This window comes from Salmo salar, chromosome 10, assembly GCF_965601325.2.
Source record: "Salmo salar chromosome 10, fSalSal1, whole genome shotgun sequence".
Lineage (NCBI taxonomy): Eukaryota > Metazoa > Chordata > Actinopteri > Salmoniformes > Salmonidae > Salmo > Salmo salar.
Genome location: NC_138300.1, coordinates 114,301,316 through 114,545,108, shown reverse-complemented (window position 1 = coordinate 114,545,108; position 243,793 = coordinate 114,301,316). Strand labels below are relative to the sequence as shown.

Below are 243,793 nucleotides of genomic sequence, written 5' to 3'. Positions count from 1 at the left end.
AGTCTCCGATCACTACCTTGTATCCTTTTCTCTCGCGCTCTCCTCCAACACTTCTCACTCTGCCCCTACTCGGATGGTATTGCGCCATCGCAACCTTTGCTCTCTCTCTCCTGCTACTCTCTCCTCTTCCATCCTATCATCTCTTCCCTCTGCTCAATCCTTCTCCAACCAATCTCCTGATTCTGCCTCCTCAACCCTCCTCTCCTCCCTTTCTGCATCCTTTGACTCTCTATGTCCCCTATCCTCCCGACCGGCTCGGTCCTCCCCTCCTGCTCCGTGGCTTGACAACTCATTGCGAGCTCACAGAACAGTGCTCCGGGCAGCCGAGCGGAAATGGAGGAAAACTAGCCTCCCTGCGGACCTGGCATCTTTTCACTCCCTCCTCTCTACATTTTCCTCCTCTGTTTCTGCTGCTAAAGCCACTTTCTACCACTCTAACTTTCAAGCATCTGCCTCTAACCCTAGGAAGCTCTTTGCCACCTTCTCCTCCCTCCTGAATCCTCCCCCCCCCTCCCTCTCTGCGTATGACTTCGTCAACCATTTTGAAAAGAAGGTCGACGACATCCGATCCTCGTTTGTTAAGTCAAACGACACCGCTGGTCCTGCTCACATTGCCCTACCCTATGCTTTGACCTCTTTCTCCCCTCTCTCTCCAGATGAAATCTTGCGTCTTGTGACGGCTGGCCGCCCAACAACCTGCCCGCTTGACCCTATCCCCTCCTCTCTTCTCCAGACCATTTCCGGAGACCTTCTCCCTTACCTCACCTCGCTCATCAACTCATCCTTGACCGCTGGCTACGTCCCTTCCGTCTTCAAGAGACCGAGAGTTGCACCCCTTCTCAAAAAACCTATACTCGATCCCTCCGATGTCAACAACTACAGACCAGTATCCCTTCTTTCTTTTCTCTCCAAAACTCTTGAACGTGCCGTCCTTGGCCAGCTCTCCTGCTATCTCTCTCAGAATGACCTTCTCGATCCAAATCAGTCAGGTTTCAAGGCTGGTCATTCAACTGAGACTGCTCTTCTCTGTGTCACGGAGGCTCTCCGCACTGCTAAAGCTAACTCTCTTTCCTCTGCTCTCATCCTTCTAGACCTATCTGCTGCCTTTGATACTGTGAACCATCAGATCCTCCTCTCCACCCTCTCCGAGTTGGGTATCTCCGGCGCGGCTCACTCTTGGATTGCGTCCTACCTAACAGGTCGCTCCTACCAGGTGGCGTGGCGAGAATCCGTCTCCGCACCACGTGCTCTCACCACTGGTGTCCCCCAGGGCTCAGTTCTAGGCCCTCTCCTATTCTCGCTATACACCAAGTCACTTGGCTCTGTCATATCCTCACATGGTTTCTCCTATCATTGCTACGCAGACGACACACAATTAATCTTCTCTTTTCCCCCTTCTGATAACCAGGTGGCGAATCGCATCTCTGCATGTCTGGCAGACATATCAGTGTGGATGACGGATCACCACCTCAAGCTGAACCTTGGCAAGACTGAGCTGAGCCTCGGCGTGACCCTGGACAACACCCTGTCGTTCTCCGCTAACATCAAGGCGGTGACCCGATCCTGTAGGTTCATGCTATACAACATTCGCAGAGTACGACCCTGCCTTACACAGGAAGCGGCGCAGGTCCTAATCCAGGCACTTGTCATCTCCCGTCTGGATTACTGCAACTCCCTGTTGGTGGGGCTCCCTGCCTGTGCCATTAAACCCCTACAACTCATCCAGAACGCCGCAGCCCGTCTGGTGTTCAACCTTCCCAAGTTCTCTCACGTCACCCCGCTCCTCCGCACACTCCACTGGCTTCCAGTTGAAGCTCGCATCTGCTACAAGACCATGGTGCTTGCCTACGGAGCTGTGAGGGGAACGGCACCTCCGTACCTTCAGGCTCTGATTAGGCCCTACATCCAAACAAGGGCACTGCGTTCATCCACCTCTGGCCTGCTGGCCCCCCTACCTCTGCGGAAGCACAGTTCCCGCTCAGCCCAGTCAAAACTGTTCGCTGCCCTGGCACCCCAATGGTGGAACAAGCTCCCTCATGACGCCAGGACAGCGGAGTCAATCACCACCTTCCGGAGACACCTGAAACCCCACCTCTTTAAGGAATACCTAGGATAGGATATAGTAATCCTTCTAACCCCCTCCCCCCCCCCCCCCCCAAAAAAAAGATATAGATGTACTATTGTAAAGTGGTTGTTCCACTGGATATCATACGGTGAATGCACCAATTTGTAAGTCGCTCTGGATAAGAGCGTCTGCTAAATGACGTAAATGTAAATGTTAATCTCCACACCCTATGAACCTCACCCCCTTTCCTCCAGACCCCAGGCCAGAAGCAGTAGTGTCTGGTTACAGTCCTCTCACAACAATATATATATATATATATATACTGCTCCAAAAAATAAAGGTAACACTAAAATAACACATCCTAGATCTGAATGAAATAATCTTATTAAATACTTTTTTCTTTACATAGTTGAATGTGCTGACAACAAAGTCACACAAAAATAATCAATGGAAATCCAATTTATCAACCCATGGAGGTCTGGATTTGGAGTCACACTCAAAATTAAAGTGGAAAACCACACTACAGGCTGATCCAACTTTGATGTAATGTCCTTAAAACAAGTCAAAATGAGGCTCAGTAGTGTGTGTGTGGCCTCCACGTGCCTGTGTGACCTCCCTACAACGCCTGGTCATGCTCCTGATGAGGTGGCGGATGGTCTCCTGAGGGATCTCCTCCCAGACCTGGACTAAAGCATCCGCCAACTCCTGGACAGTCTGTGGTGCAACGTGGCGTTGCTGGATGGAGCGAGACATGATGTCCCAGATGTGCTCAATTGGATTCAGGTCTGGGGAACGGGCGGGCCAGTCCATAGCATCAATGCCTTCCTCTTGCAGGAACTGCTGACATACTCCAGCCACATGAGGTCTAGCATTGTCATGCATTAGGAGGAACCCAGGGCCAACCGCACCAGCATATGGTCTCACAAGGGGTCTGAGGATCTCATCTCGGTACCTAATGGCAGTCAGGCTACCTCTGGCGAGCACATGGAGGGCTGTGCGGCCCCCCAAAGAAATGCCACCCCACGACTGACCCACCGCCAAACCGGTCATGCTGGAGGATGTTGCAGGCAGCAGAACGTTCTCCACGGCGTCTCCAGACTCTGTCACGTGCTCAGCGTGAACCTGCTTTCATCTGTGAAGAGCACAGGGCGCCAGTGGCGAATTTGCCAATCTTGGTGTTCTCTGGCAAATGCCAAACGTCCTGCACGGTGTTGGGCTGTAAGCACAACCCCCACCTGTGGACGCCGGGCCCTCATACCACCCTCATGGAGTCTGTTTCTGACCGTTTGAGCAGACACATGCACATTTGCGGCCTGCTGGAGGTCATTTTGCAGGGCTCTGGCAGTGCTCCTCCTGCTCCTCCTTGCACAAAGGTGGAGGTAGCGGTCCTGCTGCTGGGTTGTTGCCTTCCTACGGCCTCCTCCACGTCTCCTGATGTACTGGCCTGTCTCCTGGTAGCGCCTCCATGCTCTGGACACTACGCTGACAGACACAGCAAACCTTCTTGCCACAGCTCGCATTGATGTGCCATCCTGGATGAGCTGCACTACCTGAGCCACTTGTGTGGGTTGTAGACTCCGCCTCATGCTACCACTAGAGTGAAAGCACCGCCAGCATTCAAAAGTGACCAAAACATCAGCCAGGAAGCATAGGAACTGAGAAGTGGTCTGTGGTCCCCACCTGCAGAACCACTCCTTTATTGGGGGTGTCTTGCTAATTGCCTATAATTTCCACCTGTTGTCTATTCCATTTGCACAACAGCATGTGAAATGTATTGTCAATCAGTGTTGCTTCCTAAGTGGACAGTTTGATTTCACAGAAGTGTGATTGACTTGGAGTTACATTGTGTTGTTTAAGTGTTCCCTTTATTTTTTTGAGCAGTATATATATATATTATTTTTTAAATGAACCTTTTATTTAACTAGGCAAGTCAGTTAAGAACTAATTCTTATTTACAATGACGGCCTACTCCGGCCAATTGCGCACGCCCTATGGGACTCCAATCACAGCCGGATGTGATACAGCCTGGATTCGAACCAGATATTATAGTGACACCTCTTGCAGTGAGATGGAGTGCCTTAGACCGCTGCACCACTCAGGAGCTGGTCTGACTCTCACCAAGGATGCACCTATCAGTCAACACAACCCACTGTAGAGCTTGAACAGAGCACACAATGTCAAGTATGTGGAAATACTGTAAACTACTGAACGAACATGGTGCTGGGAAAAATGCTGATTCAGACATGTAGGAAAAAAACTTTTTTTTTTTGTTTTTACCGACAAACAGTATCGATCAACAATTTCACAACGTAAATGAATTATATACAGCAATGCTTCTAATTTGCTTTATTCACAAAGCAGGTAGCCTAGTGGTTAGAGCGTTGGACCAGTAACCTAAAGGTTGCTAGATCACATTCCTGAGCTGACAAGGTAAAAATCTGTCGTTCTGCCCCTGAACAAGGCAGTTAACCCACTGTTCCTAAGCTGTCATTTTAAATAAGAATTTGTTCTTAACTGATTTGCCTAGTTAAAACAAGTATCTCCCTTTAAATGAAAGTGCATTAACTACAGAATATTTCACTTTCTCAAAAACATGGTCCCGCTGAGTCAGTAGCGTACTTATAAAATAGTCAACAGTAACTATTCAATTTGACTGGGAAACACTTGCCATGCCAACCTACAAAAAATGCATGTAGGCTTTAATTTGTATAAGTACAGTAGGTATGAAACCACCAAAACAAGCAGACATAATAATCCACCAAGACAAGCAGACATAATAATCCACCAAGACAAGCAGACATAATAATCCACCAAGACAAGCAGACATAATACTCCACCAAGACAAGCAGACATAATAATCCACCAAGACAAGCAGACATAATAATCCACCAAGACAAGCAGACATAATACTCCACCAAGACAAGCAGACATAATAATCCACCAAGACAAGCAGACATAATAATCCACCAAGACAAGCAGACATAATAATCCACCAAGACAAGCAGACATAATACTCCACCAAGACAAGCAGACATAATAATCCACCAAGACAAGTAGACATAATAATCCACCAATACATAATAATCCACCAAGACAAGCAGACATAATATTCCACCAAAACAAAATAATCCACCAAGACAAGCAGACATAATAATCCACCAAAACAAGCAGACATAATACTCCACCAAGACAAGCAGACATAATAATCCACCAAAACAAGCAGACATAATAATCCACCAAAACAAAATAATCCACCAAGACAAGCAGACATAATAATCCACCAAGCCAAGCAGACATAATAATCCACCAAGACAAGCAGACATAATAATCCACCAAGACAAGTAGACATAATAATCCACCAATACATAATAATCCACCAAGACAAGCAGACATAATAATCCACCAAAACAAAATAATCCACCAAGACAAGCAGACATAATAATCCACCAAAACAAGCAGACATAATACTCCACCAAGACAAGCAGACATAATAATCCACCAAAACAAGCAGACATAATAATCCACCAAAACAAAATAATCCACCAAGACAAGCAGACATAATAATCCACCAAGCCAAGCAGACATAATAATCCACCAAGACAAGCAGACATAATAATCCACCAAGACAAGTAGACATAATAATCCACCAATACATAATAATCCACCAAGACAAGCAGACATAATAATCCACCAAAACAAAATAATCCACCAAAACATAATAATCCACCAAGACAAGCAGACATAATAATCCACCAAGACAAGCAGACATAATAATCCACCAAGACAAAATAATCCACCAAGAAATAATAATCCACCAAGACAAGCAGACATAATAATCCACCAAGACAAGCAGACATAATAATCCACCAAGACAAGCACGTGGAACACCACAGGACTGCATTTGATCATGTGCGCTTTTGATTGATTTGAATGCAAGGCAAAAAAAGAATACCGAAACTTCTGAAAGGAAAGGTTAATTTCATTAGGTTTATCAATGTGCAATCTGTAGCAAAGGATTAACAAATATAGTAATGTCATCAAAATATTCAAACAAATTAAGGCTAGTGTGCCAATACATTTTTTTAAAAACATTGGTCCTGACTGAGAAGCCACACATCTCCAGATAGTACCACTTTACTACTACTGGAGCTAAAGAAATAACAAAATCCAAGGACAGAAACAAATGCAATATTACTACACATTTGTGGGACTTTATAAGCATTGGAAATGAATACACTACTATACTATTATAATAGTAATATTATATTCCAGTGGTGTTTACTGCTTTGATATACTCACTGATATATATATGCTACGCTTTAACTCCATAGTGCACTTGGCTGAACTCTCTATGGGGCTAGAAAATTACAAAACATCAATTTTAGTTACTAATACACGAAATGAAGTATTTCAACTCCACCATAGACATCCACAGCTACAGTAAATCAAATGCTATGTTGAAGTTTTGTCCATCAGCCAGTTAGGAGAGTTGAAGTTTCGTCCATCAGCCAGTCAGGAGAGTTGAAGTCTCGTCCACCAGCCAGTTAGGAGAGTTGAAGTCTCGTCCACCAGCCAGTTAGGAGAGTTGAAGTCTCGTCCACCAGCCAGTTAGGAGAGTTGAAGTCTCGTCCACCAGCCAGTCAGGAGAGTTGAAGTCTCGTCCACCAGCCAGTTAGGAGAGCTGCTATATGCTAAAGGCCCAGTCAACAAGTGAGTTTAACACCGCTGCCTGTAAGTCCACCAACCAAAGGACATGAAGGTGTGAGAGAGAGAGATTCCTTGACGCGCCACGTCTACTCCATGTCCGAGGCATCATTGTCTGAGAGGATGTCGCTCCCTTTTACCCTGTTGTACAGGATGTTTCTGGATCCGTCCCCATCCCAGTCAGACGCACTGCAGGAGCAGAGGTTTCCGGAGAACAGGGCCTCCATCTCTTCCAGCCTGCGGCCCTGGGTCTCTGGCAGACAGCCCAGCACAAACAGCAGCCCCAGCACAGTCAGGCCTGAGTAGAGGAAGAACGCACCTGGAGGGAGGAAGAGGGAGATGGAGACACCAGTTAGCTTGAAGGAGAAGAGAAGAGGTTGAAACATTTTATGTAGTGAACTGCATTTACAACCCATAATCCAGTTCAGTCAGGCAATCATTCAAATCATCAGTCAGTTTATCAGTCAGGCAGGCAGTAGGTTCTCAGTTATGGCTTTTCAACACCCATCACAATTAGACAGTATCTATGTAGATGAGCAGCACCATAGTAGGTGAGGTACTCAGCGACGTGGAGGAAGGTGAGTGACACCAGGACGTTACAGATCCAGTTGACTCCGGCTGAACATGCGTTCCCAGTGCTCCTGGCCCACAGAGGGTAGATCTCACTGTTCACTGTCCACGGCATGGGCCCCATACCTACAGCCCAGACACACAGACAGGCACGGATAGAGATGAGGACACAGACAGAAAAGAGTTATAGACCATGAGATATATATTTTAAAAACTGTAAGCAATATATACTGTATTATGAAGAACACTTCAAACTGGAATGAAACTCTCCAGGCGGGAAAATATACAACTTTTTGACCTTTGTTTGTGTTTGTGTGTGTGTGTGTCAGGGAGGGAGGGAGGGAGAAAGGGTGTTGTTCTCACCTGGAGCAAAGAAAGCCAGGTAGAGGATGAGCCCAAGCAGCACTATCCAGGAGTAGGAAGTGGGGCAGTAGTTATAGGCCCAGAGAGACCCATCACTGACCTGGCTCAGATTGGAACACCTGTACATAGCCAAAACACATCAGATAATGTGGCTAAACAGAACTTAGATACAGCAGAAATAAAGCCATTTCCGGCTTCAGAGACAGACTGACTGACAGACAGGCAAGAAGTAACAGAGTCACACACACACACAAATCCCTAACCTGCCCCAGGCAGCTTCATCGGCCGATGTTTGCTTGACAGGTATGCAGGAAGAGTCGTATACAGTGGAACCGTTCTCACGGTAACAGAACCCACAGTCAGGATCCAACATGCAGGGCTCACAGGACCTGGGGACAGTTAACAGTGTGACACCCTTCACTCTATTGTGGTGGGGACAGGAAAAAAAATCTCAATCCTTATACAGTATTAGGTAATACAAGTCATACCCAGTCTCACCCATATAGTGTGCAGGAGGTGGAGTTGAGAGAGGTGTCAGTGGGGTGGAGAGTGACTGCAGGGGAGTGCTGGGCTGATAACAAGAACCCTATAGCCAAGACCGTCAGACTCAAAGCAGTACCTAGAAGACAGAGAAATGAATAAGTCTTCTGACTTAATGCAAAGCACATCTCTACACTTTAAGTTAAAAACTAGGTGGTATACCGTACGCCGGGTTATTTGGAAATTGCCATTGGATGGTTTTCAATACCGTCAATACAGTTGAAACTATTTCTTTTAATTTTTTTTAAATACATTTGAATATTTGTAGCTACTTTTTAAGTAAATACCTGCAGTCAACTTGTGCAATACGTTAGGAGATAAAGCAGACTGCATTCTTCATTACACCTGTCATTATGAAGCTCACCGGTAGTCCCCACTCACATTTACAAACACACAACGATTCAATTTTATTTGTCACGTTTCGTGAACAACAGGTGTGGACTAACAGTGAAATGCTTACTTACAGGCCCTTCCCAACAATGCAGAGAGAAAGAAATAATAGAAAAGTAAAACACGTAATAAAAATAATAATAGATACACAATGAGTAATGATAACTCGATGCGCAGGTTATGAGGTAATTGACGTAGATATATACATATAACTAGGAATTTTTGTAAGTCAGTCACTGCAGCATGAGCCAGGTGATGTAGTTACAGTATGGAGTTCACAACTAAATGTTTGCCAGCTAGATATCTTATACCTGTTAAGTTAACTGTTTAAAATATGCAAAATGCTCTGCAGTTGTGCGTTTGGTTTGCTAACTTAATAGCTAGTTATCTAGCTAGCTAAGTGGTTAGCTTCTTGCAAAATCAAGGTATGACAATCTGGATATTTAAATTTGTATTTATTTAACTCGGCAAGTCAGATAAGAACAAATTCTTATTTACAATGACAGCCTACGCCGGCCAAACCCTAACCCGGACGACGCTGGGCCAATTGTGCACCGCCCTATGGGACTCCCAATCACAGCCAGTTGTGATACAGCCTAGAATTGAACCAGGGTCTGTAGTGATGCCTCTAGCACTGAGATGCAGTGCCTTAGATCACTGCGCCACTCGGGAGCCCAAGCTTATTAAGAACCATATCTAACTGCCTCTTGGGATAAAATGTGAATATCCACACACACATACACACACCTATTAAGCTCCCCAGCGTAAGCTTCCTGCGTCCGACTCTTTCCACAAGCCACACCCCCACCAGGGTGAACAGGAAGTTGGTGGCGGCGGTGGCGGAAGCCAACCAGATGGCTTGCTTGTCGTCCCTCACTCCCGCCATCTGTAGGATGGTGGCGCTGTAGTACCTGTTAGGGACAACAGAAGGAGAAGGCATGAACACGGAGGATAAGCAGACCACAGGAGGCTGCTGAGGGGAGGACGGCTCATAATAATGGCCGGAACGGAGCAAATGGAATGGCATCAAACACCTGGAGACCATGTGTTTGATACCATTCTACTTCAGCCATTACCACTAGCCCATCCTCCCCAATTAAGGTGTCACCAACCTCCTGTGAAGCAGACAGTAGGGAAGAGATTGACTGGCGGGTAGACTGGACGATGAGACCACTTTAGACTAATGAGATGCGGCCATAGATAAACACAATGATTTCTGATGAAGGAAAACACCTACATGACAGTGTTGATCCCAGAGAGCTGTTGGAACATCTGCAGGCCGCAGCCTATGGTCAGGGCTCTGCGGGTGGGAGGGCGAGTCAGCATACGCCACAGTACTAGGCCACCTGGTGGACAGAGGGAAATTTGGTAACACTTTTATGAACATTTAAAAACAGTTGCATGCATTATACATTTTAGGGTCTATAGCACCAAATGTTTTTGTTTCCAACAGAATGCATTATATTATTAATGAACCTGCTAAATTGGAGAAAGGCCCAATTGGTGAGACCTATTTGACAAATCTGTGTGTTCTATGGCTGCATTTACACAGGCAGCTAAATTCTGATCTTTATCCACTAATTGGTCTTTTGACCTGATGTGATTGGTCAAAAGACCAATTAGTGGAAAAATAACCAGAATTGGGCTGCCTGTGTAAATACAGCCTAAGTTATGTGCAGAAAACTGATATGAAATGCTTCAAGAATCAAATGAACTGAAACAACAAAGGCTACGTTTACACAGGCAGCCAAATTCTGATATTTTTTCCACTAATCAAATTAGATATTTTCACATCAGATATTTTTCAGAGCTGATCTGATTGGTCAAAATACCAATTAGTGAAACAAAGATCAGAATCGGGCTGCCTGTATAAAGGCAGCCAAAGGAAAACAAAGAGTTGCCTCAGAATCTAAAACACACACTGAGAGGCTTAGGCTCTCAGTCTTTTGACCAATCAGATCAGCACTGAAAAAGATCTGATGTGATTGTTCAAAAGAACAAATAGTGGAAAAAGATTACAACTGGGCTGCCTGTGTAAATGCAACCTTAGGGACAAATCAACATTTACTGGGGGGAGGGTCTGGTCCAACTCAAGGTGTCATTAAGAAAACTGCACCCCCCTCCCCAAAGTTACTTTTTTTTTCTTCACATGACCCTCCCCTTGTACTGTAAAATAAAGTGAACACCCTCACTCCTCAAACTTCTCTTCCTTATATATATATATATATATATATATATATATATACACAGTACCAGTCAAAAGTTTGGACACACCTACTCATTATAAGGTTTTTCTTTATTTTTTACTATTTTCTACCTTGTAGAATAATAGTGAAGACATCAAACTATTAAATAACACTTATGGAGTCATGTATTAACTAAAGAAGTGTTAAATAAATCTAAATATATTTTATATTTGAGACTCTTTAAAGTAGCCACCCTTTGCCTTGATGACAGCTTTGCACTCTTGGCATTCTCTCAACCAGATTCATGAGGTAGTCACCTGGAACCCATTTCAATTAACAGGCGTGCCTTGCTAAAAGTTAATTTGTGGAATTTATTTTCTTCGTTTGAGCCAATCAGTTGTGTTGTGACAAGGTAGGGGTGGTATACAGAAGATAGCCCTATTTGGTAAAAGACCAAGTCCATATTATGGCGAGAACAGCTCAAATAAGTAAAGAAAAATGACAGTCCATCATTACTTTAAAACACAAAGGTCAGTCAATACGGAAAATTTCAAGTACTTTGAAAGTTTCTTCAAGTCCAGTCGCAAAAACCATCAAGCACTATGATGAAACTCGATCTCATGAGGACCGCCACAGGAAAGGAAGACCGAGAGTTACCTCTGCTGCAGAGGATAAGTTCATTAGAGTTACCAGACTCAGAAAATGGCAATTAACTGCACATCAGATTGCAGCCCAAATAAATGCTTCGGAGTTCAAGTAACAGACACATCTCAACATCAAATGTTCAAAGGAGACTGCATGAATCAGGCCTTCATGGTCGATTTGCTGCAACAAAAAAACATTACTAAAGGACACCAATAAGAAGAATAGACTTACTTGGGCCAAGAAACACGAGCAATGGACATTAGAACAGTGGAAATCTGTCCTTTGGTCTGATATGTCTAAATTTGAGATATTTGGTTCCAACCGCCGTGTCTTTTTGAGACACAGAGTAGGTGACTGGAGGATCTCCGATTGTTTGGTTCCCACCGTGAAGCATGGAGGAGGAGGTGTGATGGTGCTTTGCTTGTGAAACTGTCTGTGATTTATTTTGAATTCAAGGCACACTTAACCAGCATGGCTACCACAGCACTCTGAAGCGATGTGCCAACCCATCTGGTTTGCTCTTAGTGGGACTATCATTTGTTTTTCAACAGGAAAATGACCTAAAACACACCTCCAGGCTATGTCAGGGGCAACTGACCAAGAAGGAGAGTGATGGAGTGCTGCATCAGATGACCTGGCCTCCACAATCACCCGACCTCAACCCAATTGAGATGGTTTGGGATGAGTTGGACCGAAGAGTGAAGGAAAAGCAGCCAACAAGTGCTCAGCATATGTGGGAACTCCTTCAAGACTGTTGGAAAAGCATTCCAGATGAAGCTGGTTGAGAGAATGCCAAGAGTGTGCAAAGCTGTCATCAAGGTAGTGGTTGATTACTTGGAAGAATCTCAAAAAGAAAATATATTTTGATTTGTTTAACACTTTTGTGGTTACTACATGATTTCATATGTGTTATTTCATAGTTTGGATGTCTTCACTATTATTCTACAATGTAGAAAATAGTAAAAATAAAGAAAAACCCTTGAATGAGTAGATGTGTCCAAACATTTGACTGGTGGGTGGTCATGGTCTCAGTTTCAGATCATCTGGAAGTGCCATGGCAAATGTGTGTGTGTGTCTGTGTCCGAAATTCATGCGTAAACGTATGTGTGCACTTCTATGTGTCACCTCCTGCATCCTTCTCCTCATCCTCGATGTTGGACCTCATTCTGTTGTACTCCTTTTCAATGTTCTGACCGCCGCGGATCCTGCTGAGCACCTGCCTGGCCTGCTGGGTAAGGCCCTTCTGAAGGAGCCAGCGGGGACTCTCTGGAAGGAATAGGAACCCAAAGAACTGGAGCACCGCAGGGACAATGGACAGACCCAACATGTACCTACAGAGAGACAAACAGAGTGACAGATAGGGAGTGAGAGAGACACACACACGGAGGGGGGGTGGGGTGATTATCAAATTCAGTTCCACAGAGCTGTTTTAAGTTCCTGATGGTTTGCTTTTGGAAATGAACATTTTCATTTCACACAAGAACAGGCTCCAATCATAGCCTAACACCTAAACTTACACCAGTATTTTATCCCAGACTGATTCACATTCAAAAATAGTTTAGTTGACAAGGACAGTCAAACACATAACAGGAATTCTGGATGAGGGCAAGTTGTTTCTCACACATTTAAAATCCACACCAATTTTCTTCTTCTCTCTACCCACTGCCTCTTCTCTCTACCCACTGCCTCTTCTCTCTACCCACTGCCTCTTCTCTCTACCCACTGCCTCTTCTCTCTACCCACTGCCTCTTCTCTCTACCCACTGCCTCTTCTCTCTACCCACTGCCTCTTCTCTCTACCCACTGCCTCTTCTCTCTACCCACTGCCTCTTCTCTCTACCCACTGCCTCTTCTCTCTACCCACTGCCTCTTCTCTCTACCCACTGCCTCTTCTCTCTACCCACTGCCAAATGTTTCCTCCAGTTTCTAAATATGGCACATTTGAGAAATGGAAAAAAGAAAACCCAGCCAAAATACACACCATGATGTTCAACCAAAACCATGATGAAACAGCCTAAACTTGCACATAGCCAAGTTATTGTTACTCATTATGTATCTATTATTACTTATGTATCTATTATTACTTTCTCTCTGCATTGTTGAGAAAGGCCTGTATGTAAGCATTTCACTGTTAGTCTATACCTGTTGCTTACGAAGAATATGAGGAATAACATTTTATTTCAGGTTCCTGTCTCTCATCGTTGTGTGCTTGTAAACAAACAACATGTGACTGGGGACTACCAATAAGCTTCATAATGAAAAATAATGTGACAGGTGAAATGAAGAACGCAAACTGCTTTATCTCCTAACGTATTGCACAAGTTGACTGCAGGTATTTTTTACCTGCTGGTTTTGTTTGAACATCTTGGTGTTTATTTTGGCTGGACTTTTGTTTGTTTTTTCTCAACAATGTATATTTCCATCATCACACTCAAAATACTAAGAGCTGATGTATCCATTACAGAGTCTCCCGTAAAGGTGAGAAAACACCATGAAAGTTGCATCATGTTCATACACCAATCTGGTGATATCAGACAGCATTGCTAGCCACGTCCTCAGAGCATGCACAGACCAGCTGGTTGGAGTCTTTACGGACATAATCAACCTCTCCCTATCCCAGTCTACTGTCCCCACTTGCTTCAACATGTCCACCATTGTTCCTGTACCCAAGATAGCAAAGGTAACTGAACTAAATGACTATTGCCCCGTAGCACTCACTTGTGTCATCATGAAGTGCTTTGAGAGGCTAGTTAAGGATCATATCAGCTCTATCTTACCTGACACCCTAGACCCTCTTCAATTTTCTTACCGCCCCAATAGATCCACAGACAATGCCATCGCACTGCACACTGCCATATCCCATCTGGACATACCAGATGGGATAAGAATACCTACGTAAGAATGCTGTTCATTGACTATAGCTTAGCCTTCAACAGCATAGTACCCTCCAAGCTCATCATTAAGCTTGGGGCTCTGGGTCTGAACCCCGCCCTGTGCAACTGGGTCCTGGACTTTCTGACGGGCTGCCCCCAGGTGGTGAAGGTAAGAAACAACACCTCCGCTTCACTGATCCTCAACATAGGGGCTACACAAGGGTGCGTACTCAGCCCCCTTCTGTGGCCACGCATGCCTCCAACTCAATCATCAAGTTTGCAGATGACACAATAGTAGTAGGCCTGATTACCAACAATGACTAGACAGCCTACAGGGAGAAGGTGTGGGCCCTGGTGGAGTGGTGCCAGGAAAATAACCTCTCCCTCAATGTCAACAGAACAAAGGAGCTGATCGTGGACTTCAGGAAACAGCAGAGGGAGCACGCCTCTATCCACATCGACGGGATCGCAGTGGAGAAGGTGAAAGGCTTCAAGTTCCTCGGCGTACACATCACTGACAATCTGAAATGGTCCACCCACACAGACAGTGTGGTGAAGAAGGCGCAGCAGCACCTCTTCAACCTCAGGAGGCTGAAGAAATTCAGCTTGGCCCCTAAGACCCTCAGAAACTTTTACAGATGCACAATTGAGAGCATCCTGTCGGGCTGTATCACCGCCTGGTACGGCAACTGCACCACCCGCAACCGCAGGGCTCTCCAGAGGGTGGTACGGTCTGCCCAATGCATCACTGGGGCACATTGCCTGCCCTCCAAGACACCTACAGCACCCGATATCACAGGAAGGCCAAAAAGATCATCAAGGACATCAATCACCCAAGCCACGACCTGTTCACCCCACTATCATCCAGAAGGCGAGGTCAGTACAGGTGCATCAAAGCTGGGAGCGAGAGACTGAAAAACAGCTTCTATCTCAAGGCCATCAGACTGTTAAATAGCCATCACTAGCCGGCTACCACCAGGTTACTCAACCCTGCACCTTAGAGGCTGCTACCCTATATACATAGACATGGACTCACTGGCCACTTTAACAATGGAACACTAGTCACTTTAATAATGTTTTACATACTCATTTAATATGTATATACTGTATTCTAACCTACTGTATTTTAGTTTATGCCACTCCAACATTGCTCGTCCTAATATTTATATATTTCTTAATTCCATTATTTTACTTTTAGACTTATGTGTATTGTTGTGAATTGTTTTAGATATTACTGCACTGTTGGAGCTATGAACACAAGCATTTCGCTACACCCGCAATAACATCTGCTAAATATGTGCATGTGATGAATAAAATTAGAATTTTGATATTAGAACCATCTTCCGTTCTTCCAGACATGGAAGGAGAAGTGTCGAAACGGAAGCTGAAGTCCCAGGAGTGACTGGGGTGTTAAAATACTCATCGCTCCTTGGGCTGAAAGCGGGGTAGTTGCCGTGCTTAAGAAATTACATTATGGCCTGTTTCTATTCCATCCACTGTAGATAGATGGTAGTGGATTTTTATGTCCATATTGTGGTTGCTATATAATTTGGATGCAAAACAAATGATTATGCAGTGTTTTTTTCTTCAGGCATGTAGCAGAGACACCTCAAAGCAGCTTCCACAGCTAACTAAACCAAAAATATAACTGAACCGAGAACTGTAGGCTATTGTAACTGAAGTGTCCCATTCTAGTATTACCAGCTACTGAGTATCCATGGCAATGTAGAATAGAATAGGGCCTATCTCTGATAAGACTTACCTCCAGCCATTGTGGTGCAGGTAAGTAAAGGCCCCGTCCACAACACTGGCAATAAACTGTCCGGCTGTGATGAAGAGGGTGTAAATGGTGACCAGCTGACCCCTCAGGTGTGGTGGGGAGACCTCCGCAAGGTAAACAGGAACCGTCATGGAGGCAATCCCTAAATGGGGGGGGGGGGGGGGGGGGTCTTTATATGTGTTTTTAGTCTGTGTTTGTGGCAAGGTTCTAGGAAATTATTCACAATTCATCTCACTTTTTGGATGAGTTTACCTAAAATGTATCTGCACTACCTGGTGTTTGTAAAGTCTTCCAAACAAATCCTATATGCCTGGCTTGGAAAAATAACCACATACATGTAAAACTGGTCAGTCAGTCATGGCTCTCAATTTGGTTATTGTTAGGCTACTTGTCCAGTAAATGTTTGAACTAAATAAACAAACCTTACCTATTCCCAAACCAATTGTAATCCTTCCGACAAGAAGAACCTCCTTGTTTGGAGCAGCACCTAACACAACTCCTCCAGCAGTAAAAATGAAGCTGGCCATTAGTATGCAGATCCTGCGCCCGAAGAGCCCATTCAGAGTCCCGCCAGCCAGGGCAGAGAGCGCCGCTGCACCCACGGTACTGGAGACCAACAACTCCTGCCATAGAGCGGTCAAATGCATTTCTTTTTTCAGGAGAAGCATAGCCCCAGAGACCACCCCGGTGTCATAGCCAAAAAGGAAGCCACCCAGGGCAGAAAAAAACGCCAAGACGTACACGAATACCGGTGTGACATCCTGGTCGGTTGCCAGCTCCGGTTCACCGGCGGCAGAGGTGACGGTGACGCCAGGGTTGTTGGTGCTCGATTCAGACGGCGCTCTGATGAGACTCCGCCGCTCTCTGTCGTCCGTCACTTTCTTCCTCATGACGCCTATAGGGTTGCTCATACTACGCAGCTTGTATTCATTGTCGTTTCTGTTGAGGGACATAAAGAGAAACAACTTCACAAACGTTCAACCAGGGCAGAGAAAAATAGATACCTGAGTAGGCTATACAGGTAACTCCGTTTCGATTACCATTCACTCACGTCATTTACGCGTGAAATGTAGGGGAGGGGATAGCCTACAGCAGTCCGTTTTGGTTGGTCACTGAGTGAATGGTATGTATGACGCTGGAATAAAATCAGCTCTGATTACGCATATGAAAAGTCAAACATGTTTATAACAGCGTTATAATATTCCAATCCTTATTCCCCATTTCTAACCCGGAATGTATTGCTATGTAGGCGTAACAACTTGAGCATTTTCCCCAACCACAAAATCTTATATAGGGAAATAAGAAATAGGTCTGTAGACTACTGTTTTCTTATTTCCCCAAAACATGAAATATAGAATTGCGGACCCTTACGGGTAAGGGAGGTGAACGGATGGGAGACATAGTGCAGGATGTCTATTATACTGATCGGATGACGAATATACAAAATAAAACTATATGTACAAATCCCCAAATGGATATTAACTCACAAACAAGTATTAGCTGAATCAACTTTTCAAGATAGGCCTAGTTAAACAGCTAAACATATGCCTAAGCGGCACAGCCAGCAGCATGATGTCCAATAGACCCACAGCAGCACCTCTGTTACAGAACTTAAAGCAGACTGCTTTTTATATACATGACAATCCATCTACCCCAATGACGTCTCACTGATCAATAATAGTGTGCAGGGATATCTATGTGTGCGCACCTCTGGACAGATAAGCCCTTTGACAAAGCGCGAGAACAGAATCTTTATTAGAGCAAATTCTCACAAAGTCAAAATGGGCTAAATCGTTAAAATCCATGACAACAAAACATTCGATTTTTGGTCTTTTACGAATATACATTGTAGAAATAGGCGGTGTTTATGACTTTATGGCTGTGGTAACTAGTAACGAGAACGAGGAACTAGTTACGACCCTTGTGTCTGGTCGTGTGCCGTAAAGTGATTCGTTGAACGGCACATTACGCATTGATTCATAGAACAATTGGAACGCCCAGACAGTGATTTCCACCAGTTACCACAGCCACAAAGACAAAATTGTCTATAACGTAAAAATGCTGGAATTGTTGTCGTTGCTTTTTGGTCTTCATTTAATGTTAGGCATAACGTTAGTAGTGTGGTTAGGTTTAATATCAAATTGTAAGACGATAAACTGTAGAAATAGCCGACTTTGTGACTGTGGTAACTAGTGACGACCGCACAGACTGGCCTAGCTCCGCTTCCAGTCCTATCCTAGTCGCTTATCTATCAGTGAATATGCAAAGAACTGTAAATGCTCAGTTGAAAGTTTGAAACTCATCACACGCCTTTTGGAGTTTTTCCCAGAAGAAAGTAGACTACAGCTGCGCTTTCAGAATAACACAACGACCAGTTTATTAGAAAATATTACCTTTACGGATGATAATCTTTGGAGCAAGTTTTCTGGACTGTGGCCAAACAGCTGACTCCGCTGCTGTCTGCTCTAGGCTATGCTACCAAACGGGTACTTTTACTGAAGTCACATGATTCATCTGACGATTGGCGAGAGAGGGAAGGAGTCATACCTGGCTGTATCCTACATGGGGGACGTCATTGAATTCCTAAATCGAAACAACCTCCACAGCCTACATTAAAAAAGAGGATCTTGTCGAATGGAATTTGAGAAGTACTAGTACGACAACTTCTAAATGTGGGTCAGCTGCCGTATTATGCTATGCGTTCAGTTACATTGTTAGTGTGTCTTCAATGGCTGCAAGTGACAGTATCAGTGCAACGTTGTTGCTTTTGGAGGATTGTAACAATAGATACATGCATTTAAAGTCTTCATTTATCGAACAACATATCAAATACCATGGTTAATAAGGAGGAACTGGAAGAAAGATTGAAAAAACTATTAGTGAGATTGAAAAACCTACAGGAGGGGAAGCAGTTGAGTACCCTGGTTCAGATCATCCAAGACCTTCTTTTCCTGGCGCACACAGATGACTGTGGTAATAAACCATACATTATAGTTATTTACTAGAATATTTAATACTATTTTCCATCATGTATACCAATTTATAGTTTCCTACTGATTGTGCATTTGTGTTTAATCTCTCTGTGCAGTGTACTTACTGTAGAACAGATGTTTATATGTTCAAAGTGTCAAATTCAGACTTCTGTTATTCTCATCTATCTAAGCCAGGCAATTGTTGAAGTTACACCCAGTTAAAAATATAAATGAGCATGTCAGTTTTAGCTCATTATTGAACTGAAAGAACATGTCATTACCTCTTCTGCTCTCTCCTCGCCCTCCCCTCTCCCTCTCCTCTGTCTCTCCTCTCTGTCTCTCCTGTCCCTCTCCTCTGTCTCTCCTGTCCCTCTCTTCTGTCTCTCCTGTCCCTTTCCTCCTCTCCTCTGTCTCTCCTCCACTCTCTCTCCTCTCCCCTGTCTGTCTTATCTCTCCCCTGTCTGTCTTATCTCTCCCCTGTCTGTCTTATCTCTCCCCTGTCTGTCTTATCTCTCCCCTATCTCTCTTTTCTCTCCTCTCCCCGTCTCTCCTCTCCTCTGTCCCCCCTCTCCTCTGTCTCTCCTCTGTCTGCTCTCTCCCCTGTCTCTCCTCTCCTCTCTAATCTTTCCTGTCAGCAGCAGAGCTATTTGAGGATAAAGATGTCCATGGGCCTCTTATGGTGGTGTTGTCGACTTACAGCAACAGCAGAGGGGTGCAACAGGTAACCCATTATCACAACTCACTGATCATCAGCCAGCTGTGCGCTATTGTCTTTACACATATAATACAGTTGTACTGTAGTACTAATCAAACAGAAGGCCTGGATAGGAGTGTGACTAAACACCTGCTTGGGTCACATGACCGCATCTATCAGGGTCAGACTTTACATTCGAGCTCTAGTGTGTGATATTCTAACGACTTGTTGTTATGCTGTACTTAAACTGTACTTGACTAGACTTACAGGAATATGTAAACTGTCTTGTAAAGTGTAACCAGTCATTTTATTTCTACAGTATACAGTTTATTTGTAAAATATCTATTTTTCCTGCAGGTGGGATGGTCGTTGCTGTGTCGGCTGATGGAGATATGTCCTTCCACCTTGGACTCACTGGTCAGTCCCCTGGGAGCAGGGAAAGACTGGGAGGTACTTGGAGTGCATCAGTAAGTAGTGGAAGACCCCCTTACAGTGCTTTCGGAAAGTATTCAGACCCATTGACTTTTTACAAATTTTGTTACGTTACAGCCTTATCCTAAAATTGATTAAATAAAACATTTTCCCCGTCAATCTACACACAATACCCCATAATGACAAAGATAAAAACTGTTTTTTAGAAATTTTAGCAAATGTATTAAAAATTAAAAACAGACATACCTTATGAGATTCAAAATTGAGCTCAGGTGCATCCTGTTTCCATTGATCATCCTTGAGATGTGTCTACAACTTGATTGGAGTCCACCTGTGGTAAATTCAATGACATAATTTAGAAAGGCACACACCTGTCTATATAAGCTCCCACAGTTGACAGTGAATATCAGAGCAAAGACCAAGCCCTGAGGTCGAAGGAATTGTCTGTACAGCTCTGAGACAGGATTGTGTTGAGGCAAAGATCTGGGGAAGGGTACCAAAAAATGTCTCCATCATTCTTAAATGGAAGAAGTTTTGAACCACCAAGACTCTTCCTAGTGCTGGCCGCCCGGCCAAACTGAACGATCGGGGGAGAAGGGCGTTGGTCAGGAAGGTGACCAAGAACCCGATGGTCACTCTGACAGAGTTCCTCTGTGGAGATGGGAGAACCTTCCAGAAGGACAACCATCTCTGCAGCATTCCACCAATCAGGCCTTTATGGTAGAGTGGCCAGATGGAAGCCACTACTCAGTAAAAGGCACATGACAACCTGCTTGGAGTTTGCCAAAAGGCACCTAAAGACTCTCAGACCATGAGAAACAAGATTCTCTGGTTTGATGAAACCAAGATTGAACTGGCCTGAATGCCAAGCGTCACGTCTGGAGGAAACCTGGCATCATCGCTACTGTGAAGCATAGTGGTGGCAGCATCATGCTGTGGGGATGTTTTTCAGCGGCAGGGACGGGGAGACTAGTCAGAATCGAGGGAAAGATGAACGGTGCAAAGTACAGAGAGATCCTGCTCCAGAGCGCTCAGGACCTCAGACTGGGGGAAATGTTCACCTTCCAACAGGACAATGACCCTAAGCACTCAGCCAAGACAACACAGGAGTGGCTTTGGGAAAAGTCTTTGAATGTCCTTGAGCGGCCCAGCTAGAGTCCGGACTTGAATCTGATTGAACATCTCTGGAGAGAACTGAAAATAGCTGTGCAGCAACGCTCACCCATTCCAACCTGATAGAGCTTGAGTGGATCTGCAGAGAAGAATGGGAGGAGCTTCTCAAATACAGGTGTGCCAAGTTTGTAGCTTCATACCCAAGAAAACTCAAGGCTGTAATTGCTGCCAAGGGTGCTTCAACAAAGTACTGAGTAAAGGGTCTGAATACTTATGTAAATGTGATATTTCCGTTTTTGTCTTTAATACATTTGCAAAAATGTAAAAAAAAAAAATTGTTTAGTTTTTGCATTGTCGCTATGGGGTATTGTGTGTAGATTGATGAGGGGAAAACAATTATTTAATCAATTTTAGAATAAGGCTGTAATGTAACAAAATGTGGAAAAAGTCAAGGGGTCGGAATACTTTCCGAATGCTCTGTATGTCCTTGCAGTATGTGTTCATCCAGCTAACTCAGGATATTGAGGGTATTTGTGGGTAGGAGGAGTTGTCCTTGTTTTGTTGTTCCATTCTGTCTGTACAGGAACCACAAGGAAGGAAGTCCAAAGCCACACAGGGAATCGAAAGGGCACCAATGCAAAAGAAACCTATTGTTAAGACACTGTTCGCTGCTGTTGGTGCAAAAACTGAATAGAAAATTGTGTGTGCACGTGCATACTATTTGTGTGTTTGTGTGCACGTGTGTGATTTTATATGTGCTCACCCCACTATGTTTTACCCTGTGTATGATTTCCAGGCAGATCCTTAAGGTGTTGTCCCAGCACAGTGGAGACTGCAGAGTGATGATGGTTGGGCTCAGGGCACTGGCTCTGCTCCTCAGATCAGGTACAATAAAGCATTTTGAAAAGGACAGGAGAAGAACTACCTCTTGCAGGTTTAATGCAGCAATTATTTATTTGACCACTGGGTCTTAGTCAGCTCTTTTTATATGCTATTATATAAATATGTAATATATCTTTCTCCTATCTGGAGGTCATTCTACAACAGTTTCACCCACCTCCCATGACTCAAGATAACAATGGGCCATAGACTTCTGGGAGCAGAGTCACTCAACTAGAAATATGTTATGGTAGTTGTTAAAAAGTCACTAGATCAGTCTAGTACACACAAATGATTCCTAACAAAAAAGACATTAAGATACCAGCATGCAGTGCCAGGTTAACCTCAGAATGAGCCGTCGGCATGTACATACAGGAGCTCTTTGCAGTATACTAAGTTAAAGTACGAGGCATTCAATTGCCAATGTTTGACTATGGAGATTGCATGGCTGTGTGCTCGATTTTATACATCTGTCAGCAACGGGTGTGGCTGAATTAGCCAAATCTACTAATTTGAAGGGGTTGTCCACCTACTTTTGACCATGTAGTGTATCTGTGTAAACGCAGCCCTACAGAAAAACTACAGACACTGCGACAAGAGCGTACCATCATACAATATCTGCATAGACAATATGTGACAGTACTACATTTTCAGAGACTACTTTCAGAACTGCTGGCTGAAAAGTATACAAAAGTACCGGAGAATCTCTTTAAGGCGTTATTGTTAAGGAATTCAAGGCCTGTAAACATGGCATATACACATGACCGCCATATCATACCAAGTCATATCACTTGTTGCTTGTAGTGGAGTACAGTAAACAGACAAACATGACAGTGTATCACTTGTTTTTGCACTTTGTGTCTGTAAGGAGGGGACGTTCCGATCGTGATCAAGAGATAGGAATGGCAGCCCCCCCATTACAGGCACAAACTGCAAAAACAAGTGGTATATTATACTATCAGACAATGTTTAAATTGTCCATGTCTTGTACCTGTACTCCACTACCAGCCCTCAGGCCAATAGTGTCCTCTCTATTTATCTGTCATCAAGATACACAATTCATCATATTGTCTAACTCGGCGTATCTCATCTCAAAGTCGCTCTGTCTGTCGATTTCCGCTCTCAGTCAATTCCTTTCAGTTATTGACAGATCATGTAATAGATATGACATCATACTCATGGTTGCCAAGGAGCCCTTAGAATGCAGCAAATTTAATTAGGTCACGTGGTCCCCCCTCCCCTCCCCACCACTCCAACCCTCTCTTTAGTCAAAGGCACAGTACAGTATCAGTATTAAGTGAAGGTTAAGCAAGACAGAAATGTGCACACACAGCACATGGTTTCCAGGACTGTCCTTGGGGGGGAGGTATTTACAGTGGGGGAAAAAAGTATTTGATCCCCTGTTGATTTTGTATGTTTTCCCACTGATAATGAAATGATCAGTCTAAAATTTTAATGGTAGGTTTATTTGAACAGTGAGAGACAGAATAACAACAAAAATATCCAGAAAAACGCATGCCAAAAATGTTATAAATTGATTTGCATTTTAATGAGGGAAATAAGTATCTGACCCCCACTCAATCAGAAAGATTTCTGGCTCCCAGGTGTCTTTTATACAGGTAACGAGCTGAGATTAGGAGCACACTCTTAAAGGGAGTGCTCCTAACCGCAGCTTGTTACCTGTATAAAAGACACCTGTCCACAGAAGCAATCAATCAATCAGATTCCAAACTCTCCACCATGGCCAAGACCAAGGAGCTCTCCAAGGATGTCAGGGACAAGATTGTAGACCTACACAAGGCTGGAATGGGCTACAAGACCATCGCCAAGCAGCTTGGTGAGAAGGTGACAACATTTGGTGCGATTATTCGCAAATGGAAGAAACACAAAAGAACTGTCAATATCCCTCGGCCTGGGGCTCCATGCAAGATTTCACCTCGTGGGGTTGCAATGATCATGAGAACAGTGAGGAATCAGCCCAGAACTACACAGGAGGATCTTGTCAATGATCTCAAGGCAGCTGGGACCATAGTCACCAAGAAAACAATTGGTAACACACTACGCCGTGAAGGACTGAAATCCTGCAGCGCCCGCAAGGTCCTCCTGCTCAAGAAAGCACATACACATGCCCGTCTGAAGTTTGCCAATGAACATCTGAATGATTCAGAGGATATCTGGTGAAAGTGTTGTGGTCAGATGAGACCAAAATGGAGCTCTTTGGCATCAACTCAACTCGCCGTGTTTGGAGGAGGAGGAATGCTGCCTATGACCCCAAGAACACCATCTCCACCGTCAAACATGGAGGTGGAAATATTATGCTTTGGGGGTGTTTTTCTGCTAAGGAGACAGGACAACTTCACCGCATCAAAGGGACGATGGACGGGGCCATGTACCGTCAAATCTTGGGTGAGAACATCCTTCCCTCAGCCAGGGCATTGAAAATGGGTCGTGGATGGGTATTCCAGCATGACAATGACCCAAAACACACGGCCAAGGCAACAAAGGAGTGGCTCAAGAAGAAGCACATTAAGGTCCTGGAGTGGCCTAGCCAGTCTCCAGACCTTAATCCCATAGAAAATCTGTGGAGGGAGCTGAAGGTTCGAGTTGCCAAACGTCAGCCTCGAAACCTTAATGACTTGGAGAAGATCTGCAAAGAGGAGTGGGACAAAATCCCTCCTGAGATGTGTGCAAACCTGGTGGCCAACTACAAGAAACGTCTGACCTCTGTGATTGCCAACAAGGGTTTTGCCACCAAGTCATGTTTTGCAGAGGGGTCAAATACTTATTTCCCTCATTAAAATAATAACATTTTTGACATGCGTTTTTTCTGGATTTTTTTGTTTGTTATTCTGTCTCTCACTGTTCAAGTAAACCAACCATTGAAATTATAGCCTGATCATTTCTTTGTAAGTGGACAAATGTACAAAATCAGCAGGGGATCAAATACTTTTTTCCCCCACTGTAGAAGGTAGGAAGTAAACCTAGGTGCTTTCAGTTCCTCTATGGGCGAAAGGTCAAAGTGTCCTTAACCAGCATCGAAAAGACTACGATCCTGTGTAAATAAGTCTATATTTTGATACACAACATTATAGAAGCCTTTTGACGAGACATTAATAAGGCTCATACATCGCTTATAACAAGTGATAAAACATTAGCACTGCGGGGTCAGATTCAATTCAAGTGTCACCAGAAGTTTTTTTCTCTGTGTCTAGATGTCATCGTGTTGTTGATTCGGGATGAGGAAGAGGATGTGTTTAGTTTGATCGTTGAGGGGATGAAGACTTTCCCCTCCAGTGAGGAGGTTCAGATTCAGGGCTGCCGTGGTCTCCAGCTGCTGTTGGACAGAGGTGAGCTATACACTGAGTCTACAAAACATTAGGAACACCTTCCCAAAATTTAGTTGCACCCCCTCTTTTGCCCCAGAACAGCCTCAATTCGTCAGGGCATGGACTCTACAAGGTGTCGAAAGCGTTCCACAGGGATGCTGGACCATGTTGACGGCAATGCTTCCCGCATTTGTGTCAAGTTGGCTGGATGTCCTTTGGGTGGTGGACCATTCTTGATAGACACAGGAAACTGTTGATTGTGAAAACCCAGAAGCGTTGTAGTTCTTGACACAAACCGGTGTGCCTGGTACCTACTACCATACCCCATTCAAAGTTACTTCAATATTTTGTCTTGCCCATTCACCCTCTGAAGTGCACACACACACAATCCATGTCTCAATTGTTTTGAGGCTTAAAAATCCTTGTTTAACCTGTCTTCTCCTCTTCATCTACATTAATTAAAGTGGATTTAACAAGTGACATCAATCATAGTTTTCACCTGGATTCACCTGGTCAGTCTATGTCATGGAAAGAGCAGGTGTTCTTAATGTATTGTTCACTCAGTGTAGATACCTAGTCACCAGTGTAGATACCTAGTCGCCAGTGGAGATACCTCGTCGCCAGTGGAGATACCTCGTCGCCAGTGGAGATACCTCGTCGCCAGTGGAGATACCTAGGCTGCACTGCAAATTGGGGATTTTGCCTTGCTATCAAAATCTGCAAAGAAGTACTTTGGGGATTTTTTAATGTGTCCTGGGATTTTTCAGGCATATTCCTTCATACTCTGACTGATGTTGTGTGCATCTCTGTGTTGGCAGTGTCTGATGACGACCTGGTAGAGTTTCTGGAGAACCAGGACCACAGTGTGGTTCTAGGTGCTCTCCAGCGTTTTCACGACAGTGAAGACCTGTTTCTGCAGGCCATGAAGGTGCTCCTTCCTCTAGCAGGTCCTGGTAAGTCCCCAATGAAGAAGAATACAAAACTTGTCTGTTTACCCCCCCCCCCCACCCCTCTCTGCTGCTTTTTCTCTTTCCTCTCATATTTTTCTCACATTCCTTTCTAGGACAGTATGTTGAGGGGCCAAATCAATTATTTGTCATTTCTATTCTGGCTGCTAGGCCCACTGAAAACAATTAGTTAGATTTGAGCCTTTTCTCAGAGATTGGTAGATTTTCTCAGTACATATATAGTTATGGGCTTGTCTCACTCCTCACAATGATTATCTTCATTTGAGTTGATCCAATGTCAAGGCTGTTTTCTGTGTGGTATGAGAAATCACCACGTTGTTGTTGGTGTTCTCTGACGTCTGTGTACCTCGTGTATCATGCCACTTCTTTTTCAGATTGTATTCTTTTTTGTGTTTTCTTTTCTGTAGGGTTGCACAATTCTGGCAACTTTCTCAAAATTCCCAGGTTTGCCAGAAATCCTAGTTGGAAGATGGAATCAGGAGGTAATAAGTAAGCAATCCGGGAATCCTCCAGGCTCCAACCTGGATTTCTGGAAAATCTGGGACTTTTGAGAAAGTTACCAGAATTTGGCAACCCTACTTGTCTGTTTCATTTGCTGCTGACATTGAGTTTCCCTTAGATTAATACTTCATTGATACCCTATCTATCATTCAATCAATCGTAGCCAGTAATGTGGAGATCCTGATGTCAGGGGGAGAGAGGTGTTACAGTGTGGTGGCTGGAGCCATGGAGTCGTTCCCAGAGGTCGAGGCACTGCAGGAGGTCGGCTGCTGTCTGTTCAGGAAGTTTACATCAGGTCAGTTCCAGGGTCAGAGGTCATGAGCAGTAGGATTTAAAGCCAAAATACTTTATTTGTTTTTCAGCCACACGACAGCCCTGCAACATGCTGTAAAGTTGAGCGATGAGGCTGGGGAAACCCCCCGGACACCACAAACACACCCCTCACTAATAGTTAAATTTTTCTCTTTCAGAAAGATATTGTAGTATTCTGGTGCTGAATGGGGTGCATAGGGTCACTGTAAGAGCCTGTTTGACTTACCCTGAGAACGCCACTCTACAAGCTGCTGCGCTCTCCTGTCTGGCTGCCCTCAGTGAGTTCACACACACACACACACACACACACACACACACACACACACACACACCACACACACACACACACACACACACACACACACACACAGTTTGTTGACTACACCACGGTTTTAGGCCTACAGTGACAACAAGTCAGCCTAAAGGGAGGAGGTAAGTGAACTGGCATTGTGGTGTCATGACAACAAACTGTCCCTCAATGTCAGCAAAACAAAGGAGTTGATTGTTGACTTCAGGAAGCATATGGGCGAATATGCCCCTATCCACATCAACGGGACAGCAGTAAAAAGAGTCACAAGTTCTAAGTTGTCAAGAAGTAGCAACATCTATTTCCTAAAGCACCGGAAGAAATTCAGCATGCCGTCCCGGATCCTCTCCAAATACTACCGCTGCACCATCGAGAGCATCCTGCCGGTTTACCACGGCCTGGTATGGGAATTGCTCCATCCACGACCACAAGGCCCTCCAGGGGGTGGTGAAGACGGCCCAGTACATCACTGGGACCGTGCTCCCACCCATTCAGGTCATCTACCTAGAACAGTGCCTGAGGAAGGCACACAGCATCATCAAGGACCCCACACAGCCCAGTCACAAGCTGTTCTGTCCCTTACCGTCGTTCAGACGGTATCGGAGCATGAGGTCTGATACTAACAGGCTATCTACAAGACATCAGACTGCTGAACACATGAACTGGCCTGACCACCTGCTCTGATTCTCCATAACTTAGCACACACACACACACCACACACACACACACACACACACACACACACACACACACACACACAAACATTCATGCTACACACACATCACAACTGTTGCTACCAGACTCTTACTATACTGCTCAGTTTCTACACTAGCCCCCCCCCCCTTCCTCAAAGCACAAGTAAATATTGGACTATAAATTGTGCCTTGTATTATACTTAAAATATTGGATATATTCTACTGAACCATTTACGTTCATATTCTTCTTATTTTTTTATTTTACTTTTTCTCCCCAATTTCGTGGTATCCAATTGGTAGTTACAGTCTTGTCCCATCTCTGCAACTCCCGTACGGACTCGGGAGAGGCGAAGGTCGAGAACCGGGCGACCCCAGAAACACAACCCTGCCAAGCTGCTTCTTGACACACTGCTCGCTTAACCTGGAAGCCAGCCGCACCAATGTATCAGAGGAAACACCTTCCAACTGGCGACCGTGTCAGGGTGCATTGCGCCCGGCCCGCCACAGGAGTCGCTACAGCGCCATGGGAAAAGGACATCCCGGCCGGCCAAACCCTCCCCTAACGCGGACAACGCTGGGCCTCAGCCCGGGATCGAACCCGGAGCTGTAGTGATGGCTCAAGCACTGCAGTGTCTTAGACCGCTGCTCCACTCGGGAGACCATATTCTTATATTTTATTACCTCTTACTGTTGTAAGCATTTCGTTGGACGGTGTATACCACGCGTAGATACGGCTAATGAAACTTGAAACACACACACATATCTTTCTTTACACCTGGCTCACCACTGTTGTTTCCTGTTTCTCATCCACTCAGCTCAAACCATAGTGCAGAGCAAAGCTGTGGTGAATGAAGGGATGGAGGAGGGAGAGGCGGAGGAGAACAGAGGGAAGGAGGAGGTGGTGGATGATGTGGGGTTGTGCTGGATGCAGGCCTGCTGCAGAGCTCTGGAGGTCCATGCTGCCGATTCCACAGTGCAGGTAAGTCCTCAGCACTTTATATCACACATCTATTAGCTAGTCTTATATTGACATTTTAGTCACTGTCCTACTACTCTTCCCTCTTTCTGTTTGTCCTCATCTCTCTCTTTCTGTTTCTAACCATCTCCCCCTAGGAAGCTGCATGTTGGGCCATACACAGCCTGCTATTGTATGGCAGCGAGTCATGGCACCATTCCACAGAAGAGCAAGACGGAAGGTAGTCCGTTAGCATGAGCTTTCCTCATGGTATTGTCATTGACCATTCACTTTAGCGTTTACAATCTTGCTGGTATTGTGATTGACAGTGATGGTGTGCTCCCCAGGACACCAGTCCACAGACAGATCATGGCTGCCATGCTGCTCCACTCCTCCTCCCCTGGGGTGTTCCAGGCTGCTGCCAGCGCCATGGGAACGCTCATCACCTACAATAGTGAGTCAGACTCCTAGCTCCTGTTACTACCCATCAACTGTCTGAGGTGACGTCCAGTCAGGTCAGGCTTCAGCCTCTGCTTATTACTGCAGAAGATTTAACAGCTTGTGTGTGTCTGTGTGTGTGTGGTGTGTGTGTGTGTGTGTGTGTGTGTGTGTGTGTGTGTGTGTGTGTGGGTGTGTGTGTGTGTGTGTGTGTGTGTGTGTGTGTATTTGCAGGTAAAATGCAGTCTCTGTTGTTGTCCAACGGCCTCCATGTGAACGTGGTGGAGATGATGAAGAGACATCTGTCCTCTCCAGAGGTCTCCGCGGGTGGATGTAAACTGCTCCACCTGCTCTTCAAGGGAAGGTTGGAATCATTTCAACTGACATGATTTCAACTGACATTTATGCATTCCAGTTGCGGGCTTAGTCTAATTACATCAGTCAACTTCTGAAGAGGTTCCTACTTGCAGATCAGGTTTCTCTTGTGGAACAGGGCTGTCTTACAAAACAGATTTTATCGCAATGAAAATATTCAATATAAATACAGGTTAACAGAATGTTCCAAACTTGTTAGTTTGCGTTATCAGTACTCCGGGCTGACAATCACTGCTCTAGTTTGAAGGTATGTAATGACTAACATAAAAAAGAGGAACTGATGATGCACTGCCCAATTTCGAAATTGCACCTTGTGCTTTCTACTATTACAACTTTCAAGAGTAAGCCTGACTGACTTCCTTAAAAAGTATTATTGTTTTTATTGGGGGGGGACCAGTGGTCCCCACAGTTTGGGAACCACTGGTCTAGGGTACCACTGATGTCCCTTGCCTCTCTCTGTAGGACGGCCAGTCTGGATGAACTGAACATGGCCATGGGTCAGATTCTTAGGGCCATGAAGGCCCATAACTTCATACCTGAGGTCCAGCTGGAAGCTCTGAGGGCCAGCCTGGCCTTCCTCTGTCCTGGTAGGAGACGCACATAGACAGTCAACACTTATGGTGTACAAGTGTTCAAGTATTTACATGTGTTTTTAAAAGTATTTAGGTATGTGTACGTGTTCACAAGGGTTGAAGCATTTTCGAGTGTGCATACGTGTACATACGTGTATCAAGCTCCAGCCATAGTGCCCAAAGCAAGACTGCTAGAGAGTCCTTTTGTCTTAGTCAGCTGTATTTAGCTAATGAAATCTGAATGTATTTTCGGTCATCTTTTGTGTGTTTGAGCAGATAGAAGTTTGCGGGTGTCTGATCACGGTGTGTCTGTGGCTGATCCAGACACAGTGGACGTGTCTCTGAGGGTGCAGAAGAACCAGAGTGTGGTGGAGGGGGCCCACACAGTCTACCTAGAGACGCTCAACAGGGTAATCATATCACCCCATCAAATCACCCCATCATATCACCCCATCAAATCAGGGCCCGTGGTCACAAAGCATCTCAGTAGGAGTATTGATCAAGGATCAGGTCCACCCTGTCCCTGTAATCTTATCTGTTGTGATCTAAAAGGCACATCCTAAAACTGTTACTAGATCAGCACTCCTAATCTGAGACAATTTAGGAATACAATCCCTGGTCCCTAGAATTCACAGTTATCCTTGTTAGTAATAGACTCACCTTAAAATATATACCTTTTTGTTGTTTGTGAGGTAGTTTATTAGCAGTGCAGCCATCCAGGAGTGTGGCCTGCGTGTTCTGTCTGCCCTGGCTGACTGCTCTGGTGCTGTAGACCTGCTCTGTCAACAGGGGGCGATAGACACTGTGCTGCACACACTACAGATGTTCCCTAGGGAACGAGGTGAGAGAGTACTGCTTGCTAAATCTGGCACGTTTACAGAAATGGCGATCAATGTGGATTGTCCCTGTCAAGTAATGTGAATAAAGACAAGTAAAGCAGAGACATAAAGGCTCTGTCCCTGATTCCCTTCCCGCCTCTTCAATATAACTACACTGACTCCCTTCCTGCCTCTTCAATAGAAATACACTGACTCCCTTCCTGCCTCTTCAATAGAAATACACTGACTCCCTTCCCGCCTCTTCAATATAACTACACTGACTCCCTTCCCGCCTCTTCAATATAACTACACTGACTCCCTTCCTGCCTCTTCAATAGAAATACACTGACTCCCTTCCTGCCTCTTCAATAGAAATACACTGACTCCCTTCCTGCCTCTTCAATAGAAATACACTGACTCCCTTCCCGCCTCTTCAATAGAAATACACTGACTCCCTTCCCGCCTCTTCAATAGAAATACACTGACTTCCTTCCTGTCTCTTCAATAGAAATACACTGACTTCCTTCCTGTCTCTTCAATAGAAATACACTGACTTCCTTCCTGTCTCTTCAATAGAAATACACTGACTCCCTTCCTGCCTCTTCAATAGAAATACACTGACTCCCTTCCTGTCTCTTCAATAGAAATACACTGACTCCCTTCCTGCCTCTTCAATAGAATTACACTGACTCCATTCCTGCCTCTTCAATAGAAATACACTGACTCCCTTCCCGCCTCTTCAATAGAACTACACTGACTCCCTTCCCGCCTCTTCAATAGAAATACACTGACTCCCTTCCTGCCTCTTCAATAGAAATACACTGACTCCCTTCCTGCCTCTTCAATAGAAATACACTGACTCCCTTCCTGTCTCTTCAATAGAAATACACTGACTCCCTTCCCGCCTCTTCAATAGAAATACACTGACTCCCTTCCCGCCTCTTCAATAGAAATACACTGACTCCCTTCCTGCCTCTTCAATAGAAATACACTGACTACCTTCCTGCCTCTTCAATAGAAATACACTGACTCCCTTCCTGCCTCTTCAATAGAAATACACTGACTCCCTTCCTGCCTCTTCAATAGAAATACACTGACTCCCTTCCCGCCTCTTCAATAGAAATACACTGACTCCCTTCCTGCCTCTTCAATAGAAATACACTGACTCCCTTCCTGCCTCTTCAATAGAAATACACTGACTCCCTTCCTGCGTCTTCAATAGAAATACACTGACTCCCTTCCTGCGTCTTCAATAGAAATACACTACTGGGGCCTAAACCTCCTCTACTGCCTTGTGTCTAAGAAGAAGCTGTCCAGAATGATAGTTCCCGTCCTGGCGTCTGTTCTCGTTACCAGTCTTCTGCAGTACAGAGAGGACACAGAGATGCTGTTAAAGGTGAGTAATCCTCTATGGTCCTCAAAGCCATATTAGTCTAGAAGATTACCAGTTATTTCAATTAATGACAAACATTTGTTTTTACTAAATAGGGGTTCCAGGTGGCCCTTCGAATGCTGGACGCCTGCTCAGGGGCAGCAGGGGAGCTGCAGAGGGAAGGCTTTGACAGACAGATCTTCCTCCAGCTCAAAGAAGAACCACCCGACCGGTGCAGCTACCCGGTAAGCGTGTGTGTTTCTGTGTGTCTGTTTTCATACTCTGTAATCCTTGGTCTTCTTCCTTCCTTACCCATCTCATAACTTCCCCTTCTCCCCCCATTATCTCCCCACCTCTCTCTGTCTCTCTCTCATCTTTGTCTCTCTCTCTTCCTCTAGCTCTCCCAGCTGCGTAAGGCTGCATGCCTGGCCCTGTCCAAGATGTGTGGCGATGCAGAGCTGAGGTACAGTATGCTGGAGAAGGCCTGTAAGGACGGGGATGTGCTCATGGCTGAGTGTCTCATCCAGCTCGGAGCCGACATCAACAAGAAGACCAAGACCGAGTCGCTCATATACCAGGTCAGCAATGATCTCTATGGGGATCTGATGAAATATGATCTGTGTATGTACAGTTGTATGTGTGTATGTACAGCTGTATGTGTGTATGTACAGTTGAAGTTGGAAGTTTACATGCACCTTAGCCAAATACATTTCAACTCAGTTTTTCACAATTCCTGACATTTAATCCTAGTAAACATTCCCTGTCTTAGGTCAGTTAGGATCACCACTTTATTTTAAGAATGTGAAATGTCAGAAAAATAGTAGAGAGAATGATTTATTTCAGCTCACATTCCCAGTGGGTCAGAAGTTTACATACACTCAATTAGTATTTGGTAGCATTGCCTTTAAATTGTTTAACTTGGGTCAAACATTTTGGGTAGCCTTCCACAAAAATGTTCCAAGCTGTTTAAAGGCACAGTCAACTTAGTGTATGTAACCTTCTGACCCACTGGAATTGTGATACAGTGAATCATAAGTGAAATAATCTGTCTATAAACAATTCCAATCAATCAAATGTATTTATAAAGCCCTTCTTACATCAGCTGATGTCACAAAGTGCTGTACAGAAACCCAGCCTAAAACCCCAAACAGCAAGCAATGCAGGTGTAGAAGCACAGTGGCTAGGAAAAACTCCCTAGAAAGGCCAGAACCTAGGAAGAAACCTAGAGAGGAACCAGGCTATGAGGGGTGGCCAGTCCTCTTCTGGCTGTGCCGGGTGGAGATTATAACAGAACATGGCCAAGATGTTCAAATGTTCATAGATGACCAGCAGGGTCAAATAATAATAATCACAGTGGTTGTCGAGGGTGCAACAGGTCAGCACCTCAGGAGTAAATGTCAGTTGGCTTTTCATAGCCGATCATTCAGAGTATCTCTACCGCTCCTGCTGTCTCTAGAGAGTTGAAAACAGCAGGTCTGGGACAGGTAGCACGTCCGGTAAACAGGTCAGGGTTCCATAGCCGCAGGCAGAACAGTTGAAACTGGAGCAGCAGCCCGGCCAGGTGGACTGGGGACAGCAAGGAGTCATCAGGCCAGGTAGTCCTGAGGCATGGTCCTCGGGCTCAGGTCCTCTGAGAAAGAAAAAGGGAGAAAGAGAATTAGAAAGCATACTTAAATTCACACAGGACACAGGATAAGACAAGAGAAATACTCCAGATATAACAGACTGACCCTAGCCCCCCGACACATAAACTACTGCAGCATAAATACTGGAGGCTGAGACAGGAGGGGTCGGGAGACACTGTGGCCCCGTCCGATGATACCCCCGGACAGGGCCAAATAGGCAGGATATAACTACACCCACTTTTCCAAAGCACAGCCCCCACACCACTAGAGGGATATCTTCAACCACCAACTTACCATCCTGAGACAAGGCCGAGTATAGCCCACAAAGATCTCCGCCACGGCACAACTCAAGGGGGGGCGCCAACCCAGATTGTTGGAAACATTGTTGGAAAAATTACTTGTGTCATGCACAAAGTAGATGTCCTAGCTGACTTGCCAAAACTATAGTTTGTTAATAAGAAATTTGCGGAGTGGTTAAAAAATGAGTTTTAATGACTCCAACCTAAGTGTATGTAAACCTCCAACTTCAACTGTATGTACAGTACCAGTCAAGAGTTTGGACACACCTACTCATTCAAAGGTTTTTCTTTATTTTTACTATTTTCTACATTGTAGAATAATAGTGAAGACATCAAAACTATGAAATAACACATGAAATCATGAACTTATCCTCTGGGTCTTTCAGGCCCAAAACATTTTCACAATTAGTTTCACTTTGGGAACTCAGTTCCTAGGCGTTGCCCTTCGACCCCCCTCCTCCCCGCTCAACCACTTCCCCACTGCATCCCCTCCCAGGTGTGTGAGCAGGGCGGGCCTCTGGAGCTTGTGGTGCTGCTTCTCAGCCGTGGGGTCCATGAGCAGCACCTGCGTGGTGCCCTGGGGGCCAGCGTGCGTCGTGGGGACGGCCCTGCGGTCATCCAGCTACTGGGGCGTCTGGGGCTGGACCTGAACAACAATGCCCTCTGTCTGGGGGGGTTCAGGCTGGGTCGGGTGGATGCTGCCTGGCTCATCCCCCTGCTGTCTGAACGAGGTCGCGCCAACAGTCTACGCTCCAGCACAAGTGAGTCTAGTCACTGATGCTGATTTCCAGTTATAGACCCTCCTTCTTAGATTCTCCTGTAGATCTCTATATCTTATTTGAAGGAAAGCTGTAACTATCATATTGCTTACACATTTCCAATCTAGAATGAATATAATTTTTTTGTTGTTGTTATGTACAGTACGGGTTCATATGTATTTGGGTCAAAAACCTGGGATAAAGGATGTGTGTTCTCTGTGTTATATTTTCAGGTAAGGGTGCATGTTTAGCTCGGTACGTTTTATCCTTCCAGAGGGGTAAGACGATCCCTACCCCCTCGACCCCCAGCTCTCGAGCTGACCCCTGCCTTACCTCTGGGTACATGTCAGACGAGAGTGATGACTCCAGCTTCCTGTCTTTAGAGGACAGTCTGGTCTTCAACGACGATATGGAGAGTGACGGTGAGGACCATGAGACACACAGAACAGCGCTCCTTGTCAACTTTCAAATCATGTTTATTTCAAACTGTTTACTCAGTCTTGATAATCACAATGGAATCACTTGGTAAGAAATAGCCACAAGTTAAACAAGGTTATTTGGTATCTAATAAACTCAGCAAAAAAGAAACTTCCTCTCACTGTCAAGTGCATTTATTTTCAGCAAACTTAACATGTGTAAATATGTGTATGAACATAACAAGATTCAACAACTGAGACATAAACTGAACAAGTTCCACAAACATGTGACTAACAGAAATGGAATAATGTGTCCCTGAACAAAGGGGGGGTCAAAATCAAAAGTAACAGTCAGTATCTGGTGTGGCCACCAGCTGCATTAAGTACTGCAGTGCATCTCCTTCTCATTTGCACCAGATTTGCCAGTTCTTGCTGTGAGATGTTAACCCACTCTTCCACCAAGGCACCTGCAAGTTCCTGGACATTTCTTGGGGGAATGGCCCTAGCCCTCACCTTCTGATCCAACAAGTCCCAGACGTGCTCAATGGAATTGAAATCCGGGCTCTTCGCTGGCCATGGCAGAACACTGACATTCCTGTCTTGCAGGAAATCACGCACAGAATGAGCAGTATAGCTTGTGGCATTGTCATGCTGGAGGGTCATGTCAGGATGAGCCTGCAGGAAGGGTACCACATGAGGGAGGAGGATGTCTTCCCTGTAACGCACAGCGTTGAGATTGTCTGCAGTGACAACAAGCTCAATCCAATGATGATGTGACACACCGCCCCAGACCATGACGGACCCTCCACCTCCAAATCGATCCCGCTCAAGAGTACAGGCTTCGGTGTAACGCTCATTCCTTTGACGATAAACGCAAATCCGGCCATCACCCCTGGTGAAACAAAACCGCGACTTGTCAGTGAAGAGCACTTTTTGCCAGTCCTGTCTGGTCCAGCGACGGTGGGTTTGTGCCCATAGGCGACGTTGTCTGGTGAGGACCTGCCTTACAACAGGCCTACAAGCCCTCAGTCCAGCCTCTCTCAGCCTATTGCGGACAGTCTGAGCACTGATGGAGGGATTGTGCGTTCCTGGTGTAACTCGGGCAGTTGTTGTTGCCATCCTGTACCTGTCCCGCAGGTGTGATGTTTGGATGTACCGATCCTGTGCAGGTGTTGTTACACGTGGTCTGCCATTGCGAGGACGATCAGCTGTCCGTCCTGTCTCCCTGTAGCGCTGTGTTAGGTGTCTCACATTGCAATTTATTACCCTGGCCACATCTGCAGTCCTCATGCCTCCTTCCAGCATGCCTAAGGCACGTTCACGCAGATGAGCAGGGACCCTGGGCATCTTTTTTTGTGTGTTTTTCAGAATCAGTAGAAAGGCCTCTTTAGTGTCCTAAGTTTTCATAACTGTGACCTTAATTGCCTGCTGTCTGTAAGCTGTTAGTGTCTTAACGACCGTTCCACAGGTGCATGTTCATTAACTGTTGAATGGGACAGTGTTTAAACCCTTTACAACGAAGATCTGTGAAGTTATTTGGATTTTTACGAATTATCTTTGAAAGACAGGGTCCTGAAAAAGGGACATTTCTTTTTTTGCTGAGTTTATAATAGCTAATTTGGTGACTGTTAATTATTGGCCACAGTTGCCTTATTTTGGGAATGTCTTGCTTACTGGATGTCTCCATATTTTCATAGGAAGTGATTCGCTTTCGTTGGCACTGTCCCCCATGTCCACCAATGATTTGTCAGAGGAGTGGAAGGCAGGGTCACAGAAGAGGAAGAACGGCCGTCGCAGGCACTTTAGCTCCGAGGTGGGCTATCTTCTTTACGACCAATATAAATATTGTTTATTTTTTAACTTACTCTATTTCAGAGAAAAAACTCAACTGTCCCCCTCTATCTTTCTTGCTCTCTCGCTCTCTTTCAATAAATGATTGAATGAATTAAATTAAGATATGTGCCAATCAATTTACCAAAATAACCAATTCATTTACTAACCAATCAAACAGTCCTGTATCCATCCACAGGGAGTCCAGGGTGAGGTTGAGCTCAACGAGCCACTTCAGAGGAGGTATGGCAGGACAACGCCTAACCAGAAAGGTACTTACAGTACATTAGTTTTACTTGCCCTTGTTCAAAATATCAGTGGTATCATATCAATGGTAATCCATTATTTCTATTGTTTCTACTGCAGGTATTCACTCCCCAGTCTTGAGCTCTGGGTATAACTCCTCCCCTCTGGGTGGGGACAGAGAGTGGATCCGCCTGCTGGACCTATCAGGAAATGAGCTGGACTCTGTGTCATGTTTGTTGGACGAGGGTTCTATCCGACAGCAGCTGGAGCACCTGTATCGACTAGACTTGAGCCAGAACAGCCTATCGGAGTTCCCCTCTGGGCTGTGTGAGGTGTGGGGTCTGTTCAGAATGCTTCAATGTTGAATAAATGATGCAAAATGTAAAAATGGTGGTGAATTCAATGTTCGTTTAATCTACAGAATCTTGTCAGTATCTAAAAAAAATATTCATAATTTTATATAATTTATAGTTGCCATGATTTATTTAATACTTCAAAATAATAATTATACTTCTTAGAGCTTGAAGAGTCTGACACGTCTGGATCTCCAAGGCAACCAGTTGCAGTCGTTGCCGGCAGAGCTTCTGGCCCTGCCCTCACTGAGCATGCTCAACGTGTCACGTAACTGTGTCGGCCCACTTCTGACCCTTGACCCCGCCGTCACCTGCCCGTCGCTACGGCAACTCAACCTGTCCTACAACCACATCACCACCTTCCCCCACCAGCTGGGCCGGGCCATGGAGCGACTGGAGGAGCTGTCCCTCGAGGGGTATGATGGGAAATGGAGTTCTTTGGATCACTGCTGAATGTTTTACTTTAGCTGTGTAATAGGCACAAAATTATATTATAAATAATTACAAAGCAGGAATTGGTGTTTAATTTTTGTCAAACGTACATTTTACCCATCTGGCACTAGACAGGTTCAATTAAATCCGTAAAAATATTTGAAAGAAAACTACTCTGATTTGAACCCAAGTATGTGACATAAAATATCATAAATATAACTTTGTCTCTACACGTTTTCCTCTCCTGTAGGAACAGAATGAGTGAGCTGTGGTCTCCTCTGTGTCTTCCGGAGATGAAGCTCCTAGACATCAGTAAGAACAGTGTGGAGAGCATCTCACGTGACTTCCTGTCTGGCTGCCCCAAACTAGAGAACTTCAGTGCTTGTACCAACCAACTCAGTAAGTACATGCTAACACAGTTACTTACTTAATACTTTTTAATGCTGACAGAATATGGGGCCTGTACTAGTTCTCCAATGCTGTCTTACAATGGATTATTATTTGGCACTATTATTAGGCATATCTGTGAAAGTCATTCAAGTCAAACCGATTTCTAGAAAAAGTATTGCCAGACAAATTAATAAATGTTGTTAATTCTAGATAAACAGTTAATTTGTGTATGTAGCGACATAAGAACATATTCATTGTATGACATTGTGTTTTGTGTTTCTGCTGTCATAGGTTCGCTGTCACATCTTCCCTCAAAGATAACAACTCTGAAGTTATCACAGAACAGTTTCACTACCATTCCTCAAGCCGTTCTGGATCTTCCAAAGTAAGTTTGATGTTTTAGTGAAGGCAACTACATTGTTGTAGAAGGCGTTTATTAGTTAACTATTAATTGAGTAAAACTGCTTATTAGTGTGCAAAAATGTATCTGGCTTGAGATTCAAAATGACTCATCCTTGCTTTTTCTTTGCTTTCAGTTTACGGTCCGTGGATATGAGGACCAATGACATCACAGTTTTACCGGGGCCGTGCGCCTGGGCATCGGTCAACCTGCGGGAGCTCATGTTCGGTCAGAACCGCATCGGAGTGCTGGACCTGAGTGGACCTGAAGTTTACAAGTGGGCCAGACTGGAGAAACTACACCTGAGTGACAATAAGCTCACAGAGGTCAGCATTTATTTATTCATCTTATTAATATGTCATTAACATGGTCATTTAGCAGACGCCAAAGTGACTGACAGTGATCACACGTGTCACAATAAGTATGTGGCATTTGTTAGCACCAGGCACTCTAACTAACTACCATTGAAACGGTCGTATATGGTGAACAGGGACAATACAGTACTCAATGCTTCTCACACCTCCATGATAAACTGGATGTTCTCTCTAGAACAGGTCTCTCTTGTAAAATATATGTTATCTCAAGGAGAATAAAAAGGTTACATAAAATATATTTTAAAATATAAAAGTACATTTCCTATCAGTAGTATTATTGACCTTTTCACCCCTGTCTGTTTCAGGTCCCTCCTCAGATCGGCCTGCTGGAGGAGCTGACCTCTCTCGACTTGAGCCGTAATGGCGGCCTGCGCTCCTTCCCTGACGAGATGGGCAAGCTGAGCAGGCTGTGGGACTTGCCACTGGATGGCTTGCGCCTCAGCCTGGATCTCAAGCACATTGGCAACAAGACCAAAGACATAGTCAGGTGAATGTCTGCAAAGAAATGCTTACTTCAGGTTCCTTCTCGACAATGAAACAACAATAAGAAATAAGAAAATATCAGAATACGAACATGAAGTAAATGGCTCAAAAGAATAAATATTTTAGCATAAGTATAATTCAGGAAAGAACCATTTATAGTCCAATATTTACTTGTGTTTTGGGGAAGGGGGGATGGGAGGCAGTGTATAAACTGAGCAGTATAATGGTAGCAGCAGTTGTGATGTGTGTGTGCTAAGTTATGGAGAATCAGAGCAGGTGGTCAGGACAGTTCATGTGTTCAGCAGTCTGATGTCTTGTAGATAGCCTGTTAGTATCAGACCTCATGCTCCGATACCGTCTGAACGACGGTAAGGGACAGAACAGCTTGTGACTGGGCTGTGTGGGGTCCTTGATGATGCTGTGTGCCTTCCTCAGGCACTGTTCTAGGTAGATGACCTGAATGGGTGGGAGCACGGTCCCAGTGATGTACTGGGCCGTCTTCACCACCCCCTGGAGGGCCTTGTGGTCGTGGATGGAGCAATTCCCATAGCAGGCCGTGGTAAACCGGCAGGATGCTCTCGATGGTGCACATGGTTTCCAGGTGTTTGATGCCATTCTATTTGCTCCGTTCCGGCCATTATTATGAGCCGTTCTGTCTTCCGCAGCCTCAGCTGGTAGAGGTGTTGTTGCGTCCTCTTGACAATAGTGGTGGTGTTGGTCCATGACACATCCTAGGTGATGTGGACGCCGAGGAACTTAAAACTGCTTACTCTATACTGCAATCCCGTTGATGTGGATCGGGGCATGTTCCCTCCACTGCTTCAAGAAATCAACAAGACGTTGAGGAAGAGGTTGTTGTCATTATACCACAATGCCAGTTCACTTACCTCCTCCCTATAGGCTGACTCATCATTGTTGGTTATCAGGCCTACAATCATGGTGTCGTGCAAAGCCATGCAATCGTGGGTGAAGACGGAGAACAATAGAGGACTGAGGACAGACCCCTGGGGGACACTGTGTTAAGAGTCAGTGTTGTTGCCAATCCTCACAGCCTGTGGTCTACTTGTCAGGAAGTCCAGGATCCAGTTGCAGTGTCAAGCTTGGTGGGAGCTTGGTGGGAACAATAGTGTTGAATGCGAAACTGTAGTCCATTTTTTTATTTTTTTTATTTCACTAGGCAAGTCAGTTAAGAACAAATTGTTATTTACAATGACAGCCTACCAGGGAACAGTGGGTTAACTGCATTGTTCAGGGGCAGAACAACATTCTTTTTTTTACCTTGTGTGCTCGGGGATTCGATCCAGCAACCATTCTCACATAGGTGTTCTTCTTGTCCAGATGTGTTACGGCTGTGTGAATAGCGATGGAAATGGCATCTTCTGTAAATCTGTTGGGTAGGCAAATTGGAGTGGGTCCAGCATGCTGGCCTTGATGTGAGCCATGACCAGCCTCTCAAAGCACTTCATGTTGGCCCGAGGTGAGCGCAATGGGCCGGTAGTCATTTGGGCATGTCACCTTGTTTTTGGGCATTGGGACGATGGTGGTCTCCTTAAAGCAGGTGTGGACTACAGCCTGAGACAGGGAAAGGTTGAAGTGACAGCGAACAAGCCCGCCAGCTGGTCACCACACACTCTGAGGACACGGCCAGGGATGCCACCTGGGCTGGCGGCTTTGTGAGTATTCACTCTTTTGAGAGTTTTCTGCACGTCAGCGTCGGAGAGCGAAAGCACCTGGTCGTCTGGAGCAGTGAGAGTCTTCCTGGATGGCTCCGTATTGTCTGCCTCAAAGCGAGCATAGAATGTGTTAACCTCATCTGGGAGAGAGGCTTCGGTGGGTACCGCACAGCTGGATTTGCCTTTGTAGTCTGTGATCGTCTATAGTCTTTGCAACATGCGAGGCGAGTCTGAGTTGTCAAACATCAATACATGTTTGAGTCTGTATTGTCTTTTTGCGTCCCCAATGGATTCGCGGAGCTTGTACCTGATGACATTGAATGCTACAGTACCAGCTCTCAGCATTGTATGGATATCTTCGTTCATCCAGGGTTTTGGTTGGGGTATGTCCGGATTGTTTTTCAGCTGCAGGGACTGGGAGACTAGTCCGGATCGAGGGAAAAATGTACAAAGCAAAGTACATAGAGATCCTTCATGAAAACTTGCTCCAGAGCCCTCAGGACCTCAGACTGGGGCAAAGGTTCACCTTCCAACAATACAACAATCCTAAGCACACAACCAAGACAACACAGGAGTGGCTTGGGGACAAGTCTCTGAATGTCCTTGAGTGGCCCAACCAGAGACTGGACTTGAAACCGAGCAAACATTTCTGGAGAGATCTGAAAATAGATGTGCAGCGACGCTCCCAATCTAACCTGACAGAGCGTGAGAGGATCTGCAGAGAAGAATGGGAGAAACTCTCCGAATACTGGTGTGCCAACTTGTACAGTTGAAGTCGGAAGTTTACATACACCTTAGCCAAATACATTTAAACTCAGTTTTTCACAATTCTTGACATTTAATCCTAGTAAATATTCCTTGTTTTAGGTCAGTTAGGATCACCACTTTATTTTAAGAATGTGAAATGTCAGAATAATAGTAGAGAGAGTGATTTATTTCAGCTTTTATTTCTTTCATCACGTTCCCAGTGGGTCAGAAGTTAGTATTTGGTAGCATTGCCTTTCAATTGTTTAACTTGGGTCAAACATTTCAGGTAGCCTTTCACAAGCTTCCCACAATAAGTTTGGTGAATTTTGGCCCATTCCTCCTGACAGAGCTGGTGTAACTGAGTCAGGTTTGTAGACCTCCTTGCTCGCACATGCATTTTCAGTCCTGCCCACACATTTTCTATGGGATTGAGGTCAGGGCTTTGTGATGGCCACTCCAATACCTTGACTTTGTTGTCCTTAAGCCTTTTTGCCACAACTCTGGAAGTATGCTTGGGGTCATTGTCCATTTGGAAAACCCATTTGCGACCATACTTTAACTTCCTGACTGATGTCTTGAGATGTTGCTTCAATATATCCACATATTTTTCCTGCCTCATGATACCATCTATTTTGTGAAGTACACCAGGCCCTCCTGCAGCAAAGCACCCCCACAACATGATGCTGCCACCCCCGTGCTTCACGGTTGGCATGGTGTTCTTCGGCTTGGAAGCCTCCTCCTTTTTCCTCCAAACATAACGATGGTCATTATGGCCAAACAGTTCTATTTTTGTTTCATCAGACCAGAGGACATTTCTCCAAAAAGTACGATCTTTGTCCCCCTGTGCAATTGCAAACCGTAGTCTGGCTTTTTTATGGCGGTTTTGGAGCAGTGGCTTCTTCCTTGCTGAGCGGCCTTTCAGGTTATGTCGATATAGGACTCGTTTTACTGTGGATATAGATACTTTTGTACCTGTTTCCTCCAGCATCTTCACAAGGTCCTTTGCTGTTGTTCTGTGATTGATTTGCACTTTTCGCACCAAAGTACGTTCATCTCTAGGAGACAGAATGCGTCTCCTTTCTGAGCGGTATGACGGCTGCGTGGTCCCTTGGTGTTTATACTTGCGTACTATTGTTTGTACAGATGAACGTGGTACCTTCAGGAGTTTGGAAATTGCTCCCAAGGATGAACCAGATTTGTGGAGGTCTAGAATTCTTTTCTGAAGTCTTGGCTGATTTCTTTTGATTTTCCCATTATGTCAAGCAAAGAGGCACTGAGTTTGAAGGTAGGCCTTGAAATACATCCACAGGTACACCTCCAATTGACTCAAATTATGTCAATTACCCTGTCAGAAGCTTCTAAAGCCATGACATCATTTTCTGGCATTTTTCAAGCTGTTTAAAGGCACAGTCAACTTAGTGTATGTACACTTCTGACCCGCTGGAATTGTGATACAGTGACAAATGAAATTTTCTGTCTGTAAACAATTGTTGGAGAAATTACTTGTGTCATGCGCAAAGTAGCTGTCTTTACCAACTTGCCAAAAGTATGAGTGGTTGAAAAATGAGTTTTAATGACTCCAACCTAAGTGTATGTAAACTTCCGACTTCAACTGTAGCGTCATACCCAAGAAGACAAGGCTGTAGTCGATGCCAAAGGTGCTTCAACAAATTACTGAGTAAAGGGTCTGAATACTTATGTAAATGTGATATTTCAGTTTTCTATTATGCATTTTTTGTAGAAGGCAGTTTTTGCTTTGTCATTATACACTGCTCAAAAAAATAAAGGGAACACTTAAACAACACAATGTAACTCCAAGTCAATCACACTTCTGTGAAATCAAAGTGTCCACTTAGGAAGCAACACTGATTGACAATAAATGTCACATGCTGTTGTGCAAATGGAATAGACAACAAGTGGAAATTATAGGTAATTAGCTAGACACCCCCATTAAAGGAGTGGTTCTGCAGGTGGGGACCACAGACAACTTCTCAGTTCCTATGCTTCCTGGCTGATGTTTTGGTCACTTTTGATTGCTGGCGGTGCTTTCACTCTAGTGGTAGCATGAGACGGAGTCTACAACCCACACAAGTGGCTTAGGTAGTGCAGCTCATCCAGGATGGCACATCAATGCGAGCTGTGGCAAGAAGGTTTGCTGTGTCTGTCAGCGTAGTGTCCAGAGCATGGAGGCGCTACCAGGAGACAGGCCAGTACATCAGGAGACGTGGAGGAGGCCGTAGGAGTGCAATAACCCAGCAGCAGGACCGCTACCTCCGCCTTTGTGCAAGGAGGAGCAGGAGAAGCACTGCCAGAGCCCTGCAAAATGACCTCCAGCAGGCCACAAATGTGCATGTGTCTGCTCAAACGGTCAGAAACAGACTCCATGAGGATGGTATGAGGGCCCGACGTCCACAGGTGGGGGTTGTGCTTACAGCCCAACACCGTGCAGGACGTTTGGCATTTACCAGAGAACACCAAGATTGGCAAATTCGCCACTGGTGCCCTGTGCTCTTCACAGATGAAAGCAGGTTCACACTGAGCACATGTGACAGACGTGACAGAGTCTGGAGACGCCGTGGAGAACGTTCTGCTGCATGCAACATCCTCCAGCATGACTAGTTTGGCGGTGGGTCAGTCATGGTGTGGGGTGGCATTTCTTTGGGGGGCCGCACAGCCCTCCATGTGCTCGCCAGAGGTAGCCTGACTGCCATTAGGTACCGAGATGAGATCCTCAGACCCCTTGTGAGACCATATGCTGGTGCGGTTGGCCCTGGGTTCCTCCTAATGCAAGGCAATGCTAGACCTCATGTGGCTGGAGTGTGTCAGCAGTTCCTGCAAGAGGAAGGCATTGATGCTATGGACTGGCCCGCCCGTTCCCCAGACCTGAATCCAATTGAGCACATCTGGGACATCATGTCTCACTCCATCCAGCAACGCCACGTTGCACCACAGACTGTCTAGGAGTTGGCGGATGCTTTAGTCCAGGTCTGGGAGGAGATCCCTCAGGAGACCATCCGCCACCTCATCAGGAGCATGCCCAGGCATTGTAGGGAGGTCATACAGGCACGTGGAGGCCACACACACTACTGAGCCTCATTTTGACTTGTTTTAAGGACATTACATCAAAGTTGGATCAGCCTGTAGTGTGGTTTTCTACTTTAATTTTGAGTGTGACTCCAAATCCAGACCTCCATGGGTTGATAAATTGGATTTCCATTGATTATTTTTGTGTGATTTTGTTGTCAGCACATTCAACTATGTAAAGAAAAAAGTATTTAATAAGATGATTTATTTCATTCAGATCTAGGATGTGTTGTTTAAGTGTTCCCTTTATTTTTTTGAGCAGTATATGGTATTGTATGTAGATTGGTGAGGGAAAAAACAATGTAATCAATTTTAGAATAAGGCTATAATGTAACAAAAAGTCAAGGGGTCTGAATACTTTCTGAATGCACTGCATTCCTCAATGTTGATGTTGAGTCCTGTTTGGATGAATCTTTCAACATATTCCAATCAACATTCTTAAAACAATCCTACAGTATTGGGGGGCGATGGCTTTGCACGCATCACAGATGTTTGTGTATACATGGTCAAGCATGCTGGATCCTCTTTGGGCAGGATACATGTTGGTGATATTAAAAAAAAAAAAACATGTATTGACAATTAACCCAAAAAGCATTGCTATCTGTCAGAGAGAATTCTGAATGAACAGGTGGTGGCTTGTGATAAGTTTGAATTTGCTCCAGGTTTCCCCTTTCTAACAAAAGCCTAATCCCATTCACAAAACTCTCCCAAATAAATCACTCTCTCCTGTATCCTGTAACTCAGGTTCCTCCAGCAGCGTCTGAAGAAAGCCGTTCCGTACTACCGGATGAAGCTGATTGTGGTTGGGAACGCCGACAGTGGTAAGACTGCTCTGATCCGACAGCTGATGAAGCTCAAGCGTTCTCAGTGGCAGATGGAGCGGCCCACCGTTGGGATTGACGTCAGAGATTGGACCATCCGCGACCGGGATAAGAAGAACATGGTGCTAAACGTCTGGGACTTCTCAGGTGGGTCAACCGTCAACTGTCAACTGTGACATCTGGTCTGGATACTTACTAGTGATGTGGGATTTTTTTTTTGAGTTGCATATCACAATATTATTTTGGACGATATTATATTGATACATCAAATCAAATTGTATTTGTCACATGCGCTGAATACAACATTTCACCTTACAGTGAAATGCTTACTTAAAAGCCCTTAACCAACGAAGCAGTTTTAAGAAAATACTGAAAAAATTACAATTAAGTAAGAGATAAGAAAAACTAATAATTAAAGAGCAGCAGTGAATAACAATAGCGGGGCGATATACAGGGGGTACCGGTACTGTGTCAATGTACGGGGGCACCGGTGTCGAGGTACTTGAGATAATTATGCACATGCAGGTAGGGTTGTTTAAAGTGGCAGAGAGAACAGTCTATAACTAGGGTGGCTGGGCTGGAGTCTTTGACGATTTTTAGGGCCTTCCTCTGACACTGCCTGGTATAGAGGTCCTGGATGGCAGGGAGCTTGGCCCTGGTGATGTACTGGGCCGTACGCACTACCCTCTGTAGTGCCTTGCGGTCGGAGGCCGAGCAGTTGCCGTACCAGGCAGTGATGCAACCCATCAGGATGCTCTCGATGGTGCAGCTGTAAAATATTTTGAGGATCTGAGGACCCATGCCAAATCTTTTCAGTCTCCTGAGGGGAATAGGTTTTGTCGTGCCCTGTTCACGACTGTCTTGGTGTGCTTGGACCATGTTAGTTTGTTGTTGATGTGGATGCCAAGGAACATGAAGCTCTCAACCTGCTCCACTACAGCTCCGTCGATGACAATGGAGGCGTGCTCGGTCCTCTTTTTCCTGTAGTCCACAATCATCTCCTTTGTCTTGATCACGTTGAGGGAGATGTTGTTGTCCTTGCACCACATGGTCAGGTCTCTGACCTCCCTATAGGCTGTCTCATCGTTGTCATCAGCAAACTTAATGATGGTGTTGGAGTTGTGCCTGGCCATGCAGTCATGAGTGAACAGGGAGTACAGGAGGGGACTGAGCACGCACCCCTGAGGGGCCCCCATGTTGAGGATCAGTGTGGCGGATGTGTTGTTGCCTACCCTTACCACCTGGGGGCGGCCCATCAGGAAGTCCAGGATCCAGTTGCAGAGGGAGGTGTTTAGTCCCAGGGTCCTTAGCTTAGTGATGAGCTTTGAGGGTACTATGGTGTTGAACGCTGAGCTGTAGTCAATTAATAGCATTCTCACATAGGTGTTCCTTTTGTCCAGGTGGGAAAGGGCAGTGAGGAGTGCGATAGAGATTGCATCATCTGTGAATCTGTTGGTGCGATATGCAAATTGGAGTGGGTCTAGGGTTTCTGGGATAATGCTGTTGATGGGAGCTATGACCAGCCTTTCAAAGCATTTCATGGCTACAGACGTGAAACTTGACTCTAAGTATCGCTTTTGTCTGGTAGCATTAGCTAGCCCTAGTCGACTAAAACGGCGCAATCTCTGGTATTTTTCATCCTATATCTTGTTTTCCGTCTTCTTTTTAAATAGTGAGCCATGTTTTCAGCACTTTTATTTACATTTACATACATTACATTTACATAATTTAGCAGACGCTCTTATCCAGAGCGACTTACAAATTGGTGCATTCACCTTATGATATCCAGTGGAGCAACCACTTTACAATAGTGCATCTAAATCTTTTAAGGGGGGGGGGGGGGGGGGGGTTAGAAGGATTACTTTATCCTATCCCAGGTATTCCTTAAAGAGGTGGGGTTTCAGGTGTCTCCGGAAGGTGGTGATTGACTCCGCTGTACTGGCGTCGTGAGGGAGCTTGTTCCACCATTGGGGTGCCAGAGCAGCGAACAGTTTTGACTGGGCTGAGCGGGAACTGTGCTTCCGCAGAGGTAGGGAGGCGAGCAGGCCAGAGGTGGATGAATGCAGTGCCCTTCTTTGGGTGTAAGGACTGATCAAAGCCTGAAGGTACAGAGGTGCCGTTCCCCTCACAGCTCCGTAGGCAAGCACCATGGTCTTGTAGCGGATGCGAGCTTCAACTGGAAGCCAGTGGAGAGAGCAGAGGAGCGGGGTGACGTGAGAGAACTTGGGAAGGTTGAACACCAGACGGGCTGCGGCGTTCTGGATGAGTTGTAGGGGTTTAATGGCACAGGCAGGGAGCCCAGCCAACAGCGAGTTGCAGTAATCCAGACGGGAGATGACAAGTGCCTGGATTAGGACCTGCGCCGCTTCCTGTGTGAGGCAGGGTCATACTCTGCGAATGTTGTAGAGCATGAACCTACAGGATCGGGTCACCACCTTGATGTTAGTGGAGAACGACAGGCTGTTGTCCAGGGTCACGCCAAGGTTCTTAGCACTCTGGGAGGAGGACACAATGGAGTTGTCAACCGTGATGGCGAGATCATGGAACGGGCAGTCCTTCCCCGGGAGGAAGAGCAGCTCCGTCTTGCCGAGGTTCAGCTTGAGGTGGTGATCCGTCATCCACACTGATATGTCTGCCAGACATGCAGAGATGCGATTCGCCACCTGGTTATCAGAAGGGGGAAAGGAGAAGATTAATTGTGTGTCGTCTGCATAGCAATGATAGGAGAGACCATGTGAGGATATGACAGAGCCAAGTGACTTGGTGTATAGCGAGAATAGGAGAGGGCCTAGAACAGAGCCCTGGGGGACACCAGGGGTGAGAGCACGTGGTGCGGAGACAGATTCTCGCCACGCCACCTGGTAGGAGCGACCTGTCAGGTAGGACGCAATCCAAGCGTGGGCCGCACCGGAGATGCCCAACTCGGAGAGGGTGGAGAGGAGGATCTGATGGTTCACAATATCAAAGGCAGCCGATAGGTCTAGAAGGATGAGAGCAGATGAGAGAGAGTTAGCTTTAGCAGTGCGGAGCGCCTCCGTGAATTTTACATGACTGAAACTCATTTTCTCATACTCTCTGGTCTCTCTGCAGCAGACATACTGTTTGGAACATTAAATCGCAATAACGAATCACAATACAATGCCTTCAAAGTATTCATACCCCTTGACTTATGCCAAATTTTGTTGTTACAACCTAAAATCAAAATAGATTAAATCAATTATTTCTCACCTATCTACACACAATACACCATAATGACAGTGAAAAGTTTTTTTTACTTTTTTGCACATTTTATTGAAAATTAAATACAGAAATATCTCATTTACTTAAGTATTCACACCCCTGAGCCAATACATGTTAGAATCACCTTTGTCAGGAGTTACAGCTGTGAGTCTTTCTGGGTAAGTCTCTAAGAGCTGTGAACAACTGGATTGTATAATATTTACACATTATTATTTTTTAAATTCTTCAAGCTCTGTCAAGTTGGTTGTTGATCATTGCTAGACAACCATTTAAGTCTTGCCATAGATTCACAAGCAGATTTAAGTCAAAACTGTAACTTGGCCACTCAGGAACATTCAATGTCGTCTTGTTAAGCAACTCCAGTGTATATTTGGCCTTGTGTTTTAGGTTATTGTCCTGCTGAAAGGTGAATTTTTCTCCCAGTGTCTTTTGGAAAGCAGACTGAACAAGGTTTTCCTCTAGGATTTTGCCTGTGCTTAGCTGTATTACATTTCTTTGCATCCTAAAAATGACAAGCATACCCATAACATGATGCAGCCTCCACCATGCTTCAAAATATGAAGAGTTGTAGTCAGTGATGTTTTGGATTTGCCCCAAATATAATGCTCTGACTTCAGGACATAAAGTACATTTCTTTGCCACATTTCTTGCAGTATTACTTTATACTTTATACTTGTTTGCAACAATACACTGTTTTGGAATATTTTTTATTCTGTCCTTTTCACTTGACATTTAGGTTAGTATTGTGGAGTAACTACAATGTTGTTGATCTATACTCAGATCCATACTCAGTTCTATCACAACGATTAAACTCTAACTGTTCTAACGTCACCATTGGCCTCATACAATCCCTGAGCGCTTTTCCTTCCTCTTCAGCAACTGAGTTAGGAAGGGCACCTGCATCTTTGTAGTGACTGGGTGTATTGATATATCATCCAAAGTGTAATTAATAACTTCACAATGCTCAAAGGGATATTCAATGTTTGCTTTTTCACCCATCTACCAATAGGTGTCGTCTTTGGTTGAATCTGTGTTTGAAAATTACTTATCAACTGAGGGTCCTTACAGATAATTGTATGTGTGGGGTACAGAGATGAGGTAGTCATTCAAAAACCATGTTAAACACTATTATTGAACACAGTGTGTGTTCATGCAACATCTTATGTGTTAAGCACATTTTTACTACTGAACTTATTTAGGCTTGCCATAAAAGGGGTTGAATACTTGACTCAAGATATTTTAGCTTTTCATTTTTAATTAATTTGTAAAAAATTCAAAAAATGTTATTCCACTTTGGGGTATTGGGGGTGTAGGCCAGTGACACAATCTCAATTTAATATTTTTTAAATTCAGGCTGTAACACAATAAAATGTGGAAAAAATGTGAAATGGTATGAATACTTTATGAAGGCAGTGCCTTCGTAAAGTATTCAGATTACTTTACTTTTTCCAAATTTTGTTGGGTTACAGCCTTATTCTGAAATGGATTAAATGTTTTTTATTTCCTTCTCATCAATAAACACAATACCCATAAAGACAAAGCAAAAACAGGTTTTTAGAAATGTTTGCTAATTTATTACAAATGAAATACTGAAATATCACATTTACATAAGTATTCAGACCCTTTACTCAGTACTTTGAAGCACCTTTAGCAGCGATTACAGCCTCAAGTCGTCTTGGGTATGATGCTACAAGCTTGTATTTGGGAAGTTTCTCCCATTCTTTTCTGCAGATCCTCTCAAGCTCTGTCAGGTTGGATGGGCAGCGTCGATGCACAGCTATTTTTAGGTCTCTCTAGAGATGTTCGATCGGGTTCAAGTCAGGGCTCTGGCTGAGCCACTTAAGGACATTCAGAGACTTATCGCGAAGCCACTCCTGTGTTATCTTGACTGTGTGCTTAGGGTCATTGTCCTGTTGGAAGGTGAACCTTCGCCCCAGTCTGAGGTCCTGAGCGCTCTGGAGCAGGTTTTCATCAAGGATCTCTCTGTACTTTGCTCTGTTCGTCTTTGCCTCGATCCGGACTAGTCTCCCACAATCCTGTCTCGGAGCTCTACGGACAATTCTTTCAACCTCATGGCTTGGTTTTTGCTCTGACATGCACTGTCAACTGTGGGACCTTATATAGACAGGTGTGTGCCTTTCCAAATCATGTCCAATCAATTGAATTTACCAAGCCGTGAGGTCGAAGGAATTGTCCATAGAGCTCTGAGACAGGATTGTGTCAAGGCACAGATCTGGGGAAGGGTACCAAAAAATGTCTGCAGCATGAAGTTCCCCAAGAACACAGTGGCCTCCATTATTGTTAAATGGAAGATGTTTGGAACCACCGAGACTCTTCCTAGAGCTGGCTGCCCTGCCAAACTGTGCATTTGAGGGATAATGGCCTTAGGTATGTGACCAAGAACCCGATGATCACTATCAGAGCTCCGGAGTTCCTCTGTGGAGATGGGAGAGCCTTCCAGAAGAACAACCATCTCTGCACTACTCCACCAATCAGGCCTTTATGGTAGAGTTGCCAGACAAAAGAAACTCTTCAGTTAAAGGCACATGACATCCAGCTTAGAGTTTGCCAAAAGACACTTAAAGGACTCTCAGACCATGAGAAACAAGATTATCTGGTCTGATGAAACCAAGATTGAACACTTTGGCCTGAATGCCAAGCGTCACATCTGGAGGAAACCTGGCACCATCCCTATGGTGAATCATTGTGGTGGCAGCATCACGATGTGGGGATGATTTTCAGCGGCAGGGACTAGGAGACTAGTCAGGATTGAGGGAAAAAAATGAACGGAACAAAGTACAGAGAGATCCTTGATGAAAACCTGCTCCAGAGCGCTCAGGGCCTCGGACTGGTGCAAAGGTTCACCTTCCAACAGGACAATGACCCTAAGCACACAGCCAGGACAACGCAGGAGTAGCTTCATTACAAGTCTTTGAATGTCCTTGAGTGGGCCAGCCAGAGCCCGGACTTGAACCTGATCGAACATCTCTGGAGAGACCTGAAAATAGCTGTGCAGCGACGCGCCCAATCCAACCTGACAGAGCTTGCGAGGATCTGCAGAGAAGAATGAGTTAAAATCCCAAAATACAGGTGTGCCAAGCTTGTACCCAGTCTTCCCTGTGGCTCAGTTGGTAGAGCATGGTGTGTGCAACGCCAGGGCTGTGGGTTCGATTCCTACGGGGGGCCAGTACAAAAACAAAATGTATGAAATGTATGTGTTCACTACTGTAAGTCGCTCTGGATAAGAGCGTCTGCTAAAAATGACTAAAATGTCAAATGTAAAACAAAAAGACTCAAAGGCTGTAATCGCTGCCTAAGGTGCTTCAACAAAGTACTGAGTAATGGATCTGAATACTTACAGTGAGGGAAAAAAGTATTTGATCCCCTGCTGATTTTGTACGTTTGCCCACTGACAAAGAAATGATCAGTCTATAATTTGAATGGTAGGTTTATTTGAACAGTGAGAGACAGAATAACAACAAAATAATCCTGAAAAACACATGTCAAAAATGTTATAAATTGATTTGCATTTTAATGAGGGAAATAAGTATTTGACCCCCTCTCAATCAGAAAGATTCCTGGCTCCCAGGTGTCTTTTATACATGTAACGAGCTGAGATTAGGAGCACACTCTTAACTTCTCTAGGGCCGGCGGGACGAAATCGTCCCACCTACGTAACAGCCAGTGGAATCCTGTGGCGCGTTATTCAAATACCTTAGAAATGCTATTACTTCAATTTCTCAAACATATGACTATTTTACACCATTTTAAAGACAAGACTCTTGTTAATCTAACCACACTGTCCGATTTCAGGAAGGCTTTACAACGAAAGCAAAACATTAGATTATGTCAGCAGAGTACCCAGCCAGAAATAATCAGACACCCATTTTTCAAGCTAGCATATAATGTCACAAAAACCCAGAAGACAGCTAAATGCAGCACTAACCTTTGATGATCTTCATCAGATGACACACCTAGGACATTATGTTATACAATACATGCATGTTTTGTTCAATCAAGTTCATATTTATATCAAAAACCAGCATTTTACATTAGCATGTGACGTTCAGAACTAGCATACCCCCCGCAAACATCCGGTGAATTTACAAAAAATTTACAAAAATTACTCACGATAAACGTTCACAAAAAGCATAACAATTATTAAAAAAATTATAGATACAGAACTCCTCTATGCACTCGATATGTCCGATTTTAAAATAGCTTTTCGGTGAAAGCACATTTTGCAATATTCTCAGTAGATAGCCCGGCATCACAGGGCTAGCTATTTAGACACCCAGCAAGTTTAGCACTCACCAAAGTCAGATTTACTATAAGAAAAATGTTATTACCTTTGGTGTTCTTCATCAGAATGCACTCCCAGGACTTCTACTTCAATAACAAATGTTGGTTTGGTCCCAAATAATCCATAGTTATATCCAAACAGTGGCGTTTTGTTTGTGCGTTCAAGACACTATCCGAAAGGGTAAAGAAGGGTGACGAGCATGGCGCATTTCGTGACAAAAAAATGCTAAATATTCCATTACCGTACTTCGAAGCATGTCAACCGCTGTTTAAAATCAATTTTTATGCCATTTTTCTCGTAAAAAAGCGATAATATTCCGACCGGGAATCTGCATTTAGGTAAACAGACGAAAGAAAATAAAGCACGGGGTCGACTCGAGCACGCGCCTAAGCCCATTGTCCTCTGATCGGCCACTTGCCAAAAGCGTAAATGTGTTTCAGCCTGGGGCTGCCTCGATATCATTCAGCTTTTTCCCGGGCTCTGAGAGCCATAGGAAGTGTCACGTTACAGCAAAGATCCTCAGTCTTCAATAAAAAGAGCCAAGATGAACAACAACTTGTCAGACAGGCCACTTCCTGTACAGAATCTTCTCAGGTTTTTGCCTGCCATATGAGTTCTGTTATACTCACAGACACCATTCAAACAGTTTTAGAAACTTTAGGGTGTTTTCTATCCAAAGCCAATAATTATATGCATATTCTAGTTACTGGGCAGGAGTAGTAACCAGATTAAATCGGGTACGTTTTTTATCCGGCCGTGTCAATACTGCCCCCTACCCCCAACAGGTTAAAGGGAGTGCTCCTAATCTCAGTTTGTTACCTGTATAAAAGACACCTGTCCACAGAAGCAATCAATCAATCAGATTCCAAACTCTCCACCATGGCCGAGACCAAAGAGCTCTCCAAGGATGTCAGGGACAAGATTGTAGACCTACACAAGGCTGGAATGGGCTACAAGACCATCGCCAAGCAGCTTGGTGAGAAGGTGACAACAGTTGGTGCGATTATTCGCAAATGGAAGAAACACAAAAGAACTGTCAATCTCCCTCGGCCTGGGGCTCCATGCAAGATCTCACCTCGTGGAGTTGCAATGATCATGAGAACGGTGAGGAATCAGCCCAGAACTACACGGGAGGATCTTGTCAATGATCTCAAGGCAGCTGGGACCATAGTCACCAAGAAAACAATTGGTAACACACTACGCCGTGAAGGACTGAAATCCTGCAGCGCCCGCAAGTGCCCCCTGCTCAAGAAAGCACATATACATGCCCGTCTGAAGTTTGCCAATGAACATCTGAATGATTCAGAGGACAACTGGGTGAAAGTGTTGTGGTCAGATGAGACCAAAATGGAGCTCTTTGGCATCAACTCAACTCGCCGTGTTTGGAGGAGGAGGAATGCTGCCTATGACCCCAAGAACACCATCCCCACCGTCAAACATGGAGGTGGAAGCATTATGCTTTGGCGGTGTTTTTCTGCTAAGGGGACAGGACATCTTCACCGCATCAAAGGGACAATGGACGGGCCACGTACCGTCAAATCTTGGGTGAGAACCTCCTTCCCTCAGCCAGGGCATTGAAAATGGGTCGTGGATGGGTATTCCAGCATGACAATGACCCAAAACACACGGCCAAGGCAACAAAGGAGTGGCTAAAGAAGAAGCACATTAAGGTCTTGGAGTGGCCTAGCCAGTCTCCAGACCTTAAACCCATAGAAAATCTGTGGAGGGAGCTGAAGGTTCGAGTTGCCAAACGTCAGCCTCGAAACCTTAATGACTTGGAGAAGATCTGCAAAGAGGAGTGGGACAAAATCCCTCCTGAGATGTGTGCAAACCTGGTGGCCAACTACAAGAAACGTCTGACCTCTGTGATTGCCAACAAGGGTTTTGCCACCAAGTACTAAGTCATGTTTTGCAGAGGGGTCAAATACTTATTTCCCTCATTAAAATGCAAATCAATTGATAACATTTTTGACATGCGTTTTTCAGGATTTTGTTGTTGTTATTCTGCCTCTCTGTCATCGTCGTTCGTGTGTGTAGGTGGCAGGGAAGTCAGGCGCAGGAGAAACCAACTTGGTATTACTGGAGTTGTTTTAATAAAATAATAAACAAACAACAAACTCCAAAACCAAAATGTACATAAAATAAATAGCATGGGCAACAATACCCGTAGCTCCCTACTACAAAATACACGACACAATATAACATACAAACAATCTCGGACAAGGACATGAGGGGAAACAGAGGGTTAAATACATAACAGGTAATTCATGGAACCAGGTGTGTGTGAAAACAAGACAAAACCAATGGATAATGAAAAATGGATCACTGATGGCTAGAAGACCGGTGACGTCGACCGCTGAGCACCACTCGAACAAGGAGGGGCATCGACTTCGACAGAAGTCATGACACTCTCACTGTTCAAATAAACCTACCATTAAAATTATAGACTGATCATTTCTTTGTCAGTGGGCAAACGTACAAAATCAGCAGTGGATCAAATACTTTTTTCCCTCACTGTAAGTTAATGTTGATTTCAGTTTTTTTATTTAGTTCAACAATTCTAAAAACCTATTTTTGCTTTGTCATTATTGGGTATTGTGTGTAGATTTTTATTTTAGAATAAGGTTGTAACGTAGCAATGTGTAAAAAGTCAAGGGGTCTGAATACTTTCTGAATGCACTGTAAGTTTGGGTTTAAAGGTCTGGATCTTGGACTTCAAGTCATTGAGTCTTGAAGGTTTTGTTCTGGTGGTCTTGACCCTCTCTCTGCTCTTTGTTCAGGTGGGGAGGAGTTCAGTGGTTCTCATCCCCACTTCCTTACCCCCCGGGCCCTCTACCTGGTGGTGTACGACCTCAGTAAGGGGGCTGCCCAGGTGGACGCGCTCAAACCCTGGCTCTTCAACATCAAGGTGAGTCACACCCATACCTTTGTAAATATTTTGTTGGTTTTTGTCACTGTTGCGAGTGCATACATTTTCATACACACAACTGGAAGTCTTTTTTTTTTACCTTGCAAATACTGTGTTCTCGATTGAACTTGCCTGTAGCAATCAAACCAGTGGAATAAACCCTAAAGTGCAAAGCAAACCCACCCATCTGTCACTCCAGATAGGCTCAATCAAATGTTCACTGTATTTTAAAGAATACAATTTCATAATGAATGTCTCATGTCATCACTTCCTGTTGAACGAGTGATAGCTGGGTTTGTTGTTTTGGAAAGTTTGTTGTTTTTGAAAGTTTTGAAAGTCTATTTTAAAAGTTTGGTGACTAGCTAGCTACCTTTTACGTTTGGATCCTGCAACGTGGTTGGCATCAGTTTCTGGGACCGCTACTATCTGTCCAGTGATCCTGCTGACCGCGTCTGAGGAGCTGTTTTGGCCTATCATGCTAGCAGGGTTTTCTTGAGGGCTTGAACGCAGCCCACGACGCGGTTAGCAATTGTGGCTGGGACTGCGGATTGTCCCGGGCTTGTGGCTGTCTAGACCCCTGCTGCTTGTTGTTGATGTTGTTGTTTTCAATCTTCTCTGTGACCTGCCCTGTCTGGAACTAGGAGTAACAGCGTGACCTAGACCAAAGCCGGTAGGAGTACTGTTGAGGACTGTGGTGTCTCTATCACAGATGAAGGCTCTTTTAAATGAACAAAAAATGTTCTACAAGCAGTTGTTACAACAACAACAAAATAGCTTGAAGTGTTTTGTGCAAATACAAAATCAAACCAAATTGTCAGATGTGCTGAATACAACAGGTGTAGACCAACAGTGAAATGCTGGTCTGTTGGGGGGATGCAATGCAAATAGTCTGGGTAGCCATTTGATTAGATGTTCAGGAGTCTTATGTCTTGGGGGTATAAGCAGTTTAGAAGCCTCTTGGACCTAGACTTGGCGCTCTGGTACCGCTGTGGACTAATAAACTAATGAAAGAATTGACAAGAGGTCCAGGACCTAAAGAACAGTTTGCATTTCTCCCACGGTCAGCTCGATGAGTTTAGACAGGAGAACGGCAAGATGACAGCAATCTGTAAGTCATTGAGAGAGGACATCAGTTCTGTATGTGAATGCATAATAATAATGAAAAAAAGCTGACTATATAGAGGGACAGTCAAGGCGGAACTACATGGTTGTGGACGGAATTGCAGAATCTCCACGAGACCTGGACAGAGTCTGAGGACAAAGTGAGGGAAATGATCTCAGAGAAACTGAAGATGGACCATTGGAAGAATGAGGTGGAGTGCGCCAACAGGACTAGAACACCCACCACCATCCCAGGTGACAGGTCCAGACCGATAGTGGTCAAGTTCCTGAGGTTCAAGGACCTGATAGCTGTTCTGCAAAGAGCCAACAACTTGAGAGGAATGTATATCTTCCTCAACGAGGACTATCCTGAAGCTGTGTGCCAGAAGAGGAAATTAATTATCCCAGCCATGAAAGCTGTAAGAGCACATGGGGACACTGCTTACATCCGCTATGACAGGCTCATTGTCCACCCTCCCTCCCTCACAAAAGCCTGGAAGGGATGAGAGAGCCAAGCCTTTGGGTTCATAGCTTCAACCCTGCGGCACACACAAACACACCAATTGATTAATGGACTGTTGAATGTATATTTTTAAAATCTTTTGCGTTGTTTGCTCTTTTTCATATTATGTCTATCTCAGATAAGCTACCCAGGAAAGGGCTGAAAATAGCCCATATTAATATATGTAGCCTTAGAAATAAGGTTGAAATCAGTAACTTGCTATCAGATCGTATTCATATATTAGCGTTTTCTGAGATACAGTACAAGGATGTAACATCTATAGAAGAGACAGGAATGCTTATGGTGGAGGGGTTGCTGTATATATTCAGAGCCATATCGCTGTAATGCTTAGAGAAGATCTTAAGTCAAGTGTTATTGAAGTGTTGTGGTTGCAGGTTCACCTGGCACATCTAAAGCCTTTTCTTGCTATAGGCAACCAAGTGCTAACTGTCAGTATCTAAATAATGTGTGAAATGCTTGATAGTGTATGTGATGTAAACAGAGAGGTCTACTTTTTGGGGGACCTAAATATTGAATGGTTTTCATCAAGCTGTCTGCTCAAGAGGAAGCTTCTCACTGTAACCAGTGCCTGTAATCTGGTTCAGGTTATTAATCAACCTACCAGGGTGTTTACAAACACCACTGGAACAAGATCATCCACATGTATTGATCACATTTTTACTAGTACTGTAGAACTGTGTTCTAAAGCTGTATCCGTACCCATGCAGTGATCACAGTATAGTGGCTATATCCAGGAAGCCAACGTTCCAAAAGCTGGTCCTAAAATAGTGTATAAGAGATCATTTAAAATATTTTTCTGCGACTCTCTTATGTGGATGATGTTAAAAAATATTTGTTGGTCTGATGTGATTAATAAGGAGCATGCTGACGCTGCACATTTATTAATTTATGAATTTGCTTCTTCCAATTATTGATAAACATGCACCTGTTAAAACCTCTCTGGAACATGTGGGATGCAAATTTCTCAAACATACAAGTATTATACACCATTTTAAAGATAAGATTCTCCTTAATCCAACCACAGTGTCCAATTTCAAAAAGGCTTTACGGCGAAAGCATAACATTAGATTATGTTAGGACAGCGCCCAAACAAGAGAAACCACACAGCCATTTTCCAAGCAAGGAGAGGCGTCACAAAAACCAGAAATACAGCTAAAATTAATCACTAACCTTTGATGATCTTCATCAGATGACACTCCCAGGACTCAATGTTACAAAATACATGTATGTTTTGTTCCATAAAGTTCATATTTATATCCATAAACCCCATTTTACATTGGCGCGTGATGTTCAGAAAATGTATTCCCTCCAAAACCTCCGGTGAATGAGCACATCAATTTACGAAAATACTCATCATAAACGTTGATAAAATTTACAACAGTTATTGAAAGAATTATAGATACACTTCTCCTTAACTTCTTGGTGGCAGGGGGCAGAATTCAGAAATTCAGATGAATAACGTGCCCAAATTAAACTGCCTGCTACTCGGGCCCAGAAGGTAGGATATGCATATTATTAGTAGATTTGGACAGAAAACACTCTGAAGTTTCTACAACTGTTTGAATGATGTCTGTGAGTATAACAGAACTCATATGGCAGGCAAAAACCTGAGAAAAAATCCAACCAGGATGTGACTTGTAGTTTTTCTATCTAATCCCTATTCAAACTACAGTGTCTGTGGGGTCATTTTGCACTTCCTAAGGCTTCCACTAGATGTCAACAGTCTTTAGAACCTTGTTTTATGCTTCTACTGTTACTGGGCAGAGAATAGGAGCTGACTCAAGCCTGGGACCAACGAGTTGTTTACTGCGCACTCATGCAGGCGCGCCGCTCCTTCTTTTTCCTCTGTAATGAATACGCTATTGTCCGGTTGGAATATTATCGAAGATGTATGTTAAAAAGACCCTAAGGGTTGATTGTAAACATCGTTTGACATGTTTCTACGAACGGTAATGGAACTATTTGACTTTTCGTCTCTGGTTTTGCGCTCGCGCGTTATGCCTTTGGATTAGTGATCTGAACGAGCGAACAAAACGGAGGTATTTGGACATAAATATGGAGTTTTTCGAACAAAAAGAACATTTCTTGTGGAAGTGGGAGTCCTGGGAGTGCATTCCGACGAAGATCAGCAAAGGTAAGTGAAGATTTATAATACTAATTTTGAGTTTAGTTGACTCCAGAACTTGGCGGGTAACTGTATAGCTTGCTTTGATGGCTGAGCTCTGTACTCAGAATATTGAAAAATGTGCTTTCGCCGTAAAGCTATTTTAAAATCTGACACAGCGGTTGCATTAACTTCTATGGGCTAGGTGGGAATGCCAGCGTCCCACCTGCGGGACACAGCCAGTGAAATATCAGGGCGGAAAATTCTAAAACAACAAAATGTCATAATTCAACTTTCTCAAACATACGACTATTTTACACCATTTTAAAGATACACTTCTCGTTAACCTCTTACATCTAGACGTTCCGCTAGCGGAACACCTGCTCCAATATCCAATGATAGGCGTGGCGCGAATTACAAATTCCTCAAAAATACAAAAACTTCAATTTTTCAAACATCTGACTATTTTACAGCATTTTAAAGACAAGACTCTCCTTTATCTAACCACACAGTCCGATTTCAAAAAGGCTTTACAGCGAAAGCAAAACATTAGATTATGTCAGCAGAGTACCCAGCCAGAAATAATCAGACACCCATTATTCAAGCTAGCATATAATGTCACAAAAAACAAAACCACAGCTAAATGCAGCACTAACCTTTGATGATCTTCATCAGATGACACACCTAGGACATTATGACACACCTAGGACATTATGTTATACAATACATGCATGTTTTGTTCAATTAAGTTCATATTTATATCAAAAACCAGCTTTTTACATTAGCATGTGACGTTCAGAACTAGCATACCCCCCGCAAACCTCCGGTGAATTTACTAAATTACTCACGATAAACGTTCACAAAAAACATAACAATTATTTTAAGAATTATAGATACAGAACTCCTTTGTGCAATCGAGGTGTCCAATTTTAAAATAGCTTTTCGGTGAAAGCACATTTTGCAATATTCTGAGTAGATAGCCCAGCCATCATGGCTAGCTATTTAGACACCCACCAAGTTTAGCCCTGACCAAACTCCGATTTACTATTAGAAAAGTTTGATTACCTTTTGGTGTTCTTCGTCAGAATGCACTCCCAGGACTGCTACTTCAATAACAAATGTTGGTTTGGTTCAAAATAATCCATAGTTATATCCAAATAGCGGCGTTTTGTTCGTGCGTTCAAGACACTATCCGAAGTGTAAATAAGGGTCACGCGCACGACGCATTTCGTGACCAAAAAATTCTAAATATTCCATTACCGTACTTCGAAGCATGTCAACCGCTGTTTAAAATCAATTTTTATGCCATTTTTCTCGTAAAAAAGCGATAATATTCCGACCGGGAAAGCGTGTTTACGTACAAAAGAGAGAGAAAATAAAAGCATGGGATCCCCTCGTGCACGAGCCTGAGTCTCATAGTACTGTGACTGGCCACTATCCAAACGCGCTAATGTTTTTCAGCCAGGGGCTGCCTCGATATCATTCAGCTTTTTGCCACCTTCTGAGAGCCCATGGGAGCCGTAGGAAGTGTCACGTAACAGCAGAGATCCGCTGTATTGGATAGAGATAATCAAGAAGGCCAAGAAATGGTCAGACAGGGTACTTCCTGTACAGAATCTTCTCAGGTTTTGGCCTGCCAAATTAGTTCTGTTATACTCACAGACACCATTCAAACAGTTTTAGAAACTTTGGAGTGTTTTCTAGCCAAAGCTAATAATTATATGCATATTCTAGTTTCTGGGCAGGAGTAATAATCTGATTAAATTGGGTACGTTTTTTATCCGGCCGTGAAAATACTGCCCCCTAGCCATAACAGGTTAATCTAACCACATTGTCCGATTTCCAAAAGGCTTTTCAGCGAAAGCAAAACATTAGATTATGTTAGGAGAGTACATTGACAAAAATAATCACACAGCCATTTTCCAAGCAAGGACATGTGTCAATAAAACCCAAAACACAGCAAAATGAAGCACTAACCTTTGACGATCTTCATCAGATGACACTCCTAGGACATTATGTTACACAATACATGTATGTTTTGTTCGATAAAGTTCATATTTATATCCAAAAACATCATTTTACATTGGCGCATGATATTCAGAAAATGTATTCCCACCAAAACGTCTGGTGAATGTGCACATCAATTTACAAAAATACTCATCATAAACGTTGACAAAATACATAACAATTATTTTAAGAATTATAGATAGACTACTCCTTTATGCAACCGCTGTGTCAGATTTTAAAATAGCTTTACGGAGAAAGCACATTTTTCAATATTCTGAGTACATAGCTCAGCCATCACGGCGAGCTATTCAGACACCCGCCAAATTCGGGGCAACCTAAACTCAGAATTAGTATTAGAAATATTGTATTACCTTCGGTGATCTTCGTCAGAATGCACTCCCAGGACTACTACTTCCACAAGAAATTTTGTTTTTGTTCCAACTAATCCATATTTATGTCCAAATACCTCAGTTTTGTTCATGCGTACAGATCACTTATCCAAAGGCATAACGAGAGACGAAAAGTCAAAATGTTTCATTACCGTACTTAGAAGCATGTCAAACGCTGTTTAAAATCAATCTTTATGGTATTTTTAACGTAAAATTGCGATAATATTCCAACCGGACAATAGCATATTCATTCAAGAAGAAAAAGAAGGAGGGGCGCGCTTGCGGGACCGAGCATATCCAATCCCTTTGTTGCCAGGCAGACCACTCAGTAACTGAGCTCCTATACTCTGCCCAGTGACAGGAAAATGCTCAAAACACTTTCTGAAGGCTTTAGACAGCCAATGGAAGCCTTAGGAAGTGCAACGTCACCCCACAGACACTGGAGCTTCGATAGAGAATCAAAAGAACTACAATTCTCAGACTTTTCACTTCCTGCTTGAATTTTTCTCCGGTTTTTGCCTGCCATATGAGTTCTGTTATACTCACAGACACCATTCAAACAGTTTTAGAAACTTCAGAGTGTTTCTATCCAAATCTACTTATAATATGCATATTCTCGTTTCTGGGCCAGAGTAGTAACCTGTTTTAATTGGGTACGTTTTTCATCCGGCCGTGAAAATACTGCCCCCTAGCCCAGACAGGTTAATCTGAGCCTAGAGGAATGTCAGTCATTCTGCTACTCAAGAGTGGTAAAGCAGCATTTAATGTTTCTAACAGCAGACCTATCAGCTTGCTGCCAGCTCTTAGCAAACTGTTGTAAAAAATGGTGTTTGACCAAATACAATGCTACTACTCTGTAAACAAATTAACAAGACTTTCAGAATGCTTATAGAGATAAGCACTCACGTAATGCACTGACACAAATTACTGATGATTGGTTGAAAGAAATTGATAATAAATAGATATTGGGAGCTGTACTGTTAGATTTCAGTGCAGCCTTTGATACCATTAAACATACATAACCTGTTGTTGAGAAAACGTATGTCTTTTCAACCTCTGCCATATTGTGGATTCAGAGCTCTCTATCTAATAGCACTCAGAGGGTTTTCTTTAATGGGAGCTTCTCTGTCAAACATGTCAAGTGTGGTGTACCGCAAGACACCTCTCTAGGCCCTCCTCTCTTTTCTATTTTTACCAATGACCTGCCACTGGCATTTAACAAAGCATGTGTGTCCATGTTTGCTGATGATTCAACGCCAGGACAGCGGAGTCAATCACCACCTTCCGGAGACACCTGAAACCCCACCTCTTTAAGGAATACCTGGGATAGGATAAAGTAATCCTTCTAACCCCCCCTTAAAAGATTTAGATGCACTATTGTAAAGTGGTTGTTCCACTGGATATTATAAGGTGAATGCACCAATTTGTAAGTCGCTCTGGATAAGAGCGTCTGCTAAATGACTTAAATGTAAAATTTACGCATCAGCAACCACAGCTAATGAAGTCACTGAAACCCTTAACAAAAAGTTGCAGTCTGTTTTGGAATGGGTGGCCAGTAATAAACTGGTCCTGAACATCTCTAAAACTAAGAGCATTGTATTTGGTACAAATCATTCCCTAAGTTCTAGACCTCAGCTGAATCTCCTAATGAATGGTGTGGCTGTTGAACACGTTGAGGAGACTAAATTACTTGGGTGTTACCTTTAGATTCTGAACAGTCATGGTCAAAACATATAGATTCAATGGTTGTGAAGATAGGGAGAGGTCTGTCCGTAAATAAAGAGATGCTCTGCTTTCTTGACACCACACTCCACAAAGCACGTCCTGCAGGCTTTAGTTTTATGTTATCTTGATTATTGTCCAGTCATATGGTCAAGTAGTGCAAAGAAAGACATAGTTAAGCTACAGCTGGCCCAGAACAGAGCGGCAAGTCTTGTAATCACAGGGATAGTATTAATACTACGCATACCAGTCTCTCGGGCTAAGAGTTCAGAAAAGACTGACTGCGTCACTTCATGTTTTTATAAGAAACATTGTGTTAGAAATTCCAAATAATTTGCATAGTCAAGTTACACACCGCACTGACACACAGACTTATCCCATCAGACATGCCACCAGGGGTCTTTTCACAGTCCCCAGGTCCAAAACAAATTCAAGGAAACGTACAGTATTATACAGCGCCATGGGTGCATGGAACACCCATCTTATATAGCGCAAGTGAAGAGCAAACCTGGTTTCAAAAGACACAATGCAACACCTCATTGCACAACACCTCTCTCCCATGTGACCTATTTGTTGTGTGTATGTACTGAAAAAAGGAAACCGCACACTGTTCTTGATAGTATCACTGATATTTAATAAGCTTACGTATCGGCCTAACGGCCGTTAGGCCGATACGTAAGCTTATTAAATATCAGTGATACTATCAAGAACAGTGTGCGGTTTCCTTTTTTCATTCATCCTGTTTCAACTGTTGCCATGCACCTGTAACAAGATTGCTCAGATGTGCGAGTGCCTTTTGAATCTTGTGTGTATGTACTGACATGTATGTGTAACTGATAGATGCACACACACACACACACTATATGTTAATGTTTTTAAACGTATGTAAATTGTATTTACATATTTTGTCTTGTATTTAAGTACTTTGTCTGTAACGTATTTTTTCGTTATATGTCGGACCCCAGTAAGACTAGCTGTCGCCATTGGCGTCAGCAAATGGGGATCCTAATAAATCAAAAATGTAATCTTGAATGCTTTCATTTACTATTCCACCACAATGCTATATCTTACCATGTTTGTCCATCTGTCTGTGTAGGCGGTGGCCCCCCTGTCACCAGTCATCCTGGTGGGGACACACACAGACGTGAGCGAGGACTTCCAGCTGCAGGCTTGCCTGGATAAGATCCGCCAGGAGCTCCTCAACCACCAGGGCTTCCCTGCCATCCGGGACTACCACATGGTGGCGGTGTGTGAGGACTCGGACGCCATCGGCAGACTCCGCAAGGCCATCGCCAGGGAGGTCGCCAGCTTCAAGGTAGCTAGTGTTGTTAGCCCTAATGTTTACGTCATTTAGACTAGCCAAAATTTCCACTGATGTTCCACATATACCATCATCCCAAGCTCTAGCTTGCCTAAAAGGCCAATCCTTGACAGCTTTGTTAGTACCTTTGACTTATTTCACTGGTCAAAGTAAGTTCCATACACAGCACTGTGTGTGCAAAGCCACTATACCTTTTAGTGACCCTCCACACCCCTTTCACTCCCGCTCTCCACAGATCCAAGGGCAGCTGGTGATGGGGCAGCTGGTCCCAGAAAGCTATTTGGAGCTGGAGAGAAGGGTGCTGCTGGAGAGGGCCAGGGTGCCGGGGGAGTTCCCCGTGCTCAGACACCAATACCTGCTACAGCTCATCCAGGAGAGCCAGATACAGCTGGAGGAGGCTGAACTACCCCACGCTGTTCACTTCCTTAGCGAGGCCGGTCAGTGGGGTGTGTGTGTGTGTGTGTGTGTGTGTGTGTGTGTGTGTGTGTGTGTGTGTGTGTGTGTGTGTGTGTGTGTGTGTGTGTGTGTGTGTGTGTGTGTGTGTGTGTGTGTGTGTGTGTGTGTGTGTGTGTAATTGGTTTCTTCATTAATGTGTTGGAATCCCTGGTCGTCATTGTGCTGGTGCTATGGTCCTCACAACGTGGGAGAACGTAGGAGAACGTAGAAAATAAACTCAGCAAAAAAAGAAACATCCCTTTTTCAGGACCCTGTCTTTCAAATAATTTGTAAAAATCCAAATAACTTCACAGATCTTCTTTGTAAAGGGTTTTAACACTGTTTCCCATGCTTTTCTACTGACTCTGAAAAACACCAAAAGAAAGATACCCAGGGTCCCTGCTCATCTGCGTGAACGTGCCTTAGGCATGCTGCAAGGTGGCATGAGGACTGCAGATGTGGCCACGGCAATAAATTGCAATGTCTGTACTGTGAGACACCTGAGACAGCGCTACAGGGAGACAGGACGGACAGCTGATCGTCCTCGCAATGGCAGACCACGTGTAACAACACCTGCACAGAATCAGTACAGCCGAACATCACACCTGCTGGACAGGTACAGGATGGCAACAACAACTGCCCGAGTTACACCAGTAACGCACAATCCCTCCATCAGTGCTCAGACTGTCCGCAATAGGCTGAGAGAGGCTGGACTGAGGGCTTGTAGGCCTGTTGTAAGGCAGGTCCTCACCAGACACCACCGGAAACAACGTCGCCTATGGGCACAAACCCACTGTCGCTGGACCAGACATGACTGGAAAAAGTGCTCTTCACTGACCAGGCGCGGTTGTGTCTCACCAGGGGTGATGGTCGGATTCGCATTTATCGTCGAAGGAATGAGCGTTACACCGAGGCCTGTACTCTGGAGCGGGATCGATTTGGAGGTGGAGGGTCCGTCGTGGTGTGAGCCGGTGTGTCACAGCATCATCGGACTGAGCTTGTTGTCAGTGCAGGCAATCAATGCTGTGCGTTACAGGGAAGACATCCTCCTCCCTCATGTGGTACCCTTCCTGCAGACTCATCCTGACATGACCCTCCAGCATGACAATGCCACCAGCCATAATACTCGTTCTGTGCATGATTTCCTGCAAGACAGGAATGTCAGTGTTCTGCCATGGCCAGCGAAGAGCCCGGATCTCAATCTCATTGAGCACGTCTGGGACCCGTTGGATCAGAAGGTGAGGGCTAGGGCCATTCCCCCCAGAAATGTCCGGGAACTTGCAGGTGCCTTGGTGGAAGAGTGGGGTAACATCTCACGCAAGAACTGGCAAATCTGGTGCAGTCCATGAGGAGGAAATGCACTGCAGTACTTAATGCTGCGGTGGCCACACCAGATACTGACTGTTACTTTTGATTTTGACCCCCCCTTTGTTCAGGGACCCATTATTCAATTTCTGTTATTCACATGTCTGTGGAACTTGTTCAGTTCATGTCTCAGTTGTTGAATCTTATGTAAATCCAAATATTTACAACGTTAAGTTTGCTGAAAATAAACGCAGTTAACAGTGAGAGGACATTTCTTTTTTTGCTGAGTTTATATTGAAGCAGGTTCAAGGGTGTGGGGTTTCCACATCACCAAGTTCAATAACCAAACACGCACAAGGAGCGCAACTAGAATGCAAATGGTATTAGGGGGTTTTGCACACTGGGGAAAAGGGGGGAATTCACCAACCTTTTCACAGTCCACAATCCGTTCTTGTTGTCCGTTCCGATCTCCATGGGTAATCCTAAAACTCAGGCCCTCAGCCAAACCGGTTCAGGACACAGTGGGGTTAATCAGACAGTCCAGGTCACAATAGGTAATCACAGATATTTCTCTCTCTTCTCATACTCTTCATAACTTTCATAACTCTTCTTTGTTCCCGCGGCAACAGCTTCCGGCTAATGTACATGACTGGATGTTCCTCACCTTCTTGTAGCTGTGATAGGACAGACGCATCGGTCTATCAAACCAGTGGTTTGGAGAAGTCCAGGGTCACCAGCACGGGTCCAGAACACAGTACTTCCTTTAGGTCCTGGAAGGCTTTCTCCGTCTCCTCGGTCCACTTCACCTGGGTTGGCAGACGGCTCCTGGTCAGATCTGTTAGGGGGCTGGCTAGGGAGGCAAAGTGGGGAATAAATCTCCAGTATTAACTAGTCAACCCCACAAACGTGCTTACCTGCTACTTGGTGAGGGGGCGGGGCCAGTCCCGAATCACCTCTACTTTCTTCACCTGGGGTTTGACACATCCCCTCCCGATCGTGTACCCCAGGTACTCAGCCTCCCGCAGGCCCAGCCGACATTTCTTTGGTTTCGCTGTTAGCCCCGCCTGTAGTAAGGCCTGCAGTACCGCGCTCACCTGGTTTAGATGTGTCTCCCACTTGCTCCCATGGATCACAATATCATCGATGTAGGCCACCGCGTACTCATGATGGGGACAGGGGAATCCGGTCCATCAACCTCTGGAAGGTGGCAGGGGCCTTATGTAGCCCAAAGGGCAGCTTCTTGTAATGGAACAGCCCGTCAGGGGTGGCGAAAGCAGTTTTCTCCCATGCCTTGGGAGCTAAGAGCACCTGCCAATAACCTTTCGTCAGGTCGAGCGTGCTGATAAATCGGGCGGTCCCTAGCCGTTCGATTAATTCGGGGCATGGGGTAGGCGTCAAACTTTGAGATTTAATTTACCTTTCTAAAATCATTACAGAAGTAAATAGTGAGTGGTGCAGCCCCATGGTGTTGGTACCGAAACCAGACGGCACCAACACTATGTGGCTGCACCACTCACTATTCGACTCTTCGATTATATCATCTTTCAACATCGTTTTTACCTCGGTCCTGACAGCCTCTCTTCTTGCATCCGGTATGCAGTAGGGTCTCAACTTCACCTTTTTCCCAGGTTCGGTGATGATGCTGTGCTGTACCAGTTCGGTGTGTCCTGGTTCACTGGAGAACACATCCTGGTTCCGGCCGACCAACTCCCTCAGCTCCTGCTGCTGTGCTTGGCTCAGCTGCTCCCCCAGTGGGACCTCTGCCGGCTTGGTCTCTGTGGTAGCCTTCTTCGGGGAAATAGAGTAGAGTACATCACGTGCATTCCATTTCTTTAGCAAATTCACATGGTAATCTATGTCCCCGGCTGTCTGACCCTATAGATAACTTCACCCACCTTCTCAAGGACTTCGTATGGCCCATTCCATTGGGCCAAAAACGTACATTCTGAGGTGGAGACCAACACCAACACTTTGTCTCCTGGCCTGAAGTCCCTTCGTTGTACCCCTCTGTTGTACACCCACGCTTAGGCCTCCAGCATGTGTTCCCGTACCAGGGGCCACAGGGTTGCCATCTGGTCTCTCATGTCTTCCACGTGCTCCACCATGGTTCGGTGTTGCGACGGTTGTTGTTCCTAGGCTTCTTTAGCTACGTCCAGCAGTCCTCGGGGTCATCTCCTGTACAGGAGTTCAAGGGAGAGAATCCTGTTGAAGCTTGGGGCACTTCTCGGATCGAGAACATCATGTAGGGTAGCAGCTGGTCCCAATTCTTTCTGTCCACCTCCATCACCTTCTTTAGCAGTCTGTGGGTGATACATTGAGGTACACAACTGGGTTAGTTTGCGTAGATCCTTCATGATTTGTGACAGGAATGGGGTGCCCTGGTCGGTCAATATCTCGTCGGGGATGGAGCCAGCGGACTGCAAGATATCAAATTTCAAATCAAATCAAATTTATTTTTATATAGCCCTTCGTACATCAGCTGATATTCTCAAAGTGCTGTACAGAAACCCAGCCTAAAACCCCAAACAGCAAGCAAAGCATGTGAAAGAAGCACGGTGGCTAGGAAAAACTCCCTAGGAAAAACTCCCTAGAAAGGCCAAAAACCTAGGAAGAAACCTAGAGAGGAACCAGGCTATGAGGGGTGGCCAGTCCTCTTCTGGCTGTGCAGGGTGGATATCTCCCTTCAATAACCACTCCCCTCACCTCTCCCTGCCATCTGCCACAATATGTATGTCTTCTGTTCATAGCACAGCCAGGTATTATTTGTTTGATGTACTTAAATGGCAATGTCTGTTTATAGGAGTCCTTCTGCACTTTGACGACCCGGCCCTCCAACTCAGAGAACTCTACTTTATTGACCCACAGTGGCTTTGCAACATCATCTCACAGGTAGGTAGACACACACACACACACACACACACACACACACACACACACACACACACACACACACACACACACACACACACACACACTGCACGAGGCTGATGAGGGGAGGGTGGAACACAATAATGGCTGGAATGAAGTGAATGGAACGGTATCATCCACATGGAAACCACGTTTGATGTGTGTGATTCCATTTATGCTGTTCCAGCCATTACAATGAGCAGGTCCTCCCCAATTAAGGTGCCACCAGTCGCCTGTGACACACACACACACAATGACCTCATTCAATCACTTCCTCCTCTCTCTCTTTCTCTGTGTAGAAACTGTCTCTGAAAAGCTCTGGGTTCTGGGAGAATCCCAAAGGCGTAGTCCAGCGCTCTATGGTGGAGCGGTTCCTATTTGAGAGTAAGTGTTTCCCCAAGCACCACCTGACCCAGTACTTTAAACTGCTGGAGAAGTTCCAGATCGCCCTGCCCTTCGGAGAGGACCAGCTCCTAGTGCCGAGCAGGTAAGAGGCACACCATTTGGTTGATTTTAGTATTGTTTGAGCTAAAATGGCCTACCAGTTTCCTGAATTCTGTATCTACTGAATGGAAACTGTCGGCCATATTGGCTCAAAACCTCTTTGCCAAGTCTAAACCATGCTGATTGTCTTGTCCTTCCCTCACAGTCTCTCCAAACACCGGCCAGTAATTGAGATGCCCCACTGTGAAAATTCTGAGGTCATTGTTCGTCTCTATGAGATGCCCTACTTCCCCATGGGCTACTGGTCGAGACAGATCAACCGCCTACTTGAGGTCTCCTCCTACATGCTCTGTGGCAGAGGTACTAATGCTGACGTTAAAGGGATAATTACTTAGGTTGTTGTCATTTCATCCAAACTTCATTAGCTGGAAATTTAGCCACGTCCAGAATCTCCTGGATAGTATTTTTTAGAACATGTAGCTAAGCTACTGGAAACTGATTCTATCAGTACTGTATCAACTGAGTGTACACATTCCTAATATTGAGTTGCACCCCCTTTTGCCTCAATTCGTCTGGGCTTGGACTCTACAAGTTGTCAAAAGCGTTCCACAGGGATGCTGGCCCATGTTAACTCCAATGCTTCCCACAGTTATGTCAAGTTTGCTGCATGTCCTTCGGGTGGTGGACCATTCTTGATACACACAGGAAACTGTTGGGTGTGACAAACACTTACATCTTGTGTCTTTCCCATTCACCCTCTGAAGGGCACACATACACAATCCATGTCTCCTCCCCTTCATCTACACTGATTGAAGTGGATTTAACAGGTGACATTAATATGAATATGGCTCTGAGTAGCCCCATTGTTGTTATGTTGGTCCAGAGAGAGAGCTGCGTCCGAACCGTATCTACTGGAGGAGAGGCATCTACCTGAGCTGGTCTCCTGAGGCCTACTGTCTGGTTGAGGCTGCCAACGTAGAGGACAACCCTGCCAGCTTCGTCAAGATCACTGTGCCCTGCTCACGCAAAGGTACTGGAACTACCCCACAGCCTAGTGAATAAGGTATCCATACTGAAATGTAAAAGCTGTCAACAATAGTTTAAGGAAAATAAAAATACATTTATTTAATCATTTGGGTTGTGAGCTGAAAAACAATTAAGAACCCCCGGTTTGATAAAGTGTGTATAATATAATATATTGCAATAAAGAGTGAAATAGATCATCAGTTGGAGGTGGTGATGATGATGATGATGGTTGTCAAATCAAATAATATGATTACGATATGATAAGAATGGAACATTTTATCTTACGAAGTTGCATTTATCAAATCAAATTGTGTTTGTCTCATGCTCCGTAAACAACAGGTGTAGACTAACAGTGAAATGCTTACTTATGGATCCTTTTCCAACAATGCAGAGTTAAAATAGATTGAAATAGTGACACAGGAATAAGTACACAGTGAATAACAATAACGAGTAAAAAATAGCATGGCTGTATACAGGGAGTACCAGTACTGAGTCAATGTGCAGGGGTATGAGGTAATTGATGTAGCTATGTACATATAGGTAGGAGTGATGTCACTAGGCAACTGGATAGATAATAGAAAGTAGCAGTAGCGTATGTGGTGTGTGTTTATGTGGGTGTGCGTGCGTGTTGGGGTGTGGTTAGTAGAGGTCGACCGATTAATCGGAATGGCCGATTTAATTAGGGCCGATTTCAAGTTTTCATAACAATTGGTAATCGGTATTTTTGGCCACCGATTTGCCGATTTAAAAAAAATATAGAACCGTATATATAAAATATAAAAATGTAAATAAAAAAAATGTTTTTATGATTTTTCTTTTTTATATATATAATATTTTTTAACAAGGCAAGTCAGTTAAGAACACATTCTTATTTTCAATGACGGCCTAGGAACGGTGGGTTAACTGCCTTGTTCAGGGGCAGAACGACAGATTTTTACCTTGTCAGCTTGGGGATTCAATCTTGCAACCTTACGGTTAACTAGTCCAACGCTCTAACCACCTGCTTTACATTGCACTCCACGAGGAGCCTGCCTGTTACGCGAATACAGTAAGAAGCCAAGGTAAGTTGCTAGCTAGCATTAAACTTATCTTATAAAAAACAATCAATCAGTCATAATCACTAGTTAACTACACATGGTTGATGATATTACTAGTTTATCTAGCCTGTCCTGCGTTCCACATAATCGATGCGGTGCGCATTCGCGAAAAAGGACTGTCGTTGCTCCAACGTGTACCTAACCATAAACATCAATGTCTTTCTTAAAATCAATACACAAGTATATATTTTTAAACCTGCATATTTAGTTAATATTGCCTGCTAACATGAATTTCTTTTAACTAGGGAAAATGTGTCACCTCTGCAACAGAGTCAGGGTATATGCAGCAGTTTGGGCCGCCTGGCTCGTTGCGAACTGTGTGAATACTATTTCTTCCTAACAAAGACAGCCAACTTCGCCAAACGGGGGGTGATTTAACAAAAGCGCATTTGCGAAAAAATCACAATCGTTGCACGACTGTACCTAACCATAAACATCAATGCCTTTCTTAAAATCAATACACAGAAGTATATATTTTTAAACCTGCATATTTAGCTAAAAGAAATCCAGATTAGCAGGGAATATTAACCTCTTACATCTAGACGTTCCGCTAGCGGAACACCTGCTCCAATATCCAATGATAGGCGTGGCGCGAATTACAAATTCCTCAAAAATACAAAAACTTCAATTTTTCAAACATATGACTATTTCACAGCATTTTAAAGACAAGACTCTCCTTTATCTAACCAGACTGTCCGATTTCAAAAAGGCTTTACAGCGAAAGCAAAACATTAGATTATGTCAGCAGAGTACCAAGCCAGAAATAATCAGACACCCATTTTTCAAGCTAGCATATAATGTCACAAAAACCCAGAAGACAGCTAAATGCAGCACTAACCTTTGATGATCTTCATCAGATGACACACCTAGGACATTATGTTATACAATACATGCATGTTTTGTTCAATCAAGTTCATATTTATATAAAAAAACAGCTTTTTACATTAGCATGTGACGTTCAGAACTAGCATACCCCCCGCAAACTTCCGGGGAATTTGCTAACAATTTACTAAATTACTCACGATAAACGTTCACAAAAAGCATAACAATTATTTTAAGAATTATAGATACAGAACTCCTCTATGCACTCGATATGTCCGATTTTCAAATAGCTTTTTGGTGAAAGCACATTTTGCAATATTCTAAGTACATAGCCCAGCCATCACGGGCTAGCTATTTAGACACCCGGCAAGTTTAGCCTTCACCAAAATCAGATTTACTATTATAAAAGTTTGATTACCTTTTGTTGTCTTCGTCAGAATGCACTCCCAGGACTGCTACTTCAATAACAAATGTTGGTTTGGTCCAAAATAATCCATCGTTATATCCGAATAGCGGCGTTTTGTTCGTGCGTCCCAGACACTATCCGAAATGGTAAATCAGGGTCGCGCGCATGGCGCAATTCGTGACAAAAAAATTCTAAATATTCCATTACCGTACTTCGAAGCATGTCAACCGCTGTTTAAAATCAATTTTTATGCAATTTATCTCGTAAAAAAGCGATAATATTCCGACCGGGAATCTCCTTTTTGGCAAACAGAGGAAAAATCACAAAGACGGGGGCGGCCAGGGCACGCACCTAAGCCCACAGTCCCTTGATCGGCCACTTGAGAAAGGCGATAATGTGTTTCAGCCTGGGGCTGGGATGACGACATTCAGGTTTTTCCCGGGCTCTGAGCGCCCATGGAAGACGTAGGAAGTGTCACGTTAGAGCAGAGATCCTTTGTAAAAGATAGAGATGGCAAAGAAGTTCAAGAAATGGTCAGACAGGCCACTTCCTGTAAAGGAATCTCTCAGGTTTTGACCTGCCATTTGAGTTCTGTTATACTCACAGACACCATTCAAACAGTTTTAGAAACTTTGGAGTGTTTTCTATCCAAAGCCAATAATTATATGCATATTCTAGTTACTGGGCAGGAGTAGTAACCAGATTAAATCGGGTAAGTTTTTTATCCAGCCGTGAAAATACTGCCCCCTAGCCATAACAGGTTAACCAGGTGAAATTGTATCAGTTCTCTTACGTTCATTGCACGTAGAGTCAGGGTTTATGCAACAGTTTGGGCCGCCTGGCTCGTTGCGAACTAATTTGCCAGAATTGTACGTAATTATGACATTGAAGGTTGTGCAATGTAACAGGAATATTTAGACTTAGGGCTGCCACCCGTTAGATAAAATACGGAACGGTTCCGTATTTCACTGAAAAAAATAAACGTTTTGTTTTCGAGATGTTAGTTTCCGGATTCGACCATATTAATGACCTAAGGCTCGTATTTCTGTGTGTTTATTATATTATAATTAAGTCTATGATTTGATATTTGATAGAGCAGTCTGACTGAGTGGTGGTAGGCACCAGCAGGCTCGTAAGCATTCATTCAAACAGCACTTTCGTGCGTTTTGCCAGCAGCCCATCGCAATTCTTCAAGCATTGCGCTGTTTATGACTTCAAGCCTATCAACTCCCAAGATTAGGCTGGTGTAACAAATGTGAAATGGCTAGCTAGTTAGCCGGGTGCGCGCTAATAGCGTTTCAAACGTCACTCGCTCTGAGACTTGGAGTAGTTGTTCCCCTTGCTTTGCATGGGTAACGCTGCTTCGAGGGTGGCTGTTGTCGATGTGTTCCTGGTTTTAGCCCAGGTAGGAGCGAGGAGAGGGACGGAAGCTATACTGTTACACTGGCAATACTAAAGTGCCTATAAGTACATCCAATAGTCAAAGGTATATGAAATACAAATCGTATAGAGAGAAATAGTCCTATAATTCCTATAATAACCACAACCTAAAACTTCTTACCTGGTAATATTGAAGACTCATGTTAAAAGGAACCACCAGCTTTCATATGTTCTCATGTTCTGAGCAAGGAACATAAACGTTAGCTTTTTTACATGGCACATATTGCATTTTTACTTTCTTCTCCAACACTTTGCTTTTGCATTATTTAAACCAAATTGAACATGTTTCAGTATTTATTTGAGGCTAAATTGATAGTATTTATGTATTATATTAAGTTAAAATAAGTGTTCATTCAGTATTGTTGTAATTGTCATTATTACAAATAAATGTAAAAAAAATCGGCCGAATAATCGGCATCGGCTTTTTTTGGTCCTCCAATAATCGGTATCGGCGTTGGAAAATCATAATCCGTCGACCTCTAGTGGTTAGAGTCCAGTGTGTGTGCATAGTCCGTGCAAGGGTCAATGCAGGTAGTCTGAGTACCCATTTGATTAGCTATTTAGCAGTTTTGTTTAGCAGTCTGATGGCTTGGGTGTAGAAGCTGTTCAGGGTCCTGTTGGTTCAAGATGCACTGGTACCGCTTGCCATGCGGTAGCAGAGAGAACAGTGTATGGCTTGGGTGGCTGGAGTCTTAGAATTTTTGGGGGGCCTTCCGCTGACACTGCCTGGTAAAGAGGTCACTACCCTCTGTAGTGCCTTGCGGTCGGTTGCCTTGCAGTTGCTGTATCAAGTGGTGATGCAGCCAGACAAGATGCTATTAATTGAGCAAGTGTATAACTTTTTGAGGATCTGAGGGCCCATTCCAAATCCTTTCAGCCTCCTGAGGGGGAAAAGGCGCTGTCGTGCCCTCTTGACAACTGTGGGTGTGTGTGGACCATGTTAATTCCATAGTGATGTGGCCACAGAGGAACTTGAAGCTCTCGACGCGCTACACTACAGTCCCACCGCTCCGTTTCATGTAGTCCACGATCAGCTCTTTTGTCTTGCTGATGTTGAGGGAGAGGTTGTTGTCCTGGCAACACACTGCCAGGTCTCTGACCTTCTCCCTATAGGCTGCTTCATCGTCGTTGTGTCCTCAGCAAACTTGATGATGGTGTTTAAGTCGTGAGCGGCCACGCAGTCGTGGTTGAACAGGGAATACAGGAGGGGACTAAGCACACACCTTTGAGGGACCCCTGTGTTGATGGTCAACATGGCGGATGTGTTGTTGCCTTCCCTCACCCCCTGGACGAGTTCCGTCAGGAATTCCAGGATTCAGTTGCAGCGGGAGGTGTTCAGTCCCAGGGTCTGGGAGCTTGGTGAAGAGCTTGGAGGGGACTATGGTGTTGAGTGCTGAGCTGTAGTAAATGAACAGCATTCTTACATAGATATTCCTTTTGTCGAGGTGGGTGAGGACAGTGTAGAGTGCAATAGAGATTGTGTCATCTATGGATCTGTTAGGGTAGTATGCGAATTGGAGTGGGTCCAGGGTGTCTGGGATGATGGTGTTGTGAGCCATGACCAGCCTTTCAAAGCATTCCATGGCTATAGATGTGAGTGCTACGGGGCGATAGCCATTTAGGCAGCTTGCCTTGGCGTTCTTGGGCACAGAGACTATGGTGGTCTGCTTGAAACAAGTTTGTATTATAGATCGGTTCAGGGATAGGTTGAAAATGTCAGTGAAGACACCTGCCACCTGGTCAGCACATGCTCTGAGTACACGTCCTGGTATTCCGTCCCCCAGCCTTGTGAATGTTAACCTGTTTAAAGGTCTTACGTCGGCTATGGAGAGTGAGCTCACACAGTCGTCTGGAACAGCGGGTGCTCTCATGCATGGTTCAGTGTTGCTTGCATCGAAGCGAGCATAGAAGGCCTTTTAGTTCATCTGGTAGGCTCACGTCACTGGGCAGCTCGCGGCTGGGTTTCCCATTGTAATGAGGGATAGTTTGTAAGCCCTGCCACGTCCTTCAAGCATCAGAGCCGGTGTAGTAGGATTCAATCTTACTGCTGCATTGACGCTTTGCCTGTTTGATGGCTTGTCGGAGGTCGTAGCAGGATTTCTTATAAGCATCCGGATTGGCGTCCTGTTCCTTGAAAGCGGCAGCTCTTTAGCTCAGTACAGAGGCTGTGTGTTACTGGGTGACGTGGTGACGTGGTGGTGGTGGTGATGATGATGGTTGTGTTACTCCTCAGGTCGTGTGTTACTGGGTCAGGTAGTGGACCATGTTGACTCTCTCTTGGAGGAGTGGTTCCCTGGTCTCCTCACCACTGATATCCATGGCAACGGAGAGACCCTGCTGAAGAAATGGGCTCTGTACAGCTTCAAGGATGGACAGGAGTGGAGCAAGATACTGCTGGAGGACCTTTTCACTCACATAGATAAAGGTATGTCTTTTAACGCTTGGATTTGACACAATCGATACCTGTGTTAGTCATGTTTCTGGAATATCATAATTGAAAGAAATCACAACAATTTGCTAACACTACAAGCAATTGTGGATGTTCTTAAATTCATGGGAGAGATACACGAAAAGAGCTACTTTAATGTAACAATACCTTTTAAAAGTCTAATGTAGCCGTTTTTATCTCAATATCAAATTACCTTACTGTGATTTTTTGCAATTAAAATGGTAAAAAATTAACAAACATAGCTTCTTAGCAAAGAGCGATTTCACAAGCAATAATTTTGCTAGGACTGTCTGAGAGTGGTCTGAGTGGGGATGAAAAACAGAAAACTATCTGTTATTGGCAGAGAGGTTTGGAACTCTCTTTCTTATTGGTCTATTAACTAATTTACTGTCGGGTGATGTCACCAGGCAGGCCAAAACTCCATCCCACCAAAACAGGCTGAAATTTCAGGCGGTCTTTTCAAACAGTTCTTACACAATTTTTTTTATTTAACCTTTATTTAACTAGGCAAGTTAATTAAGAACAAATTCTTATTTACAATGATGGCCTATCCCGGCCAAACCCTAACCTGGAAGACGCTGGGCCAATTGTGCGCCGCCCTATGGGACTCCCAATCACGGCCGATTGTGATACAGCCTGGAATCAAACCAGGGTCTGTAGTGACACCTCTAGCACTGAGATGCAGTGCCTTAGACTGCTGCGCCACTCGGGAGCCCTAAAAGGGCATTATTCAAATGTTCTAAATTTCACAGTATTATACCAACGTCATAGTGAGGTAATATATATAAAACACATGAAAATCACGTTTTTGATCCCACTGGACCTTTAACTTATGCCTGATCTCTCTCCTTTCAATTCTCCCTCCCTCCTGTAGACTGCCTTTTGGTAAACCCGGAGGACCCTCGCTGCACAGTGCCCATCTCTCAGATTGCTCCAGACCTGATCCTCAGTGACCAGCCTGCTGGAATCATCCTTGACAGCGAGGAGCTTGAGATGGACCTTACCAAGGAGAACCTGCTGGGTCAGTTACAATAATAATTTTATTTGTATCGTGTTTTTCATTTACAGGCAAATCACAAAGCTCTTGAAAAGCTCAAAAAGATCAGTTGGACTGTAGTCTCTTTCAACAGCTGCAGTGTCAATGACACAAATTTGTTTATTTTCTGATTGTAGGGGATGGTGGTTTTGGGTCTGTCTATCGAGGCATCTACAAAAATGAAGAGGTGGCAGTGAAGATTTTCAACAAGCATGCCTCTGATCTCTATATACACCGACTACTCCGACAGGTAATCTAATAATCTGCGTCAGGTGTTTTAGTGTCGGGCAGGAATAGCTGGAGAATAGCTCCAGGCCCAGGAAGTTTTAGTGATCATTTCTGGTCCCGGAGAGATATAGAGGAAAAAAACAGGCTTTGGAAAGTATTCAGACCCCTTGACTTTTTCCACATTTTTTCCATTACAGCCTTATTCTAAAATGAATTAAATAAAACATATTCCTCAGCAATCTAAACACAATACCCCATTATGACAAAGCGAAAACAGGGGCTATGACCCTTTCCTATGAGACTCGAAATTGAGCTCAGCTGCATCCTGTTTCCATTGATCATCCTTGAGATGTTTCTACAACTTGATCGCAGTCCACCCGTGGTAAATTCAATTGATTGGACATGATTTGGAAAGGCACACACCTGTCTATAAGAAGTTCCACAGTTGACAGTGAATTTCATAGCAAAAACCAAGCCATGAGGTTGAAGGAATTGTCCTTACGTATACCTCCAAAACAGGATTGTGTCAAGGCACAGATCTGGGGGGGAAGGGTACCAAAAAATGTCTGCAGCATTGAAGAAGAACACAGTGGCCTCCATCATTCTTAAATGGAAGATGTTTGGAACCACCAAGAATCTTCCTAGAGCTGGCCACCCGGCCAAACTGAGAAATTGGGGGAAAACGGCCTTGTTCAGGGAGGTGACCAGGAACCCGATGGTCACTTTGACAAAGCTTTAGAGTTCCTTTGTGGAGATGGGAGAACCTTCCAGAAGGACAACCGCCTCTGCAGCACTCCACCAATCAGGCCTTTATGGTAGAGTGGCCAGATGGAAGCCACTACTCAGTAAAAGGCACATGACAGCCCACTTGGAGTTTGCCTTAAGGCATCTAAAGGACTCTCAGACCATGAGAAACAAGATTCTCTGGTCTGATGAAAGCAAGATAGAACTCTTTGGCCTGAATACCAAGCGTCATATCTGGAGGGAACCTGGCACCATCCCTATGGTGAAACATGATGGTGGCAGCATCATGCTGTGGGGACGCTCCAGAGCACTCAGGACCTCAGACTGGGGTAGGGAAGGTTCACCTTCCAACAGGACAACAACCCTAAGCACACAGCCAAGACAACGAAGGAGTGGCTTTGGGACAAGTCTCTGAATGTCCTTGAGATGGCCAGCCAGAGCCTGGACTTGAACCCGATCGAACATCTATGGAGAGATCTGAAAATAGTTGTTCGGCGACGCCCCCCATCCAACCTGACAGAGCTTGAGAGGATCTGCAGAGAAGAATGGGAGAAAGTCCCCAAATACAGGTGTGCCAAGCTTGTAGCGTCATACCCAAGAAGACTCGAGGCTGTAATCGCTGCCAAAGGTGCTTCAACAAGGGTCTGAATACTGAGTATTGTGTGTAGATAAGGGGGAAAAAATATTTAAGATGTTTTAGAATAAGGCTGTAACGTAACAAAATGTGGAAAAAGTCAAGGAGTCTGAATACTTTCCGAATATGGTCTTGGAGAATGTACATCAGCTATGAGGTTGGGGTCAATTTGGGAAATAGGAATTTCAGGTTACTTCCTGAATTGACTGCTTGGAAATGGACCCGATAAGCAGTTGCTGGCTATCCAGACTCTTTGCTCCAGTTAGAGATGATCCTATCACTGATGACTTTTAGTACAACAACCTTCATTTTGACGTCACCACAAACCACTTCAATGATGGTCTCAGACTGAAGTATGTAACGAACGACAGAGCAGAGGAACCATTTCATGTGAGATGTCAGGCCAGGTGTGTGTGTGTGTGTGTGTGTGTGTGTGTGTGTGTGTGTGTGTGTGTGTGTGCGTGCGTGCCACTGTCTTCAGGGTAGACAAGCAGTACTGTAAGTTGGTCTCTTTCCAGGAGTTGGTGGTGTTGGGTCGTCTCCACCACCCCAGCCTGGTGGGGCTGCTGGCTGCCGGGGCGGCCCCTCATCTCCTGGTGATGGAGTTAGCCCCCAGAGGGTCCCTGGACTCTCTGTTCGAACACGAGAACAGCAGCCTCAACCGCAAGCTCCAGCACAGGATTGCTCTGCAGGTGGCCGATGGGCTCAGGTAGGTTAATCGCTCAGTAGACACATGCATACATGTATATACACACATTACATACAGGTGTATGCCCACAAGAACGTGCACACGCGTCAGACACAGTGTTCAATGATATTCAATTATTTACAAGTATGTCTATAGTAAACCCAAACAAACCAATTTGAATTCATGATCTATATTAGGAACTCTCAATTTAGACACATTGTACATCACTGTTTCCTCACTTTACCTCCCTTCCATATTGCCAGGTATCTCCACTCGTCCATGATCATCTACCGGGACCTGAAGCCTCACAACGTGCTGCTGTTCAACCTGAAAACTGACTCAGAGACCATCGCTAAGATCACAGACTACGGCATCGCTCAGTGCTGCTGCAGCATGGGGGTCAGGAGCTCTGAGGGCACCCCAGGTAGGAACTAACCCTTCAGTGTAGACATTTAGGGAAAATCTCAGCATGTTTCAAATTCCTTTCCTTCATCCCTTTCTATCTGTCTCTTTCCCCCTCTAGCCCCCTGACTCCTCCTCTATTTTACTATCTGTCTCTGTCCTCCTCTAGCCCCCTGACTCCTCCTCTATTTTACTATCTGTCTCTGTCCTCCTCTAGCCCCCTGACTCCTCCTCTATTTTACTATCTGTCTCTGTCCTCCTCTAGCCCCCTGACTCCTCCTCTATTTTACTATCTGTCTCTGTCCTCCTCTAGCCCCCTGACTCCTCCTCTATTTTACTATCTGTCTCTGTCCTCCTCTAGCCCCCTGACTCCTCCTCTATTTTACTATCTGTCTCTGTCCTCCTCTAGCCCCCTGACTCCTCCTCCTCTATTTTACTATCTGTCTCTGTCCTCCTCTAGCCCCCTGACTCCTCCTCTATTTTACTATCTGTCTCTGTCCTCCTCTAGCCCCCTGACTCCTCCTCTATTTTACTATCTGTCTCTGTCCTCCTCTAGCCCCCTGACTCCTCCTCTATTTTACTATCTGTCTCTGTCCTCCTCTAGCCCCCTGACTCCTCCTCTATTTTACTATCTGTCTCTGTCCTCCTCTAGCCCCCTGACTCCTCCTCTATTTTACTATCTGTCTCTGTCCTCCTCTAGCCCCCTGACTCCTCCTCCTCTATTTTACTATCTGTCTCTGTCCTCCTCTAGCCCCCTGACTCCTCCTCTATTTTACTATCTGTCTCTGTCCTCCTCTAGCCCCCTGACTCCTCCTCTATTTTACTATCTGTCTCTGTCCTCCTCTAGCCCCCTGACTCCTCCTCTATTTTACTATCTGTCTCTGTCCTCCTCTAGCCCCCTGACTCCTCCTCTATTTTACTATCTGTCTCTGTCCTCCTCTAGCCCCCTGACTCCTCCTCTATTTTACTATCTGTCTCTGTCCTCCTCTAGCCCCCTGACTCCTCCTCTATTTTACTATCTGTCTCTGTCCTCCTCTAGCCCCCTGACTCCTCCTCTATTTTACTATCTGTCTCTGTCCTCCTCTAGCCCCCTGACTCCTCCTCTATTTTACTATCTGTCTCTGTCCTCCTCTAGCCCCCTGACTCCTCCTCTATTTTACTATCTGTCTCTGTCCTCCTCTAGCCCCCTGACACCTCCTCTATTTTACTATCTGTCTCTGTCCTCCTCTAGCCCCCTGACTCCTCCTCTATTTTACTATCTGTCTCTGTCCTCCTCTAGCCCCCTGACTCCTCCTCTATTTTACTATCTGTCTCTGTCCTCCTCTAGCCCCCTGACTCCTCCTCCTCTATTTTACTATCTGTCTCTGTCCTCCTCTAGCCCCCTGACTCCTCCTCTATTTTACTATCTGTCTCTGTCCTCCTCTAGCCCCCTGACTCCTCCTCTATTTTACTATCTGTCTCTGTCCTCCTCTAGCCCCCTGACTCCTCCTCTATTTTACTATCTGTCTCTGTCCTCCTCTAGCCCCCTGACTCCTCCTCCTCTATTTTACTATCTGTCTCTGTCCTCCTCTAGCCCCCTGACTCCTCCTCTATTTTACTATCTGTCTCTGTCCTCCTCTAGCCCCCTGACTCCTCCTCTATTTTACTATCTGTCTCTGTCCTCCTCTAGCCCCCTGACTCCTCCTCTATTTTACTATCTGTCTCTGTCCTCCTCTAGCCCCCTGACTCCTCCTCCTCTATTTTACTATCTGTCTCTGTCCTCCTCTAGCCCCCTGACTCCTCCTCTATTTTACTATCTGTCTCTGTCCTCCTCTAGCCCCCTGACTCCTCCTCTATTTTACTATCTGTCTCTGTCCTCCTCTAGCCCCCTGACTCCTCCTCCTCTATTTTACTATCTGTCTCTGTCCTCCTCTAGCCCCCTGACTCCTCCTCTATTTTACTATCTGTCTCTGTCCTCCTCTAGCCCCCTGACTCCTCCTCCTCTATTTTACTATCTGTCTCTGTCCTCCTCTAGCCCCCTGACTCCTCCTCTATTTTACTATCTGTCTCTGTCCTCCTCTAGCCCCCTGACTCCTCCTCTATTTTACTATCTGTCTCTGTCCTCCTCTAGCCCCCTGACTCCTCCTCTATTTTACTATCTGTCTCTGTCCTCCTCTAGCCCCCTGACTCCTCCTCTATTTTACTATCTGTCTCTGTTCTCTCTTTCTCCCTCCCTCTCCCCTCACCATTTCTCTCTCCACCCACCCAGGTTTCCGGGCGCCAGAGGTCGCCCGGGGCAATGTGATCTACAACCAGCAGGCGGATGTGTTCTCGTTCGGCCTGCTGCTATACGACCTGCTGACCTGTGGTGAGCGCATCTCAGATGGCATGAAGTTCCCCAGCGAGTTTGACGAGATCGCTGTGCAGCGCAAGCTGCCAGACCCAGTGAAGCACCACGGCTGCTCCCCCTGGCCAGGCTTCCAAGGCCTGATGAAGGACTGTATGAGGGAGAATCCCCAGGACAGACCCACCTCCACACAGGTAACCGTTCTACTGTTACTACTACCTGTCTCCACCTGGGTGTGTGTGAAGTGTAGATGTTTCACTGACTGTCTGTACGTTTTGAACTGACTATGTGAAGGTGTGACTAAACTGACTACTTGCATTTGTGTAGGTGTTTGACTAACTGTGACTATATTTGCCTGTGTGTGTACTGTAGGTGTTTGACTAACTGTGACTATATTTGCCTGTGTGTGTACTGTAGGTGTTTGACTAACTGTGACTATATTTGCCTGTGTGTGTACTGTAGGTGTTTGACTAACTGTGACTATATTTGCCTGTGTGTGTACTGTAGGTGTTTGACTAACTGTGACTATATTTGCCTGTGTGTGTACTGTAGGTGTTTGACTAACTGTGACTATATTTGCCTGTGTGTGTACTGTAGGTGTTTGAGAGGCTGAACTCTGGGGAGATGCTGTGTCTGATGAGGGAGCTGGTGGTCAGCAGAGCTGCCAATGCTGAGTGTTTCACGGTGGGCTGCAGCAGCGCCAGCAACGGCCCCAGTTCTAACCCAAGGGCCTGGGTGGGAGGGGGCAGCAGCACACAGAGACTGGGCTGTGTTGCGTCTGTCGACCTGGAGACTGAGAAGGTCACAACACAGGTATTCATAGAGGATCTCTCAACGCAGGCACTCGCATTGTAGGGATTTGCAAAGTACTTGTTTACAACACAATACCAGCTCTAACAATAAATGTATTACTGCAGCTAGATAATTAGAGCTCAGGTATTAAAACAATAGCATAGGTCCTCACAATACAGGTCTCTTTGACATTACTCATTCAAGGGTTTTTCAAAATGTTTTACTATTTTCTACATTGTAGAATAATAGTGAAGACATCAAAACAATGAAATTTAATATGGAATCATGAGGTAACCATATTTAAGATTCTTCAAAGTAGCCAACCTTTGCCTTGATGACAGCTTTGGACACTCTTGGCATTCTCTCAACCAGTTTCATGAGGTAGTTACCTGGAATGCATTTCAATTAACAGGTGTGCCTTGTTAACTTCATTTGTGGAATTTCTTTCCTTCAGAATGCATTTGAGCCAATGAGTTGTGTTGTGACAAGGTAGGGGTGGTATACAGAAGATAGCCCTATTTGGTAAAATACCAAGTCCATATTATGGCAAGAACATCTCAAATAAGCAAAGAGGAACGACAGTCCATCAATAATTTAAGACATGAAGGTCAGTCAATATGGAAAATTTCAAGAACATTGAAAGTTCCTTCATGTGCAGTCGCAAAAACCATCAAGCTCTATGATGAAACTGGCTCTAATGAGGGCCGCCACAGTAAAGGAAGACCCCGCCACAGTAAAGGAAGACCCTAAACTCATTAGAATGAACAGCCTCAGAAATTGCAACCCAAATAAATGCTTCACAGAGTTCAAGGAACAGACACATCTCAACATCAACTGTTCTGAGGAGACTGTGTGAATCAGGCCTTCATGGTAGAATTACTACAATGAAACCACTACTAAAGGACACCAATAAGAAGGAAATACTTTCTTGGGCCAAGAAACGCAAGCAATGGACATTAGACCGGTGTAAATCTGTCCTTTGGTCTGATAAATCCAAATTTGAGATTTTTGCTTCCAACCGCTGTGTTTTTGTGAGACGCAGAGTAGGTGAACGGATGATTTCTGCATATGTGGTTCCCACTGTGAAGCATGGAGAAGGAGGTGTGATGTGTGGGGGTGCTTTGTTGGTGACACTGTCAGTGATTTATTTAGAATTCATGGCACACTTAACCAGCATGGCTGCAACAGCATTCTACAGTGATACGCCGTCCCATCTGGTTTGCGCTTAGTGGGACTATCATTTGTTTTTCAACAAGACAATGACCCAACACACCTCCAGGCTGTGTAAGGGCTATTTGACCAAGAAGGAGAGTGGTGGAGTGAGATTGAGATGGTTTGGGATGAGTTGGACCACAGAATGAAGAAAAAGCAGCCAACAAGTGCTCAGCAAATGTGGGAACTCCTTCAAGACTCTTGGAAAAGCATTCCAGGTGAAGCTGGTTGAAAGAATGCTAAGGGTGTGCAAAACATCAAGGCAAAGGGTGGCTACTTTGAAGAATCTAAAATATATATATATATATTTTATTTAATTTAACACTTTTTTTGTATTATTTCATAGTTTTGATGTCTTCACTATTATTCTACAATGTAGAAAATAGTTAAAATGTAAGAAAAACCCTTGAATGAGTAGGTGTGTCCAAACTTTTGACTGGTACTGTTAGTCCTCATAATACAGGTCTCTTTGACATAGTCCTCACAATACACAAACACAGACTAATCTGTGTTTAAAATTCCCATATTCCTCAATGCTAATGTCTTTCTTCTCCCTGCAGGTGATTGACACGAGTCCTGTCTTATGCCTGGTGACTGTCCAAGTCCCAGACGAAGCCTGTGATTGGCTGGTGGCTGGTACACAATCAGGGGCACTGGTCGTCATCAGCACTCAGAACCTGTCCAACTGGTACAACCTGCAGAGTGTCACCGACGCTGTGACATCACTGTTCTTCCACACACACCCTCAGCGCAGGTAAGAGAGTGTCAGACTAGATGCTAAGCTATGGCTATATCAGGGTTTTGCACTAACATGATTTGGTCACACCAATATATATATATATATATATATAATTGATAATGACCTGACCTGTGTCCCATAATGTGCCTGCATTCCATACAGAACCAGGCTAATAATGGCTAGCCATCTTTAACATTAGCATGCCCTTGTGTTCTTACATTGATTTGGATATATTTACTGTAACAGCAAAGGAAAGAGACTGTTCAAATAGAGTGCAAAATGTTTTTATTGCAGATTTTAAAGTGCTATGTGTTATTTTCTGAGAAATCCTCTAGAGGGCAGATTGTTTTACAATTATGCCAAGGCAACAAACAAAAAGGGTAGTGGGGAGATGGACTGATTTCCTTACATTTCTTCAGGTTTTCGCTCTCAAGATCACACATTTTTTTTATAGAAAAACAACTAAATTGGATGTTCTAAGTCCATAACAATGCTTAAACCACATCGGGGACGACCAATTTTAAGGTCTGGGAAAAATCGGAGAAATGTAGATTTAAATTCTTTTTTACCCTTTCAGGTGTGCACCAAGTCAGCCAGTTGTAGAGATGTTTCTACAGATGGCTGTATTGGTCCGTTAAAACACCAATAGTAAAGGCCCAGTGCACTGCTTTTGTGAATTATTTATTTATTTAGAGATTTTTCAGGGGTGCCACAGCACTCTCAGCACCCCTACTTCCCGCTGCTATGCACATGTGATGGCGTTTTGAAAACAAATGGCCACTGGATTGATGCAAATAATCATGATTCTGCCAGGTAGGCATAGGCTACTTTGTAGTTACCTTTTAAATGCCTTTCCATCCACCCGAAAACAGTTAGGCTAACATTAGCATCGCTAACAGCTACACAAAGTGGTAGACATATAGACCCTATGCACACCGCACAGAGCAGGGCTCGGCATTCAGGTAAGTTTGCCAGTGACAAACAATTATAATTTTCAAGGACTTACATTTTATATTTAATTGTTGTAATAGCCTATAGAAAAAAAACTCCCCACAAAATCTATGCAAAAAAGTATGCATTACCACTAACAATAGTGCATATTTTAATAGGCCTGCCTACCCAATGGCATTGACATTCACATTATTTTTACGTTATAAATATGTCCAAATAATGTGGGCTTTGCTCCCGACACAAACACGCTAATGAAGTCTGTCCATAGCTAGTCAGTCTCGCCATTTGAGATGTTGAGTTATTGAGGGGTTACTGTATCCTGTTGAGTTATTGAGGGGTTACTGTATCCTGTTGAGTTATTGAGGGGTTACTGTATCCTGTTGAGTTATTGAGGGGTTACTGTATCCTGTTGAGTTATTGAGGGGTTACTGTATCCTGTTGAGTTATTGAGGGGTTACTGTATCCTGTTGAGTTATTGAGGGGTTACTGTATCCTGTTGAGTTATTGAGGGGTTACTGTATCCTGTTTTAAAACGAGAAGGCACCCATTAACCAGGTTCCCTTTGTAATGGAACATTTTGTATGGAGTCTTGCTCATAATAAGAGCAACAATCGCAACAGACTAGCGCAACACCCTTCAATTGAAACGGAGGGAAACAAACGAAAGAGCCTACATCTCTCATAAAAACTGATCAGAATTGAAATCACAGAATTATTATATTGGAGCAGTGGAATTTATAAATTGGCATCCATAACTTCAGTGACTTTTCAAGGATCAACAAGGAAATGTCAGATTTTCAAGGTAGGCTATTCCATGTTGACTGAATTGTGCATCGCAAATATTCAGTCAAGACTTTGACCTTTTTAAATACCTGGTTTCAGTGGAGGCTGCTGAGGGGAGGACGGCTCATAGTAATGGCTGGAATGTAGTCGGTGGAATGGTATCAACCACATTGAAACCATATGTTTGATACATTTCCAGCCATTATTATGAGACGTCCTCCCCTTAGCAGCCTCCGCTGCCTGATTTGCCCATTCTTGACTTAGCATTTACTGGTAGATGCCATAACTTGGAACATCCTGTTTACCGCTGTGGGTCTTCACTCCACGCAACAACAGTTGTTTGAGAGCTGCACGCGCTCTCTGCCCGACAGATTATAGGCTATACTGTATGTGTACAGTGCACGTGTGATAAATAATCGCCATAACGAACAAACCGCTTCGGGAATCCTTCTGTTTTTTGATCGGTTACGTGGCCTACACTAAAGATAGCATTATTACTATGTTTTTTTGATCGGTTACGTGGCCTACACTAAAGATAGCATTATTACTATGTTTTTTTGATCGGTTACGTGGCCTACACTAAAGATAGCATTATTACTATGTTTTTTTGATCGGTTACGTGGCCTACACTAAAGATAGCATTATTACTATGTTTTTTTGATCGGTTACGTGGCCTACACTAAAGATAGCATTATTACTATGTTTTTTTGATCGGCTACGTGGCCTACACTAAAGATAGCATTATTACTATGTTTTTTTGATCGGTTACGTGGCCTACACTAAAGATAGCATTATTACTATGTTTTTTTGATCGGTTACGTGGCCTACACTAAAGATAGCATTATTACTATGTTTTTTTGATCGGTTACGTGGCCTACACTAAAGATAGCATTATTACTATGTTTTTTTGATCGGTTACGTGGCCTACACTAAAGATAGCATTATTACTATGTTTTTTTGATCGGCTACGTGGCCTACACTAAAGATAGCATTATTACTATGTTTTTTTGATCGGTTACGTGGCCTACACTAAAGATAGCATTATTACTATGTTTTTTTGATCGGTTACGTGGCCTACACTAAAGATAGCATTATTACTATGTTTTTTTGATCGGGTACGTGGCCTACACTAAAGATAGCATTATTACTATGTTTTTTTGATCGGTTACGTGGCCTACACTAAAGATAGCATTATTACTATATTTTTTTGATCGGTTACGTGGCCTACACTAAAGATAGCATTATTACTATGTTTTTTTGATCGGTTACGTGGCCTACACTAAAGATAGCATTATTACTATGTTTTTTTGATCGGTTACGTGGCCTACACTAAAGATAGTAATAATGCTATGTTTTTTTGATCGGTTACGTGGCCTACACTAAAGATAGCATTATTACTATGTTTTTTTCACTGGCCCAAGAGGGCGACTGACGGGATAATTGACTGGCCCGGAGTTGTATATCGAGCCCTGACACACACAGACAGGGGAATTCCCGTGCAGTTGTTGCCTCTTCTGAAAGTTGTTTTAATTTTGGTCAATTGCACATTACTGTTGAATAAATCATAATAAAATATAATATTTTTTTTAAAAGCATGACCAGGTAAAACATTTTCACTGGCAACCTTGCGACCAACCTTGTGTATCGCACTGCCAAGTCAAAAGGTCGCAAATGAGTCTGTTTTGGTCGCGGTATCGAACCCTATGCTATGCTATGGCTATGCTACTGCTATGCTATGCTAGTTCCAAAAAGCTGGTAAAGGTAGAATATAAAATATTTAATGTGTATTTACAGTGATGTTAACAGTATGTTACCAAGTAAAGTACTGACACTGATTTCTTTGTTGTTGATTTAATTTCAGTCAAAGAAAGAATTACTTGTTAGTTGGGACAGCAAATGGAATTCTGACGGTTTATGAGGACTCTGCGCTCCAGGTGGAGAATGGCCAGCCAGTCAAGACGTTGCACATCGGGAACGTCAACACCCCAGTGATGTGTCTGGGCCAATCGGGTCACTCCCTGGACAGGACCACGGTGTGGGCCGGCTGTGGGACCAGAATCCTTTCCTTCACCGCCGACTATGGCGTCTGTAAGACCATTGACACTAAACCCAACAGCCTCTTCCAGTGAGTGTCACCTTCAGAGATGTAACCCTATATTTTGGCGGCCTGCAGGGCTGTTGATTTGTTTTCTAAGTGTGAAGTGAGTTGCTCTGTGTGTGTGTTCTCCTCAGGCAGCATCATGCGGTGAGCAGTGAGCCGTGTGTGTCTCGTATGGTAGTGGAGAAGCATGTGTACCTCAGCAAGGCTGGAGGGCAGAGTGTGGAGGTGTGGAATAAGAAGAGTGGACGGATGATTGACAGCATTGACTGTGCCCAACTACTCAGGTAAAGCTCTGCTCTGACACCACACACACGTGAGGACAATCCTATGTAAATTGCTGTAAAAAAAAAGAAAGAAAGACTTTTCCTTAAACCAGTGGTTCCCAAATGTTTTCACCCCCCCACCCCTCACACGCCCCACAGTTTGGAAACCACTGCCTGAACCCACTCTATGTTCTTGGCCCATAGACACAACTCCAGCCGGCGACCCAGAAAGGCTAATTCAGAGTTTGAATTTGGAGCGGATACTCCAACCTGGGCGAACATCAAGTCCCTCCTGGTGCAGCAAACCACCACCACCCTGTGGATCGGCACCCGGGGAGGCCACCTCCTCCTGGTAGAGCTGGCCAACCTCCAGCTGCTGCAGGTCATCAGCCCCCACTGCCAGTCCATACGCAGCATGGCCTCTGTTTTTATAGGTAACGACTGTATCTGTATGGCTGTTTATGTTTCTCATTGGGGGGCCTCGAGCAGAGCATGGTGGGGCCTCAAGCGGATATAGGTAGGTAGGTAGGTAGGTAGGTAGGTAGGTAGGTAGGTAGGTAGGTAGGTAGGTAGGTAGGTAGGTAGGTAGGTAGGTAGGTAGGTAGGTAGGTAGGTAGGTAGGTAGGTAGGTAGGTAGGTAGGTAGATCTTTTTTTTACTATTTTTTTTACTAGTATATATTTTTTGTTTACTAGTATAATTTTTTTTTATATGCCAAGCTCATGAGGCCCCTTGATGATGTGAGGCATGAGGCAATTGCCTTTTCTGCCTAATGGTAAGTCTGCCACTGTTCAAATACACAGCCCAAAACAAGTATTGTTATTTGAGTATTTTAATGGTTATTTGTAAAGCTAATATTCAACGCAGTTGTATTTTAGAGGAATTTCAAATACATGGGTAAAGTGCATGGGAGTATATTTCTAAATACATTAAAATGTTCAACTACTCTTTGTTTCAAATAAAAATTACTTCGAATGTATGTGAAAGTAATTGAGATATTTGAAATAGTATTTGAACATAAATCTGCTTCCTGTTTGCACAGTGTTGAAAGTTTCACAAACTCGTGTATTATTTTCATATCATAGAAACACTAAACCGTAAGAATGTGGTCCTGGTTTTGGGAAGAAGACTGTCCCAAGATAAGAATCAATATGGTAAGAAACAATGACAAAGACCTAACAACTACAGAGAATCTACAAAGAAAACCTAAATGAGATATTGAGAGTACAATGTGTGTGTGTGTGTGTGTGTGTGTGTGTGTGTGGTGTGTGTGTGTGTGTGTGTGTGTGTGTGTGTGTGTGTGTGTGTGTGTGTGTGTGTGTATGTTCCCAGACGAGGAGTCTGTACTGATGGTGTGGAACAGTTCTCTGCCTCTGGAGGTCAAGGACCTCAACAAACACTGTGAGATGAGAGAGGAGATCACAGCCAAGATGAGAGAGCAGCAAAACGACTGAGTTACTGACTGAGCCCACAGCTTGGTACGTACCTGTACTACACTGCCCATGTATATTACCCATACCAATAATCAAGTCAATAGTAAAACCATACACCTGTACTACACTGCCCAATAATCAAGTCAATAGTAAAACCATACACCTGTACTTCACTGCCCATGTATATTACCCATACCAATAATCAAGTCAATAGTAAAACCATACACCTGTACTACACTGCCCATGTATATTACCCATACCAATAATCAAGTCAATAGTAAAACCATACACCTGTACTACACTGCCCATGTATATTACCCATACCAATAATCAAGTCAATAGTAAAACCATACACCTGTACTACACTGCCCATGTATATTACCCATACCAATAATCAAGTCAATAGTAAAACCATACACCTGTACTACACTGCCCATGTATATTACCCATACCAATAATCAAGTCAATAGTAAAACCATACACCTGTACTCCACTGCCCATGTATATTACCCATACCAATAATCAAGTCAATAGTAAAACCATACACCTGTACTACACTGCCCATGTATATTACCCAGACCAATAATCAAGTCAATAGTAAAACCATACACCTGTACTACACTGCCCATGTATATTACCCAGACCAATAATCAAGTCAATAGTAAAACCATACACCTGTACTACACTGCCCATGTATATTACCCATACCAATAATCAAGTCAATAGTAAAACCATACACCTGTACTACACTGCCCATGTATATTACCCATACCAATAATCAAGTCAATAGTAAAACCATGGCAAAAAGACATTTCAGTAGTTACCAATTACTGCTATATTTACTTTTCATTGTTCACAGAATACACATGGAAAAGGGATTTCTCTGAAGATTCAGTGGAGTAGTGTGTCTTCTGCACACATACAGTACCAGTACACACATACAGTACCAGTACAGGGGGAGACGTTACCTCACTGAAATCACAGAGATAAAACTATCTCAATAACTGACATTGTCTGACAGCCATACTTCTCAGGCCACTTCGGACCGTGTCAAAGACCATGAAGAGACCACACGAGTGCACTTGATTCATGACAAGGTTACATTGTTTAAGTGCACTTTAACGTTTCACTTCTCTAGTCCAAACTCAAATGCTGTCTGGAGATCTGCATGCTCTAATTAAGTGCACACTTTCATAATCATCCCAAACTATTGCAAGCACTTACCAGGGGTTGACTGTATACTACAATACCTAAAAGTAAATAAAATGCCTTTGAATAAAGAATATTTTAATCTTAGACATAGTTTAGTATTTTGAATTGAAACACTCCTGCCAAATGTTATTAGAAATTGTTTGTATGACTGCAAAAACTCTAAAAGGGATGCTTCATTTGTGTTGTTTTCATTATAAATGTGTGTTGTTTACCTGTTATCACCATTATAAAATGAAACTGAAGACAACTGGAAAAAAAGCCAAAGGAAATAAATTCTTACTTCTCAAGGGCCATATTTGATTATGTATTCAATACATGCGTTTGTTTACCAAATGACCCCATTCCTTGTCTTTTGTCAAGATGCGAGATTGTAAGTCATGTCATGACTGTTGTACTTGTAATGTATGATGTTGCATCTCAGTAAATTCTGTTTGACTTTTAAACAATGTTTGTATTTTGTAAATATTTGATATATTGCCTGCCTCCCTGTCCTTAGATTGTCATCTGAAAAGATGTTTGTCGTGTACGCTAGAGGGCAGTGCAACACCGTTAAATAGGTCACATATTGATGTATCCTTCACCATGAGTCTGTCTTTTGTTTGTTTGTTTTCATTTCCCTGACAGACTAACAGTGAGAACAGACATTAGTGCCCAGTACGGACCAGGTTTTCTCTTTAATCTCAACAGGGGAAAGAAAATACATCACGTTATGAAGCCATTTCATGGAGGAAAAAATATTTACAAGTTTATCAAGAGGGGTCAAACCTCTACATAGATTGACAGCACATCAGTAAACAAAAAAGGGAACCAGCTTTTAAGGATTTTAAGCACTTCTTACCAAAAAACAAGGTGTTCTGATATCCAAACTATTCAGATAGGCTAAATATATTTATAATATTTATAATATTTATATTTACAGAATACCTTAAATATACAACGTCCACCATGTATTCTATAAACAAATATCATAAGTTATTTAGGCACATTTTTTGGGGGGGTTTGGTTGGGGGGGTTCAGTTTCCATGCCATCCTTTTGCTGTTTGCACTATATTGTACTTAAACTAAAGAAATGTGGTCAGTATTGCGTCATTGCCAACACGTATATCATCCAAAGAGGCTGCGCTGCTATTAATCTCAGAACTCTGGGCCAGAGGTGAGGTCACAATGTACACAACCATTCTACAGCATCTTCCAGAGACAGACAAAAGGCCCAGTCCCAAACCTATCCCTCACAGGGTTGGGGTCAATTCTATTTCAATTTGGTGATTCAGGAAGTAAACTGAAAAATTTGCGGCGCTTCCTCTATGAGCACATTTTTAATTTCACAGTTTACTTCCTGAATTGACTGAATTGAAATGGAATTAACCCCAAACGTGATCTTCACTTGTCCCTAGCCTAAGTCCCTTGTTGAACAACTATACCAGGCTTGGTGGAGTGTCCACCTTATTGCTTACACCAATACTGTACTGTCTTGTCAACTAAGAGCTTCAGGACGGGGCTGAGCGGTTCCATTTGGGACTGAGCCAAGGAAGGACTGGGTGGGGAAGACAAAAGGAGATAGTATGTACAGTATACATTGTGCACACCTTTTTAATCGTTTTTACAGCAAAACGGGAAAAGGACAACATGAAGGGGAGCAGCTACGATATCTACAAAGAATATACAGTAAAAATATAAGAGTAAAAATATGCAGATGACGATTCCCACGACTAAACGCACGCAAAAGAGGGATTGGTTGGCCAGCCAGTAGGGCGGAGTACCAGAAACAACACGCTATAAGTCTGACTCGGGCATGTCCGGCATGTCGGCCATCAAGTAGCCAATACCATAGCGGCCGTTGGGGGCGGAATCGGAAACCCCTCCGTTCTGCTTGCGGTAGATGCTGTTGCCGGGCATGGGCGAGGGCGACTTGGCATGGATGAGGCTGGCGTCGTCCTCCTCCTCGGGCCTGGCTATCTCCTGGATGATGCAGCCCTTCTTGTATGAGATGGTGGAGACGACGCCGGCGTTCTCATCGATGACGTTGAAGTAGCGGAGGAAGAACACCACGGGCACGGGCACGATGGCCATTACCACCAGGGAGATGCAGACCGCCAGGCCCCACGGAGGGTAGCTCAGGGATTTCTCACTGGCCTGGAGGGGGAGACAGAGGGAGGTTAGAGGTTACTAGTTCTGTATACTACTACTACAACTACTACTACTACTACTGTTTACTATTGTAGCTCATAGACCTCTCACTGGCCTGGAGGGGAGGAAGGTTTATCAAGGTTCTGACTAGACGGAGTACAACTACGACCGGAATGTTACAACCGGTCACCAAGGATACCAGACAGGTAAACACATTGACACTGATACTGACACTAAAACCACGGACAGCAAGTCGAGCTGGTGATAATAGTGTGAAGTCCTCTTGTCTTACAGTAAGTCTAAGGGCTCTATTCAATCCGTATCGTGTTAAGTTCAGCCTACAGCGTGATTGAAATGTAAAGGCACTGTTTCCGTTAGCGGAGACTGCATTCATGGTAAACTCCTGCATATGTCAGCTCAATCGGAAATTGCCTTTACATTTCTGTCGCGCTTCAGCCCGTAGTCCTCTCCTCCATCTGTGCTGATCTTGATAATCCAACAGTGGAGTATTTATGACGCTAACATGGCAAAGCGCATATCGAGTGTTCCTATTGGTGGAGATAACATGGCAAAGCGCATAGCGAGTGTTCCTATTGGTGGAGATAACATGGCAAAGCGCATATCGAGTGTTCCTATTGGTGGAGATAACATGGCAAAGCGCATATCGAGTGTTCCTATTGGTGGAGATAACATGGCAAAGCGCATATCGAGTGACTGCTCCAGGTATATTACAAATCAGTGTGGATAAAGGAGACAAGAAGAAGATGTATGGAAAGAAATCGTGCACATCCCATCGACTGAAACAATAGTCCATTAAACTGAACTACTGTGTTTTGCCTTATCCAGTTGCACCAAAGAGAGACCACAGTGGAGAGGCAACTCACCAGGTCCTCTAGCCAGGCGCTGTAGCTGGGCGGGGTCATTCCCAGCTGGATCACACTGGAGCCCAGCAGCAGGATGAGCAGCAGGGGGGTCACGTACTTCCACATGTAGTAGTAGAACCGGAACGGAGTGAAGCCCAGCATGTCCTTCAGATCCTCAAAGAACCTGGGGAGGAGAGACGGAGACGGGATACCACCACAGGAGGTGAAAAAGCATAATGCTACTCAGTTTAGACTTTGTTGACTTTGGCAATTATGTTCAACAGGTGATAGGAGATAAAAGTACAGTTTAGGTGTATTATTTCACAATAACTTTTCATGTTCAACTCATTCTGAATACTGAGTCAAATACTGTTTTTTCCATTGTATTTGGATGGACAGCTTTGGATTTTGAATTAAAGTGGAGAAAACCACAGATTGCTGCCATTCTGTATATGATTTGATATGTACTGTACATACTTGTCAGTCCCATAGACCCAAGCAACAGCCACATTCTCCAGGATGACCACTATGAGCAGAGGCAGTGTGGCAGAGTAGTCATCGAACATGGCCACCCAGTAGTTCCCAGAGCGTTGGACGAACAGCAGGCCAATGAAGAAGGCCAGCAGACAGACACCCACTGTTACAGGAGGGGGACAACATGGACGTTATTGAAACGGTGCAAGGGGGAGAAATGCCATCCTCGTTAACAGAATTCATGCACAATATTTGTCAACATGTTGCTGCACTAAGTGTATCAATTCTAAAACATTCTCTTTGGTACCAGACATCTGCTCTGCATTCGAGGTAGTTTTATGACATCATTATTAAGCCAGAAGCATTAGAGCAAAGAGACATAACACATACACCTGGGTAATACTATTGACCCATTACTATGGCAAACACACATCAAGAGTTCAGCTGAGGATACATTTTGGGAAAGGTCTACCTCCACAAACTGACACATAGGCTCTTTCCGTTTTGTTTTTCCTAAATTCCTTGAATCTTTTCTCCTCTGAAGAAAACGGTCAGAGAGGGACCTTGGACCTTCTCAAATAAGATTGAGAAGGAGACGAGTAGATAAGAGGAATCACAGAAAGTTGAAATGAGAAATAATTACCCATCTATTCCTTCATCCCCTCTCTCTGACTGACCTGTGAGGAACTCCTTGCGGACTTTGAAGGTGTCCACCAGGGGTGTGATGATGCCTTCGATGGTTCCGAACATGCTGCCCAGGCCCAGGTTAACCAGCATCAGGAAGAACATGACGGACCAGAAGGGAGATGCAGGGAAGTGGGTCATGGCCTCTGTAAAGGCAATGAAGGCCAGGCCTGTACCCTGCACTGCCTGAGGAGGACGAGGAGCAGGAGGATGGGGAGCAGGAGGAGGAAGATGAAGATGAGGTTTACGTCAGTAACATCCACTTCTAGTAAGACTTTTGTCCCCAAGGAGTCACATGATTGTTAACTTGAGCCATGTTGTAGATCTACAGGGCCTCTTTGTCTGACGCTGTGCTTTCCTGTTAAGTCAATACCTTATCAATTATTCACACTGAGTTGGAACACACGTAACAGCAAGGGAACAGAAATACACTAAAGTAGCAGTCTACCAAACGGTGTTGAATGGAAGGGGAAGCAACTTAAACCAAGCGGTTTCCTTGAAATCTCAAAGTGTGTAGACAAGATCTAGAGATAGGTCTAACACAGTCTGTGGGAAACTGCATTCAGTAACACTTTACAGCACTGTTATGACACAAAGAATGTTCATTGAATAGGCGTAGCTATTCCTGGTTTGAGACATGACAGTGTAAAGTCAGTTGTCGTGATGACACCTGTGTGACACCAGTTTTCATGACTGTTTGTGTTTTCTTCAAGTAGAATGCTACCTAAGTGATTATGATCATAAAAGATACAAAATGATATGATATCACTGTTATACATTCTATGAGCCCCGTTACCCAATGTCCTACGTTGGATGTTGTACCCAATGTCCTACGTTGGATGTTGTACCCAATGTCCTACGTCGGATGTTGTACCCAATGTCCTACGTCGGATGTTGTACCCAATGTCCTACGTCGGATGTTGTACCCAATGTCCTACGTCGGATGTTGTACCCAATGTCCTACGTCGGATGTTGTACCCAATGTCCTACGTCGGATGTTGTACCCAATGTCCTACGTCGGATGTTGTACCCAATGTCCTACGTCGGATGTTGTACCCAATGTCCTACGTTGGATGTTGTACCCAATGTCCTACGTCGGATGTTGTACCCAATGTCCTACGTCGGATGTTGTACCCAATGTCCTACGTCGGATGTTGTACCCAATGTCCTACGTCGGATGTTGTACCCAATGTCCTACGTCGGATGTTGTACCCAATGTCCTACGTCGGATGTTGTACCCAATGTCCTACGTCGGATGTTGCGACGGCCGTCTGCACTGACCAACACATTAGAATGATGTGCTGTAGCTGTCGAAAGACAATGACCCCTCACCTTGTTGAGCTCTTCCTCGATGCTGCAGGAGCCCAGGCCCAGATCCTGGTAATCCTTTTCCTTCTCCCGTCTGATGAACTCAGTCATCTGTCGGTAGTCCTCAGCGCTCACAGTGGCGCTGAAGTTGATGTGGTGGGGGATCAGATCACGGCTGATCTCTTTCCCCAGCAAACTCACTATCTTCTGAGTGTTCCTGAGAGATAGAAAATGAAATAATACCAGATCAAAATGGATACTCTATCATAGACTATGCTAATGTATTCTAGGCCTTATTGCTAATATCTTAAAGACCAGGAATGGGTAACTTTGATTGGGGTGGGGGTTACAATAAATCAGAAATTATCATAAGGCCGCAGTGGCTCGCGGGTCTGCATACCCAAAGGGGAGCCGCCGGGGGAGGGGAGCCGCCGGGGGAGGGGAGCCGCCGGGGGAGGGGCTGGCGGAGGGGAGCCGCCGGGGGAGGGGAGCCGCCGGGGGAGGGGAGCCGCCGGGGGAGGGGCGGGCGGAGGGGAGCCGCCGGGGGAGGGGAGCCGCCGGGGGAGGGGCTGGCGGAGGGGAGCCGCCGGGGGAGGGGCTGGCGGAGGGGAGCCGCCGGGGGAGGGGAGCCGCCGGGGGAGGGGAGCCGCCGGGGGAGGGGCTGGCGGAGGGGAGCCGCCGGGGGAGGGGAGCCGCCGGGGGAGGGGAGCCGCCGGGGGAGGGGCTGGTGGAGGGGAGCCGCCGGGGGAGGGGAGCCGCCGGGGGAGGGGCTGGCGGAGGGGAGCCGCCGGGGGAGGGGAGCCGCCGGGGGAGGGGAGCCGCCGGCGGAGGGGAGCCGCCGGGGGAGGGGCTGGCGGAGGGGAGCGGCCGGGGGAGGGGAGCCGCCGGGGGAGGGGCTGGCGGAGGGGAGACGCCGGGGGAGGGGAGCCGCCGGGGGAGGGGCTGGCGGAGGGGAGCGGCCGGGGGAGGGGAGCGGCCGAGGGAGGGGAGCCGCCGGGGGAGGGGAGCCAGCCTCCCAAACTTCATGTCAGCATCAAAAAGGCCGATTACCTTTGAGGCACAATGTTTTCCCTTCCCCCCTTTTCTGTAAAGTGTGTTCACATATTCAGTATAATAAATACATTTGAATTGATTAATTGACGACAGCTTAATTGCGTATCCATACTTACAGCGCGACACACTTGCCGTTCATGATGTTGGCCTTGAAGCCGAGCACGGCGAACACCACCAGGGTGGCCAGCACAGAGGTGAAGAAGTTGATGAAGGAGACCAGCACTGCGTCAAAGTGGCAGTTGTTGTCCCGCTTGTTGTAGCTGGAGAAGGCTATGACGCCTCCGAAGCCCAGGCCCAGGGCGAAGAAGACCTGTGTGGCCGCCTCACGCCACACCTTGGCCTCCAGCATGATCTCCAGCTGGAAGGAAATAAAGAATGGACATTTTAGGTGAGGTGCTGACAAAAGGAAGATCAACTCATCTCTCCTTGCTGTGGATTCATTTGACCATCATTTGGCTCTTTAGGACAACACTACGTTATTTATTGTAGGAATCTGTGCTCTCCTAGTAATGGACAAACCATTGTTTGGACCAGTGGAGCAGAGCAGTGGACATGTGAATCATGGTTGAGAGTCAAATTTATCAAAACTGTGGAAGATTAAACAAGGACTCAACATACTGAGAGCATATCCATCATGCCACTGCCCTCAAATATCCTACAGCATTTTTGTGTGGTAATAGGCTTAACACAGTTACAAGGCGCACACTATACAGCACACAATGAACCCTGCTTTTGATGTCTCCTTCCTTGCACACAGGATACGCAGCAAAGGCCTTTGAAGTAGGAAGATGTCAGCTGTGTGAGAAGCAGCAGACTTATGAGACTGTTGTGAAATGAACGGAACACGCCGTCGTGGATGTTACATAAAGCAGGGAGCGCCGAGCGACTCCTGTTACCATGGTGAGAAGTCTGCCACCACAGCATAGCCCAAATTAAATTATTCCTTTTGCCTGAGTTGCCATTGGTCCACGGCGGCTGAGTAGCCAACCTATAACATACGTATTCTATGTCTGACACATTTTCATTTAACATGGCCTTCCTCTTTAGTAAAATGAACAATGTTCAGGGCCACTGCTGTTGAACAGCTGAGCTCCGGTAAAAATCTATTTTTACATTTATGGCACATTTTCAGTCAATATATTTTCCTTCCTGTTTCAGTAAAGTTAACAATGTAACATTGATCCACAACTGGATCAAACGAGTGCATTGGATCAAACAAGTGTACATAGATTTTTCTATTGTGTTGTTGACTGTATGTTTGTTTATTCCATGTGTAACTCTGTTGTTTTTGTCGCACTGCTTTGCTTTATCTTGGCCAGGTCGCAGTTGTAAATAAGAACTTGTTCTCAACTGGCCTACCTGGTTAAATAAAGGTGAGCTAAAAAAAGAAATGTAAAAGTGCATTGGATCAAACAAGTGCATTGGCTAACTCTCTGAAGAAGTCTGGGTCCTGACTTTGCCTGCGGTGTAGTGCAGCATGTTGGCTGTATGCAGTAGCATTGACTGTGCCTGGGTGTGAACAAGGCACCATTACATTGGGTGAAACTATAAAGCAGCATTATTGTACCTTAGGGGTTATGGTACTGTACCTTGGGGGTAAACATGTGTCGGATGCCGTCCACAGAGCCTTTCAGGAGCAGAGCCCGAACCAGGAAACAGATCAGCACCACGTAAGGGAACAACGAGCTGAAGTACATCACCTGTAAGAGAACCACAACAGAAGAATAACCTTCTTGCAACTCGTACATTACAACGTGAATGGCTGACTTGAGACATTACTTATTGACAAATCTGTCTCAGACCCTGTCTCTCTGGGGTTAATAACTATATAAACATAAAGATAATGAGAGCGTCACTGTGATCTGATGACTTCTGGGCTTTATCTAAAGGGATCTCAGAGGCTGCCTCTTCTGGGCTTTATCTAAAGGGATCTCAGAGGCTGCCTCTTCTGGGCTTTATCTAAAGGGATCTCAGAGGCTGCCTCTTCTGGGCTTTATCTAAAGGGATCTCAGAGGCTGCCTCTTCTGGGCTTTATCTAAAGGGATCTCAGAGGCTGCCTCTTCTGGGCATGGCTGGCCCTTAAATGTACACAGAGAGCTAACATCAATGACATGGATGTCAAACTCTCCTGGCTCAAAGTAGAGGAGAGCTTTACTGCATCACTACTTGTCTTTGTGAGAGGGATTTACATGTTGGATGTACTGAGCTGTCTGTTCAAGTGACTAGTGCACAGATCAGACAACCATGCTTACCCCACAAGACATGCCACCAGAGGTCTCTTCACAATCCCCAAGTCCAGAACAGACTATGGGAGGTGCACAGTACTACATAGAGCCATGACTACATGGAACTCTATTCCACAATAAGTAACTCATACAAGCAGTAAAATTAGATATATTATTTTTAACTATAGAACTACACCTTATGGAACAACGCGGACTGTGAAGAGACACACACACACGCATACTCACACACACTCTACACACACGTACATTTTAATATTGTTGTATAGTGGTACTGTACATTTTAATATTGTTGTATGGAGTTATTGTACATTTTAATATTGTTGTATGGAGTTATTGTACATTTTAATATTGTTGTATGGTGTTATTGTACATTTTAATATTGTTGTATGGTGTTATTGTACATTTTAATATTGTTGTATGGTGTTATTGTACATTTTAATATTGTTGTATGGTGGTATTGTACATTTTAATATTGTTGTATGGTGGTATTGTACATTTTAATATTGTTGTATGGTGGTATTGTACATTTTAATATTGTATGGTGTTATTGTACATTTTAATGTTGTTGTATGGTGGTATTGTACATTTTAATATTGTTGTATGGTGTTATTGTACATTTTAATATTGTTGTATGGTGGTATTGTACATTTTAATATTGTTGTATGGTGGTATTGTACATTTTAATATTGTTGTATGGTGGTATTGTACATTTTAATATTGTATGGTGTTATTGTACATTTTAATGTTGTTGTATGGTGGTATTGTACATTTTAATATTGTTGTATGGAGTTATTGTACATTTTAATATTGTTGTATGGTGTTATTGTACATTTTAATATTGTTGTATGGTGTTATTGTACATTTTAATATTGTTGTATGGTGTTATTGTACATTTTAATATTGTTTTATGGAGTTATTGTACATTTTAATATTGTTGTAAGGTGGTATTGTACATTTTAATATTGTTGTATGGTGGTACTGTACATTTCAATATTGGTGTATGGTGGTATTGTACATTTTAATATTGTTGTATGGTGGTATTGTACATTTTGTGATGTGGATATGTAGTGGTGTGATGATGTTTTATTTAGTTTATTCTGTGATGTGTCTTAATGTGTCTGGACCCCAGGAAGAGTAGCTGCTGCCTTGGCAACAGCTAATGGGGATCCATAATAAATAGAAATCTCTGAGGCTGCCTCTGTTGTCTCCTCCTGACCTGTGGGGGTGGCAGTAACCTACAGAGAAATATACAGCCCTGCGGACCACTATACAGTTAGTTAAAGAATACAGAAGAAGAAGCAAGTGATTGAAGTGAGTGATGCAATAGGAGGTCCTATCCCAGGGGAGGTCTACTCTACTGAACTGCTGTGGGTGCTTTCAGGGCCAAGGATTCTGACCGGCCTCTGGGCCGGGGCCCACACAAGAGCTTTTGTACCACTGTCCCACTAAGCTGACAGAGGGAGGGGCCTTCTTGCTTTGTGATATACTGTATTATCTGGGAGGATACTAGGGGATTGTGAATTGAAGAGCGGGGTGGGTAGGTTGAGTCACCCCACAGGCTCTGAGGCGTGGTTTAAGATTTAAGATGGTTTGGAGTTCAGTCATGAGCAGGGATGGGTTCAGGGGTGGGCCTCTGCCTGCCTGGTGGCCTCTAAAGGGGAAACCAGGTCAACTGGGGCGACAGATAGAGCTTAATCCTGCGCTGGTCAAACAGTTGCGAATGCCTAAACTTAGACTAGGTGTTAAAATCACACCACCTGAATGCCTAAGCTTAGACTAGATGTTAAAATTACACCACCTGAATACCTAAGCTTAGACTAGATGTTAAAATCACACCACCTGAATGCCTAAACTTAGACTAGGTGTTAAAATGACACCACCTGATGCTGTAACGGTTTAAGCTCCATTTCCCTTCGGGCCATGGGATAGGTTCAGCACACATCACTGCATTCTGTATCAGAAAGTAGGCTGACCCTCTTTGAAGTCTACTAGATCGATGCATTGCAGTTGTTTTTGTTTATAAAGCCCTACTGCATACACTTCCACCATACCTTACTTTATTTTCTAACCTGCAGACCAGACCAGACCTGATCTCAGGCATGGCTAACTCTGGAGGGCCCTCTGAGCCCTTAGATCTGACTTAAGTTTTTTTGCACCTTACATGTGGATTGATCTCCAATGCACTGTAAAATGGGAGGAATTGGTGCCTGTAGGGAACTTCAGACGGTTGTTAGGGGACCTTTTTACTGAAGAATGTGTTTGTTTGTCATGATTGTGTTTGGCTTTTTGTGTATTGTTGTGTTTAATAATGTGTATTTTAATGTGGATGTGTAGTTAATGTGTGTATTTTATTTAGATGTGTATTGTTTTGCTCAACAGGGCTCATCTGGAAAAGAGACATTGTTCTCAGCATTGACTCCCTGTCAAAATAAAGGTTACATTTTTCTTTTTTGAACAGTCATGGAAATTAAAGTGGTGAAAACTAGCTGGAGAACAAGCTATAGGATGAAAAATACAGGAGTTTTGGCGCAGGTACAGCCGAGTCGTGCTAGCTAACGCTACCTGGCAAAAATAAATCATGTTTTTACAAATCGATACTTGGGAGTGAAAGTATCAATATAATATCATCCAAATTAATATTTGCGATATGCAACTGAACGGATATTTTTTCCCCCATCACTATCTATCATTACGGCAACTCAAACTTGTCATAACGGTGATTTAACTTTGACGCGTTCTTTTGTAGCTCCACATCATTTTGTCAACAATGCGAGCAAAAAATAGATTTAGCCATTTAATACCCAGCCATTTAGTACACTCCCTCTTCACCACACAATCAGCAAAATGAAATGTATTTTCTCCCTCAGTTTCTTTTTTTGTGAGTACACTCCTAACAATCATGCGAAAGAGCGCATAAAACCATGGCAACCGGTCTGCTCCCCTCTCTCCCTCGGTCTTTCTTGCACCCTCATACCCACACACAGAAAGTAAAAAGAAAATGTAGATCCCAGTGGGGATATTCCTAGGAATAGGCTTTTGTAAACGAGGGGCGAGAGGGACATTAATATTCTTTTGTGTGGCAAAGCTTCAAAGGTTCTCCTGCTCTGGTCCCTTCACTAGGAGTGGAAAGGAAAGCTCATAGCCATTTCCACTCTCTCTCCAACTTAAAAGGCCATCGAGACTGTTGTGGGGTCCAAAGAGGGCCTCACACTTGTTCATTGTTAGAGGCAGTATGGGATCTTAAAGGACAATTTTCTTTTTTACAAACAAATCTCTATTTTTGACGTCAATGGCATGTTAAAGAAGGCTCCAGACACCTTTTTTGTGATTTCACATTTTTTTAAGAAACTTACCCCAAACAGCAAATCACTTCCTCATCCTCGTTGTGTAGTATCAGTGCCCCATAAAAACATGAACAAAGGCTCCAAAAACACCCAAATACATTGTTTTAGAAACGGAAAAGATCTCAGCATAGTGATGCAGGTCTTTAGATGTTCTACACGTTAAATTGTGTCATTCCAAACTTTATCCGCAATGTTACATTCCCTTTTGCGCGACTCATATACAGAAAAGGTGTACGGACCATTCTATAACATGACATTTTCATTAAAATGTTAGATTTAGTTAAAAAAAAAAAGTTACTTCTCCTTTAAGCACACCAAATTCATAACATATTGTACGAATTGTAAAAATATATATAAATTGCAGGATGTAACATATTATACGAAATAGATGAGGTAGTACACAATTGGATGACGTAGTACACAAAAAACAAGGACCTGTTTTGGCTGGTGAGCACCGCTTTCAAAACTACTGGCTGAAGAGGGCACAAAACTTATTCGCCCTCAGGAGACTGAAAAGATTTGGCATGGGTACTCAGATCCTCAAAAGGTTCTACAGCTGCACCATCGAGAGCATCCTGACTGGTTGCATCACTGCCTCCGACCACAAGGCACTATAGAGGGTAGTGCAAACGGCCCAGTACGTCACTGGGGCCAAGCTTCCTGCCATCCAGGACCTCTATACCAGGCGGTGTCAGAGGAAGGCCCTAAAAACTGTCAGGACTCCAGCCACCCTAGTCATAGACTGTTCTCTCTGCTACCGCACGGCAAGCGGTACCGGAGCATCAAGTCTAAGTCCAAGAGGCTTTTAAACAGCTTCTACCCCCAAGCCATAAGACTCCTGAACATCTAATCAAATGGCTACCCAGACTATTTGCATTGCTGATACTCTCTGTTGTTATCATCTATGAATAGTCACTTTAATAACTCTACCTACACGTACATATTACCTCAACTAACCGGTGCCCCTGCACATTAACTCTGTACCGGTACCCCCCTGTATCTAGTTTCGCTATTGTTATTTTACTGCTGCTCTTTAATTACTTGTTACTTTTATTTCTTATTCTTATCTTTTTAAACTGCATCGTTGGTTTTAAGGGCTCGTAAGTAAGCATTTCACTGTAAGGTCTACACCTATTGTATTCGGCGCATGTGACTAATAAAATTTGATTGGATTTCAAAGGATACAAATGTTCTGGAGCAACCACTGCACGGTAGCCATTTTATATGTAATCTTATACATTCAGAACAGATGTAAAATTGGTATTTTACAGTATATGTACATTAGTAGGTTGCTGCCGGTAAACATTCCTTGGAGCGATATGAAATAGGTCTACACTACATTCACCCAAAAGACTACAGATCATAGTCAAATCAGCCAACAATATTTGTATGGTAACAGCAGTCACCCCAAACTGTGTAGCAATCCAAAGGGAATGACAATGTTCAAGATACAGTGCCCTCAGGAAGTATTCACACCACTTGACTTTTTCCATATTTTGTTGTATTACAAAGTGGGATTGAAATGGATTTAATTGTCTTTTTTTGTCAACAATCTACACATAATACTCTGTTAAAGTGGAAGAAAAATTCTAACATTTGTAAAAAATAAATGAAAAGTAAAACACTAATAGTACAGGGGGTTGAATGTACATGTTAGAATCACCTTTGGCAGCGATTACAGCTGTGAGTCTTTCTGGGTAAGTCTCTAATCCTTAAGAGTCTATTGACGCACCCGTAACATAATAAAACATAATTTAAATAATCCTTTGGAACCTAACAGAGATCATTGCGGTGGGGTGCGGTGCAATTTCTGAGGCTGGTAACTCTAATGAACTTATCCTCTACAGCAGAGGTAACTCTGGGTCTTCCTTTCCAATGGCGGTCCTCATGAGAGCCAGTTTCATCTTAGCACTTGATGGTTTTTGCGACTGCACTTGAAGAAACTTTCAAAGTTCTTGAAATGTTCCGGATTGACTGACCTTCATGTCTTAAAGTATTGATGGACAGTCGTTTCTCTTTGCTTATTTGACCTGTTATTGCCTTAATATGGACTTGGTCTTTTACCAAATAGGGCTATCTTCTGTATACCACCCCTACCTTGTCACAACACAACTGATTGGCTCAAACGCATTAAGAAGGAAAGAATTTCCACAAATTAACTTTTAACAAGACACCTGTTAATTGAAATGCATTCCAGGTGACTACCTCATGAAGCTGGTTGAGAGAATGCCAAGAGTGTGCAAAGCTGTCATCAAGGCAAAGGGTGGCTATTTGAATCTCAAATATAAAATATATTTAGATTTGTTTAACACTTTTTTGGTTACTACATGATTCCGTATGTGTTATTTCATAGTGTTGATGTCTTCACTATTATTCTACAATGTAGAACATATTAAAAATAAAGAAAAACCCTTGAATGAGTAGGTGTTCTAAAACTTTTGACCAGTAGTGTATATCCTATATGCAAAACGTAGCTCAAGAGAAAGTGCAAGTGTCCGCTCTCATCATTCGCTGCTTCAAGTTCGGTTGCAATATGTGCGAGATCAGGTGCGTGTGTGGGCTCAATTAAATAGAGTAGGCTATATCCTATGCATGGACGAAGAAGCACGGGCAGTTATCTTTTCAAGGAAATGTACTTCCTAAATATGATGAGGCTATATCTTACTACACTGCCTACAAATAAATATTGATCCCCCATATTTGTCTCCGCATGAAAATCGTCCCACTCCGAAAAGATAGACTATAAAACGTAGCTCAAGAGAAAGTACAAGTCTCTCCAACTCATCTCTCTTCAAACTACGTCTAGCCTATTGGATGATATAGCCCAGTAATACAGATAGCCTAATATAATAAGCTATATGACAATCTCTGTTAATTTAACCTATTTTGGAGGATTTTGATATTGCCTATAGGGCGCAAAATTGCGGCGAGTATGGCTGGCAAGTGAGCTGCGTCACATTCGCCTAAAATAACATTCTCAGGACTGCGGTTGGGTTCGGGACCAGTTCTTGCGGCAGCGGGTGGCAGTCGGACAGAAAGCCAGCGGGTGTGGGCGGGAGTGTATGAAAAGCTGCGGTGGGAGTGGGATGAATAAATCAGTCCCTCACAGACCTCTACTTTGCACACCTGGATTGTATAATATTTGGACATGATTATTAAAAAAATTATTCAAGTTCTGTCAAGATGGTTGTTGATAATTGCTAAACAGCCATTTTCTTAACCATGTAATTATGACAACTGACATTACTGAGGCCAAACGGCTGTGTCTTTCAGCAAGAAGTATGGCTCACAGTTCAATGGCTAAATGACTAGGCCAGGTCTCTATCAGGTATACAGTAACTATCTAACAAGTTATCTTTGATAAAAATAATATATATATATTATATATATATAATTCAAGGATTATGTTTAAAATGTCCATAAAAGTGTGGTTAGGTTTGTGTAAATTTTACTGTTTCAAAAATGTTTTGTTCAATACTAGCTGTTCAGTAGTGCTGAGTGATTAGTGCTTTTTGAGGGTTTGGTTTAAGTTTGATTATTAAAGAAGAATCACGGTTTCCGATTTTGGTTTGGATAAACATTTTTAGACATTAAATGCACTATGCATTATGTGGGTTGAATGCTGTAACGACACTGAATAAAACAATGAATAAAGGTCCAATGATGGTAGTGACTGCCCATTGATGCTTATCACTTATTAACCATCATTTATTCACATTATTTTACTTTAATAAAATGTTTTATTGATAACTTTATTATTTCATTCCAAGTCATCATCTCATCTCTATAAAGCTGCTGCCTATACTGTCTGATAAAATCACTATTTTAGTAGTTCTTCAAAGTAAATAAGGTATACTTTTATGACTGCTGAATACCAACTATCAATCACTTACATCATTTATTTTCAGGCCCGCGAAGCAACTGCTTTCTATCCCTCTCAATAGCGCCATCCCTCTTCTCTCAGTCTCCGTGTCTGCTCTGCATAGACCGGATAACTTTAAGTGGGTGCGCAATGGATTATGGTCATTGCCACACTTTCTACGCAAAACTATGTAGAATATTGGGCTGTTGGAAACTACAACTCCCTACTACATTGCACAGTTCAGGGTTGATCTGATGTATCTCTAGAGAAACTACAACTCCCTACTACATTGCACAGTTCAGGGTTGATCTGATGTATCTCTAGAGAAACTACAACTCCCTACTACATTGCACAGTTCAGGGTTGATCTGATGTATCTCTAGAGAAACTACAACTCCCTACTACATTGCAAAGTTCAGAGTTGATCTGATGTATCTCTAGAGAAACTGCACATGGAGCTCACTGAAGAAAATAAATAAATAAATGGAATTCAAGTAATTGAACCGATGTCGGTCAATTAGTTGTTTAAAAACCCCAAAATAATGGACATTTTGGTTTATCACTCAGCACTTCTGTTCAGTTACCTACTGCTCTGATCATCAACAGCTCCGGGCGCTCAGCCTGCCGCCCAGCGCTTGGGTTGCTTTGCCAGCTATTACATTGCTTGCTATTAGGGGAGACTGCAGCAATGAGATTGCAGGATTTCAGCACATGATTTTCACAGCACAAAGTAAATGGACCTCCCTGAGGTGTTGAAATGAAGGTCCAGGTCTTCTGGGTCTGCTCTATCTGGTACTGAACAGCGGGGCGCTAAAGAGCAAATTGCAATTAACTTGTAAATAAAAAGAATCATGACAGTCATTGGGAGCCTGGGACCTGAACCAGACATCCACATCCATCATCAGTTCGAAGGACAGAGGGATACACTAGTTAGAACCTTCTCGTGGTCATGGTAGGTGAAAAAAAACATGTCTCTGTGCCCAATACCGGTAGTTAGCTTGCTAGCTCGCATGCCAATCAAGTCTAACTAAAGTTACTGGCGAGCTCATGACGCTTGTGACGTTATGCTAGTTAGCTATCCCAGCTAGATCATTTGTTTTCACTTGCTGCATCTGTGCTTGTTGTGTTTTCCTGTGCTTGTTGTGTTTTCCTGTGCTTGTTTCCTGTGCTTGTTGTGTTTTCCTGTGCTTGTTTCCTGTGCTTGTTGTGTTTTCCTGTGCTTGTTGTGTTTTCCTGTGCTTGTTTCCTGTGCTTGTTGTGTTTTCCTATACTTGTTGTGTTTTCCTGTGCTTGTTTCCTGTGCTTGTTGTGTTTTCCTGTGCTTGTTGTGTTTTCCTGTGCTTGTTGTGTTTTCCTGTGCTTGTTGTGTTTTCCTGTGCTTGTGTCATCAATGCACTCAGGAGTGATGCTTGTTCTGCGTGATGCTTGTTCTAAAGAATATCATTTTTGGTAATCAAAAGATTGGCAGCAGAGGTGATTCTGTTTTTACATGCAAAAGTGAAATAGGTATATTTATGATGTTGTTCAAATGCACAGATAACTTTACATATCTCCCCAACCCCCTGCCTCCCTGGGTATTAAGCTAATCGGTCGGCCGCCACTGCTTGGTATACAGTAACTATCTAGCAAGCTATTTTTCTTTCACTTGCTCTCAATTTCCCATCTTCACTCACTCACTCACTCACTCACCTTCCCAGAGGACTGGATTCCCTTGATCATGGCGAGGCAGACCATGGACCAGGCGGCCAGCAGACAGATGGTCATCCTCCAGTTGAGCCCTCCGCTCTCAGAGATGGAGTCCGAGATGTTCAGAGCCTCGCGGTACCAGTAGTAGGTGGTGGCCGAGCTCTTCTCACACTCAGGCACTATGTCTGGAGGGAAGAGGGACAACATGTTACTGATGAAACAGGTGCAGAACACCTGGAGTTGAGTTTCTGTGGTCACTTCACTCATTAGAACACACTTTATAATGGATTACTGTGAATGTACAGTATGGCTAATGGCTTACTGTATCACTGTCACTGGGTGGTATAAGCACCATGGCTTTATTACACACTTTATGTGAACTTGTATGCTAGTTATTAAGAGACACTCATTAGGGTAGTTATTGCCTCGTGGATCGTGATGGTGTGAGCATGTGGTGGGTGATGAGGGTGTGTGTGTTTTACACGTAGTGGTTTTGTTCTTGACCAGGGGACACTCGTGCCATGGCAGAGGCTGCTGGAAGGACTGGGAGAAGTAGAAGAGACTCCACCCTATAATCACGTTGTAGTAGAGGGCCACAAAGAAACACACCTGCAGGACAGAAACAGGTTAGTGTTTAAAACACACAATCTAAATCATCACTACCTTATGAACGCACATCACTGACTCAAATCAATCAATCAAACCTTATCGATATGGTGCTTATTATAAATGCATTTGACTTAATGGGTTTTCCAGCAACCCTAACAAGCGAAGGCGACACACTAGTTCAACAAAATCAATTTAACATGGTACCACCTGTCAAACGACTACATTTAAACCATCCTCAAACAGCACGTGCTATCATGGTTGGCAGTGTTATCATGGTTAGCAATGTTATCATGGTTAGCAATGTTATCATGGTTAGCAATGTTATCATGGTTGGCAGTGTTATCATGGTTAGCAATGTTATCATGGTTAGCAGTGTTATCATGGTTAGCAATGTTATCATGGTTAGCAATGTTATCATGGTTAGCAATGTTATCATGGTTAGCAATGTTATCATGGTTGGCAGTGTTATCATGGTTAGCAATGTTATCATGGTTGGCAGTGTTATCATGGTTAGCAATGTTATCATGGTTGGCAGTGTTATCATGGTTGATGGTGTTATCATGGTTGGCAGTGTTATCATGGTTGACAGTGTTATCATGGTTGACAGTGTTATCATGGTTGGCAGTGTTATGATGGTTGATGGTGTTATCATGGTTGATGGTGTTATGATGGTTGATGGTGTTATCATGGTTGGCAGTGTTATCATGGTTGGCAGTGCTATCATGGTTGGCAGTGCTATCATGGTTGGCAGTGTTATGATGGTTGACACATGCTGCCAGTTAGTTCACAGAAAGGTGTTGGTGACACGTGACCTATTCAGTACCCAGAATTCCTTCTGCTCTAACCTGGCTAATCAAATTATCTCCACTGCGTTGCGGCCATTAAGGAACAGAGACCGGAACACAATGACTCATGGAAGTAGTTTATACTGGCTGAGATGACATGGAGAAGACAGTTATTCTTTAAAAGGAAACTTGTCTTGTCATTTTTCAATTCATTACCATAGAAGGATGCTAAGGGTAAGGGAAAAAGTGTGTGTGTTCGCTTGTGAAGCAGAAAGAAACAGTCCTGTTTACGTGTGTGCTTTCCCCTTTATTCTAAGGAAATGTGCATGGTGCCCATGTAAAGGACGTCACGCTGCTTGCTTAGCGAGTACCGCTTCCTCCTGAGTCGACTCGAACCCAGGACCTCTGCTTTGCTAGCACACAACCTCCCAAAGCGCCTTACCAGTCGGCACCACGTGAAAAACTAGCTATTCCCTGGTGCAAGTGGGGACAGGCTGAGGAGTAATTTTCACACATGCCCATGTGCTACACCCACAGTCTTAGTAGCGGTGAACCTAACTTCACTCACCACACAGCTGGCGAAACCGATGCCCCCCAGACGAGGGCTGATGTAGTTCCACACCCCGATGCTGCCCCTGCGGATCCGCTGCCCCACTGACAGCTCCAGGAAGAACAGGGGGATGCCAATCACAATCAGCAGAATGAGGTAGGGAACCAGGTACGCCCCTGTGGAGAAGAACCAACACACACAGGGTCAGAACTATGTCACACACAAACATACACACACGAGCATGTTGCGAACACACACTCCGTGTGTACGCAGCCACACACACACAAACAAACATGCACACACACACGCAGCTACACACACAAACAAACACACACACCATGTAGTGACTTCCCACCACACCAGTTTTGCCTCTGTGTGTCCTGGCATCAAGTCACTTCCCTCATCATAGTGTGTTGTGCCACATAAGTATTTTGATCTGGAAAGATAATCAGGTGTCAGATTACCCAAACTGATCTGGAAAGATACTCAGGTCTCAGATTACAACAAACTAATCTGGAAAAATACTCAAGTCTCAGATTACCCAAACTGATCTGGAAAAATAATCAGGTCTCGGATTACCCAAACTGATTTGGAAAGACACTCAGGTCTCAGATTACCCAAACTGATCTAGAAAGATACTCAGGTCTCAGATTACCCAAATTGATCTGGAAAAATACTCAGGTCTCAGATTACCCAAACTGATCTGGAAAGATACTCAGGTCTTAGATGACCCAAATTTATCTGGAAAGATACTCAGGTTTTAGATGACCCAAACTGATCTGTGGCTACTGGAATCATAATGATGACATTCTTTACAGTTGAAATCGGAAGTTTACATACACTTAGGTTGGAGTCATTAAAACTCGTTTTTCAGCCACTCCACAAATGTATTGTTAAAACAAACTATAGTTTTGGCAAGTCGGTTAGGACATCTACTTTGTGCATTGCACAAGTAATTTTTCCAACAATTGTTTACAGACAGATTATTTCACATCATCACAATTCCAGTGGGTCGGAAGGTTACATACATGAAGTTGACTGTGCTTTTAAACAACTTGGAAAATTCCAGAAAATGATGTCACGGCTTTAGAAGCTTCTGATAGGCTAATTGACATCATTTGAGTCAATTGGAGGTATAGCTGTGGATGTATTTCAAGGCCTACTTTCAAACTCAGTGCCTCTTTGTTTGACATCGTGGGAAAATCAAAAGAAATCAGCCAAGACCTCAGAAAAAAAATGTGTAGACCTCCACAAGTCTGGTTCATCCATGGGAGCAATTTCCAAATGTCTGAAGGTACCACGTTCATCTGTACAAACAATAGTACGCAAGTATAAACACCATGGGACCACGCAGCCGTCATACCGCTCAGGAAGGAGACGTGTTCTGTCTCCTAGAGATGAACGTACTTTGGTGCGAAAAATGCAAATCAATCCCAGAAAAACAGCAAAGGACCTTGTGAAGATGCTGGAGGTAACAGGTACAAAAGTATCTATATCCACAGTAAAACGAGTCCTATATCGACATAACCTGAAAGGCTGCTCAGCAAGGATGAAGCCACTGCTCCAAAACCATAAAAAAGCCAGACTACGGTTTGCAACTGCAAATGGGGACAAAGATCATACTTTTTGGAGAAATGTCCTCTGGTCTGATGAAACAAAAACAGAACTGTTTGGACATAATGACCATCGTTATGTTTGGAGGAAAAAGGGGGAGGCTTGCAAGCTGAAGAACACCATTCCAAACATGAAGCACGGGGGTGGCAGTATCATGTTGTGGGGGTGCTTTGCTGCAGGAGGGACTGGTGCACTTCACAAAATAGATGGCATCATGAGGAAGGAAAAGTATGTGGATATATTGAAGCAACATCTCAAGACATCAGTCAGGAAGTTGCTTGGTCACAAATGGGTCTTCCAAATGGACAATGATCCCAAGCATACTTCCAAAGTTGTGGCAAAATGGCTTAAGGACAACAAAGTCAAGGTATTGGAGTGGCCATCACAAAGCCCTGACCTCAATCCTGTAGAAAATCTGTGGGCAGAACTGAAAAAGCATATGCGAGCAAGGAGGCCTACGAACCTGACTCAGTTACACCAGCTCTGTCAGGAGGAATGGGCCAAAATTCACCCAACTTATTGTGGGAAGCTTGTGGAAGGCTACCTGAAACATTTGACCCAAGTTAAACAATTTAAAGGCAATGCTACCAAATACTAATTGAGTGTATGTAAACTTCTGACCCACTGACATTTCACATTCTTAAAATAAAGTGGTGATCCTAACAGACCTAAAACAGGGAATTTTTACTAGGATTAAATGTCAGGAATTGTGAAAAACTGAGTTTAATTGTATTTGGCTAAGGTGTATGTAAACTTCCGACTTCAACTGTATACCCTTAACAGACACTTTCAGGGAGAATGACTAAGACACAGCCCATAATAGCACAGGTCTGTAAAATAGGATCTGTCTGTGTCTGTTACGATACTCTCAGGGAATCAGAACATCCTCCACATTGATCTGGTACTGGTACTCCCTGTATATAGCTCCACATTGATCTGGTACTGGTACTCCCTGTATATAGATTCACATTGATCTGGTACTGGTACTCCCTGTATATAGCTCCACATTGATCTGGTACTGGTACTCCCTGTATATAGATTCACATTGATCTGGTACTGGTACTCCCTGTATATAGCTCCACATTGATCTGGTACTGGTACTCCCTGTATATAGATTCACATTGATCTGCTACTGGTACTCCCTGTATATAGATTCACATTGATCTGGTACTGGTACTCCCTGTATATAGATTCACATTGATCTGGTACTGGTACTCCCTGTATATAGCTCCACATTGATCTGGTACTGGTACTCCCTGTATATAGCTCCACATTGATCTGGTACTGGTACTCCCTGTATATAGCTCCACATTGATCTGGTACTGGTACTCCCTGTATATAGCTCCACATTGATCTGGTACTGGTACTCCCTGTATATAGCTCCACATTGATCTGGTACTGTTACTCCCTGTATATAGCTCCACATTGATCTGGTACTGGTACTCCCTGTATATAGCTCCACATTGATCTGGTACTGGTACTCCCTGTATATAGCTCCACATTGATCTGGTACTGGTACTCCCTGTATATAGCTCCACATTGATCTGGTACTCCCTGTATATAGCTCCACATTGATCTGGTACTGGTACTCCCTGTATATAGCTCCACATTGATCTGGTACTGATACTCCCTGTATATAGCTCCACATTGATCTGGTACTGGTACTCCCTGTATATAGCTCCACATTGATCTGGTACTGGTACTCCCTGTATATCGCTCCACATTGATCTGGTACTGGTACTCCCTGTATATAGCTCCACATTGATCTGGTACTGGTACTCCCTGTATATAGCTCCACATTGATCTGGTACTGGTACTCCCTGTATATAGCTCCACATTGATGTGGTACTGGTACTCCCTGTATATAGCTCCACATTGATCTGGTACTGGTACTCCCTGTATATAGCTCCACATTGATCTGGTACTGGTACTCCCTGTATATAGCTCCACATTGATCTGGTACTGGTACTCCCTGTATATAGCTCCACATTGATCTGGTACTGGTACTCCCTGTATATAGCTCCACATTGATCTGGTACTGGTACTCCCTGCATATAGCTCCACAGTGATCTGGTACTCCCTGTATATAGCTCCACATTGATCTGGTACTGGTACTCCCTGTATATAGCTCCACATTGATCTGGTACTGGTACTCCCTGTATATAGATTCACATTGATCTGGTACTGGTACTCCCTGTATATAGCTCCACATTGATCTGGTACAGGTACTCCCTGTATATAGCTCCACATTGATCTGGTACTGGTACTCCCTGTATATAGCTCCACATTGATCTGGTACTCCCTGTATATAGCTCCACATTGATCTAGTACTGGTACTCCCTGTATATAGCTCCACAGTGATCTGGTACTGGTACTCCCTGTATATAGCTCCACATTGATCTGGTACTCCCTGTATATAGCTCCACAGTGATCTGGTACTGTTACTCCCTGTATATAGCTCCACATTGATCTGGTACTCCCTGTATATAGATTCACATTGATCTGGTACTGGTACTCCCTGTATATAGCTCCACATTGATCTGGTACTGGTACTCCCTGTATATAGCTCCACATTGATCTGGTACTGGTACTCCCTGTATATAGCTCCACATTGATCTGGTACTCCCTGTATATAGCTCCACATTGATCTGGTACTGGTACTCCCTGTATATAGCTCCACATTGATCTGGTACTGGTACTCCCTGTATATAGCTCCACATTGATCTGGTACTGGTACTCCCTGTATTTAGCTCCACATTGATCTGGTACTGTTACTCCCTGTATATAGCTCCACATTGATCTGGTACTGGTACTCCCTGTATTTAGCTCCACATTGATCTGGTACTGGTACTCCCTGTATATAGCTCCACATTGATCTGGTACTGGTACTCCCTGTATTTAGCTCCACATTGATCTGGTACTGGTACTCCCTGTATATAGCTCCACATTGATCTGGTACTGGTACTCCCTGTATATAACTCCACATTGATCTGGTACTGTTACTCCCTGTATATAGCTCCACATTGCTCTGGTACTGGTACTCCCACAACTTGCAGACTTGTTTACGTGCTGCTGTGCGTTTTGTTGCCAACCTTATTTTGCTACCTGACAACTTTACATTTTTTACTTTTTAATTACTGTTTATATTTTTAGTTTTTACCTCACTCAACTTTTTTTTCATTCAACTTTTTTACTCCGGACGTTTTATCTGGACATGGTTCATCAGGAGTTCCAACAGCCGAAGCTAAGTAGTAACATTAACATGATGCCTTCTCATTGCAGTCGTTGTACTTATAATATACAGGAGAACGATCGCCTTACAGCAAGGGTAGCTGTGCTGCAAGCCCAGCTTCAGACACAATCGTTAGGCAAGGGTAATTTCAGTGTAGGAAAGGATGAAACAGCGTCTGTGCCACCAGTAAGTACAGATAGTAACGTTAGTATAAATCCCCTCGCACGGTCCCCGCAGCCGGATATCTTTCTCATGGCTTCTGGAGGGAAACGCTGTAGGAATGCTCAACCGGTGTCACTCATTCAGCCGACAGAAACTTTCAACCGGTTCTCCCCATTAAGCAGCGAGTCGGAGTCAGAGGCCAAGCTTTCTCTGGTCTCTACTCCTGCCGTTGTGGGGTCTGAGACGCTGAAGGCTCCCACCATTAGCTCTGACAAATTGAAAACCCTAGTCATTGGTGACTCCATTACCCGCAGTATTAGACTTAAAACGAATCATCCAGCGATCATACACTGTTTACCAGGGGGCAGGGCTACCGACGTTAAGGCTAACCTGAGAATGGTGCTGGCTAAAGCTAAAACTGGTGAATGTAGAGAGTATAGAGATATTGTTATCCACGTCGGCACCAACTATGTTAGGATGAAACAGTCAGAGGTCACCAAGCGCAACATAGCTTCAGCGTGTAAATCAGCTAGAAATATGTGTCGGCATTGAGTAATTGTCTCTGGCCCCCTCCCAGTTAGGGGGAGTGATGAGCTCTACAGCAGAGTCTCACAACTCAATCGCTGGTTGAAAACTGTGTTCTGCCCCTCCCAAAATATATAATTTGTAGATAATTGGCCCTCTTTCTGGGACTCACCCACAAACAGGACCAAGCCTGGCCTGTTGAGGAGTGACGGACTGCATCCTAGCTGGAGGGGTGCTCTCATCTTATCTACGAACATAGACAGGGCTCTAACTCCCCTAGCTCCACAATGAAATAGGGTGCAGGCCAGGCAGCAGGCTGTTAGACAGCCTGCCAGCTTAGTGGAGTCTGCCACTAGCACAGTCAGCGTAGTCAGCTCAGCTATCCCCATTGAGACCATGTCTGTGCCTCGACCTAGGTTGGGCAAAACTAAACATGGCGGTGTTCGCTTTAGCAATCTAACTGGAATAAAGACCTCCTCCATTCCTGCCATTACTGAAAGAGATTGTGATATTCACATCTCAAAATAGGGCTACTTAATCTTAGATCCCTCACTTCCAAGGCAGTTATAGTCAATTAACTAATCACTGATCATAATCTTGATGTGATTGGCCTGATTGAAACATGGCTTAAGCCTGATGAATTTACTGTGTTAAATGAGGCCTCACCTCCTGGTTACACTAGTGGCCATATCCCCCGTGCATCCCGTAAAGGCGGAGGTGTTGCTAACATTTATGATAGCAAATTTCAATTTACAAAAAGAAAAACGACGTTTTCGTCTTTTGAGCTTCTAGTCATGAAATCTATGCAGCCTACTCAATCACTTTTTATAGCTACTGTTTACAGGCCTCCTGGGCCATATGCAGTGTTCCTCACTGAGTTCCCTGAATTCCTATCGGATCTTGTAGTCATAGCAGATAATATTCAAATTTTTGATGACTTTAATATTCACATGGAAAAGTCCACAGACCCACTCCAAAAGCCTTTCGGAGCCATCATCGACTCAGTGGGTTTTGTCCAACATGTCTCTGGACCTACTCACTGCCACAGTCATACTCTGGACCTAGTTTTGTCCCATGGAATAAATGTTGTGGATCTTAATGTTTTTCCTCATAACCATGGACTATCGGACCACCATTTTATTACGTTTGCAATCGCAACAAATAATCTCCTCAGACCCCAACCAAGGAGCATCAAAAGTCATGCTATAAAATCTCAGACAACCCAAAGATTCCTTGATGCCCTTCCAGATACGCAAGGACGTCAGAGGACAAAAATCAGTTAACCACCTAACTGAGGAACTCAATTTAACCTTGCGCAATACCCTAGATGCAGTTGCACCCCTAAAAACTAAAAACATTTGTCGTCAGAAACTAGCTCCCAGGTATACAGAAAATACCCGAGCTCTGAAGCAAGCTTCCAGAAAATTGGAACGGAAATGGCGCCACACCAAACTGGAAGTCTTCCGACTAGCTTGGAAAGACAGTACCGTGCAGTATCGAAGAGCCCTCACTGCTGCTCGATCATCGAATTTTTCCAACTTAATTTGGGAAAATAAGAACAATCCGAAATTTATTTTTGATACTGTCGCAAAGCTAACTAAAAAGCAGCATTCCCCAAGAGAGGATGGCTTTCACTTCAGCAGTAATAAATTCATAAACTTCTTTGAGGAAAAGATCATGATCATTAGAAAGAAAATTACGAACTCCTCTTTAAATCTGCGTATTCCTCCAAAGCTCAGTTGTCCTGAGTCTGCACAACTCTGTCAGGACCTAGGATCAAGGGAGACACTCAAGTGTTTTAGTACTATATCTCTTGACACAATGATGAAAATAATCATGGCTTCTAAACCTACAAGCTGCATACTGGACCCTATTCCAGCTAAACTACTGAAAGAGCTGCTTCCTGTACTTGGCCCTCCTATGTTGAACATAATAAACGGCTCTCTATCCACCGGATGTGTACCAAACTCACTAAAAGTGGCAGTAATAAAGCCTCTCTTGAAAAAGCCAAACCTTGACCAAGAAAATTTAAAAACTAATCGGCCTATATCGAATCCTCCATTCCTCTGTAAACATTTTGAAAAAGCTGTTGCGCAGCAACTCACTGCCTTCCTGAAGACAAACAATGTATACGAAATGCTTCAGTCTGGTTTTAGACCCCATCATAGCACTGAGACTGCACTTGTGAAGGTGGTAAATTACATTTTAATGGCGTCAGACCGAGGCTCTGCATCTGTCCTCGTGCTCCTAGACCTTAGTGCTGCTTTTGATACCATTGATCACCACATTCTTTTGGAGAGATTGGAAACCCAAATTGGTATACACGGACAAGTTCTGGCCTGGTTTAGATCTTATCTGTCGGAAAGATATCAATTTGTCTCTGTGAATGGTTTGTCCTCTGACAAATCAACTGTAAATTTCGGTGTTCCTCAAGGTTACGTTTTAGGACCACTATTGTTTTCACTATATATTTTACCTCTTGGGGATGTCATTCGAAAACATAATGTTAACTTTCACTGCTATGCGGATGACACACAGCTGTACATTTCAATGAAACTTGGTGAAGCCCCAAAATTGCCCTCGCTAGAAGCCTGTGTTTCAGACATAAGGAAGTGGATGGCTGCAAACTTTCTACTTTTAAACTCGGACAAAACAGAGATGCTTGTTCTAGGTCCCAAGAAACAAAGAGATCTTCTGTTGAATCTGACAATTAATCTTGATGGTTGTACAGTCGTCTCAAATAAAACTGTGAAGGACCTCGGCATTACTCTGGACCATGATCTCTCTTTTGACGAACATATAAAGACTGTTTCAAGGACAGCTTTTTTCCATCTACATAACATTGCAAAAATCTGAAACTTTCTGTCCAAAAATGATGCACAAAAATGTATCCATGCTTTTGTTACTTCTAGGTTCTAGGACTACTGGAATGCTCTACTTTCCGGCTCCCGGATAAAGCACTAAATAAACTTCAGTTAGTGCTAAATACAGCTGCTAGATTCCTGACTAGAACCAAAATATTTGATCATATTTCTCCAGTGCAAGCCTCCCTACACTGGCTTCCAGGGCTGATTTCAAGGTTTTACTGCTAACCTACAAAGCATTACATGGGCTTGCTCCTACCTATCTTTCCGATTTGGTCCTGCTGTACATACCTACACGTACGCTACGGTCACAAGACACAGGCCTCCTAATTGTCCCTAGAATTTCTAAGCAAACAGCTGGAGGCAGGGCTTTCTCCTATAGAGCTCCATTTTTATGGAATGGTCTGCCTACCCATGTGAGAGACGCAGACTCTGTCTCAACCTTTAAGTCTTTACTGAAGACTCATCTCTTCAGTAGGTCATATGATTGAGTGTAGTCTGGCCCAGGAGTGTGAAGGTGAACGGAAAGGCTCTGGAGCAACGAACCGCTCTTGCTGTCTCTGCCTGGCCGGTTCCCCTCTCTCCACTGGGATTCTCTGCCTCTAACCCTATTACAGGGGCTGAGTCACTGGCTTACTGGTGCCCTTCCATGCCGTCCCTAGGAGGGGTGCGTCACTTGAGTGGGTTGAGTCGCTGACATGGTCTTCCTGTCTGGGTTGGCGCTCCCCCTTGAGTTGTGCCGTGGCGGAGATCTTTGTGGGCTATACTCGGCCTTGTCTCAGGATTGTAAATTGGTGGTTGAAGATATCCCTAGTGGTGTGGGGGCTGTGCTTTGGAAAAGTGGGTGGGATTATATCCTGCCTGTTTGGCCCTGTCCGGGGGTATCATCGGATGGGGCCACAGTGTCTCCTGACCCCTCCTGTCTCAGCCTCCAGTATTTATGCTGCAGTAGTTTGTGTTGGGGGGCTAGGGTCAGTCTGTTATATCTGGAGTATTTCTCCTGTCTTATCCAGTGTCCTGTGTGAACTTAAGTATGCTCTCTCTAATTCTCTCTTTCTTTCTCTCTCTCGGAGGACCTGAGTCCTAGGACCATGCCTCAGGACTACCTGGCATGATGACTCCTTGCTGTCCCCAGTCCACCTGGCCGTGCTGCTGCTCCAGTTTCAACTGTTCTGCCTGCGGCTATGGAACTCTGACCTGTTCACCGGACGTGCTACCTGTCCCAGACCTGCTGTTTTCAACTCTCTAGAGACAGCAGGAGCGGTAGAGATACTCTCAATGATCGGCTATGAAAAGCCAACTGACATTTACTCCTGAGGTGCTGACTTGTTGCACCCTCGACAACTACTGTGATTATTTTTATTTGACCATGCTGGTCATTTATAAACATTTGAACATCTTGGCCATGTTCTGTTATAATCTCTACCCGGCACAGCCAGAAGAGGACTGGCCACCCCTCATAGCCTGGTTCCTCTCTAGGTTTCTTCCTAGGTTTTGGCCTTTCTAGGGAGTTTTTCCTTGCCACTGTGCTTCTACACCTGCATTGCTTGCTGTTTGGGGTTTTAGGCTGGGTTTCTGTACAGCACTTTGATATATCAGCTGATGTAAGAAGGGCTATATAAATAAATGTGATTTGATATATAGCTGCACATTGATCTGGTACTGGTACTCCCTGTATATAGCTCCACAGTGATCTGGTACTGGCACTCCCTGTATATAACTCCACAGTGATCTGGTACTGGTACTCCCTGTATATAGCTCCACAGTGATCTGGTACTGGTACTCCCTGTATATAGCTCCACAGTGATCTGGTACTGGTACTCCCTGTATATAGCTCCACAGTGATCTGGTACTGGTACTCCCTGTATATAGCTCCACATTGATCTGGTACTGGTACTCCCTGTATATAGGTCCACAGTGATCTGGTACTGGTACTTCCTGTATATAGCTCCATTCTTGTGTATTTTATTTTATTCCTCTCCTTGTGTTACCATTTTAAACTGTGCCTCGTTGGAAAGGGCTCGTAAGCCAGTGGTTCGCGATAAAGTCTTCACCAGTTGTGTTCGGTGCATGTGACAAATAAAATACCTTTTTTTGCTTGTTCTGATATTTTTAGATTCTTTATTTAATTTTTCTGGGTTATGTGTGTATTTATGTATTTATTGCTAGGTATTACTGCCCTGTTGGAGCTAGAAACACAAGCATCTCGCTGCACCTGGTGTAACATCTGCAAATCTGTATACACAACCAATAAACTTCAGATTTGATTTGTCATTGGTTGTTGCTGTGTGGTTAAAATAAGGCTCATTTAGGGGGGTTTGCTGGTATTGAGTGCTGTTATTGTTGCGTGTTGCAGCATGGTTATCATTGTGTTATTTGGTGATTGTTACTAGGTTATTGAAAGAGGAGAGACGGAAACAGACTCAGACAGTCACGTGACCACTGTGATGTTGATCTTGAGAGCTCTGATCACCAAGGTCACAGTCTGGTTTTGACAGACGTGCACCACAACACAACAGGAGGTTCACACACTTAACATCCATACATACGCACGCACACGTACACACACACACACACACACAATGGGGCAGGCTAACCTTCCCAAATCCTAACCATAATGGCATGCGACTTCTATACCTTAACCAATAAGCACAACAGCCACTCACCCCCTCCGTTCTTTTGACACAGGTAGGGGAATCTCCAGACATTGCCCAGGCCTACAGAGAAGCCCACCTGGGCTAGGATGTATTGCAGCTTGCTGTTCCAGGCTGGTCTCGCTGCATCATCCTCTGCGTCCGAGCCCCCATCCTCCACATCCATGTCTCCATTAAGGTCCTTTCCTTCCCCATCACCTCCGCCGCCACCCACGATCAGCGAGCTCTTCTTGAAGGAATCATCACACGTGTCCTCATTGGATAGCAGGTCCCTGACAGACTCCGTGACATCGTCGTCAAGTTCTCTCTTGACGGCCTTGCTGTTTTTGGGCATTTGATAAAGCAGACCAGGGCGTGGGGCAGAATGTCTTTTGGGCTGCTAGCGGGAGGCAGTTCAGTTCTGGTAGTTCTGAGGGCTTAAAGATGGACTGTCAGATAAAGAGTCTGTCTTGGAGGTGTGTGATGAAGGAGTTGTTTATTTCTTCATTATCACCAAAAGCTTGGGGCAGGAAAGAAAAATAAATGATTTAGGGTATTGTATTCATATTCAAAATTCAATATTCATTATTTCAGGACAAACAGAGTGGGGTTGTCATAACTATTAGATGTTAACACAGGACCCATTTTATGAAAATTAGGCTACAATATTGAACTTTTCTTCGTTATCAGCGAATGCCATAAGGAAAGCAAACAAAATCCTAGGGTATAATATCCATAATCCCAGTAAAGGCAGAATGAGAGTCAGTATTGGTGATATCACCACTCTGATGCACATAGAAAGAATTATGGTTTCTGTATTTACTGAGTAGAAAGAGAAGAGAAGAGAAGAGAAGAGAAAGGGAGGGAGGGAGGAAGTAAGGGGGGTGTCTGTCTGTGTGTAAAAAAAAAGTTTCCGTTCTCTATTTCAATGAAACCACAAAAAGGCCACGTTTTTATACCGTATGCTCTATGATCACACTTCAATTGAATATAATCACCCCTAATCTCTTTCATCAGTCAGAAATGGTATAGTCTGGATGGTGTCCAACCTCGTGTGTACGCTTGTTAGAAAACTTGCCATGGGCAGTTGTTAAGGATAAACGATATAATGATTTAATAGTATTCTTTGTATTTCTGTTAAAATATTTTTTTTTCAAATCATATTTTTGTCACAAGGAAATCATATGACAAATGTGACCAAAATCTATGGATGCCAGTGTGTATTGGTTAGTTTGACGCATGACCAGAACATGTGAAGCTGTTCTGCTGTCTGCTGAGATTAGGGATCCGCGCGCCGAAATCATTGGCGCAGAGCACGAGGTCATTTGCATACGAACCCAAACACTCGTTGTACTCGCAGCTCAACGTGAGAGCAGAAAAAACATACAAACGAAAAAAAATTGAAAACGACCCAGAATATAGCCCTAAATGTATTAGTATGATAGGTGTAATGTGATTACAATTCGGCCCATAGTTTTTAAAATCCACATTGTGAGTAAAATAAGACCACAATGATACAATGTTACCATGGTGCAGATTGTAGCAGCCTATTGCCTTTCACCGACCAGCGGTTTAAGTGATTAATAGATTTCCTTTGGCCACTTCCAGATTAGCCTCGTTTTAAAAGCATGGGCGTAATTTCATCAGCAAATAAACGTAAATGATAGGCCTAATACTCTGAAAATGTTAAATTCCTTTTAGGGTGCAGCTGGAATAGTCTGTAGCTATAGCACACAGAAAGATATAACCTACCGGTATTCATGTTGTCTTTATAATAACATTTGACTACTGTATTAATGTGAATGTGCATTTCCATGTATTATGAATAAGAAATTGTTCCATGTTCATATTGAATACGCCACCGTATGGCACATTTCCACTATAAAGGCTAAATTAAGCTATTAAATATGCTATATATGTGTGTGTGTGAGAGAAAAAAAGCATGATTAAATGCATAAATGCCGAAAAAGCAATGGACAATACCTGGCGCCATGTGATCTATTGTGTATTCAAGAGACAATTTGTTCTAGGAATGAACATCAATGAATTCTTCACTCCCCGCCCAACCCATCTCTCCTCTCTGTGCCATCCATGTGGGGTATTTCATCATACACTCCCTGGCATCATCCTGCGCACTGCCACCCTATTCAGACCAACACATCGATTCCTTTTAAATTAAATGTACCTTTAGTCGTCTTCAGTAAGATGGGGATGTTGGTCCTTTTCGGAATGATGCGTATCAAGGAATGAAATTGTGACAGAAGCACATGCACGGGGCAGACATCATCACTTGTAGGCTAACGCGTATATGATGCTTTATCGCTGCTGTGGTGTTGTATGAAACGGACACAAGTGCTTCGCCTCTTCTAGGATTTAGAAATACATCCAGCGCGGTAATAGGGGTGCTTGGTTGCTTTGTTTATAACTGTTTGATCCAAATTCCCATTCCTTTTTGCTCAATTTATCTCTTTGTGTATTACGGATTATGTATGATGATATGATTATATTCATTACTATCGTGAATGCGCAGGATAAACTAAATAATTGTTTTAACATTTTCCTGATCCCCCCCTATTTGCACTTGGTATGTTCTACTACGACTAACCCCTTATTAGCTCCTTCACTAGAAGGGGGGTATGTGTGGGTAGAATGTGTCTGTATTGTAGCCTATCTATTAGGACTGACTTGTGATTGTCCTATTGTACCTACAACTTGTAATTAGGTATGTGGAATAGGCAAAGACCTACATGCTGTTTTAATTCAATAATTGTAGCCTACACACGGTGAAGGGCATTGCGAGTCACCACCACTAAATTCAATCTGAACTCGTGTGCTGCTTGCCTTGCAGAAGATACAACCATGTAACTAGTTACATCATTTCCATCCGTTATAGCCGACAATACACTTAGTGGCCAGTTTATTAGGTACACCCATCTAGTACGGGTCGGATCCCCCTGTATCAATCAATCAAATGTATTTATAAAACCCTTTTTACATCAGCCGATGTCACAAAGTGCTATACAGAAACCCAGCCTAAAACCCCAAACAGCAAGCAATGCAGATGTAGAAGCACGGTGGCTAGGAAAAACTCCCTAGAAAGGCAGGAACCTAGGAAGAAACCTAGAGAGGAACCAGGCTCTGAGGGGTGGCCAGTTCTTTTCTGGCTGTGCCAGGTTGAGATTATAACAGTACATGGCCGAGATGTTCAAATGTTCATAGATGACCAGCAGGGTCAAATAATAATAGTAGCCATGGGATTCACCTGCTCAACGTCAATGTTCAGATACGCTGTGGCATTCAAACGTTGCTCAATTGGTGTCAAGGGACCTAACGTGTGGCAGGAAAACATTCCCGCACGATTACACCACCACCAGCCTGTACCGTTGACACCAGGTAGGATGGGGCCATGGACTTATGCTGCTTACGCCAAATCCTGACTCTGCCATCAGCATGACCCAACGTCGAACCAGCCAATGTTTTTCCACTCCACAATTGTCCAGTGTTGGTGATCGCGTGCCCACTGGAGCCACTTCTTCTTGTTTTTAGCTGATCGGTGTGGAACCTGGTGTGGTCGTCTGCTGCAGTAGCCCATCTGTGACATGGACTGATGAGTTGTGCGTTCTGAGATGCCGTTCCTTCACACCACTGTTGTACTCCACCATTATTTGCCTATTTTTGGCCCACCTGTTATCTTGCACAATTCTTGCCATTCTCCTTCAACCTCTCTCATCAACAAGCTGTTTTCACTCTCACAGGGCTGCAGCTGACTGGATGTTTCTTGTTTGTCGTACCATTCTTGGTAAACCCTAGACACTGTCTTGTGTGAAAAGCCCAGGAGGCTGGCCATTTCTGAGAAACTGGAACCAGCACGCCTAGCACCGACGATCATACTAAGCTCAAATTTGCTTAGGTCACTCGTTTTGCCCATTCTAATGTTCAATCAAACAGTAACTGAATGGCTCGATGCCAGTCTTCTTGCTTTATATAGCAAGCCACGGCCACATGACTCATTGGGTCTGTAGGAACAAACCATTTTAGTGAACGGGGCTATGTACCTAATAAACTGGCCACCGAGTGTTGGTCTATATGGTTTGCCTAAATAAGTTCCACACATAGTTAATTATGGAAGGCTATTTGACTTGGGCAAGCTGTTTCAATGATGCCATTATTGCTTTGTAGGCCTATGACAGTCATGATAGTAGGTAGCCTAGGCATTATAGGCTATATGCTATAGCTCGTTAACATTTGTATTTACGTTTGTGATACAGATATAGCCTACTGTAGGCCTATTGTAGCATTGCTGTCTGACACTAATTTGATCTTTCCACTGAATTATAGGTTGCACTTTTTGTTTAAAAGCTACCATTTTCTATTAGAATGTTCTTTTTAAGTAACACTGCGTACTCCGTAACCTCTGAGGGGGCAGTGACTGACTGGTCCATTGGGACAAAGCTCTTAAAAAACGAGAATGGACTCTACCTACATGTGTATTTATCCTACTGTTTTTACCAAACAAATGTCATTACGTTGAAATATTTCATCTTTAAGTTTACAACTTGCTCCTCTGGTTGGATTCACATCTGCAAAACGTCAAATAAGGAAAACAAAATAAGCAATTAGGTGATCCCATAGATTAATCTTGACCATTGAAACATTTTGTCAGGGAAACTATTTATCTATTTATTTTTTCTATTTGTCATTACCAAATGTGTTACGGGGAAGGTATACATTTCCCAAATTGACCTTCTCCTGTAACATACAGTAAGTATATATATGGAACACCTGTAAGCCCTTTACTATTGCCCTTCCAGTTACAGGGCTTACATGTGTTCCATATATATACTGTATGTTACAGGAGAAGGTCAATTTGGGAAATGTATACCTTCCCCGTAACACATTTGGTAATGACAAATAGAAAAAATAAATAGATAAATAGTTCATGTTCTGAACCCTCTAATCCCCTATCTAACCTTTTAAAGAAAGCTGAGTCACTGTGACCTCTCCCGATCATTGAGAGGTAGACCTAAACAAATCAGTCTGTTGGAGCCTGGTAGGAAGACCCAAGGCTGCCCTACCTCCCTCCCTCCCTCCCTACCCACCTCCCTCCCTACCCACCTCCCTCCCTCCCTCCCTATCTACCTCCCTCCCTCCCTACCTCCCTCCCTCCCTCCCTCCCTACCTACCTGCCTCACTCCCTGTCCCCATGTAGCCTCAGCACCTGCTCTGATGACCATGCACTGTCAGGTGTCTCAAGGACATACAATAGCTCTCTCTCTCTCTCTCTCTCTCTCTCTCTCTCTCTCTCTCTCTCTCTCTCTCTCTCTCTCTCTCTCAATCATCTGCCCTCTGAAACAGACAGGGCGCTGTGTGTGTGTGTGTGTGTGTGTGTGTGTGTGTGTGTGTGTGTGTGTCTATATGTGTGTGAGAAAGAGAGAGAGTGAGAAGGGTAGAGCGGTAGAGAGAGAGAAGGGTAGAGAGAGTGAGAAGGGTAGAGAGATAGAGCTAGGGAGAGAGCTAGGGAGAGAGAGAGCTAGGGAGAGAAAGAGAGAGAGCTAGGCAGAGAGAGAGCTAGGGAGAGAGAGAAAGCTAGGGAGAGAGAGAGAGCTAGGGAGAGAGAGCTAGGGAGAGAGATAGAGAGCTAGGGAGAGAGAGCTAGGGAGTGAGAGCTAGAGAGAGGGAGAGTTAGGGAGAGAGAGAGAGAGAGCTAGGGAGAGAGAGAGCTAGGGAGAGAGAGAGAGCTGGGGAGAGAGAGCTAGGGAGAGAGAGAGGTAGGGAGAGAGATATGGAGAGAGCTAGGGAGAGAGAGAGCTAGGGAGAGAGAGAGCTAGGGAGAGAGAGAGAGCTGGGGAGAGAGAGAGAGCTAGGGAGAGAGAGAGAGCTGGGGAGAGAGAGAGAGCTAGGGAGAGAGAGAGGTAGGGAGAGAGATATGGAGAGAGCTAGGGAGAGAGAGAGCTAGGGAGAGAGAGAGCTAGGGAGAGAGAGAGAGCTGGGGAGAGAGAGAGAGCTAGGGAGAGAGAGAGGTAGGGAGAGAGATATGGAGAGAGCTAGGGAGAGAGAGAGCTAGGGAGAGAGAGAGCTAGGGAGAGAGAGAGAGCTGGGGAGAGAGAGAGAGCTAGGGAGAGAGAGAGGTAGGGAGAGAGATATGGAGAGAGCTAGGGAGAGAGCTAGGGAGAAAGAGAGAGCTATGGAGAGAGAGAGAGAGCTAGGTAGAGAGAGACAGCTAGAGACAGAGAAAGAGAGAGAGAGATAGAGAAAGAGAGGTTTGGAATGAGTGGGTGAGCACTGTGTGTAACTGGACTACAAATGAACTAGAGAACGAGTTAGATTGTGCTTGTGTGTGTGATTATTTCTCAAACGTGTGTTTTTCATTTCAACATTCTATCTCTATTGATATACTCCTTGCTTCCTGTCTCAGTTTGTGGTCCAGGGTTTAACTCATACTCAGTGCATTTAGCCTCTATCCCCCTCTGCCACAACTCGACTTGCCGGTCTGACTTAAATTTGAACTTTGTCGATTCAGGAAGCTCATGGATTGAAATATTTATAAATTATATTTCAATTAATGTTCTCAATTGACCAACTCAAACCCATAGCCTGTTACTCTCTATCTTCTCTACTATTTGTTAGTGTTTAGCACTTTAGAGATATAGTGTTCAACCCAAATTACACTATTTAGTGCACTACTTTTAAACAGAAGTGGTGCACTATAAAGGAATTAGGGTGCCATTTGGGACACGCCCATGTATCTCTGGGGATGAGAATCAGTGCAACGTCAGCTGTCTGTCTGTCTGTCTGTCTGGCTGGCTGGCTGGCTGGCTGTCTGGCTGTCTGGCTGTCTGGAGTCAGAGCAACGTCAGCTATCTGTCAGTCTGAGAAGAATGCCAATCTGAGGGTCATTCTTTTCATAACAGTGAAATTTGATAACCACACATCGACACAGACACAAGTTATGTCAGAAACATTTGAAGATTTGTGTATGTGTGTGTATGTGTGTATGTGTTTGTGTATGTGTGTGTGCTTCAGGCATACAGACTGTGATGTTATAGACTGACCATAATGTTCTTGGAACAGGATGGTGACTCCACTCATGAGACAATCCCAGAATCACTGTGACGTCAACTAGTAGTAAAAAAGACGACAGTGCCCCAAGGGTCATTCGAGCACAACTAAGGTAATGATGAAATACTCATCTGTTAACTGCCTTCAATTTCTGGTACATAGCTCCTCCTCTACTTACAACACCAGATCTGCCCGTCACATTCAGTTAAAGATTCTTCAAACTCTCCCATCCTTTTCAGTTTGCTGCAGCCATTGACTGCACGAGCTCCAAGAAAGGTTCAAACTTGAGAAATGGGTCTTTGAGCCTTTAAGAAATCCCTCACAGAAATGTTCTCTGACACCTGTACTTGTTACCCTATCTAATAATGTCATTCATGGTCATCCTCACTGATATTAACTTGTAACTCTTCCAAATCACGTCATTCATGGACTCTAACGTGTGATTCTAACAAATTCAATTCAATTGTGAACATTCCCATGGACGCTTTACGTTGTTCTTATAGATACTGTAGGCCCGCCTGATATTCTATCAAAATGTATTGCTGACTGTTTACTATCTATGCTGACTGTTTTTAATAAATGTTGTGTTGTTACCATGTATTTCTGCCCCACTGTGTTGTGATATCTGTTCTCCTTGTGCTCTAACTGTTCCGCATTGACTTTTGTGTTTGTCATATGTCCCTGTCATTCTGTGTCGGGATGTCTGTCTTGTCCTGTGATTTCAATGTATTTTTTAGCCATTTAATTTTTTACACAGCAATTCCAAATCGTCACTGGCCAGGCCGTCATTGTAAATAAGAATTTGTTCTTAGTTGATTCGCCTGAATAAATATAGGTTAAAACGTTTTATAATAATAATATGACAAAAGGGTAAGGTAAGGGTGACATAAATGGTCACATAGGGTAATCTGAGGGTTGGGGATGAGGGGGTGACTGTCTGTATACAACGATGGATGTTTCACCATTAGAGCAAGGGGAAATTTATGCCATTTTTGTTTTGTTTAGTTTGTGTGACATTTTTTGGGGAATTCTAGTTTGATCTTTTTCGAACATGCTTATTTCATTCATCCAATTCCTTGTTTCCTAAATTCTTCCAGTTCTTTCAACAATTTCAATAGTGCTTGATCTTCTGTTTCCTGTTTTAAAACGATGTGAGATAGTAATCTGCAGATAAGCAGTATCAATACATGGTGTTCAAACCGAGACCTTGTAGAGTTGATGTAACAAAAAGGCCTCTAACAAGTCTTACAGTGCATAATAAAAGATCATTTAGGATCATACCTGTTGTCTTTAAGTAAAATGTTACCAATTTATCTGATGACTTTATAACATCACCATTCCACCTTTCTCTGAACGGATCTGTTGACATCTTGTGATGGTAAACACAGGATGGGTCACAGCTGGTGGTTTGCTGTGAGCCTACCTGTTGAATTCTTCATGGGATAACCCCGACTCTGGGAACCTGATGCCGTGAGGCCATCAAGAGTGTGAATACCCGAAAGCCATTGGAAAGTTGAGGCATTGGCTTTCACAATGCCATTGTCATAACCCACATGCTTATTCTGATGACCGGTGTAACCTTCTCATTGAGAAAAAAAACTCACAAGGATGAATGAGTCATGTGAATGGGTTATTCTTAGACAGTACAATTTTCTCTGACATTGCACTGTCTGTCATCAAGCACAGTGTAACGGCTGTCTGGAAGAGGGAACCAAGGTGCAGCAGAGGATGTGTTCATCATTAGAATTTTAATTCAAATAAACAAGAGAACACTACAAAATGAACAAAAACGACAGCAAACAGTCCTGTTAGGAACATACTCAAAACAGAAACAATTACCCACAAAACCCAAAGGAAAAACATGCTCCTTATGTGTGACTCCCAATCAGCAGCAATGAGCTTCAGCTGTGCCTGTTTGGGAGCCACACACATGGCCCAAAACAAAGAAATACCAAAACATAGAAAAAGGAACATAGAACGCCCACCCAATGTAACACCCTGGCCTAACCAAAATAAAGAACAAAAAACCCCTCTCTATGGCCAGGGCGTTACACACAGTCTTGATCCTTTACAGTGTGACTTTCAATAAATTCACAATCTGAATAGGACATGGATTCTGAAGGGAAAAAGACCTACACATAATCCATTCTTCCTCCCCTCCTCTTTACCAGAGCAATATAGTTGGTTCATGAATTGGCCAGTATCTACTGTACTTTAGTGAACACTAACCCTCTGCATGCCCAATCAGGTTGCAAGCCTCCATATGGCACATGCAGTTCAAACGTGTTGTGATAAAACAGTGGAACACACTTAACAGTTAGACAAGAATGACATTAGCCTGGTCAGCCTTGACAATAGAGTTTAGTGACTGCAATGTTGAGGCAGCAATCAGAGGAACACTGTACGAAACAGTATATTATGTGTGTCTGCAATTATCATGTTGTGTCTCGCTTCTTACGTCACAGTGTTTTTGCTGGATATAACGATGTCCATCCAGGACTCTGGTCCTTCTACCCTCAGCTGATGATATAGTCCTTTGTAGGCCATGGAAAAAGCATTGGATTGGTGGAGGCATCAGCTAGTGGGAGTTTCCACCATAATGTCTTACACTAGCCATTGTCTTTCAAATCAGCGAAGTTAAGTGAAGAAGTGTACTCTTTGGGAGGAAGGACAGATAATTGGGACATCTGGTGCAACGCTAACATTAAGTGATTGGTTGAATTGATCCCAAAGAGCGGAAAATGTGTGGACTACTGTACCAAAATAAGCATGTGATATCCATAACTAAATCATAGTTCACCCATCAAATAAATATATTTTTTTATTTTTACATGGAAAAGAAGCACTAAATACTATACACTCACACATTCATCGCAATCATTTCTTGGAATGCCTCTGCTATAGATTCCCTGAGCCCCAAAAAATGCTCGGCCACACTCACGATTCCTATTTTCTCAGATTTCCTCTCTGTTTGTGCTGTGCAGTTTATAACCACTGTCATAAACAATACAAAGATCACCTTCTTAACATGCAACATGTCAGGATCCCTCTGTTGGCGTGGAACATTCCCTGACGTCTCCGATCCTAATACCTTTGTTTCTTCAGCGTCACTCCCTTCTTCCACTCTTCTCATTACCTAAGGATAGGAGACATGTTGGACAGCCCTTACTCTGGCCAGCTCTGTCTCCTTCACCCTAACAGGGCACTTCAGGAATTTGGGCGCATGCTCACCACCACAATTGCAGCGTTTAACCTCAGCTGGAAAACAATATTTCTCCCGTCTACATACACTTGTCACATGACCAAACAAGCATTAAGGCCTGCAGTGGGGGACTCCCTAAAAACACGCTATCTCGATACAAGTTACTTTTTGCAGCAGGTTAGGAGAGCATTTTCGCAATCCCTAACCCTTTTCCTAACAATCTAATTCTCCTAACCTGCTATGTTAATTCTCTCAACCTGGTACATAAAAGCATAGCTTTATCAAAGTGGCTTGTTTTTAGGAAGTTCAGTGAATAAGGCTTAAGATCTTCCTGCGTGTACAGTATGTGTCACAGGTGTGACGAATACCCTAATTCCTGTGCATGCTTTGGGCAAGGTGCTCCTAATTTAGTGTTTGTTAGCTGATTGATTAATTGAAACATGTGATTGGCTTCCCTCTCTTTATAACCTTTCTATATTTTGTTTGCGATGTGGCTGCCCAGGTGCAGGTGCTTTTGGAAGCATTGGTTTCGCTAAGTGTTACTTTGATGGAATGATGACTAAAGTTGTGTAGTGATTTCCCTCCACTGAAACCTGTTTGTTTGATTTCATTGTCTGTTTGTGATATCCTCCCTCCATTTTGTTTGCTAAGCTAAAGCTAACTTGGTTCATAGAAACTGAAATTGGGATATAGATAAATGAACGTGTGAACCGTTACCTGCTTGGGATTTTCTTGTCATGTATTTCCACTCAAACCCATGTTATGAGTTATTCAGAGCTCCCTATGCTTTTGGTGGTGTAGTTGGCTCTATGGTACTGAATTGAGTTTAGTTACAGCCCCTCTTGGCCAGGACGTGACATGCACTCGGCGTTGGGGAAGACCTGCAATAAACTTTGATTTTAACTTTTATAACCAATTCTGATCGACTTCCAACAACAGGTGTATAGACAGGTTTTACCTTTCAAGCATTTGTCCAAAGGTCAGAAATGAAAGTACAGTATGTACAATGACCTGATAACTTTAAGACACAAGTATTGAAGTACTACATTGGTGTGATTTTACATTTAGTTTTATTCACCTGGTGGAATAGGATTGCCAGAGGTTAAAATGTGTGTAAAATTACTGCCATTGTGGTGACTCAGCATTTTATCTTATCACTCTGAAACGGTAAAATAGCATCCAAACTGTATAGATCCTCATTCTGATATACAGCAGACTTGAACAGCTCTCTGAACAGGTCTTTGCAAATGGGATTGTTGTCAATGAGTCAACCCTGTATAAAGTAGTCCCATGCTTTTAAATCCCATCTGCTCAAGATCTCTGTGCATCACAGTTCAGTTACATGTGACTAACACATACCATCAGGACAAAGGGACATCTTTCTCGCTCTCTCTCACACACGGCTCCATTTTCTTTAAACCCATCCCCTTAACCCCTGGCCTATACAGTTGATTTAAAAAATGATAATGGAACTAATGTGGGGGATTTAAGAATGGACTTGCTGGTCATCTTAAGTTCTTTTAGAGGGATGCTTTGACAAAGAGAGGATTAATTACAGTGTTGGACTTGTTTCCTTCCTTCCTTCTTTCACTGGGAACTGTCCTGTGTCACGGGGCTCATCCAAGTCATGGGATCCAGGGTGTACAGACTTGGAGCCTGCCTGGGATTCTTTGAGGGATTCAGACAGCTCCTGGAAGCAGAGAGCCCGACCAGTCTGCTTCAGCTGAATGGAGTTATGGCAATGGAGAGGATGCCCACACTGTTTAAAGATGCACTGTAGGAGATACAGTACCCCGCACCTGTGAGATCTGATGAATATTCAGACAAAGACGTTCAATCCATAATCTTCTTCACTGACGTTGAAGGGCTGAAATCTACCAGTGGAGGCTCCTCAGAGGAGAAAGGGGAGGACTACCATCCCTTGTGCCCAATAAAAACCCACACAACCCTCCCCAAAGCAACAAAAAAAACGTTTGACAACCCTACCCTATTTTGGACCATCCCTCCCCCAGTAAATGTTGACCTGTCCCTTGGCGGTTATAATATGAAGGTTTGGCTTGGAAAGCTTTTTTTGCCTGGTCACAGACAGCTGATGTGTTGTGCACTGAAGTCCACAAGCGAAGGGAAAAGGTGAGAGAGGAGGAGAGTGCGTAGATGCGAGAAGGAATGAACAAAGTGATCATACTGTTAGTATCTGGCTGCTATGAAAGTGAAATATGTTTGCGTGTAATCAGGGGTGTATTCATTCTGCTGATTCTGTTGAAAAACGTTTCTTAAATGGAAGCAAACGGAATGAAACGGGGATAAACATACCTGAATTTGTCCAATAGAAACTCTCGTTTGCAACTGTTGGACTAGTGATTACACCATAGATCAGCTAGATGCAGGCAAGAGTGTCCAAGGCGGTATTGAATGTGTCACTGTCTGTCACCTTGATTACTAAAAATTATCTCGACCTTCGACTTTCATTCATTGACTAGGTTGTAGCAACCTCATGATGGGTATAGGTCAAATTTGAGTATCATATAATGGCCTAAACCTATGGATGTTACATTGAATTGGGTGAATGGAATATGAAGGACACTCATCCAATATGCTGTAATAGAAATAAGGCCATGCTCATAAACGCCACCAACTGCCACTGAAATCTACTGTATTTGAATGCCTGAAATGTACTGTATGGCACCAATGCATTGCCATACGAACATCTGGTAACACTTTCTTTGAACTGTAAGATAGGACCTACATCATAACAGCGTACATATAGTAGTTCTGACCACCAGCACATTGTATTTCCTCAATGAAACCATGCAGCTTCCAGGAGGCCCATTCCAACCTCACTCTCATTAGTAGGGAATTTCCGATTACATATAATCCCATAGTAATCAGAAGCAGCTTTGAAATAGTAAGGTCATACTGGCACCATAACCATAACTTTGAAAGACAATCCAAATCTCCCCTTGCAGGAATGTCTCACTTACAACCCACAGTTATTACTATAACTTTATCGATGGATAATAACAAAAATCTCATATCTGATCTTCAGCCTTGAAGATTTACAGTAGGTGAAGCCTAGCAATTTGGGTGGGGCTCATTTTGAGGCTTAGAGGGAGGTGAACCAGAAGTGTATTCTGTTGGGTGTGAATCAAATGTGACTGCTGCTTAGCCAAAGAATGCAACTTAAGGTGATTATGCTTCAAATTTATGTCAGTGCCTTTCGTCAGGGATTATCTTGGTTAATAATTTCCCCCTCACGTGAGTATACACGCTTAGAAAAAAAGGTGCTATTTAGAACCCAAAAGGTTCTTCGGCTGTCCCCATAGGAGAACCCTTTGAAGAAGCCTTTTTTGGTTCCAGGTAGAACTCTTTTGGGTTCCATGTAGAACCCTTTCCACAGAGGGTTCTACACAGAACCCAAAAGGGTTCTACCTGGAACCAAAAATGGTTCTTCAAAGGGTTCTGCTATGGGGACAGACGAAGAGCCCTTTACAAAACGTTTTTCTAAGAGTGTAATATCTATAAACAACCATTACCCACAAGTAACTTTCAGAAGCCTCTCATTGTCTCCTATTGTTGCAGTGCCTTGACTGGAATTCAATCTGGCAACACTCTATACAGAGTGGCTATATAGATCTACCTCTCTAACCTCTAAGCCACCTACCTATTATACAACGAATACAATAGATCCCTAGATATTGCGAGACAACATTGAACACAATAAATGTTTTATTTGTTCCACACTATGTCTAATCTAATTTACAGTATGAGAAGCACCAGAGATACATGGGAACTTCGTTGTCACGTTTTTCATTTCTTTCAGCAGCCCCCTCTCCTCACAGCGCCAGACAGAAGCGATAGGCTTGAAGCACCCGGCCAGGACTCAGAGGCCCAGATAATAGCTACAGTCCAGTAACAGAAAACCCTTGACAGAGTAAACACACGGTGGCTATCCAAACTATCCAAACCGGCACTCCATTTGGGCCGTAGCCGCCATTGACTGCTGTAATCTGTTGTGTAAATCTGCAGCTTGGGCCTGTCTGGTTGCTGTCTGGGTTCTGTGCTCCCGGACAAAAGCGTCAGGACACCTTGCCTACTGACAAAGGGCCGCACGCCGCCGGGGCCTAATCAGAGTGGACAAGGCTTGCTGATGGGGCCTTTTTGAGCAATTGAACTTTGTCAATGCTTCTTAGGGGGACCTGATGGAACAGAGGGGCAGGCAGTTTGACTTCAACAACAGGGGCTCCGCTGAAAACTCTCCCTGTCAAATGCTGGGACTGCAGTGGTACCGTGACCCGTAATGACCTTTGTAATGCTCGTATACACACACACATACAAACACGTTTGGCAGTGTCACTGTCTGTTGACCTTTCAGACTGCATATACATACACTGAGAATATAAAACAATAAGAACAACTGCTCTTTCCATGACATAGACTGACCAGGTGAATCCAGGTGAAAGCTATGATCCTTTATTGATGTCACTTCTTAAATCCACTTCAATCAGTGTAGATGAAGGTGAGGAGACAGGTTAAAGAAGGATTTCTAAGCCTTGAGACAATTGAGACATGGATTGTGTATGTGTGCCATTCAGAGGGTGAATGGGCAAGACAAAATATTTAAGTGCCCTTGAATGGGGTATGGTAGTAGGTGCCAGGCGCAACGGTTTGTGTCAAGAACTGCAATGCTGTTGTTTTTTTTTCACGCTCAACAGTTTCCTGTGTGTATCAAGAATGGTCCACCAACCAAAGGACATCCAGCCAACTTGACACAACTGTGGGAAGCATTGGAGTCAACATGGGCCTACATCCCTGTGGAACGCTTTCAATACCTTGTAGAGTCCATGCCCTGACAAATTGAGACTATTCTGAGGGCAAAAAGGGTGGGGGGTGGGGGGGGTGGGGGTGCAACTCAATATTAGGAAGGTGTTCTTAATGTTTTGTAGACTCAGTGTATAGACCACATTGTGTTTTTGGAGAGAATCTATGGAATTTGATGTTGGTTTTTCGAGGTAACATGATAGGGTGCATCTGGCGCCATTTAGCCATTGGTGTTGTCCTTGAATTCTGGCAAGTCATGAGAGAAGACTCAATGACTTCTGAGTCTGAACACAAAAAGGTGAGGACACAATGTTCTCCTGTGAAACACTGAACAAGGTGGCGGAAGTTGTAAAGTTCTGAAGTTCTGAGAGCCCCTGGGAATGGGTGTGGGAAAACCTGCGAGGGCCGCTCTGGAATCTCCTCAGAGAGACGGACTACAAGTGCTGCACTTTCCATGTGGGAAAGGTTCCGTTCCTTTGTCATCAGAAATGTCATTGTTGTACAGTGGGTTACAGTCTGTGTTGTTGGCCCCAACAGTACCTTCAACTTTGGAGAGCGAGAGAGAGAGAGAGAGAGAGAGAGAGAGAGAGAGAGAGAGAAAGAGAGAGTGTGTGTGGACAAAGACAGCGCTTGAGGCCCATGCAAGGCTTTTCAATTCCAAAGAATAACATCTACTGTGATCTTGCATGATTGCAATGTACTTTCCCCACATGATTTACTGTAGTAGTAGGCTAAAGTTCTTTGAAACATAAAGGGAATGTTTGGACATTATGCCGTGCACATAGAAGAGAAAGTCACAGAAAATAGTTGCATGTCATGTAAATTACCTGAAGCACCAAGGCCCCTCTCCTGCATGAAGCAATTATGTGTGCACTCTTTTCATTTGAGTCCAGTTTCAAGTCTATGATTTGACGTAGCCTAACAATAAAACAAAGATACTGGTCACTAATGTTTCCCATTTTATCTGTAAATTAAATGTAGAGAAATGGTATGTTGCCAAATGGCAAGGCAACACCCTACAGGGTTACGTTTGTCCTGAGTGGTGTTCCGTAGTGTTCTCCTCAGTTTCCATAGTGACCACAGTTCCATTTAGACGCGGATAGAATGATTTGACGTTCCTGGTTAGAAAACCGGTTAGCAAAGTATTCAAAACACAGAGAAACACAGGTAAATTACCTCTTATTTAAAACAGAAACATTTCGTGTGAATAAAATGTAAAAAGTTTAATGTCTTATATCTCTTCTCCGTGTTTTCGTGCAGTGTTTGAAACAGAAACACGGCCCGTCTGCCTCTGTTTCCTGAAGCTGCTAGCTAGACCATGGATGTCAGTCAAGAAGACCTGAGCAAACTGAGCATCAATAACTCCTCTGATGATATTGAATTAGATCATTCTTATCAGGAAGACTTTTACTCATCTGCTGATGAAGAGCATGCTGATGAAGATGATGTGAGTTGATGTATTATTAGCCAACTGGAAGTGAGAGTTTGTGTACTTAGAAGTTTGTAGGCCTAATAATCTCCATAGTCTAACACGGCCCGCAAGCCTACTGTTTGCACAATGTTTTTATACTACTTGCCAATGAATGTCTACTGGTTGCAAATGCATGTAAACCAAACGTTTCACCTTTCAATACCCCCAGGTTTCAGATAAAATCCCAGAATCAATGCTCAAATATTTTGAAGCCTCCGAGAACAGAGCAAGTCAGTTTGAAAAGCTCATCCTTGAGGACAATGAAGATGATGGTAGGAATGAGGACCTCTGGAATGTGCATAGGCTACAGAAATATAGAAAATGCATGGATCATTTATTCATCAGTCAGGCTAGCTGCTGGCTACATGATGCCATACTATTGTTGTGTATATGTGACTCAATGTCTTTGTACATTGTCTGTTTTCAGATTCTGGAGCGGCTGAGGTGTATTCCATCATTTCAAGTCGTTCTGAAGACCTTTTAATGGAACTGGCCTCTGACTTAGGCCTACACAAGGACCCTGTGAAGTTAAAAGAACAAGTGAGTCTAGTTTAACAAGGCTTGTGTGCACTAAAGTACTAGTGTTATGTAATTTGTGCTGGGACGTAGGCTAAATATGTTTGATTGATTTAGGTCATGTTCGAGATGGAGGATGAGAAGTTGAACACTATCCCCAACAAGGCCTGCCCTCACACTGTATCTGACAGTGACATTACAGACAGAGTGCCACACAACAGTGAGGGTATGTGTATATTTCTGTGTGCGTGTGTGATATATATGCCCACAAGATGTCACCCTTGCCTCATTTAGTCCAGCCCTATAAAGAAAAGAAAAAAGGTGATATTCTTCAAACTAATGGAGCTGTGACCTGTGTCTTTCTGTTTGACACAGATGATATTGAATGTGATGCATATTTAAGGTCTGAAAAGCAACTCAGTTTGGAACTGAAAACTTTGGAGCGTAAGTTGAAAGAGGAGGATGAGAGGAGAATTGTGGAATACGAGGAGGAGCGAAAGAAGGAGCAGAATGAGCAGAGAGAAAAGGAGGAGTGGAGGAAACGCAGACAGAGAGACTTTGAGGAGGAGCTGAGGCAGATAGAAGAGGGCAATAGGGTGAGATAGTTCATATCATCCCTTTCTCCCATTTCCCGTTTCTATGTTTTCCGTAACTAAGAGTGACCAACTGAAGAAGTCATTGTCTTTCTGTAGCATCGCCCTACAGGCATGGAGGAGATGAGAGAAAGAGAGGCAGAAGAGAAGCTTCAACAAGAGTTGCTCAAACAGCAGGTGGGCCAGATTCAATCACATTTTTATTTAGATGTGCAAACACTGAAACACTGGCAATGGAGAGGGGCTAGGTCGGAAGTGTTTTCAGAAGGGGCTCATCTTTCTTTTCAGTTTTTATTGGTTTAACTTGTCTCCTCCACTCTCCCACACTAACCAGGAGCTGATCAGCAGCCTCCAGAGACAGATGGAGGAGGAGAGGAGGGCCTTTGAGAAGGTGCAGGAGGAAAAGAGGAGGAAGACCCACCAGTCTCGATGTAGGGCGGCCATCACTATCCAGACTGCCCTCAGAGGCGTCCTGGCACGCCGGTGGACCAGGGCTGAGCTCCACCGCAGAAGAGAGGAACAAAGGAGGTGTGAGGAGGAGAGGAGCAGGAGGAAGGAGAGGGAGGAGAGGTGGAGGAGGGAACAGGAGGAGCAGCGGCTGAAGCAGGAAAAGGAAAACAGAAGGAGAGAGTTGGAGGCGCAAGCACTGAAGAGGAGGAGCTTAGAGTATGAGAGAGCCAAAGAAGAGGATCGAGTCCGTATGGAGAGAGAGAGACAGGATGAGGAGGACAGGAGAAAGAGGGAGGAGGAGGAGAACAGAAAAGAGGGAGAGAGAAGAAAAAGGGAGGAGAAGAGAAAGAAGCATGAAGAAGAGGAGAAGAGAAAGAAAGAAGAGAAGAGAAAGAAAGAAGAGGAGAAGCGAAAGAAGGAGGAGAGGAGAGAGAAGGAGGAGCAGATTAGGGAGGAGAAAGACAAGCAAGAAAGGGAGGAGGAGCGGAGAAAAAGACAGGAGGAGGAGGAAAAGGAGAATGAAAGGAAAAGCAAAGAGGAGGAAGAGATTAGGATGGAATCAGATGAGAGGAAACCAAAGAGCCTGCAAAAGCTGGAGACAGGCATAGTGAAGGAGGAAAGTCAAAACCTGAGTGGGGAAAAAGCCAGAGAGGAGAAATCAGCCGCCACTGAATGTTCCCCCACTGCCAGCTCTCCCCCCATTGACCCCAGCGCCTCAGTCCCTCAGTCTGCCTTTGAGCGTATGAGTGTATCTCTACCAGAGCAGACGGAGCAGAGGAGACTGGCCTGGATGAGGGACTGCACTTCCTGGTCCAAACTCTCCCTGCAGAACAAGAGGAAGCAGCAGCAGGGGATCAGGACCCAGAGGAGGAGGGCCGCTGAGGGGAGCGGTTTACCCCTCCTCTGCCCAGAAACACTCCTTCAGTCTGGGGCCTGGAACTCCCCTCAGGAGGTAACCTGCATGATACGATCTACAATGTGATACTCTTTATTTCAGGGGTCGGTAACAGACAGCCTGCAGGCCAAAACAGTCCCGCGAGTGCTTTTTTTTGTTGTTGACTAAAATCACCAGGAATGAAGAAAAACATTTGTTTAAGTTAGGAAATCTGTTCCAAACTATGCCCAGGAATAAAAAAATATGTATATGTGGCCCGTTTCAGGAAACTAGGCGTATGTCGTAGGTCACTACTTCACAGGAGAGCCATTTGAACATAAACACAGATATGCCTTCTCGACCATGTGAACTTTCATGTGCCTTAATAACAAACGTGTAGCCCTATTGTAAATATGAATTTAATTGTTAAATTACGAGCCTAGTTAGCCATGATTGGCTGAGATAATGAGTGGGCTGGACATGCCGAGAGATGAGTTTGGATTGGTCTGCCATATAGCACGCTTCTGTCTATTTGAGCTGGTCAGTATGGGTAATCCTGTCTAACACAGATTTTCATTTTTTTTAGCACGTATTAAAACTTAACAAAAGACTCCAGTATGCAAGTATCCATTTCAATAGAACGTCACTGCAACAACTGTTTCAGAGTACTCTCGTCTGAGTGTGCCAGAGCAGAATAACTGACAAATTTACGAACACCCGTTGAATGGCCGGTGTCAGTAAATGTTGGCAAAAAAAGCGTAATTAAATTGTTGCCAGCAGTACAGTTGCAGTCACCAACGCTCTGGATAGCATAAAAAAAGCCTAACCAGCTCTGCTAGGGCGAGTAAAATGGTCAGAGTGAGCTGTTCCCTCATTTGTGTCTGGAAGTAGCTAGCCAACGTTAGCCAGTTAGCTTGGGTGCTTGACTGCTGTTGTTAGGTCAGAACGCTCGGCTCAACCCTACTCCTGGGCCAGAGCATCCAGGGTGTGCTCTGAATGCTCTGAGAGCGAAAAACACTCAGAATTTACAAATGAACAATCTGACAATGAACGCCCAGAGCGCACTCTTAGCACACTCTGGCACTCCATATTGAATTTACGAACACACCCGTAGTATAAACCAGCCTTTCGTCTTGAAATCTTAGGTTGTTTAATACATGGCCTCACATATGATTCCTTAAAGAGCTGGGTGGGGCTAAAGCTTAAGAGTGTGTGGACGATGCTGAATTGGTATAGACAAAGAAGAGCTCTCCCGTAGGTGTACCAAAACATTCAAGGGACATTTTGTCAAAAGTGAGGTTACAAGTTTATCAACTTTCCAAGCAGAATTACTTTCCCTTTGTTCCTCAACTGTAGTGTATGATATACCATTTTCTAACTCGGAGTCTCCACTTTTATCCAATGTAAAAAACACAATATAAAATGCTGCTACTTAAGACAGAATCAAGCCGGTCGGTCACATATGCAATCGTGTCTTAATGTAATCAAGGTATGAATTTCGTTGAATCTAGTTGCCTACCCCTGCTTTATTTCATAAAGGTTTTTCCAGAAAAATAAGTGATAAGTTGTATAAGTTGCGCTTGATTTAGCTTTTAACACTAAAGGTATTATACTAGACTACAAGTAGGATATTTGAAAGTATTGGACCTAGATGCATTTGACCCATGTCTACAAAACAGTCAATCAGACACATTCAAATAACCAACAAACCAACCATAACAAAACCAAAAGCAATATTTCACTGACTGGGCTCTACCTTCCAATGCAGGTGACCACAGTTGTTCTGGAGGATCTCCCTGGCTGTAGCCTCTCTACTTTGTCCCAATGCCCCAGACTGCAGACCCTCACCATGAGACGCTGTGGCCTTAAATCCCTGGAGGGCCTCAGTCAATGCACAGAGCTTCGCTACATCGATGTACAGGTAAATGTACACCACCATTTACATGTGGGGTAAGCTGTACAGAAATGGTTTATCTAGCCAAATCTGGTGCAATGGAATGTTGTACATGGTCCCTGACAAATAAACAAATGAACAAATAGTCATATGGTAATGACACTGAAAGCCAGATTTTTTTTTTACACCTATATATTACTATATAGTACAACCATACACTGCATACACACACACACACACACATACATATATATATATATATATATATACATATATACATACATACATACATACATACATACATACATAGTGTAAATGGGGTCGAAGTACCTTTCTGAATGAATCCCAGTTAGTTTCCATTAAAATGTATCATTCCAGTTCCATCATGTGCTTACATTTACATTTAAGTCATTTAGCAGACGCTCTTATCCAGAGCGACTTACAAATTGGTGCATTCACCTTATAATATCCAGTGGAACAACCACTTTACAATAGTGCATCTAAATCTTTTAAGGGGGGGGTTAGAAGGATTACTTTATCCTATCCCAGGTATTCCTTGAAGAGGTGGGGTTTCAGGTGTCTCCGGAAGGTGGTGATTGACTCCGCTGTCCTGGCGTCGTGAGGGAGCTTGTTCCACCATTGGGGTGCCAGAGCAGCGAACAGTTTTGACTGGGCTGAGCGGGAACTGTGCTTCCTCAGAGGTAGGGAGGCGAGCAGGCCAGAGGTGGATGAACGGAGTGCCCTTGTTTGGGTGTAGGGCCTGATCAGAGCCTGAAGGTACGGAGGTGCCTTCCCCTCACAGCTCCGTAGGCAAGCACCATGGTCTTGTAGCGGATGCGAGCTTCGACTGGAAGCCAGTGGAGAGAGCGGAGGAGTGGGGTGACGTGAGAGAACTTGGGAAGGTTGAACACCAGACGGGCTGCGGCGTTCTGGATGAGTTGTAGGGGTTTAATGGCACAGGCAGGGAGCACTGTGGTTGGAGTCATTCAAACTCGTTTTTCAACCACTCCACACATTTCTTGTTAACAAACTATAGTTTTGGCAAGTCGGATAGGACATCTACGCTGTGCATAACAGGTACTTTTTCCAACAATTGTTTACAGACAGATTATTTCACTTATAATTCACTGTACCACAATTCTAGTGGGTCAGAAGTTTACATACACTAAGTTGACTGTGCCTTTAAACAGCTTGGAAAATTCCAGAAAATTATGTCATGGCTTTAGAAGCTTCTGATAGGCTAATTGATATCATTTGAGTCAATTGGAGGCGTACCTGTGGATGTATTTCAAGGCCTACCTTCAAACTCAGTGCCTCTTTGCTTGACATCATGGGAAAATCAAAAGAAATCAGACCTCAGAAAATAAATTGTAGACCTCCAGAAGTCTGGTTCATCCTTGGGAGCAATTTCCAAAGGCCTGAAGGTGCCACGTTCATCTGTACAAACAATAGTACGCAAGTATAAACACCATGAGACCACGCAGCCGTCATACCGCTCATGAAGGAGACGCGTTCTGTCTCCTAGAGATGAACGTACTTTGGTGCGAAAAGTGCAAATCAATCCCAGAACTACAGCAAATGACCTTCTGAAGATGCTGGAGGAAACAGGTACAAAAGTATCTACATCCACAGTAAAATCAGTCCTATATCGACATAACCTGAAAGGCCGCTCAGCAAGGAAGAAGCCACTGCTCCAAAACCGCCATAAAAAGCCAGACAACGGTTTGCAACTGCACATTATTATTATTATTATTATACCTTTATTTCAACAAGGAACACAGACTGAGACCAAGCTCTCTTTTACAGCTGGGCCCTGTGTATACATGTTTACACATACAGTTTAGGTACAATGATTAATGGGGACAAAGATCGTACTTTTTGGAGAAGTGTCCTCTGGTCTGATGAAACAAAAATAGAACTGTTTGGCCATAATGACCATCGTATGTTTGGAGGAAAAAGGGGGAGGCTTGCAAACCGAAGAACACCATCCCAACCGTGAAGCACGGGGGTGGCAGCATCATGTTGTGGGGGTGCTTTGCTGCAGGAGGGACTGGTGCACTTCACAAAATAGATGGCATCATGAGGCAGGAAAATTATGTGGATATATTGAAGCAACATCTCAAGACATCAGTCAGGAAGTTGCTTGGTCGCAAATGGGTCTTCCAAATGGACAATGATCCCAAGCATACTTCCAAATTTGTGGCAAAATGGCTTAAGGACAACAAAGTCAAGGTATTGGAGTGGCCATCACAAAGCCGTGACCTCAATCCTATAGAAAATCTGTGGGCAGGACTGAAAATGCATGTGCGAGCAAGGAGGCCTACAAACCTGACTCAGTTACACCAGCTCTGTCAGGAGGAATGGGCCAAAATTCACCCAACTAATTGTGGGAAGCTTGTGGAAGGCTACCCGAATCATTTGACCAGGGGCGAAAATCTGATATCAACTTTGGAGGGGACAATTACATGAAATTTTCTCGAGCAATTCCTGAGGGGGACACCAAAAGTAGTGCTGTAACACATAGCCTACATTGTAATATGGTAAATGTATATTGAGGAACCAAAGAAATAAGGTGTTACTCCTAACTACCGGTACCCAAAACTACACAACTAATCACAACAGCAATACCATTGCCTTTAACAAATCTTAGTTCAGTCACCAGTTTAAGTTGAGAGTGGGGGTATCCATGGCATTTTCCAATTATGTTCCTATTTTACAAGTAAAAAAAATTGATAACCTTTCATAATGTTGCCAAACAAAGACTCAACAAACTTACCTGAGACTCCCTGTCTCTGCCAGTCTGTCCCTGCATATCTGTCCCCAACTCTGCTGTCTGTGTGCCATCTGTTGCCTGCTCTGCCTAATGACATCATTGTGAAACATTTCCATTAGAATTTCATTTCTTTCTTATGAACATTTTATCAACTAGTCTTTGAGATATTAGGCTACTAGGGTTCTTACTATGCGTTTTGGTGTATTGAAAAATACTCTGATGTCCGCCTTTTATTTTTCTGCCATTTTTCTACCTGGCTGGCTGGCTGGCTACACACACAGTGTGTAGGTTATTTACAGTAGGAGATGGGCTTCTATCATCTTCAATCATTCTATTTGGGCTTCGATCTAAAAGGTAGCTAGCAAATGTGAAACGGATTAAAATGACAAGAGTTGACAGCTGTATGAGTTCACCATTTACACAACATATGCTGCAACCTTTTGTAATTTTAATAGTTTGTTTCATATTGGCTGGCTTCCAACAATAGCTGAATTTGCAAAGCTAGCGAGCACCAATTCAGTTTCAGTGGTGTTTGCTATAATCTTTGCTACCCGGGTTAAATAAAAGTGAAATAAAATAAATAAATAAATAAAAGTTCCCTTGCGACAATTTAGCTTTTGCAACGAGACCATTAAATATATTTAAGACAATGGTAGAAGAGAGTGTAGTTCTGTTCAGTTTGGATTTCAGTTTATCGCTAACCTTATCACAGGGACTTTGAAGCACTAACTTACAGTAGATACGACCTCTCTGTTACCTAGCAAGCTAAGGAACTGGCAGTGGATCAAACCATTGTGAGGCAAAGGGTGGGGGGGTCGCAATCTTTTGAAACTTAAAAACGCGCTATTAAGTGTCTATAATCAGCACAATTTCTTTCATTGCGTATTATTAATATTATTTAAATTACATAGTTATGTTTCAGTGATATATTGGGGGGGACAAATCATATTTTTCCCAGGATGGGGGGGTCGTGTGTCCCCCGTCCCCCCCGGGATTTCCGCCCCTGCATTTGACCCAAGTTAAACAATTTTAAAGGCAATGCTACCAAATACTCATTGAGTGTATGTAAACTTCTGACCCACTGAGAATGTGATGAAAGAAATAAAAGCTGAAATAAATCATTTTCTCTACTATTATTCTGACATTTCACATTCTTAAAATAAAGTGCTGATCGTAATTGACCTAAAACAGGGAATCTTTTCTATGATTAAATGTCAGGAATTGTGAAAACTGAGTTTAAATGTATTTGGCTAAGGTGTATGTAAACTTCCGACTTTAACTGTATATCTATATGTCTGTCAAGTTGGCTGGATGTCCTTTGGGTGGCAGACCATTCTTGATACACACGGGAAACTGTTGAGTGTGAAAATCCCAGCAGCATTGCAGTTCTTTACACAAACCAGTGCACCTGGCACCTACCACCATACCCCGTTCAAAGTCACTTAAATATTTTGTCTTGTGCATTCACCCTCTGAATGGCACACATACACAATCTATCTCATTTGACTCAAGGCTTAAAAATTCTTACATTTACATTTACATTTAAGTCATTTAGCAGACGCTCTTATCCAGAGCGACTTACAAATTGGTGCATTCACCTTATGATATCCAGTGGAACAACCACTTTACAATAGTGCATCTAAATCTTTTAAGGGGGGGGGGTTAGAAGGATTACATTATCCTATCCTAGGTATTCCTTAAAGAGGTGAGGTTTCAGGTGTCTCCGGGAAGGTGGTGATTGACTCCGCTGTCCTGGCGTCGTGAGGGAGCTTGTTCCACCATTGGGGTGCCAGAGCAGCGAACAGTTTTGACTGGGCTGAGCGGGAACTGTGCTTCCTCAGATGTAGGGGGGCCAGCAGGCCAGAGGTGGATGAACGCAGTGCCCTTGTTTGGGTGTAGGGCCTGATCAGAGCCTGAAGGTATGGAGGTGCCGTTCCCTTCACAGCTCCGTAGGCAATCACCATGGTCTTGTAGCGGATGCGAGCTTCAACTGGAAGCCAGTGGAGAGAGCGGAGGAGCGGGGTGACGTGAGAGAACTTGGGAAGGTTGAACACCAGACGGGCTGCGGCGTTCTGGATGAGTTGTAGGGGTTTAATGGCACAGGCAGGGAGCCCAGCCAACAGCGAGTTGCAGTAATCCAGACGGGAGATGACAAGTGCCTGGATTAGGACCTGCGCCGCTTCCTGTGTGAGGCTGGGTCGTACTCTGCGAATGTTGTAGAGCATGAACCTACAGGATCGGGTCACCGCCTTGATGTTAGTGGAGAACGACAGGGTGTTGTCCAGGATCACGCCAAGGTTCTTAGCACTCTGGGAGGAGGACACAAGGGAGTTGTCAACCGTGATGGCGAGATCATGGAACGGGCAGTCCTTCCCCGGGAGGAAGAGCAGCTCCGTCTTGCCGAGGTTCAGCTTGAGCTGGTGATCCGTCATCCACACTGATATGTCTGACAGACATGCAGAGATGCGATTCGCCGCATGGTTATCAGAAGGGGGAAAGGAGAAGATTAATTGTGTGTCGTCTGCATAGCAATGATAGGAGAGACCATGTGAGGATATGACAGAGCCAAGTGACTTGGTGTATAGCGAGAATAGGAGAGGGCCTAGAACAGAGCCCTGGGGGACACCAGTGGTGAGAGCGCATGGTGCGGATGACAGATTCTCGCCACGCCACCTGGTAGGAGCGACCTGTCAGGTAGGACGCAATCCAAGCGTGGGCCGCGCCGGAGATGCCCAACTCGGAGAGGGTGGAGAGGAGGATCTGATGGCTCACAGTATCAAAGGCAGCAGATAGGTCTAGAAGGATGAGAGCAGAGGAGAGAGAGTTAGCTTTAGCAGTGCGGAGAGCCTCCGTGACACAGAGAAGAGCAGTCTCAGTTGAATGCCCAGTCTTGAAACCTGACTGATTAGGATCAAGAAGGTCATTCTGAGAGAGATAGCAGGAGAGCTGGCCAAGGACGGCACGTTCAAGAGTTTTGGAGAGAAAAGAAAGAAGGGATACTGGTCTGTAGTTGTTGACATCGGAGGGATCGAGTGTAGGTTTTTTCAGAAGGGGTGCAACTCTCGCTCTCTTGAAGACGGAAGGGACGTAGCCAGCGGTCAAGGATGAGTTGATGAGCGAGGTGAGGTAGGGGAGAAGGTCTCCGGAAATGGTCTGGAGAAGAGAGGAGGGGATAGGGTCAAGTGGGCAGGTTGTTGGGCGGCCGGCCGTCACAAGACGCGAGATTTCATCTGGAGAGAGAGGGGAGAAAGAGGTCAAAGCACAGGGTAGGGCAGTGTGAGCAGGACCAGCGGTGTCGTTTGACTTAGCAAACGAGGATCGGATATCGTCAACCTTCTTTTCAAAATGGTTGACGAAGTCATCCGCAGAGAGGGAGGAGGGGGGGGAGGGGGAGGAGGATTCAGGAGGGAGGAGAAGGTAGCAAAGAGCTTCCTAGGGTTAGAGGCAGATGCTTGGAATTTAGAGTGGTAGAAAGTGGCTTTAGCAGCAGAGACAGAAGAGGAGAATGTAGAGAGGAGGGAGTGAAAGGATGCCAGGTCCGCAGGGAGGCGAGTTTTCCTCCATTTCCGCTCGGCTGCCCGGAGCCCTGTTCTGTGAGCTCGTAGTGAGTCGTCGAGCCACGGAGCAGGAGGGGAGGACCGAGCCGGCCTGGAGGATAGGGGACAGAGAAAATCAAAGGATGCAGAAAGGGAGGAGAGGAGGGTTGAGGCAGAATCAGGAGATAGGTTGGAGAAGGTTTGAGCAGAGGGAAGAGATGATAGGATGGAAGGGGAGAGAGTAGCGGGAGAGAGAGAGCGAAGGTTGGGACGGCGCAATACCATCCGAGTAGGGGCAGAGTGAGAAGTGTTGGATGAGAGCAAGAGGGAAAAGGATACAAGGTAGTGGTCGGAGATTTGGAGGGGAGTTGCAATGAGATTAGTGGAAGAACAGCATCTAGTAAAGATGAGGTCAAGCGTATTGCCTTCTTCTTTAACCTGTCTCCTCCCCTGCATCTACACTGATTTGTAGTGGATTTAACAAGTGACATCAATAAGGGATCATTGCTTTTACCTGGATTCACCTGGTCATTGAAAGAGCAGGTGTTCATAATGTTTTCTACACTCAGCGTATGTGTTACATAGTATATTTCAGCTACATAGTATTATATTATATACACACACAACACTGCATACTGTCTCTCACGGTGATCAAATCAGCATGTAAAAGTATAAAATCCTTGGTATTTGAAAACTCAGACATATTTTGATTGTCATGTCTGTATAGGACAACTCAATCACGTTTGTGGACTGTGAGAATCTGGCTAACCTCCGAGTTCTTCGACTTGGCCGGAACCGTCTGACATCCATTCATGGTCTGGCTGGTGCTGTGGATCTGGACGTTCTGGAGCTCTCGCACAACTCCATCACCCGCATCGGTAAGCTGAGCTCCGGTCCCCATCGCATCGGTAATCTGAGCTCATGTCCCCATCGCATCAGTAATCTGAGCTCAGGTCCCCATCGCATCAGTAATCTGAGCTCAGGTCCCCATCGCATCAGTAATCTGAGCTCAGGTCCCCATCACATCAGTAATCTGAGCTCAGGTCCCCATCAGTAAGCTGAGCTCAGGTCCCCATCGCATCAGTAATCTGAGCTCAGGTCCCCATCAGTAAGCTGAGCTCAGGTCCCCATCGCATCAGTAATCTGAGCTCAGGTCCCCATCAGTAAACTGAGCTCAGGTCCCCATCACATCAGTAATCTGAGCTCAGGTCCCCATCGCATCAGTAATCTGAGCTCAGGTCCCCATCAGTAATCTGAGCTCAGGTCCCCATCAGTAAGCTGAGCTCAGGTCCCCATCGCATCAGTAAGCTGAGCTCAGGTCCCCATCGCATCAGTAAGCTGAGCTCAGGTCCCCATCAGTAAGCTGAGCTCAGGTCCCCATCGCATCGGTAAGCTGAGCTCAGGTCCCCATCAGTAAGCTGAGCTCAGGCCCCCATCACATCAGTAATCTGAGCTCAGGTCCCCATCGCATCAGTAAGCTGAGCTCAGGTCCCCATCGCATCAGTAAGCTGAGCTCAGGTCCCCATCAGTAAGCTGAGCTCAGGTCCCCATCGCATCGGTAAGCTGAGCTCAGGTCCCCATCAGTAATCTGAGCTCAGGTCCCCATCGCATCAGTAAGCTGAGCTCAGGTCCCCATCGCATCAGTAATCTGAGCTCAGGTCCCCATCAGTAATCTGAGCTCAGGTCCCCATCAGTAAGCTGAGCTCAGGTCCCCATCGCATCAGTAAGCTGAGCTCAGGTCCCCATCAGTAAGCTGAGCTCAGGTCCCCATCAGTAAGCTGAGCTCAGGTCCCCATCGCATCAGTAAGCTGAGCTCAGGTCCCCATCGCATCAGTAAGCTGAGCTCAGGTCCCCACCGCATCAGTAAGCTGAGCTCAGGTCCCCATCGGTAAGCTGAGCTCAGGTCCCCATCGCATCAGTAAGCTGAGCTCAGGTCCCCATCAGTAAGCTGAGCTCAGGTCCCCACCGCATCAATAAGCTGAGCTCAGGTCCCCATCGCGTCGGAAAGCTGAGCTCATAGCCTATACAGAGTGTGGAAAACTCAGTTTGAATTTTAAATTTTTATCAGCACCCCATACTTGATTTTCCAGGTCTAAATTAGACAATGATTCAAAGGCAAGGATGGAAATCAACAGACTGTGCAGCCTTCCAGATGCGTGGTTTGACTCACACCCCTGCCTGCTCTACAGTTACAGTATACTTCATGGCTAGTTGTAACCACTGCTATCCACTAGGGAGCAGTGTACCTCTTCTTTTGATCCCCTGCTCAGTACATATTGAAATGTGACTTATTTACTGTGAATAACAGACCAGGAGCCAGGCCTCAAGTCATGAATAGATATTAACTGCCTGAGAAGACAGTGAATGCTTTTTTATTGGCAGTTTAGCTTTGAACGTTACTAAAACGGTAACCTTGGCCACACACTGAAATGAGATCTTCTTTGGTTCATATGAATCCTACTTCAACCCCTCACAGTTCCACAATCAGATTTTGTTCTACCCCATAACTCTTTGGGTATGCAAATAAAGCATGCCATTATCTACTACTTTACATACTGAAACATACTAATGTAAGGAAAATTCTTTCTCTTTATTTTTCTTCTTCTCCTATAAAGGTGGTCTGGAGCCATTGAAGAGGCTGCAGAAGTTATTGTTGGACCACAACCAGCTGATCAGTACTAGAGGACTGAGAGAGGTGTACACGCTGCTACACCTGGACTTGTCTCACAACCATCTGTCCAGTGTAGAGGGCCTGGACAACTGTGCTCTGCTCAACACACTGGACCTGACAGGAAACAATCTCACTGAGGTAAAATACATAGTCAGTATATCAATGATAGTTAGTTAAGACCATGTAGGCCTAACTACCAGGGAAGTAGTAGATTCAACTAATTAAAGTGCTACCGACATTAATCCTGCATGATGGATTATAAGGAAAAATATCAGCAGCACTAGTAGTATCTATCAACAGCACCAGTAGTATCTATCAGCAGCACCAGTAGTATCTATCAACAGCACCAGTAGTATCTATCAGCAGCACCAGTAGTATCTATCAACAGCACCAGTAGTATCTATCAGCAGCACCAGTAGTATCTATCAGCAGCACCAGTAGTATCTATCAGCAGCACCAGTAGTATCTATCAGCAGCACCAGTAGTATCTATCAGCAGCACTAGTAGTATCTATCAGCAGCACTAGTAGTATCTATCAGCAGCACCAGTAGTATCTATCAGCAGCACCAGTAGTACCTGTCAGCAGCACCAGTAGTACCTATCAGCAGCACCAGTAGTACATATCAGCAGCACCAGTAGTACATATCAGCAGCACCAATAGTACCTGTCAGCAGCACCAGTAGTGCCTGTCAGCAGCACCAGTAGTGCCTGTCAGCAGCACCAATAGTACATATCAGCAGCACCAGTAGGTCCTGTCAGCAGCACCAGTAGGTCCTGTCAGCAGCACCAGTAGTACCTGTCAGTAGCACCAGAAGTACCTGTCAGCAGCACCAGTAGTACCTGTCAGCAGCACCAGTAGCTACAGTGGCAAAAAAAAGAATGTGAACCCTTTGGAATTATCTGGATTTCTGCATAAATTAGTCATAAAATTTGATCTGATCTTCATCTAAGTCACAACAATAGACACACGGTCCGCTTAAACTAATAACACACAAACAAGTATACGTTTTCATGTCTTTATTGAACACACCATGTAAACATTCACACTGCAGGGTGGAAAAAGTATGTGAACCCTTGGATTTAATAACTGGTTGACCCTTCTTTGGCAGCACTAACCTCAACCAAACATTTTCTGTAGTTGTGGATCAGACCTGCACAACGGTTAGGAGGAATTTTGGATCATTCATCTTTACAAAACTGTTTCAGTTCAGCAATATTCTTACGTTGTCTGGTGTGAACCGCTCTCGATGTCATGCCACAGCATTGTAAATCGGGTTGAGGTCAGGACTCTGACTGGGCCACTCCAGAAGGCGTATTTTCTTCTGTTGAAGCCATTCTGTTGTTGATTTACCTCTGTGTTTTGGGTCGTTGTCCTGTTGCATCACCCAACTTCTGTTGAGCTTCAATTGGCGGACAGATAGCCTTACATTCTCCTGCAAAATGTCTTGATAAACTTGGAAATTCATTTTTCTGTTGATGATGGCAAGCTGTCCAGGCCCTGAGGCAGCAAAGTAGCCACAAACCATGATGCTCCCTCCACCATACTTTACAGTTGGGATGAGGTTTTGATGTTGGTGTGCTGTGCCATTATTTCTCCACAAATAGTGTTGTGTGTTCCTTCCAAACAACTCAACTTTAGTTTAATCTGTCCACAGAACATTTTGCCAGAAGAGCTGTAGAGCATCCAGGTGCTCTTTTGTGAACTTCAGATGTGCGCCAATGTTTTTTTTGGACAGCAGTGGCTTCTTCCGTGGTGCCATTGATTGGACTCCAGGTTAGCTGACTCCTGACTCCAATTATCTTTTGGAAAAGTCATTAGCCTAGGGGTTCACATACATTTTCCAACCTACACTGTGAATGTTTAAATGATGTATTCAATATGGAAATGAAAAATATAATAATTTGTGTTATTAGTTTAAGCACACTGTGTTTGTCTATTGTTGTGACTAAGATGAAGATCAGATCAAATTGTATGACTAATTTATGCAGAAATCCAGGTAATTCCAAAGGGTTCACATACTTTTTCTTGCCACTGTGGGTAAACTCACTCTATCACTCTCTCTTTCTCTTTTTCTGTCTCTCTTTCTTTCTTTATCTTTCTCTATGTCTCTCTGTGTCTCTCTCCTTATCTCTCTCGCTGTCGCTGTCGGTCTCTCTACCTTCCTCCTGCCCCTTTCTCTTTCCCCCAGCTACCCAGTCTGAGGAACCAGGTCCTCCTGGTGGAGCTCCATCTGGAGGACAACAGCATCTCCTCACTGGAGGGCCTGACAGCCTGCTGGCTCCCCCTGATGCAGCTCCTCTCTGGGGCCCAAAACAGGTAACATCACATGGCATTCCATCTGATGCCATTGTCATGTTTTATGTTGTGTTGTGTAACTATATGTATGCTGCTCTCTTGGCCTGGGCTCACTTAAAAAAAAAAGGATATGTAAATCTCAATGTGACTTCTATGGTTAAATAAAGGATTTAAAAAAATCCAATGTAGCCAATGCCAATGACTAGCCCAGTTTAAATTGTACTAGCTACATGTAAGTAATTCAGTGTTTGTGATAACATTTGTAAGGTTTAAGAAAACCAATGTAACCAATGTAATGTTGCTGAATGATCGGTAAAGGGGTTGCCATGAATTTAACAGTATCTTGCAGGCAGCTCGGTGGCGAGTAAATTTCGGTATTTCATATTACAGTGCACCCACTATAATATAAATACGGTATCAAAGCAAGTACTCTGTAATGATTCACAGTACAATACTGTAAAATTGACTGTATTATACTGTAAAAAAAGTAAATGCTATTGTAATCGGAATGAATGAATTGATGAATGATTGAAATTCATTGAGATGAGGGGTTTGTATTTCACAGTATTTTACTGTAATTGGACTAGGTAAAGTGTTTACACATTACAGTACATTAATGAATATTTTATGTTTTATATCATTTGCACATCTAGAGGCCTTAATAAAGGCTTCCAAACTGGCAGCAACTACAGAGCAAAACAGACCTGAAGGACATGGCAAAATGCTCAACCATTTAAGTTTTAGGTCTTGATGCCACTCAAATCTGTCCCCTATACATTTTAAATGTCATGGGGCACTATAACCACATAGGAGTTAAATTGGTACAGCATTCTCAGTCATGGGTGCAACAAATATAGGCTCTTACAAGGCACACCTCAAAATATGTTAATGAGACAGAAACAGCATTACCATTCACCCACTAATGGTCAAAAGGTTTTTGGCGCTCCAAAGATACTGTTTTCTGTGGGGTGGAATTACAGTATCATTCAAAATACAGCACTTTTCCCAAAATGCACTATAATATACAGTATGCTGAAGTAACAAGTTATTTTTTTACTGTTGATAATACCTAAAATGACTGTATAAATTACAGTTTTCCATTACAGTGTATTACATGTATTTTCTTAATTTGTGTTTTGCAGTATAACCCAACTGCCATCACTGTGTCATTTTGTGTCACTGGAGAAGCTGGACATCAGAGACAACTGCCTCTCAGGTAATGGTTTATTATTTAAAAAATGTAACTTTTGATGTCCCAAAAACTTTTGATCCAAATATTTCAGTTGTCATGTTGTTATGTCATTTACATACTGTAGTTTCATGCTATTCCATTCATATTATTCTGCTATGTGCCTCTCTATGTGAGTGGGAGGGAGCATTTTAAGTGTGGATCTATGGTAATGCCTATGTCTACGATATGCATAATGTCACACATCTGGGGAATGCGATGCACCTCCATCCAGTAAATGTCAGGGGATCCAGCAGTAGATAAAGATACAGTCTCCATAACAAGATCAGGTACCAGCGATAGTGATATATAGACAGTGAAAACCATAAGCTCAGGCCTCTGCTGCACTGCCTCTGCGATGTAAAACCATAATCTCAGGCCTCTGCTGCTCTGCCTCTGTGCGATGTAAACCATAAGCTCAGGCCTCTGCTGCTCTGCCTCTGTGATGTAAAACCATAATCTCAGGCCTCTGCTGCTCTGCCTCTGTGCGATGTAAACCATAAGCTCAGGCCTCTGCTGCTCTGCCTCTGTGCGATGTAAAACCATAAGCTCAGGCCTCTGCTGCACTGCCTCTGCGATGTAAACCATAAGCTCAGGCCTCTGCTGCTCTGCCTCTGCGATGTAAAACCATAAGCTCAGGCCTCTGCTGCTCTGCCTCTGTGATGTAAAACCATAAGCTCAGGCCTCTGCTGCTCTGCCTCTGTGCGATGTAAACCATAATCTCAGGCCTCTGCTGCTCTGCCTCTGTGCGATGTAAACCATAAGCTCAGGCCTCTGCTGCTCTGCCTCTGTGCAATGTAAACCATAAGCTCAGGCCTCTGCTGCTCTGCCTCTGTGCGATGTAAACCATAATCTCAGGCCTCTGCTGCTCTGCCTCTGTGCGATGTAAACCATAAGCTCAGGCCTCTGCTGCTCTGCCTCTGTGTGATGTAAACCATAAGCTCAGGCCTCTGCTGCACTGCCTCTGTGCGATGTAAAACCATAAGCTCAGGCCTCTGCTGCACTGCCTCTGTGTGATGTAAACCATAAGCTCAGGCCTCTGCTGCTCTGCCTCTGTGCGATGTAAACCATAAGCTCAGGCCTCTGCTGCTCTGCCTCTGTGCGATGTAAACCATAAGCTCAGGCCTCTGCTGCTCTGCCTCTGTGCGATGTAAACCATAAGCTCAGGCCTCTGCTGCTCTGCCTCTGTGCGATGTAAACCATAAGCTCAGGCCTTTGCTGCTCTGCCTGACTGTTGTAGAGCTGCAGAACCTGTGTGAGAGTCTGCAGGGATGTCCACTCCTCCGAGAGGTCCATCTCACTGGGAATCCCCTTCAGCAAGAGACCATGTGGAGGTAGGGCAAGCCCAATGAGAAACACAAAATATGTGAATATGTATGAGCGACAAGCCCTGGGTTGCATGCACCCGTGGTAGAAAGCAATGTTGTTATACACACATCACCTTATTCGGTAACACTGTACTTCGACGCTGCATCATAACGGGTACATAACAGTGGAGGCTGTTGAGGGGAGAACGCCTTATAATAATGGCCAGAACGGAGCAAATGGAATGGCATCAAACATCTGGAAACCATGTGTTTGATGTATTTGATACCATTCCACTAATTCCACTCCAGTCATTACCACGAGCCGTTCTCCCCAATTAATGCGCCACCAACCTCCTGTGGTACATACAATACATTCCCAGTCATCAACATTGCAACGATTAGTTGAAAAATGTATGATTTTAAAATGGCTTTGTAGAGAGACAGACAGACACAATTAACTTCTCTAGCTTTGCTTGGAATATCCCTGCTGGGGCGGATGTGAGAAGTTAGGTTACATACCAACGGGAATGCCAAGCCATTTCATATCATCCCTCCTGTCGCAGAACGTGAGCCCAGTCTGGAGGAGGATGTTGGCTGTGGTGACTAAGGTAGAATAAACATTCCACCAGAACACAAGAGCTTCCTGTCCACATCCCAGGATTAGCCTAGCAATCTGGGAATGCTATTGGATTAGCCAATGTGCCAGCGATATCCGCACCGCGCAGTCGCGCAACCTCTGTAGCACTGAGTGTCAGTAGCTCCCAAAATATTTATTCAACGGAAAAATCTATTAAGTTTTCAATGTCAATTTGCTCATTCACTTACAGCGCCAAAACATTTTCCTCATGTACATTTAAGTGGGTCCAAATGAGTTGATATGAAAAATGTGTGCTAGCTAGAGCACTTAACTTCAATTACCGGTAGTCTAGCTAGATTTCATCATTTCAGCATTACACGCGGTCATTAGTGGTCTTAACAGTTTATGACCGACAAACCATGCATAACTTTTATGAAGTGTGAAATGACAAATATTTTTTTGAACATTTTAAGGTCCGTCTAGTCATAGCATTAGCCTAAAAGATGATGCCTGGATCTCTCAAGAACTGTTACGACAGGATTTAATAATACCAGTAGCCTACTACCCTTTCCTCTCCCAAGTCATGTAAAAAACGTGCCACTGAGCAAACACTTAAAAGAACCATGATTAACACACTTATTTTTCACTACCTCTACTGTATATCTGAATATTTATTATAATCAACCAGTAGTAGTACTGTACACCACATCATGATGCATTCTATCTACATACATTTTTGCAGTCAGCACCCACCCAGATATATGGGTTTCTATTACCTGGGGTGCCCCACCGTTAGCCTCAATGGAGAATAAATATTCCCAATGAACTTTACCTAACCTCCAATGCCAACAGTGGAATTAGCCCCCTGTATTTCCCCACTCTCCCCCTGGCCCTTTCATCCCAGTCCAGCGATAACACCGACTAAACTAAAGCACCAAATGGAGATTGCTAAGAAATACACTTCCAGCAGCCCTGAGCCAGGGGAAGAAGATAGCACTCCGCCTGATTAATCAGACCTCTTTTAAGAGCCTGTGTTTTCAAGGAAGTCTTCACTAAATGAAATATATAGAGCCAGGTTGGGTTAGGTTCGAACCGGAGAGAGACAAAGACGGATAGGATGGAGGGAAGGACTCAGCTGGAGAGCCTAGCTAGGACCAGGATGGAACATTGTATTGTTAGAGAGAGAAGGAGCTGCATGTCCACGTCTATAGGTTCCGCTTAATAAATACATTTATTCAAATGAGCCAAGCAGGTCAAAAATGCTCAGCATTCTGACATATTTTAAGCTAATTTCCTGAGTTCTTTCATTTGAACCTTGTACGTTAAACACAAATAACCAGTGGCACGTAATTGCAAAGCATGTTTTTTTCCACCCAAAAACATTTAACCATGAAAGGCATTGTGTGTGCCCACCTCACGTCAATGAGCTCATGTGAGGATCAAGGCTTTATTATGGTTTATGCTTCGTTACAAGAGGGTCCGGTCGGCCAGACGACAAGCCTGTAGGGCTGGAATCTAATCCTTGTGTGTGTGTGTGTGTGTGTGTGTGTGTGTGTGTGTGTGTGTGTGTGTGTGTGTGTGTGTGTGTGTGTGTGTGTGTGTGTGTGTGTGTGTGTTAGAGAGGTTGAGGTGGGGCCCATCAAAACCCCATTACTCTGACAGTGGACTGCACAACCTGTGACCTAGAGTCATGTTTGAGGCACAGTACAGGGAGTTCAGCGAGTTCTTGCCCCACCATCATTCTTTAGGATATTTTAAGCCAGATTTACGCCTGATGTTGATGAACTAAACTAAAGGCTCCCATCCTTTTGGCACATTTTGTATTGGATTTAGGCTCCTATTGACAGCAACGGCGCCTGTGGTAAAATGACCAGAAGCAAATACTAACCAAACATTTATTGTGAACATAAATTGCTTTAGGTTAGTAGTAGTTGTTGTTTCTAAGTACACTTTCACATTTAAACATTTCATAAAGACTAATAATTACAGATTAGTTACAGATAAAGATTAGTCATATCACAGAAAACATTCATACTGTATAAGTTTACTCTATTTGTAAATTGTCACGGCTCAGTAATACTGTATGCGTTTCCTAATGTGTTTCTTTCTACATTTTCACATTGGCATCGATTGACCACATTTGGCCATGCAGTTTGCTTTGGAGACCATTTTCTCTGCTGGCACATTTTTTGGGATTCCTCAGCTTGCACATCCTTAGCCTCAGGCCGGTGTTACCTCTCTCTCCCATAGACACACAGCTCAGCAGCCATCCCCCTCACAGCACAGCCAGGCCACCATCAGCTGCTTCAGCTTAAGGTTTGCGTCCCAAATGGCACCCTATTCCCTATGTAGTGCACTACTTTTTGACCAGTGCACTACATAGGGAATAGGGAGCCATTTGGGATACATTGGATACAACTTAAGTCACTCACTCTTTTAGTGGTTGAGGAAAAAAGGAAAATAACAACAAAAACAAAGAAAACCAGAGCCTGAAGCCCCAAAGTCTTTCATCTGCAGCTCAACATGTCATCACATTCTTCTGCTTTGAGAAAATCAAGACTCTAACATACTTCTTGTTTCGCATGGAGGAAAATGGCTTTGATTCTGCTGGGCCTGAAATGTCAAACTCATTTTATCCCTGTTCGCTCTCTCGAGGAGGTGTATCTGCTCTGCCTAAGGACTTCTCTGCCAAACTATTGGATACAACAAGCTGAGGCTATCCACTGGCACATCATAGTACACTTTAGACATCCGAGTTGGGGGCAATTCAATTTGAACTTTGTCAGTTCAGAAAATGGGTTACCCTTTACATTTTTTATAATCAGTTTGAGTTCAAATCAAATCCAGGATCATTCACAATTCCTACTTTAACAATGTTGAATATGTAATTGTGTTATGTTGTCATGGTCTTGGAAATGAGCGGACCGAGGCGCAGCGTGAGTATAGTTCCACATATTTATTTAAGTGAAACTAACAAAACTTACAAAGACCATGAGGACGTAGTACCCAAACACACTAACAATCAATATCCCGCAAAACACAGGTGGGGAAATAGCTACCTAAATATGGTTCCCAATCAGAGGCAACGATAAACAGCTGCCTCTAATTGGGAACCACATTAGCACCAACATAGAAATAGATATACTAGATCACCCCCTAGTCAAGCCCTGACCTACTACACCATAGAGAACCAAGGGCTCTCTATGGTCAGGGCGTGACACATGTATCAATTTAGTGTTTTAGAAGCCCAGTGTTTTAGAATATGGAGAGCACTTTACATGACAGGGCCTAAAACGTAGGTGTTTATTACATTGGAGTTACATGCCGGTATAGTTAGTGTCGAGATTTTTTAAATAAATTTACTGACTGCAATTGTCACCCTGAATAGTTGTAGACTTTTTGGAGTATAGGACATGACTTTTTGAATTAAACCCTACTATGCTATAGCATCCAGCGATGATCTTTATTGATTAACCCACAATGTTATCTTCCACAGGTCCAGTCTGCAGAGGTCTGTGCCGGGTCTACAGGCCATAGACGGGCAGCCTGTCGGCTCCTCTCCTGGTCCTGGTCTAGTCAGGGCCCTGCTGCCTCAGAACAGCTTTCTAGCTTTCTGTCAGGCACAGCTCCAGCAGCTCCACACACTGCAGCACAGCCACACAGCACAACTCAGGTTAATGCAGCTTACTACAGACTCTCGTCAGCTTTTCTGCTGTAGGATAGCAACATCATACAGACAAACTCTAACCTGCATATTAGTATTATTAGCATAACTGATACACAGGGTGTCCAAAGCTGAAAGGCAATGTTTAGCTGTTTTTGTAAGTAGTTTGAGGACACTAGTCTTTACGGACACCCCTAGACAGACCAGACCACCAACATATAGACCAGTGGTCAACCCTCAGCTTATCTTTCTGACCTCACCATAATTATGTTTCACAAAAGATGAAACGCAGTGGTGTCTAGTGGTATGGGTGAGACCAAGGAGTCCCATGGCTCAGGGGGGACCACAGTGCGCTCCTCTCCACCCCGTCCATGCTCCATGCACCCCCTCTGGGCGTTGGACAATGGGCCTTTCTGGGGGCAGGGCAGGGACCACCGCAGCCAGTTAACCCCTGGCTCAAGTCTCGACCCAGGGCCAGACAAGGTCTAGAGAGGTGAAGAGTCTGGCTGTGGCTCAGGCCTGTCTAGTAAAGCTGGTAAAATTATGTAGACATCCTGGGGTTTACCCTGCTGTGTAAAGTTTTACAACACTGTCGAGAGAAATTAAAGGTATTTCATCTGAAATGTCCTTACTCTCTCTATAAGTTTCTATGTGTATTGACGGATTTGACTAAACACAAAAATAGGCCTATCTGCAATGTTACATTGCCGTCCTCATTTCACATAGTGTAAATGGGGTCGAAGTACCTTTCTGAATGAATCCCAGTTAGTTTCCATTAAAATGTATCATTCCAGTTCCATCATGTGCTTACATTTACATTTAAGTCATTTAGCAGACGCTCTTATCCAGAGCGACTTACAAATTGGTGCATTCACCTTATAATATCCAGTGGAACAACCACTTTACAATAGTGCATCTAAATCTTTTAAGGGGGGGGTTAGAAGGATTACTTTATCCTATCCCAGGTATTCCTTAAAGAGGTGGGGTTTCAGGTGTCTCCGGAAGGTGGTGATTGACTCTGCTGTCCTGGCGTCGTGAGGGAGCTTGTTCCACCATTGGGGTGCCAGAGCAGCGAACAGTTTTGACTGGGCTGAGCGGGAACTGTGCTTCCTCAGAGGTAGGGAGGCGAGCAGGCCAGAGGTGGATGAACGGAGTGCCCTTGTTTGGGTGTAGGGCCTGATCAGAGCCTGAAGGTACGGTATTGCTTGAACTGCTATAGCTAGTAGCCCCAGGGCAGCAGGTATTTGACTTCCCCTCATGTAACTGCTCTCCACAGGTCCCATTTCACTCCGCCAAAACAATATGAACTTCATTGTTTAATAGCATAAATGATTATTTATCCAACCTTAAATGGGACTTTAAGATACAAAAACGTGTATATTTTCTCCCTTACCGACTATTCACCGTTTTCCTTTACTGTTATACACCTTTCCCTCGACCTTGTGGTGAACTGGCAGGTACGAGGAGGAGAAATCGAGGTCACTGTCTATATGGTCACCCTCTTTACCCCCCTTCTAGTTGAATAGCAGGGGCATTGTGAAGGCTTGTTCGGGCTAGTGGGCAGGCCGTGTATGGTTGTATATTTTGTACCCAGTAGCCCTGAGTAGCCCTGAGGGCCTTAGATAGATTGGGGGAAGCGGATCCAAGCGTTGCTAATAGACTCGTTAAGTTTCCATTGAGGTGGCTTTGTACCAACTTAATCCCCTCTATGAAAGAGACATTATATGGGATTACAGAACTGACACCCATACACCCTCTGTGAAGGCAAGCCTGTTGCAGCCCAAAAGTAAGCCATTTTTTCAATGCAGATACTAGGTGATCAAATATGAAAAAGGTGTTGTTGTTTTTGTAGGTATTCATCAGACGTTTGTATCTACGTTAGCCATTGCTTATCTAGTAGGCCTTGTATGAGAGAGGACGGAATGTATGTTACCAAACCTAGAACGACATCCAAAATCGACTTATGTGATCTTCATATGAACGTGTGTTTGTGTGTGCGCAGCGGTGCTCTCCCTCCCCTGGATGCTTTGAGGCGCTCCCTCCAGCTCCATGATGAAGCTGTACAGCTGGCTGAGGAGCACAGATACGCTCACGAATATGGAGACACCAGCATCACCGACATACAGGATGACGGTCACAGGAGTGACACTGCCAGGGTTAGCAGGATCCCTGCCGAAAAGTCTGACGTAGAGGGTATGGACAGACATGGTGGTGTCACGAGTGTCACGAACAGGAAGCAACCTGAAAAGAAGTCCTGTGGAAACACAAACACCTGGCCACATGTGGTTCCCCTCATCAGCCCAGCCAATGACAACAGTGAAAAGCTGCTTCAGCCCCCAGCATACAGATCCATCAGCAGTCTAGGGACTGTGTCCACTAGGCCCGAGTTGAAGCCAGCAACGCCAGCTAGCTACACCTGTTCCAGCTCTACCTTCTCTGAGGAAAAAACGTCCCATGCCACTGCCAAGCCCAGCAGTTCACCCTTCCCCAAAGCTCACATCAAGCTGGACCTCAAAACGTAAAGTGTTCCCTCACTCATGAATTCTTTCATAGTTTCTCTACTTTTATTAGTTTCTGCCAATGAGCATTTGTCATCATTAGAGTGTTCTCCAGTTGATCGATGTTGAACATCATATTCACTCTGACACACAGTTATCATTAAGAGGGCTGTATCTTTGATATAAGCTTGTTCGAGACAGGCTGGATTCCTCTTCTGGAGTCTCTGCAAGCCAGATGTTTGGACAGAAATAAATGTGTGTGTTGCGTCCTAAATGGCAACCTATGTACCATAGGGAATAGGGTGCTATTTCAGACGCACCCATGGTCAAAGAGACTGAGGGTATGATATCATTATGTATCTCTTTTTGTGTCTTTTTTCGGAGCAGCATGGCAGCTGTGGTGATCCAGCGTCACTGGAGAGGACACAGAGGACGTCAGAGGATCCAGCTGCGTCCACCTCCAGGAGAGGGGCAAGGAGGAAGAAGGGGAAGAGCGAGGGGAAGAGTAGACACAGGACCCGGCCATACTGGGTCAGAGCAGAGCCGTCTGGAACCAGATTACGCTGCAACTGCCATCCAGGTAAGTCAGGGTCACAGGAAACTGGGCTGCGAGTGACTTCCTTGAACTCTTTATCATAACTATTAGACTGGCCGTGCTGACAGGTTTTTTTCAACCGGTTTTATGGAAATACATGACTGTCTACTCAGAAATCGTTGTCATACTTCGATCAACCCCACAAATAGATAGTTTGAGTTGATCCGTTTTTATAGAAATTTAATTTCTCATTTGTCATAGAGGTCCAGTAACATGTTTCTGAGAATATATATTTTTTGTTAATAATAAAGATATGTCCAGATCTTATATGATATTGAGGCTTAATTTGGTTATCCTATGATTCAATAGATCAAACATTCTACCTGACACCTCTCTTGAAACGTCCCCTCTCCTCTCTCTCCCCTTTTCTCCTCCTCTCCCATCCCTCTCTCCCCCCTCTCTCTCTCTGTACTTGATGGGCCCTTGAGGAGTCTTTGGCAGTGGGGGGATAAAATGATTAATCAAATTTTGCAGTAGTGGGAGCGGTGAGGATTCCAGATTCCAGCACCGCTCACATTGTGAAGTCATTCCTTTGGGAATTCTGAGGATTTAGAACCCTTGCTGGCGCTCCATTAGTCTCCTAGCGCCCAAGTCACATAGAGTTCAAACAGCAGATCACTCAGCAATTAAACAGAGGTTAACGTGTTTTATCTTCCTAATGGGATAACACACAATATTTAACTTTGTCTGTGATTCATGGCTCTTCCTCTGGTACCTTCGTTCCTCCAGGCGGTTTGGAGAGGCTTCGCTCTGAGGAGGAGGCTGGCTGCTGCTCTGGCCCAGGCTCGGGGCTTCAACCCCGGAGATCACGAGGCCTTCGAGGAGGTGAACCTGGATGAATTTGTCTTTGATGAGGTAGGCAGTAGGTACAAACTTCACAGACTGACTCTCTCTGGGTTGACTGGTCTGGACCTCAAACCCCCTATCAAGTTGACCTTGCCCCCCAGAAAAATGGAGACAGGCACGTTTCCCCTTTCCCCTACTCCTCTCACTCATCCACTCAGCTATTCCCTGGGGATTAGGATTATTAAAGAACACTGCCCATTATACTGAGGCCAGGGGAAACTGGAAGATTCTACATGATGAATGGCATTTTAGCTATTCTTTCATCATCCACAAGTTCACTTGCCCTCTGTCCTCTTCAAATACCATCCACTTGAGAATGTGTCTATGTAGTGTCTGTGTGTGTGTTCGTTCGCATGTGTGCGTGCATGCGTGTGTGAAGCACTCATCTCAAATATTTAAACAAAACAAAACCTCTATCACATGATGATCTGCTGTTTACTTTGAAGAAGTCACCACCAAACCCTTGGAGGGAATAGAAAAACCTTGATGTCCAGTACTGTAGTCTGTTAATGTTGTTGTTTCACACTAAAGGTGATTCTCATCTCCTTTGGCTTGTAAATAGATGGCACTAGAGAGAGACTGGATGATGACTTCTCTGCTGTCTGACGATTCACCTCCCAAAACCCTCCTTCATTCTCCTCCATTCCCAGACCAGCTGCTTGGTCCAAAGGTAACACACAGCACTGAACCCCCCCCCCAAAAAGAAAAAAGTCCTCCACCACAACTCTCACTGATTAATCCTCAAATGTATTACCTTGAAAAACACAATTACTTTTAGGAGGCCTGAAATACCCTATGCATCAGCAGATGTCATTTTTCACACGAGCCAGGGCCCTTTTTCTTTCCTTAGATATCTCTCCCTGGCTCTTTCCTTAGATATCTCTCCCTGGCTCTTTCCTTAGATATCTCTCCCTGGCTCTTTCCTTAGATATCTCTCCCTGGCTCTTTCCTTAGATATCTCTCCCTGGCTCTTTCCTTAGATATCTCTCCCTGGCTCTTTCCTTAGATATCTCTCCCTGGCTCTTTCCTTAGATATCTCTCCCTGGCTCTTTCCTTAGATATCTCTCCCTGGCTCTTTCCTTAGATATCTCTCCCTGGCTCTTTGCTTAGATATCTCTCCCTGGCTCTTTCCTTAGATATCTCTCCCTGGCTCTTTCCTTAGATATCTCTCCCTGGCTCTTTGCTTAGATATCTCTCCCTGGCTCTTTCCTTAGATATCTCTCCCTGGCTCTTTCCTTAGATATCTCTCCCTGGCTCTTTCCTTAGATATCTCTCCCTGGCTCTTTCCTTAGATATCTCTCCCTGGCTCTTTCCTTAGATATCTCTCCCTGGCTCTTTCCTTAGATATCTCTCCCTGGCTCTTTGCTTTGGATGAGCGTTGCAGGCAGGACTCTATATCACCTTAGCTAGCCGCTCTGCTTGGCGCTCACTGAAGGAGGCAGCTGCCTCCAGGCCGGGCAGGCCTTAATGTTTTAACACTAGCTAACGTGATCTCCAAAGGGATAAACTATTTAAACAATTTACCACTTCGACAGAGAGGAGGGAGAGGTTTTTCAAATGTTTTTAAGACTACTTAAGTTGTGACTTTGACTTTAGGGTCTTCTGGGAATGGAAATGCTGGATCTTAGTGTACACTTTGTAATTCCTTTTCTCATTTAGACCATTTAGAAAAGGGCAAACTTCTGGAAGGTTGTGTTTTAGGTGTTCGATCCTCACATTTCCTATTAATTAGGGGAAGCACTGGGCTTGCACCCATAGTGCCAGGGTCAATAATAGTCTGTTCTTCATGATTAGCTGACTATCACTCCTGTTGCCATTACAAAACATTAAGAACACCTGAACACGTTTCTTCTTTGATATAATGCTACAGTACATGATAACAACCTTCTCTCTTCTGACTGTGTATTTCAGCGTCCTCTGAATCATCCAGATGCCAACCAGCAGACCAGCCCACCTGTTCTTCTGTGGAAGCCCAAGCAGGCCTGGATGGGTGGGGAGAGAGCAGAGCCTGCTGAGCATAGAGTTTCCCTTGACAGCATCAGCAGGTAGGAAACTGATTGAGCCGTCATGGCCGACACATTTTCATCTAGGTAGTTCTCACAAAGCCAACATGGATGCCACAAGTGAAGGCTTGCTTCCTTACTAATCACCAATGAAAGTGCCTTCATAAACTATTGTTTCCAAATAGGATCAAGATTGAGAGTGTTTTTTTCCTCCAATTTATTTCAGAACTAAATCTCCTGTCTCCACGTCAGGGCTCAGTGGTCTTTCTGAGAGATCAGAGAAGATTCTGGAGGAGTGGTTAGTAGAGTTGCAAAGAGGGGGAATATTTTGGGTACATTTCTGCCAAATTTAGAACAAAATCCCGAACTCTGTCCTGTATGCTGTACCCTAATGGGACAAAAGCTGTTTGTCACTGTCAGTGTGTGAGTGTTGTAGTGAGGATGTTTTAGATTCAGCGTGTGACATGTGTGTCATTGTCTCCCCAGGGGGTTCAGAGACAGCCACACTGCTCTGATGATGCTGAAGAGAGCTCAGAAGATGAAGTCTAAGAAGCAGAGGCAGAGAAAACTATTGGGTCTGCATAAATCAGTTGAAGTTTATTTACATTTGGAATCTATTTACTATTTACAGATGTTCAACTGGCTTGAGCAACTATTACTGAACCAAACCCCCCTAGAACCTACCTCGTCTAGGCTCTCCTTTCTCCTCTATTTTTTTAACTATATTGCCACGCTAGCAGCATTGAGCCTTTCCTCCTTGTGTATGTTAATCAGCCGTAACAGACAGCAGAGGTAACAGAGGTCTGGCCCTGTCATCTCCTATTGGCCCCAGTCAGAGAGCCCTTACAGGAAATTAACCAAACCAACCGGTGGCTTTCCCTTCCCTTATTTCCAACCAACCAGACGCTCTCTCCGAGCCATCGTCCCAGAGACAGTTTTCATTACTCTGCATGGGTTATCACGGCTACACCGAAATGTGACCTCACCTCAAACACTGGTCGGTCGTCGGGTCGGTAGTAGTGCCACGTCCAAGTAGAGTGGACAGACAGAGTGAGGCTGGTCGTTGATCAGGATACAGTACCAGAGCGCTAGATCCAGTTATCTTTCTCTCTGTCTGCCACACAGGCTTGTATCAACGGTCATCTGCCCAAGTAGTGAATGCATAGTGTTAGGCTCTCTGCATGTCATGAAGGGTCTCTGCTGTGAGTTTATCCAGAACCCAAAGGTTCTTGTCTGGATGCTGTGGGTTTAATGTTAGACTCTCTCTCTCTTTCTCTCATTCGCTCTCTTTCTCTCTCATTCTGTCTCTCTCATTCTCTCTCTGTCTCACTCTCTCTCTCTTTCTTTCTCTCTCTCTCATTCTCTCTCTCACTGTCTCTCATTCTCTCTCTCTCTGTCTCACTGTCTCTCTCTTTCTTTCTCTCTCTCTCTCTCTCTCACTGTCTCTCTCTTTTTTTCTCTCTCTCTCGCACTGTCTCTCTCTTTCTTTCTCTCATTCTCTCTCTCTCTCTCTCTCTCTCTCTCTCTCTCTCTCTCTCTTTTTTTTTCTCTCTCTCTCTCTCTCTCTCTCTCTCTCTCTCTCTCTCTCTCTCTCTCTCTCTCTCTCTCTCTCTCTCTCTCTTTCTTTCTTTCTTTCTTTCTTCTAGACCCAACTGTACGCCTGGCCCTTTTCAGGAACCATAGCAACCAGCATGCCCCTATGGAAGCTCCAAAGAAGCCCTCTCCAGAGAGGAGAGACTACATAAAAGGTAGGACTCAGACAACACTAGACACTACAGTAATATAGTCTTATCACATTACTGAGCTGAGGCAAACCTAGCCCAGCCAACTGTACTGCATATTACCATGCATTTAAGCTACCTCATTAACCTTAAATGAGATGGTGACAATTTTTATGTATTTTTTTCGGATCAAAATGTACGTGATGCAGCATACTTCAATCCCCCACAAATGTATACTACAGCTCATAGAGCCATGCTTATGTATGTGTGTGTTTTAGTGCTTTCAATATGAGACGTTTACTATCTGGAGGAAGTAAGTACGACTGCTTCGTGTATTAAATAGAAACGCTTAGAGATTACAGACCGGTGACCAAATTGAAGGCACATGAACGGTGGTAAATAGTGGGACATGAAGTAGTTTGGGATGACGGATGATAAACAAGATGATTGTGTTTCAGCAGGGCTTTGTAGATGACTTGAAGTGTGAAATTGAGTTAAGTACTGGGGAGGTAGGGCACTGAGGGGTTCCAGACTGAACAAACTGAAGACCTCTTGTCTTAGACATAAGTCGTTTTGTGGGGGTAGTAGTAGTCTCTTGGTTTGGGTGAGTTGGTTGGTTGGTGGGTTTGTTGGGGTAGCGAGGCTAGGAGGGTGAGTTGTTTTTTTGGGGAAGGGAGGCTAAGTGGGTGAGTTGGTTTGTTAAGGTAGCGAGGCTAGGTGGGTGAGTTGGTTTGTTAAGGTAGCGAGGCTAGGTGGGTGAGTTGGTTTGTTTGGGAAGGGAGGCTAGATGGGTGAGTTGGTTTGTTGGGGAAGGGAGGCTAGATGGGTGAGTTGGTTTGTTGGGGAAGGGAGGCTAGATGGGTGAGTTGGTTTGTTGGGGAAGGGAGGCTAGATGGGTGAGTTGGTTTGTTGGGCAAGGGAGGCTAAGTGGGTGAGTTGGTTTGTTAAGGTAGCGAGGCTAGGTGGGTGAGTTGGTTTGTTTGGGAAGGGAGGCTAGATGGGTGAGTTGGTTTGTTGGGGAAGGGAGGCTAGATGGGTGAGTTGGTTTGTTGGGGAAGGGAGGCTAGATGGGTGAGTTGGTTTGTTGGGGAAGGGAGGCTAGATGGGTGAGTTGGTTTGTTGGGGAAGGGAGGCTAGATGGGTGAGTTGGTTTGTTGGGGTAGCGAGGCTAGGTGGGTGGGTTTGTTGTGGTGGGGTGGGGTTGGTGGTGAGTGGGTTGAGAAGAAAAGGTGCTGGTAAAAAGTATGGAGAAAAGTGGTTAGTGGGGATGGGAGGGGGGGTGGCAGGGTGGACTAGACTCTATGTACTTCTCTCTCCCTCCATGCACCATCTGCCCACACAGACCAGGCCAATACACTTTAACAATACAGATAGGTCCAAAAAGAGAGAGGGGAAATATTTTTTCCTCCTTTCATGAAACACTTTGCGGCAGCTCCCCGGCCCTGCTCCCCTCTCTCCGGGTATGTAAGCCGATACCCATTTCAAGTGGGTTACTCATGTCCAGCACATCCACACAAAGAGCCTGGATAAAATAAACACGCCGCGTCGGATATCTCGGAAAGAATCTGTCATGGGTTTGGGGCTAATCACCTCCAGAAGGGGCTTGACTCGAAGCCTGAAACGTTAGCCCCTGCCGGGGAGCTCCGGCTGGGCTGGCTGGCTGAGCCCGGGGCGCTAGCTGGGGATGGGGATGGATCTGAGGGGGTGCTTTCCACAGGTCAGCACCAGGGGAGGCAGAGGAGAGGGGAGGCAACCCAGCCCAGGCCAGCCAGCCGATGGAGAGAGACCCAGAAACCCCACTGACCTAGAGCCAGACCCCGGTTACCACGCCTCTACTCCAGCCACCCAACAGCCTAGCCCAGGCCCCTGTAAAAAGGCAGCGGGAGCTGCTCCAGTCCAGAACCCCAGTGGTTTTGGGTTATGCTTTTTACAGGGTTCCCCTAAGTCAGATCAGAAACCCAATGAGGAGGTGGGGAGGGGGGAGATGGGGTGAGGAGGGGCACGGGGAGGAGGTTCGGAACAGGGGAGTCAACTCCTGAGTCCAAGGCTGTGTTTGAAATGGCCCTTTATTTCCTATATAGTACACTACTTTTGACTTTTGACCAGGCCCTGAAAAATGTTGTAGCAGTGTGAGGGGGCGGGGGGATAATTGTTATGTACTGTAGATGGCCTGAGAATCTCAGTTCTGGTGAGTTTTTAAAAGGACATTCTACAAAAAAATGTATGAAAATAAAATGATGCTGACACCATTTAAAATATAATGTCTAAACCCTGTCCTTCAGGACCCTGTCCTTCAAAGATAATTCGTAAAAATCCAAATAACTTCACAGATCTTCATTGTACAGGGTTTTAACACTGTTTCCCATACTTGATCAATGAACCATAAACAATTAATGAACATGCACCTGTGGAACGGTCATTAAGACACTAACAGCTTACAGACGGTAGGTAATTAAGGTCACAGTTATGAAAACTTAGGACACTAAAGAGGCCTTTCTACTGACTCTGAAAAACACCAAAAGAAAGATGCCCAGGGTCCCTGCTTATCTGTGTGAACGTGCCTTAGGCATGCTGCAAGGAGGCATGAGGACTGCAGATGTGGCCAGGGCAATAAATTGCAATGTCTGTACTGTGAGACGCCTAAGACAGCGCTACAGGGAGACAGAACAGACAGCTGATCGTCCTCGCAGTGGCAGACCACGTGTAACAACACCTGCACAGGATCGGTACATCAGAACATCACACCTGCGGGACAGGTACAGGATGGCAACAACAACTGCCCATGTTACACCAGGAACGCACAATCCCTCCATCAGTTCTCAGACTGTGCACAATTGGCTGAGAGAGGCTGGACTGAGGGCTTGTAGGCCTGTTGTAAGGCAGGTCCTCACTAGACATTGACCGGCATCAACGTCGCCTATGGACACAAACCCACCGTCGCTGGACGAGACAGGACTGGCAAAAAGTGCTCTTCACTTACCAGTCGCGGTTTTGTCTCACCAGGGGTGATAGTCAGATTCGCGTTTATCGTTGAAGGAATGAGCGTTTCACCAAGGCCTGTACTCTAGAGTGGGATCGATTTGGAGGTGGAGGGTCCGTCATGGTCTGGGGCGGTGTGTCACAGCATCATCGGACTGAGCTTGTTGTCATTGCAGGCAATCTCAACGCTGTGCGTTACAGGGAAGACATCCTCCTCCCTCATGTGGTACCCTTCCTGCAGGCTCATCCTGACATGACCCTCCAGCATGACAATGCCACCAGCCATACTGCTCGTCCTGTGCGTGATTTCCTGCAAGACAGGAATGTCAGTGTTCTGCCATGGCCAGCGAAGAGCCTGGATCTCAATCCCATTAACCACATCTGGGACCTGTTGGATCGGAGGGTGAGGGCTAGGGCCATTCTCCCCAGAAATGTCCGGGAACTTGCAGGTGCCTTGGTGGAAGAGTGAGGGTTAGCATCTCACAGCAAGAATTGGCAAATCTGGTGCAGTCCATGAGGAGGAGCTGGTGGCCACACCAGATACTGACTGTTACTTTTGATTTTGACCCCCCCTTTGTTCAGGGACACATTATTCAATTTATGTTATTCACATGTCTGTGGAACTTGTTCAGTTTATGTCTCAGTTGTTGAATCTTGTTATGTTCATACAAATATTTACACATGTTAAGTTTGCTGAAAATAAACGCAGTTGACAGTGAGAGGACGTTTCTTTTCTTGCTGAGTTTACCTCCATAAATGAGCCCAATAGCATATTGGTAAAATTATTTGTTACATTTAGCACCACTCTCCCCTATGCAATCACGGTGAATTGCGGAGCAGCAACGTGCTTAACCATGCCCCTACAAAAAAAATCTGGGTTTAAACTAGAGATCTGTTTCTTTGCATGGGCTGCGTCTCAATCCACTACATCCGCCTAGGGCGGCTTCCTGCATCTGATGTGGAAAGTGGCTGAGCTACAGCGGTGTTTGTCAGACCATGAGACATCCCAAAAAATGTCATTTTTATGAAAACGTCTGTAGCTATGACTACTCTATGGAAAGATGAGACTCTCACGAATACGATGGTGCTCTACGACTCCCCACAAGCACCACGGGACTCGTCTGAAGTCAGTACTGTCAATGTGCCAACTTCTGTCTGTAGCTTCCGAACTGTTTAGGCTACAAACTAATGTGACCCCACTGTGGAAAGGGGAGATTCTCACGAACATGATGGTGTTCACCGTTTTGCCCCACAAGTGTCACGGGACCCGTCTGAAGGCATCCGGCACCGGTTTAAAAAATGAATGGAAGTATGGTGGTAGTTTTGTGCCTACCAAAAAAAAGGGGTTAAATATGTGTAAAAATATATATATATATATTTCCTGAGGATTCTTATACCTCCTAGATATAGGACAGATATTTCAAAACCTTATTCCTTATTATTTATTTTGCCATTTATGAATGTGTTATTCAATGCGTTTCTATGGGCTATAGTAGCAAAGGCCAAATTCAATATTGTATATATCTTTTTATACCTAAAGGGGTCCAAAAATGTTAAATCAAATAGCTAAATGATTCATGGTATGACCATCTTAAAACAATTCCATATGTCAGCTTAGACAATTCAGCTTAGACTCTTAAGAATTAAAATGGTGCAGTTCACACATATTTAGGAGTTGAGAAATAAGTAAATTAGGAATGGAAAGCTGGAATCCTCCTCTTTTTAACAAAGGCCATTAAAACTGTTGTTTTTCCCGCAATTACAAGAATTGTTGTGCATTGACTGCTTGTCAGAATGCATTTCTCTATGACACTCCAAACATGAATGTTGTGCACTGACTGCTTGTCAGAATGCATGTCTCTATGAGGCGGCAGGTAGCCTAGTGGTTAGAGCGTTGGACTAATAACCGGAAGGTTGCTAGATTGAATCCCTGAGCTGACAAGGTAAAAATCTGTTGTTCTGCCCCTGAACAAGGCAGTTAGCCCACTGTTCCTAGGCCGTCATTGTAAATAAAAATGTGTTCTTAACTGACTTTCTTAGTTAAATAAAGGTGAACATTTTTAAAAAAATTAAATTACACTCCTTACATGAATGTTATGCTTTGACTGCTTGTCAGAATGCACGTCCCTATGGCACTCCTAACATGAGTGCCGTAGGGAATATTTCTCTCACATAGGCTAGAACACACAATAAGCCGACTAGGTAAATAGATAAACTATTCTACTATGGGGTAGTCATATGTTTATATTCATTACTAGTTTTGTTTGCAGAGGAAACGTAAATGTGGACTGTTCTAGCATCTTCAAAGTGCTCCGTGGCAGAGGCGCTTTTTCCTGTTCCATATTTTTTTGCCGTAGCGGCAATTATTTTACCGTGGCACAGCGCAACATATAAATGACTGCAGCGGAAACACGGGTGTAGTGAATAGCGTGCCATTTTGGATGCACCCCAAGTCATTGACCCTGTACTTTATCAGCTGATGTGTTGCGCTCTGCTCTGCAAGGTAGAGCCTGTTTGATGAATGATCAGGACCAGGGAGGAGGAAAGATACTGGGAACGATAGTGGAAATGTGGTTGCAATGCAATAGGAAGTCAGGGTTTGGACCGGCTGGAGGTGTGGGTTATAGCTGCCTGTTGGCTTGGTGCTTATCCAAAGTTCTGACACGCTTGACAGGGAATTTAGCTTCTGAATTTAGCATCTGGGTGAAGGAATCATGAAATAATTCACCTGCACTTCAAACTATACAGAAATGATGAGATAACAATGTCATATTTAACGTTACTTCAACCATGTCTAATGGTTTAGTAACTTGTTTATTGGGTGTGTACCTGACTATTACCTCAGTGATTGAAGTCCCCACATCAAGCTCTCATAATGAACAATTAGATGGAAGTAACCTATTAGTTTGAACTTGTATCTCTCTTTGTTTTCTTTATAGATTTGATACGGTTGCATATGGATAAATAACACAGGCTTAAGTGATAAGGATTGTTGTTTTAGTTTCACAAATCACAATAATATCATTCTGAATATATAAACAACACAATTGAACAAACGAAACAAGCGAACGGCTCCTACATGCTTGACTTACCCAGAATCCTTCTGAACGGCTATGAACTAACAACATGGACGATGGAAAAAAATACTGTTATTACATGTAGGGATATAACATCCTACATTTTCACTTTATGGGAATTGGTAATCAAATTTGGGTTTAAATGTTAAATCCAAAATAGTATCATATTGGGAAAACATGAAAAATATCACGCCTAAAATACTATATTTGCAAAGTTATACTGGAAATAGTGCAAGCATGTAGCTAGTGTGTGAATTAGAGCAGGCCAGGAGCCAGCTCAGCCATCTCACCTTCCTTAATAAAGACTGTTATTATCATAGTGTGTGTGTGTGTGTGTGTGTGTGTGTGTGTGTGTGTGTGTGTGTGTGTGTGTGTGTGTGTGTGTGTGTGTGTGTGTGTGTGTGTGTGTGTGTGTGTGTGTGTGTGTGTGTGTGTGTGTGTGTGTGTGTGTGTGTGTGTGTGTGTGTGTGTGTCTGTGGCCTGCGCCGCCTGCCTGTTGACCGCTGGGTGACCGTGTGTGGTTTGCTCTCTTGAGGTGAAGGCTTGACCCCTGGGTGAAGGAAAGTAGGAGACAGGCCCTATGATAAAAGCTGACCTCCTCCTCCTCTCCTCCTCCACTCCTGCTTTAAGTCTGGCGCTGGAACTCACAACGGCATATCCCCATAGGGTCATCTCCACGACAGGGCAGGGCAGGAGGCAGCGCTAGAGAGAGAGAGAGGGAGAGAGAGGGAAGGAGAGAGAGAGAGAGAGAGAGAGAGAGAGGGGGAAGGGAGGGAGGGAGAGAAGCTCATATTGGCTTTTGGTGAAATCTATGAAGATCCCATGAGGCTAGTTTAACCAACAAGATCTCATGGGTTTACCAATTTGACTAAAGATTCTGACGTTTAGCCATGTTTCTCCAAACGTCAAATTTCGAAGTTGCTTTAAATGTCAAATTTCGAAGGGTTTTTGACACACTGGGTTGCTCCTTCTGCTCAGTATCGTTCCATTTATCCAAATGTCAAATCTTGGTATGTTTTTAAGTTAAGGGCTAAGGTTTGGGATAGGTGAAAAAAAAAGAAGGATTGAACTGGGCTTGAACACGTGACCTTCGGATCCAGAGCCATGGGATTACAGTCATCCACCACCCGCGTCCACAACTTGTTCTGAATTACTCTAAAGTGCCTACGACGTGCCTCTCCTTTACGACTTGGTAGCTGCAGGACGTGACCCTGACCACACCCACCTCCCCATCCAGACTGTCCCAGGCCCCCCTTGAATGAGCATATTCTCTCTCAGATATCATTTAAGACAGGGCTCCCCCTGCCTCCCTTTTGCCCCCCCTCGCCTCGATAGAGAGAGATTGGATAATGTGCTTAAAAGCCCCACTTAACAGGCATGACTCCTCCTGTCCTGGAGCAGGGGAACAGGACAGGGTGTGAGGGTGGGTTGAGGGGGATAGTCGAAGGAGGGTTATGTCTGGATCAGGACAGGGAACTGCATGGGCCTGGGGGTGAGGGGAAGGTGGAAGGAGTACTAGTACAGTGCATTCAGAAAGTATTCAGACCCCTTCACTTTTTCCACATTTTGTTCCGTTACGCCTTATTCTAAAATGTATAATATAATTGTTTTCCCTCATCAATCTACACAGCAAATGTATTAAATTAAAAACAGAAATACCTTATTTGCATAAGTATTCAGACCCTTTGTTATGAGACTCGATATTGAGCTCAGGGGCATCCTGTTTCCATTGATCATCCTTGATATGTTTCTACAAATTGATTGGAGTCCACTTTATGGTAAATTCAATTGATTAGACATGGTTTGTAAAGGCACACATCTGTCTTGCCTAGTTAAATAAAGGTTAAATAAAATAAAATAAAAGTCTATATAAGGTCCCACAGTGCATGTCAGTGCAAAAACCAAGCCATGAGGTCGAAGGAATTGTCCGTAGAGGTAGGATTGTGTCGAGGCACGGATCTGGGGAAGGGTACCAAATAATTTCTGCAGCATTGAAGGTCCCCAAGTACACAGTGGCCTCCATCATTCTTAAATGGAAGAAGTTTGGCTGGCCGCCCGGCCAAACTGAACAATCATGGGAGAAGGGCCTTGGTCAGGGAGGTGACCAAGAACCCGATGGTCTAGAGCTCTAGAGTTTCTCTGTGGAGATGGGAGAACTTTCTGGAAGGACAACCATCTCTGCAGCACTCACCGATCAGGCCTTTATGGTAGAGTGGCCAGACGGAAGCCACTCTTCAGTAAAAGGCACATGCCAGTCTGCTTGGAGTTTGCCAAAAGGCACCTAAAGACTCTCAGACCATGAGAAACAAGATTCTCTGGTCTGATGAATCCAAGATTTAACTTTTTGGCCTGAATGCCAAGTGTCATGTCTGGAGGAAACCTGGTACCATCCCTACGGTGAAGCATGGTGGTGGCAGCATCATGCTGTGGGGATGTTTTTCAGCGGCAGGGACTGGGAGACTAGTCAGGATCGAGGGAAATATAAACAGAGCAAAGTACACAGAGATCCTTGATGAAAACCTTCCAACAGGACAATGACCCTAAGCACACAGCCAAGACAATGCAGGAGTGGGTTCGGAACAAGTCTCTGAATGTCCTTTAATGGCCCAACCAGAGGCCGGACTTGAACCTGAATTAACATCTCTGGAGAGACCTGTAAATAGCTTTGCAGCAACGCTCCCCATTCAACCTGACAGAGCTTGAGAGGATCTACAGAGAAGAATGGGAGAAACTCCCCAAATACAGGTGTGCCAAGCTTGTAGCATCATACCCAAGAATACTCGAGGCTGTAATCGCTGCCAAAGATGCTTCAACAGTGTACTGAGTAAAGGATCTGAATACTTATGTAAATGTAATATTCCATTTTTTTATTTGTTTTTATAAATTTGCAAAATGCCAACCTGTTTTTGCTTTGTCATTATGGGGTAGTGTGTGTAGATTGATGAGGATTTTTTTTTTTTAAATACATTTTAGAATAAGGCTGTAACGTAACAAAATGTGGAAAAAGTCAAGGGGTCTGAATACTTTCCGAAGGTACTGTTTACAGTAGGACAATGCAGTATTAAAAAGTATGTAAAACATACATTAGTACTGTGTATTTTTTTATGTTCTACTAAAACATGCCACTTCTACTTTCTGCTCCAGGAAGTGTGAAACACCATCTCCTGGCCTTACTGCCTCGGGGGAGCTTCCATCACTTGACGTTTTTAGTGGGTTCTTAATTAACCCTTGATGACTGCCAGCTATGAAACCTTTTCTCCTTTTTTACTGCTGGGCGAAAGCATGAAAATGAGTTAAATAAATGCGTCATTAGTTCCAGCACCGGGCTGTCAAAATTCCTTATCAATTCACGGCCATCTTAGGCAGCATTACTGTCGGCAGTATGTTGGCGGGCCGTGAACGGGGATCAAATGTTTACTTTGAATTACGGCCTTTATTATGGGATTTTCAGAGTTGTTCGTAAATCATTGAATGCTTTCTCTATTTGATACGTTGCTCAAATTAATTACATTTTACAAGAACACACAACCACACACACACACAACCACACACACACACACACACACACACATACACATACACATACACACACACCATCAAAGGACCCCCAACCTCTCCTGGCTGTTGCGTCATTCAGCAACTCTGAGTGTATTATAGTAATGCCCCCAGAGCCCTCCAAACAAATGGCTACCTTAAGCCCCAACATAAACGCTGTGAGCTTTAGCTAAGCACTGATCTGTCTCATACAGCTCGGGAGGAAAACCTAGCCTAGCGCTCGACTTGTCAATCTTTGTCACAGTCCAGGCTCCCTCTGTTTATTTATCCTTGGCCCTGTTCCAAATTGCACCCTATTCCCTATGTAGTGTATTGCCTGTAGGGCTCTGGTCAAAAGTAGTGCACTATATAGGGAATATGGTGTTGGTGTGCATGTGTTAACACAACCGCTCTCTCTCTCCTATATAAATTATGCCTCACATCATTTGTAAAGATGTCTCTGCACCTGGTTAACGTTGTAGCAGCAGGACTGTGTAGGGAAGCAGCTCTGTGATTTTCTTGTAACTGTTGTCACCAGGGATGTTTTACGGAAATATATTTTCTGTCAAGTGCAGCTCACCAGGCAGAACTAGCCCTGGAGGGAACAGGCAGATTGGACCAAATGCGGTTAAACCAGCAAGCACCAGGGAGGGTGGACCAAATGCTGTTGAACCAGTACGCAACAGAGAGAGTGGACCAAACACTGGTGAACCAGGAACGCACTTACCAGTGGCTCCACACCCAGCCTGTGCACTCTGACAGCAGACGTCCTGAGAGGTGAGGTTCTCTAGACCTGATATGCACCAGTACATGATATTGTATGTCTGCAACTCATGTTCAACATACAGAAGAATAACAATGATGGACAGTAGATTAGATTACATTATTGTAAATATATATATATATATGTATGTATGCAGGTGATGGGGATGAAAGGGATATTACATGTTTATTACATAAAAAATGAACAGAAGTGGCAGAAAGTATTGGCCCATTATAAAGGCTAATGTTCTAGAATCGAATTGTTTTAGAACATTATGTCCCAAGAACATTTAAAACAATTAAATGACTTCTTTATGCAGAAATTATAATTTTGGAAATATATTTAAATACAAAACAAGAATACAGACCATTTTTATTTCGTTTTTAATATCTAGCATTTTCGGGGGGAAAAAACTGGTAGAAGCGGTAACAAATGCAATGGATGTGTACAGTAGTATGATTTGATATGTTTTCTTATTTTTCTTACAATTTTTATCCATCCTGTTTTAGCATATAAAAAATGCTTGGAAAGATCAGAGGTTGGACCTAAGCAAGTGTTTAAATACTTCCCTACACATATAGAATATTGGGCTATAACATATGAAATAAGACATTGGGATTATGATAGCAGTTAAATGGAAGCCAGTAATGCCACTGATCTGATGTTTATGCTGTGATAGATCTGAGGTGTTGGAGTGAAACCACCACACTATTGGAGAGCGACCACTAATAGCAGAGTTCTGAAACCTTTCTGTCTGTCTCCAGTGATGGTTTCCTCCCAGAGATTGACCCAGACGTACTGAAAGGAGGCAGAGTGCAGCTCGTGGTGAGCTATTTATTTTGACTCGCTGTTACATTCCACCTACGACTGATTCACAGTAATTGCCTCTCATTCTGTCTGTATCTTGGTTGCGGAGAAAGTCCATGGAAGCATGCATTGTTTACATTTCAAGTGCATATTTAAGTTTCACTCCATAGTTGGTTTCCCACTCCGCCTAGAGTTTAAGATGTTTCTTTTTCAAAAGGCTTATTTCCAGTGTAACGACACTTTGAATTTGATCAACTCACGGCAATTTTTCCTTTGATTTGTAGAAGTACTAGTGTCAGTGCAGTGTGGGTTATGGAGAACAGAGGATGATATTGATGCTCGTCGCAGGTCTCCCTGTGCAGTTTGAATTAACCACCCCCTTTCCCTTTCCTCAGCTACACACTGCCTTTCTGCTTTGAGCACATGAGCGCGTAGTTAGCTGTTGAATATTTTCAAAATGTTGGGGCCAGTTGCGTGAGAAAAGTCATGTTTGACCTTATTTGAACAGTGTGTGTGTGTGTGTGTGTGTGTGTGTGTGTGTGTGTGTGTGTGTGTGTGTGTGTGTGTGTGTGTGTGTGTGTGTGTGTGTGTGTGTGTGTGTGTGTGTGTGTGTGTGTGTGTGTGTGTGTGGTGTGTGTGTGTAGGCTGTAGCAGGGTACAGAGAAGGTCCAGACCAGGCCCCGATGTCGCGGGCCAGCGGAACGTCAACCTCCCCGCCTCACAAAGAACACAATCAAGCTCGGAGAAACTTTATGGGGCAACTAAGTGAGTTTTACATTTTTACTTCATGCTCACTATCTAGCAGAGTTGGGTCAATTCCATTTTAATTCAGGAAGTAAACTGAACTTTCAATTCACATTTTCCTTAATGCATATTAATGAGCAATATTTGGAGATGGAATTTCTGTTTATTTCCTGAATTGAATGAGTTTAAATGTTATTAACCTCAACCAAGCTACTATTTAGCCCACCTATTACCTTCCCAAATGCCTTGTCTTGTTTTACCTGTTGCTGGATATACGCACCACAAAACATTTAGTTCAACATACACGTTTTGTGTGTGTTTACCACTATTTCATACATAATTAAATGTGTCAATTTGTTAATATATTCCAAAGATTTCATAATTGGAATATTTGTCCTTTGCAAGCAAATCAAACATTTTCCTATCCAATGCTTATTCCATGATTTGGTTTTTAGGTTTAAGTTAGCAGGAATATTTTTTCGGCCCTCCATTGAAATGTCACTAAAGACAGAAAATTCTCTGTCACTTAAAGTCACTGAAAAGTAAGAGTGAAAAACCTGAGAGAATTGAATCGCTGAGGTCAAGTACTAGCCGAGATGTGTGTCTGTGAGAGGCAGTATGATATCAGGCACATGTGAGCATTGGACCAATCTAGAAAGACACAAGTCTTGTATAATGAAAAGCACTTTTTCAATGATCTAACTGTAATCACTCTAGCTTTAGGATGAGATGAGCTGCCTGGCCAGCACACGTTCCAAACAGACTACTGTCATAAATCTGATGAATAGTAGGTTATGATAATATGACGTGTGTGTGTGTGTGTTATTTCTGTCTGTGTGTGTGCAATGTGCGTGCATTGTGTGTGTGTGTGTGTGTGTGTGTGTGTGTGTGTGTGTGTGTGTGTGTGTGTGTGTGTGTGTGTGTGTGTGTGTGTGTGTGTGTGTGTGTGTGTGTGTGTGTGTGTGTGTGTGTGTGTGTGTGTGTATGCTGCTGTTGCGTTGTGTGTGTGTGTATGTGTGTGTGCGTGGCAGAGCGGGGATAACGGGTCCGGCTTAGTGCCCCGGGTCGATCGGGAGCTTGGAGCGGGGTCGGGAAGGGGACAGAGCGCTGCTCCTCGACAAGAAACAGGCAAAAAAGTCATTTTCAGAGAAGAATGACTGGCCCTTCTGTCAGACAGCCTTCCGCTCAGGAGTTTGAGTGACAAAGATGCTTCTGACAGACACAGCCAGGAAACAAACCGATGACCAGATTAAACAAGACAAATACTGTTCCTTCCTAACGAAGCTAAATTACATTCCGCTGATGATTACTAAATGATATCCACGAGGGCAGTGACTGGCTGCGTGATAAAGGCACGTTTGTTGTAGGACTTAGAGCAGGGTGAGGAGGTAAGAGAAAGACTTTCTGTGCAGCTCTGTGATCAAACAACACTTAGTAAATTGAAATATGTATGTATGTGTAAGACTGGTGACTTTTTCAAAAGCCAATTTGATATTTCATAAACTGGGAAACTGCATTTAATTAGCCAAAAATCTAAAAGTTATTTCATGGATAAATGGTGCAGCTCTTAGCTGGCAACTCTGCGAAGAAAAGCAGTAGTGCCATAGACTGGAAGCTCTCTTTTGAAAATGTGTATAAGCAGGGAGAATCCATGCCAGTTTAAAGCAGCAAAAATATGTTATTTATCAGAAAACAAAATTGTAATATTTAATTTGCCTCTGTAGGAGTATAGAGACTATATCAAAGTCCAGCTTTAAAGTCAGGGGTTCACTTAGCTTGCCATGGCAGTAAAGACCATGTAAAAACTCTATAACCTATTGCAATGTGATACCCACCGCTTGCTGGGGCGGAGCCATGAAGTGTGTTTTCAGCCCCACTAAATATTTTCATTACTTGTGCAGAGGAAACCACTTAAGTTACCTATCTACTGCTTCAATGTTGTTCCCATTCAAAGCTAATGGGAGTAAACCGACTGAAAGCGATTTGTTTGGTCACAGCGGTTGAGGGAATGTGCGACCGTTTATTTATTTACCTACTTTTTAATAGCATGACCGTCGAAAATAGCAACTAAATTACCAACATGTGTGTTAATAAAGACAAGATTTGTTTTGTCCTCTGTTTTTGATTCAAAACAAACAAATAAATAAATATTTTATTACCAACATTTCAACACACAAGTTCTGAATAGTTTCTCCAAATGAGCACAAAATGACCCCTGTGGCTGGCTGAGTGTTTTCAATAAAATGTTGAATGATCAAACCATTCAGATGGAAATAAGCTGTGGCCACAGATACTCAATATTATATTTAGTATGGTTTAATGATAAAAAGGAAGTCTTAAAACATTTACATTTTAGTAATTCAGCTCTTATCCAAAGCGACTTACTGGAGAAATGAGGGTTAAGTGCCTTGCTCAAGGGCATATTGACAGATTTTTTCACCTAGTCGGCTCTGGGATTTGAACCAGCGATATATCGGTTACTGTTCCAATGCTCTTATCCGCTCGGATACCTTCAAAAAAGTATTTGACTGACAATAAATGTGTAGAGATAAAATTGTGTGTGAGGGAGTTATATTTTCCCTACATTGAATCATAAAAAAATAGACATACAGATTATGATACACTATATGGGACACCAGCCGTGCAGATATTGGGAGCTGGCACACCTGTAATGTGTGCTTTGCTCCAGCCCCCCACCACCTCCTCGTGATCCTCCCCACTGCTGAGCTCCCTGTGTGGGGCTCGTCTGGCTCACTGTGGCCGGTACACGTGGAACACATCATGCCCACAGACACGCTCCCTTTGTTCCTGTGTTTGGAGAGCTTAGTTTTGATCCCCAGGTGAAATGGAACAGCCTCCCCTATAGCTGACTGTTAACAGAGTTTAGTACATACACTTTGCATGAGGAGCTGTCCATGCATTTCAGTGTGGTAGCCTAGGCTATACAAAGTAGTTGCTATATGTACACTATATATACAAAGGTATGTGGACACTCCATCAAATCAGTGGATTCGGCTATTTCAGCCACACCTGTTGCAGACAGCTGTATAAAATCCAGCACACAGCCATGCAATCTCCATAGACAAACACTGGCAGTAGAATGGCCTTACTGAAGAGCTCAGTTACTTTATTGTGGCACCGTCATAGGCTGTCTGTTCGTAAAATTTCTGCCCTGCTAGAGCTGCCCTGGTCAACTGTAATTGATGTTATTGTGAAGTGGAAATGTCTAGGAGCAACAACGGCTCAGCCGTGAAGTGGTAGGTCACACAAGCTCGGCTTGAGTGGTGTAAAGCTCGCCATCATTAGACTCCTGAGCAGTGGATGAATCACACCTCACCATCTGGCAGTCCGACGGATGAATCTGACAGATGCCAGGAGAACGCTACCTGCCCGAATGCATAGTGCCAACTGTAAAGTTTGGTGGAGGAGTAATAATGGTCTGGGGCTGTTTCATGGTTCGGGCTAGGCCTCTTAGTTCCAGTGAAGGGAAATATTATTATAATATTTTATTTTTGTACTTTTTACCGCTTTTTCTCCCCAATTTCGTGATATCCAATTGGTAGTTCCAGTCTTGACCCATCGCTGCAACTCCCGTACGGACTCGGGAGAGGCGAAGGTCGAGAGCCATCCGTCCCCCGAAACACAATCCTGCCGAGCCGCACTGCCTCTTGACACAGTGCTCGCTTAACCCGGAAGCCAGCCGCACCAATGTGTCAGAGGAAACACCATACAACTGGCAACCAAAGTCAGTGTGCATGCCCACCACAAGGAGTTGCTAGAGCGTGATGGGACATGGACATCCCGGCCGCCCAAACCCTCCCCTAACCCGGACAATGCTGGGCCAATTGTGCCACCTCATGGGTCTCCCGGTCGCGGCCGGCTGCGACACAGGCTGGGATCGAACCCAGGTCTGTAGTGAGACTTCTATCACTGCGATGCAGAGCCTTAGACCGCTGCGCCACTCGGGAAGCAGAAGGGAAGTCTTAACGCTACAGCATACAATGACATTCTAGACGATTCTGTGCTTCCAACTTTGTGGCAACAGTTTGGGGAAGGCCCTTTCCTGTTTCAGCATGACAATGCCCCGTGCACAAAGCGAGGTCCATACAGAAATGGTTTGTCGCGGGCCTCCCAAATGGCGCAGCGCTCTAAGGCACTGCATTGCGGTGCTTGAGCCGTCACTACAGGCCTGGGTTCGATCCCATGCTGTGTCACAGCCGGCCGTGACCGGGAGTCCCATAGGGCTGCGCACAGTTGGCCCAGCGTTGTCCGGGATAGGGGAGGGTTTGGCTTTACTTGGCTCATTACGCTCTAGCAATTTCTTGTGGCCGGGTGCCTGCAGGCTGACTTCGGTCGTCAGTTAAATGGTGTTTCCTCCAACACATTGGTGCGGGGGTTAAGCGGGCGGGTGTTAAGAAGTGTGGTTTGGCTGGTCATGTTTCGGAGGACGCATGACTCGACATTTGCCTTTCCCGAACCTGTTGGGGAGTTGCAGCGATGAGACAAGATTGTAATTGGATTCTACGAAATTGGTGAGAAAAAGGGGGTAAAAAGAATAAATAAAATGTTTGTCGAGATTGGTGTGGAAGAACTTGACTGGCCTCCACAGAGCCCTGATCTCAACTCCATCGAACACCTTTGGGATGAATTGGAATGCCAAATGCGAACCAGGCCTAATCACCCAACATCAGTGCCCTACCTCAATATTGCTCTTGTGGATGAATGGAAGTCCCCACAACAATGTTACAACATCTAGTGGAAAGCCTTCCCAGAAGAGTGGAGGCTGTTATAGCAGCAAAGGGGGGACCAACTCCATATTAATGCCAATGATTTTGGAACAAGAAGGTGGTCTTTTGGTCATGTAGTGTAATATATTTAAGTGATAATGCCCAAGAAGCTGGTGTTTGGAGGATATATTGGCACAGGTGTTGTTTACCGTGCATATATATCCTTCAAACACCGGCTTCGAGGGAATTATCACTTTTATACAACAGGTTACCAACATATTCAAATAATGATTGACATTATTTTCATTAAACGTTATTTTTATTCATACTATTTCATCTTTCCACAAGATATATTCCCGACACAAATCTTGAGTTGCTACCCAAGCCGGCTGGTAGTTCGTTCTATCGGTTCCGTTGCCAGAGACGTGACCCAGTCATTCAGTCTTTTTGTTCTGTATCCAGTCGTTCGTTCTAAATGTTCCATTGCCATACTGGCAGCCAACGTTATTATCCCTTGCGTGCTAGCTGGCCAACTATGGCTAATTTACAGTCACGTCAAACAGTGCAGCCAGAATAACAATGAGGTAGCTGCATTTGCATTTGTTTAAGCTGTTTTACATCCATAACAATAAGCTAATGATGAGCGACTTCACCTGGCATAGAAGTGTGCTCTCTCGTCAGGATACTGTTGTTCAAGAGCTAGCCAACAATGCAGCTAACACATACACTTCGAACTGAAGCTGGAAAGACTTCAAACTAGCTGCACTTCATTTCATTTCACCTGTTTTCTATTGATAGTTATTTGTATATATCCATAAAAATGATGCTGATTAATGATTTCAACTGCCTGAGAAAAGCCTGTCAGTCTCATCCGACTACCGACACGTTCATTACTATTGGACATTTGGAGATTGAATTTGAATATTGAAACAATGTTGCAAATGTTGGAGATACAGACAGCAAGGTTTATACAAATTTCTGCTGTTGAAAACTAAATGTTAGTCTAAAAGAAATGTGAGATAATGTCTAGATGCTTTTTATAGTGGAGATCAAGTTTATAAAGTACCTGGCTGGGCTGATGAGACAGTGGATTGCTCAGTCAGATGGAACAGAGTAAATAGGCATTTTAACGTCATAGATTTAGCCGGTGGTAACTTGTGGAATAGACACCAGCTGGAATGCGGTTTTAACCAATCAGCATTCAGGATTAGACCCACCCGTTGTATAAAACTACAGTAAATGGTATGTTTCAATATATTTTTCTTCAGGCAAAGAGCATCAGGCCATAAATACTGAGAAATGTTGATATGTGATATGCTAATATATCATGCAGTTTTGTTCGATTTTTCTTTTGTGTCTTTCTCTTTTTCTGCAGACAAAGAAGCACCTTCTCCCCAAAGAGTGACCTCTGCCTCATCTAAAAAGGAGCGCATGTCTTTCCGGGATAACCCTGTCCAGATGAGTGGTGGCTGGGGAGGGGGCAAAAAAAGGGACAAACTGCACAAGTAACAAGACATTTGTTAATTACCAAGAAACTGGTTTAGCTTCATTCACTGTATGTCCAAAACAGTAAGCATGACAACCATTATTCTGTTCACAGTAACTTTTTGACAGTCCCATACAGTATATGCATTATGTTGACATTTAATTCTGAAACGTTTTACTTTCCTCCCCCCAAAAGTTTTGATTGTCATTAATCTCCTATGCTAAAATTCCTTGCAGCTGCCTTTTCGCTCTCAGATCGGGCTCGGCCTCCGTGGGTCTTCTGAAAATTAATTAAAAGCAATGGGAGAAGCCCAGCCCAAATATCTGCAGGCGTTTTCATGCTGGTCATTATGCATGGATATCGCTGCCTTAATGCGACCTCAGCCAACACCGGAACGCATGGAGCGAAGTCCCAAAACGCTCAACAAATCACACGCTTAATATGCAGACAATGGTTGGAAATAAGAAACAGAGCATTTCTATTCTAATTGTTAGGATGTTTGTATTTTGATTTCATTTAGATTTATTTTACAAGCTTTCCAGACTGGTCTCTGCTGCTGGGGTATAGTAGCCTTTGGTAAAAGAAAATATAGAATTTAGAATTGGCTCCCGTGTGGCTGAGTTGGTAGAGCATGGCACTTGCAACACCAGGGTTGTGGGTTTGATTCCCATGGAGGACCAGTATGAAAAGAAAGTATGAAAATGTATGAACTCACAACTGTAAGTCGCTCTGGATAAGAGCAGCTACTAAAATGTACATGTAGAAGGTGTCTTATCTTAGATGTTGCATATCTAAGAAAAATGTTGCTTTTTTAATGCTACTTGATTCTTGCTTAAGTTGATGAAGTGGCACTTTTACTCAGATGTTAATAATCAAGGTAAATACATTTGATATTGTAAAATAATGATTATATTCAAGTTTCTTTTTTGATTTTACTATCATATACACTGAGTGTTCAAAACATTAGTCACACCTGACATAGGTGAATCCAGGTGAAAGCTTTGATCCCTTATGGATGTCACTTGTTAAATCCACTTCAATCAGTGCATATGAAAGGGAGGAGTCAGGTTAAAGAAGGATTTTTAAGCCTTGAGACAATTGAGACATGGATGGTGCATGTGTGACATTCAGAGGCTGAATGGGCAAGACAAAAGATTTAAGTGCCTTTGAATGGGGAGGTATGGTAGTAGGTGCCATGCGCACCGGTTTGAGTGTGTCAAGAACTGCAACGATGCTGGAGGTTTTCACCCTCAACAGTATCCCGTGTGTATCATGAATGGTCCACCACCCAAAGGATATCCAGCCAACTTGACACAACTGTGGGAAGCATTGGAGTCAACATGGGCCTGCATCCCTGTGGAACGCTTTCGACACCATGTAGAGTCCATGCCCCCGACAAATGGGGAAGGTGTTCCTAATATTTCATACACTCAGTGTAAATACAGTACACAGTAGAGTCTGCCGATTTGAACTAAGTTTGGAGTTGCGGATATCCAGAGATGTTGCCAGACAGCGTGTCAGAGCAGCCGCAGCTTTAAGTAAAGCGCAAACATTGGTGTTACAATTGTGTTTTTTATTTTTTATTACCAGCTGCACACTACAATGGTTCTTGTTCTGTGTATTTGGATTTCAGATTCCATCCAACCACAAACACCGCCTTACCAAAGCGGCTAACCCTGGGGTTGAAGGTTCATCGCTTGTCTGTTGGCGGTAAATGTTCTGTTAATGAATGTGAAAACAAATAGATGGAGCTGCAGAGGAGAGTGGCTCCCTGGCAGGAAATGCTTGTCCCTCTATTTATTTTATCCTCCCTGCACTTTCATATTTCTCTCCCTGGTCTCTGGTGGTGTTTTGACTGTATTCAGCCCATCAGGAATGTAGTCTACAGACAGGACCAGTGCTGTATCATGACTAGTGCCAGTTGTGCTGGTGGTGGTCCTGCCCGGCCCATTAGGACTGTTATGGTTTGAAACCCAAGAGCACTGTTCTCCTTCAGGGGGGGATTGAACTCCTGTCCCCCTCGGGAGAAGCCTGGGGCTTTTACCTGGGGATTATTTTCTCTTTTGGCCCATAGCATGGTGTTATCAGCCAATATTTGGAATGGTGAGGATTCTATTGTTTACCCTGTCCACCAAACACTGTTTTCCCATATGTTAGTTGTTGTTTTGCTTAAATTAACATTAACATCGACTAATACGTCAATACATTTTCAGGCCACTCATTTGAAGAACTTTTCATAATGCTCAGGATGTACTCACCTTACGTGTGTTGCTAGGACTGGGTGTGTCTGTCCCAGTAGGTTTATCTCCCATTATTATCTTTAACAGGACGTTGTTCAATTCTGACTGTATGCTGTCTTTCATTAGAAAGTAGTGGAGGAATTCACGCCTCAACGCCTGGCTGCACACAATGTCTTCAGGTCCTGTATCCGTTTGTTTGCCTAATAGATTTCATTATACGTAATCACCCCAAGCTCACATTTGTGGTAAAATAAGTGTGTCATATATTAGTCATTTAGACAAGACATTAGAGGGTAGAGAGAGAAGAGATCATGATGTGAGTCTGTCTGTTCCAGATATGTAGGTTGACGTTTATTGTTATGAGTCTTATCCTGGAGGCAGAACTGAGAGATTTCCCCTTAATTAGGCCAGCTGCAAAGTTGATATTGTCTATATTGTAAAAATGTATGAAAACAAAAATTTGCTTTTTGGTCTTAATTTAAGGTTTAGGTTAGGCAATAGGGTTAGCAGTGTGGTTAGGGTTAAGGTTAGGTTTAAAATCAGATTGTATGACTTTGTGGCTGTGCCAGCTAATGAGCACTCTGCAGGGCAGCCTCCAGAACAAGATTCATGATGAAAAACGCTTGTATAACAGATAAAGGAGGAGGCCTGAAGAAGAGCCCGATGTCACTCTTGTTATCTTGTTATCTAGTCTATCTAGGCCAATGACTGTATGAGTGGACAAAGCCATCAATCACGTGACACCATTTATTCCTATATGAAGACTCAATAGCGCACTGGTACAATGATTGTCTTCGGTCATGAACTCCTGTGGTGTCAATGAGAGGGGGCAGCCGTTCTCCTCTGGTCTAGGCAGAGTAGATAGAAACCAAATAACTGGCCCCTGCATGGGCAGGGTTGTGTTGCAGTAGCGCAACTTGCGGGGAGGATGAAGGTTATGATGAATTTGATTGAGGGGAAAAAAATTCCCCACTGTAAAGCGCCAAGCAGTGACGGTTCAAAACAGACTCTGGGACGATAGATAGAAAATTCATACAACCATTGTACATCCCCAAAAGATTCTAAAGCAATGAGGCTGATGCAACAGATCAGAACATTTAGCCTAAAATGTTGATTAAACTATTATTTCTTCACATTGTAAGTTCAGCAATGCGCGCTTATAGAACATGTGAGAATGCTGGTTTCAATGGCATAAGGAATTGTTTATAAAATAATTCCCTCAACATGTCTATGGTCTGATTTTGGCTAGGCTACTTTGAAATAAGGTAAGACATGCCTCATAAAATGACATAAAATCCCCAGGCAACAAGCACAGGCCTTGCTCTCTGCACTTGTGACCATTTGGTCTGAAAGAACTGTGCCTCGAGTATGTCAACAGAATCAAGCCTTTAGACTTTAATGTTAATTATCCTACATTATAATTGTCAAACATAACTGGCGTTTAGCATATATTTATGTAATTAAAAGTTTGGCTACATTTTCTGGCGTCTCCCTGATGTCAGCATCAGTGTGGAATGAGAGGCTGTAAACACATATCACCTAGGCTACACTTTGAGGCTAATTAGGCTAATTATTTATTACAGGTAACGGCCACAATAAAGGAAACACCAACATAAAATGTCTTAATAGGGTGTTGGGCACCACGAGCCAGAACAGCTTCAATGCACATAGATTCTACAAGTGTCTGGAACTCTATTGGAGGGATGTAACACCGTTAGATGTTTTGTTGATGGTAGTGGAAAACGCTGTCTCAGGCAACACTCCAGAGTCTCCCATATGTGTTCAATTGAGTTGAGATCTGGTGACTAAGACACACACACCCTATGAACCTTTGAGACCCCTCTATCTAAATCACTTCTAGCCGTGGTAATCTAAATAATGGGCAACTGGGCATTTTTATGCATGACCCTAAGCATGATGGGATGTTAATTGCTTAACTAACTCAGGAACCACACCTGTGTGGATACACCACCTTTCAATATACTTAATATCTCTAATTTACTCAAGTGTTTCCTTTATTCAGTTACATGTACATTGATGCTAAATAGATTAGAATATTATTCCAATGTTGACCTTTTTAGGGGCACATGTTTGAATGTGAATTTCTGACTCAGTTGACAGCCCCATTGATCTGTTTCAGTTGTACTCCTATTAGCCTTTTAAATCATTGTGATTGACCTGTCCTAGAGTAGACCCATGTTGGCATATCAAAACATAAAAATAAACAAAGTATTTAATTTGGGATGATTCATCTTCAGTTTGGGACAGTTGAAATTGTACTTCGGAACAGATTCTGGGACTTGATGAAAAGCAGGTTTGAGGAGTTAGTGAGGTAAGTTTGGTCAATTCTGAGTTCAACTCGGGATAACAGGTCAAACAAAAGTGGCTCCACCTTTTAGCCAGTTAAATTTCTATGGAAACGAATCCTGCTCTGGGGCATATTAAGTCATGGTTAACTCCACATTCCCTCCCTCTTGCAAAGATTGCATCAGCATCCCCTTGATTTGAGGAAGACAACTGATTAAGTATTTTATTTTATTTCAGAATGGGTAGCAAGAAAAAAGTTAGTCCTAAATATTTCCTAAACTAAAAGCCTTGTATTTGGGACAAATCATTCACTAAACCCTAAACCTCAACTACATCTTGTAATGAATAATGTGGAAATTGAGCAAGTTGAGGCTACTGCGTGGAGTTATCCTGGATTGTAAACTGTCATGGTCAAAACATATTGATACAACAGTAGCTAAAATGGGGAGAAGTCTGTCCATAATAAAACGCTGTTCTGCATTCTTAACAACACTATCAACAAGGCAGGTCCTACAGGCCCTGGTTTTGTCGCATCTGGACTACTGTTCAGTAGTGTGGTCAGGTGCCACAAAGAGGGACTTGGGAAAATTGCAGTTGGCTCTGAACAGGGCAGCAAGGCTGGCTCTTAAAAGTACACGGAGAGCTGACATTAATAATATATATGTCAATGGCTCAAAGTGGAAAAGAGATTGACATCATCATTACTTGTTTTCATAAGAGGTGTTGACAAGCTGAAGGTACTGAGTTGTCTGTTTAAAATAATAGCACACAGCTCAGAAACCCATGCATACCCCACAAGACATGCCACCAGAGGTCTCTTCACAGGCCCCAAGTCCAGAACAGATTATGGGGAGTCATACAGTACTACATAGTGCCATGACTACATGGAACTCTATTCCACATCAGGTAACTGATGCAAGCAGTAGAATCAGATTTAAAAAGCAGGTAAAAATACACCTTATGGAACAGCGGGGACTGTGAAGTAACACAAACATAGGCACAGACACATGCATACACACACATGATTGCCCCCCATCTATCTTCAGAGCTCGTACTGTTAGGTGACCGAAACTGGGACATGCTTAACACCCCGGCCATCCTACAATCTAAGTTAAATGCCCTCAATCTCACACAAATGATCAATGAACCTACCAGGTACAACCCCAAATCCGTCAACTCGGGCACCCTCATAGATATCATCCTGACCAACCTGCCCTCTAAATACACCTCTGCTGTCTTCAACCAGGATCTCAGCGATCACTGCCTCATTGCCTGCGTCCGTAATGGGTCTGCGGTCAAACGACCACCCCTCATCACTGTCAAACGCTCCCTAAATTACTTCCACGAGCAGGCCTTTCTAATCGACCTGGCCCAGGTATCCTGGAAGGATATTGACCTCATTCTGTCAGTAAAGGATGCCTGGTTATTCTTTAGAAGTGCTTTCCTCAGCATCTTAAATAAGCATGCCCCATTAAAAACAAATTGAACCAGGAACAGATATAGCCCTTGGTTCACACCAGACCTCACTGCCCTTGACCAGCACAAAAACATCCTGTGGCGTACTGCATTAGCATCGAATAGCCCCCACGATATGCAACTTTTCAGGGAAGTTAGGAACCAATATACACAGGGAGTTAGGAAAGCAAAGGCTAGCTTTTTCAAACATAAATTTGCATCCTTTAGCACAAACTCCAAAAAGTTCTGGGACACTGTAAAGTCCATGGGGAATAAGATCACCTCCTCCCAGCTGCCCACTGCACTGAGGCTAGGAAACACTGTCACCACTGATGAATCCACGATAATTGAGAATTTCAATAAGCATTTTTCTACGGCTGGCCATGCTTTCCACCTGGCTATCCCTACCCCAGTCAACAGCCCTGCACCCAACACAGCAACTTGCCCAAGCCTCCCCCATTTCTCCTTCACCCAAATCCAGATAGCTGATGTTCTGAAAGAGTTGCAAAATCTGGATCCCTACAAATCAGCTGGGCTAGACAATCTGCATGCTCTCTTTCTAAAATTATCCGCCGCAATTGTTGCAACCCCTATTATTAGCCTGTTCAACCTCTCTTTCGTATCGTCTGAGACCCCCAAAGATTGGAAGAGACACTCTAGACCCAAACTGTTACAGACCTATATCTATCCTACCCTGCCTTTCTAAGGTCTTTGAAAGCCAAGTTAACAAACAGATCACCGACCATTTCGAATCCCACCGTACCTTCTCCGCTATGCAATCTGGTTTCCGAGCTGATCATGGGTGCATCTCAGCCACGCTCAAGGTCCTAAACGATATCATAACTAACATCGATAAAAGACAATACTGTACAGCCGTATCTATCGACCTGGCCAAGGCTTTCGACTCTGTCAATCACTGTATTCTTATTGGCAGACTCAACAGCCTTGGTTTCTCAAATGACTGCCTCGCCTGGTTCACCAACTACTTCTCAGACAGAGTTCAGCGTGTCAAATCGGAGGGCCTGTTGTCCGGACTTCTGGCAGTCTCTATGGAGGTGCCACAGGGTTCAATTCTCGGGCCGACTCTTTTCTCTGTTTACATCAATGATCGCTCTTGCTGCTGGTGATTCTCTAATCCACCTCTATGCAGACGACACCATTCTGTATACTTCTGGCCCTTCTTTGGACACCGTGTTAACTAACCTCCAGACAAGCTCTTAAATGCAAGTAAAACTAAATGCATGCTCTTCACCGATCGCTGCCCACACCTGCCCGCCCGTCCAGCATCACTACTCTGGACAGTTCTGACTTAGAATATGTGTACAATTACAAATACCTAGGTGCCTGGTTAGAGTGTAAACTCTCCTTCCAGACTCACATTAAGCATCTCCAAACCAAAATTAAATCTATAATCGGCATCCTATTTTGCAACAAAGCATCCTTCACTCATACTGCCAAACATACCCTCGTAAAACTGACCATCCTACCGATCCTTGACTTCGGCGATGTCATTTACAAAATAGCCTCCAACACTCTACTCAGCAAATTGGATGCAGTCTATCACAGTGCCATCCATTTTGTCACCAAAGCCCATATACTACCCACCACTGCAACCTGTATGCTCTCGTTGGCTGGCCCTCGTTTCATATTCATCACCAAACCCACTGGCTCCAGGTCATCTATAAGTATTTGCTAGGTAAAGCCCTGCCTTATCTCAGCTCACTGGTCACCATAGCAGCACGCACCCGTAGCATGCGCTCCAGCAGGTATATTTCACTGGTCACCCCCAAAGCCAATTCCTACTTTGGCCGCCTTTCCTTCCAGTTCTCTGCTGCCAATGACTGGAATGAATTGCAAAAATCACTGAAGCTGGAGACTCATATCTCTATCACTAACTTTAAGCATCAGCTGTCAGAGCAGCTCACAGAACATTGCACCTGTACATAGCACATCTGTAAATAGCCCATCCAACTACCTCATCCCCATATATTTTTTTCTCCTTTGCACCCCAGTATCTCTACTTGCACATTCATCTTCTGCACATCTATCACTCCAGGGTTTAATTGCTAAATTGTAATTACTTCGCCACTTGGGCCTATTTATTGCCTTACCTCCCTGATCTTACCTCATTTGCACACACTGTATATAGATTTTTTCTATTGTGTTATTGACTGTATGTTTGTTTATTCCATGTGTAACTCTGTGTTGTTGTTTGTGTCGCACTGCTTTGCTTTATCTTGGCCAGGTTGCAGTCGTAAATGAGAACTTGTTCTCGACTGGCCTACCTGGTTAAATAAAGGTGAAATAAAAATAAATAAATACAAATTATAACATACGCACTATACACACACTTACACATGGATTTTGTGTTGTAGATATGTGGTCATGGAGTATGGGCCTGAGGGCACACACTTGGTGTGTTGTGAATTCTATAATGAATGTATTGTAATGTTTTTAAAATTGTATAACTGCCTTAATTCTGCCAGACCCCAGGAAGAGTAGGCAGCAGCTAATGAGGATCCATAATAAATACAAATACAAATGTTTTTGTGTTAAAAAATAGTAATGTTAATTTATATTAAATTACACACATATAAATGACAGAATGCATTTTAAACTTCACAGACCGCAACACTTTTTTATGACCTTAATACAATTATTTTATTGATAGGAGTGGGGGGAAAAGTGCTTTGATAAAGTCGGCATTAACAATAATAAAATAAAGACTTTCACACCATAGCCTGCTGAATTTGCAAGATAACTTATTTTTCATTTTGATTTCGCACAAATGAAAATGTGTCACTGACTGACCAATGGAAATGGATTAATGTTTCAGTATTGTGTCCATGAAGAATTCGGCTTTCGACAAGCCATGTGCAACATATGCTCGCAGTTACAAGCATGTTAGAGTTTAGAGGCAGGCAGACAGGAATATCCACCGTCCTAGTAGGGATGAAGCCTGAGTTGGAATTTAAGCTAACTGAAGCTGGTTAACTTTAGAAAACCCTGAGTAGATCTAGCTTGCTTCATAGGATACCTCTCAGGGTAGCTATATTCGCAGGTTCTTAAATGTATAAACGAGTAAAAGTTCATGAAAATGTCATAGATGTATTCCTATGTTCTTGTGTAACTAGCAAACTATTGGTGATGAGATAATATTGTGTAAAAGGAGTTTTATACCGAGTGATAGAATGCTAGGTTGGTTATTTTAGCTAGGCTTACGTTAGCTAAGCTAGCGCTGTATCTGGATCTTCCACTTTTCCTTTTCAACTGCAGTTTCAGATGACCAGCACTCAATGGGTCAGTGTTCACCCTAGTGAAAAAGTAACTAGTGCCCTTAATGGAGGTGCCAATGCCAAAAGGGAGAAAAGTGCAGGACATAAGATATTTGGGGGGGAATGCAGAAGACTAAGTAAATGAATGAATAGCTAGCTAGCTAACCATACTGTACAATTAATAATAAACTGGCAGGGACGGCAACAGAACGAATCAGTTGGATGGGCATTTTATTTCTATAGGTGGGCCCGTTTTTTTATGGGATCTCCTGTGTGCACACTCTTGAAAGAGTGCATGCAAGAGCCCCAGCCTTTGCCATATGGACACATTGATACACCGTGATCCATTGGCTGCTAAATAAATAGCTATAGGCCAATGCAGCAGTGTGCCTATAACTTCCATCGTCAACTAAGGGAAATACATAGGCCTAAAACTGACAAATCAAAATATCCTGATGAAAATGCAGGTTCATTCAATCACATTCATCACTCTGCCTGTCTGCCTCCCTTTCTATCTGTCTTGGCTTGAGCTATCGTTAGCGAATTATTTAGACGGGAGTAATTGTATAATTTTGACAAGACATCAACAGTGCACCCGCCAACTTTGCTTTCTAATTCGCAAGTGGCTGAAACCAGATATCTGTATCTGTCCCCGCCCTAACAATGCAAGTCGTTGCCTAGGAATGTAGGTGACAAGTTTATGTCTGCATATTATGCCCATAGAAATGCATTGGGCTTATTCAGGACAGATTTTCGCAAGAGCGAGCCCTCTCGCTTCGCCTCTTCCTCTCTGCTAAAACTAGCGAGCAAAATAGCATCCATATGCTACATATACTACACATCTTAGTATATGTAGCATATGGATCTGATGCTGTCTGGCTAGAAAATGTATGACATGCCATACTCCTTTTGTCCAGAAAGCATAAGATACATGGTCTACACATATGGAGACAGAGGGGCGCTGTTTCGCTGGCTCGGATGCTTTATCTGAGATTGATGCGTCTTTCTGTCGGCATGCGTCTTGATCAAATAAATTATCTATAGTTTAATATTTTATTTGGACGGGCAAGGAGGGACGCATAACGCCAGCCCTGTACTATGTCGTCAGCCAACTAGCTATACCTATTGCCAGACAGTAAACCAATAATTTAGTTAATAAAATCAGAATCTAAGTAAGGGCTAATCAACAAGAGGCTATGCGTTCTATGGAAAATAATGAACCTTCCACGACTCGCTAGCGGAGTGTAACTGACTGTCAATGGAGTTGCATTACATTCCATGAGAACACATAAACCAACGAGTTGATTATAACCCTTTCATACCATGGCTAGTGGTACCGGAGCACCAAATCTAGGTCCAAAAGGCTCCGTAACAGCTTCTACCCCCAAGCCATTAGACTGCTGAACAATTCATCAAATGGCCACCGGGACCCCCCTTTGTTTTTACACTGCTGCTACTCTATGTTTATTATCTATACATAGTCACTGAACAGCTGGGTTGCGTCTCCGGCAACCAAACCGGTAGAACGAATGACCAGTCTATTTGTGTCGGGACCATATCTTGTGGAAGGATGAAATAAATTAATCAAAATAACCTTTTTAATGAAAATATGTAAATCATTATTTGAATATGTTGGTAACCCGTTGTATAAAAGTGCTAATGTCGGTGTTTGGACGATATATTGGCACGATTTGCCGGCCCTCGACGAACAACACCTGTGCCAATATATCCTCCGAACACGGCTTCTCGGGCATTATCACTTAGATAATGCATGTTCTAGAATTTATTTCAAGTCAATCAGAAAGGAATATTCAACAATGCCATGGTATACATAATAAGTCATGTTTGTAATATGATTATGTCAGGGTTCAAATACAGGCAATAGTGAGAGAGAGCACCGCCCATGTTGATGCCGAACAGGTGATCAGTTAACAATTTCAGTTATAAGGCATTCTGGTAAAGCACGTTGGACAGCAGTTTACATCGCACAGAGATTGGAGATATCGGTTCAACTCCTCAGTGCTATAACATAAATTCAGAGCGTACATTTTTTTTACCGTTCTGACCTCAACGGCTTCCAGACAAGGCTCTGTTATCCAGAGCATATCTCAAATCTGTGCTGCTGCAACATTTAAATATGCTTTTTTTTGTGATGTAACCTTTATTTAACTAGGCAAGTCAGTTAGGAATAAATGTTTATTTACAATGACGGCAGATTTTTACCTTGTCAGCTCAGAGATTCGATCTAGCAACTTTCGGTTATTAGTCCAAAGCTCTAACCACTAGGCTACCTGCCACCCCACACAAACTTGAGAACACTTCACTCTGACTATTTTACTCGCCCTAGCAGAGCTGGTTAGGCTGTTTTCATGTTATCCAGAGCATTGGTGACTGTAACTGTGCTGCTGGCAACAATTTAATTACGCCTTTTCGCCGAGGTTGACTGACACCGGCCATATTCAAGGGGTGTTGAGTATTCTGCGCTCTAGCACACAAGAGGAGAAATCGGAGTAGATATCCAGAGTGAATTTACGAACGCACCCAAAGCAGATTGATCTATTTTGGGTCTGTCGTATCCACCAGGAGAAGCTGGATACCATAGATAGGAAAACAACATCCCAAATGTTGTTTCTGTCAGTGACAGGCGTAAACAGGTATTTAGTGCATTTTACTGAATTCAGACTGAAGATCTGACCCCTTTCTGTACCACTATGCCCACCTTTGTATAAGGTTGCAACCGGTTATTGAATGTTTCGTTTTTTCTTGATGGTGAATGACAATATGTTGTTTATATATATGTTTTAAGTCCGTTGCTTGAGCATGACGCCATACTGATTGGTCTATTTTGAAGTCCGTTGCTTGAGCATGACGCCATACTGATTGGTTTATTTTGAAGTCCGTTGCTTGAGCATGACGCCATACTGATTGGTCTATTTTGAAGTCCGTTGCTTGAGCCATATTGAACAGTTATGTTTTGACTGTCACTTAAGTTTTTTATGAAGTAATACTGACATTAAATTGTGCAACCAAGTAAGAAGTGTCTGGACTCCACTCCTTTTAAGTTAATTGGGTATAAGAAATTAGTTATTCAAGACCATGTAAGAGAGAATAATGTACTAGCCAAGTGTGGTAAAGGGTACACAAGTAGAATAATGGGTTTTGACATTTAAAAGTAGTTAAAGAAGGGGTGTGGTGGTGACTTTCTGAACTGTTACGAGTAAGAACACAGTTTAAAGAAATTAGAAAAATATTGGCGTTTCAGTTGTGATTGGGGTATTTTGACCAAATTATCAGGACATGTTTTTAAACGTATTTTCCCTTCGAAATTAATCAGAAACAACCATTTCACCAATGTTTCCTAAAAAAAAAAATCGGCACTGAGCAAATGTCAGGTCTGCTAAGTGAAAACTTGAAAGTTGTGAAAATTCTGTGCAACTATTGGCGGCGTTTTCTGTGAACACTGAGGCTGTACCCGCTTTAAGTTACAGTTATAACAGTGGCCAAGTAGGCTACTGTGGCTATTTGATCATTACAGAGAAACAGACAAATGATGCTACCCTCTGCCTATTGGCTACTTCGCTTATTCAAGCCTGTCTCAAAATACAACACTGCCACTTTAAGACAGAAACAAACGCTCTTTACCTGACTTGCTTTTCAAAGATGGCTAGAAATGCACACATTTTGTGCTCTTGTAGTAAGCAACCACTCCCCCATTGCTGACCAGAAATTAGCAATAAATGGGCTAATAACACTTACTAGCAAAGAATATGGACAAATATGCATAAGTGGCTACATGCAGTTCTTGCTTTGATCTTAAACAAGTGCATCTACTCATGACCACTCATGCTGTAAACACAGTCCAGTTCAAAGTGAATGGCACAGATCCATATATGACAATGTTTTATTTGCATATAGGGATACTGCAGCTCTGATTGGTTATGCTGCAGAGTATGGGAGTATGGGCTGAGTCATGCCTGTCAATGCAATAGAATCCTACTCTGGTACATTCTGCCTACAAGAAAATATCTTGCATAATTCGTTTTGCATATGGTTATGCTGCACCGGTCTGTAGAGTATGGGCTGCGTCATGCCTGTCAATGCAATAGAATCCTACTCTGGTACGTTCTGCATAGTTAGTTTTGCATACTAAGTCTTGCATAGTTCGTTTGTTTCGGTATGTTGCATAGAAAGTGGCTAATATTGTCAATTCCCACAGTGGAAGGTAAAGTTGATAGTGTTAACTAAAGGGGAAAACTAGAAAGTTCAGCAAAGTTCAAATATGTGCTTCTCTGCACAGGCTGATATTTCTTCTGTGCAGCAGTCCCTGTGGAGCTGCGCGCCTGTGCACGGGCTCAATTTAGAGGGAGCATTGCTTTCACGTGTTGACACCAGAACCCATTGACCCCCCCCAATATTCAACACAAAGTTATGCCCTTGTTGTGTTGCTTGAAAGTCTAACCTTGACTTGAGTGGTGCTACAGCACGAATGGTCAACATTCTAAATATATCTATTTTTTTATAGTTTTATTTTCTTCTATTTTTCCACATTTTTCCGTTTTTGAGAACTTCTTCCAAGAATGTATAGATTTGTATTTTGATTAGTAGTAGCTATCTCTCCTACATCTGGGATCAGCTCAGCGAGCTCATCTAATGGTTTATTATCATTTTAATTAGACCAGTGACCGTAGAGACCTGTGTACATGAACCCAGATTACATTGTACACTGAGTGACTCAGTGCCTGAGTTTCTAGGCATGCCTGTCTGCGTGAGCATGCAAAACAAAAGACAAACCAACACAATAAAAACAAACACTGAGGATGAATCAATTGCGTTAACATTTTGTAAACATTTGGAGAGAGAGGTTTCTATATAAATGGCTAATCGTATCGGCAGGCTGCAACAAAAAATTAACGTTGGTTGCTTTTTGATTTTGAGAGTCGCCTGTAATACTGTGTATCTAAGACTTTAACATGAGTGACTAAAACACTGACACTAAATTAGAGTTCACACTGTGGCTTTGGCTAGCTAGAGTCTTAAATGACTTTCCAATTGTTTATTATTATTCAGACCAAGGCTCAACAAGGCTGTTTTTGTGGTTAATTGTTGGTCTAATCAATGACTTTTTACTCGATTCGATTAGTAATTTTGACCATAATGATATTTAGATTATTTTCTGAAGGAATTAATAAATGATGGTGCATGAAAGTAGTTTTATTTTGAGCAACAGATAAACCAACATTGCAACCATAATTTATCTTGGGTCTAGTTTTTGAATTCACTTTTAAAATATATCATTAATAGGTGCGACCCTTTGTTATGGCAAGCCTGCAGCAATGACATTATGTCCACTTTCAAGAACTTGCGGCTTGTGGCAGTTCTCAGTCCACCGCCCACCTACGGACCAAACCGCCGCGAACTTTTCGCATTTTCTCCTCAGCATGAGGTCGCATGGCGAGGTCACCTTATAAGCCCAATAAGACTACCCCCTGCTACTTAAGAGCACTCATATTTATTTATATTTTTTCTCGAGTGGCACCATCCAACCCCAGGTATTATCACTGACCCGATAGCGAACCGTAGCTAAATATGGTCTGCATGGCAGGTGGTAGGCCCACGAGATGGAAGGAGGGGGAAGAGGGTTTCTGTTCTTGGCAATATAATTATTGTCATTATATGGAGAGGAACTTGTCTTCCTGTTGTTTTTTAAGCACGGTGGTCATATGTACTGTTGGGTTTCCTGCAGGCTTTTCCTCGTCAATGTATTATATGTATCTTTAATATAGCCAATATTTAATTCATTCAAAGGTTATGAGTTATTCTCTCTCTGTTATGCATAGCCTTATTTTATGACTTTGTTCAATAGTTTGCATTGAGCCCCTATCACCCCAAATCGTTAGACTAGAATATATACGGAAAATGAATCGCACAAACATGCACATTTTTACGCACTTTTTCAATACGGATAAAATGATAATCAGTAGTATTGGCTATACATTTGTCCACAAAATAGTTCCTCCCTGACATATAAATTCACTCATGTGGTTGCTATCAAAACCATACCACGAATGCAGTCTTATAACAAGTAAATAGATAAATTATCTAATTCTCTATCCATACTGACATGTAGCCTAACGTTCGTTGTCTTTGTTAGGTCTGCTAAATTGGACAAGGCATTGCATTGCTTGTTAAAGATCCGTACAAAAATATGCTGTCCACATGGTTTCGTGCGAGTTGCAGTGAGTAGGCTATTATTGCTCCAATTCGAAGTTCCATGGATTCTCACTAAATCCGATTAACATTGCTGAACATTGAGACACGACACACAGATTCCATTGACATGTAAATACCATCCCAGTAAACATATGAATTCGTTTCCCTGAAGTTTTTTTTTCTCCAAAGTGTCCTGTTGTGATATAATTCTGCACGTCATAACTGCATAACTATTAGCTCTGAAATACTGGAATCACAATTGAGGCACACGCAAACTTGAGCTATTACTAAATATGATGCATTATATTGGTCTAAATTCATTATGAGTTTTAAGCAGGTAGACCTATGAGCACCTTATCATCCTATAAGGGTCACCGTTATTATGGACGTTTTTTTTATCCCGTTTTAAAAATGTGCACATAGAGAGGCCTGTTGTGACATCTTAAACTACACTACAATTGCTTGCGCTTACAGTGTAATAAATAATGCATGCATGCTTCATGTGTTAGGCTATAGATTTAAAAATACATCTGATTGTAATATGTACAATAGGCCTATGTTTAATCAAACAATACATTTCAATAGATTAAAAAGCCTCGCATAAACATAATGTGTTTTCTGCGTAAATGCAGCAAATGTGATGAAACGTGACAATACAAATGCAAATTGAATAAACATTATTTTTGTTATTATTATTATACAGTAGGCTTAAGGAATTACCACAACACTGGGCGCATGTACAACTGTCTTTCAAAGCACACAAATAAGTAAGTCTTAATTTCTAGAATGTATCTAAAAGACCCACCAGCAATTTGCATCCGCCTGTAATTCACCATTTTGTAGAGAAAGTATAGCGTTTATCTCGTCTTTTCAGTTCGCTGCAGCAAGCGACTGGAACGAGCTGCAACAAACACTCAAACTGGACAGTTTTATCTCCATTTCTTCATTCAAAGACTCAGTCATGGACACTCTTACTGACAGTTGTGGCTGCTTTGCGTGATGTATTGTTGTCTCTACCTTCTTGCCCTTTGTGCTGTTGTCTGTAACCACTAATGTTTGTACCCATGTTTTGTGCTGTTACCATCTTGTGCTGCTGCCATGTTGTGTTGCTACCATGTTTTTGTCATGTTGTGTTGCTACTATGCTGTGTTGTCATGTGTTGCTGCCTTGCTATGTTGTTGTATTAGGTCTCTCTTTGTGTAGTGTTGTGGTGTCTCTCTTGTCATGATGTGTGTTTTTGTCCTAATATATTTATTTTATTTTTCTTATTTTTAATCCCAGCCGCCGTCCCCACAGGAGGCCTTTTGGTAGGCCGTCATTGTAAATAAGAATTTGTTCTTAACCGACTTGCCTGGTTAAATAACAAAAACATTTGACATTTAAAAGCATAGTTTTGAAGTCTAAAAAATATCATAAAAGTTGTTACACAATATAAATTAATATTTTCCTAAATATATTGCCATGATAATAAAGTTATTCAGTTTATTAGCAATAATTTCAACCAATAACTGGAATGACCATCAAGTGAGTGTCTAAGACCAACGTCCGTTTCCATGCGCTCTAACAAATTGTATGTGCAGTCTCAACTTGCAGTAGGCTAGATAAATCATTACCCCACTTTATTTGGGGTGGCTAAACATGTTGTAAATTTAAATCAATTTGATTGTTTCCTTTTAGCCCAATTCTAGGGTCTAGAATCACTTAAAGTGTGTTTGGTTTGGACTGTGCGCGTGGGAGGAGTTCCTACTGCTCCATATTCAAAAGTGGGGAGGGAGGCTTCTTCAAGGAACCCCCTCTCCTCCCGTTATAAAGAGACCAAAGTGCCTTCAAGACAAGACATATTAACGGCTTTGGCGAATTATTTTGTTATCGGGGTAGCCGATATAGCTCTTCAATTTTGTTGAACGTCGACAGAACTTATTTATGGTCAGTTGACAAGGTTCTGTGAGCGACGAGATCTGGGGAAGGAGATCATGGAATACATGAACGATAAATTCGCATTGAAAAGTCAAGCGATTAAGGGCAGCGACTACTACATGGGCTCTGGCGGCGCGCTGGACCAAGTTATGGAGAGTTTGGACAGTGTGCAGTACTACAGCAAGACCTCGCCCAAGTGTGTGCAGGCCTTCGGGATACAGAGCAGCGAGCACCACTCGCGAATGGAGCGCTCCTCGCCTTGCGGAGACCAACACGGTTAGTTACTGGAACCTTTTCCACTCACGATGCATATAACGCTACCAAATATATTTTTTAACTGCCGCTGAAATTGGTAGGCTATGAGATGTGTTACGATGCATTAGGCCTATAACAAAATGTACATTCAATATAGTCTATACTTGCAGGTAAAGTGTTACCCACGTTTTTTGTTCTCAAAATTGTGCCTGATATGAACATGGTAGGCTACTTGTGCGACATTTCCTCACATCTCCACATTTATGTGCCATATCTCAAACAAGTTTTTTTTGTGTTATGTAATTCTTATTGCTCTAAATCCATAAACTATTGAAATGCGGCAATTTAGTTATTTTTTTATATTGGCAAGCTAGTAACACATTGATAGAGCAATGGGTAGATGTGATCATATTACAAATCTGTCTGTTTAATATGAGGAATGGAAGTATGTTTATAGGCTCACATTATTAAGTTGTGGTTTTGAAAATATTATTTGACATCACCAAAACTGAAATATAGTCGTACTGCAAAATATTTCACATTCACCGCATATAGGTTACATAACAAACATGCCTACATGCAACTTCTCTTAAATGTAAATATATTCGTCAATGGCCTATTATTCATAGCCTCACTCACCTGTCATAGATTACTTAATATGGCATATGCCTATATTTTTGCAACATCTGCGTTATTCATTGATTTTTAATACAAATAATACCATTTATTTTTCTTTCATATAGCGAATTATGGTGTGCAGAAAACGGAAGATACCTTGCACGCGGACCTTGGAAGGTCGATCGACAACTGTTGCAATCTGAGGGCCTCGCCGGCAACGGCGTGTCAGGAGAAAACGGATTTGGACGAAATGGGTGACAAGTGTGACAGTAACGTATCGAGCAGTAAGAAGAGGCGACACAGGACGACATTCACTAGCACACAGCTGGAGGAGTTGGAGAAGGTGTTTCAGAAAACTCATTACCCAGATGTTTATGTGAGAGAACAGCTGGCGATGAGGACGGAACTAACCGAGGCCAGAGTACAGGTAATGTAGACCTACTTTCACGGTCCTTCAGTTGTTCTATTGCCACGTTGTTTAGGAACAGAATCGGGAACATCACATGTAGCCTACTATTGACAGAGATCACTTTGGTCTTATTTTAGGTCTATTAAAACAATCTATGTATTTAGAATGTACAACATAAGTAGGCCCAAGGTTATTTAATGTAGTGCTATGTTGGCCATTTAGGCTTTTTAACCATATTTTTAGAGCATATTTTCAGATTTACTACTGTCAATTAAGAATTGATCCTCGATTTCTTTATTGGCTCTATATTTATGCGACGGCTTGGTGTACTCGAAATGTAATCTAATAGAGCAATATGTTAAGACAACGCTGAAAAAGAAGGGTACATGTTCACCAATTTCTTTATTGACAAAGTCTGATTATTTTGTATCTCTCGTTCCCGTTTTAGGTGTGGTTTCAAAACAGAAGAGCCAAGTGGAGAAAAAGAGAACGTTATGGACAGATTCAACAGGCAAAAAGTCACTTTGCAGCCACATACGACATATCAGTGTTGCCAAGAACAGACAGTTACTCACAGGCAAGTTTGCTCTTTCACCAGAACAACAATTTATTTGCCACTATTGAATCGTTTTTTTTCTTCTCCATCTTCTGTAAAATCATATAATCTGAAATGAAACATGTGGTTTTGGTAGGCTATACTAAGTCCTAATTATTGTTAATAATGACCTAATATAATTTGTGGAGCATATCGTGCGTCAAAATGGAATAGGTTAGACTATAAAGAAGATGAGAGTGCTGTTGACCGCCACAAACCCTTGATAAATTGACCATCTGTGACGGCGGGTTTGATTTATCATGCACCATATTTCAGATAAGATTTCCAAAGTTGATTAGAAAGTATCTCGGCAAACCACTGGAATTAATGATTCCGTCTCAGATTTCACTGGAAATATTTACTTTTCTCTAGACTGTGTAGGCTATTCTTTTAAAGCCAACATTAAACGTTAAAGCCATAACGGGCTGCCAGAACGCATTACTCCAAAATAAAATGTAGAAAGCGTTCATACCCGTAAATGATGATACATGTTTAACTTTGTCTGACCCATCGAAATACTTAGGTGGGGTGTGGTCACGCCGTCGGTGTAGAACGTGTTAGTCGCGTTTGAAGTAAATAGACTACTCTTACAGACTAACATCGTTGAAGAGGATTAGCTTTGAAGATGTAAAGCGGCACAGCCAGGCTCTCAATGTCCTGTCCTAAATCCATGCCTGAATGTGTTCCCTCTCATATGTTCATCATATAAACACTAGAATAAACCCATCGCCTTTAATATAGTTTATCCAGATATATTACTTACTATAGAGGGCACTGACGCCAAGTTGTGGATCTTACTGTTTGATTTACGACCATGACTAAATCCATTTGAAAGTTGATGATTTCTTCCTTGTACATACTGTAGGGGGAACATGAATTACATTTTTTTGTGGGTTGGACATGGGCATTTCTATGAAAGAGCATGATCTGGATTCGTTTTAAAATGTGAAGTTTGTGTAAAATTGTTGCTATATTTATAGATGGTTGAGGTCATATCTGATATGCTCTCTGATGTCATATGTTTAGGGAAATCATTTGGTTTAGGGAAATCATTTGGTTTAGGGAAATCATTTGGTTTAGGGAAATTATTTGGTTTGAAACCAGTTGAAAATATAAACGCTAACAAACCGTCATTACTTATAACCACCAAACCAGACCACAATCTTCACCAGCACCACAATTCATTGTCTTTCTAGTATTTGCTAAATTTGTCTGTAAACCAACCTTTGGCCATAGCCTTCTGTAGTTCCAGCCCAGTGGTTCACTCTTAAAAAAAAGGGTTCCAAAAGGGTTCTTTGGCTGTCCCCATAGGAGAACCCTTTATGGTTCCTGGGCGAACACTTTTTGGTTGCAGGTAGAACCCTTTTGGGTTCTAGATAGCACCTTTTTTGTCTAAGCGTTTTGTCTAAGGGTTCAGATCTTACAGATACGATTTTTCCTGCTTAATCAGGAATACAATTTGTGACATCTGGACTGGAAGCCTTCTCCCCCCTGATATTCTATCACATCCCTGAAATCTGAAATGTAAGAAAATACCCTCAATATACTGTAGAATAGAATAACTTCAACATGGACATTTCCCTACGGCCTCACAGTGGCAAAATACTAAACATCAGTAGCACTTCATAATCAAAGCCAAGACCAATCAACTTCTCTGATAGAATAATAAATAACCAGATAAGTAATGATCTGTTTTATTTTCCTCCGCAGATCCCCAACAACCTGTGGCCCAGCCCTGCTCCCAGTGGCTCTGTGGTCTCCTCCTGCATGCTCCCCCGTGGATCTCCCCCATGTGTCAACTCGTATTCCCACTCCCCCCGCTCCGCAGCCGACCACGGGTATGTGGGCTTCCCCAACCAGCAGAACCAGTTTGGACACGTCTCCCTCAACAACTTCTTCACGGCTGACTCCCTCCTCACGCCCTCACCCAACGGACACCCGTTCGAGACCAAGCCCGAGTTTGAGAGACGCTCGTCCAGCATTGCCGTGCTGCGGATGAAGGCTAAAGAACATGCGGCCAACATATCCTGGGCCATGTGATTGTGAATGTCTCTTCTGCATGTCCAGCCAGCTGACTGACTCACAGCCTCTCTAACTTTAGCATTACTACTGCGCACGTTTATAACCCCCAATGTTGACTGACAGAAATCTGACTGTGACACTGATTGATTGAAGAGGACCTACAAAAGTCATAATAATGTAGGCCTAAATGCTGATAACTGACTGGTTGTCTCCGAGACTGGAGAGACATGAAGCCTCTCCATGGAGTCAACAAACTGTGAACCTGTTGGTCAAAAGAGTAAAATGTCAGAGGAGATGAACTGCTTCAATGTTTAAAGGTCTGCTCATCGAGGTTGAGCAGTGCATTTCAGTTCATAACACACAGATGAAACTTACTTTCAGGTTAACACCCGATGTTAAACAATGCATTGTTGAAAATGTACCCCTCTGTGACTTGAAAACTCTGAGCCGGTTTGAGCACTCCATTAAGAGTGGCGCAGGGGTCTAAGGCACTGCATCTCAGTGCTAGAGGCGTGACTACAGACCCTGGTTTGATTCCAGGCTGTATCACAACCGGCCGTGATTGGGAGTCCCATAGGGCGGCGCACAATTGGCCCAGCGTCGTCTGGGTTAGGGTTTGGCTGGTGTAGGCCGTCATTGTAAATAAGAATTTGTTCTTAACTGACTTGCCTAGTTAAGTAAAGGTTAAATAAAATAAATAAATAAAAAGCATGCTTTGTGTGTCCAGGAAATAATCCATCTAAAGATCAACTATAGTACGTCCTATAAGTTGAGGACAGTGTGAATATTGTAATTCCCTGTGCTTTGTAATTCCATTGCCCTACAGTCACTAAAACGATGCACGCACATCTTAGAGGTAGAAGGCCGTGTTGTTATGATTCTGGATGGCTATCTCGTTTCAGCTCGCTGTCTTGTTATTGATATCATGTCTTGTTCTGAGGTGTTTTGACTCATGCCACATCTATGCTAATATGGCAAAAATTCACTAGCTAGCTAACCAACAACTGTAACAATGTATCTGAGAGACAACTGCTCATTGTGCAAATGTATTTATGTTTTTAATAAACATTTGGGGACTACATATATATGTTGTCAACAATCTTGTCTGTTTTGCCCCATGGGTTGTGCACATATTGGTTTTGTCACTAAACAACCCAACATTCTATTGACGTACTGACGTACTAACATGTCTGCAGCGTGCCTTGCAGTGAAGTTATGTAACCTCATTAGCTGTGTCTGTGTTGTGCTACAAGGCCCCAGCACAGGAAGCAGTTAGACATTTTGTCATTATCATTTCTATTAAAATTATCAAATGAAAAGATAATAAAAACCTAAATTGTGATAGATTATGTTTTATTGTATTCATACAGTTTATGAGTCACTCATTGTAGACAAGGGATAATCTGCTTTACAGGGATGTAACCGTAGCATTACACTACAGTAATATACTGTAATTTAACTATTGATGTACCTAGTATAATATGTATAATCTACATGGAAATTAGAATTAGTATTAAAAAAACATCAGGCACTGCATCTCTTCAGATACAGTATAAATCGTTGATATTATTATCCGACTTAATCCCCCTCTCCCACGTATTACTATTATCCCACCACATGGAAACAGGAGCATGTTCTCTGTCTCTCTCCTCTGCTGAGGGCTGACATCAGCCCTTTGTGTTTCTCTCTCTCTCTGAGATCACTGTCTTTTCTGTAGCGGATAGCATCTCATTGTGCAAAACCTGTCCATATGAACGGTATGCTTGATTTAAGTGTAACTTGTGTCAGATGCTTTTGTTTTCCTAGGGACACTACTTCACTTCCTGGTTATTGCCAATAAAAAGTATGCATCTGAGTATTTTATCTAGGAAATACAGTACACGTGTCAAAACAAGGGTCCTTTGATGAGAAGCTTAATTCTTGGGTCAATTTCAACGCATATCATAATGGGAATGATGTAATTTTCTTGGCTTCGGATTATCTCTACTTTTAATTAAACTCTGACTCTTATCTTACAAAAATCCATCTATGCATCTAGCATGTTCAGTAGACATCTAATAGAACATATATCGCATTAGACAAGCTCAAGGCAAGAAGCTTTCTCAGTAATGGACCACCATCCACTACCCCTTACAGACAGTGTGTGTGTGTGCACACATGTGCATGTGTGAAGGAATGTGTTTTACTGTATCTGAATGGCCATCAGTTACTCCCCCAGGAACTTCTTCCATTTATCCCCCCTACAGTATGTCCCAATTCCTCTGATTCCTGCGCTTTATCCCCCCCCCCCCCCCACAGTATTTGTGATCACAGAAACAGGCCGTCCAGGCTAAAGACAGATGTGTGGGAAGAGGGTGGAGGAGTCATCCCTGCTTCATCCCAGGGCAGGCTCCCTGCTCCTACAGACTAGATCCATCACCAGCTCCAATGGGTTTGACCTCGCTAGGTTAACCTAAACCATTAATAAGACTCTCTCCCTCCCTATCGTCGCTGCGCTGGGGAGGATAGGACCAAGTGGGGAGGTGAGGGAGGAGATGACTGAGGGGGGAAGTGAGGGAGGAGAGGACTGAGGGGGGAAGTGAGGGAGGAGAGGACTACGGGGGAGATCTGAGAGGGGAGGAGGGGGGAAGTGAGGGAGGAGAGGTCTGAGGGGGGAGGTGAGGGAGGAGAGGACTGAGGGGGGAGGTGGGGGAGCACTGAGAAGGGAGGTGGGGGAGGAGAGGACTGAGAAGGGATGTGTGAGAGGAGTGGACTGAGGGGGGAGGTGGGAGAGGAGAGGACTGAGAAGGGATGTGGGAGAGGAGAGGACTGAGAAGGGATGTGGGAGAGGAGAGGACTGAGGGGGGAGGTGGGAGAGGAGAGGACTGAGAAGGGATGTGGGAGAGGAGTGGACTGAGGGGAGAGGTGGGAGAGGAGAGGACTGAGAAGGGATGTGGGAGAGGAGAGGACTGAGAAGGGATGTGGGAGAGGAGAGGACTGAGAAGGGATGTGGGAGAGGAGAGGACTGAGGGGGGAGGTGGGAGAGGAGAGGACTGAGAAGGGATGTGGGAGAGGAGAGGACTGAGAAGGGATGTGGGAGAGGAGAGGACTGAGGGGGGAGGTGGGAGAGGAGAGGACTGAGAAGGGATGTGGGAGAGGAGTGGACTGAGGGGAGAGGTGGGAGAGGAGAGGACTGAGAAGGGATGTGGGAGAGGAGTGGACTGAGGGGGGAGGTGGGAGAGGAGAGGACTGAGAAGGGATGTGGGAGAGGAGTGGACTGAGGGGGGAGGTGTGGGAGGAGAGGACTGAGAAGGGATGTGGGAGAGGAGTGGACTGAGGGGGGAGGTGGGGGAGGAGTGGACTGAGGGGGAGGTGGGAGAGGAGTGGACTGAGGGGGGAGGTGGGGGAGGAGTGGACTGAGGGGGGAGGTGGGAGAGGATTGGACTGAGGGGGATGTGGGAGAGGAGTGGACTGAGGGGGAAAGTGGGGGGGGGCGACTGATGGAGCTTTGGCTGAGCTGTGGAAAGGAAGACATACAGCTACATCAAATAGAGTTTGAACAGAAGGTATCTGAAGTGTGTAGCTTCCTATAGCTGCACCATTTATGCTTTTGTGGATGAAGTGTTTTCAAGAGGGCATTTTCACCTGATTGATAAAATAGTCAGGTCAATTACGGAGCGTGTACCTCTCTCTCACTCCAAACTACAGATCACCTCCCTCTAGTGGTTGATATGTATTGAACAAAAATATAAACACAACAATTTCAAAGATTTTACTGAGTTACAGTTCATATAAGGATATCAGTCAATTGAAATAAATTAATTAGGCCATAATCTATGGATTTCACATGACTGAGAATACAGATATGCATCTGTTGGTCACAGATACCTTAAGAAAAAGGTAGATGCATGGATCAGAAAACCAGTCAGTATCTGGTGTGACCACCATTTTCCTCATGCAGCGCACCACATCTTCGCTTAGAGTTGATCAGACTGTTGATTGTGGCCTGTGGAATGTTGTCCCACTCCTCTTCAATGGCTGTGTGAAGTTTCTGGATATTGGCGGGAACTGGAACACACTGTTGTACACATTGACCCAGAGCATCCCAAACATGCTCACATGTCTGGTGAGTATGCAGGCCATGGAAGAACTGGCACATTTTCAGCTTTCAGTTATTGTGTACAGAAGATCCTTGTGACATGGGACTGTGCATTATCATGCTGAAACATGAGGTGATGGCGGCAGATAAATGGCACGACAATGGGCCTCAGGATCTTGTCATGGTATCTCTGTGCATTAAAATTGCCCTCAAGGAGCACCCAGATGCTGCACTTGATGAATTTAGAAAATTGCTTCTTCCAATTATTGATAAACATGCACCTGTTAAGAAACGGACTGTTAGAACTGTTAAGGCTCCATGGATTAATGAGGAATTGAAAAACTGTATGGTTGAAAGAGATGGGCAAAATTAGTGGCTAATAAGTCTGGCTGCACAGCTGACTGGCTGACTTACTGCAAATTGAGAAATTATGTGACTAAGCTTGACAAAAAGAAGAAGAAACTGTATTATGAAGCCAAGATCAATGATATAAACTTTGGAGTAGAAAGACAAATATACTGCTCAAAAAAATAAAGGGAACACTTAAACAACACATCCTAGATCTGAATGAAAGAAATAATCTTATTAAATACTTTTTTCTTTACATAGTTGAATGTGCTGACAACAAAATCACACAAAAATAATCAATGGAAATCCAATTTATCAACCCATGGAGGTCTGGATTTGGAGTCACACTCAAAATTAAAGTGGAAAACCACACTACAGGCTGATCCAACTTTGATGTAATGTCCTTAAAACAAGTCAAAATGAGGCTCAGTAGTGTGTGTGGCCTCCACGTGCCTGTATGACCTCCCTACAACGCCTGGGCATGCTCCTGATGAGGTGGCGGATGGTCTCCTGAGGGATCTCCTCCCAGACCTGGACTAAAGCATCCGCCAACTCCTGGACAGTCTGTGGTGCAACGTGGCGTTGGTGGATGGAGCGAGACATGATGTCCCAGATGTGCTCAATTGGATTCAGGTCTGGGGAACGGGCGGGCCAGTCCATAGCATCAATTCCTTCCTCTTGCAGGAACTGCTGACACACTCCAGCCACATGATGTCTAGCATTGTCTTGCATTAGGAGGAACCCAGGGCCAACCGCACCAGCATATGGTCTTACAAGGGGTCTAAGGATCTCATCTCGGTACCTAATGGCAGTCAGGCTACCTCTGGCGAGCATATGGAGGGCTGTGCGGCCCCCCAAAGAAATGCCACCCCACACCATGACTGACCCACCGCCAAACCGGTCATGCTGGAGGATGTTGCAGGCAGCAGAACGTTCTCCACGGCGTCTCTAGACTCTGTCACGTCTGTCACATGTGCTCAGTGTGAACCTGCTTTCATCTGTGAAGAGCAAAGGGCGCCAGTGGCAAATTTACCAATCTTGGTGTTCTCTGGCAAATGCCAAACGTCCTGCACGGTGTTGGGCTGTAAGCACAACCCCCACCTGTGGACGTCGGGCCCTCATATCACCCTCATGGAGTCTGTTTCTGACCATTTGAGCAGACACATGCACATTTGTAGCCTGCTGGAGGTCATTTTGCAGGGCTCTGGCAGTGCTTCTCCTGCTCCTCCTTGCACAAAGGCGGAGGTAGCGGTCCTGCTGCTGGGTTGTTGCCCTCCTACGGCCTCCTCCACGTCTCCTGATGTACTGGCCTGTCTCCTGGTAGCGCCTCCATGCTCTGGACACTACGCTGACAGACACAGCAAACCTTCTTGCCACAGCTCGCATTGATGTGCCATCCTGGATGAGCTGCACTACCTTAGCCACTTGTGTGGGTTGTAGACTCCGTCTCATGCTACCACTAGAGTGAAAGCACCGCCAGCATTCAAAAGTGACCAAAACATCAGCCAGGAAGCATAGGAACTGAGAAGTGGTCTGTGGTCCCCACCTGCAGAACCACTCCTTTATTGGGGGTGTCTTGCTAATTGCCTATAATTTCCACCTGTTGTCTATTCCATTTGCACAACAGCATGTGCAATTTATTGTCAATCAGTGTTGCTTCCTAAGTGGACAGTTTGATTTCACAGAAGTGTGATTGACTTGGAGTTACATTGTGTTGTTTAAGTGTTCCCTTTATTTTTTGGAGCAGTGTATATCAAATTAGACGAATCAGATGGCTTATTCATTACAAAACCATTTGATGTTGCAGAATATTTTAATGATTACTTCATGGGCAAAGTGGGCAAACTTAGGCAGGAAATGCAACAATGAACAGTGAGCCATCATACTCATGCATAAAAAAACAAACAATGAAAGAAATTCTCTGTAAACAAATGAACAACAGACTTCCAGCATGATTCTAGATAAGGGCACTCAACACTGATGATTGGTTGAAAGAAATTGAAAAGAAGAAGATTGTGGGAGCTGTACTGTCAGATTTCAGTGCAGCCTTTGATGTTATTGACCGTAACCTGTTGTTGAGAAAACGTACGTATGTGTCATGGCTTTTCAACCTCTGCTATATTGTGGATTCGCAGCTCTCTAGGCCCTCTACTCTTTTCTATTTTTACCAATAACCTGCCACGGCATTAAACAAAGCATGTGTGTCCATGTATGCTTATGATTAAACCATATACGCATCAGCAACCACAGCTAAGGAAGTCACTGAACCCCTTAACAAAGAGTTGCTGTCTGTTTTGGAATGGGTGGCCAGTATTAAACTGGTCCTGAACATCTCTAAAACTAAGAGCATTGTATTTGGTACAAATCTTTCCCTAAGTTCTAGACCTCAGCTGGATCTGGTAATGAACGGTGTGGCTGTTGAACAAGTTGAGCAGACTAAATTACTTGGTGTTACCTTAGATTGTAAACTGTCATGGTCAAAACATATAGATTCAATGGTTGTGAAGATGGGGAGAGGTCTGTCCATAATAAAGAGATGCTCAGATTTTTTGACACCACACTGCACAAAGCTAGTTTTATCTTTACTTGATTATTGTCCAGTTATATGGTACAGTTCTGGAAAGAAATACCTAGTTAAGCTGCAGCTGGCCCAGAACAGAGCGGCACGTCTTGCTCTTCATTGTAATTACATTTTACATTTTAGCAGACGCTCTTATCCAGAGCGACTTACAGTAGTGAATGCATACATTTCTTTTTTTTTTGTACTGGCCCCCTGTGGGAATCGAACCCAGAACCCTGGCATTGCACACACCATGCTCTACCAACTGAGCCACAGGGAAGGCAGGCTAACATTAATATGATGCATGCCAGTCTCTCTTGGCTAAGAGTAGAGGAAAGACTGACTGTGCCACTTCTTGTTTTTGTATGAAACATTGATGTGTTGAAAATTCCAAATTGTTTGCATAGTCAACTTACACACAGCACTGACACACACACACACTTATCCCACCAGATATGTCACCAGGGGTCTTTTCACAGTCCCCAGGTCCAGAACCAATTCAAGGAAACGTACAGTATTATACAGAGCCATGAGTGCATGGAACTCCTTTCCATCTTATATATACGCAAGTGAACATCATACCTGGTTTCAAAAAACAAATAAAGCAACACCTCACGGCACAACGCCTCTCCCCATGTGACCTAATTGTTGTGTTTATATACTGACATGCATGTGGAACTGATGCACACACACACTACATGTTCATGTTTTTAAATGCATGTAATTGTAAAGTCTTTTGTCTGTAATGTCTTTTTCGCTATGTGTCGGACTCCAGTAAGACTAGCTGTTGCCATTGGCGTCGGCTAATGGGGACTAGGCAGACTAGACTAGCTGTCGGCTGATGGGGACTAGGCAGACTAGACTAGCCGTTGGCTAATGGGGACTAGGCAGACTAGACTAGCCGTCGGCTGATGGGGACTAGGCAGACTAGACTAGCCGTCGGCTGATGGGGACTAGGCAGACTAGACTAGCCTTTGGCTAATGGGGACTAGGCAGACTAGACTAGCTGTCGGCTGATGGGGACTAGGCAGACTAGACTAGCTGTCGGCTGATGGGGACTAGGCAGACTAGACTAGCCGTCAGCTAATGGGGACTAGGCAGACTAGACTAGCCGTCTGCTAATGGAGACTAGGCAGACTAGACTAGCCGTCTGCTAATGGGGACTAGGCAGACTAGACTAGCCGTCGGCTGATGGGGACTAGGCAGACTAGACTAGCCGTCGGCTGATGGGGACTAGGCAGACTAGACTAGCCGTCGGCTGATGGGGACTAGGCAGACTAGACTAGCCGTCGGCTGATGGGGACTAGGCAGACTAGACTAGCCTTTGGCTAATGGGGACTAGGCAGACTAGACTAGCCGTCGGCTAATGGGGATCCTAATAAATCTACTCTGGTGCTACATCCTGGGCCAGGTACAATTGTCAGAAATTCTAGACTACTTTTCCTAGTGACCCAGATTTAAAGCTCACTTTCCTATGCTAAACCTCTAGCAACAGTCTGTTGGAATAAAAACAATAACATGCCAATGCTGATCGAAATTCCTGTTCATGTCATCATGTGTCATAACACAACAGTCAACGTCCCATGACTTCAGCGAGAGGATGCTTTTCTTTCGAATGGCTCAGAAGTCAACCAGTCAGCCGGTGTCAGTGGCCAAAAGCCTTTCAGCAGGTCCCCTATTGTCAGTGCAGGGAGAGAGTGTTGACCAGCGAAAGTGGGCCGAAGCCTGCTGAAATTAGGCCATCAGCACACTGCAGAGGGATGCCTGTTAAATCTAATTATGGAAGGATAGGACTCTTACTGCGGCCTGTCTGTCTGTAAGAAGAGAGGAGCAGCCATTTTCCTCTCATAGGAAAGAAAAGGTGTCCGATTACTGTCTGCAAGGCATCATATTGGATGATAGTTTTTGTGAGTGTGGGGGGGCAGGATGTGTGTGTGTGTGTGTGTATGTGTGTTTGGGTCTGTGTGTGTGTGTGTGTGTGTGTGTGTGTGTGTGTGTGTGTAACCAGGGCTATTACGCTGCGACCAATGGAAGATCCGGACCCACATCCCCTTCCATTGACATCACCTCTCTGGTGTGCACAGGGGGGGGTGACATCACACACACCCGAGGGTCCTGAGGGCCGTCTGTTGTTTGTGGATTCTGTACTTTAGCGTCATGCCTTGAGAGAAATGCTGACTGGAAAACTAGCTTTTACATGAGATTATCACACTAGCCGTTCTTTCTTTGCAGACACCCTCTGTTTCATTCAGATGACTGATAATCAACGCTTAACACTCCTACCACTGTAACTCCAAACATTTGCCTTTGGCCTACAATAACATTACTAACACCCATTCACACTGACTTCTCGCTAAACATCACACACACACACACATACAAACGTGTGGGCACACACACACCTCCCTTCCACACACTCCTTAAGTGTGTGTTTTCTCTTCATCAGGCCTACACTCCGCTGACAGACGTTTCAGCCGGGTCCCATCGTTCATGCTAACTCCCAGCCTGCACTGGGGTCCCTGGTGTTTTCAAACTCCTGTGGTGTCAGAGGCCAGCTATCCCCCGTCTGCTGCTGACAGTTATGGATGTTCGGTAGGAGAGCCATAGAGCCTTGTGTGTGTGTGTGTGTGTGTGTGTGTGTGTGTGTGTGTGTGTGTGTGTGTGTGTGTGTGTGTGTGTGTGTGTGTGTGTGTGTGTGTGTGTGTGTGTGTGTGTGTGTGTGTGTGTGTGTGTGTGTGTGTGTGTGTGTGTGTGTAATATCCCAGCTTTATCATTTATGGGCCAGTTCATTGAAGTGTCTCTCCAGTGAAGAGTGACTTATGAAGTGTGCCGTTACTTTTTTATTAGCTTCAAAGCATCAGGCAAGTGAACAAAACTGCGTATTGTCATATTTCTAAAGCCTAATCGTTGAAAAGTTCCCACTGAATAGGGTATTTTTATGAGTTACTGTAAAACACAAAGTTATTTTTAAGCAAAAACCTGATTGTAGGAAATCAGTATCAAAGGCTTTATTTGAAAGGTTGTGCCAGTTTATGAAACTTTAATTGCAAACAATCCACATAGTTCTAAAGAAATTGTTAATATGTAATGTTTTGGTCAAACTCATGTATGTTTAAAATTCAGTGCTGCTAGAGTTGCTGTCAGTTGAGAGTTGCAAATGTTCTCACAGTATCAGAGGGAAAACACTGAATTAAAATGATGGTCTCAGGTTTCCATTATAGTTAAGTGTGTTTGCATGCGTAGACACACACTTATAGTACAGCTACGTAGCCACACATGCAAACACACAGTCCATCCAATGTTCATGAAGATCATCACGTGCTGAATTAGACCCCTAGAGACAAGAGACAGACACACAGACACACAGACACAACGAACAGAGAGACCTATACCTGACATGTAAAGCTATAATTAGAAAAACATGTTGAGTCATTTGTCAATGGACGTGCATTGGTAAAAAGCAATTCCCTCATGAATAGTCAGATGAGACATATCCCTGGTGAGATTAGCAATGTTGCAGATGCTGAAATAAACTCCCAATGAGAACACTCGCCACACGCAACTGTGACGTCTTTGCATGAGAAATTAACTTCGGAAGATGGGCAGCGGTTACCGACGTGTAAGTAACTGTTCTTAATGGGGAAGTAAGTTCCTGCTGTTCAAACCCTGTTACTTTCAAGACACTGCATCTCTCTCTCTCTCTCTCTCTCTCTCTCTCTCTCTCTCTCTCATTATTTTGTTTTAAGCCTTCCCCAAGCCAAAACGTTGGATTTGTTTGTTTTTCGCAACTGTGACATCTTTGCATGGGCAATTGACTCCGGAAGCTAGGCTTCTCAAGATGGACAGTGGTTACCAATGTGTAATTGTTTCTCAATGCTCCAATAGAAAGCAATCAGGGACTATCACTGTTCAAAGTGTCATTATTCCCTGGAGGAAAGGGAGCAAGAGGAGGAGATAATCAGCTGTTGATTGACAGGGGTCCACGTCTCGCCTCTCCTCTCGGGTTGATGCACGTTAGTTTAAGGGATTTTAGAGAAGAAGTGGAGGCTATTAGCCATCTCAACCCGGAGTGTAGTGACTGAAAATTGGAGCTCTGTTGGGCTCTGTGGCTATCCTTGTTCCTCTTCCACTGTAGCTCACTAATTATGTTGGGGGGGAGGGAGGGGGGGAGCAAGGTTTAATGCCCCCCTTCTGATTGGGTCTGGTGAGGGAGCCAAGGGGACAGTCTTAGTATGTCTCCCCAGCCCTTTTCATCACCCCTGGAGGGAAACCCTGTGGAGTGTGCTGAGTGGTGGGCAGATTAAGTTCTGTGTCTCTTCTTATCCTTCGCTAATGAGTCTCTGGGAAATAATTACTACTGTTACCACAGTTAGCTACTGGGATGGCCACTAACCCTAACTTTAGCTTTAAGTCCACACCCCAGTTCAACCCTAACCCTAGCTTCAACCACAACCTACCCCTAAACCTAGCTTCATGTCCACACCCCGATTCAAACCTAGCTTCATGTCCACATTCCATCCCAGTTCAACCGTAACCCTAGCTTCATGTCCACATTCCATCCCAGTTCAACTGTAACCCTGGCTTCATATCCACATTCCATCCCAGTTCAACCATAACCCTAGCTTCATGTCCACATTCCATCCCAGTTCAACCCTAACCCTAGCTTCATGTCCACATTCTATCCCAGTTCAACCGTAACCCTAGCTTCATGTCCACATCCCATCCCAGTTCAACCCTAACCCTAGCTTCATATCCACCTCCCATCCCAGTTCAACCCTAACCCTAGCTTCATGTCCACATCTCATCCCAGTTCAACCCTAACCCTAGCTTCATATCCACCTCCAATCCCAGTTCAACCCTAACCCTAGCTTCATATCCACCTCCAATCCCAGTTCAACCCTAACCCTAGCTTCATATCCACATCCCATCCCATTTCAACCCTAACCCTAGCTTCATATCCACCTCCAATTCCAGTTCAACCCTAACCCTAGCTTCATATCCACCTCCAATCCCAGTTCAACCCTAACCCTAGCTTCATATCCACCTCCATTCCCAGTTCAACCCTAACCCTGGCTTCATATCCACCTCCAATCCCAGTTCAACCCTAACCCTAGCTTCATATCCACCTCCAATCCCAGTTCAACCCTAACCCTAGCTTCATATCCACCTCCCTTCCCAGTTCAACCCTAACCCTAGCTTCATATCCACATCAGTCACTGGCTTTATCAATAAGTGTATCGAGGACGTCGTCCCCACAGTGACTGTACGTACATACCCCAACCAGAAGCCATGGATTACAGGAAACATTCGCACTGAGCTAAAGGGTAGAGCTGCCGCCTTCAAGGTGTGGGACGCTAACCCAGAAGCTTACAAGAAATCCTGCAATGCCCTGCGACGAACCATCAAACAGGCAATGCGTCAATACGGGGCTAAGATTGAATCATACTACACCGGCTCCGGCGCTCAGCTTATGTGGCAGGGCTTGCAAACTATTACAGACTACAAAGGGAAGCACAGCCGCGAGCTGCCCAGTGACTCGAGCCTACCAGACAAGCTAAATCACTTCTATACTCGCTTCGAGGCAAGCAACACTGAGGCATGCATGAGAGCATCAGCTGTTTCGGACAACTGTGTGATCACGCTCTCCGTAGCCAACGTGAGTAAGACCAAACAGGTCAACATACACAAGGCTGCGGGGCCAGACGGATTACCAGGACGTGTGCTCTGGGCATGTGCTGACCAACTGGCAGGTGTCTTCACTGATATTTTCAACATGTCCCTGATTGAGTCTTGTGGCGTACAGCAGGTCAGCCACCAGGGGGAGACTCGTCGAGGCCTGGTAACAGATGGAGTATACATCACGAGGCGATGGCTCCATATGCTGGACGTGCCAGGTCTCGACGGGCTCTCCAGCCAGGACTAATTGGGGCTGATTGGGAGCTGGTGAGTAATCAAGGGCGGATTGCTCACCAGCTGTGCAAGGCCCATAAAGCTGCCAGAAGGGCAGCACAGAGGAGGAGTGGGTGGAAGAAAGGACTCCCGTGTTATTGTTGACGGTTGCAGAGGTAACAAGAGGGAGTTCAGTTTTGTGCCCGACAAGATACAGCCAGACCCGACATCCTGGAGAGTGTCTCATAGGGGAGACCTATCCTTTTCTTTTTGATCTATTATTTAAATAAACACCATTGAAACTGAGCTAAACCTTCTCTGTCCGTGTCTGATATGGGTAAACGTCTTGACCAAACCCCCTGGTCTGCCACAGTCTGTAATACCAACATGTTTCAAGCAGACCACCATAGTCCCTGTGCCCAAGAACACAAAGGCAACCTGCCTAAATGACTACAGACCCGTAGCACTCACGTCCGTAGCCATGAAGTGCTTGGAAAGGCCGGTAAGGGCTCACATCAACATCATTATCCCAGAAACCCTAGACCCACTCCAATTTTCATTCCGCCCAAACAGATCCACAGATGATGCAGTCTCTATCGCACTCCACACTGCCCTTTTCCACCTGGACAAAAGGAACACTTATGTGAGAATGCTATTAATTGACTACAGCTCAGCATTCAACACCATAGTACCCGCAAAGCTCATAACTAAGTTAAGGATCCTGGGACTAAACACCTTCCTCTGCAACTGGATCCTGGCCTTCCTGAGGGGCCGCCCCCGGTTGGTGAGGGTAGGTAGCAACACATCTGCCACGCTGATCCTCAACACTGGGGCCCCCCAGGGGTGCGTGCTCAGTCCCCTCCCGTACTCCCTGTTCACCCACGACTGCATGGCCAGGCACAACACCATCATTAAGTTTGCAGACGACACAACAGAAGTATGTCTGATCACCGACAACGATGAGACAGCCTATAGGAAGGAGGTCAGATACCTGGCTGGGTGGTGCCAGAATAACAACCTATTCCTCAATGTAACAAAGACTAAGGAGATGATTGTGGACTACAGGAAAAGGAGGACTGAGCACGCCCCTATTCTCATCGACGGGGCTGTAGTGGAGCAGGTTGAGAGCTTCAAGTTCCTTGGTGTCCACATCACCAACAAACTAGAATGGCTCAAACACACCAAGACGGTCGTGAAGGGGGCACGACAAAGCCTATTCCCCCTCAGGAAACTGAAAAGATTTGGCATGGGTCCTGAGATCCTCAAAAGGTTCTACAGCTGCAACATCGAGAGCATCCTGACTTGTTGCGTCACTTCCTGGTACGGCAATTGCTCGGCCTCCGACCACAAGGCACTACAGAGGGTAGTGCGTACAGCCCAGTACATCACTGGGGCTAAACTGCCTGCCATCCAGGACCTCTACACCAGGCGGTATCAGAGGAAGGCCCTAAAAATTGTCAAAGACCCCAGACACCCCAGTCATAGACTGTTCTCTCTACTACCGCATGGCAAGCGGTACCGGAGTGCCAAGTCTAGGACAAAAAGGCTTCTCAACAGTTACCCCCAAGCCATAAGACTCCTGAAAAGGTAATCAAATGGCTACCCAAACTATTTGCATTGTGTGCCCCCCCAACCCCTCTTTTACGCTGCTGCTACTCTCTGTTTATCATATATGCATAGTCACTTTAACTATACATTCATGTACATACTACCTCAATTGGCCCGACCAACCAGTGCTCCCGCACATTGGCTAACCGGACTATCTGCATTGTGTCCTGCCACCCACCACCCGCCAACCCCTCTTTTACGCTACTGCTATTCTTTGTTTATCATATATGCATAGTCACTTTAACCATATCTACATTTACATACTATCTCAATCAGCCTGACTAACAGGTGTTTGTATGTAGCCTCGCTACTTTTATAGCCTCGCTACTGTATTTAGCCTCGCTACTGTTATTTTTCACTGTCTTTTTACTGTTGTTTTTATTTCTTTACTTACCTATTGTTCACCTAATACCTTTTTTGCACTATTGGTTAGAGCCTGTAAGTAAGCATTTCACTGTAAGGTGTTGTATTCGGTGCACGTGACAGATAAACTTTGATTTCATTTGATATCCACATCCCATCCCCAGTTCAACCCTAATCCTAGCTTCATATCCACCTCCAATCCCAGTTCAACCGTAACCCTAGCTTCATATCCACCTCCCATCCCTGTTCAACCCTAACCCTAGCTTCATATCCACATCTCATCCCTGTTCAACCCAAACACTAGCTTCATATCCACATCCCATCCCAGTTCAACCCAAACCCTAGCTTCATGTCCATACCCCAGTTGAACCCTAACCCTAGCTTCATATCCACATCCTATCCCAGTTCAACCCAAACCCTAGCTTCATATCCACATCCCATCCCAGTTCAACCCTAACCCTAGCTTCATGTCCATATCCCAGTTCAACCCAAACCCTAGCGTCATATCCACATCCCAGTTCAACCCAAACCCTAGCTTCATATCCACATCCCATCCCAGTTCAACCCTAATTCTAGCTTCATGTCCATATCCCAGTTCAACCTTAACTCTAGCTTCATGTCCATATCCCAGTTCAACCGTAACCCTAGCTTCATGTCCATATCTCAGTTCAACCTTAACTCTAGCTTCATGTCCATATCCCAGTTCAACCCTCACCCTAGCTTCATGTCCATATCTCAGTTCAACCCTAACTCTAGCTTCATGTCCATATCCCACTTCACATATAGAACCTCTTCTTTTAAAAGTTACAGTCGCTTTTTGACTATCTGTGTGTGCACGCGAGTGTGTGTGTGTGCGCATGTGTGCGCATGTGTCTTCAAATGTGTGTCTGTGGGCGGCAGGTAGCCTAGTGGTTAAGAATGTTGGACCAGTAACTGGAAGGTGCTGGTTCAAATCCCTGAGCTGACTAGGTGAAAAATCTGTCGATGTGCCCTTGAGCAAGGCACTTAAGCCTAATTGCTCTTGGTAAGAGTGTCTGCTAAATTACTAAAATGTAAAAGTGACTGTGATGTGTAGCTGGGATGTCTCCAAGATGGATGACTCCACCACATGAAAGCAGACAGGGGGGAATGGTTTATGCTCCATGGCTCTGTCAGTATGTGGGCCAAGCCAAACTGGAGCTGGGCTCTTCAGCAGCTTCTCTGTAGACCTTCTATCTGACTCTGTTTACTCTGCACCTCCAGGTATTTCAGATAGCAGTACATATTCATGGAAGCATATGTACGCTAGTGGGCTTCACATCAGAGATAGGGACTGGAAGGAAGAAAAGTATGATAAAGGATCACACTTGATTTGGATAGTCCGGATAGTCCATCTGTAGATGCTGTACAGATAGTCATACTATCAACAAATTAGCTGTTGATAAACAACTGCTAGGGTTAAGGTTAGGGCTAGGGTTAGGGTTCGGGCTCGGGCTAGGGCTAGGGTTAGGGCTAGGGTTAGGGTTAGGGTTAAGGTTAGGGTTAAGGTTAATTTAAATGTTACTTATAGTCTGTACATAGTCTGTAGAGCATCTACAGATGGACTATCCAAATAAAGTGTTACATGATAAAGTTTACCTCTCATTGTAGTAGAAAGAAAAATGGAAATGTATTTACATTTTATATTTTTATATTTATATTTAACCTTAATTTAGTCAGTTAAGAACAAATTCTTATTTACAATGACGGCCTACCAAGAGGCAAAAGGCCTCCTGCGGGGACGGGGACTGGGATTAAAAAAAAAACCATATATATATACACAGGACAAAACACACATCACGACAAGACCTAAGACAACAACATAGCATGGTAGCAACACAACATGGCAGCAGCACAACATGGTAGCAACACAACATGGCAGCAGCACAAAATGGTAGCAGCACAAAACATGACACATACATTATTGGGCACAGACAACAGCACAAAGGGCAAGAAGGCTGAGACAACAATACATCACACGATGCAGCCATAACTGTCAGTAAGAGTGGACCATGATTGAGTCTTTTGAATGAAGTGTTATAGTACAAAGAGTTTCCCGTTTTAAAGACCAAATACCATTTACAACTACAAATGGCTTTGCTTGGCTTGGCTCTGTAAGTGTGAAAACGGTACCATTGGTCCTCCAAGACCAGGAGTGAGGAACATGGGACTAGCTCAAGGTTCTGTGAGCTGGTTAAACTAATCTGAGATGAGACATTTTCTTCTGTATCCACCAGATGGCACCCTATGACTTCTGCTGTCAGAGTTCACACCTTCAGCCAGTCAGTCAGTCAGTCAGTCAGTCAGTCAGTCAGTCAGTCAGTCAGTCAGTCAGTCAGTCAGTCAGTCAGTCAGTCAGTCAGTCAGCGTCGGGTGGAGGAGGCTACAGGATGTTTATATTACTACAAATGTGGGCAGGCACACACATATACTATACTCCACACTATAAACACACATTAACACCCTGTAATGAGCTAAAACTCAGCAACAGACAGAAGCTCTAAAATAATAGAGAGACTGGGAAGTCCTCAGTGGAATGTGAATGCTGTAGAACTCGCCAGCTTGTAGTCCCAAAACGTCCGGTTTGTTCAGCCATTCCTTCCGAAAAAATGAATGGAGAACGAATGGGATTTTGGGAAAATAAGGTCTGAGGGTAACACAGGCTTAGGAGATCTTCTAAGTTTTCTTCTATGAGATAATATCAGTCGTTAACGTGACCTTTATGAATGATGAAGCCTGTATGTGCTTGTTTTGATTACATAAATGCTTCCAAAAGTAACTTTAGCTGATGAAGATTATATCATAAAACAAAACGTATAAGATCTCCTAAGCCTGTGTTTACCACAAACCTTATTGTCTGCATTTATCCAAAACCCCTATTCATTTACGCATAGGCTTCGGCCGACAAGCCACGGCGGAGGGAGCCTCAGTTAGTGCCTACAAAAAGACGCCATTACTATTACTCTCTATAGTGTAAACTCATCGTATAAATATCAAACATTGTGGATCATGCCATCTGCTGGTGAAAACATTTACAGATTATGGTGGGAAAGCCACTGCTAGGAAACGTCACTGGAAATAAGGTCTGTTTCATTAGTAGTCCTGCAAGCTACTCGACAAGAATACCCCAGCCCTATCAAATTACATAGCTTCTCACTCTCGTAGCTGATGACAGTTCAATTTCAGATGGTGACGATAGTGACTTCTCTATCTGACTACGCAGCCCAATATGCTGTAAAGATAGATATAGGATCTTGATTTGAGCCAGTTTGCTACAGCAGGAAAATAATCCTGCAGCAACAGGAAATGTGAATCATTATGTGGATTATAATTAATGGACATTTTTGTAGAGGCTGATTCTTTGCTAGGGCAAATCAAGTCTGAAATGTCAAAGTTGAAATTGCAAACTTTAGAAGGATTTTTAAAACTCAAATACACCACACATTTTATATGTGCATTACAGGAAAGTTATCCTGCAACAGGGTGATCAAATTAAGATCCTTCACCTGTATCTCTGTTGCCTGCACTAATGGCAAACTCTCCATTTCCTTTGGAGGTTGCATTGGACCAGTGGCGATTTTAGCATGTAAATCTTGGTGGGGCAAAATCAAAGCCACAACAGTAAACAATACATTAATTGCACAATAACGGCAACAAGCGGTGCCCACAAACTGTTAGTGCCTACACAAAGCTGTACCAACAGCAGAGCTTTCCTTCCAGCACCATGGAGTGAATCCTTACCACCGCTACACCTGGCTATCAGCAGAGCCTTGTCTGGCAGCGAAACAGTTCATTCAGCCTCATTCACTGCCTTTTAAAAAAAACAGAGCTGATATGGCTGACCATATCTCCCTGGCATATTACATCATTTATGCAGAAGCATATAAGACATTTTTGGACTCACATTGTTGTGTGCGGCGGTCCTTCGTCGGCAAATTTTGCCATCAAAGAAAAAGATTTACAATTCCGAGTTGGATGACCGTTCAAAACGTATTTTCCCAGTCTGACTTCCCAGTTGCAATGCTTGTGGTTAGCCACTGTCACCGATTGCTTCCAAACAACTCATTGTTGAATATGCGATTTCCAACTTGTGTAATGTTTATATGCAGTGGCCAATGAGCACCGATACGTTTTATCTATAATTTCTCTTCGTTATTTCTCTTCATATGACAAGGATTAAAAAGGATTTGCCAGTAGATTGTCTACTTGATTCATGATGATGACTGCTAGCTAAGATTTTGAAAGTAAGATGTTTACATGATCAGTCCAATCAAACTACTGTAGATATATCGTGATTTTACGTAATTTCATCGTAATTTCAATGACCTTGAGCCTTCTTGGAAGGACACTTCTAATGTAACTCTATGGCAGCACCCAAAGGGCTCACATTCTTGGTGTCTACCCTTACTAAAGGCGGGTGATGTAGTGTCCCCATGAGTGACAGAACACTGAGCCGATCACGGTGCAATGCTGAGCCAATCACGGTGCAATGCTCCTATTTTCTGCTGGCCTGCCCCATCACCACAGAAAGCACTGAGCTAGGCTGAAACACCTGCATTTTGGAGCTGCCTGTTTGTATGCAACTTTATTAGCTCAATTACATACATTTTTTTTAAAATAGTTTGCAAACTGATATGTGACACGTATTAATGCCAAAATAACATGTAAAACAGGCAAGCCCCCCCCAAAAAATAAAATTATATATACATATATACATGTTGTTTTTATTCTTTTGATTTTTTGGGCAAAAAATGTGGGGCTCAAAACCCACATGCCCTGAATGACGGGTCACCACTGCGTTGGACTATGCATTTGTCTCTGTGTTCTCTCTTTCACAAAGCCAGTGGGTGCGAGAGCACCAGCTGGACTGATGCACAGGTCACACTGGCTGCGTAAGCTCTGACGAAGGCCGTTGGCATGATGACTACTCACTCTACTCATTCCAGAAGCTAAAAGGCAGAAGATGAAATGATACGAGCGGTTAGCAGGTACTCAACACTGTCCACTGTCATTAGTCAGATCACGAGGCTCCTAATCACAGTATTACAATTGAGAATATGCAAGTCATCTCTTTGAAAAGCAAGTTTAATTCTCTAGCGTATAGCTCTGCGGTGATATACAGATAATGTTTTCAAAAAGCCTGGATACAGAAAAGCACATAGATACAGGCATCGTTCTATACTTTGGTTTAAGTGCGATCTCATGGTAACACTACTATCCCTTTGACGATAGTGTAAGACATCTGATATGGGTATTCAATCTAAGGTGATAGTAAATAGAGTTGTAGTGGTAGTAGATCATAGGTAATAGAGTCCAGGCTGGAAATGGAATGATGGAATTAGAATGATGGAATTAGAATGATGGAATTAGAATGGTGGAAATGGAATGAGGGAATTAGAATGATGGAATTAGAATGATGGAATTAGAATGGTGGAAATGGAATGAGGGAATTAGAATGATGGAATTAGAATGATGGAATTAGAATGGTGGAAATGGAATGAGGGAATTAGAATGATGGAATTAGAATGAGGGAATTAGAATGATGGAATTAGAATGATGGAATTGGAATGATGGAATTAAAATTATGTAATTGGAATGATGGAATTAGAATGATGGAATTGGAATGATGGAATTAGAATGATGGAATTGGAATGATGGAATTAAAATTATGTAATTGGAATGATGGAATTAGAATGATGGAATTGGAATGATGGAATTAGAATGATGGAATTGGAATGATGGAATTGGAATGATGGAATTGGAATGATGGAATTAGAATGATGGAATTGGAATGGTGGAAATGGAATGATGGATTTAGAATGATGGAATTGGAATGATGGAATTAGAATGATGGAATTAGAATGATGGAATTAGAATGATGGAATTGGAATGATGGAATTGGAATGATGGAACTAGAATGATGGAATTGGAAGGATGGAATTGGAATGGTGGAAATGGAATGATGGATTTAGAATGATGGAATTAGAATGATGGAATTAGAATGATGGAATTGGAATGGTGGAAATGGAATGATGGATTTAGAATGATGGAATTAGAATGATGGAATTAGAATGATGGAATTGGAATGGTGGAAATGGAATGATGGATTTAGAATGATGGAATTAGAATGATGGAATTAGAATGATGGAACTAGAATGATGGAACTAGAATGATGGAATTAGAATGATGGAATTGGAATGATGGAATTAGAATGATGGAATTAGAATGATGGAACTAGAATGATGGAATTAGAATGATGGAATTGGAATGATGGAATTAGAATGATGGAATTGGAATGATGGAACTAGAATGATGGAATTAGAATGATGGAATTGGAATGATGGAATTAGAATGATGGAATTGGAATGATGGAACTAGAATGATGGAATTAGAATGATGGAATTGGAATGATGGAATTAGAATGATGGAACTAGAATGATGGAATTAGAATGATGGAATTAGAATGATGGAATTGGAATGATGGAATTAGAATGATGGAACTAGAATGATGGAATTAGAATGATGGAATTAGAATGATGGAACTAGAATGATGGATTTAGAATGATGGAATTAGAATGATGGAATTGGAATGATGGAATTGGAATGATGGAACTAGAATGATGGAATTAGAATGATGGAATTGGAATGACGGAATTAGAATGATGGAATTGGAATGATGGATCTAGAATGATGGAATTGGAAGGATGGAATTAGAATGATGGAATTGGAATGATGGAATTAGAATGATGGAATTAGAATTATGGAATTAAAATTATGGAATTGGAATGATGGAACTAGAATGATGGAATTAGAATGATGGAATTAGAATTATGGAATTAAAATTATGGAATTGGAATGATGGAACTAGAGTGATGGAATTAGAATGATGGAATTGGAAGGATGGAATTGGAATGGTGGAAATGGAATGAGGGAACTAGAATGATGGAATTAGAATGATGGAATTGGAATGATGGAATTAGAATGATGGAATTGGAATGATGGAATTAAAATTATGTAATTGGAATGATGGAATTAGAATGATGGAATTGGAATGATGGATCTAGAATGATGGAATTGGAATGATGGAATTGGAATGATGGAATTAGAATGATGGAATTGGAATGATGGAATTGGAATGATGGAATCAGAATGATGGAATTGGAATGGTGGAAATGGAATGATGGATTTAGAATGATGGAATTGGAATGATGGAATTAGAATGATGGAATTAGAATGATGGAATTGGAATGATGGAATTGGAATGATGGAACTAGAATGATGGAATTGGAAGGATGGAATTGGAATGGTGGAAATGGAATGATGGATTTAGAATGATGGAATTAGAATGATGGAATTGGAATGGTGGAAATGGAATGGTGGAAATGGAATGATGGATTTAGAATGATGGAATTAGAATGATGGAATTGGAATGGTGGAAATGGAATGATGGATTTAGAATGATGGAATTAGAATGATGGAATTAGAATGATGGAATTGGAATGGTGGAAATGGAATGATGGATTTAGAATGATGGAATTAGAATGATGGAATTAGAATGATGGAACTAGAATGATGGAACTAGAATGATGGAATTAGAATGATGGAATTGGAATGATGGAATTAGAATGATGGAATTAGAATGATGGAACTAGAATGATGGATTTAGAATGATGGAATTGGAATGATGGAACTAGAATGATGGAATTAGAATGATGGAATTAGAATGATGGAACTAGAATGATGGATTTAGAATGATGGAATTAGAATGATGGAATTGGAATGATGGAATTGGAATGATGGAACTAGAATGATGGAATTAGAATGATGGAATTGGAATGATGGAATTAGAATGATGGAATTGGAATGATGGATCTAGAATGATGGAATTGGAAGGATGGAATTAGAATGATGGAATTGGAATGATGGAATTAGAATGATGGAATTAGAATTATGGAATTAAAATTATGGAATTGGAATGATGGAACTAGAATGATGGAATTAGAATGATGGAATTAGAATTATGGAATTAAAATTATGGAATTGGAATGATGGAACTAGAGTGATGGAATTAGAATGATGGAATTGGAAGGATGGAATTGGAATGGTGGAAATCGAATGGAATGAAATATCTACGTAAAATATTTACCCTATATCAACATGATGAATGTTCTTGCGTTGGTGTGTGTCTACATATTAAGTTGAAATTTGAAATGAATCATTGTCTGAGTTGTTGTTGTTTTGGGCGTGGGTGGGTTTTCCTTTCAGTTTGAGACTTCTGGCTGTAATTGCACACTGTAAATGCACTAAATCTACTGGCAATGAGTCACCATTCAAATTTTCTTCCTTGGATGAGCAGTGATCATCCAAGGAACGTAGGCCTATATTCAGCGTAAATGAACACAGTATCATAAGATTTGAGTGCTGTTGATTGCACCATGAAGTAAAAGCTTTCAACAGCGCGTAATACAACATGATCTGATGGGAGCAATCTAAAAATGTACACTGCCATGTAAGATACATTTTGAGACGTAAATCATCTACATGTTTTATTATAATATAAATCATCTACATGTTTATTATATTATAAATAATCATATTAATATGATGGAAGAACTTGACTGGCCTGCACAGAGTCCTGACCTCAACCCCATCGAACACCTTTAGGATGAATTGGAACGCCGACTGCGAGCCAGGCCTAATCACCCAATATCAGTGCCCGATCTCACTAATGCTCTTGTGGCTCAATCGTTGGAAGTCCCCACAGCAATGTTCCAACATCTAGTGGAAAGCCTTCTGAGAAGAGTGGAGGCTGTTATAGCAGCAAAGGGGGGACCAACTCCATATTAACGCCCGTGATTTTGGAATGAGATGTTCGACAAGGAGGTGTCTACATACTTTTAAGAAGATAACCTAGATGAAGTTATGTGTTTCACCAGCAGATGTCAGTGTCATCGAAAACTGAAGAGAAAACATACGTTTTATAGGCAACAACAAAGAAATCTCACAGACAAGGTTGTGGTACTATTCTTTAAATTCTTATAAAGTATCATACTAGTCATATAGTTCTAAAACTACTACTAAAATAAGCTCAGAACAAACAGGCAAGTATGTACAAGTCAATTAAACTACACATAACACTTGCAACATTTGGGTGGTGGACGACACTAAAAGCAAGAGTATTTTTCTAACACTCCCTCTGTGAAATCCTCCTACAGTACATTAGTATTGTAAATTATAACATAAAGGTATAACTTACTCATTGCGTGGTTACAGGTTACAGGTGGAGGTGGGTGCTGAAGTTACTGCAACACCATTAGACACAATGTCAGTGCAACAGGATATAAAGGATTTAGCCCATTCTAAACAATGGACCAAATCAACAGTCATTTCAACTACATACGTTTGGACACATTTTCAGGGAGGCTTATATAGTATTTGCTATTTTAAGCCTATGTTATGTTGTGTGCTAAGCAAGTGTGGTATGTTACTGGATAGAGTTGCAGAGTCTTTGGCCTTTTATGGTCAGAGACACTTTGAGAATAGCCTCAGTGGTTTTCTAGATGCATCTTTACTTCCTATTTAATGTTATTCCAGCTGTGATGCAGTCTAAACACTCCAACCTGAACAGTCCCACTCTCCAGCACTTGTGTGTTCTTGGACTGTCATAGTGTGTGACAGAGGGGGAGGAAGACTGTCATGACAGTGGAGAAGAAGGGCCATATACAGTTGAAGTCAGAAGTTTACATACACCTTAGCCAAATATATTTAAACTCAGTTTTTCACAATTCCTGACATTTAATCATAGTAAAAATTCCCTGTCTTAGGTCAGTTAGATATTTCACATTTCAAGAATGTGAAATATCAGAATAATAGTAGAGAGAATGATTTATTTCAGCTTTTATTTCTTTCATCACATTCCCAGTGGGTCAGAAGTTTACATACAGTCAATTAGTATTTGGTAGCATTGCCTTTAAATTGTTAAACTTGGGTTAAATGTTTTGGGTAGCCTTCTACAAGCTTCCCACAATAAGTTGGGTGAATTTTGTCCCATTCCTCCTGACAGAGCTGGTGTAACTGAGTCAGGTTTGTAGGCCTCCTTGCTCGCACATGATTTTTCTGTTCTGCCCACAAATTTTCTATAGGATTGAGGTCAGGGTTTTGTGATGGCCACTCCAATACCTTGACTTTGTTGTTCTTAAGCCATTTTGCCACAACTTTGGAAGTGTGCTTCGGGTCATTGTCCATTTGGACGACCCATTTGTGACCAAGCTTTAACTTCCTGACTGATGTCTTGAGATGTTGCTTCAATATATCCACATACTTTTCCTTCCTCATCATGCAATCTATTTTGTGAAGTGCACCAATCCCTCCTGCAGCAAAGCACCCCCACAACATGATGCTGCCACCCCCGTGCTTCACGGTTGGAATGGTGTTCTTCGGCTTGCAAGCCTCCCCCTTTTCCTCTAAACATAACGATGGTCATTATGGCCAAACAGTTCTATTTTTGTTTCATTAGACCAGAGGACATTTCTCCAAAAAGTACGATCTTTGTCCCCATGTGCAGTTGCAAACCGTAGTCTGGCTTTTTTATGGCAGTTTTGGAGCAGTGGCTTCTTCCTTGCTGAGAGGTCTTTCAGGTTATGTTGATATAGGACTTGTTTTACTGTGGATATAGATACTTTTGTACCTGTTTCCTTCAGCATTTTCACAAGGTCCTTTGATGTTGTTCTGGGATTGATTTGCACTTTTTGCATCAAAGTACGTTCATCTCTAAGAGACAGAAGGAGTCTCCTTCCTATGCGGTATGACGGCTGCGTGGTCCCATGGTGTTTATACTTGCGTACTATTGTTTGTACAGATGAACGTGGCACCTTCAGGCGTTTGGAAATTGCTCCCAAGGATGAACCAGACTTGTGGAGGTCTACAATTTTTTTTCTGAGGTCTTGGCTGATTTCTTTTGATTTTCCAATGATGTTAAGCAAAGAGGCACTGCGTTTGTATATAGGCCTTGAAATATATCCACAGGTACACCTCCAATTGAGAAGCTTCTAAAGCCATGACATCATTTTCTGGAATTTTTCGAGCTATTTTAAAGCACAGTCAACTTAGTGTATGTAAACTTCTGATCCACTGGAATTGTGATACAGTGAGTTAAAAGTTAAATAATCTGTCTGTAAACAATTGTTGGAAAAATGACTTGTGTCATACACAAAGTGGATGTCCTAACCGACTTGTCAAAACTATAGTTTGTTAACAAGAAATTTGTGGAGTGGTTGAAAAACGACTTTCACTGACTCCAACCTAAGTGTATGTAAACTTCCGACTTCAACTGTAGCTCTTTATTGCTATATCATACAAGATGCTTTTCTTTTCAATTGACAATGATGGAGTAGCCATAAGCCAGACTTCCCTGCTATAGTGTAGATAACACAATACGTTGCAGACTTTTTGTAACCCGCATGCATTCACACACACACACACACACACACACACACACACACACACACACACACACACACACACACACACACACACACACACACACACACACACACACACACACACACACACACACACACACACACACACACACACACACACACACACACTTCAGTGCCACCAGGATTTTCGGAAAGGGATCATTATTGACATGTTCTATGTTCCACTCTGTTCTCCTTCTCTTGGTTAAAGTCTCTGACATTGCAGGGGAATACAGAAGGACCGGTCTATGTCCAAAATGACCCCCTATTCCCTATGTAGTGCACTACTTTTGACCAGGGCCCATATGGCTATGGTCAAAAGTAGTGCACTACTTAGGGAATAGGGTGGCATTTGGGATGCTACCCATATTGCAGAGCGGCAGGTGGAGAGCCCAGTCTCTGGGGAACTCCTTTTACGTAGGTCTATTGCTTCAGAAATCAACTAATCATGATTCTTCAACAGCACTATAATCTCTGGACCTGGCAGATCATCCAATAACGTCAACACATAAATGATCATTAGCAATGCAGAGTTGCTTGTTGTTTGCAGCTGACAAATACATGAATGAATGGTGATATAGCCATTCATCTTTTCATTTCATTGTCCCCCATGATGCAATCGGAAAGGAGACTGGATCTGTCTCCTTCCGTCCGTTTGTTCGTACGCTAGTCACACGCGATATCTCAGACATCACTGGGCCGATTTTGACTGAACATGGGTGAATGATGCGTCTTGCCATAGAGATCCGGCATTTACATAATTACACTGATTGGCCTAAGGTGGGAGCTACAGTAATTCATAGAAATTTGTTAGTCACACACAACATGTCAATTGGCCCAGGGGGGGCTGCGTCATTCGTGGGGGATGACATGTTTACTGTTAATTTGTTAATGTACAGTGCCTTTGGAATGTATTCAGACCCCTTGACTTTTTCCACATTTTGTTAGGTTACAGCCTTTTCTAAAATGTTTTAAATAGTTTTTTTCCCTCATCAATCTAAACACAATACCCCATAATGATAAAAAAATAAACAATGTTTTTAGACATTTTTGAGGAGTGGCTTCTGTTTGGCCGCTCTGCCATAAAGGCCTGATTGGTGGAGTGCTGCAGAGATGGTTGTCCTTCTGGAAGGTTCTCCCATTTCCACAGAGGAACTCTAGCTATGTCAGAGTGACCATCGGGTTCTTGGTCACCTCCCTGACCAAGGTCCTTCTCCCCTGATTACTCAGTTTGGCCGGGCGGCCAGCTCTAGGAAGAGTTTTGGTGGTTCTAAACTTATTCCATTTAAGAATGATGGAGGCCACTGTGTTCTTGGGGACCTTCAATGCTGCAGACATTTTTTGTTACCCTTCCCCAGATCTGTGCCTCAACAATTTGAGTGGGTTGAGTCACTGACGTGGTCTTCCTGTCTGGGTTGGCGCCCCCCCTTGGGTTGTGCCGTGGCGGAGATCTTTGTGGGCTATACTCGGCCTTGTCCCGGGATGGTATGTTGGTGGTTGGAGATATCCCTCCAGTGGTGTGGGGGCTGTGCTTTGGCAAAGTGGGTGGGGTTATATCCTACCTGTTTGGCCCTGTCCGGGGGTTTCATCGGATGGGGCCACAGTGTTTCCTGACCCCTCCTGTCTCAGCCTCCAGTATTTATGCTGCAGTAGTTTGTGTCGTGGGGCTAGGGTCAGTCTGTCACATCTGGAGTATTTCTCTTGTCTTTTCCGGTGTCCTGTGTGAATTTAAATATGCTCTCTCTAATTCTCTCTTTCTTTCTCGCTTTCTTTCTTTCTTTCTTTCTTTCTTTCTTTCTTTCTTTCTTTCTTTCTTTCTTTCTTTCTTTCTTTCTTTCTTTCTTTCTTTCTTTCTCTCTCTCGGAGGACCTGAGCCCTAGGACCATGCCTCAGGACTACCTGGCTTGATGACTCCTTGCTGTCCCCAGTTCACCTGGCCGTGCTGCTGCTCCAGTTCCAACTGTTCTGCCTGCAGCTATGGAACCCTGACCTGTTCACCGGACGTGCTACCTGTCCCAGACCTGCTGTCCCAGACCTGCTGGAACCCTGACCTGTTCACCGGACGTGCTACCTGTCCCAGACCTGCTGTTTTCAACTCTCTAGAGACAGCAGGAGCGGTAGAGAAACTGTCAAAGATTGGCTATGAAAAAGCCAACTGACACTTACTCTTGTGTTACTGACTTGTTGCACCCTCGACAACTACTATGATTATTATTATTTGACCATGCTGGTCATTTATGAACATTTGAACATCTTGGCCATGTGCTGTTATAATCTCCACCCGGCACAGCCAGAAGAGGACTGGCCACCCCTCATAGCCTGGTTCCTCTCTAGGTTTCTTCCTAGGTTTTGGCCTTTCTAGGGAGTTTTTCCTAGCCACCGTGCTTCTACACCTGCATTGCTTGCTGTTTGGGGTTTTAGGCTGGGTTTCTGTACAGCACTTTGAGATATCAGCTGATGTAAGAAGGGCTATATAAATAAATTTGATTTGATTTGATTTGACACAATCTTGTCTCGGAGCTCTACGGACAATTCCTTCGACATCCCGTCTTGGGTTTTGCTCGGACATGCACTGTCAACTGTGGGACCTTATATAGACAGGTGTGTGCCTTTCCAAATCATGTCCAATCAAATGAATTTACCACAGGACTCCAATCAAGTTGTAGAAACATCTCAAGGATGATCAGTTGAAACAGGATGCACCTGAGCTCAATTTCAAGTCTCATAGCAAAGGGTCTCAATACTTATGTAAATAAGGTATTTCTGTTTTTTATTTGCTATAAATTTGCAATAAATTCGGCTTGATCATTATGAGGTATTGTGTATAGATTGCTGAGTACTTCTTTTATTTAACACATTTTAGAATAAGGCTATAACGTAACAAAATGTGGGAAAGTCGAGGGGTCTGAATACTTTCCGAATGCACTGTAAAAAAAAATCAGCAGCAGCCTATGATCGATAATGTCAAAAGCTGCACTGAAGTCTAACAAAACAGCCCCCACAATCTCATTATCAATTTCTTTCAGCCAATCATCAGTCATTTGTATAAGTGTTGAGTGTTGCACATGTTGAGTGCCCTTCCCAATAAGGGTGCAGAAAGTCAGTTGTTAATTTGTTTTCTGTGAAATAGCATTGTATCTGGTCAAACACATTTTTTCCCAAACGTTTAATAAAGGTTGGTAGCAGGCTGATTGGTCAGGTGATTGCCATTCCTAGGTAGCAGAATGACTTTTGCTTCCTTCCAGGCCTAAGGGCAAATACTTTCCTGTAGGCTTAGATTTTCTAAGTAATTTTCTATCCAAATTGTCAGTCCCAGGTGATGTGTCATTGTTGATAATTTTTTCACATTGTCGACACTCACTTTATGGAATTCAAAATGACAGTGCTAGTCTTTCATAATTTGGCCAGTTATGCATGGATGTGTAGGTTCAGAGTTTGTTAATGGCATGTCATGCCTGAATTTGCTAATCTTGCCAATGAAAAAAAACCTTAAAGTAGTTTGCAATATGAGTGGGTGTAGATTATTTGTGTATTTTTTATTTTACATTTTTTGTGGGGGGTAGATCAGCTTTAATATTGCAGATAGATTGTAGCTTCCATCAAATAAATTGTCTGCATCACTTCCAATCCCTCACTTGGTTTTAAAAATGAGAAATGGCTATTGGGTAAACTATATCTAATTGAATATAAAGTTCAAGTCCCCCTTTTTCTAAAATGAATTTATTAAGATGATTATGACGGTTATTTTTTTAAGCTCATGGTTATTGTACATAATGCAGGTAACACAATTATACGATAATTGTGCTAGCCCTATTTATAGCTGTTTGTTTAACCAGGTAACTGGTAACTTGTTTGAGTACTAAACTATCTACAATGGCCATTTTGACTTCAAGTACTTTAAAAAAGTATTGTTTAAAAATATATATTTTTTACATTTCTGGTACTTACCACCAAAGGGAGTGTACAATAATAATGCCAACTGAACTAACAGGATTTTTTGGGGTCCAAACGAGATGCTAATCACAGCTCTTAAAAAAAAATCTGCTTTGTTTGATGTACAGCCAAAGTACAAAGGGTGTTGCTTTAGTAACATTGTCACCAGTGACGCGATACAGGTTTTTTCAGTTCCCACTGGGCACAGATGTCAGTTCAATGTCTAGTTTGAATTTACATTTGGTTGAGTTCTCAACAAATGTGAATTCAACGTAAAATCAACAAAACATTTCACCATGGGTAAAAAAAGACTGAATGCCCTGGCGTTGATGAAGTTGTGCAACTCCAATCAGTTTTCCACGTTGATTCAACTTCATCACATAGATTTTTTTGGTTGAAACGAAATTGAAACAACGTTGATTCAACCAGTTTTTGCCCAGTGAATTGTTACCTTTCATCCAACCATTTGTTAGTTAACATTGCCACATGCATAGCATTGGAATTGGCAGCTTCGTCAAGTCTGAATTAAAAAAAAATATCTCTCTGACAGGTCACTCAATTCTTTGGAAACCTGACAGTAATCCAATGGGATGAGACAAAGAGAATAAAATAAAATAAAATGTTATACTAACAGTGAAATGCTTACTTACTTCCTAACAATGCAGAGAGAATCAAAGAGAAATAGTAGAAAAATAATAACACAAGAAATAAATACACAATGAGTTGACTATATACACATGTACCAGTACTGAGTTGATGTGCAGGTGTAGGAGGTAATTGAGGTAGATATGTACATACAGGTAGGGATAAAGTGACTAGGCAACGGGATAGATAATAAACAGTAACAGCAGCATATGTGATGAGTCAAAAGAGTTAGTCCATAAAGGGTCAAACCAATGGAGTCTGACTCCAGAGAATGGAAGACATGGGCCTGCGAAGAATAGTGCTTCGGCAGACAGTGAACACAGGGGACTCACCTGACCCAACCCCATGCAGCCCCAGCCATATCTCCAACCCCAATCCCAGCCCCATGCAGGCCCAGCCATAGCTCCAGCCTCAGTCCCAGCCCTACAGGACGACTAAAGGCAGCCAGTCAATAGCCTATTATTCATCTCTAAGATAAGGTTAATGCCCCGGAGAGAGCAGGAGGCAGGCCTCCCTCTGCCACTGCACGCCTCGCTAAAGGTCAAATGTATCCAACGTCTCCTCTGATATTTTATTCAGATAGCAGGCCTAGCCCTGGCTGGCTGATTGGGCCGGGCCTATGCAGAACTCTGCCTGCGTCTTCGTTTGATCAATCTTTTCAAATAGAGATTTATTCTTGAAACTGGAGACCCCTCGTCGCGGAGTGTGTGTGGGTACAAACACTTGAATTACTCCCATTGCAGCTGGAGCCCCTTCTCTTTTCTCATGTTCTGAGCGGAAAAATGAACGAAAAGGAGGGGAGGTTTAATTTTTTTTCTCCAAAAACGAATCAATTAGCTTGTACCCTTCAGTTAACAAAAGATACAGCAGGAGTGCAGCTCTGGTCCAATTTCAGGATTTCTATGCAACAAACAAAATAATAAAATGGTCTTGAAATGTTCTTGTTGTGGTGATAGTTAAGTAAGAATCTAAGTCTCTAAAAGCATTGGGTACAGAATTACATATAGGCAACAACCAAGTGTTTACTTGTTACTCCTGGTAGACATAGTAATAATAATAATAATACATTTGATTTGCGCCTTTCAAGATACCCAAGGACACATACAGAGTAAAAATAGCAATTATAAAACATACAATACTAAAAACAAAGTGCATTACAACAAAGGTGCATGGCACCCAGTGTAACCAGTGCATATCCAAGACCCTACTGCTGATCTACACAACAAACAGTCCAGATAACCGAAACAGGGTAATATTTAACACCTTAATTAGGCATAAGCAAACACTTCAGGCTGACAAACCTTTGGGATTGTCTGGAATGCAGGAGTTCCAGGCTGGAGTGTGGAGATGTTGTGACAGAAAACTAGAATGAAACTGGGCAGTCAAAGATTAGATGCCCTTTCCTTGAAGTTCACCCTCTCTCGTTTACCACCTAACATAGCCAACAACCAACTGCTAAATCACAGGACAAATACATTATATGTTTTAAGTAGATTGTTAAAATAAATCCACACAGGCCCAATAGGCAGAATTCACACAGTCCCAATAGGCAGAATCCACACAGTCCCAATAGGCAGAATCCACACAGGCCCAATAGGCAGAATCTACACAGGCCCAATAGGCAGAATCCACACAGGCCCAATAGGCAGAATCCACACAGGCCCAATAGGCAGAATCTACACAGGCCCAATAGGCAGAATCTACACAGGCCCAATAGGCAGAATCTACACAGGCCCAATAGGCAGAATCCACACAGGCCCAATAGGCAGAATCTACACAGGCCCAATAGGCAGAATCCACACAGGCCCAATAGGCAGAATCTACACTGGCCCAATAGGCAGAATCCACACAGGCCCAATAAGCATAATCCACACAGGCCCAATAGGCAGAATCTACACAGGCCCAATAGGCAGAATCCACACAGGCCCAATAGGCAGAATCCACACAGGCCCAATAGGCAGAATCTACACAGG

At 43.7% G+C, this 243,793-nt stretch overlaps 5 protein-coding genes across 11 annotated transcripts; 3 read left to right on the top strand and 2 right to left on the bottom strand.

Moving 5' to 3' along the window:
• Positions 1 to 6,033: 6,033 nt before the first annotated feature.
• On the bottom strand, positions 6,034 to 18,709 carry LOC106561597 (proton myo-inositol cotransporter). Of its 3 annotated transcripts, XM_014125714.3 has the most exons (12): positions 18,509 to 18,618; positions 17,167 to 17,250; positions 16,543 to 17,054; positions 16,098 to 16,257; positions 12,589 to 12,794; positions 9,870 to 9,978; positions 9,380 to 9,543; positions 8,201 to 8,321; positions 7,966 to 8,091; positions 7,703 to 7,821; positions 7,313 to 7,465; positions 6,034 to 7,088 (listed from the first exon to the last, which is right to left on the bottom strand). In XM_014125714.3, exons 2-12 carry the CDS (start codon positions 17,169 to 17,171, stop codon positions 6,859 to 6,861), a joined length of 1,905 nt encoding a protein of 634 aa, XP_013981189.1. In that variant the 5' UTR covers positions 17,172 to 17,250; positions 18,509 to 18,618; the 3' UTR covers positions 6,034 to 6,858. The 3 variants fall into 3 exon arrangements, with proteins under 3 accessions (XP_013981189.1, XP_013981190.1, XP_013981188.1); XM_014125715.3 differs by lacking the exon at positions 17,167 to 17,250 and having other exon boundaries at positions 18,509 to 18,709; XM_014125713.3 differs by lacking the exons at positions 17,167 to 17,250; positions 18,509 to 18,618 and having other exon boundaries at positions 16,543 to 17,160.
• A 104-nt stretch (positions 18,710 to 18,813) lies between these two features.
• Positions 18,814 to 94,712, top strand: lrrk2 (leucine-rich repeat kinase 2). 5 transcript variants are annotated; one of them, XM_014125703.3, is made up of 50 exons: positions 18,814 to 19,088; positions 19,726 to 19,808; positions 20,139 to 20,248; positions 22,123 to 22,211; positions 25,418 to 25,552; positions 26,350 to 26,484; positions 27,164 to 27,295; positions 27,471 to 27,590; positions 29,130 to 29,293; positions 29,428 to 29,510; positions 29,617 to 29,723; positions 29,942 to 30,071; positions 30,545 to 30,669; positions 30,931 to 31,064; positions 31,351 to 31,495; positions 32,729 to 32,868; positions 32,961 to 33,089; positions 33,243 to 33,422; positions 35,265 to 35,529; positions 35,760 to 35,948; positions 37,640 to 37,755; positions 37,954 to 38,044; positions 38,139 to 38,350; positions 38,537 to 38,787; positions 39,054 to 39,202; positions 39,485 to 39,578; positions 39,730 to 39,919; positions 40,273 to 40,454; positions 46,699 to 46,922; positions 57,099 to 57,226; positions 66,169 to 66,387; positions 66,629 to 66,830; positions 70,934 to 71,022; positions 71,340 to 71,527; positions 71,690 to 71,844; positions 72,368 to 72,514; positions 78,509 to 78,700; positions 79,599 to 79,745; positions 79,898 to 80,010; positions 81,885 to 82,075; positions 82,318 to 82,478; positions 84,705 to 84,976; positions 85,380 to 85,595; positions 87,347 to 87,540; positions 91,120 to 91,383; positions 91,491 to 91,643; positions 91,827 to 92,056; positions 92,707 to 92,775; positions 92,954 to 93,099; positions 93,914 to 94,712. In XM_014125703.3, exons 1-49 carry the CDS (start codon positions 18,950 to 18,952, stop codon positions 93,073 to 93,075), a joined length of 7,695 nt encoding a protein of 2,564 aa, XP_013981178.3. In that variant the 5' UTR covers positions 18,814 to 18,949; the 3' UTR covers positions 93,076 to 93,099; positions 93,914 to 94,712. The 5 variants fall into 5 exon arrangements, with proteins under 5 accessions (XP_013981178.3, XP_082813524.1, XP_013981177.3 ...); XM_082957398.1 differs by having other exon boundaries at positions 29,599 to 29,723; XM_014125702.3 differs by having other exon boundaries at positions 19,723 to 19,808.
• Positions 94,713 to 94,910: 198 nt separating this feature from the next.
• Positions 94,911 to 127,233, bottom strand: slc6a15 (solute carrier family 6 member 15). The gene is made up of 12 exons (XM_014125712.3): positions 127,072 to 127,233; positions 124,920 to 125,406; positions 113,875 to 114,032; positions 112,395 to 112,521; positions 111,916 to 112,097; positions 102,365 to 102,475; positions 100,892 to 101,133; positions 99,747 to 99,939; positions 98,408 to 98,600; positions 97,734 to 97,893; positions 97,278 to 97,440; positions 94,911 to 96,399 (listed from the first exon to the last, which is right to left on the bottom strand). The coding sequence occupies exons 2-12, from the start codon at positions 125,239 to 125,241 to the stop codon at positions 96,040 to 96,042; spliced, it is 2,211 nt and encodes a 736-aa protein (XP_013981187.1). The 5' UTR covers positions 125,242 to 125,406; positions 127,072 to 127,233; the 3' UTR covers positions 94,911 to 96,039.
• Positions 127,234 to 141,048: 13,815 nt separating this feature from the next.
• lrriq1 (leucine-rich repeats and IQ motif containing 1) lies at positions 141,049 to 191,377 on the top strand. The gene is made up of 27 exons (XM_045688450.2): positions 141,049 to 141,132; positions 141,226 to 141,412; positions 141,606 to 141,708; positions 141,864 to 141,976; positions 142,070 to 142,178; positions 142,328 to 142,548; positions 142,645 to 142,722; positions 142,880 to 143,947; positions 145,638 to 145,790; positions 152,800 to 152,950; positions 154,688 to 154,881; positions 156,933 to 157,060; positions 158,182 to 158,255; positions 159,508 to 159,601; positions 163,648 to 163,824; positions 165,818 to 166,333; positions 166,701 to 166,893; positions 167,638 to 167,763; positions 168,317 to 168,424; positions 169,666 to 169,799; positions 169,984 to 170,055; positions 170,244 to 170,332; positions 171,404 to 171,505; positions 181,644 to 181,845; positions 182,596 to 182,656; positions 183,283 to 183,403; positions 189,485 to 191,377. The coding sequence occupies exons 2-27, from the start codon at positions 141,284 to 141,286 to the stop codon at positions 189,616 to 189,618; spliced, it is 4,650 nt and encodes a 1,549-aa protein (XP_045544406.2). The 5' UTR covers positions 141,049 to 141,132; positions 141,226 to 141,283; the 3' UTR covers positions 189,619 to 191,377.
• A 15,512-nt stretch (positions 191,378 to 206,889) lies between these two features.
• Positions 206,890 to 211,983, top strand: alx1 (ALX homeobox 1). Its single transcript, XM_014125698.3, has 4 exons — positions 206,890 to 207,275; positions 207,998 to 208,299; positions 208,730 to 208,858; positions 210,587 to 211,983. The coding sequence occupies exons 1-4, from the start codon at positions 207,056 to 207,058 to the stop codon at positions 210,914 to 210,916; spliced, it is 981 nt and encodes a 326-aa protein (XP_013981173.1). The 5' UTR covers positions 206,890 to 207,055; the 3' UTR covers positions 210,917 to 211,983.
• Positions 211,984 to 243,793: the final 31,810 nt, after the last annotated feature.

What these genes read in the sequence shown, in the direction of transcription:
- lrrk2 (XM_082957397.1), top strand. Translation starts at nt 18,950, where the DNA reads ATGGTTAATAAGGAGGAACTGGAAGAAAGATTGAAAAAACTATTAGTG. An exon ending in CCAGCTGCTGTTGGACAGAG is followed by an intron (nt 25,553 to 26,349) that starts GTGAGCTATACA and finishes CTGTGTTGGCAG; the next exon opens with TGTCTGATGACGACCTGGTA. An exon ending in TACACCGACTACTCCGACAG is followed by an intron (nt 80,011 to 81,884) that starts GTAATCTAATAA and finishes GTCTCTTTCCAG; the next exon opens with GAGTTGGTGGTGTTGGGTCG.
- lrriq1 (XM_045688450.2), top strand. Translation starts at nt 141,284, where the DNA reads ATGGATGTCAGTCAAGAAGACCTGAGCAAACTGAGCATCAATAACTCC. An exon ending in CAGAGACAACTGCCTCTCAG is followed by an intron (nt 158,256 to 159,507) that starts GTAATGGTTTAT and finishes TGACTGTTGTAG; the next exon opens with AGCTGCAGAACCTGTGTGAG. An exon ending in GAGGCAGAGAAAACTATTGG is followed by an intron (nt 170,333 to 171,403) that starts GTCTGCATAAAT and finishes TCTTTCTTCTAG; the next exon opens with ACCCAACTGTACGCCTGGCC.
- slc6a15 (XM_014125712.3), bottom strand. Translation starts at nt 125,241, where the DNA reads ATGCCCAAAAACAGCAAGGCCGTCAAGAGAGAACTTGACGACGATGTC. An exon ending in GACACATGTTTACCCCCAAG is followed by an intron (nt 101,134 to 102,364) that starts GTACAGTACCAT and finishes ATTTCCTTCCAG; the next exon opens with CTGGAGATCATGCTGGAGGC. An exon ending in TGGGTCTATGGGACTGACAA is followed by an intron (nt 97,441 to 97,733) that starts GTATGTACAGTA and finishes TCTCCTCCCCAG; the next exon opens with GTTCTTTGAGGATCTGAAGG.
- alx1 (XM_014125698.3), top strand. Translation starts at nt 207,056, where the DNA reads ATGGAATACATGAACGATAAATTCGCATTGAAAAGTCAAGCGATTAAG. An exon ending in GCCTTGCGGAGACCAACACG is followed by an intron (nt 207,276 to 207,997) that starts GTTAGTTACTGG and finishes TCTTTCATATAG; the next exon opens with CGAATTATGGTGTGCAGAAA. An exon ending in GAACAGACAGTTACTCACAG is followed by an intron (nt 208,859 to 210,586) that starts GCAAGTTTGCTC and finishes TTTCCTCCGCAG; the next exon opens with ATCCCCAACAACCTGTGGCC.
- LOC106561597 (XM_014125713.3), bottom strand. Translation starts at nt 17,068, where the DNA reads ATGTCCCTCAACAGAAACGACAATGAATACAAGCTGCGTAGTATGAGC. An exon ending in TGAGGAGAAGGATGCAGGAG is followed by an intron (nt 9,979 to 12,588) that starts GTGACACATAGA and finishes TCTGTCCACCAG; the next exon opens with GTGGCCTAGTACTGTGGCGT. An exon ending in TACGCTGGGGAGCTTAATAG is followed by an intron (nt 8,322 to 9,379) that starts GTGTGTGTATGT and finishes TCTGTCTTCTAG; the next exon opens with GTACTGCTTTGAGTCTGACG.